This window comes from Aotus nancymaae, unplaced genomic scaffold, assembly GCF_030222135.1.
Source record: "Aotus nancymaae isolate 86718 unplaced genomic scaffold, 86718_ANA_hifiasm-v0.15.2.pri h1tg000020l, whole genome shotgun sequence".
NCBI classification, from domain to species: Eukaryota; Metazoa; Chordata; class Mammalia; order Primates; family Aotidae; genus Aotus; species Aotus nancymaae.
In genome coordinates this window covers 58,594,371-58,823,009 of record NW_026988432.1, presented here as the reverse complement: position 1 = coordinate 58,823,009, position 228,639 = coordinate 58,594,371, and the positions used below count along the sequence as shown (strand labels likewise).

Below are 228,639 nucleotides of genomic sequence, written 5' to 3'. Positions count from 1 at the left end.
GGGCTTGGGCTGGAAGAGCTAAAGGGTTTGGGAGAAGGGTCTATGTTACAGAATTTCCAATTACTCATTCCTTTGGTCTCTTCCCAGATGCCGAGCAACTCCGCCTCCCACCTTCCAACAGGCGCGCACCCTGCCCCTCGGGACGCGGCCGCCGTCGGCGAGTCTGGCTGTCCTCGTGTCGTGCCTGGGTGCCAGCCTCCCGGGTGAACGAGGGTCTTGTCTATCAGTCCCTCGGGGAGAGGAGTGGGGGCTCGAATCGGATTTCCTCCTTGGGCAAGACGCGGCCATTCCTCCACCACCTCCATGGACTTAGAGTCCAGGGGAAAATGAACGCTGCTTCTCTTTACCCAACTCTGCCTTAGGCATCCATCTCACAGTTTCCGCGTCCACGCGGGGGGGCGGAAGGACAGGACAAGCCACAGCCCCACCAATTCCCAGTGTCTGCTGCAGCTCAGCGTCCAGCTCTATCACGTACATCAATTCTTGAAAGGTGATCTCACAGCCTCTGCTTCTGAGGTCCTACTGTGAACTTACTTTTCCTGTGAAAACTAAAGGCATTTATTTACTGACCTTTGCTTCTCAACAGTTCAGACACTGCTGGACATCTGTCTTAAACTTTCTTGTATGTTTTCTGCCTATTCTTGAGTTACACTAATCTCCACCAATTTCTTTTTGGGAGGAAGTACCGGAATGTTAAGTAAAATCCACCCAAGTGTTGTATTCTAACGGGTGATGGAGAGAGCTCTGTATTGAGATGACCTGCTTAATGTACAGAGTCGTGAGGTGATTTCCAGACTGCGCAGATAAACTGTGGCCTCTGTGAACTAACCAGATGCTGTTGGCCGTCACTTGTTAAGTGAATAAAGCTTTGCTATGGGCGAGGCAGGGTGGCTCACACCTGTAATCCCAGCACTTTGGGAGGCCGAGGCGGGTGGATCACCTGAGGTCAGGAGTTCAAGACCAGCCTGACCAATATAATGAAACTCCGTCTCTACTAAAAATTCAAAAATAAATAAATAAAATTAGCCAGGCATGGTGGCGCATGCCTGTAATCCCAGCTACTTGGGAGGCTGAGGCAGGAGAATCGCTTGAACCAGGGAGGTGGAGGTTGCAGTGAGCCAAGATCTTGTTGCCTGGGCAACAAGAGTGAAAATTAGTCTCAAAAATATATATAAAAATAAAAAAGCTTTGCTATGTTCTTACTCTATTAAATGAAGCCATTGGCCTATTTTGTTTCTAATGTTCTTTGATGGTGTTGTTGGACCTTTTGATTTGCAGATGAAAGAAAGAGAATCCCTAAGTAGAAAGTACAAGAGCCAAGCAGAACATTATACTATGTGAGGACATCATCTGTCCCTGAACTCTAAATGGAAGATCATGCAAATAGTGGACTGAAGTCATCCCAGCCTTCAAAAGAGCCACCCTGGGGGGGGAAATAACAGAAAGGGATAAAAAGCTGTCTTTCGTAACCCAATCTGTGTCTTTCTGTGTGACTTCCCTATCCTGCCTGTCCTAACACTAACTTGCCTGTAAAAACTCATAGAGTAGAAACAGCATAGAAACGAAGAAGCGGAAAAGAGGGGGAAAAATGGAGGAAATGCACAAGCCTGTGTGTGTCTACAACTAGCGGAGAACAACTCCAATGTCTCTCTGACACCGGTAATTCTCAAACTTGAAAGTGAGTTGAACTGATCAAGTTAATCTGTTTTTTCCATCAAATCAAAGTTATACTACGAAGTTGTCCAAGAATATAAGGACCAACTTTTCATTGAGATGACCACAATACTATATTTAATCACCTATCGATAGCATTTATCGGTAAATAAATTTCATTCTAAGCATCTGTTACAAGCTGGGCATTGTGCAAAAATACTGAAGATTGATGAGTGAGCCCAAACTGACACGGGCCCTGTGTGTTTGGAGAGCTTCCAGGCATTGCCGTACAGTGACGGGTGTTAGAGTTCCTGATGGACAGTCAATTAAGTGAGCTAATGTTTATTGCACGTCTTTCTCTAGACAGAAGGCCATGTATGTTGTTGTGGGGCTGCTCTGGGAAGTTAGAAGATTCTTGACTTTCATGAGGTTACTGCTGTCTTTTATCTATCTATCTATTTATGGGACAGGGTCTCTGTCACCCATGCTGGAGTCCCAGTGGCGTGATCATGACTTACTGCAGCCTGGACCTCCCAGGCTCAAGCAATCCTCCCACTTTAGCCTCCTGAGTAGCTGAGACCACAGGTGTGTGCCATCACTCCCAGCTAATTTTTCTAATTTTTGGTAGAAATGGGATCTCACCATGTTGCCCAGGCTGGTCTTGGACTCTAAATCTCAAGCAATCCTCCTGCCTTGGCTTCTTCAAATGTTGGGATTGCAAGACATGAGCCACTGTGCCTGGCCTATTATTCCATTCTTTTCCTTTTTTTTTTTTTCTCTTGAGATGGTGTCTTGCTCTCTCAAATGGGCTGGAGTGCAGTGGTGTAATCATGGCTCACTGTAGCCTTGATGTCCCTGAGCTCAAACAATCCTCTTGCCTCAGTCTTCCGAATAGCTGGAACTCCAGGCACACACCACCAGGCCAGGCTGATGTTTGTGTGCCATCATAGCTCACTACAGTCTCCAACTTCTGGGCTCAAGCGATCCTCCTACTTCAGTCTTCTAAGCAGCTAAGGAGTACAGACACACACTACCATGCCCAGCTAATATTTTATTTTTTGTAGAGACGGGTAGGTCTCACTTTGTTGCCCAGGTTGATCTCGAACTCCTGACTTCAAGCAATCCTCCTGCCTTGGCCTCCTAAAGTCTTGGGATTACAGGCATGAACCACTGTGCCTAGCCACAAGGTTATTTCTTGATTTGAGGCCAAGATCCCAAGAGAGCTCTTTCTTTTCTCTTTTCCAGCTGGAGGAAGGGATGCAACAAACTCAGAAACCAGAGAGCCCTGCACAAGAAACAAGTCAGAGGGAAGCTTCCCGAGGATAGAGAGCTTCGGCACATTAAGAAACAGACTAATTGGGCAGGACTTCTGATCCCTGCCATGAACAATAATGTGGATATGACTGGCAGAAAGCTGCAAGTATGAATTTTTTATATGCTGCCAAATACCTTAAATGAGCACCCGAAAACTATGTTTTCTATAACAATATGAAGGAATTTCTTCTGCTTTTAAAGCAAGTGTCCCATAGTAATTTACACCCTTGATTATGTGACCAGTTTGCCCAAAGCAAAAATTCAAGGAAGAATAACTTTATACAATCCATTCTCTCATTCACTCGTGGGTCATGACGTCAGTTGTTCATCAGGCTCTGTGGGTGCTTAGGGACAGTTCTCTTGGAAGCAGTGAGCCTCCTGGGCCTCCAGCACACCCAGGTACGCCCTCCATTTCCTGCTGGAAAAGGAGGGTGACCACCGCTGAGGCAGCAGGCAAATACATTTCCCCTAGCCCCACCCCAGTCATCTGCACAGGGGACATTTGATCAAGATGAACCGATTTGCAGCTAGGATGTGGTCAAGAATCATGAGATTAGCCTGGGCTTTCTGCCCTTCTAATCACTCATCTCTACTTTTTTTTTTTTTGAGACAGGGTCTTGCTCTGTAGCCCAGGATAAAGTGCTACCATAGTCACTGCAGCCTCCACCTCTCAGGCTCAAGCCATCCTCCTACCTCAGCCTCCTGAATAGTTGGGACTACAGGCGTGTGCCACCTCATCTGGCTAATTTTTATCAATTTTTTTGTAGAGATGGGTGTATCTCTATGTCGTCTGTCTGGTTTTGAACTGGCAGCCTCCAGAGACCCTCCTGCCTCGGCTATTTACTTTCCGGAGTTCAGAAAAACTGGCCTCTGGATTTCTAGGTGTACTTTTAGGTGTCTTTATTGCTTCCTCATTCTGCTTATTTAATAATGGAAGAAGAAAGTTCCTGAAGACTAGATATCTTGAATAAAAGACACCCTTCATTCTTTTTTTTTTAAAAAAATGCAATTTGATAGGGAAAGAGAAATATCTCTGAGAAAAATGAATTGGCTGCATCATCTAGCCTGTTCTGTGTTCTGGAATGCTGGGTGTAGATGATACAATTTTGATTAGCTACATTTGAAATAGGCATTGTGTTGGAGAAGGAACTTCAGAACAATTTTTTTTTTTTTTTTAGATAGTGTCTGGCCCTGTCACCCAGGCTGGAGTGCTGTGGTACAATCACGGCTCACTGCAGCCTTGACCTCCTGGGCTCAGGTGATCCTCCCACCTCAGCCTCCTGAGTAGCTGGGACTACTCTCTTTTCACATGTGCACACCACCACACCCAGCGAGTTTTTGTATTTTCAGTAGAGATGGAGTTTCTCCACGTTGCCCAGGATGGTCTGGACTTCTGAGCTCAAGCAATCCACCTGCTTTGGCCTCCCAAGTGCTGGGATTACAGGCATGAGTCACTGCACCAGGGAGGTGGAGGTGGCAGTGAGCTGAGATGGTGCCACTGCACTCCAGCCTCGGTGACAGAACAAGACCCCGTTTAGAAAAACAAGAATATTACTTCTAGCCCAGTTTTCTTTCTGCTGCTTCCCAGAGAAAGCATATAGCTCAGCTTGTTGTTTAGAAGATTTATCCTCTATACAGCAAAGGAATTTATTTTAGAACAAGTCAATGAGCTCTTTGAGAGATTAATAACACTACGTAAATGAATTCAGACCATCGGGCAATTCAACAGTGAAGATCTTCTTCCTCAAAAACATCAAATTAGTTACTCCTTCCATATCCCTTAATTTTTTTCAGATGTTTCTTAAATCTAAAGAATATTTTCTGCAGTTAACAGTATGCCATACATTACATTTGAGATGTCATCGCTGACACACTTATGGTATGGTTTTGAACACATTTTTTGAACACGTTTTTTTCATCATAAGAAATAACTGACAAAAATAGGCTCTTAGAACTTTTTTGCGTGTTTGTTTCCAAGACAGCTATGATAGCTTAGGCAATAATGTCTTCTTATAGATGAGCCACATCAAACTGTGTTGTAGTTCATAATTTATTTATGGAATGTGAGTCTATTGTTTTGAAATCAATAGAATGTTCTAAATAGGCAAAGTGTATTTGGTGATTCTGAAATAAATTATTAAATTTTAGAACAATCTTGGTGTATACTCAGAATAGTATGGACTAGTCGTGAACAAGTTAACTCTTTCCAGTATTTCAGGCTGGGCAATTCTAAACAATGTTTATTTAAGTACAGTCAGTTCTCTTTATTTGCAGTATTTGTGTTTTATAAAGTTGCCGTAAACACTGAATTAGCAAATATCAAACAATTGCTTCTAGGGGAAATGCAGCATTAGGTTCTTACAAGCTTCTGGACAAAAAGTGTTTTTGTCAGTCAAGCAATACATAACTTTGTTTTGTGTGTGTTTTTATTTAAAGATACCTAATTTAATATATCTTGTTGATTCACTAACACTGAACTCATGGCCAACCTAACTATAACTTATGTGGGAATGATCTTCACACACACACATATTTTCTCCATAAGGCACATCACAGCCTCCTTGTGCTAGGAGCATTAGACAGCCCTTCAGCACTGTGCCTGGGAGCCATTTTAAACAGTGAAATTGTTACCGGCAGTGAATCCATGTCCAAGGGGGTCTGCAGCAACCTCAATTTTTGCCTCCTTAGAAGAAAGAATTCAACTAAGGGGCATAAGGCAGAAGGAGAGGCTGAGACAAGTTTTAGAGCAGGCCAGCATCGTGGTGCATGTCTATAGTCTCAACACTTTACGAGGCTGAAGCAGGCAGATCACATGAGGTCAGGAGTTCGAGACCAGCCTGGCCAATGTGGCGAAACCCTGTCTCTACTAAAAATACAGATAGGCACCTGTAGTCCTAGCTAAGCAGGAGGCTGAAGCACGAGAATTGCTTGAACCCAGAAGGCAGAGGTTGCAGCAAGCTGAGATCACACCACTGCACTCTAGCCTGGGTGACAGAGACTCCATCTCAAAAAAAAAAAAAAAAAAAAAAAAGATTTAGAGCAGAAATGAAAGGAAATAAAGTACACTTGGAAGAGGGCCAAGCAGGAGACTTCAGAGATCAAGTGTGCGGTCTGACCTTTTGACATGGGATTTTATATGCTGGCATACTTCTGGGGGTCTTGCATTCCTTCCCTCCTGATTCTGCCCGTGGGCTGGGCTGTCCGCATGTGCAGTGGGCTGCCAGAACTTGGGAGGGGCCACACTCGCAGTGTGTTTACTGGACTTGTAAACATGCTCATTTGAGACATTCTTCCCTTACCAGTCTAACACTTCTAGAGGAAGGTGTGATGGTTAATACTGAGGGTCAACTAGATTGAATTGAAGGATACAAAGTATTGTCCTGGGTGTGTCTGTGAGGGTGTTGCCAAAAGAGATTAACATCTGAGTCAGCCCGCTGGACGAGGCAGAGCCACCCTCAATCTGGTGGGCACGATCTAATCAGCCTCCAGCCAATATAAAGCAGGCAGAAAAACATGAAAAAGAGAGATGGGCCTACCCTCCCAGCCTCCATCTTTCTCCTGTGCTGGATGCTCCCTGCCCTTGAACATTGGACTCCAAGTTCTTCAGTTTTGACACTTGGACTGGTTCTCTTTGCTCCTCAAGCTTGCGGACAGCCTACTGTGGGACTTTGTCATCATGTAAGCTAATACTTAATCAACTCCCCATATATATATATACACACACCTATACCTACACACCAATATATACACACTATATATATATGTATATACACACTATATATTTTATATATACACACACACACGCACGCGCGCACACACACACATACACACTATTAGTTCTGCCCCTCTAGGGAACCCTGACTAATACAGAAGGTCATATACCAGTTAAACTCTGCCCTCTTGCCCTGTGGGCAATCTTGAGCCCACTCACCCAGCTGGTAGATTAGCTAGACCGAGATACACAGCCTTACAGTAGCCAGGAGGGAGGGAGGGCAAGGAACCAGGTAAGATAGAGTAGTAATGGACTTGAGGAAAGGGTACAGGACATGCCACTGTTAAAAGACGCATGGGCCAGGTGTGGTGGCTCACACCCGCAATCCCAGCACTTTGGGAGGCCGAGGCAGGCAGATCACAAGGTCAGGAGTTCAAGGCCAGCCTGACCAACATGGGGAAACTCCATTACTACTAAAAATACAAAAATTAGCCAGGCATGGTGGCGTGCACCTCTAATCCCAGCTACTCAGGAGGCTGAGGCATGAGAATTGCTTAAACCCAGGAGGTGGCTGTCCAAAAAAAAAAAAGACATAGTAAAGGTTAGTGGGGGAAAAAAACCCCAAACTTTTGTTCGTTTTCTCCCAAAGAGAAGTAGGGTGAGCAGACGTCCTGATTTGCCTGCTTAGTCTCCGTGTGCTCCTGTTGTAGGTCAGTAACCCTGTTGATTATCTTTAGTGTCTCTTTTCATCTTCCAAAGTGCCTAGTTTTGGAAAATAAATTATTCGGTGATTCTAAGGGACCTGAAATGAACTGAAAGCCACACCATGTTTGTTTAACAAATCTTGATAAAGGCTACATCAGTAAGTGTCAGTGCAACTAGTAAAGTCAGAAAAGGAGACAGCGCGGGCCTGCCAGTCATCACTCTACCTGGGACAGGTCCTTCTCTTATTGCCTTATGCATTTTGGTAACTTTTGAAGTTTATGTATGTTTTTTAAGTTGAATGAACACTTGACACTTGTGGTTTAGTTGATTGTGGATGAGCTGGATATCTGCATGTGCTTTCCTTGGCTCTGTCTTTGCAGACTTCATTACTTAAAAGTTAATCATGGAAGGCATTTCACTATACATACTTCTCAACTCATCCTCAGGACCTAAGTAAGAATACAGAAGCACGGTGCTATATTCTACTTAAATGCCCTGAACTGGTCATAGGAAAGTTAAATATCACAGAGCAGGTTCTGTTCATGTGCAGTCGACAACCTAAGCCATGTTGACAGCTTAAAACAATTTTTATTTAAAAAGACTAAAACGACATAGCCAGGCATGGTGGCACGCGCCTGTACTCCCAGCACTTTGGGAGGCCGAGGCATGCAGATCACTTAAGGTCAGAAGTTTGAGACCGGCCTGGTCAACATGGTGAAACCCCATCTCCAGTAAAAAAACAAAAATTAATGGGTGTGGTGGCACATGCCTATAGTTTCAGCTACTCAGGAGGCTGAGGCATGAGAATTGCTTGAACTCGTGAGGCAGAGGCTGCAGTGAGCTGAAATTGTACCACTGCACTCCAGCCTGGGCAACAGAGCAAAACTCCATCTCAAAAAAAAAAAGAAAAGAAAGACTAAAACAACACAGCCAGGCATGGTGGCATGTGCCTGGCCTGTAGTCCTAGCTACTCAAGAGGCTGAGGTGAGAGGATCACGTGATCACAGGAGTTTGACGCCGAAGTGAGCTATGATTTTGCCAGTGCACTCCAGCCTGGTTGACTAAGTGAGACCCCCCTCTCTTAAAAATAAAAAAATCATCACATGGTTTGAACTTGGACCTTTATGACCTCAAAACTGTTTAAAAACCCTAAAAGAAAAATCCTTAACAGGGATGAAAAAAACTAAAATGACATAAACATGCTATGGACAGATGAAAGCTGTTACTATCTTTTGACTAATGGAAAATGCAAGGTGAAATGAGCATTTCCTATTTAGAGAGCGTCTCGGAGTCAAAGAGGACCCTGCCTTCATTTTCTGTTGCACTCTTACATGTTTTCCCCTAACTTTAAAAAACACAAAAACAAAGTATTTGATTTCTTGAATATTCTGAGGTTTTGCTTTCTAAAGGGCTTTTTGGGGGCAAAGTGGTGCCAGGATTTCTGGGAAAAATAAAACACTAGAAAAAAAGATGCTTTAACTTAGTTCCAATGTGTTTCAACCTTAAAAGAAATTTTCACTGCACTACTGAGGATTCCAATTGAATAAAGTTGTTTTTAATATAAATGTCTGTGGGCCAGGAGTAGTGGCATGCCCCTATAGTCCTAGTTACTTCGGAAGCTGAGGCGGGGGAATCATTTGAGCCTAAGAATTTGAGGCTGCAGGGAACTATGATCAGGCCACTGCAGTCCAGCCTGTGTGACACAACAAGAAATATTTGTGGATCATAGTTTCCTAATGTAAATTTTATCAAAGCATAACATTCTTACTAAAAACATACACAAATCATAGGTGATCAGCTCAATGAATTTTCACAAAGTGAACATAGCCTTGGAACCAGCATCAGGATCATGAAGCAAAACACGATCAGCCCCGGAGAACCCCTCATGGCTCCTTCCACTTATCAACACTACCCCAAAGTCGCACCTGTTCTGACTGTCAACACTGGTGTTTCATTTTTTTTTCCTAATAGAGATGGTGTCTTGCTGTATTGTCCAGGTTCCCAAAGGGCCGGTATTATAGGTCTGAACCACTGTGCCCTGCTATTACTTTTTTTTTTTTTTTTTTGAAGCAGAGTCTTGCTCTGTCATGTAGGCTGGAGTTCAGTGGTGCCATCTTGGTTGACTGCAATCTCCACCTCCCAGGTTCAAACAGTTCTCCTGCCTCAGCATCCCAAGTAGCTGGGGCTACAGGCATGCGCCACCACACACAGCTAATTTGGAATTTTTAGTGGAGACAGGTTTTCACCATTTTGACAAGTCTGGTCTTGAACTCCTGACCTCAGGTGATCTGCCTGCCTTGGCCTCTCAAAGTGCTGAGATTACAGGCCTGAGCTACAGCGCCCAGCCCCGCCTATTATCTTTGAACAAAGATTCATCAGAGGAAAAACTTCTTTCTTGTCTTATTCATACTTTATCCCTACACCTGGCACAGTGCCTGGTGCATAATACTTGTTTAATCACATAGGTCAAATGAGTGAGAACAAGCAGGCAGGCATCTGACTTTTACAAGATAATTGACCAAATTAACACATATAATAATATATAGGGGGAAAGTGACGCTTGATTTGGGTGAGAACCAGGATCCAGAATGCTAACACGGAGATGAGTTGAAAACTCAAACTTTCATCAGAAGACTACATTTCAGTTTTCTCTTGTAACAATGGTAAGAACTGGAATAATCTAGAGCTCTGGAAAGCTTTCCTTCGGAGTTCCTCAACTGTCCTCCAAACACACGCACTGACCAGCTGAGGCTCACCCCCGGGGACCTCACTTCTCTTTCTCACTTGTCAGTGGCCCTGTGTTACAGAGACCCTCCCGCCTAACAGACGCAGCGAAGAAATGACTATTTTCAGCCTTCCCAGTCAGTCTGAGGGCAGAACAGTCACCTTCTCCCTAGGCCAGCCATGTGACCCCAGCCTCAGTGCTTCCCGCCACAAAGAATGAGATAATGAGAGGCCAAATAAGGTTTCAAAGCACGCATTGCCTCAGCATTACAGTTTTCCTTAACTGTACTTTCTTTTAAAGAGCTGGGATTAAGAACCAAACACTGCCAAATCACAGCTTAGCAAGAGAGATCTGTCAACGGTGAGAGATAACAAATGAGGAAAACTCATTTCAAGCTTTGTTCCTAAATGATTCCAGAGAAAGGCAAATACATTATATCTTTTGAAGGGCAGATTCATGATGATTAATCTTGCTAGACTGGGGTTCCAAATACTTCTTCAAGATACTTCAAAATTTTAAAGGCGCACTTTGGGAGGCCGAGGCGGGCAGATCAATTGAGGTCAGGAGTTCAAGACCAACCTGGCCAATGTGGTGAAAACTCATCTCTACTAAAAATACAAAAATTACTGGGCATGGTGGCGGGCACCTTCTCAGGAGGCTGAGGCAGGAGAATCACTTGAACTCGGGAAGGGGAGGGTGCAGTGAGCTGAGACTGTGACACTGCATTCCAGCCTGGGCAACAGAGACTCTATCTCAAAAAAAAAACATAAAAGGAGTAAGTCTTGACCATGAGAACGATTTCATTTAGGGGACGCGGCCCTCCAGTCTGCCCCACTCTCCTCCCCAGAGATCTGTTGTAACTTCTCAGAGATAAGCTTCAAAGACTCCGGGTGGAGCTAAAGCTCCAACTGGAGATACATAAATCCATTTTGTCCACTTTGTAAGCAGTCTTCAAAAATAGGAATGTTCAAGCCAGAAACACATCTAATTTGCCTGAGAAAGCTGGGTAGAGAAAGCAGTTCTTCTCATCTCTCCTCTTTCCAGTTATATGTGATTGGAGGCAATGTAATCAGCAAATGTAATCTTTGCACAAGTTGCTCACCTGTGTGGGATGGTTGGGATGCTCCCCGCCCCGCCCCGAGAACGTCAGCTCCACCTACAACACCTCGGCTGTCCTCAGCCTTTCTTTGAAGCTTCTCCGGTGCCTCCAGGCCCTCTCAGATGTTGCAACAAATAACTGAGAAAGAATTTATAGTGGAATTTAGCAAATCAGCAACAACGACAAATCAACAAGAAAAAGACAAGCAATCCAATAGAAAAATAGACCAAAAAACTGGAATCTGCACTTTAAAGAAAGAGGAAACTCAAACGGCCAATAAATGCAAATACGCTCAACCTCATGAATAATCATGAAAGTACAAATTAATATCTACTTAATGATTTAATATCTAATATAGTCGGATCACACTACATGCCTGACAGACGGAAAAAAATTTACAAGTCTGACAATGCCCAATGTTCGTGAGAATATGGAGAAAAACTGTCATGTACTGCTGGTAGGGGTGTCCTATCCTTTGGGCGTCTGTCCCTCCAGGAAATGAGATCCCAAATGGAGGAGGGGTCTAATGGGAGGTGTTTGGGTGATGGGGCAGGTCCCTCATAAATAGATTATTGCTCTCTCTGGGGAAGGTGGTATGTTCTTGCTCTATTAGTTCCCATGATTGCTGGTTGTTAAAAAGGAGACTGGCACTCCCTGGCTCTCCTGCTTCCTCTCTTGCCTTGTGACCTCTGCACATGTTGGCATCCCTTTGTCTTCTGCCATGAGTAGAAGCAGCCTGAGGCTTCATCAGAAGTGCTGGGGTCGCGCCTCTTGTACAACCTGTAGAACCATTAGCCCAATAAATCTCTTTTCTTTCTTTTTTTTTTTTTTTGAGACGGAGTCTCGCACTATCGCACGGACTGGAGTGCAATGGCACCACCGAGGCTCACTGCAACCTCTACCTCCTGGGTTCACATGATTCTCCTGCCTAAGCCTCCCAAGTAGCTGGGATAACAGGCACACACCACCACACTCGGCTAATTTTTTGTATTTTTAGTAGAGACAGGGTTTCACAATGTTGGCCAGACTGGTCTTGAACTCCTGACCTAGTGATCTGCCTGCCTCGGTGGGTTCACAGGGGTGAGCCACTGTGCCTGGCCGTCTTTTCTTTATAAATTATCCAGCCCCAGGTATTCCTTTAAAGCAACACAAAACAGACTAAGATAGGGTCTAAACTGGTTCAACTACTTTGAAAAACAGTCTACATTACTGTTTACATATGAACAAATGCACACTCGAAAACCTAGCAACCTAGATATATATCCTTAAGGAAATTTTGGACAAGTGCACCAGGAGACTTAAATTAAAATGATACCCAGCCTGGGCAACACAGTGAGACACCATCTGAACAAAACATTTAAAAAATTAGCTGGGCATAGTGGCATGCACCTATGGTCCCAGCCACTTGAGAGGCTGAGGTGGGAGGATCGTTTGAGCCCAGGAGGTCGAGGCTACAGTGGGCCATGATCACACCACTGCACTCCAGCCTGGATGACAGAGTGAGACCCTGTCAAAAAAAAAAAGTTCCAGCGATGTTTATAATAGCGAGAAACAACTGAAATCTTTCTTTATTAAAAGTAAAATGGGTAAGGCCAGGTACAGTGTCTCAGGCCTGTAACCCCCCTTTGGGAGGCCAAGGTAGGCAGATAACTTGAGGTCAGGAGTCCGAGACCAGCCTGGCCAACATGGTGAAACCCCATCTCTATTAAAAATACAAAAATTAGGCTGGGCGCGGTGGCTCACGCCTGTAATCCCAGCACTTTGGGAGGCCGAGGCGGGTGGATCACGAGGTCAAGAGATCGAGACCATCCTGGTCAACATGGTGAAACCCCCGTCTCTAATAAAAATACAAAAAATTAGCTGGGCATGGTGGCATGTGCCTGTAATCCCAGCTACTCAGGAGGCTGAGGCAGGAGAATTGCCTGAATCCAGGAGGTGGAGGTTGCGGTGAGCCGAGATCGCACCATTGAACTCCAGCCTGGGTAACAAGAGCGAAACTGTGTCTCAAAAAAAAAAAAAAAAAAATACAAAAATTAGCCAGGCATGGTGGCATGCACCTGTAATCCCAGCTACTCAGGAGGCCAAGGCATTAGAATTGCTTAAATCTGGGAGGCAAAGGTTGCAGTGAGTTGAATTCACACCACTGAACTCTAGCCTGGGAGAGAGTGAGACTCTCTCTCAAAAACAAAATAACGAAACAAAACAAAACAAAGTAATATAAATTGTGGTACATCCACACAATGGAATACTATACAGCAATGAACATGGATGATTACTGATGTGCACATCAATATGAATGAAGCTCACAAGTATGTTAAGTGAAAGAAACAAGTTAGAGAAGACTCTGCCATTGAAGTATACATATTTTTTATTTCTGTAAAGTTCAAAAATATCAAAACTAACTAGTGGGGGCTTTTGGCAGGTAATTAGGTCCTGAGGAGCCTCCATGAGGGGATCAGTGCTCTTATAAGAAGGGAAAGAGAGCTATTTCTCTCTCTCTCTTTCTGCCACGTAAGGATAGAGGGAGAGGTCAGCTGTCTGAAACTCAAAAAAGGGCCCTCAGCAAGAACACAACCCTGCTGGCATCCTGATCTCAGACTTTCAATCTGTAGAACTTAATTTCTTTCAGCAACATTTGTAGATTTCAGTCAACAAGTCTTTCAGCTCATTGTTTAAATTTATTTCTCGGTATTGTTTTCTTTAAGACACTCTTATAATTAATCACTTTCATAATTTCTTTCTGATTTATTGCCAGTGTTTAGAAATTCAACTGATGTTTGCATGTTTATCTTGTACTCTACAACTCTGCTGAATTCCTTTATTAGGTCTAATAGCTTTCTTTCATATATAGGATCATATCTGAGAATAGTTTTACTTCTTCCTTTTTAATTTGGGTGCCTTTTATTTCTTTTACTTGTCTAATTGCTCTGGCTAGAGCTTCCAATACTGTGTTGCGTAACAGTTGTGAAGGCAGCATTCTTGTCTTGTTCCTGATCTGAGGGGAAGAATTTCGGTCTTTCACCATTGAATATAATGTTGGCTGTGGGTTTTTCATACACGTCCTTTAATTATGTTGAGAACATTTCCTTCCATATCTAGTGTTCTGAGTGTTTTTATCATGAAAGAATGTTGGATTTTGTTAAATGCCTTCACTACATTAAATAAGATGATCATGTGATTTTTTAAATTCATTCTGTTAATGTGACATGTTGGTTTTCTTTTCTTTTCTTTTTTCTTTTTTGAGACAGAGTCTCACTTTGTTGCCCAGGCTGGAGTGCAGTTGTGTGATCAAGGCTAACTGCAGCCTCAACCTCTCGGGCTCAAGCAGTCTTCCCAGCTCAGCCTCCCGAGTAGCTGGAATTACAGGCATGCACTACCACCACATCTGGCTAATTTTTGTATTTTTTGTAGAGACTGGTTCTTACTATATTGCCCAGGCTGATCTCAAACTCCTGGCCTCAAGCAATTCACCCACCTTGGCCTCCCAAAGTACTATGATTAGTTTTATTTTTTAATTTTTTTTTTTATTTTTTGAGAAGGAGTCTCACTCTTGTTGCCCAGGCTGTAGTGCAATGGCACAATCGTGGCTCAATGCAGCCTCCATCTCCCGGGTTCAAGCGATTCTCCTGCCTCAGTCTTCCAAGTAGCTGGGATTACAGGCGCCTGCCACCATGCCTGGCTAATTTTTTATATTTTTAGTAGAGACGGGGTTTCACCATGTTGGCCAGGCTCCAGGCTGGTCTTGAACTCTGACCTCAGGTGATCCACCTGACTCAGACTCCCAAAGTGCTGGGATTACAGGTGTGAGCTACAGCAACAGGCCTTTTTATTATTATTATTATTGTTATTAAGATAGGCTCTCTCTCTCTCTGTTGCCAGGCTTGAGTACAGTGGCACAATCATGGCTCACTGCAGCCTCCACCTTCTGGGATCAAGTAATCCTCACAAATAGCTCGGACCACAGGTGCACCACCACACCCAGCTAATTATTTTTTACTTTTTGTAGAAACAAGGTCATGCCATGTTGCCCAGGCTGGTCTTAAACTCCTGGGCTCAAGCAATCCTCGTGCCTTGGCTTCCCAAAGTGCTGGGATTACAGGCTTGAGCCACTGCTTCTATTTAATTAAGGAGTTTAATCCATTTACATTTACAGTTAAGGTAATTTCTGATGATTACTTTTGCCATTTTGCTATGTTCTATAGTCTTATACATTTGTCCCTCATTTCCTCCAATACTTCCTTCTTTGTGTTTAGTTGAGTTTTTTTTGTTTTTTGTTTTGTTTTAATTTGTGGGGAACGATTTTGATTCCCCTCTCATTTATCTATGTAGGTTTTTTTTTTAAGATATTTCTTTGTTGTTGACATGAAGTTTGCATTTAACATTCTAAATATATGACAATATAATTTGAATAGCATTTGAGATAGAAAAAAATAAAATAGCATTCCCACCGTCACACACTCATCACAGAATACTTCACCTCTGGTCACCAAAATATGTGGAAGTTTTTCCCCACACACCAAGCAACTCTCCAGCTGACACCAGCTGGGTGTCCTACAAGTCAATCCAACTGTGATGCCATCTACTTGGGAGTTAAGAGTCAGAGCCTGCAAGTTAAGGGCTCAATCACACGGGATTGCCTCCCCTTTCAGATGCCAAGTACAAGGAGTAGGTTGTCACCTATCTTTCTGACCAAGTGGCTATAAATTGGAGTTCCAATGACCACATCCTAATTTCAGTTAATTTTCTAAGAAGGCTCACGTGACTCAGAAAATGTGTATTTACTGGGTTTCTTATAAATATAGTACAAAGGCTAGATGAAGAAATATATGGGGCAAGGTATGTGGGAAGAGGCCTGGAGCTCCCATGCCCTCTCCAGACCCAATACCTTCCAGACACGTCCAGGTGTTCAGCAATCCAGAAACTCTTTCAACTCTGTCCTTTTTTTTTTTCTTTTTTTTAAATGGAGGCTTCATTAGATAGGCACAATTGATGATATTGGCCACTGGCAACTGTCTCAAACTTCAGTTGCTCTGTCTTCTCCAGATGTTGAGGGAGTGAGTGGAGCTGAAAGTTCCAACCCTGTAAACAAGGGTTGGTTCTTTTGGCAATCAGCCCCTCATCCTGAGGCTTTTCAGGTGCACCCAGCCACCAGTCATCTCATTGGCATACAAAGACATTTATCACTTAAGAGATTCAAAGGATTTTAGGAACTGTGTACCAGAAAATGAGGAGGATGACCAACTATATATTTCTTATTCTAAATCACAGTATCTATCACAATAGTTACCAACGTAACCTCAATAGTATACAAAAACATTGCTCCTATAAACTTTGCCTCCCTAACTTTTACATTGTCACATTACATCTTCATACATGTGTGCCTAATAACAGATTTACAGTAATCATCACTATTATTTTGAGACAGAGTCTTGCTCTGTTGCCCAGGCTGGAGTGCAGTGGTGTAATCTCGGCTCACTGCAACTCCACCTCCTGGGCTCAAGTAATTCTTCTGCCTCAGCCTCTCAAGTAGCTGGGATTACAAGCATGCTCCACCATGCCTGGCTAATTTTTGTATTTTTAGTAGAGACGAGGTTTTTTTTTGTTTTTTTTTTGTTTTGTTTTGAGACGGAGTCTTGCTCTGTCGCCCAGGCTGGAGCGCAATGGCGCAATCTCAGCTCACTGCAACCTCTGCCTCCTAGGTTCAAGTGATTCTTTTGCCTCAGCCTCCTGAGTAGCTGGGACTACAGGTGCATGCCACCATGCCTGGCTAATTTTTTTATTTTTAGTAGAGATGGGATTTCACCATATTGGCCAGGCTGGTCTTGAACTCCTGACTTCGTGATCCGCCTGGCTTGGCCTCCCAAAATGCTGGGATTACAGGTGTGAGCCACTGCGCCTAGCCAAGACCAGGTTTTGCCATGTTGTCTAGGCTGGTCTCAACTATTGGCTTCGAGTGATCTGCTTACGAAAAGTGCTGGGATTATAGGTGTGAGTCACCATGCCCAGCCAATTTATAATTATTTTTCATGCATTTGTACTTTAAGTGCTATAGGAAATAAAAATTAGTTACAAACAAAAAATAGAACACTGGCTTTTATATTTGTACATGCATTTACCTCTACTTGAGATCTTTTTTTCTCTATATGGTTTTAACTGTCTAGTGTTCTTTTATTTCAACCTGAAGGACTCCCTTTATCATTTGTTGTAGGGCAAGATTAGTAGTAAAGAACTCTCTCAGCATTTGTTTATCTGGAATGTCTTAATTTCTTCTTTTAAAACAAAAGTTTTGCAGTATATAGAATTCCTGGTTGATCATTTTCCCCCCTTTTTATCACTTTAAATATGCCATTTCAATCCATGGCATCAGTAGTTCCTGATGAAAAATTAATTTTATTGAGCATAACTCGTATGTAATGAGTCACTTGTCTCGTGTCTTTCAAAATTCTTTTCCTTTGTTTTTCAACAGTGTAATTATAATGTGTCATGGTGTGGGTCTGTTAAAGTTTATCCTACTTAGAGTTCATTGAGCTCTTGGATTTGTGGATTCATGTATTTTGTCAAATTTGGGAACTTTGGGTGCATTGTTAAATGATTTTTCATTCTTTGTTTTTCTATCTGCTCCTCAGATGCAGTAATTTCAAGTGTCCTGTCTTCACGATCACTGAGTTTTTTTTCATCTTTATGCGGTAATTTCAAGTGTCCTGTCTTCACGATCACTGATTTTTTTTCATCTTTATGCGGTAATTTCAAGTGTCCTGTCTTCACGATCACTGATTTTTTTTCACCTTTATGTGGTAATTTCAAGTGTCCTGTCTTCACGATCACTGATTTTTTTTCATCTTTATGTGCTAATTTCAAGTGTCCTGTCTTCACGATCACTGATTTTTTTTCATCTTTATGCGGTAATTTCAAGTGTCCTGTCTTCACGATCACTGATTTTTTTTCATCTTTATGCGGTAATTTCAAGTGTCCTGTCTTCACGATCACTGATTTTTTTTCATCTTTATGCGGTAATTTCAAGTGTCCTGTCTTCACGATCACTGATTTTTTTTCATCTTTATGCGGTAATTTCAAGTGTCCTGTCTTCACGATCACTGATTTTTTTCATCTTTATGCGGTAATTTCAAGTGTCCTGTCTTCACGATCACTGATTTTTTTTCATCTTTATGCGGTAATTTCAAGTGTCCTGTCTTCACGATCACTGATTTTTTTTTATCTTTATGCGGTAATTTCAAGTGTCCTGTCTTCACGATCACTGATTTTTTTCATCTTTATGTGCTAATTTCAAGTGTCCTGTCTTCACGATCACTGATTTTTTTTTTTTAATCTCAGTTATTGTACTTTTTCTCAAGAACTTCTCTTTGGTTCTTCTTTACAGTTTCTCTTCACTCATATTCTCATTTTGTTCATAAATTGTTTTCTGATTTCCTTTAGTTCTTTGTCCATGTTTTCCTTTAGCTCTTTGAGCATATTTAAGATAATTGAAGTCTTTGTGTAAGTTTGTTCTAGACTTTCCCAGGGACAGTTTTTGTCCATTTATTATTCCATTAAATGACAGTTTCCTGTTTCTTTGTATGCTTTGTGATCGTTGTTGTTAACTGAACATTTGAATAGTATAATCGTGTAATGTGACAACTCTGAGAATCTCCTCCCTAAAGTTTGCTGTGTGTGTTAATGCTGTAGTAGTCTACTCAGTTAGTGATTCCCCAAACTATTTTTGCAAAGACTATTCCTTGTTGCAAATGGTCACTGAAGTCTCTTTTCCGTAAATAGTGTTCAGCTGATGTTTTGACATATTTCCTTGAGTACCAGGAACTAAAAAGCAACAGCCCTCTCCCAGTCTTTGCAGATCGACTCTGTGTTAGGGCCCTTCTTCAACACTTAACTAGGCTTGTCCTAAACCTAGGGATTAGCCTGAGGTGAAAGCTAATACTCTTCTCAAGCCTTTCCTGAGCATTCATCTTGCCTAGGCAAACATGTAGCTTTTTAAATACCCACATATACATGTATAGACGATACCTGTTTTTTGTGTTTTGTTTTTTGTTTTTTTTGAGACAGGATCTGTCTCTAGCTCCCTGAAGCATTGATCTCTTGGGCTCAAGTGATCCTCCCATCATAGCCTCCCAAGTAGCTGGGACTATAGGTGTGCACCAACATGTCTGGCTAATTTAAAGAAATTTTTTAGTACAGATGAGGTCTCGGTATGTTGCTCAGGCCAGTCTCAAACCTCTGAACTCAAGTGATCCTCCTGCCTTGGCCTCCCAAAGTGCTGGGATTAGAGGTGTGAGTCACTGAGCCTCGCCTCCATGATACTTTTAAATGATTTTAATTTTCCAAAGAAACTCTCCCCAGCTTTTCCTCCTAGGCCTTAGGCAGTCTATTGTATATTTTTATCACAATCTTTTCCACAGACAACTATGGCTTATTAACGTAGCTTGTTTTCTTCATGTTTCTGAGCAATGCCTGTTACCTTCTCATTCTGAATTCTGGATTTATTTTGCTGGGATTTTATTGAGGATTTTTGCATCCATATTCGTAAATATTGGCCTGTAGTTTTGTTGTGATGTCTTCATCTGGTTTTGGTTTTCAGGTCATTACTGAACTCAGAGAAAGCAATGGAAAGTTTTCCTTTCTATTTTTGGGGAGAGTTTGTGAAGAACTGGTATTAGTTCCACAAGTGTTTGGTAGAATTGAGTGAAGCCATTTAGGTCTGAGCTTTTTTAGTGGGTAGTTTTTTGATTACTGATTCAATCTCTCGAATATTTTTCCTACCTTCTGTCTCCCCTCTCTCTCTAGTACTAACATTATGCATACATTAATGCACTTAATGGTGTTCCATGTTTCTCTGAGGTTTTGTCTATTTTCTTCATTGCCTTTTCTCTGTTCAGTTTTTACATAATTTCTAACAATCTGTCTTCAGATCCACCAATTCTCTCTTCTGCCAGTTCAAACCTACTGTTGAGCCCCCTGTACTTTCCAACTCCAGAATTACCACATGGTTCTTTAAAAAAATTTCTATTTATATACAGTAATTATATATACACACACGTTTAATTTCAACTTTCATTTTAGATATGGGGGTACACACGTGTGGGTTTGTTACATGGGTATGCTGCAACCAAGGTAGTGAGCATAGTACCCAATGGGTAGTTTTTCAACCCACTCCCCACTTCCCACCCCAGTAGTCCACAGTGTCTATCGTTCCCATGTTTATGTCCATTTGTGCTCAATGTTTAACATCCCCTTGTAAGTGAGAACATGTGGTATTTGGTTGTCTGTTTCTGTTAGTTTGCTTAGGAGATAGTCTTTATTTGATGTGACATTGTTATAATGTTTAGTTCTTTAATCAAGCTTTTGTTTAGTTCTGTGAATATATTTATAATGGGTACTATATATGAATATATTTATAATTTTTTTGTTAAATCTGACATCTGATCACTCTACAGGCAGTTTTTGCTACCTACTTTATTTCCAGTGTATGAGTCATACTTTGTTTCTTTGCATGCCTCATACATTTTTGTTGGAAACTGGACATTTTAAATAACATGCTATAGTTACTCTACTAGTTCACCTCCCTCTGGTTTGCTTATTACTATTTGCTTAAGTTTAGTGACTGGCTGGATTATTTTAGTGTAATCTATCCTTCCCTATAGCCAACAGCGTTGTTCCTCAAGTTCTTCCTCAGGAAGGCAAAGCTTTTGGTATGCCCCAGAAATCCTGGGGATAATAATGGTACTCGTAGGGCTCTCTTCCACTTTTTCCTCTGACCATCTGCCCTGTTGTTCAACTCAACTAATTGCTGGCTTATTGCTCTATTGTTTACACCAATGCCCTAGTTTCAGTCTTTGCTGTCTCACCCTTAAAAGCAGCCTTCCCTGAATCCTCTCTCTCAGGGTGTACTGTCCATTCTGCACTTAACTTTCAAAATATTCTTTCTCCTTTAGGATAAATTACTCTATGTTGCACTTCTTTTGCTGTTTCTTTTTAAAATTCTTTTAAACTAAGAAGAACCCAGGTATCACCACAGCCATCAACAGCATTTCTAGTTTTTGAAAGAATTCTTCTTAAACTTCTCATTTTCTTTCGTAAAAGACAGTTCCTTTGGAAAGAGATTAGGAGATACTTGTTTTGTTTTCTTCCTACCTCCTTTGCAGGCAAAAATCTCTGAGCCAGGGACCTGGAGCTAGAGGTGGGAACAATGGCAAGCTTGAGTTGACACTAGCTTTAGAATTTGAGTGCAATGGAATGGGGCAGTAGCCTGATATCCTCTTGATTTGCTTTTCCTAGGGTAGAACCCTACTTCATAAGCCAGAGGGCTGTCAATGCCCCAGTAATCTCAGCACATATGTTCAAGGTTTTGTAGCCTGGTGGGAAGAAGACAGCTCTTATCTCTTGGCCACACTGACCCAGGACTTAGTGCTAGCAAAAGGCAGTTGAAGACAGGACAAGAATCACTAAAGTCTTGCTCCTTTTGGGGAAAAAAAAAATTCTGGCTGGGAGATGGTGGGATAAGGAACCCAGTGTTTTTGGCTGTATTAGTCTGCTTGCTGAGCTTTGAAGTGAGTAATCAGTCTTGGTTCAAACTACCACAGATTTTCATCTTCCTTACTGAATTTTTGTAGATGTTCTTGAATAGATGTTTCTTCATTGCTATTTGTCCTCAGGACCATTTCCAGAGGTTTTAAATAGTTGCTTTTAATATTTTTCACCAGTTTCACAGTATGAAAATTAAACATTCAAATTTTTTACTAAAAGGGATGTGAAGGACCTTTTCAAGGAGAACTATAAACCACTGCTCAAGGAAAATAGGATAAAAACAGATGGAAAAACATTCCATGCTCATGGTTAGGAAGAATCAGTATCGTGAAAATGACCATACTGCCCAAAGTAATTTATAGATTCAATGCTATCCCCATCAAGCTACCATTGACTTTCTTCAGAGAAATGGAAAAAACCACCTTAAATTTCATACGGAACCAAAAAAGAGCCCACAAAGCCAAGACAATCCTAAGCAAAAAGAACAAAGCTGGAGGCATCACTTCAAACTATACTACAAGGCTACAGTAATCAAAACAGCATGATACTGGTACCAAAACAAAGATATAGACCAATGGAACACAACAGAAGCCTCAGAAGTAACGCCACACATCTACAACCATCTGATCTTTGACAAACACAGGCAACGGGGAAAGGATTCCGTATTTAATAAATGGTGCTGGGAAAATTGGCTAGACATATGTAGAAAGCTCAAACTGGATCCCTTCCTTACAACTTAAACAAAAATTAACTCAAGATGGATTAAAGATTTAAACATAAGACCTAACACCATAAAAACCCTAGAAGAAAACCTAGGCAATACCATTCAGGACATAGGCATGGGCAAGGACTTCATGACTAAACACCAAAAGCAATGGCAACAAAAGCCAAAATAGACAAATGGAATCTAATTAAATTAAAGAGCTTCTGCACAGCAAAAGAAACTATGATTAGAGTGAACCAGCAACCAACAGAATGGGAAAAAATTTTTGCAATCTATCCATCTGACAAAGGGTTAATATCCAGAATCTACAAAGAACTTAAACAAATGTACAAGAAGAAAAACAACCCCATCAAAAAGTGGGTGAAGGATAGAAAACATTTATGCAGCCAACAAACATATGAAAAAAAGCTCATCATCAGTGGTCACTAGAGAAATGCAAATCAAAACCACAATGAGATACCATCTCATGACAGTTAGAATGGCGATCATTAAAAAATTTAGGAGACAACAGATACTGGAGAGAATGTGGTGAAACAGGAATGCTTTCACACTGTTGGTGGGAGTGTAAATTAGTTCAACCATTGTGGAAGACAGTGTGGCGATTCCTCAAGGATCTAGAACTAGAAATACCATTTGACCCAGCCAATGCCATTATGGGATATATACACAAAGGATTATAAATCATTCTATTATAAAGTCACATGCACACGTATGTTTATTGTGGCACTGTTCACAATAGCAAAGACTTGGAACCAACCAAAATGCCCATCAATGATAGACTGGATAAAGAAAATGTTGCACATATACAGCACGGAATACTATGCAGCCATAAAAAAGGATGAGTTCATGTCCTTTGCAGGGACATGGATGAAGCTGGAAACCATCATTCTCAGCAAACTTACACAAGAATAAAAAAACCAAACACCGCATGTTCTCACTCCTAAGTGGGTGTTGAACAATGAAAACACATGAATACAGGGAAGAGAACATCACACACTGGGACCTGTCGGGGTGGGGGACTGGAGGAGGGATAGCAGGGGGTGAGGGATATGGGAGGGATAGCATTGGGAGAAATACCTAATGTAGATGACGAGGTGATGGATGCAGCAAACCACCATGGCATGTGTATACCTATCTAACAAACCTGCACGTTCTGCACACATACCCCAGAAGCCAAAGAATTAAAAAACTAAAAACACAATGAATTAACCCCATCATTTTCATGACTATAAAATAATAAAGTCATAGAGTCAAAGTACAGACCATTTAGAAGATGGAAATTTTATCTTTTTAGCACTAATATTTAACAATAGGAATCAATTTCACTTAAAATAATCTGAATATTATATATGCAACATATTATATATGCAACATAAATTTTAGTTTCTATAAAGAATCTTATACCAAAAACTCTATAAAATGTTAAGTAAATTGAGCCTATTTTTACCACGGGCCTGGCCAAATGTACACATTAAAACTGATGAACATAATGTGCAAAAAGGCTTGGAAAGAGTTTTATTTCAGTCACTTCAAAATACAAGTAGACTATTATTTTCCTTTGGAAGAAGAAACCAGAAAAAAAATTTCCTGATTGTAACATAGTGACAAATTTCAGATTATATAACACATAACACAGGATAAATGTCTGTAGCATTTTTTTCTCCAGTTACATTCTTTTATAGTAAAAGTCTAGTATTAAATCTTAGAAGAAAATTTTAATTGTTCTTAATTTACATATTAAACACAAGTGATTTATTATTAATATTTGGTACAGTATAAATCTCAGTATTTGCTCAAATATAGAAAAGGTTACCTTAATATGCTGATAAATATCCTTAGATAAATCCAGCTGTGAAAATGTAGAAAAACTTTTACTGTAATTACTGGGAACCACAAAGTTAATTTTTACAGGGTGGAAAAACTCCACAAAAATGGATATTCATACTTAAAACCTTATTTTACTATAACACTATTTTTTTCCAATATTATAAAATGAACAAAAATTTACAGATATGGGCTTGGTGCTAGATAATATCCATAGAATCTACCATATTAAGCAATAAAAATTGACATGTTGGTGCATGCCTATAATCCCAGTTATATAGGAGGCCAAGGCAGGAAGATTGCTTGAAGCCAGGAGTTCAAGACTGGCATGGGCAATGCAGTGAGACCACTGTCGCTTAGGGGGAAAAAAAAATAGACATGTTTTTAAACACACTTCTAATAAAAATTAAGACATTTTAAAACCATTTTTTTTGCTTCTAGATAGTCTCAATGTCTTGGATTTGAAACATGACTCCTTTTTGATACAATGAATTATAAAAGCAAACTAGTTCCACATATTAATTATACTTTCAAGTCTAGTTTCTAAGAAGTCATTTCTCTTTAACCTTTCTTATCTATCAATCATTTTCATATAATCTAATGTCCAAATATTATTTGTACAGGTGACTATCCCTAATTTAAAAATCAGAAACCGGAAATCTTCCGAAATTCGAAACGTTTGTGTGCAGACATGACACGTAAAGGAAATGCTCACTGAAGCATTTCCAATTTCTAATGAAAGATATTTGGATTAGGGATGCTCGACTGGTAAATACAATGCAAATATTAAAAAAACAAAAAAAAAACCAAAAAAACAACAACCAAAAAACAAAACAAAACCAAAATCCAAAACACTTCAAGTCCCAAGCATTTAGAATAAGGGATACTCAATATGTAGTACTATGGGAGCCAATCTTCTCCATAGCTAATTCTGTAATTGCCATTTTCTTTCTTTCTGTAACAACAGTTTAAATGATTTCCAATTATTAAGATAGGTTAACACCATAATAGTTTTTTAAAAAGATAACTTATATGAAGCTTTCAATATTAAAAAAGAAAAACACTTATCTATTCAGTAGGGAAGAAACAATCTTGTTTATTAACGTCCTGCATATTTAGAAAGGGTTTAAAAACACATACATTTCCTGGGACACAAACTTACCAAATGTATGTCCTTACAAAATAACTTCACAGATCAATAGTCTTGAACTTACACAAAGACATATTTATGATATACATTATCTTGAGTTAACATACAATTCAAATGTTTTTGCAGCAACTTTCTACCAGAAAGTACATTAATGTGAGAATGTATGTTCTTTAACCCCTTAAAAATAGTAATAAAAAATTACAAAATAATGTAAATGTAGAATTAAGGCTGAGACTACATATTCTAGTATTAATAAAGTCAAACAATAGTTATAAAACTTGCTGCTGCTGAATATTATATATATATACAGGATAAGTCTTTTGAAATTTGAAATGCCCCCACTGTCACATGTTCACTCATCAATTTAATGGTTTTCTGGGTATCTTAACATTTCAATTCCCAAATACCTGTGCTTTTAAAATTTTTATCCTGAATTCTGCCTTGAGTTTCCTCACATATTTACAATTAGATATCTAGCCTCTAGAACCTTCCTTACACAAAAGACAAAACATCTTTGTTAAATAAATTCACGCAAAAGTAATAAAACGGTTTTCAAGAAATAGTTCTAACATGTTCATTATAATTATACTGAAAAATAGTACATACACTTTTCTTCAGGATTAATAAATGCCATGTGCCAGTTTTAGAGTCACTGCCACATTAGCACATTTTCCTCTTATATATATGCAAGATAATGACAACGAAAGGGCATAATGTCTGGAATAATTCCAGTAAATCCGTATCGTTCAGTAAGATTCATAAAATTGAATAGTTGTTTCCAGTCCCATCTGAATAGAAATGGAAATTCATGCCCAGTTATTTGTATTGTCCCCAGAAATATTCAGTCTGGTAAGTCACTCTCTTGGTCTTCTGAAACAGAGATGAAGAAAGCAAGGCATTCTTAGTAAGACCAATGGCCTCTTCTGTCACCTCTCATACATCTGTTTTGGTTATAATCCTGGTCAAGGAGGAAAGAAAAAAAAAGTTTTATGTACCAAAGGTTTCCTTTCCCTGATCTCCCTCATCATATCTGGATGCTTAAATAGACAATAAAACCATGTTCTCTTAATTATAATTCTTGGTATAAACAGATTTAATTAAATCCTTATATACAATCATTTCCCTCACACGTATGCAAAACAAGCCCCAAAGTAGTTAACACACAAACACACACAGTATATGACATATGTAAGTAATTTGTATCACAGTGCTTTGAAATGGTATTATCTCAGACCCGAATTCTGCAGATTTTTGCTTTTTACTCCCTTTCCTTAAATAAACTTATTATTTTAAGAACAGGAATTATAATGCTTATTACAGAAAAGTCACAAAATAGACAAGCAAAAAACATTTAATATTCATAATTCCATTCATGTAGAGATGAACAAAGTGAACACCTTGACATATATACCTACAGATTTAAACAATTCAGATATATTTAAATATTTTCTAATAGTTCCCTGAACTGCCATCTCCAAATAGAAGATACATATTTTTAAAAGAACTAATTTTTAATCTTTATAAGTAGAAAATGATTTAGAAAACTGAAGTTTCCATTCAGAAAACAATGGAGCGTACTGCATAGTATCATATATTGCTAAGCATACTTAACGGATTCTAAGATTTTTTCTGGCATTTAACATCTCTGAAATCCAGATGTACTTTATCATGTATGAATTAATTTGCAACATTTTTCTTTAATGTTTCATAAAATAATGTCATTTCTTATAGTTAAATCTTAAAGCTGATGAAACATAGTATGTGATCTGTAAGCACAAACAACAAATATATATTCAGTACACATATGTAAATAAAAACAAAAACATAAATATACAGACACACATATAATGTACCTATTTCCTTTCCTACTATTAAATTTGTTCCTGATTGTATGGGTGAAATATACCAATATTCAATACTGTTAAGATATTTTATTTCAAATGCTCTGATCTTTTGAGAGTATGAGATTTATTAAAGAGTTATGGTGAATAGGAAAAGATTGAGGATGAGAAAATCCCTAACAGTGATTTTAACAAATTTCCTGCAGATAATCAGGATGCAAAGGGGAGAAAGTCATAGTCCAGAATACACCAAATTTTCAACCTAAACTTCAAATACTGCCATCACAAAGCTAAACAAATGATAGCTGTGTGTGTGTATGTCTCCCCATGTGCCAAAAGCTGTATGAAAATATGGTTCCTTGGCTCTCTAAAAACACTGACATTCTTTCTCCCTTTCCTCGATATGATACAGTATCACTATGAAGTATCTTAGTGAGTATGTCAGTCACTGTTGCTGGGTGTTCAATGGATCTGTGCCTTTCATTCATCCCTGGGAAATTCTCTTCCACATGATAGCTTTTCCTTCTCCATTTTCTTCTTTCTGGATTCCTAATAGTCTGAATTGGTTCTCTATGTCTTCTATCTTTGTTTATATTTGGGAATTTTTCTTTTTTGACTTTAGTCTGCGTATTGAACTTTTTATTTCAGCAATAATAGTTATAATCTGTTTATTAATTCTTGTCCTGGCTCCTTTCTGCTATATAGTAATTTTAATTTTATAAAAGAGGTCTAGTATCTTTAATAAATTGTCCTCCAGGTTGATATTGGCATTTATCTTGCATTTTGTTTCTCACGTTGCTGGCTACCCTCAGATGTGTGATGATCCCTGGTTTACGATTACATTTAAGAAAGAGGATTATGTCGCTAGCTGGAATTTCTTCTACTTTTATAAAAATGTAACTGTTTTACCATCAAGTCTCTTTTGAGTGGAAACTATAACTGGGATAGGGCAAAGCAAGGTCATGGGTCCAGAGGTTTTGCTTTAAATATGTGGCTGTTGGGCCAAGTGTGGTGACTCAAGCCTGTAATCCCTGTACCTTGGGAGGCCAAGGCAGGAGAGTAGCTTAAGCCCAGGAGTTTGAGACCAGCCTGGACAACAAAGCAAGACCCCATCTCTATAAAATAAATAAATACGTAAAACTTGTTGAATTAAAAAAATAGATAAATGTGCAGTTGCAGAGCCAATTATCAGTCTTTTGGTTTCCAGAGGCCAGCATTAGGCCCTAGGGTACCAGCAACTACCAAAAGCCAATATACCAACATTTAATTCATTTCCATTGTTATCTAACTTTGTAGTGGCATCTTTTTATGCCTGATAGCAAAGAAACAAAGCTTTCAAAGTTTGGTTTGAAAATTAATACATTCTAGGCTGTGGCTGCCTTTCTTTTTCCATTCTGTTCTGTCCTTTTTATTTACCATTCTCCCTGTTTGGAGCTGGACTTCTCACTCTTGTTCTTATTGACTCTGAGTCCAAAGCGTTTCTGGGGCTAAATCAGGCATAATCTATCTCCTATTATTTATAAACTATTTCCCAAACCCTTCTCCTCTAGTATGTTCTAGCCTTGTTTCTATCCTGTTATCCCCAGAAAACCTCAATTAAATGTGAATGCAAAATAAAGACATTTTTGGACATGGAAGGGCTCCAAGTTTTCTTCCTATACATTTTTTCTAAGGAATTTATAAGACAGAGAAAGACACAGAATCCAATAAAGAGTGGATACAATCCAAGAGAGTAGCTAAGGAAGACCCAGGATGGCAGATTTACAGGAGGCCTGCACAATTACCAGTCACTGGTACAGGAGGAAGAAGGTGTGATTAAGATACATAGGAAAAGGAAAAAAAAAAAAGATGGCAATTAAAAACTCCAGAAAAATTAAAAGCATACAAGAAAGAGTCTTAGTAACAACTGCAATAACACTTAACATGATTTTAAGAATAACAGAGTAAGGAAGATTTATTTGAGCCTGAAGTTTGGAACACTAACTGGTGGCCTAAGTAAGAGTCATGACATTAGACCCATATGGAGAAGGAAATGTAAGTCTAGCACACAAGTTTGCCTAGTACTGAACAATATTTACATAGTCATAACCATGTAACTTCAAAAGTGGAGGCAACAACAGAGTAAAAATGAACAGTTAAAACAAGGGTTGCCTCTGAAGGATGGAACAGGGGTAAGGATGCATAGGACACATGATTTTATGATCGTCAGCTCTTTCTATACCTGTGCTGTCCAAAATGGTAGCCACCAGCCATGTGTGGCTCCAGAGTAGTTGCAATGTAGCTAGTCCTAACTGAGATTTGCTGTCTTCTGAATTGTGACGACTTTGTATTTAAAAAAAAAAAGTAAAATAGCTCATTAATCATTTTTAACATTGTTTACATGTAGAAATAATATTTTGGATATTGGCTTCAAGAAAATCTATTACTAAAATTATTGTCACTGTTTCTCTTTTGCTTTTAATATGGCTTCTAGAGAATTTAAAATTATATATGTGGCTCACATATACTACAACACTGTAAATCTATACTATATATGTATGTGTATATATATATGTATATATGAGAGACTGATGATCATTATACTACCAACATTATAAAAAAAAAAATAAAGTTTAACCCATATTCTCTCTGAATTGCTATAAAATCTTAAATAACAAGATCCAAATCAATGTCTATAAGTAGTGTTGTAGTAACCGGAAGGTCTATGGCAAATTTAGTGCTGAGACTGTGGCACAAGAACATGTCCCTTACATCTCAGCCTAGAACTGCGCCTGAGGAATTTCCTTAGTGGGAAGTGGGTTCTGGTCTCTTAAACACTGGAAAAATAATCCTGCTGATCATAAAATACTTCTTTAAAAAATTAAGGCAAACCTACATAAAAGCAGAGGGAATAATACAGTGAATTTCTTATCTGAAGCTTCGGTAATTAGAACATTCTGCCAAGTCTCATTTTGATATCCTCTGTCACTTTATTTTCCTGGAGTATTTTAGAGTATATCCCAGACACCACATTATTTAACCAACAGAATAACTTTCTCCAAAGAAGAACTTCTACAAAGAAGAACTTTCTGTAACTATTTGGTAATCTGAAAGACAGTTCATACAAGGAAGACAGAACACATATCTTTTCTATATGAATATATAAATTTTCAGTTACAAGTTGGTACCCTAGTAACCAGCAACAATGACCAATGACGGCTTTTTACATCATTCTGAACTCGTGATCTCTAAAAATTATATGTTTAAATCCACTGCAAAGAGTCTTTCTGATGTTAAATTGCCCCAACACACTCTGAATGATCAGCTTAACAGTCTGTATAAACCTCATGCCCATGAACACATCATTCACATGCCTACATGTGTGATACTCAAAAGGTATCAATGAACTTAAAATAGAATTTTTTTGCAACATGATGAGGGAGGAGTTTCATAATCTGGACTCTGCCTCTATGTCCAACCACAGCTTGGTCCTCTCCCTTTTGCACACCATGCCTTATCTACTAGCATCTTTTCAGTTCTTCAAACATGCCACACCTGTTATTTTCTTAGAGCATCATGCTTCCTTCCCAGCCTCTGACTGAAACCAATCCCTATATGGCTGGTTCCTTACCATCCTTCAGTTCTGTTTCAATGCACCTCTCCTGACAACTGATACTGTTTCTCTATTATTTTCTATTACTTCATCATTTTTTCATTCGTTATTTTGTCTCCCCAACCTTTTTTTTTTTTGAGATGGAGTTTTGCTCTTGTTGCCCAGACTGGAGTGCAATGGCGTGATCTCTGCTCACTGCAACCTCCACCTCCTGGGTTCAAGAGATTCTCCTGCCTCAGCCTCCCAAGTAGCTGGGATTACAGGTGTGCACCACCATGCCTGGCTAATTTTTGTATTTTTATTAGAGATGGGGTTTCACCTCATGTTAGCCAGGCTGGTCTTGAACTCCTGACCTCAGGTAATCCACCTGTCTCAGCCTCCCAAAGTGCTGAGATTATAGGCGTGAGCCACTGCACCTGGCTTTTTCATTCCTTATAAATATCAAAAAGTTTGTTTACTTTTTAAATTGTCCCTCTACTGCCCAGAATTACAGAATTCCAATGGAGGTAAGAACCATGTCAGTTTTATTTACCCAGCAACATACAGCACAGAGTGAATTTCAAATCTTAGCTGAATAAATGTAGAATATGCAGATGGCAAGGAAATTCCTCTAAGGTTGATTTGATATGAAAAATGTATTCAGGTACAATCTATAATTAAACCTTTTGAAATAGTATAAAGGAAACATCAGTACCATGATATCCTTCTGTGGGATGACTTTACTAATATTTAATCTAAAAGGGACAGTTTTCTTACTACGGAGTTAGGGTGCAAATGGCTGTGTTGGTTTTTTGGTCATCTAAATGGCATCTGATTCTCCAAACCAAAAGTTAGAAGCAATTTAAAAATAAGTAATTTGTGAAACCCTGTCTCTACTAAAAATACAAAAAATTAGCTGGGCATGGTGGCGCGTGCCTGTAATCCCAGCTACTCAGGAGGCTGAGGCAGGAGAATTGCCTGAACCCAGGAGGCGGAGGTTGCGGTGAGCCGAGATCACGCCATTGCACTCCAGCCTGGGTAACAAAAGCGAAACTCCGTCTCAAAAAAAAAAAAAAAAAAGTAATTTACAAATGTTTTTGCATATTCTATAATTATCAAGTTACTGATCCTATGAAAGAGAATGCAGTGAGCCAAACAGAAAAGCAATTTGACTCTTAATGACATTTAACATAACATAAAAATACACTATTAACATTTCTAAAGAATTAGCAAAAGTTATTTAGAAGACTGGGTATCCTAAGAGAATATAATGCTTAAGTTTTATCTTCATTATCATCACTTAATTTTTTAAAAATTTAATATACTAATTCTGGCTCAAGGAAAGAATTAGACATGAACTCATTCTGTTTTTAAAGTATGATGACCTGGTCAGGAGCAGTGGCTCATGTCTGTCATCACAGCACTTTGGGAGGCCAAGGCAGGCAGACTGCTTGAGGTCAGAAGTTTGAGACTAGCCTGACCAACACAGCGAAACACTATCTCTACAAAAAAATACAAAAATTTAGCTAAGCATGGTGGTGCACGCCTGTAATGCCAACTACTTGGGGGAGGATGAGACACGAGAATCCCTTGAGCCTGGGAGGTGGAGGTTGCAGTGAGCCATGATTGCACCACTGCACTCCAGCCTGGGCAACAGGGCAAGACGTCATCTCAAAAAAAACAAAAAAAGGTATGATGAGATCCAAGAACTTTGGTAAACTACCCAAGCATAGTTTTCAAGTCATAACAGACTCACCTATTTTGTCTTGTAACTTCTCGTCTCATTCTTTTAGGAGGAATTGGAGAATCTGTCATCTCAACCTTTGGTGATTGACGCAATGAGTCATTACACTTACGTATGGGAGTCATACCTGCGAAGATGGAAAATGTAGAAAGTTGCTTTACAATAAAAACAATGGAATTATTTGATGAGAGAAATGCAAACATGAATATGTCATAATTTATAGAAAAAGAATTAAGAAAGAATATTGAGAATGCCTCTTATTACTTCTGGTAAAAGAACAGTTTTAACCATTTATCAGATAGGACTTAGAGGTTAACAGTTTCTGTTGATTTAAGTTCTGAATCATTTGCATTCTTTTTTCTTGTAGTTGGATTCTCTCTCATCATAAATATTTATCTTCATATAAAGAAAGTAAAAGTTAACAAAGAGTAAAGACTTACCTAGTTTTTCCTCTATTAGTTTGAGATTTTTCTCATGTTCATCAAGTTCTTGCTTTTTCTTCTTCATATCTGGAGTGCGAAGGTACTCTAACTGACTGTTAAGATCCTTATTCACACTGTCTAGTTTGCACACAGTGGAACGATACTGCTGAAGAAGATCTGTAAAGAAACCAAAGACATTTGATTAAATTACTGCTATCACACCAAACCCATGTTTCAGGGGAAAAAATTAGTAAACTGGGATTTGTGTTATGGTATCATATGGGAACTACTTTTAAAGCCATAAAACATTCAATATAAACAAATGAAATTTAAAAAGCATAGTTAAGACCCCAGCACAAAATTGTTAAATTTAATTTTCTTTGTTTATTTCTGTGTCAGGGAAGAATTCTCTATATAAAAGTGCTCTGTTTTATTGGCTTACTCTCTCAAGCCAATGTTTATATCTTGTCCGATATTCAATATTCAGTCTAATTCCATGTGGACAAATTTGGCAGGGGGAAGGCAAATACATTAAATATTGTATTGTTAGAAAATCACTGCTTCCCAAATGAAAACTGATGGGTAACAAGGGATTTCTAATAAAAACATTTGTAAGTGTAACTGACAGTGAGCATGCTGTGGTTCAAACTTGGCTGCAATGCAACTCATTAATTGTTCTTATTCTTTGTACGGTAGAAAGAGAAAATCATTGCTTTCAAAAGGCATGGCTATTATGTTTAAACACAGGATTTTTCAAAAACACACTCAGAAATATACTTCACTTTCAAAAAACTTACCTTTCCTTAAATTACTTTGTTTAAAAATGTATTACATTGTTTAAATTAATGACCTGGGAAAAGTATAGAATAGTATACAGAAAAGGACTATAAAACAACATTGTTAGAATAATCCAACTTATTTTAAACTATATATACTCCTATATGTATAGACAAAAGGTTAAAAGATGATACAGTAAATTATTAACAATGTTTAATCTCGGTTTGGGAATAATGAGTTTTTTTAAAAATTCATGGTGCTTGCCTGTGTGTTCCAATTTTTTCCCACAATAAACCTGTGTTCTTTTTGCCATAAAAATAAATTTTTAAATTCCAAAAATAGTATTACATTTTTCAGGTTTGAGATTATTGCCTGCCTGCATGATTTATTAGACACTAAGTATTAAATAGTGACTATACTCTAGGCTAGGGGTTACCACTCATGGGCCAAGGATGGTTATTCAGTTTTTTGTTTTTGTTTTTTGAGACAGAGTCTCACTCTGTCGCCCAGGATGGAGTGCAAGTGACACAATCACTGCTCACTGCAGCCTCAACTTCCCAGGCTCAGGTGATTCTGCCACCTTAGCTTCACGAGTAGCCTGGACTACAGGCATGAGCCACCATGCCTATCTGATTTTTGTAGAGATGGGGTTTCACTACACTGTTCAATCTTTGGGAGGCCAAAGTAGGTGGATTGCTTGAGCCCAGACTGGTCTAGAATTCCTGGGCTCAAGCCATCTGACCACCTCAGGCTCCCAAAGTGCTGGGATTATAGGAGTGAGCCAGTGTGCCTGGCCTATCCATAAACAGCTATATAAATATCTTCATAATATCCTTGATTTTGCCAGTTGGCTTGCAAAACCTAAAACATTTAGCATCTGGATAAGGCTCTAGTCACACACCAAGATGATCAATATCTAGGGGAATGGACATATAAACACTCAAACACTTAACAAACATACATAAGTAGTTTATATATAAAACTGTGGAAGAAATTAATTCTATACTTTAAGGGTCAAGAGTAGTGTTTTTTTTTTTTTTTAAATCTACCCAGTTTTCTAGAAATCTACACTTAGAATGAGTGACCAAATTACACATACACATCTGTGTATGCTTGTGAATATATTCATATCTAAACACAAATTCTATATGTGAAACCGAGTGACAATAAGACCCTTATGTTCCTTATGCTATGTAATTTATTGGGAACTTTATTCTGGTCTGATAGCACTTCTAATTCCACATTAAAGCAATGTAATTATTATTACATACAAAATGATGTTTATTTTGTATGTAACTCATTACATACAAAATAACGCTTGTTTTGTATGTAAATGAGTTACAATATTACATACAAAATAATGCTTATTTTGTATGTACATGAGTTACAATATTAAGAAAGACAGCTTATTTCAACATGTTCAGGAGAATGACTATGCGAAGCTACTAGAAACACAAAAGGATTGAAAGTATATCTGAAAGGCTGTTATTATGTAAGTGTGTAAGGACTGCCCAAACCTGGGTTAACAGAAGGCTGAAGCAACTTTCTCACCACTGAAGGATTTATGCAGTTTAGATGCGTAAATAGACTTTCCTAAATAATATTTAGTGCTCTTCAAACTTTGTGCTCCACATAATTCTAAGAAACCTACTGGCAAACAAAACAAAACAAAGCAAAACAAAAAACTGATAAACACTTATGACTGGGAAAAACTATGAGAAAAAATACACTAGAACCTCTGCTTTGACTTGCTTCAAACAACCCACCCAGGAAGAGGAAGATAGAGGCAAGCTGTGACAGGGTAGGTATAAATGAAACAAGACTGGCAATGTTTTAATAATCAAAGCTCCTTCCTGGGTTCTCCCTTTCTATTTTACATAGTCTGGAAAATCTCTCCATGCAGTAAGCTGAGGCAACCATAGGGCTACTTCAGTTGATTCCTATTTCTCAGGAATCGCCATTCTTCATTGGTTAATATCCAAAGTCTTGAAAACTATTCTTTCATATATTTTGCTCAGTGCTTTGTTTTTGTTTGTGTTTTTGAGACAGAGCCTCACTCTGTCACCCAGACTGGAATGCAATGGCACAATCGCCACTCACAGCAACCTCAGCCTCCCGAAGAAGTGGGACTACAGGAGCAAGCTACCAGGCCCAACTATTTTTTTGTAGAGATGAGGTGTCACTATATTGCCTAGGCTGGTTTCAAGTGATCCGCCCACCATGGCCTCCCAAAGTGCTGGGATCACAGGCGTGAGCCACTGTGCTCTGGGCCTCAGTGCCTTTTTTTCTTTGGTTTGTTTTCATGTAAGTTATTCCACCTTAGTGAGAAGCAGAAGTCTCTGTTCTTAGGTATTCACGCATGTTTATTTTTGTTTGTATTTAGGATCAACATGTTTAGCTGCAGAAACATCTTTTAAAACTTATTTTTGTTGTTCTTGTATATGACCTTTTTCTTTCCCATTATATCTTCTAACTACTTACTGTAAGATTATATGAAGGCTATTTTTGTATGCTAATTATATAACTTTCTACCTTAATAAGTTATCTTAATTTTTATCCTTGATTACCTTGGGTTTTATAGGTATACTGTTATATAATCTACAAATAGTTACAATTTTATTTCCTTTCCAATTCTCATTACTTTTTCATTTTAAAATTGATATATGACAGATGTACACATTTTCAGGGCACATGTGATATTCTGATACATTTATATAATGTGTCAAGATAAATAAGGATAATTGGGATATCCCTCATCTTAATATTTCTTCTGCATGCTAGGGACATTTGAATTATTTTCTTCTACCCATACTGTGGTATTTTGTTTTTTGAGACGGAATCTCACTCTGTCACCCAGGCTGGAGTATAGTGGCATGATCTTGGCTTACTGCAACCTCTGCCTCCTAGGTTCAAGTGATTCTCCTGTCTCAGCCTCCCAAGTAACTGGGAACTCCTGACCTCAGGTGATCCACCCACCTTGGCCTCCCAGAGTGCTGGGATTATAGGCATGAACCACAATACCTGGCCTGTACTGTGTTTTGTCCTAAACATATCAGCCTATGATAAAGTTTAATTTATAAATTAGGTACAATAGAGATTAACAACAGTAATAAAAATATACTGTAATAAAGCTATATGAATGTGGTCTTTCCCTCTCAAAGTATCTTGTACTGCACTCACCTATTCTTGGACTGTTGTTGACTTCCAAATTTGGGTAATTAAATTTGTAGAAAGCAAAACTGCAGGGAAGGGGGGGACTACTGTAAGTACTTATTGATTATGATAAGATGCTCCTCTTCTTTTGAGTTTATTATCAACAACTCCTTCTCTCTTCTGTCTACATCCTGGCTTCTACAGTGTCCTCACTTATTTTCTTTGCATTTTAAAAATATTTCTATTTCCAAGATCTCTAGAGAAAACTTGAAATAATACAGATGCTCCTCAACTTATGATGAAGTTATATCTCAATAAACCCATCACAACTTGAAAATATTGTAAAAGTTGAGTGTGTGGCTCCAACTTATGATATTCTCAACTTATTAAGAGCTGATCCAGATACAGCCCAATTGTAAGTTAGGAAGTGTACTGCATATGTATTGGTTTAACACCATTGTAAAGTTGAACCTAAGTTGAAACATCCTAAGTCTGTATAGGAAACAGAGGGTGGGGAAAAAAACCAGTGGGTCTACCATCTCACTTTTTTCTTTTCAGTCCACGGTTTACAGGTTTAATTTTTAACATGTGTAATATTTGTATTTTTATTCACCTTCCACAACTTTGACGTAGACATTCTCCAGATTATAAATTCAATTAAAGGATTTAAGATTTCTGTGTTTTACTTGAAATACAAGGCTGTGGCCAGACACAGTGGCTCATGCCTGTAATCCCCAGCACTTTGGGAGGCCAAGGCAGGCAGATTGCTTGAGCCCAGGAGTTTGAGACCAGTCTGGGCAACATGGTGAAACCCCATGTCTACAAAAAAAAAAAAAAAATACAAAAAAATTAGCCAGCGTGGTGGCGCAAGCCTGTAGTTCCAGCTACTCAAAAGGCTAAGGTGGGAGGATCACCTGAGCCTAGGAAGTTGTAAGGCTATGGTGAGCCATCATCGTGCCACTGCATTCCAACCTGGGCAACAAAGTGAGACCCTGTCTCAAAACAAAAACAAAAAACAAACAAACAAAAAAAAGCTGTGATATTCATCTGAGTAAAACAATGCCTTATCTATATTTAGAATTGTTTGTTTAGGCACGTTTCCTAGAAGATCAATTATGCATTAAAAGAACATGAATTTGGCTGGGTGTGGGGGCTAACATTGTAATCCCAGGGGAGGCCAAGGTGGGCAGATAGCTGAGGTCAGAAATTTGAAACCAGCCCGGCCAACACGGTGAAACCCCATCTTTACAAAAATATAAAAATTAGCTGGGCATGGAGGCACACACCTGTAATCCCAGCTACTTGGGAGGCTGAAGCACAAGAATCACTTGAACCTGGCAGGTGGAGGTTGCAATTAGCTGAGAGCGTGCCACTGTACTCCAGTTGGGGCAACAGAGCGAGGCTCCATCTCAAAAAATAAAAAAAATATAAAATGAAAATAAAATAAAGAACATGAATACTAAAAGCAATTAGTAAATTTTTCTGATTATGAAAATGACACAATGTTCACTGAGGCAGGTCTGGAAAAATATATAGAAAAGGATAATGGAGAAAAAAAATTATCTCAATTATATAATCCAGAATTAAAGAAAAGTATTTTTCTTTCTACTCTTTCTTCAATGTGGTAACGAATACACACACTGTTCTAAACATGGGAAAGTTAACTAACCTTTTTGAGCCTCAACTTCTTCATCTATAAAATGAAGGTAACAGCAGTAAACAAGATCATTCATGTGACAACCTTAACAGGGTGTCTGCTACATAATAATATTTTATAATATGTAAATATCCAGTAATTTTTTCTTCTTATGCTCTGATCTGCTCTTATCTCATACCAAATACTATCATGCAAGATGATGTATAGCAAATTACTTAGAAGACAAATACTTTGCTTATAACTATGCTAGTAGTAGACAAATTTTATTGTGATGGCCTTTCTCAAAATTGCTTTTGCTCTCAGAATGATTCCATGATATCCAGGGGAAAGTCGCCAATGCTGTTTTCTTTATTTGGTCTGTACTAAATCCAGCTGACCTGGAAGGCGTTGAGCATTTCTCTCTCCTAGTAGTGGTGGGAGTTCGGTTATATTAAAACTGCAGGGTGAAGGTATATGGAATACAAGGCTGCTGACTGTCCCAGAGTCATCTCTGACTTTGTCTTGGCTGTTTACATCTCCTTTAAATCTGTGATATCTTCCAGTTTCCTTCCAATAGATTCCTGTTTGGCTTAAAGTAGTCACAGATGGTTGCTTACAACGAAAAGTACTTTATATAATTAGTAACCTTAAATGGTCTCCTTTGAGTTCTTATCAATGCATCATTAGTCTATATGTAGGAGTGTATCTTTGAAGATATGACATTTGTATATTTTTAAGTTCCATAGGCAATTCTTTCTGGTACTGGGAACTACTGCCATAAAATGCTTATGTATAGAGTTGAGGCCTTTTCCATTGGCTCACTGACCTTGATTAAAATGTTTTCTCTGATTTCTTATCAGTTTCTTTAGATACTTAGTCATTGCAGAGACTGTATGTGTTCACTGACAACATAAACAGAAGTATGACTCTTCTTCCCATCACCTTTCTCAACTACTCTTTTAAAAACTTCTGAGGCTAAACTGATAGCCCCAAATGGAAATTACCTGCTATGGTTTGTCTGTCTCCACCAAAGCTCATGTTAAAATTTAATCCATGGTGGTGCTGGGAGGTGAGGCCTAATGTTGAGGTCATGAAGGCAGATCCCTCATGAATCGATTAGTGCCATCCCTTGGGAGTGAATGAATTCTTGCTCTGTTCCTAAAAGTTGGTTGTTAAAAGAGCATGGCACCTGCCCTCCCTTTTTGCTTCCTTTCTTGAGATGTGATGTTTGCACATGTTAGCTCCTCTTCATCTACTGTGACTGGAAGCAGCCTGAGGCCCTTACCAGATGCATATGCCCAATCTTGAACTTTTCAGCCAGAAAAATTGTATAAACAATTATCTTTTTTTCTTTATAAATTACCCAACTTCAGGTATTCCTTTATAGCAACACAAAACAGACTAAGACACTACTCTAATTCCTCAACAGTAAAATAAATAAATTGTACATTTCATTCACACAATGAAATACTATCCTCCAAGGAAAACGAACTATATGCATAGCGTTGAATGAACAAAAGCAGACACATAAAAAGGTATGCACTGCAGAATTCCATGTATATAAAGTATAAAAATGGGCAAAATTAATCTATGTTACTGTAAGTCAAGAAAGTTGTTATCCTTTGAGTATGGAGTGTTGGATGGGGACTGGAGGAACAAAAAAGAAATTTTCTAAAGTACTGGTGTTAAAAAAAAATTTTTTTATACAGAGTTTTGCTCTTGTCACCCAGGCTGGAGTGCAATGGCACAATGTTGGTTCATTGCAACCTCCAACTCCCAGGCTCAGGCGATGCTCCTGCCACAGCTTTGCGAGTAGTTGGCACAAGAGCCACCTGTCACCACACCCAGCTAATTTTTGTATTTTTAGTGGAGATGGGGTTTTACCATGTTGGCAAGGCTAGTCTTGAATTCCTGACCTCAGGTAATCCGCCTGCCTCGGCCTCCCAAAGTGCTGGGATTACAAGCTTGAGCTACCACGCCCAGCCAGGTGTTCTATTTTTAATACAAGTGCAGTGTTCATGTTGTGAAGATCCATCAAGCTGAATGTTCATGAAATGTGCACATTTTTCTATGTGTATTTTACTTTAATAAAAGTAAACAAAGTGGCTGGCTGTGGTGGCTCATGCTTGTAATCCCAGCACTTTGGGAGGCCAAGGAAGGGGGATCACTTGAACCCAGGAGTTCAAACCCCATCTCTACTAAAGATACAAAAATTAGGCAGGTGTGGTAGGACACACCTGTAATCTTAGCAACTCAGGTGGCTGAGGCAGGAGAATTGCCTGTTACCTGGGAGGTGGAGGTTGCAGTGAGCCGAGATCATGCCATTGCACACCAGCCTGGGCAACAAGAGTGAAACTCTGTCTCAAAAAAGAAAAGAAAAGAAAAAGGCCAGCAGGCACGGTGGCTCATGCCTGTAATCCCAGCACTTTGGGAGGCTGAGGCAGGCAGATCATGAGGTCAGGAGATTGAGACCATCCTAGCCAACATGGTGAAACCCTGTGTCTACTAAAAATAAAAAAATTAGCTGGGCATGGTGGTGAGTGCCCGTAATCCCAGCTACTCGGGAGGCTGAGGCAGGAGAATTGCTTGAGCCAGGGAGTCGGAGGTTGCAGTGAGCCAAGATCATGCCACTGTACTCCAACGTGGTGACAGAACAAAACTCTCTCAAAAAAAAAAAAGAAAAAAAAAGAAAAGAGAGAGAAAGAAAAAATAAAAGTAAACAAAACGTTACAAATACATGCAATGGAATATATATTATTCAGCCTTACAAGGGAAGGACATTCTAACACTTATTACAACATGGCTAGACCTTGAGGACTTTATGCCAAGTGAAATTAGCCAGTCACAAAAGAACAAATACTGTACGACTGCACTTATATGAAGTATCTAGAATAGTCATATTCAGAGAGACAAAAGGTAGTATAATGGCTGCCAGGGAATGGACAATGGAGAGTTTATACAAAGTTTCAACTGTGCATACTGAAAACAGTTCTAGACATAGAATGAACAACAATGTGAATGCACTTAACATCAATGACCTGTACTTTTAAAAATAGTTAAGATGGTAAATTTTATGTTATATGTATTTTGCAATTAAAAGAAAGTTAACAATGACAAACTGCTCTGTGTTGGGAAAGTAGAGAATTGAGTGTATTAGAATTAATTATATAAATTAAGAGCAAATGGCTCTAAGGTAATAGATGGCAAGGAGACTTCCTATTAAGTATATGTGCTTCTGAGAATAGATGTGCAGAGACAATTATATTGGCTAATTAGATGCAAAGGGACACAGCCTGTGGAAGGGTCAAAGGGGCAGGAGATCACATGTCACACACTTTCTAATAAGCCTTAATTGTTCTAGATAGTTACAAATTTCAAGATAAAATTATTATGATTAAGTAATAAAATACTGACTTATTCAATCAGGACAAAAATATCTTTTTTTTTTTTTAAGAGTTGGAGTCTCGCTATGTTGCCCAGGCTGACCTCAACTCCTGGGTTCAAGTGACACTCTTATCTTAGCCTCCCAAGTAGCTGGGAACACAGGTATGTGACACATATAAGAACAAAAATATAAAGGATAAAGCTACTATAGCTACATAATTCTAAACTTCCTGATATAAAAAAGCTGAAAGTAGTAGACAAAAACATCTTATTTAAATTTGTTACTGGTTAATTTTTCATGTTAGATTCTTAAAATATAAGCTCTTAAAAAAATAAAAGAGTAAAATCAAATTAGAAATTGCTATTTAAGTACTTATTTAACATACCTATTTGTTCCCCTAAGATCAGGCACTGTTTTGGTACTGGAGCTCCAAATACCATTCCCCGAAGTTTATCCATTGGAGGAGCTTTATTCTGAAGGCCCCCAAACTTTCCATTACTTCGAATTCGATCTCCATCTCTGGTCAACAGTGTAGGACAGTGTGTAATTTTAACAACCTATTGTAAATAAGTGAATATTAAGTAGTGAGCAACTTATTTCAACTGCTCCAAAAAAGGAGAAATCATTTTAGGTTTCTGAGATTAGAAATGACAGGATCATGGCAGTATTTTCACAAAATTAGTAACTAGTGACGTTTAAGATAAACTGGAGGGAAAAATCCAGAGGCAGAGAGATGAATTAGACAACTTCTCAAATGTCAGCCTAAACTATTAGAGTGACAACACAAGTGAAAAAAGTGAACAATGGCTGGATTGCTAAGTACAAGGAAGAGGACAGGCCAGAGAGTTCTGCACTTTGGAACCCGTGGCAGTTAAGTATCAAGGTAGCATCACCAACCTAGTTTCCTCTGTTAGATGTTAAGTTTTTTAGATGACCAAAGGATAGCAAAAGGAGAATATTACATTGCAGAAATTCAGACTGGAAAGCATTAGACTGACTCTTCTGAAGATAATACTATGGTTTTAGTTACGGGATGATAAAGAGGTGATAATTTGAGAGTTAGGAGAACTAAAATCATGTAGAAAAGCTAAAGTCATGGAAGGGAAAAGATGAAAAGTTAATTAGGAATGAAATTCTTCAGAGAAGTCAGAATAAGAGAAAAACACTGGATTTAGCATGTCGTGGTCTAGAAGAATGTTCTTGCAAAAAAGGTGCAGGAAATATTTAAAAATAAAAGTTAAACTTCATTGGTAACCAGAGACGTGGAATTCAGATAAGATATTTTTACTATTCAGTATGTTAAAACACACACACACACACACACCCCTTTGGGTGTGACCTGAGACAGCCCTTCTCAAAGGAAATGTGACAAGTATTAAAAAGTTTAACATTCTGTATGATTCAGCAATTCTACTTCTAAGACTCTCATCAGGAAAAAATAATCACAGATGTGAACGATGTACAGTGAAATATTGTTTTAATAATCAAGAGTAAACTTACATGTCTCAACAAGTTACACAAGTAAATTATGGCACGCCCATACAATGAAATAAAATACACATACATATATTAATGACTAAAGAAAAACACTGTAATTTTTAACAAGCACAAAAATGTAGTCTAATCTAATATTGGGGCTAAATAGTCTCTGAATTATATAAATACAAGATAAAGTAAATGTAATAAGATGATTATTTGAAGAAATCCTGTGGTGAATTCTTCGGTAAAGTCAGTATTTACAAATTCAAAAATTATTTGTTTTTACAAGAAATAAGCACAAGTTAATTTCTTAGTTTTGGTTTGGGTGTTCTATGTTTCTAGTGGCGAACAACAACAACCAAAAATACAAACTGGCTTCATGTGCTATCCATTTATCAAGATTCAGGCAATGTTTCAAAGGATTTTATATATATGTGTGTGTGTGTGTGTGTGTGTGTGTGTATATATATATATTTTTTGAGTTGTGGTCTTGCTATGTTGCCCAGGCTGGAATGCAGTGGCATGATCATGGCTCGCTGCAGCCTCTGACTTCTGGGCTCAAACAATGATCCCAACTCAGCCTCTTGAGTAGCTGGGGCTACAAGTGTAGCCCACCATGCCTGGTTACTTTTTTTTTAAACTTTGTAGAGTTGGGGGTCTCACTATGTTGCCTAGGCTGGTCTTGAACTCTTGGCTTCAAGTGATACTCCTGCCTTGGCCTCTCAAAGTGCTGGAATTACAGGCATGAGCCATCATGCTCAGCCTAATATGATCTTAAATAAATACACTAAAATGTATAGATTTTTTATTCTCTTGTTAACAGACAATATAAGGGAAGAGAGCTATGGTAGAAGGACAGACAATTTGACTCCCCTTTTATAATAATTCTGGAAATACTACTTTCACAGTTTCTCAATTCTCCCTCAACCTCATGATTCTCCCTAAGGACAAAGAAAGTTATGATAGCGTTTGGAAATTCTGGAATGAACAACAATATTACAACTCTGACACCCAACAATGTGACCAAGGAATGTCACTAAGAGCCTTTTTTCAGAAGAGCTTTAAAACAGTATTTAATTGGCAAACTTACATAAGACTTCATTTAGAAATCTGGAAGCAAGGAAATCAGTATGTGCTATTATCGATTATGAAGAACAAATACTATTCTACTCTCCCTGTCTCTTCAACTTCTTTGTCTTACATTCCATTTTCTCTTTCTCTCTGGGTTGCAGTCTGAATATATTTTTCTGACCCTTCTTATAATTCACAAATTCTTTCTTAAGATGTTAAACCTGATCAGTATTTAATTTCTATTATAGCTTTTGATTTTTAGAAGCGCTATTTAATTTTTTTCAAGTTGACTTGTTCTTTTTTCATTTTCAACACTTTCATTTTTTGAACTATATTTATCAAATATTAATCAACACTTTTAAAATATTTCCTCTCATTTTCAATGTGGAAATTATTTCCATTCTAAAATAATGGTGAAATTCCTCCAGAAAATATTTGTGTTTGCTTCAATCAGATATCTAAGGACACTACTAGTCCTGCACATGAAATCCTCAAGTTCTGCACTTGAGGGTTTTCAGAACATCCAAGTAGTATGGATGCCTGTTGGAAACAGATATTAGAGTCAATCTGTTCACATTGATGAATTCTCTAGAAAAATGTTTAACTTTTTAACTTTTCTACTTAGTGCCAAGGTTCAAGAAAGAGAATTTTCTCGTAGTTCCCTGAAGCAGCTGGAGTTGAGATGAAGGTGACAGGTTTACATGTTTGTTTACCCTTATGCTAAGGTTCCCCCCATGGAGGGGGTGTCCCCAGTTATCAGATTCCCCATGTTGTTTAGAGCCCTGGGTTTTGTCTCCTACCCTCAAGCCCCTCGAGGGACTGAAAAATCAATACTTAAGTTCAATTAGTTTGGCAAATGTTCTCACTGCAAAAACCTGGCATTAGTGTTCCCATATCCACTTAGAATTCTCACTTTCTTGCCAGTTCATTAAGATACATATTTGAAATACCATTTTAGCTAATCTCACCTGGAGTTTCCAATGGCTATCTGGTTTGCCTAGTTCATCACTGTATAACCCTTAGTGCACTGTGCCTAGTGATGTGCTGTAGCCAGTTTGTCCTGGGTCACAGAAGTCAAGTCTCCTGAATACCACATTCATATAGGCATGAAGGACTTCATATAGACTGCTGGAAATGATCCATGACACAAGCACTTACACCATAGAAACTGGCAAAAGCTACAAATCAGGGACTTCACATGCCTCCTCAGAGAGCTAGTTCAACACGTAACAGCACACCCCTGTGTCTCATACATAGTAAGTATCCAAATATCTGGTTGAACTAGAGTCTTCCAGTTATCATCCTAATCATTAGTTCTATCCTCACTAGTAAGTTTCTTACCTCCTCCAAACTGATTACATGCTATCGTAACATTTAATGAGTATGTTTCTATTTCATAATTCAGGATATATAAGAATGCTAATCACAACCAGAATATAGTAGTTCTCCCGCCCACAGCCAGTTTCTGGTACAGTATATTATACTTACTTTTAGGTTTAAAAGGAAACATTCATGAAGATGCCAAATACCATCTTCCAATTAGCTATATAATGCTCAATAATCCCAGTAATTTAGTTTTTCTAAACTAAGATGCATTTATTATTGCTTTATTCCCCCTCCACCACGAGATGGAGTCTCGCTCTGTTGCCTAGGCTGGAGTGCAGTGGCATGATCTACGCTCACTGTAACCTCCACCTCCCGAGCTCAGGTGATTCTCCTGCCTCAGCCTCCCAAGTGCCTGGGATTACAGATGCCTGCCACCACGCCTGGCTAATTTTTGTATTTTTAATAGAGATGAGGTTTCACCATGTTGGCCAGGCTGGTCTCAAACTCCTGACCTCAAACTGCTGGGATTACAAGTGTGAGGCACTGTACTCGCCCCATTATTGTTTCTTAACTAGGCCCAAAGAAAAATTACTCAGACCGGTTTAGGACTCAGACCAGTTTAGGTCTAGCTCTGCCATGAATTAGTAGTGTGACTTGGGACAAATACCCTACCTCCCTTTTAAAAATTTTTATTTTTTTAGAGACAAGGTCTCATTATATGCCTAGGCTGGAGTGCAATGGCTACTCACAGGCATGATCAGAGCACACGACAGCCTATAGCCTTGAACTCTTGGGTTCAAGAAAACCTCCTTCAGCTTCCCAAGTAGCTTGAACTACAGGCATGCATCACATGTCCAACTCTCCATTATTTGTTATCAGCTTACGGTTTCTCTCTATTCTCACTGGTTGTAGATCATCCTAGATGAACCCTATGGTCCCTGTAATTCTAGAACACACTATTTACACATATTGGCTTAGATCGAATCCAGGGTACTGTCTGTAAAATGTGGCCTTAGAGTCAAAATCAAGTCAAGGATGTTCCTTTGTTAAGACTTCTGAAAGATTTAAACTACTGCACTCCTGGATCCTCTTAGATAGACAAAAGAGGTTTTAAAACTCTAAATGGCATTAGTCTACTCTACCTCACCCTTATGAGTGAGAATAATAACCCTAGCAGACATCCCCAACAGAACCTCTGGCCAATACCAGCTGATTTGCCAGGTAACAACAGGTACCTGTTGCCAGCTACATAAGGCAGGCATTTTAGTCTTGCCATCATCCCAGTTCAACTAGCCAATATCACTTGGAGAAACATACAGAGTTAAGAGGGCTAATATGTCATTGTTGTTGAAACTTACTATTTAGAGTGTCAAATAGCAGAAGTAAATAACTGAAATATTTATATTGCCAAACTCCCCTCCAAAGGTGCTGTGGGCTAAACTGTGCTCCCCAAAATCTTTCATTTTATTTTTTTATAAGACCAGTAAAATAGACTAGTGAGAAGGGGAGGAAAGTATAAAACAAAGAGTTAGATCTGTAATTGATTGTGAATAATCAATTGAGATAACTCATTACCTTTGGACCAGCCCCCTGACAAATCCATGTTAAAGTCCTAACCCCTAGTCCCTCAGAATGTGACGTTATTTAGAGATAGGGTCTTTACTGAGGTAATCAAGTTATTATAAGGTCATTGTGGTGGGCCCTAATCCAATATGACTGGTATCTTTACAACAAAGGGGAAATTTGAACACAGTTACACACAGATGTAAAGAGACAGGGAAAGACAGCCATCTACAAGGCAGGGAGAGGCCTGGAACAGATCCTTCAATCATAGTCTTTAGAAGAAACCAACCCTACTGAAATTGTGAATTTGGATCTCCAGTGTCCAGAACTGTGGGACAATAAATTTCTATTATTTAAGCCACCCAGTCTGTTGTGGGACAATAATATTTCTATTATTTATACCAGTTAATAGTTGCCCTAGCAAACTAATATAAAGTGATGTAGCAAATTACATTTTACACATTTTACAAATTATCTGACAGTACTTATTTCCAATACTAGTAGACACTGTTTTGAGTCTTAGATAATTTCATAGCCCCCAAACACATCTATTTAAATTTGCATCCTGGCCCATTCATTCCTACATTTTGCCTACTTTTATGCTGCTTATCAAGTTGTAGAATTTAAATTGGTTATGAAAAGGCTACTTAGACATTGGTATATGTATCATCAAATGACATGGTATATGTATCATCAAATGACATGATACACATTAAAATTGAAGCCTACAAATTTAAAAAGAAATCAAATACATACCTCTTTTCTATAATGATTGGCTGCATCCAGATTATCCAAAATAATGGTGTCTCCTAACAGCATACCAAATACTAAAAAAGTCAACAAATGAATTTTGAAAATTATGGTATTTTCTTTAGTCATATTAAATATAATGCACATTGCAAATCTTTCTTTGAAAGAATGCTACTATTGTTATAATTTTATTTGACTGTCCTCTGAAAAATACTGATAAATCTATGACTTATAAGCAAAATAAGAACATAAATTTTCATTATCAGTAATTTATAGATTTTTATCACAAATTTAACATCTGTACAAAAGTAAAGGCACCATAATGTCTTTTACCTGTTTCACAATGTTCTATATTATCTGGAAATGTTAACAAGTCTCGAGCAAAGACTGGATCTCCAATGGGTTTAAAATACAATTTTCCATTTCGGAAATGAGGTAGAGGTCTAAATAAAAAGAAATTTTAAAAAAGTATTAAAACACATGACTTTTTAATTTTAAAAAAGACAATATGGAAAACATGAATATACTGTACATCATTTTGATCATATAATCAACTCCCAAACCACTACATGACACTTCTAAATGATCAGCTATTATGCCCTTAATATTTACCACATAAAAAATTACTTGGTTTTATCTGTACTACTACCCTCTATTAGTTCGTATTAATGATATAATAATAGTTTCATTTGATGAGGAAAGAAAAAAAGGTAGCTTCTAAAGCTGGCTCCAAATGAGAGTACAAATGATATAACTGTTCATGTGAAGAGTGATCACAGAATGAGTAGGGGAAGGGGCAAGGCCCAAGACTGAGACACATATGAGGAAGGCAGCTCTATGTCCCCTGGCTCCCTGTCCTTCCCATACAGTAGGAAGAGCAATAGAAGCCAGCAGATGGTAACAGTGGAATTTCTGAGACCGTAGTTGATTAGGGTGTCAGGGACCTTCCCTTCAACAGAGGCAGGGAGGAGCTCTAGTTAACTCAATCCCAGTAAGAGGGAGAATACCAGAAACAGAGAGGATAACTAGTTTCTAGAACAAACATTAGCCCTAAATGTCAAATCCATAGTTTCCCTAAATCAAGGATTTTTAACTTAGTCTCCAGGGATTATAGAGATAAAGAAGCCCTCTTGGAGAAAAAATTCTTCTCACAAAAAGTATTAGGGTGTGGGGGTATGTGCCTCTAGTCCGTTACTTGGGAGGCTGAGGCAGGAGGATCACTTGAGCCCACGAGTTTGAGGCTAGAGTGAGCTATGACCGTGCCTGTGAGTAGCCGCTGCACTCCAGCATAGGCAAGAGTGAAACCCCTTCTCTTTAAAAAAGAAAAAAAAAGTATACCCTTATTAACACAGTAATTATGACCTGTCAGGATTTCCCACGCTGTTTGAGTACTGACTAGTTGCAGGGTGGTAACTAGAATCTGATAGATTTGAGTTCAACACCCAGCTGTTTCCTCAATCTAGTTTTAGATTTATAAGATGAAATAACATGTTTACTGAAATTGTAGACTCTTAATGAGATTCCGTTCTCCCTCAAGTCCCCATTCCTATGCAATTACAGGCCCTGAAAAGCTTTGTTTAGTAATCTAAGGAAATTACTCACCAATACTCTGTTACACATTTTTATTTATTATTTTGTTAGTATTTTCTTCCTGTCTTTAGGTGAATTTTTAAAAGTGGGCCTAATCAAGAGTACACATAAAATATAAAAAAGGGGCTGGGTCAGTGCTCATGCCTGTAACCCCAGCAGTATGGGAGGCTGAGGTGGGAGGACTGCTTGGTCCCAAATGTTTGAGACCAGCCTGATATAGCAAGACCTCATCTCTTAAAAAAAAAATTAGCTGGGTGTGGTGGCATGCACCTGTAGTCCCAGCTACTCGGGAAGCTGAGGTGGGAGGATCACTTGAGTCCAGGGAGGTTGAGGCTGTACTGAGTCGTGATCATGCCCAGCTTGGCTGACAGAGCAAGATTGCATCTCAAAAAATAAAAGAAAAATTTAAAAATTAAAAAAAAAGGAATTTAGATTAAAAATGTGTAATTGGTTTCCATGGTTATCCCCTGAAAACATATTTTGAAAAGTAAATGAGAAAACAATTAAAGAAACTAAATTTATATTAAAATAAAGATGTAATATCCAACTAAACAGTCTCTTACATTTCAACTCTATTATTGGCAGTTCCAATATCTGCTGAATAGCCATCCCAACAAATCCTCTCTATCTAAATGATAGCTTATTTTCACAGAGCATAAATAGGATAAAAGATAAGCAACTCTAGCCTTATTCCAAATAAAGGCATTGCATATTCAGTTAACAATAATAATATCCTTCCATCTTTCCTGTTGTAAAGGCCAAAGATTTGCTGTGGGTTTTTTTGTGCATGTCTTTGTGTGTATACATTACATATACAAATGACATTTAATTGGCAAATAAAACATAGCCAGCATAAATAATGAAAAATGCCTATTTGTGATGAAGACAAAAATAATGTAAATAATTAAAGTCAATTCTCTGTTTTAGATATCTTTTAGATAAATCATTTTTAAATGAAGGCTTTGATAAAAAAACAGAACATAAATTTCAGAAAAAGTCATTACTTTCACTTTTTTCTAACCTTTTCCAATCTGGAAGAGTCTTCTTATAAATAGAATCAAGGGGCAACACCTGCTGACGACCTTGGGTTTCATCATAGATACGACGTGCAGCATCAGTGGTTAGGGTGACTACACAGTCCATGTCACTTGCCAGATGCCAAGAAATAACCATCGCAGCTCTATCATCTTCAATTTGTGCTAGATGTGCAATCTATAACCCATTTTAATAAAATCAAGTAAAAAAAATATAAAATACATATATAAAAATTTGATATTACTTTAAAAGCCAAAGCCTAGATAACAAAAACTTTTCTGAAACACAGAAATTAAAAATAGTCAAGTTGTTAAAAACTTAACTTGGATATATTAAACATTCTATTCTGCTATTAAATTAAAAATTTTTTTTCTAAAGACTAAACTCCAGTAAAGTTGCAAAAAAAAAGAGCAAATAAAAATATCAGGAATTTTTTCTTTTCTCAGACCTCTCAGGGATGAAATAATTAGGAATATTATTAGCTAGTAATACATACTTTTTTCACATTTTAATACTCTATAAAAATGGAATCTTATTGGTAAAATCATCATAAAGTACATTTAAATAATACACATAAAATATTGCAGTTCAATTAAACATAAATATAGTTAATATACCCTTCTCTTCTAAGTAAACACTTCACTCCACTATTATAGCATTCCTTTCAGAAAACAAATCTAAACATCACAAATAAGAATTGTTTCTTCTGCTACTCAAGAGGCTGAGGCAGGAGGCTAGCTTGAGCCAGGAGGCTACAGGGATCTGAGACTGTGCCAATGCACTACAGTCTGGGTGACAGAGCAAGACCGTCTCAAAAAAAAAAAAACAAGAAAAAAAACTGTTTCTGTTTCTAGGAACAATTCTTTGGAGCTTAGAATAAATAAATAATTATAAATCTTTGCTTCAGTCACAAGTATTCTTTTTCTTTCCCTCAGGTCAGACAGGTAATGTGTCAACATCATAACAAGGTTCAAGGGTGGCATATGTCACATACATGCATGACCACCACCCAATCATCAACAAGGATTCTTGTTCAAAGTTAAGTTCACCAAGGTTGGACTATTGTGGCCATTATCAAAGCCTAATTCATTGTGCTAGTATGGTGGTGTCTACCCTTTAATCTTACTTGATCTGGTAGCACAAACCTGCCCTAGCAATAAGAACACTCTGTGTCACTTTTAGAAACATCAGGCTGGATGTGGTGGCTCACAACTATCATCCTGGCACTTTGGGAGTTGAGGCAGGTGGACTGCTTGAGTCCAGGAGTTTGAGACCAGCTTGGGCAACACCATGAAACCCCATCTCTACTAAAAACACAAAAAGTTAGGGGGGCATGGTGGCATGAAACTGTATTCCCAGCTTCTTGGGAGGCTGAGGTGGGAGGATCACCTGAGTTCAGGAAGTCGAGGCTGCAGTGAGCCAAGACTGCACCACTGCACTCCAGCCTGGATGACAGGAGTGAGATCCTGTCTCAAAAAAACCCTAAAAACAAAACACATCCTAACATCTACCCTTACATTCTAACTTCCTCATTTAGAGATGGGATTTCAAGATATTTGGAATTGAGGAAGAGAAGCATAAAATATCTAAGTTACTTGAGGTATTCACGATGTTACAAATAAATACGTTTTGAGGTTTGGGGGGAAAAATCTCCCCTTGTTCCTATCATTATTTATTCTAGGTTTTTTTTTTCTTTTTTTTAGACAGAGTCTCACTTTGCCGCCTAGGCTTGAGTGCAGTGGTGTGATCTTGGCTCACTGCAACCTCTGCCTCCCGGGTTCAAACAATTCTCCTGCCTCAGCCTCCTGAGTAGCTGGGATTACAGGTGGACATCACCACATCTGGCTAGTTTTTGTATTTTTTATTAGAGATGGGGTTTCACCAGGTTGGCCAGGCTGGTCTCAAATTCCTGACCTCAGGTAATGCACCCGCCTCAGCCTCCCAAAGTGTAGGGATTACAGGCGTGAGTCACCACACTCAAGACTATTCTAGTTTTAGAATAAATGCCAGAAAGAGGATTTTTTAAGGAAGCAAGGGAAAAGACTAAGGATGACATGGGGGGACTGTAAAGTTCTACTACTAGTTAGCATAGGGTTTGTACTTCTGAGGAAACAAAAGAGAAACTATGTAAAATGAGATTTAAAAGATTTCCCCAAGGTTTTCAAGACATGCAATGGGAAATATTTAAAAAGACTTTAAAATACATCTCTCTTGCTAAAATATATATGATGGTAAAAATCTTACATATTGTGCAAGAATTTTATATTGGATGGACTATTAAAATGTGGAAACCAGATATTTATATGCTTAGGATCAAATAATTCATTTCTAAAAATTGGTTCCAAAGAATAACATTTTAAAACATTGTATATTGGCAACTCGTTTCCTAATGCATGTTTATATTTAATTTAACTTAAATTAAAATTCAATTAATTTTTTTAATCTGCAGATTTGAGGTTTGGGCAATAATGTAACACAGCTTTCATCATAAACATTGCTACACATTACCCCCTGTTTTCAGGGGGGCAGTACTACCATAGACTTTAGAGTCAGAGAGACCTTGAGTCATATCTAAGCTATGCCTTTAACTATATTTTAACAAGTTATTTGAGCTCCCTGGATTTAAATTTCCTTATGCAAAAATGAGAAATACTACAAAATAACGGTTTAGACTGTGGTTATAAAAGTAGAATATACATGTATAGGCAATAATCATAGACTTCAGAGTCAGACTACCTGGGGTTTTGGTCCTGACTCTGCCATCTGCTAGCTGTGCAACTCTGAGCAAATTACTTGCCCTCGGTTTCAGCTGGGCACGGTGACACATCCTGCAGTCACAGCTACTTGGGGGGCTGAGGCAGGAGGATGGCTTGAGCCCAGAGATGGAGGGAGCAGTGAGCCACAGTCTTGCCACTGCACTCCAGTCTGGGTGGCAGTGAGACCGTCTCTCCCTCTAAAAAAGTGCTGCATTATACGACGAAAGTATCTCTAAGTAAACAATAAGCCTTGAACTAATAATACATGCTAAAAACTTCTGCCACAGCCCTCAATAGTAATATTACAGATTTTGGTTTAAACTCTGCCAAATCCCTATTGCAATAATGAGAGCAGGTACTTTATAGGAAAGAAGTAAATTACAAAGAACCTGACACTTTGTCACTTTTAGAAGACCCATTTTAAACAAACAAGATAATAAAATGTACTGCCTCTCAAAAGGCTTAACAAACACAAACCTTTCCCAACACATCTCCACTGCCTTTAGTATAGTTTGGAAGAGTACATGATCTTCTAGGTTTTTTCTTTAGTTCTTCCTGTTCTGACAGCTTTCTTTTCAGAAGTGTTTCAATGTGCGGCACCTATAATTTATTTAAAAAAAAAAATTAAAAGGCAGCCCATAGTGACAGTGGAGAAAAATTAACAATTTAGATAACTCAAGAATATAGAGTTGGGAAGCAGACATTATTAAAAAAAAATCAGAAAACACACACACACACACACATACACAGAGAGAGAGAGAGAGACAGAGAAAACAAAATTTTAAAAACCATGGTTATAGTAATATAAAGTTTCCACTTCACTGAATTTAACAAAATCTTGGCCAAGAAATACACTACCTATAATAGGACTTTTCTTTGAAACCTAGTTACACGTATAAAAAAATATAAATTTTAAAAATCTAAATTGTTTTTTGTTATTTTCTCTTATTTACCAACCTGTGTATTGACTATGCAGCCTTTTCAATGCAGTACTTGAACTGATGTATTAATTGCATTTATTGGTGTCATTACATTAAAAATACAAATTGCAATTTCTTTTAATAGAGCACTCTATCATTTTGTTAGTCATTTTTTATGTCTAGTAAGTGACTAAACTATAATGTACACATCTTTGTACCCTAAAACAGTACTCATAGAATTCCTAATAAAACTTTAAAAACTGAGAAAACTGTAGAATAGACTTTAATAAAAAATCTTTCACGTATACTTGGAAACTACACCTGTTGTGTTGTAGGAATGTCAATATTATGTATTTTTAGTTCATTTCGCAATTGGGCCTCTTTTAATCTTGCATCTTCAAATTGACCTAAAATTAAAAACAAAAAATTTGCATCAATTTCTGAAAGCTGCCAAAACCATAGTTTTTGAAAAATATTTTAAAATTCCTTTTGTTTTTCCCTTTTAATGTCTGATGCTAAAATGAAAATTGATAGGTGACTATTTTAGAAATTCAAAATTAGACTATATATCTTAAGGCTCAATTCTGATATATAAAAATGAGAAAACAGAATTAATCCAACTAAAGAAAGATATGATATACTTCAAACTCCTAGTAATCTTGGATAAGTTATTTAATCTTAAACCACATGAGTATACATAATTTATACATAATTGCACAAGGTTGTTCTCACAGTAAACTTTACAAAAACAATTTTTAGTGCTACACAGATGATATATTATCTTATTTTTAGATTTAGCTCCTATTATATTCTAAATATCCTTGATCTTGTATAGGTATATACAAAAGTGAGTACTTTGAGGAAAGCAGTAAATATTTGTTGGTTAACTGATCAAAATAACTAACACAAAGCCAAAACCCTTAGCAAAAAAATCTGACAAATGAAAAGGGAAAAGATGATAGAGCACAACTCAGAAAGTGTCTTGTCTTTCAATTATATACAATATTATTAAGAATCACAGCAAATGTAGGCTGGGTGTGGTGGCTCATGCTTGTAATTCTAGCACTTTGGGAGGCCAAGGTGGGCAGATCACTTGAGAGCAGGAGTTCAAGACCAGCCTGCCCAACATGGTGAAACCCCATCTCTACTAAAAAGACAAAAATTAGCCAGTGTGGTGGTGCGCACCTGTAATCCTAGTTACATGGGAGGCTGAGGCACGAGAATCACTTGATCTCAGGAGGCAGAGATTGCAGTGAGTGAGATCGAGCCACTGAACTCCAGGTTGGGTGACAGAGTGAGACTGTGCCTCCAAAAAAAAAAAATTGCAGCAAATGTTCTGTGAATTGACTCAAGAATAATTTACATATTTCAGTATGAGTGTACGATGCCCCAGATACCTTCATAGTATGACTGTGGATGTGTGAAGTTAAAATACATATAGCTCAGGAGCCAAATAAAAAATTTATGTTACACATCACTTCCTTGGTGATAATATTATCCAGTATCTTTTGCCAGAAGCTGGAGATAAATATAAACATTATTATTATGTTGAAAGCCTTAAATTTTCCACAGGTCCAGATTCCTAACAGAACATGTCAATTTTCTACAAGTAAGTATGATACATATTTATTTAAAATAAGAAATACTTCATCTTAAGAATTATCAACGACAATGTCAACCATCATTGCCACCTTTCTGCAACATTCTGCATTTTACTTGTGGATTAGGAAAGCAGAAGCACGTTTGTGTATCACAATCTCACCTTCTGCCTCATCATTCCCCAAAGCATAATTTTTGTCTTGAATACAAAATGACTTACATTTCATTTCATTAAGAAGCTGTTGGCCCGCTTCAAATAAACTTTTATACATAATAATAGACTGAGATAATTGGTCCTTTTCTTTTGTAAGTGCTGCCATTTGTTGCTGCTTTTTAACATCTAAGAAAAAAATTCAGATAATTTAAAAACGGACTTTTCTAAAATATGTGATAACGTGATTAGATAGCTAATAAACACCATGTTAATGGAAAGCAAAATAAGGTTATCTAAAGTATCACTAACAATGGAGTTTAACCATTTATTTCCTAGAAACTTACCATTGTAAAACATGAATGGTAGGATATATGGTTCTAAGGTTTTTGATAAAAGTGGCAGCTGGGGCTCAAATATAATAAAATATTCAGTACTATCTCTTCCAGGACTACTTTCTGCCAGCACCAGACTCTGTACATAGAAACAAACAATAGGGGAAAACAAGATTTAAAAAGATATTTTTCAACATATAAAGTTTTACATAACTCATTATGTTCTGTTTTCAAGTAAGTGGTTAATTTTAAAGGCAAAAGGCATAGGCTGATCCTTAAGATTCCATTAAACTATCATCACCACTACCACTACCCATGACATAAAACTTTTTAACTTTTGGTATTGGTTTGAAAGCCAAATAATCGTATCAATAAACCGCTTATGTAAAAATTATATATAATAAAAAATTTCAAGATAAAGTTATTTCCTTCACATTAAAAATATCAAAGACTGCTTACAGTTTTGACCTGTAAAATCTTCTTGATTCTAACCTCTAAATTGAAAGCAGCATGAAACAGCTGATAGTGTGAAAGTTATAAAAACAATCACAAAGCCCAATGCTGACCAATGCTGAGTTTAAGTTACAGCTGTTACCTTGGAAATAGACTCATCAGTCCCAGGTGACTGAATAAGAGGTTTTGAAAAGCTCTAAAGATTTTTTAAATTCTATTTTTCTCATTAATGCACAAAAAAACTTTTGCTATATTTTAAGACCATTAACATATAACTAGTAAATGACACAAATATATTTTTATCTAAAATGATTTTTTTTACACAATTCTAAAGGAAACAACAGATAGTAGCTGTTTTTGTTTAGACTATAACAATACAATTTACAGAGAAGTAATACTTTTTAAAAATCTAAATCAGTGTGACACTGTAGGGCAATCCATGAAATATTATAAATTACAGCTCACAGATTTTTTTCCCAAAAAATATAGAGTACAAGCCCACCACTATACCAATTGCCAATCAGTTTCTGAATGTGGTTTTCAATAGACTTACATAAATGCAAACATGTATTTAAAAACCATTTTGCATTTTAAAAAATAAGTAACATAGACTTTATACTTTAGCAACTTGCTTTCAGCACTTGATTTGATTTGTTGATCAATTCATGTGAATGTATAGATGCCAATTTAAAAAATTTATACAAAGTACACTATACTACCCATTTATTGGGTGGTGAATATTGAGTATATTTAAAATCTTTAAACGATTATTTATAATATAGCAAAAATATATCTCCAAATGCTTCTCTGCAAATGTGTTTTCTAGGATTAATAATGAGAAGTATAAGTTTATTTTAATAGGTAGTATCAAATTTCCCTTAAAAGAAGCTGTATCAATTTATCCTCTCACCAGCAGCGTATGGGAGTGCCCAATTCCCCTGATGCTGGCCAACATTTAATATCAATCATGTACTTTTTTCTAAAAAGGGGAATTAAAGAGCAGCCAGTCATTATTATTTTAACCAACATTTCCCTGAGTGGTACTGAAATCATGCTTCTTATGTTTACAGGTTATTTATATTTTCTTTTCCATTGATTGCCTGCTCATATTCTTTGCCCATTTATTTTTCTACTGGTTTGTCTTTTTAAAAAATTGATTTGCAAGTAGTTCCTCAGGAGGTTTTAGAAATCTGTTCAAATATTAGTCCTCTAATTATACGTATCTACACATATAGTCATGCACCACATAACGAAATTTCAGTTAACAAAGGACCGCATGTACAATGGTGGTCCCAAAAGATACTGTAGCTTTACTGTACCTTTTCTATGTTTAGATACAAATATTATTATGTTAAAATTACCTACAGTGTTCAGTAGTCATATACTGTACAGGTTTTTAGCCTAGGAAAAATAAGTTATGCTACTGGGTGTGGGGGATCACACCCATAATTCCAGCACTTTGGGAGGTTGAGGTGGGTGTATCGCCTGAGGTCAGGAGTTCGAGATCAACCTGGCCAAACGGTGAAACCCCATCTCTACTAAAAATACAAAAAAATTAGCTGGGTGTGGTGGTGCATGCCTGTAGTCCCAGCTACTTGGGAGGCTGAGGTGCGAGGATCGTTTGAATCCAGGAGGTGGAGGTTGCAGTGAGCCAAGAGTGTACCACTGCACGCTAGCCTGGGTGACAGAGTGAGACCTGTCTTAAACAAACAAAACAAAACAAAAAGAAAGAAATGGGTTATGCCATATAGCCCAGGTATATAGTAGGCTATACCACCTAGGTTTGTGTAAGTATACTCTACAATGTTTGAACAACAATGAAATCACCTAATGATATAGTTCTCAGAACATATGCCCATCATTAAGTGATGACATGACTGCATATAGCAAAATCGATAGTTCTCCTCAATTTACTACCGTAAAAACTTTTTGTTCTATTAACGAATCACATAATAAATCTGATCATCCACTGTCAACAATTATCAACACGTTGTCACTGTTTGCAGTGGCATAATCATGGCTCATTATAGTCTCAACCTCCCAGGCTTAAGCTATCTTCCCACCTCAGCCTCCTGAGTAGCTAAGGCTACAAATGCATGCCACCATGCTTGGGTAACTGGGTACTTTTTTTTTTTTCTTGTAGAGATGGGGTTTTGTCATGTTGCCCAAGATGGTCTTGAATTCCTGGGCTCCAGCAATCCTTCCACCTTGGCCTCCCAAAGTGTTAAGGATTATAGCCATGAGCTACTGTGCCCAGCAGAAAGTGTAACTCTTAATATACTTAAATATAATCTTTTCCTTTATGTCTTGTTTAAAAAGGTATCGCCTATCTCAGTTTTATAGTTTTTAGTCCCTAATGCATACCTACCAAGAAAAAAGGATAAACAGAATAACAGAAATGAAGAGAACTGAAGAGTCCAAAACCGTATCCAAGCATAAATGGAAATTTCGCATATGAGAAACAAATGCATATCTGCCATCAAAAATTTCCGGATCATGTAGGCAAATAATACACTGAATTTAAATAGCACAATTAACAAACTTGAGCAACTACAAATTTAGATTGTAACTTTAAACAAAGCAATAATGTGGAACATTTACAAATATTGGTTGTGCTCTGGACCAGTGTTTCCTAAACTTCTCTGATGATAAGAATCATCTGCTTGTCAAAAATCAGATTCTACATCCCTGCTTCAGATATACTAAATCAATATCTGAGGCAGGAGCCAAGTAGGGCTTGAGTTTTCTACTTATTCAGTGAGATATCAGGGACCTCTAGTGGTAAGAGGACATTTACATGCATGATATGAAGAGATTTTTATACACAGCTGTTAGGGGATAGCGAAATCTGTCTGAATCTCAGGAATATAAACAGCAGGCTTAGCAATTTCAAATGTCTACAAGGGGGCCAAGAAAACTGGACATAGGTAAATAGGAAAACAGGTAAAGTGGACTAGATGTCTTCTTCCAACAGAAACCCACTCTACATGTTAAGTATGTCTCCCCATTTCCCTTTGTTTTTCAATGTGGCTTTCATTACCTAATTTTTATTAGGACACAAGAAAATTTTACTTTATTCTCTACTGTAATAAAAATAAAAGAACAAGTGTGAATTTAAGTGGAAAATAACATATGTCTTCAATGTCAATAAATGAAAAGAAGTGGCATGGAAGCGGCTGACTGGAAACCAAATGCACTGAGAGAAGCAGTGACTGAGGCTGCACATATAGCTGGCATAGGAGAATCCTCACCCAGTGTTGCCAGATCTTCAGATTTCACCAAATAAATTAGAAATGCAGATTTTTACATGCAACTCCAGAACTTTAAATGTTGAAAACTAATTAAAATGAAAATGCTGCATTGGTCAGCCATTGCCAGACCAACTGACAAGTCTTTAGGCCAGGTACAGCTGGCAGGCTCCTATTGTATAAGTCTAATTTTATTGAAACAATGTGATATTAGCAATGAGTTAGATACAGAAATGAACAACAACAAGAATACAAGAAAAACTAACATTTCACATCTATTAGTATTTTTAGAACTACTGATAAAGATACCAAGAAAACTAATGGATTTGAAAAAGGGTCAATAAAACCCAGAAATATAAAAAATTAAAGGAATAAGGATATCAGAGATAGCATTGTGAATATGATCTGCCCCTCCAATATAAACAAAGGAAAGTTCTAAAAACAAAACAAAACAAAAAACACCTCAGGAAAAAGTACTTATTTACCAAAGAGCGCTAATATTTTTAATTATTAAGAAAAAAATGAAAATTCTAAAATGGTCAGTGGACAATCTTAGAAAGATTAAAACCAAAAAAAGTTCAACCGTAGTAGTAACAAAAAAAATTTTTAATTGGATATTTGGTTACAATATTTATTTTTTTGAGTCAGAGTCTCGCTCTGTTGTCAGGCTGGAGTGCAGTGGTGCTATCTAGGCTCACTGCAACCTCCACTTTCCGGGTTCACACGATTCTCCGGCCTCAGCCTCCCAAGTAGCTGGGACTACAGGTGCAAGCCACCATGTCCACCTAATTTTTGTATTTTTAGTAGAGATGGGGTTTCATTATTTGGCCAGGATGGTCTCAATCTCTGGACCTTGTGATCCAACTATCTCAGCCTCCCAAAGTGTTGGGATTACAGGTGTGAGCCACTGAGCCCAGCCTGGTTAGAATTTTAAAAACTGTTCATATATATAGTGTTCTAATATGAGTAAAATGGACATATACTTCTGGTGGGAATATAAACTAAGAGCAATTGGCAGTAACTACTAAAAGGCTTAAAATATGCATATCCTATCTCTAACAGGTTCTGCCTCTAGTAATTTCTTAACATAATAATACATGCAAAAGGATATATAGTTATCCCTTGGTATCTGTGGGGTACTGATTCCAGGACTCCCACAGATACCCAAATCCATGCATACTCATGTCCCTGATATAAAATGGTGTAGTATTTGCATACAGCCTATGCACATACTCCATATACTTTGAATCATCCCTAGATTACTTAATAACAATACCTAATACAATGTAAACACTATGTAAATAGCTGTTGTATTATTTATATAATACTGACAAGAAAAAAATCTGTACGTCTTCAGTACAGATGAAATTTTCTCCCAGTATTTTTGAATCCACAGATGTGAAACCCATGGATATGGGGGGTTGACTGTACTTAGAAGAAAGCTAATGGAAGCACTGTTGATAACAACAAACTTTAGAAAAGAACTAATTTTCACTAAGGATTGACCAAATAAATTCTGGTCATTAATGGACAATGATGTAGGCTTACTTTTACCTACAAGATATTAGAGACGTTAAACAAGAAAAGATTTTTATAAAGGCATAATTCTATTAATGAAATTTTACACCCTCTGAACACACACATATAATGGCATGCAGGCAACATTAGTGTATATTTCAAAACTCCAGAAGGTAATAATAAATTGTTAATCATCTATTATCTCTGACAGGTGACAATATCTTGATTATTTATGGAGGTTCTTGCACTGGATATTTTAAAAATACAAATAAAACTATTTTCATTTTAGAAAAAAATGAGTAACAAAGCGTTTAATTAAAGTTTACCTGAGCTATATTTTATTTTGTTTCTATCCGCATAATGGCAGCTTTTCAATGAAACATAAAACATCACATATTGTCGCTAAAGTTAAAAATGACTAGAATCGGAGAAAGCTGTTTGTCATCCCATAGGAAAAAGAGGAGTCTTACTTACAAAGATCCTGGGTTCAATATGTAATAGCAAAATCAGAAAATATTTCAGTTTACTTTCCAATTTAGTGCTATGATTAGAACATCTTCATAACTATACAAAAGAAAAGCTATCTTAAAAACGGTTAAAAACATTAAATACAGAAATCCTATCTACCAAAAGATATAAAAAATTTACCATGATTTCAGCTGAACCATTCACAAAGGGGAATTCAAGTGTTCTAACTTTCCCAATAAAGAGTGGGGTATCAGTATCTTCCTCATTAGAACCTTTAATGGTGGCTACTATAGTGCCAACCAAATCAATTCCAGTATGGTTATTGTAGTCATCCTTAAAATAAAAAATGGAAAACAATTAGAGAAACTGGTCAAATGATTAAACCCAGAGAAGAGCATATACAAATCAGAAAGAAGACACAGAGCCCCCAACATTAAATTATCTGGATCTTTCTTAATCTAAGCACAGAATTCAGTTCTAAGTTTGAGTATTCCACAGGCAAGAAATAGTTCTAGAAACCATAAAAGAACAATAGACTTCCACCTAATACAACAGTTCCTACCTTACTGAATTACAAGGACTCCCATTTTAAAATGTCACCTTTTCATGTACTTTTAGCACCTACTGATGTGAAAAAGTGCTTAATAAAAAGTTACTATAAACTTGTAGTGACTTTAATTATTTTATTAACTCCAGCAGCATCTGTATACATTTGAAAACCAATAGGCCTATATGTGTCTCACACAATGTATCGTGCTTATGTGAGATTCAAAGACCCTTTGAGTAATTCTATGGCACTGTTTACCCCAACAAGATGTTTTGGGAAAAGAGATGTTTGAGGAAAAATAACCAATCATCTAAAGCAGGAAAATAAAATGAAAGTAAATATATATCCCACCAAACACATTTTCCATAAAGGTGCAGTCCTACTACTGTGTTCTACATGTTTTTGTTAATATTTTTGGCAGCCATGTTGCTGCTTACTCTTTATGAAATCAGCCTTAGAGGAGTTCTGATTTTCTTCCTTAACTATGAGCAGTCATCAGAGCAGATCTCTTAAAAAAAATACTTATCTCCTTCTGTCCCCTCAGTGAACTGGACATTGAGGAGTCAACATAGTTCACACTCATTTAATATACATGAAACAGGTAAGTAAAGGTATGTATTAGGCAAGGTAGCAGCTGGGTGTGGTGGTTCACAGCTGTAATCCCAGCACTTTGGAAGGCTGAGGAAGGAGGATAACGTCAGGCTAAGATTTCAAGACCAGCCTGGGCAACATAGCAAAATCCAGCAAAATCCCACAGAAAAAATTTAGAACTAGCCAGGTGTGGTGCTGCGTGCCTGTGGTCCCAGCTACTCAGAAGGCTGAGGTGGGAGGACTGCTTGAGGCTGCAGTGAGCTATGATTGTGCCACAGCACTCTAGCCTAAGTGACAGAGCAAGACCTTGTCTCAAAAAAAAAAAAGATAGGCAGATTTGAGATTTCTGCACTTTGAGTCAGTTCTGCTTAGTATGTCTGGATTCACTTCATGTATAATGCTATGTATTCTCCATTTGTATTAAAATACAAAGATATTTATGAATATTTAATTCATCTGTACAAGTTTTCTATAACCTTAAACAGAGCAATTGACAGAATCCATAAAAATAATTTTGTACCCTAAAATCAAAGATAATTTTTCTTGTTACCATTTGTAGCTTTGGAAGAAAATAAACATTACCGTGATACTGAGATGTAAATCTCTGACCAAGGTCCTGCTGGCAACTGAGCGAACATTAGAAACAGCTGGTGTAGGTGGTTTAATTTTAGGCACTAACTTCACAGGTTGATTAGGCAGGACATCAACTATAATCTTACAAAACAAGAGAGACATTCTGATTAACAACATGTCGATGCGTTAGCATTTAAGAAGAAGGGAAGATATAATGATGGCGCATACTAAATAAAATTAAATGTTTGGCCGGTTGCATGGCTTACTCCTGTAATCCCAGCACTTTGGGAGGCCAAGGTGGGCGGATCACAAGGTCAGGAGATTGAGACCATCTTGGCCAACATGCTGAAACCCCATCTCTACTAAAATACAAAAAATTAGCTGAGTGTGGTGGTGGGTGCCTGTAGTCCCAGCTACTCAGGAGGCTGAGGCAGGGGAATCATTTGAACCCGGGTGGTGGGGGTTGCAGTGAGCTGAGATTGCATCACTGCACTCCAGCTTGGCGACAGAGCAAGACTCTTTCTCAAAGAAAAAAAAAAATTAAATGTTACCTTCTAAAATTTATTTCCACGAATCTTTTAAAAGTAACCAATTTTCTTTTAAGATTCAGTATAAAAGTCAGGTCAGGTTAATTTTTGGATGTTTATGGCCATCTAAGAACAAACTTAGAGGTATTAAAAAACATAGGTAATTAAAAAAAATTAGTATACCAACAGTATTGTTTTTTTGAGATGGAGTCTTGTTGTGACACCCAGGCTGGAGTGCAATGGCATGATCTTGGCTCACTGCAACCTCCGCCTCCCAGGTTCAAGCGATTCTCCTGCCTCAGCCTCCCGAGTAGCTGGGACTACAGGCGCACATCCACCATGCCCAGCTGATTTTTGTATTTTTAGTAGAGATGGGGTTTCACCATATTGGCCAGGCTGGTCTTGAGCTCCTGATCTCAAGTGATCCGCCCACCTCAACCTCCCAAAGTGCTGGGATTACAGGCATGAGCCACCACGCCCAGCCTATACTAACAGTATTAAATGTAGATGATGTATACTTAAACTACCTTGAACATCACTATCTAGAATTCTAATAACTGAAATACTATTTAGTTTTAATTTCCAATTTTTATTATTTTAAAAATTTTATCTTAGATTCAGAAAGAATATGTGCAGTTTTGTTACATGAGTATATTGCAGGATGCTGAGGTTTGGGCTTCTAATGATCCCGTGATCCAAGCAGTGAACACAGTATCTAACAGGTAGTTTTTCAATTCTTGCCCACCTCCCTCTATCCCCTCTTTTCCAATCCCCAGTGTTCACTGTTCCCATCTTTGTGTCCATGTGTACGCAATGTTTAGCTCCCATTTGTAAGGGAGAACAGGCAGTATTTGGTTTTTGGTTTCTTAGTTAATTTACTTAAAATAATGGCCTCTAGCCATATCCATGTTGCTGCAAAGGACATAATTTCACTCTTTGTTATGGCTGTGTGAAATAGTACTAATATTTTTTCACGCATGGTTGATATGAGCAACTTTACCACACAACACACTAAAATGCTTACTAAGTCTCTGATATAAAGACAAATGGAAATGTTACTCCTGTAATAGGCCAATTATTGAACAAATTTAAACATATTCTACACTAATTTTCCTGACAATTGAATTATTTATATTTTGCATCCAATAACTACTTCACTTTTAAACAAAACATTTTGTTCATAAACGACATGAGAAAATGTAAAGCTATTTCATTTAATGCAGAACCAAGGGGGAAAAAAGAAAATATAAAGCTAACTGGTATACAAAACAAGTAAGCAAACCTGTTCACTGTTGAGAATATTTGTTTTATCCATCATAAAACCAAACTGGATACAATATGTCCCCACTTTATTAGGAATTACTTTATCCCTAAAATGAAAAGAAAGTTAAGATTACTGACAATGTTTGTATAAAGGAGGAAAGAATTTAAAGTGTCAACATTTCTGTTCTTTCCACAAAAATAAATGACTAGAAAGAACTACTAATACTATTTTGACCTTCATTCATTTAACAAATATTTCTTGCTTACTCCCAGGTTCCTCTTACCTGCTCATTCTTTCACAAAACATCCAGAACAAAAGCACTGGATATGATAAAAATTGAAAGAACAGGACTATGAAGTTGAGAAAGCAGTAAATACATCAAAAATGCTGAATTACATGTAAAGTAAATTTTGCTTCATTTCTACTTTATAAATTTCTGACAGTTTTGTATTTCAAAATTATAGAACATCCTGCTAATCTATGTAACTTTACTTCCATTCAGGTATTATTTGAAATATTTAACTATATATACTAAGTATTTACTGTGATTCAACTATCAATAAGGAACTCAGTGCCTAAGACGAAGTACACTTATCAACCTATTTTGGTCACGCTTTACCACAATGAAAATATGAATGATATTCTACAGTATGTGTAATGTAGCTCATGATCCCTAGAGTAGCTTTTGCATGATACTCATATTCTCAAAATACTGGCTCAATGTATTAAAAAGCACAGGTTTTGAATACATATTTGAATTGAAATCCCAGCACTGTAACATTTAAGTAACCTTGAAGAAAATTATTTAACCTTCCTCTGTATGTTTTCTTTGAGATGGTAATTCTTAAGAAAGTTATATTGAGAATTAAAACAAGGCTGGGCGCAGCGGCTCGTGCTTGTAATCCCAGCAATTTGGGAGGCCAAAGCAGGCAGATCACTTGAGGTCAGGAGTTTGAAATTAGCCTGGCCAACATGGTGAAACCCCGTCTCTACTAATAATACAAAAATGAGTCAGGCGTGGTGGTGTGTGCCTCTAGTCCCAGCTATTTGGGAGGCCAAGGCAGGAAAGTCACTTGAACCCGGAAGGCAGAGGTTGCAGTGAGCCAAGATCATGGCACTGCACTCCAGCTTGGGTGACAAAGTGAGACTCTGTCTCAAAAAAAAAAAAAGAGAAAGAGAATTAAAACAGACTTCTGCTTCCAAATGGCAGGCCAACCCTTCATGATGAAAACAGCTGGACAACAACAACAAAAAAATTGCTTGAAAATGTTCAAGAGTTAATAAGCTAAAGTAAAAAATAACTCAGTAGAATATAAGATAAGAATGGAGATTTCACATTTAAAGATGCTTCACTCCTGGGAGTAAATTCTAGCAGCACAGGTAAACCTAAAGCAGACCAGCTTGCCAAAGAAATGGGACTTGGCTTTGAATCATCTCAAATCTCTGAAACTGGACTGAAGTGGTAATAGATGGGTAGCGGCCCAGACAACTGACAGAAACAAATGTAACATACTCTTATCCTATATATCAATTATTTCTATAAATATTCACAAATAAAATGTCTAGTACAGCCATAATAGAATCACCAGATACATGAAGGACAGAACTAGAATTAAAACTACAGAAACCAGGAGAAAATCACAACAGAACTAAAGGAACTCTAGGCAGACTCTAATACATTGATTAACTGAAAATGCCAAATGGAAATTGGCAACTCAAGAAGTGATTTAACAGAAAATCAGATGTCACTGAATAGAGAATCAGTTAACTGAAGACAGTTCAAAGTAATCACCTAGAAGAAAGAAGGGAAAAAGAATGGGAAAAAATTTACAGAATTTTAAAACTTAAGACCACAAAACCAAAGCCCATGAAAACTCAGCAGGATATAAAAAAGAAATCCACATAGACATATCATAGTAAAACTGCTAGGCATAGTAAAACTGCTTGGCAGGAACTGCTGGGGTAGGCAGAAGAGGAACCAACCACAAAACAGCCAAAGGAGGGAAAATATATTTTTTAAAAAACAATAATGAGACTGACAACAGAATGGTGGGATAGTGAAAGATGGTGGTAAGAAACTGCTGACCTTGAGTACCATACACAGTAAAAATATCCTTCAAGTATGAAGGTGGAATGAAGATATTTTCAGGTAAAACTGAGATAATTCGTCACCAGCAGACATACTGAAGAAGCGTCCCAAGATGGAAAACAATACCAGATGAAAGCCTTGAGTTCAAGATTAACAGAAAGGATAAATGAATAAATCTAAATGAACACTGACTGTAAGCAATAAAAATGATGCCTTGATAGGTTTAACATGCGCAACAAAAAAGGCATGTAAATTAGGAGAAAGGAATGAAAGTAAATGGTCCAAGATCCATGCACTGCTCAAGAAAGCAAAAAAAATACAAATTTACTAGATATTGGTATGTCAAGTATACATGTTACAAATCTCTAAGGAAATCTATTAGAGAACAGTGAAAGACTGTATAACTACCAAGTTACAAAGAAACAGAAAATGACAACTAGAAACAATAAATAAATAAATAAATAAAACAGGAAAGAGGAAAAAAACCGATGGATCACACAGAAAACAAGAGATCCCAAACCAAGTGAATTGGTATATGTAAGATCTAAACTTTCAATTAGAAAACAAAGATTATCAGAAAAAAAAAGATAATGCCATTTACAAATGATACACTTAAAAGTATACATACACACACACACACACGCACGCAAGCACACGCAAACATGCATGCACACACTAATCCTCATGATTCCTAAAGTGACTTTTGCACGTCATTCACAGGAATGTTGGTATACTGCTATCAAAGTAAACTTTAAGGCAAAAAACATTACTAGAGAAAAAGAATAGTTCATAATAACAGGTTTAATTTGCAAGAAAAATATAATAACAATCTAAGTCTGTATATACCTAATAACAAAGCCTCAAAATATGTAAGGCAAACACTACAAAACTAACATAAAAAAATAGACAAATTGGAGATTTACTACACTGTTAGGTGAAAGACAAAAAAACTAAATAAAAGGTAGAACACTGTACCTCAAATACAAAAATCACATTATTATCTAATATATTTGGAACATATACAAAAATTGACTATTATATAACCAGCACAAAAACAAATACCAACTAATTTCAAAGGACTGAAATCATACAGTGTAGACTTTCTGCCCATGGTAGAATTAAGCTAGAAATCGAAAAAGATAATTAGAAAATTTCACAGTTTAGTAAACATCTGAATAAACCATGGGTCAAAGGATGAAATCACAATGAAAACTGGAAAATATTTTAATCCAAGGCTGGACTCAGTGGCTCATGCCTGTATCAGCACTTTGGGAAGCTGCAGTGGAAAAACTACTTGAGACCAAGAGTTTGAGAACAGTCTAGGCAACATAGTGAGGCCCCCATATCTACTAAATTAAAAAAAAAATTAGCTAGGTGTGGTGGTGCACACCTGAGGTCCTAGGAACTAAGGAGGCTAAGGCAGGAGGATTGCTTGAATCCAGGAGTTCAAGGCTGTAGTGAGTTACACATGGCCCTCCAGCCCAGATGAAAGAGTAAGACCCTGGTTTGAAAAAAGTAAAAAGAAAAAACAATTTTTGATCTAAATGCTAATAAAAACAAAACATACAAAACTTGCGAATGCTATTAAAGCTATGCTTAGAAATGTACAGCTCTACATATACACATATACTGGCTATTTGCAATAGCCCAAAACTTAAAATGCAAATAGCCATTAGGAAAACTGTAGTGTGTTCACACAATGGACTTCTATATAGCAATGGAAATGAATGGATTTATACGTATATGCTACAGAATAATCTCATGATGCTGAGTGCAAGAAGTCATATACAAAAAAAAAATTGTATATATCAAGTTCAAAAATGGGCACAATTAAATCAGAGATGATAGGGATGTATGGTAAGATAAATGGAACTCTAAGACCAAGTCAAGAGAGGGTTTGTGGTATGTGCACATGTGTGTCTACAAGAGTGTGTGTGTGGCAAGCACAACAGGAAGGAGGAAGGTAATAACTGGAAGAGGTAAGAGGTGGAGCTTCCATGATTGGTCCTTTACCAGTTAGTGTGAAAAAGCACTGAACAAATATAATGAGCATTTTGACCCTTTTGATGACAAAGGATTTTTAAAGAAACTTAAGACATATCTTTTCAGATTTGAAAATAGAGGTCCAGAATGTAGCAGCAACATTCTCAAAGTCACAAAAATGTCAAAAGTCAGTCCAATCTTTATAGAAACCTCCTATATGATAAAGAATTATAAAGTGCTTTGACAACATAAAAGAATTCTTCTGATGACTTTGATAGTTTCAAAAGCAAATACAATTACAATTTACAAAGCTTAAAACCAATTTAAAGCTTAAAAATGAAAACACACCTTTTCCCAAAAACAGACAAAAATTTAGAGATACTAATATTTCTATTTGATAATAAATTACTTTTCCTCAGGTGAGCCCACAAATATCTCCAGGGTTGAATTATTTTGTAACAAGGTATGTATTCAAAATATGAAATTATTTGAGAAATACCTGAAATAGAAGCAGCCATCTTCCTTGTCATTATCTTTTATTTTATTACAACTAAATGTTTCTGCCTAGAAAGGTGAGTAGGGAGAAGGGGAGAGGGGAAAATGACAAAATTTAACATAGTATACTTAGGAGGAAAACTTATTATATACCTGAACTGAAGGTGAATCCAGATCCCATTTATGATACAGGTAGACATACACATGTATATATCATGTGAAGTACAATGTGAGATTACTCACAGTGGAATGACACCCCATTAAAAAAGACACACAATAGATCTTTATGGTGATACTATTTTAAGGTAATAGCAACTTGACTGAACTGACAGTCTAAATTAAGCAAGCAAAGATTCAGGATTAATTAAGCAAAATAGTTTCCAAAACCAATGATTAAAATGAGCCATAAATGTTGAAGTAGGTATCAGGACACTGACAAACTTTAGTTTCCAATTTTAGATTTCAGATCTTCCTTGTCCAATATGGTAATTAATGGCTAGTTGTGGCTACTGGGCACTTGAAATGTAGCTTGTCTGAATTGATATACAGTGAAAATAAACACCAAATTTCAAAGACTTGGTAAGATAAAAGAATGTAAAATACCAGCAATAATTTTTAAACTACTGAATATATGTTGAAATGGTAAGTTTTGATATATTAAAAGGTTAAAAACATTAGAATTCTACTTATTTCTTTTTAGCTTTTTAATGTAGCTACTAGAAAGCTGAAACACCAGGTGTCATCTTTCTACTGGACAGCATTGCTCTAGACCCTCGAACTCTCTCTTCACTCTTTCAAGCAGTCTACCAATCCTATCTCTTTACTATCTCATTTTCTATATTATCCCCTCATGATATTTAATATCTTCTGCCTTATGCCCTTATGCTGTCCTTCAGATGAAATAATTTTAATGTGTAGGCATCTTAAAATGTTAAGAAAAATCACAACGTAGACTACTCTTTTTCAGTAGCATCAATCCTTAATTTTGAAACATACATGATGTAATTTCTTTAACCCCAAAAAATAGAGTGAATTAACTTCCGTTTCTCAAATTTATGTAACATTATATATTTATATTAAATTAAATTTAGCTTTAAGTTAAATGTAAGAACTATTTTTAACTTCAAAAAATGCTTCCCATGACTCACATTTGCTGGGGGTCGGTTCCCACTGGTAGATAGCTTCCACATTTTCATGGAAATACGTGCTGGATTAATATTTTTAATAATACTGTCATCTTCAGAAATAACACTAATCATAAAATCTGTCATGATTAAAAACATTAAAAAATTATTTTCTTTCCAGTTCAATTAATGGATATGGTTAAATAATTGTATGCCTTAAAGCATATATCTTATTCAAATGTTAATAATATAATTTTGATGATGAAATGTGTAAATTCTAGCATACAAGACCAAAAAGACTAGACTATATATACTCAGCAACTTAAGAGTTAGACCAACTGGTTACAGCACCATATGCTTTATGTATTCCAAGAACAGAATATTTACTTTCTTTTATGGTTTTCAAGAGCATACAATAGCCAAAAGAACATTATATATAATATTCCCATTATATTTACCACCCGAAACATTTGTTTGGCACCTGTTATTAGTTTTTTAATCACAGGATAGATCTCCCTGAAATAGATTTACTTTATACAAAGTATAGTCTACTTGATAAAGTATAAAAAGCTATGTATACATGTAACTTAATTATTAAAAATTATTGTTAAAAAATTTTACATCTAAACTTTGAGGTGCTTCATTCACTACTTAAAACTATGTACAGGAATTCATGCTTTAAGAAAACAGAAGTCTTCCAGAAAATTATTTGTGTGAAGCAAAAACTAATTTCCTATTGACTTAGCATCTGCCATATGGTATTGAAATCATTTGCTTCCCTGTCTCCTACATTAGACTGAGCACACTGAAAACCGTGCTATTCATTATCACAATTCAGAGCACAGCATAGTATCTTAACACAGTACTATTTAATAAATGTTTGTTGTTCTGAAATATCTTTAATCATAAAGGCTGATGTGATATATTTCCATTCAAATTAAGCTAAATAATTCTAGTTATGATGGGTTTAAGATAACAACATCATATTTAGTAGACCTTAACTTTGTAATTCTCACCATTTAGTTCCTGTTTCTTTTACACAATTTCATAATTCAGTCAATGTACAAACACCACCAAAATTAATTACCTCAGACTATCAGTTTATGTATGAACTTTCAGTTCATTCTTGACATTAAAATAATGTAAGACATGGGAATGAGGGTAGGCATTGCTAAGTCAAATATATTTTCTTTGCCACTTAAGAGGCTATTTTCTTTAAGACGCTATCATAAGCATGATTTTTTATTGCAATGAACACCTAGGATAAATAATTTATTCCACTAATGTAAAAGGAAAATTATCATCATAGATTTATTTACGTATGTGAAATACTCACCAGTGAAAAGACCCCCAGCTAAGAAGGAAGCATCTTTGTCATATTTAACATTTAGACGAACGGGTTTTTCTGGGTCTGGAAGAATCATTAATTTAATTACAGGTCCTTCTATGATACTCTTATTATAGATGGCTTTAACCTGCACAGTATGCTCTCCCCTAACAAAACAAAAGAGGAGAGGAGTTCAAATTACATTAGTTAATAACCTAAAAATTCTGAGACAATTACACAAAGTTCAACTCTTAGAAAACCTCTCAACTTCTATTCAGTCTCAACTCTTGCCTAACATTAAATAGAAGAACAGTCATTACTCTTAACTTCAGCAAGCAATAAGAAAAATGATTCTCTATAATGCCAACAACTATCAAACTTTGGTTCTTACCTAGGGGCAAAAACACTGAATACTCCCAAATTAGACCTGCCCTTCTCATCTGTTTTATGCTGTTGGTTTGAAGGCATGAGCTAAAAACAAAATAAAATGGTTAATTAGAAAATTCTAGAGATCAATCAAGTTCTTTTCTTCCATTACAATATTCTTTCCCTTTATTCCTATTTTAAAAGCAGTATTTGCATACTTTTAAAATCTAAATTTTTAAAATTTGAACAAGTTGAAATAATGTAGTATGTAATGACATAATCCAAAAGAGAGTAACAATCACTCATCTTGATCAATTCAACTAGAATTTAATGTTTCAGTTACTAAGTTGCAAATTTCTATGTTCACTGTTTCAATGTCACTGGTACATCAAATGAAGTTTGTTTATGTAAACACTGAAGGTATATTCCAAAGCTGGGGCAGGTGTAGGAGATAGCACTGGAGAAATATATACTCTACACACATACTCAAGACAAAGGATTATAGCACTATCTTCACTCTTACTTCATTTTTCTCTTGAATGTCTACTCAGATATGTTTCTCAAACTTCTGCTGCAATACTACATTCACGGTGATAGCCAAGCTTTCACTTCCAAGTGATTAAGAATCAGTGGGCACATTTCCTAATAACTGGTTTAGAAGGATCTTTCAGCCTTTTACATATGGTTCTCCAAAAACTAGAATCTTATCTTTATTTGGGGTTGAAAATAACCATTGTCTTACTCTACTGGTAGCAAACATTCAGAACAACTGCGAATTTGTAGATCATAGTAACAGAAAAATCAGACTTTCTCCTAAACCCTAAAACCCATTTCAACTTAATAGAACCTAAAGAGTAGGTAATAATAGTACAGGCAGACAGGAAAAGCAATAGTTAAATAGAAAAAAATGAGAAAGAGTACCTGAAATGATAGGATGAAGTCCTATGTTTATTTATACCTGTCCCAATTACCCTCTGGTCCACTGACTCTTAACCCATCTTTCTCAAAATATATCTCCCATCTGGGTATCAAATCCTTATTGCTAAGCCAGAGAGAAGTAAGTCTTTTCAGGTCTGATAGTAGCAATATCAGCCACCTTTAACAGTCTTAAAAACTCCGACTCTAATTACTATGAAAACAGGTCCATGTGTATAACAAGCCATTCCTAGCACTTTAATCTTCCATGTGACTTTTAAGATCACCTTGTCAGGTTCTGGGAAATCCCTGTTGGGATTCTGATTGAACTAATTAGTTGCAAGAGAAACATCATCTTTACATATCAACTGGTTTCTCCCATTACATTTATAAAATACATGTGGAGGGATACTCAAGATTGTCTGAATATGACCCCAACTCCCTCTGGCTTGCCTAGCAACAAGCTGGCTGGGACCAATGAATTCCCTTCAACAAACAGAAGAGATGGTATAAAAATATAACTCTGTGGCCAAGCATGGTGGCTCACCCCTGTAATCCCAGCACTTTTGGAGTCTGAGGCAGGCGGGTGGATCACTCGAGGTCAGGAGTTTTAGACCAGCCTAGCCAACGTGGTGAAACCCCGTCTCTACTGAAAATATAAAAATCAGCCACACATGATGGCTCGTGCCTGTAATCCCAGCTACTCAGGAGGCTGACACAGGAGAATTGCTTGAACCCAGGAGACGGAGGTTGCAGTAAGCCAAGATTGCGCCATTGCACTCAAGCTCGGGCATCGCAGCAAATGAAAAAAAACAACAACAACAACAACAAAACAACTTTGCAAGGACTAGAAGCTTTTCTTCTTTCCCCTAGAAAGAGGGCCTCCAACTTTGCACCAGCCACTAGATCCCAAGCAGCTTCTCAATACTCATGGGAATAACTGATACCTAATCTTGAACTTTCTGGTAGCCAAGACTGTTCCCAAACTTTACAAGATCACGTTCATACCTGCCCCATAAAAAGAACAACAGAGGAGAGGAGCCTCACCCTAGAACATACCAGTATGTTCTAGCAGCTCTGCCCAGGATCTGGTAGCTCTCCGTAAGATAATAGCGGATAAGTACATGCATGACTCTTTTTGTTTAGCCTTACCATGTTTGTTTCCCCAATAATGCCTGTTCCTTAATCCATTCTACAGGTCACTGTGGTATCTGTCTTCGTTCACTTTGTCAGTGTTAATTATTACTCATCCTAATCTGAAATGCAAGTCTTACTAGTACTATCTAAGAAACACTAAAACAGCCATAACTGTACAATGTTGACCCCTTGTTGTACTATTGTAAGATATAAACTCTACTTCCTCAAAATAATTATAAAAAATGTTGAGGTTTATTTAATCTAAGCAGTAATGAAGATTATGTAAAATGTATTTTTTTAAGAAAGCAATATGACAGCTAAAGACACTATCATGAAAATGAAATCCAGAATTTTAAGTGAAAATGTAAAGAAGTTTAAAACTTACCTTTAAATTGCTAGCTTTTGTAAGACTTATTTTAACATGTGGTACCAGTGCTGGATTATCCCACTGATCACAAAGTTGAACAATAATAGGGTTCTGTAAATCTCTTCCATTAATCACTGGAATAGACTGAAAAGAATAGAAATATTTTAAGAAACACTAAAATATATGGGCCAAACAACGCAATTACTTATTTGTGTAACAATCACTTAATTTATCTCTGTTCTACTTGCAAACGGCTTCTTTGGTCAATGAAAATAAACTTTTGAAAGCCAACTAAGTTGTCGCAAGTGACCCTCTTATAGAAATGATAAATGATCTGAGAAAAGGAAAAGCAGCACTTGACATTACAGTCTTCCCTCAGCATCCACAGGAGGTTGGTTCTAGACCGCAAGTGGATACCAAAAGCTGCAGATACTCAACTCTTTTATATAAATTGCATAGTGTTTGCATATAACCTAAGCATACACTTGAAACCATCTTTAGATTACTTATAATACCTAATATAATGTAAATGCTATATAAGTACTAGAATATGTTCAACAGAAATAGAAACCTATCTTTGGTTCTCAGATTTAGCATTGGCAATCTGTAGTTTAGCTTCTCCCTCAGTCAATGTTCAGCTCTCTGCCGTTGTGCATTAAATGCAGTAATACGACTTTCTAGCCCTTGGTTAAATAGGACTACTCACTTATGATCTTCACTGTCTTGTTGACTCAAAGCTCTTCTTGCTTTTCCCCTAGCTAGTATGTAAGGCTGTATAATTCTAGAAATCTGCCTACTGACCTGTTATTAATAGGAAACATCCAAGGAAACAGTGTTAAACAAGATACCTGACAAAGGCCCAATTTTTAAAAGTTAAAAAAAGATCAAAGAGAACAAAGAGAACAACAACAAAAAACTGATTTATCGTCTCTCCTCTACCAAGAATGTTCTTTCTGCTTCCTCTACCCACTACTCTTAACTGAGGTAGTTGGTTACCAGATTACGAGGAAAGGCTGCGAAAATGGAAAGAAAAATTAACAGTCTGCTATGAATACGACATTATGAAAGAAACCAAAGACCCTTGAGTTTAGTTATAATGTCCCTCTACTATAAAGATTACTCTGCTACAGCTGTGTTCCTGCTGCCAAAGTTTATAAAAAGCTTGAATTCTGAAAAGTGCTGAGTTTCCAAATATAAACATATAGTATTGTATTGTATTCCTAATCACATGACTGTTTACCCAAACTACCTTTAAAGGACAGTCTAAGTTTTTAAAGAACTCCTAGCTACTTTAAAAGGTTATCTTTAGTAAATGACTTGTAGCCCAAACTGCTAATAATAAAGTTTTCTAGAAAATAGTAGAAAATGCAAATTTCCAAAATCAAATGTTCATAAACATATTAATATCACTTTTAATGTCACTTTTTAATAGTGGCATGTTAATATTTCAGAATTTCAGTTTCCTCATTTGTCTTTGTTATTTTTTTACAGAGACAAATTCTTACTATGTTGCCCTGCCAGGTCTTGAACTCCTAGCTCAGGCAATCCTTCCACCTTGGTCTCCCCAAAGTGTTGGGATTACAAGGCATGAACCACTGCACCTGGCCAGTTCCCTCATTTATAAAGAATAATATATGTGTTTATTAATACACATATATTCTATTCATCATGTTTGTGTATTATATGTTCCTCCTTTGTACACAGATCCTATTGAGGGTAAGGTGGGTCAGCAACTAGTCTCATCTACATATAACCATATCTCTAACTGAATATTAGTTTGTTTTATTTTAAGCTTCTGGATTATTATGGTATCTACAAATAACTCTTAGAATAAATTTTTAAGCTAACAAGCTGTCATTATTTTTTATATTCATCCCCAAAAACGATACAAGGCTAACATGTCCAGATTTTTTCCACCGTAAAACTGTTCCACACAACTGTTCAAGATCACAGTCAATCAACAAATCCTTCATTGGCATCAATAAGTATAAAAAGTGGGTTAGTTTATGTTTTGTAAGTGCTCCCAGAAAAAAAAAAATGCACTGGTTTTTCGGTAAAACCTTTTAGTCAACACACTATTATTTTAAAAACCGTATTTTATAAAGTACACTGTCATAACCAGTTTATCTGCTTTTTAAACTCATAAATGAAAAAGAACAATCTCAAACTAAGGTATCAGCATATTAACCTTTCTTAGAAAATATCCTTTACTAAGATATTTTCACCTACTACCATGATCGTGTGAGTTCATTTTCTTTTATAGAAAACGTGGGCTAGGAATGGTGGCTCACACCTGCAATCCCAGAACTTTGGAAGACTGAGGCAGAAGAATAGCTTGAGCCCAGGAGTTCAAGATCAGCCTAGCCAACATGGTGAAACCCTGTCTCTATTAAAAATATATTTTTTTTAATTTTTAAAATAAAAATTAAAGTTAGCTATAATATAAACAGTTAAAGTCCCGGCTGGGGGTGGTGATTCACGCCTGTAATCCCAGCACTTTGGGAAGCCAAGGCAGACAGATTGCCTGAGGTTAGGAGTTTAAGACCAACCATGGCCAACATGGTGAAACCCTACCTCTACTAAATTAGCGCGGCATAGTGGCACATGCCTGTAATCCCAGCTATTTGAGAGGCTGAGTCAGGAGAATTACTTGAACCTGGGAGGCGGAGGTTGCAGTGAGCCAAAACCATGCCACTGAACTACAGCCTGGATAACAAGAGTAAAACCCAGTCTTAAAAAAAAAAAAAAAAAAAGTGAAGGCCCTGCTATTCCTATTCCATAACCAAATGCCAGAATATGGACATTTTAAAACTAGAATTGTATCAAAGGATACAAAATTTCAGTTAGATAGGTGTATTAAGTTCAAAAGATCTATTGTATGATGTAATGATTATAGTTAATAGTATACTGCATTCTTCAAACTGCTAATAGATTTCAAATGTTTTCACCAAAAAAATATGTGAAGTAATCGGTATGTTAACTAGCTTGATTTAACCACTCCACAATGTATACATATTTCAAAATATGTTGTACACAATAAATATGTACAATTTTTACCCATCAATCAAATTAGAACTCTAAAACTTCAGTTAAAAAAGAAAATCAAAAGATTTGGCAGATATTTACAAAATTATTATTTAAGATTTAAGGGCCGGGCATGATGGCGCATGCTTGTAATTCCAGCACTTTGGGAGGCTGAGGCAGGTGGATCACGAGGTCAAGAGATCGAGACCATCCTGGCCAACATGGTGAAACCCCATCTCTACTAAAAATACAAAAAAATTAGCCAGGCATGGTGGTGTGTGCCTGTGGTCCCAGCTTCTCGGGAGGCTGAGGCAGGAGAATTGCTTGAAACCTGAAAACAGAAGTTGCAGTGAGCTGGGATCAGGCCACTGCACTCCAGCCTGGCGATAGAGTGAGACACCATCTCAAAAAAAAAAAAAGATTTAAGTACTTGCATAGGAAGGCATACTGAAGTATTTATGGGTATGACTTGACGTCTGGGATATGCTTTTTAAAACTCCAACAAAAAAGTTATTAGATTGGTGTAAGAGAACAAAGAACAAAATTGGCAAAAGTCAGTAACTGCAGAAACTAGGTAACTGGCACATGGGAGTTCACTACACTATTCTTTTTATTTTTATGCATGTTTGAAATCTTCTGTAATGTAGTTAATGTAGTTTTTAGGATCTGAATTACTATATTTACTATTTTTAACAAATGAGGACACAATGATTAATTAAATAAAAAGTATTAAGCCTCACATTACCTTGCTCTTTTGTTATTTTTACTGTTAACAACTGTTACTTCAGCAACAAAATATATCTATTCTGATCCACTGACAGTCTGAAAGTAATAAGCCATATGATATTATTCTTTCAGTGAAGGCATGAAATGACTTACCTCCTTTAGTTCTGGCCAGTCTATAAGGAGAAGTTTAGCAGGAGGTCCAGAAATTAGTTGCACCCGAATAAAGTCAGAAAACTCACGCCAAGTAAAACAAAGATCCTTATTTCCAGGAGGACCTGGAATAAATCTGATGCCTCTTACACTTATACTCTGTGTGTTTTCCTAGTGAGGAAAAGTACATTAAGAAAAGACGGGAGGATATCACTTAGTTTTCAGAAAAACAAAATAAAATGTTTTGTCATTAACCCATGGGCAGACAGATGTTTCCTGGTAACATGACAGCAAATAAATTGCACCCATGCAATAATAGCATGTCATACATTTTATTTTTAAGACAGGAGAAACTGAATTTTTTCTTTCAAGGGATAGGGGATCTAAAAGGTTCTGGCTACGTCTCTTTACCTTATCTTTTCTTAATTTCTCTCTTCCTTATACTTTCTCCTTTCTGCTACCTGAATAGCCTTTCCACTTGTTCTTTCCCTCCGTTTGCAATATTATTTACCAGATATACACATTGTTTTTCTTTAGATTTTTGTACATGATACCTTAATAAGAGGCACTTCTCTGACCACCTTACTTATTGGCATACTATCTATCCCCTTCCCTACTTCATTTTTCTTACCTCTTATTTCTCATCTATTACATGTCCTCTCCATGACAAGATGATTTCCACAAGGGCAGGAGCTTTGATTTGTCACTGCTCAATCTCTTACTCAGAACAATGCCTAACACATCCTATCAATGAGAATCAATGAAACTAGCCTACAATCTTTGCAATATGACTGAATGCCTCCACACTGGCATGACTGTGGCAGTATTCGTATTTTAATGGTGACCCTTGATGATTTAGTCATCTTATTCTACTAGGTGCAAATCTACTTCATCAAAATTTTATTTGTTTTGTTTCTGGGCTGCTGTAACAATATTTCACCAAAATTTTAAAATCAGGCCAGGCACAGTGGTTCATGACTATAATCCCAGCACTTTACGAGACCAAGGTGGAAGGATCCCTTGGTCCAGGAGTTCAGGACCAGCCTGGGCTACACAGTAAGACCCTGTCTCTACAAAAAAATTTAAAAATTAGCCAGGTGTGGTGACATGCGTCTGTAGTCCCAGCTAGTTGGGAGGCTCTGGTGGGAGGATCACTTGAGCCCAAGAGGTTGAAGCTACAAGTGAGCCACATTCGCAATACTGCACTGCACTCTAGCTTGGGCAACAGAGTTAGATTCTGTCTCAAAAAATTAAATAACTAAATCAGAGAGAAAACTTCATGTTTTATGTTCTCAAACAATGATTTGCAGAACAGAACATTTTATGTAAAAAGTCACTGTAAAATAATCAAAATTAATCTCTCCTAAAACCCCAATAAGCACAGAAGAATTTTTCAACATTTAGAAAACAAATTAAATAGATAATCCTTAGCAAAATGTACTGAAGTTCAAAATACGTAAAGTCTATCCTGGGGTTCCAAATTTAATAGCCATTCTGAACCAAAAGCCCTTCTGAAGGGGTGATTTCTTTTTAAAGTCATGTTGGAAATTGTTCTGGTTTTATTTCAAATCTTGAAAATGAAATTACATTTACAAATTGTAGATGGGTACACATAGAATTAAACATAGAATTCTGAAAATGAGAAAAGATAGTATATGTCAATTACAGAATGACAGGAGTAGAAAAAAGTCCACTTGTCTGGAGAGTAAAGAGCTACGGAGAGAGAAAGGGGTGAGATTACAGTAGGGTGGAATACTATAGGCATTTAGGTCATACTAAGGCAATGGATCTCAAATGCAGTAGAATGTAACATGCTGATAGGTCTAATGGGTAGCATGAGAACTGAAAATTGACCCATTAATTTGGTCAGGTAGAACAGAGCAGAAAAACATGATCAGAGTGGCTTGCTACAGAATGACAGAAAAGGAATGAAAATATACAATTCTTCCAAGGAGTTCTACTATAAAATGGAGGACTCGGGCAGTAGATGGATAGGAATACAGGGCCAAATGAAGCTTTGGTGGCTTTTCTGGAGGGATTTTTCCTTTTGTTTAAGATGAGAGACATTCCAGCATGTTTACATGCTGGTGGGACTGATCTGGTAGAAGAGATAACTGAAGATGTAGGAAGACAGGTTATAATTTAGGAGCAATTAGGAGCTTGTGCACAGACTGATAGGAAGCAGGGACTGTTCATTCATAACAACAGAGCACAATTATTTTCTGATTCCATCTACCTGTACAGTGAAGCTAGATAATGGAAGAACCTAAAAGTCAAAGAGCACACTTTATCACTGTTCAGGGAACAAAATACCACTCAAAGTTCCTTAGCAGTGAAAATGATGCTCTCGAAATTAGAAAATAGCAGAACAGATTACTGTAGACAGAAACTCTAGTTAGAAGGGAAACATGGAAGTTATTTTGTGACTGCCCTGTTAAGAAAAAGTATAATAAAAACTCTCAGAGGAGGAAAAGTTTAAAAAAGCATTCAATGATCTAAATGAATTTAACTTCCCTTTGACCTGAGAGATCTCCTCTTTCATCCACTGGGGACTGGCAGGTTCTTTAAAGACCCAACTCCAGCATGGCCTTTTCCCTAAAGTTGTCTCTCTCTCTCCAATCAGAGTATAGCATGCTTGTTTGTTTTAAATAAACAAAGAATTCCACCAGAGTTTTTACTTTTCAAGCTAACCTGAATTAACTGCACCGTTGCAAACCTTTATAATGCCTTTTCTCCTCAGTATTCTGTTATACAGGGTTTAAACACCAAGAAATTTTATTTAAACAGTTACTATGAAAAGCTATCATTAAAAAAAAAAATCTAAATCCAAAATCTTTATGGATAAAATGGAATGACATCTGGAATTTGCTTCAAAATAATATGGTATGGAGAGAATGATGATTGCTGAAGATGAATTATGGAAACACAAGAAATACTCTTATTATTCTATGTTTATTTCTGCATATGTTCAAACTTTTTCATTATGTTTTTTTAAATGCCTTTCGTGATTTTTCAATTTAAAAACTAAAACCAAGCTTTTTTGTTATACTAGTTTTTCTCAAACTTTTTGTTACACATAAAACAATGGAGTGAACTAAACCAAAACGGTATAGAAAGTAGCCATACCTGAAAGGTTGTTTTCAAATTTGAGTTATCAAGTCCAACTCCAGCAACTGACAAAGCAGATAAAGAACTTGGTGAAAATGCTTGAATCTGATTTCCGTACTGATCCGTAATTATTATAACTAAAAAAGGGGGAAGTTTTATTTTAGTATTATCTTTTAATAGAAAATATAAATATCCATGATATATTTTATAAAAACATGCTTAGAAACTTACTCTTTGTTCTCTGAGTAATTTTTGGTATAAAATAATTATGGTCATTTAAAGTAAATCACTACAAAATAAACATCAAGAATTTACACAGGTATATTCAACTACGTTTAATTAAATGTTAATCAAATTTTTTACCATGAAAATCTGAAGATTTGAATGCAATTTTCTAGACATAAGAAAAAATACATAGGAATCCATTCATATATGTATGTTATACTTTTATGTTTAAAGAAGAATTTTTTTTTTAACCCAAATGCCCATCAATGATAGACTGGATAAAGAAAATGTGGCACATATACACCGATGAAATACTATGCAGCCATAAAAAAGGATGAGTTCATGCCCTTTGCAGGGACATAGATGAAGCTAGAAACTATCATTCTCAGAAAACTAACACAGAAACAGAAAACTAAACACCACGTGTTCTCACTCATAAGTGGGAGTTGAACAACGAGAACACATGGACACAAGAGGGGAACATCACACACTGGGGTCTGTCAGTGGGTGGGGGGCTAGGGGAGGGATAAAATTAGAAGAAATACCTAATGTAGATGATGGGCTGATGGGTGCAGCAAACCACCATGGCATGTGTATACCTATGTAACAAACCTGCACGTTCTGCACATGTATCCCAGAACTTAAAGTATAATTTTTTTTTTCTGATAATTTTTTTGGTAGTAGGGTATCACTATTTTGTCCAGGCTGGCCTCAAACCCCTTGGATCAGGCAATCCTCCTACCTCAGCCTCCTGGGTAGCTGGGACTACAGGCATGTGCAACATGCCAAGCTTACTTCATACTTTTGTTATTAACTTCTAATTAGTAATATTATTACTTCTAACAAAAGGCAAGATTTTTTTAACAAAATGTCTGTCAAACTGATTTTAAAGCTATGCCAGCCTGGGCAAAGATAACCAAAATAATCTTATCTGACAACAGATTTTAAAACAATAACATTATGTGAACCCAAAAGCTTTCCTTTCAGATTATATATCTAAAACATCTATGGAAGGAAACATCACAGAAGTTTGTTTTTTTGTTTTTTTAAGGCAAGCCATACTAACCTACTTCTCCTTGAAGTTCTTGGCCCATCTGTACTGTTTTTCCTCCTTTTAACTCACATTTTAAATGTTTAGGTTCATCAGGAAGTGGTCTGAAATTGTTTAACAAGTTAAAAATCTTTAGTTACACCATGAATTGAAGTAGTTCCCAAATGCTACAGAATAACACATACATAATGTCCATATTCCATAACTCAAATACTCCTTCAAATGCCTCCTTAATTTATATAATCTGCTATTAACACAAAAGAAAATAGGGAAAAGATACTTTGCAAAGATAGTAGAGAATATGGACCAAAAACTTAAAAACATGTTAAGTCATAGCATTTATGCTGGATTAAAAGGAAAATACGACAAGAGAACAGATGAGTTACTAACTTACTGAGAGATTTCATTATGGTCAGATGCAGTACATTTGAAAATGCTATCTCAAATGCAGAACTATTCTAAGTGTTGGGAATAGTATAGAAATGGGTAGAGGGTAGTACAAGAGGTTACTGGAAAAGAGGTGTCCAAGAAATTGATAGGCCAGGGTAAAATTTATTTTTACACATTTACGTAAGTCTGTCCCTTTAATATGAGTTCTACATATTAACTCTGGTTGGACTCTCAGCTTTAAAAATTCTAAGCAATGAAGGAATTTTTCCTTCTGAACAACACTGACTGATCACACTGTATCTTTTGTATTTTTTATGTCTTTGTCATTTTGCTGGTGTTTTCACTGTCACTTGCACTAAACTTTCTTTTAATGAAGGTTCTAGCTACTAGAGGGCCAATTCAGTGCAGGGTTATAGTGATAACAAAAATTAATCGCTATCACCAATGATCCTTTATTCCAAAAATAATCTAACATATTTTAAAGAAACTATAATATTTTTACATTAAAAGCAACTTTCATATATGTACACTGGAGAAAAGTATTTTTGTTGCCATAAGCTGAATTTTAAAATACTGCAAAATATAATGAGTCCACAAACCTTACTGTAAATGCACTTTCCAAAGACACATGATCATCTTGGAACGAAACCTGGCAATAGCGCATATCTTTTACAGATGTTGGTACTTGTACATCGGGAAGTAGACCCTGTAGCAAGTGTTCTTTGTTAATCTCAGGAGTCCAATTAACCTAGGAGAAAATGATATATTTAAGAATAAGGCTTAGTCTAATATTCTCCTACTGCCACTTATCTTACTCTTAAAACTATATTATAATCCATCTTCTTCACCCCCATGAAAAAAGTCTCTTTATAATCAGAAATGGTGGTGGTTCATATACTACTACAACACAAAAGCATCCTCTTTGTCTCTGTTGTTAATGTTGTTTTTTAGTAAGATAAAATAAAAATTCTTAAGTCATTTCTTTAGAGTTTTGCCACAGAAGTATCACTGTGGCCATTATAGTTTAAAAATAACATGTAAGTCAGATCATGTGATTAATTCTGAAAAGCAATATTCAATTATTGAAAAGAATCCTATACATGGGAAGGCTTTAAATGAGATCTAGGTGGACCTTATTCTTACTTAGCAAGGTGAGAAAAAAAAAGTTTCATCCATGAATAGAACTTCTACTTTTCTGACCATATTTTGGCCTTAATCTCCTCTGGGGTGCTTTTAGTTTTTGTATTATTTACACCTCTTACATTCCATATTTTAATGTGTCACTTAATCCATACTTCTTCAAGTTGCTTGCCCTACTCTATCCCTACTTTTAAACTTCCAATACTTTCTATTTAAGAATTCTGACCTCAACTTTCTCTCTGCTTTTATTTAGCCTTCTATAGTTGTGATTTTAAAATCACTAATATTCTATTTTTGTTTTTTATAGATAAGGTCTCACTCTGTAGCCTAGGGTGGAGTGCAATGACATGACCATAGCTCACTCGAGCCTCCAATTCGGGGCTCAAGCAATGCTTCTGTCCCAGTCTCCTGAGTAGCTGAGGCTACAGTAATGTATCACCAGGTCTACCTAATTTCTTGTTGAGATGGGGTCTATGTTGCCCAGGCTGGTCTTGCACTCCTGGACTCCAGTGATCCTTCCACTTCAGCCTTCCAAAGTGCTGGGATTACATGTGTGAGCCACCACACCTGGCCAAAAGACTATTAGAATCACTAATAGTCTTTTTTAAAAAAATTTCTAAATTACACTTTTATTTTTCCTCTACTTTTAGGTTTGGGGGTACATATACAGGTTTGTTACATGGGTAAACTGCATGCTGCTGAGTTTGGTCTATGAATTATCCCATCGCCCAGGTAATGAACATAGTACCCAATAGGTAGTTTTTCAACCCTTGCTCCTCTACTACCCTTCCCTCTTTTGGAATCTCCAGTGTCTACTGTTCCCATTTTTTATGTCCATGTGTATTTAATGTTTAGCTCCCACTTATAAGTTAGACCATTCAGTATTTGGGCTCCTTTTCCTGTATTAATTCACTTAGGATAATGGCCTCCAGGTGCATCCATGTTAGTGCAAAGAACATGATTTTGTTCTTTTTTATGGCTGTGTAGTGTTCTGTGGTATATTTTCTTTATCCAGTCCAGTACTGATAGGCACCTAGATTAACTCCGTGTCTTTGCTGTTGTGAATAGTGCTGAGATAAAATAGTGCTGAGATAAACAAGACACAGAACTACATGTGTATTTGGTGAAATGGCATATTTTCCTTTGGGCATACATACAGTAATGGTATTGCTGGTTCAAATGGTAGTTCTATTTAAGGTTCTTTGAGAACTCATCAAACTGCTCTCCACAGCGGCTGAACTAATTTACAATCCCACCAACAGTGGAGAAGTGTTCCTTTTTCTCCACAACCTTGCCAAAGTCTGTTATTTTTTGACTTTTTAAATATAGCCATTCTGACTGGTGTGAGATAGTATCTCATTGCTTTTGATTTGCATTTCTCTAATTATGATGATGTTGAGCAGTTTTTCATATATTTGCTGACTACATGCACGTCTTTTCTTAACAAGTTATCTGTTCATATCCTTTGCCCATTTTTTAAGTGGTGTTTTTTGCTTGTTGTATTGTTTAAAGTTCCTTATAGATTCTGGATATTAGACCTTTGTTGAATACAGTTTGTTAATATTTTTTTCCCATTTTGTAGGCTGTTTGAATATAGAGTTTGTTAATTTTTTTTTCCATTCTGTAGGCTGTTTACTCTGTTGGTAGTTTCCTTTGCTGTGCAGCTCTTTAGTTTGATTAGGTCCCAATTGTCAATTTTTATTTTTGTTGTAACTGCTTTTGGGGACTTGGTCATAAATTCTTTGCCAGGGCTGATGTCCAGAATGGCTATTTCCTAGGTTTTCTTCTAGAATTTTTACAGTCTGTCTTACATTTGAGTCTTTAATCCATCTTGAGTTAATTTTTGTATATGGTAACAGGGATCCAGTTTCATATGGCTAGCCAGTTATCCTGGCACCGTTTATTGAATAGGGAGTCCTTTACCATTGCTTGTTATTGTTGCCTTTGTCAAAGATGAGATGGCTGTACGGGTACAGCTTTATTTCTGGGTTCTCTAACCTCCTCCATTGGTCTATGTGTTTGTTTTTGTACCAGTAGCATGCCGTTTTGGTTACTGTAGCTCTGTAGTACAGTCTGAAGGTGGGTAGTGATACCTCTCATTTTGCTTGGGATTGTTTTGGCTATTCGAGCTCTTTTTTGGTTCCATATGAATTTTAGAATAGTTTCTTTCCAATTCTGTGAAAAATGACAGTAGTCTAACAGGAACAGCACTGAATCTGTAGATTGCTTTGGACAGTATGGTCACTTTAATGATACTCGTTCCTCTGACTCACAAGCATGAAATGTTTTTCCATTTTTTTGGTATCATCTACGATTTCTTTCAGTAGTGTTTTGCAGTTGTCCTTGTAGAGATCTTTACCTCCTTGGTTAGATGTGTTCCTAGGCATTTTTTTCTTTTTTCTTGTGGCTACCGTAAATGGGACTGTTTTACTGATTTGGTTTTCAGCTTAAATGTTATTGATGTACAGAAATGCTACTGGCTTTTGTACATTGATTGTGTATTCAGAAACCCTACTGAAGTTGTTTATTAGCTCCAGGAGGCTTTTGGCAATCTTTAGTGTTTTCTAGGCATAGAACCACCTCCACAACGAAGCGACAGTTTTATTTCTTTTCCTATTTGGATACTTTTATTTTTCTCTTGCCTGATTGCTCTGGCTAGAACTTCCAGTACTATGTTGAATAGAAGTGGTGAGAGCAGATATCCTTGTATTGTTCAGTTCTCAAGGGGAATGCTTCCAGCTTTTGCCTGTTCAGTATGATGTTGGCTGTGGGTTTATCATAGATGGTTCTCATTATCTTGAGGTGTGTTCCTTCAATATCTAGTGATGGCTTTCATCACTAAGGAGGTTGCATTTTATCAAAATTATTTTCTACATCTATTGAGATGATATGGTTTTTGTTTATGTGGTGAATCACACTTACTTATTTGCATATGTGGAACCAACCCTGAATCTCAGAAATAAAGCCTACTTGATCTTGGTGAATTAACTTGTTGATGAAAACCACTAATACTCTGTTTCCTAGTTTACACTCGTCTAATGTTTTTAGTTACCTCTTTATCTTTTTAAACCATCTTTAGTCTCTGTTCTTTATTGTACTAAAAAAAAAAAAAAAAAAAAAAAGGAAAATAAGAAGCAAGCAGGAGCTCCACAAAAATGATAAAGTCTTTCCTCACTCACCCTGGCTGTGTACCCACCTCAACAGAGTCCCAGCTCAGTTCAGGCTAACTTCCCTCCTTCTTGGCTTAATTCTCTAAACACTACAAAACCACTATAAAGGCTGTACATTTAATTTAAGGAAAAAAAGGAGTATTTGGTATCTTTTACTGTGAATGAAGAAGTGCATAGACATACATAACAACCAAATTAAAGGCAAAACGTGTCAAATGCAGGCAACAAGCTTAGAGAAGGTATGACAGGGAGAGGCTCTCCAGTCAATGTTTTTCTTAAACTTCTATAGAAACGAGGAAGTGAAAGCATGATTGTGAGAAAGCAGGGAAATAGTAGCTCAGAAGCGACATCCCTGGCACTAATATTAAACCACCACTTACCTTCAAATCTGCTTAGAGATAAAAATGGTTTACCTCCTTTCCAAGCAGAATCAGAATTATTTCTATTTCAATTCTCTCTTCCCTCATTTAAGAGGGGAAAAAAGCTGGCTACAACAAGCATTGTTCCAAGTAAGATTTTAAAATTAAGGTCAGCTGAACCTGTACTAAATAATCCTTTTGAATGACCAGATCTTATGTTTGGAAATACATGATGGGTAGGGTGTATACCAGTGTGAAAGAGGAACTCCTGCATAGTGTCACACAGTGTTAACTCTCCAAAAATTTGGTTAATTACAACTCCTTACTAAGAGTCTATGAATGTCAGCTCTCCAGACATGGAGGAATGCTTATTTCTAACTACCTCAAAAAGCCTGGAATTTTGGTAAATGACATTTCCCCACTTGGGAATTTTATCTCCATAGACATCAAGGGGAAAAAGTACAATAAGTTCTGTTACAATGCTTACTTTGAAAATTCAAATTTGTTCCAATACAATTATCAGTAAACAATTTAAGCATAAGGCAAATTTTACTTTTGCTTAAGTACGATTTCATCCATGTAAAAACTAGGTCAACACAGAAAACTATACCCAGCTGAACCAACCAAGTGGGAACACAAAAAATGTTGCACCTCCAACAACTACCAGTTACCTTAGTTGACTATGTGTTATGAGCCACACTCATCCACAGACTGTTATAACAACTTTTCCTTCACTTTCAGAAAACCTTCTTTCCACCACTTTACAGTAACTCACAAGCTGCAATCATTCCTAAGACTTTGTCAAGCCAGGTAAACTGCCATATTATTATAGTATTTATGTACTTCTTAACATTTAACATTTATTACCATTATTGTTTTTGCCACTGTTTTAGTAGGTTCTCTTAATGGGTTACTGGAAAAGTTTGAGTATTGTGCCTCTAGTTTCCATTTTCGCTCAAAATCCCTGTGATTTTTTTTATTGCACAATTTTGCACAGCAGAATGATTTTGAGGAATGCATATGTCTCATTATAGAAAAATGGACTGAATTTTGAAAGAAGTAAGCATAGACTGTCCACTATTCTGTCAATCAACCATAAAGGAAATGCTAAAGAGCTGTCTACTTTATGTAAAAAGACACTTAACATTTTGATTTGGCTCCCTGTTCAGTGAGATGTTAAGTTTCAACATGCAGATTCAACCCTATCAAGGTACAAATGTCATATTAAGATGATAGCAGGTTCATGAGGACCAACAAAACTCTTTTCTTTTTATTTTTTTGAGACGGAGTTTCGCTCTTTTTACCCAGGCTGGAGTGCAAGGGCGCGATCTCGGCTCACCGTGACCTCCACCTCCTGGGTTCAGGCAATTCTCCTGCCTCAGCCTCCCCAGTAGCTGGGACTACAGGCGAGCGCCACCATGCCCAGCTAATTTTTTGTATTTTTAGTAGAGACGGGTTTCACCACGTTGACCAGGATGGTCTCGATCTCTTGACCTCGTGATCCACCCGCCTCGGCCTCCCAAAGTGCTGGGATTACAGGCGTGAGCCGCCACGCCCAGCCCAAAACTCTTTTTTAATAATCACATTTTTAGAGTGGTATACCAATTTCAGATGCCCAAATCGGGGCTCTGTAGTTAACAACACTGTTTCATTGCTTGCCTTTAACAGATCTTTTGTTTTGTGCTTTCAGAACCACTACCAATTTATTGCTAGCTTTATTAAGGTGATGTTGACTATGATTGCAGAAAAACAGCTGGTCGGGAAGAGCACAACTAAACAAAATGTCAAAACCTAGACTTTTAAGTGTCAAAAACATTTTTCTAAGTATAATTTTGTCACACATGGATCACCCACATTTCAACCTAGTCCATGAAAAAAAGCTTACTCTGCTTAGAATTCGAAATAATAGTATAATTTTTCTGTGACAAGCTTCTTTTTTAGAGGCTACCCATAAAAGTGCTTGTTCAGAGTCTTCCAAACATAAAATTTTAAAAAGTTCTTACAAATAACCAATCTGTTAGAGATACTCACTTTAATTTTTTCTGCTAAAGCTGATGTTATATTGATTTCTCTTTCACCTTCATCATACATTTGAAAAATAAGATTATGCATAACATCGCCTGCTATCCAATTAACCTCATCCTGATGTTTGATCTGGATTGCTTTTTGTCCTTCTACACTGAATATTTGTAGTCTTGCAACATGGCTACTGGGAAGCAACTTAATAGTCTTCTCCACAGGTGCCACATCTTTACAACTCTAGAAAGAGAAGAAAACACAAACACTGAGTGGTATCTGTACTGAAATGTTACACTCCTGAAGAATTTACTTTCAATATTATGGAAGACCATTTCATATATTGTTATACTCACAGATTTTGTCATTAAGATGGTACTGTACTATTAATAATTCTGTATTTGATACCATCAGGTTATAAATGACAGTGGCCACATTCTTAAAACCAAAAACGGCCGAGCATGGTGGCTCACATGCCTGTAATCCCAGCACTTTGAGAGGTCAGGGCAGGGGGATCATGAGGTCAAGAGATTGAGACCATCCTGGTCAACGTGGTGAAACTCCGTCTCTACTAAAAATACAAAAATTAGCTGGGTGTGGTGGCATGTGCCTATAGTCCCAGCTACTCAGGAGGGTGAGGCAGGAGAATTGCTTGAACCCAGGAGGCGGAGACTGCAGTGAGCTGAGATTGTGCCACTGCACTCCAGTCTGGGGACAGAGTGAGACTCTATCTCAAGAAACAAACAAACAAACAAACAAACAAAAACAATTATATTTAAACTAAAAGGATTCCCTTCCTCAATTTTTTTTTTTTTTTTTTTAGACAGAGTCTTGCTTTGTCTCCCAGGCTGGAGGGCAGTGGCACGATCTCAGCTCATTGCAACCTCTGCCTTCTGGGTTCAAGCCATTCTCCTGCCTCAGCCTCCAGAGTAGCTGGGATTATAGGTACCTACGACCACTCATGGCTAATTTTTGTATTTTCAGTAGAGATGGGTTTCACCATGTTGGCCAGGCTGGTCTCAAACTCCTGACTTCAGGATCCACCCACCTCGGTCTTCCCAAAGTGCTGGGATTATAGGCATGAGCCACTGCACCTCTTATTTCCAAGTTTATTTAAAAGTATTGCCAACTTGTGAAATTTTAATTATGTTACACACTCTGTATTCATGAATAAGAATAAAGAAGTAAGAAATTAAGAACTTTCCATAAAATTAGAGACAAACGGCTACCATAAAATACATTATTTAATGGTACTAGATTACATTAAGGCTTTCAGTATTTTTTCAATTCAAAACACATTGGGGTAAGTGATCAAGGTTGTTTATAGCCAGAAAAGGGCTCCAGATACCCTAGAGACAACTGATCAATATACTGGCATATTTACAATTTATTGTTGGAAACCAGTGTTCTACAGATCAAAGAAAGACCTAGATTACACTATATAAATTGATTTTAAGCATTCAAAATTAAAATATTACATTATTTCATAATCTAGTTATGAAATAACTAGATTCAACAACACACACTAACTTTAAAATAAGTTTAAACATAAAATACCTTTATAATTTTACTTAACTCATGTCTCCTTCCTCATTCAGTTGCAGCCATTTAACTTATGGAAGCCTATTCATGTGAGGGATATTAAAAATTCCTACCTCACAGAATGTCAGGCACATAACCATCCTCTGTTGTATCTTATTTTCCTTACTCCTAAACTCTGTTATTGCCATTGGATAACATTTTGTAACTGCATATTAGAGGATTTATGTTGGTGTTTGTTTTAACTGATCTGGATTCTTGGTCTTCTGCTGATTGGTCTATAGTAGTTACTTAAGTCCTAATGCTTGCTGCTCTTGCCTCCAAGTCCAGATTCCTCCCTAACCCATAGTCCCACCCTTTTGCAATGAAGTATCCTCAAAAATGTTTATGCCTATTGCATAAACAAAATGCTTTAAAGTTATCAAATGTAACTGTCTTTAAAAGAACTGGAATGAAGAGTCATCTCATTCTAACTTAAAAAGTAAAAGACATCTTATATCCATTTGGGGTTCAAGCTATGTTAATAATTGATGTATAATTAGTAGGAAAGTATGAATTAATCAAACAATTAGGTTATCTATCACCATATCAATTACTAAGAAATCACATTGAATTATTTTACTTAGTTATTTGTTATCCCACTCAGCAACCTTAAAAGTTTTACTTAAGTATTTGCTATCCCACTCAGCAACCTTAGAAGACTATTTATAGCTCCTGACTCCATGTTGTCTTTGCTATCAGCCATGATGCACCGCCAGGCACATTATATAGAAATCCCTTTGTGTAAAAACACACATAAAAAGCTGTATATAAAAAAATTATATACAAAAATTAAAGGTTTATATGTCCTTCCGTGGTGATTTCAGTGGAGATATTCACCAAATTTTCTAAAACAAATGAGAACAATAAAAAGCAAAAGGGCTGGGCACAGTGGCACATGCTTGTAATTTCAGCACTCTGGGAGGCCAAGATGGGAGGAATGCTTGTGGACAAGAATTTGAGATCAGAGTGGGCAACACAGCAAGACCCTCTTTCTCAAAAAATAAATAATAAATAAATAACCAGGTGCACTGGTCCTTGTGTGTAGTCCCAGTTACTTGGGAGGCTGACGTGAGAGGATCACTAGAGCCTAGGAGTTGGAGGCTGCAGTGAGAGTCATGATTGTGCCACTGCATTCCAGCCTAGACAAGAGTGAGACCCTATCTCAAAAAAAAAAAAAAAAAAAAAAAGCAAAAGAAGAAATAAAACAATGCATTTTAGAAGAAAAATATTTCAGGGAAATGTAAATCAATAATAGTTACAGACACTATAAAAGATACTTAAAAATCAAGACAATGACTAATATTTGACACAAAAATGTTAAAATAGTCATTATAGCATTTCGTATTGCCTTTGCTTTGCTTTGGTTGAAAGAACCACAAATGCCTCATTTTTAGAAGTTAACAACTTTGCAAAAAATGTTATTAAGCAGTTGAAGACTATTTGTAGGAAGACTCACTTTAATATCAATGAATAACAATAATAACTTACAGGTATTTCAATTCTTGCTTTAAGCGTCTGGTCTTTTTTAATATTCTGAACTTGAATTGCAGATCCTGTTAAAATACTGGTTCCGGAACTACTGCAATCTACAACATAGACTGGAAGGTTTGGAGCACCTGAAAACTATTTGAAAGATGCAAAATAATGTAAGACCCCCATCAAATGTATTTGATCATTCCGTAATTGTCCAAAGTTTCAAACAATTCACTATAGCTACTATTTTTGGCAATGAATAAGAAAATTCTAAGTAAAAGTCACTAAAACTCTAGAATACTTCTGAACAAAAAAATTAACTTTCTACTATACTATGTAAAATTTATCTGTTTTGGAAGGAAAACCAACTTCCTCAATCACTATTCTTTTCTTTTTTACTTAATTGGGTTTTCCTTTTCTTTCTGCGGTCTTTTACCTACTTTCTATTTAACAATCCATTCCCAATCTTTTTTTTTTTCTTTTTTAAGTAAAGGAATAAAGAATAGCTACTCCATAGGCAGAGCAGCCCATCCCCAATCCTGAAACACATTTCTGTCTTTCTATTCATAGATAAAATAATTCATTTGAAATGAGAGGGATGAAGTCAAGGGAGGAGAGGTGAGTAAACTTTTATTCACAAATTTATAAAACTGGGCATAGTTGGCATCTTTATTGGTTTAGGAATTATTAAAAACAAAACAAAACGAAACAAACTATTGGCAATAAGATCCCACAAATCCCTACATGGAATAATCATTTCAGACTTAAATCCTATATAGGCTTAGTATTGAGTAGCTAAAATATATAGTCATTGCCATTTACTACAATGGGACTCAAAATCTAAATATCTTCCAACAAGCTTACCTTACAATGAACAATTAATTTTGGTTGTGCTGTTATGTTGTCTGATTCATCTAAAACTTCCACCTGAAATGGGAAAGCTGTTCCATTTTCTATAACTAAAATTTCGGAATCAGGCTTCACTTTCAATCGACGAGGGTGACCTAATAGTAAATTAAACAATGAAATACCTATTCAGGTTTCAAAGACTAAAGTACTAAAATAGCAAAATAAACAACTTTAGCATTAAAGATTTAATATTTTATAAACAATGCCAACAAAGAAAAATATAAGCAATGTCCATGTTTAATCAGTTTCATCCCAAAATGTATAGATTCAACACATGACAAGACTTATCTAAATTGTATGAAGTGATTGGTGTCTAGGCTAAGTTTTATTCCACAAGGTATGACATAGTGATAATTCACATTAGAAATTATCTAAAATCTTTAAAAGATATTGGGAAAATGGTATTCAAAAAGAAAAATTAAGGCTTATTAAAACTATTTGGTAATTTTACATGATCACTGATTTTTCTGGCCCAAGTAACTATGTATTTTAGACATTCAAAGGATCAGTTCATGTAATGACATAACCAGGTCATTTAATTGTTAGATTGCCCACTACCTTCGATGTCATCAGCAATTAACATCACAAATTTCTTCTAAGATTAAGAAGAGTGGGCTTATACTTCTGCAGTAAGCCGGTCTGATTTGTTCCATAAACACTGATATTTTAAAATTCAATTAATGCTAAATACTGATAACATAAGTATACAGAGAGAATTACCGAAAATAATTATTTTACTTTGTAATATTAGTTAATATTTATTTACTATAGATGAAACACTGTGCTAGGTTTTATTAAGCACTATTCTTACATAAACTTCACCATAATCTTAATGAAGATGTTTCTATTATCAACCCCATTTTACAGGTAAGGAAACTGGGATCCAGAGAAATTAAGTATTTTGCCCAGGTCACAAGGCTAGTAAGTAGCAAATAAATCTCGTATTTAATTTGAAACTCCTTGACTTTTATCACTACACCATGATACTTCCTATCTACTCCTGCAAAAGAACTAGCTTCTAAGAATTGTACTACTCAAATCCATACTTTTAATAAGCTAACCTCAATAAATGAATGTTTGTTGATATGTACAATTTTTTTCTTATACTTCTACCAATGTGCCTACCTAAATTCTTTATCAATTGATGTTGGAGGGAAATCCCAAACAACTTGAATTTGTGAAAGCAAATAGCTAATACGTTTCTTTTGCCTAAAACCAGTAAAAAGGTCACACATATGTGATTGCGGCATTGTTCGTATCAGAGCTAAAACTTACATTCTAAACACTGCTATGTTTTACAGGTGCAGGTAGTTCTCACTTGTACAGTACTGTGTTAATGAAAACTCATGCATATTGGAACTGTGTCCTCCACTGAGTACTAGAGAACTGTGCAAGGCAAGGACTACCTGTAGTAACTCATTTAATCCTCCCAACAACTCCAAAGGAGTAGATATTATCTCATTTTACATATGAAGAAATTGACACATAGATGAGTTTACCTAGATATAAACCCAGAAGGGCTGACTCTAGAATGTACTTAGCACCTCTACTATAGAGTGCCTCTCAAATTAGCCAGCATACTCTAGCCTATGTAGCTTTACTGCAATTTCATTAAGTCATTATCAAATTAATAAAAATGATATTAGAAGTGTTTCTTCTTAAAATATGAAAGTTATATCAACAAAATGTTAAGAACAGATCCATCTCTAATAAAGCCTAATAAACACATTCCGAGAAATAGTCCCCCCCAAATATATTCAATACCCAAATTTTTCTCCCAAGATTATTTTTAGAATGTCAATAACATCTTCCTAAATGTTTTCCTTTTTAAAAATTGGTAATTTCTGTCAGTGCTATGCTGTGACATTTAAATGTATTTTGAAGACTTATACCACTACCAAAAGCCCAAAAACCTCTAACTTTGTATCATTCTACTTTCTCATAAGAATATTATTTTTAAATAATTATGAATATTTCTTAAAATAATATTACCAGGTAGTAATCTAATTTTCAAAATCTGTGAGTCTTCTTTTAAGCCCGGCAGAATAACCTTCAGGTTATAATTCTGTTGAAGAAAATACTAAAAATTAAGCCTGGTCCTAAATACATACTTAAGTAGTTTATCACATCGATTCTGATTTATATTTTGCTTTTTATTTTCACACTATTGTGAAATTACTTAACAATTTTATACTTACTAAAATTATCATTTATGTATGACAGAAATCTTACAGGAAAAAAATTGATCAATACTGCTTCCTTATAGACAGTGAAATGAAGAGAATTATGCTAGAACCTACTTTTCCAAAATAAAAATATCATTTTAGGATCAGTTTTCCTCTTAAATTTTTGTTCTCAAAAGGCATAACCTCTGAATAATTATCATAATCAAGATAGATATTATAAAACATATGAAACAGTAAAGTAGAAAGAAACAAAAACCACAAAGTTTCTAAATGCAATGTGGTACTCTATATGGGCTCCTGGAACAGAAAAATAAATTAACTGGAAACAAGTAAAAAAAAAAAAGTCCACGGTTTTATTAGTAGTATTTTGTCAACGTTTGGATAAATATATAAAGTTCTATAAGACATTAATAGAGGAACTTTTCTATGCAACCTCTCTATACTATCTTTGAACGCCTTTGTAAGTTATTTCCTTTAAAGTTATTTCAAAATAAAAAGGTTTTTAAAATCTAGAAACTTTTAGTAAGTTTATCTTACTGAAGTCAAATTTTCTGTGAATTTCAAGTTGTTTTTCCAGAAAAATCTGAATTCAGAAAGAATCAAGAACTCAATTTTTAACTTGATTATATAAAGCAGTCTATAGTACTTGAAAAAATATACATGCTCTGTTTTAAACATCACATGGATAGGGAAAAATTTTTAAATATTTAAAGTAATGATACACTGAAAACAAAAATTAGGTAGAGTGTTCCTTTTAGTCCGTTAAGTCTACTAGCTGCTTTACAGACCTAATTGAAAAATTACCTTATTAGAGTTTGTGTCTTTAGCTACCCTGTTTTTTTGTTGTTGTTTACACCAAAAAACTATACATAGGATTCCTTCCCTAACTGTATCTCTCACCAAACACTTCCTTTTATCTAAACACCAAAGTGATATGTTTAAAGACGTGAGCTGAAGTTTCTTGTATTTCTGTCATTTTTGTTCTAAGAAAAATAATCAAAAGTGGACAGAAACAGTAGGAAAGAGAAAAAAACTCCAACATAGTTCTGGATAACTGTGTTAAAAAAAAAATGGCTTTGAATGTGAAAAAACTGAAATTGTGATAATAGGGACAGGTGAAAAATATTTAATTCATGTTTAACCAACAACAGTAGTAATTGTGCCAATTTTTCTTACAAATGAAACTGATAATTCAGGTGGCATAATGCTGATTAATTCCTAAGGACCCAATTACTGTCATCTGGTTTTTAAAAATAGGTCATTCCACTTTTCATTTACAATTTCATTCTTATCATATGAGAAATAAATACTTAACAAGTATTATAGAATCTAAATATAATGCTTACCTTGCCTTGACAAGAGTTTACAGGGCCCTTAGCTGTAACACCTCGAATTACACAATTTGGTCCTTTGGTTATTTCTTCATAATGCAAAGATAAACCACTGGGGGAAAAAAATTATTTTTTAACTCCCCTCAATTGCCTACAAGTAAGCTGCAAATGTGTTTTTGCTTTCTTATGTGACATTGGCATGTCTATTTTTCTAATAAAATATTTTTTAAATATAAAGAACTAAACAAAAAAATTCCAATAGATTTCTTTTACAAAGAAAATTGATCCAACAAGTATTAATAAGTGATACTAATGGGTTAAACATGAAGATGATACAATATATATAATGTAAAATTAAAATAGCACATATTGAATTAGGAAAGATATAAGATAGTACCTAAAGATATAAGATAGTCCAATGTTAGACCATGTATACAAGTCTAAGAAAAGGAAATACCCAAAAAAGCCAGGTTTAAGGATGCACTCAGCATTTACCATAAATTATTTCAAATCTTTTACCAGTGGGATTTTAGAGAATTCTGGGCATCTATTATTAAACTGAATGGCAATTTAGATAAAGTTCAAATTAATAACAGGCTTATGATGACATAAACTGGTTAGAGTATATACTGAGCTCCCCTAAGCTACTTCCATGAGTAATACGGTTCCTAAAGCTGATTCCAAAGCTAATTTTATCAGATTTGACCAGATGTAGATCTTTACAGTGGCAAAATTTTACTCTGTCAAAGATAAAGAAAGGGAAAAAAGGTTAAAAATATACCATGATGGAGAAAAAGCCTAATTTTTCTGAGTAATGAAATCTAAGTTTTTACAGATATTTTCAGAATAAATTGTAAAGCTCATTTGAAAAAAGATGTAATGTGGCATACAAGATAAATCCCCTGGGGAAAATGGCACATTAAACACATATACACACCTACTTTCACTGTCTCGTAAAACCCCACTAATATGACATAAAGGAATTTATTTTACTGATTATTAAAGGACAACATAAAGAAAAAACAGAAAGGAAACAGAGACAGGGCAACAAAACTTATCTGCTAGAAAATAAGACAGACAAGTGGCAAATGATAGCACTCTCCAGAAAGCTGAATTGTAAAATAGAAATAGAAAAAGCTAGAAACCAATCTCTACCATAGAGTACTCAAGTACTGTTCAGAACTGGCAAAAGGAAAAGGCTTAAACAAAAAGACTGATGAAAAGTTTAGATCTCAGATCTCCAGATATCTCCTCTCGGCCTCTGGCAGATGAGTGAAACATGAATCTCTGAAAAGGTTAAAACAGAAGCTCTTTGAACCAGGGACAGCAGATAAGTTGAGGATAAGAATAAAATACTAAAAAAGAATAGAAGGGGTAATCTGGAATGAATGCATATGGATACTAAGACCTCTCTGCCACAATTCCCACCCAGCCCTGCTCCTTGACTGACTAGGAACCAAACTATTCCCTGCTCCAGGCAAAAGACCGAAGATTCTTTGAGGAAATTGCCCAGCCCAAGACCTAAAAATACTGACAACAGGATTTGCTCCCAACAATGTACTCCAGACAGATCATCCTACAGTGGCGCTCACCAGCAACAGCCTCTCTCTTTCACCTGCATTCGAGTCTCCTACTCATTTATAAGCAGATGACCAACAACCAGGTATCTCTGGACACCAAGAACAAGCAATTGACTAAGCAGGAGACGATAGAGAGTATCTGTATAGGTAAAAGAAAGCTTAAAAAAAAAAAACCTACTATTTGCTTTATCAGTGAAAACAATATTATATTTATAGAACAAGAAGATCTTTAAAAAGTTTCAGAGAACCAGAAAGAACTCATGGCAATTAAAAATATGTTAGCAAAAGGAAAATCTCAAAGGAAAGGTAGTAATCATAAGGTTGAGGAAATCTATCAGAAAGTAAAATGGAAACACAAAAAGATTGAGGGAAAAAAAAAAGTTTAATTGGGGATCCAGTCCAGAAGGTCCAACATCCAATAACTAAGAACCCTAAAAGAGAAAACAGTGATGACAGAAGATACAGAATGAAGTATTTCAAATAATGAATTGTTAGGAGACATTATATCATACTTGCAAAAAAACAGGGAGTAAGACATAAACACCTCAATGACTTCAGCAATAAATTCAGTCAAAATATAAGCTTCAGTGAAGCAATTTATATATGACATTAGTCACAGAGGATAGCTTGGAGTTAATTACCCAGATATAATAAAATTGACTAATATTTTAAATACTGAAATTGAACACCTTACACACAAAAAAATTAAGCTAAGAAAAACAGTGAATGCTTAGCAAATATGAAAGGACAAATACACATCGATCCTTCAAATTACCTTGCTTCGAGAACTGGCTGAATATCAGTTACTAGTTGACTTGTATGACCAAATTCATCCTGAAATTCCAGAGGGATATTGAATGGAACGCCAACACGAAAAGGAGGATCCAGAAGACCAAATGAAAATTTCTCTGGCTTACCCTCTTTAACAAAAATAAAAATGAAATAAAAACCAAGTACATTGGTCAGAAAATTCACTAAGGGTCAAAAACAGGTCCATTTCCATATAAGAAATCAGACTATGTGAAAGATGGCATTTTAAAATCAATGCAAAAATTATATGTTATGCAGACAATCCACTTGGGAAAAACCTCCCAAGTAGTTGGGACTGAGGTGTGTACCACTACACCTGGCTAATTTTTGTATTTTTTGTAGGGGCAGGGTCTTGTCATGTTGCACACGCTGGTCTTGAACTCCTGAGCTCAAGCTATCCACCTGCCTCAGCCTCCCCAGGCATGAGCCACTATGTCCAGCAATTGTACCTTTTCATAGGAAAGAACTTTTAAGGCAAAACATGATATTCAATAGTCATAAAATGATATATATGATGAAGTTAAATAGAAGCTCCACATGAGAAAATATTTGCAACGTAAGTAACAAGAAAAATTCAGACTACATGAAACCCTCCTATAAATCAGCTTGGTTCTCAAAGTGTGGTCTCTAGTCTTGAAGTTTCAGCATCCCCTGAGAACTTATTAGAAATGTAAATTCTAGGGTCCATCTCAAAACTGCTGAATCAGAAACTCAGGGTGAAATTCAGCAAGCTGTGTTTTTAATAAGCCCTTCAGGTGATTCTGATACAAACTCAAAGTTGAGAACTACGGCTTTAAACTATTAAAATGGGTATAGTAAATGAACAAGAATTCAAAGATGGCACACAATGTCCAATAAAGGCTAGAAGAGGTGCAATCTAAATATTAGAGAAGCAGTTTCATCACCAACTATGCTAAATATATAGTTCAGCCAGGAATGAGCATGCAGGCAATTGGAGAAGTGAAGGTACTATGGAACAGCCTTTTGGGACTTTCATTTCTTGGTATCACCCTAAAGAGATTCTAGCACATGTACACAAAGTGGCATAATTTTTCTTTTTTTCCCAATTAACACTATGGTTTGTAATAGCCAAAAAATTGGAAACAACACGATTCATCAACAGGAAACTGCTTAAACTATAGCACACCCATTTTATGAAAATATGTTCCACGGTGTTAAAAGAACATAGATTTATGTGTAAAAAAAACTCCTAACAAATTAAAAAAAAAAAAAAGAAAGAAAACCGCTCCAAGGTGGTCCTTCTAGATAATCACAGCTACTCAGATCAGTTATCTCCAAAAACCCTGTATCAGTGACTCTGCAAAAGCAGTAAACAAGAAAAAAGACAAGAGTAACATAATTGGAAAGCCAAAGAACATACGAATAAGTGTAACTGACTTAGCAGAAAGACCCAACAACAACAAATACTCAAACAACAAAGTAAGCAGGGACTGAATCTGATTCAGTTATCAGACACCCAAAAGTCTCAGAAATGGCTGTATAAAGTTATAGTGAACCTGAAATAAAACAATAAGATTGGCTGAAGTCAGTTTAAGAAACAGTTTCACAGATCTCCCTCCTTCAATGCATGGGTTGGTCAACAACCCTCCGCATCCCCAGCAAAAGATGGAAGATTATTCTTCAGGGAAAGAAGAAAAGGTCCAGAAGTGAGAGACACAGCACTACTAAAAGCATCACTGACCAAACGTAGTGGCTCAAACCTGTAATCTCAGCACTTTGGGAGGCCAAGAAAGCAGGATCATTTGAGCCCAGGAGTTCAACACCAGCATGAGTAACATAGTGAGACCCTGTCTGCATTTTAAAATATAATTGATTAAATTTAAGTGTCATTTAGAAGAGGAAAGTGTTTGCTTATGTAAATCTAATGGTATCTACAAAAAAAAAAGAGGAAAGAGTTTATTGAAAATAGGAAAATCAAGTGGAAAATTATATACTAAATGTGAAAACCCCCACGAACACACATAAATGGTCTTTCCCAGCATGGTTCCCAATATGCTGGCAGCTAGGTCTTTAGCCTTTTAGCAGGTAACTGGAAAGCTCCACTCTGGAGAATCTGAACAGCCAGAGAGACAAGACCTTAAAATTCTCCTATCATAATTTCACCCAAGGAAATTTAAGTTTTTAAGTGTCTTATTCTTAAATGTAAGCAAATCACTAGTTATATAAGAGAATATCTAATAAAGACAGGGAGAAAAAAAGCAACATAGAAGAAACAAATTATGAATAAGAAAAAATGCTGTTAGAAAACCCCCCACTATTATTAATATCCTCAGAGAATAAAGATACTGAATTCATGAAGTAGGAAGAGAATACTTAAGGAAGTGTTTAGCAAGAGGATTTTAAGAGATTTTAGAAACTAAAAATGGTAGCAAAAAGGAAAAAATAGAAAGCATAGAACATCAAGCTGTTAAGGAAATCTCCAATAAGGTAGCAAAACAAAACCAAGAATGGAAAGTAGAAAAAACAAAAATACTATACCAGTCCTGAAATCCAACATCTTAACATTAGATGTTTTAGAAAGAAAGAACAGTCTGGGCACAGTGGCTCACATCTGTAATCACAGCACTTTGGGAGGCCGAGGAAGGCAGACTGCTCGAGACCAAGTGTTTCAGACCAGAATGGGCAACATAACACAGCGAGATACCATCTCTACAAAAAATGTTTTTTAAAAATTAGACAAGACTAGGTGCGGTGGCTCATGCCTATAATCCCAGCATTTTGGGGAGGCTGAGGCGGGCAGATCACCTGAAGTTGGGAGTTTGAGACCAGCCTGACCCACATGGAGAGACCCTGTCTCTACTAAAAATTCAAAATTAGCAGGGCGTGGTGCCACACGCCTGTAATCCCAGTTACTTGGGAGGCTGAGGCAGGAGAATGGTTTGAACCTGGGAGGCAGTGGTTGTGGTGAGCCGAGATCATGCCATTGCACTCCAGCCTGGGCAAGAGAGCAAAACTCAATCTCAAAAAATAAAAATAAAAAAAATTAGGTGCAGTGAGCTGCAATCACACAACTGCACTCCAGCCTGGGCAACAAGAGCAAAAACTCTGTCTCAAAAAAAATAGAAGAGGCCAGGCGTGGTGGCTCATGCCTGTAATCCCAGCACTTTGGGAGGCTGAGATGGGCAAATCACCAGGTCAGGAGTTCAAGACCAACCTGGCAAACATAGTGAAACCCCATCTCTACCAAAACACAAAGACATTAGCTGGGCATGGTGGCAGGCATCTGTAATCTCAGCTACTTGGTAGGCTGAGGCAAGGAGAAACACTTGAACCTGGGAGCAGAGGTTGCAGTGAGCCGAGACCACACCACTGCACTTCAGCCCAGGCAACAGTGCAAGACTCTGTTGAAAAGAGAGGAGAGGAGAGTGTAAGACTCCTTTGAGGGGAGGGGAGGGGAGGGGAGGGGAGGGGGGAGGAGAGGGGAGGGGAGGGGAGGGGAGGGGAGAAGGAGGGAAAAGAGAAAAAAGAAGAAACGAGAGAAGAAAAGAGAAAAAAGAAAAGAAGGATGGAAAAAGAAAAGAATAAAAAATCAAAGTGATTCAAGAAAAATTCCTAGAAAATAAAATAGGAATTTCTAGACTGAAAGGGTGTATGAGGTATATAACTAGAAGTCATACAATTGAAAATTTCAGAAACTGAGATTCCCCTAAACACCTAGGGATTGGGGAACAAAGAATATTTTTGGGGAGGAGGGGTCATATGCAAAGGGTCAGGAATCAAGACAGCTTTAAACTTTACCAGCAACAATGGAAAGTAAAAAACAACGTCTTTAAAATTCAGAAGGAATATGATTATTGAGTAGACTTATAAAGCCATTTAAAAATCAAGATGGGCTGGGCACAGTGGCTCACACCTGTAATCCCAGCACTTTGGGAGGCTGAGGTGGGTGGATCATCAGAAGTCATGATTTCAAGACCAGCCTGGCCAACATGGTGAAACCCTGTCTCTACTAAAACTACAAAAAGAAGCCAGGCATGGTGGCAGGTACCTGTAATCCCAGCTACTCAGGAGGCTGAGGCAGGAGAATCACTTGAACCCAGGTGGTGGAGGTTGCAGTGAGATGAGATCGTGCCACTGCACTCCAGCTTGGGTGACAGAATGAGACCCTATCTCAAAGTAAATAAATAAATAAAATAAAAAATAAAAATTGATATGGTAACCCAATTGTTCAAACATATTTTACTGGCTTACCTCTCTTTTCTCTTTTGATTTAAAATGCCACCTTTAGCGCGCGCGCGCGCTCGCACACACACACAATTTTGTTTTGCTTACCTTTAACAGAAAACTTAATTGCTTTGGATGGTAGTGGTCTTCCTGCGTAAGTGTCTGCATTACTTTCATTCAATACAACTTGTAATTTCAATGTATAATTCCCCAACTTATGAATATTTTCTGGATAAATTAAAAAGAAATTAAAAATCAAGTCAACACAATACCAACGTATTCTTTAACATTCAGAATGAGAACTCACCCATTTTTTTAAACCAGTAAGGCCATTTTCCTCCATGTTGACTAATATGTGAAATAATCTCTTTATTTCCACTTGAAGCTTAATAAAAGAAAAAAGAAACAATAGTGTCTTGAGAAATTGAACATAAAACATGAAATATGCAATGTCACATTGGCACCAAATATCTGTTTGCTGTATTTTAAAATCTGCTTTGAAGCTTCAAAAGATCTAACACTATCCTATGAAACTGAACAGCAATAATGAAAGTTTACTCTTCATTAAAATCTCTTTATTTCAAGTCTTTATTTGTAAGCTCTTTCACTTTATTTAAAATTACTATTTAAAGAGAAAAGAAGACAACAGAATAGAAGAATAACATGACCTCTCCAAAAAATTCCTTATTTATTGCCCACTCTGGAATTATATTACTTAAATATTCAAAAAACTAAAATTTTTAAAAAGGCAAGTCATGAACAAAACCAAAATGTTTATCAAGTAGGTGATGACCACACAGACCAAACACAGAAAGAGAAAAGTAGTCAACCTTACCCACTGGGAAATAGCACAATAGTATATTCACACTGTGAAATTTTATCTAAGAAGGACCACAGGAGGTCAACATAAAAGCATTAACAGGCCAGGCATGGTGGCTCATGCCTGTAATTGCAGCACTTTGGAAGGATGAAGCAGGAGGGTTACTTGAGGCCAAGAATTTGAGACCAGCTTGGGCAAGATAGTGACGGCCTATCTCTGCAAATATTTAAAAATTAGCCAGGCGTGGTGGGACATGCCTATAGTCCCAGCTACTTGAGAGGCTGAGGTGGGAGGATTGCTTGAGCCCAGGAGGTCAAGGTCACAGTGAGCTATGAATACACCAGTGTACTCCAGTCTTGGCAACAGAGTAAGAGATTGTCTGCCCGCTCCCCCCAATAAAGCAAACTTTGGATACTTTAACTACAGCAGGCAACAGCACTGCCTGTCCCATGAAAAACTGGGAGTGAATCCTGAATGTATGAGAAAGGGAGAGAGCAACTGAAGCTAGTTGGGAGCTCCTTGACCTTACCAAACACTGGATCTGACTTGGAGAGCACTGGGGAAAGTGGGAAAAGAAGAGGGAAGTGCTCCACCCATGCTCCCAGACCCAGTGGGTACAAACAGAAGGAAACCATCCCTGATCCTAAGTCACAGGGGGCTGCACAGAAACCTGCCAGCCAGCAAAGGTGGCAGTCACTGGTATGGAGAGTCTCCAGACTAAGATTTGTAATCTAATAATGAGTAGGAGAGCAGCCTCCACAACTAGAATTGAAAGGCAAGTGTAACATGGGCCCCCGCCATGGGTGTGAGAATTGGGTACCCCTGCTTTACAGAGCCAGACTGGGAGGGCTGTGGCCTGGAACCTGGTTTTTGCTGGGAGGGAATTTTGCTGCCTGAGACAGATTCACAATCTGAGGACAGACTGCCTGTGACTTGGCTGGCTGTTTCAGCTTGCTGCCAGTAGCAGGCAGTAGAAGGGAACCCAACCAGGTCAAAACCGTCACCTGCCAGGTTGTGGAGCCCTAGCAACCTCTTTCCCCATGCGGGATCTTTGGCATGGCAGTGGTTGCTCTGCTCCTCCCTGAAGCATTGCTTAAGGGGCTTGAGAACTGCCTTGCAAAGCCTGCCAGGGCTGGTGCTTGTGCCCACTGTTGGGGTGGCCAGAATGCAGGATTCTCTGACCCAGCCCTGCCTAACTTTGCTCTCTCTACCTGCTTCGGGGCAGAGCACAAGACTGGGACCCCTGGGAGTTACACAGTCCAGCCCAATGTCTATGACATCAGAGTACTTCTGGTTAACAAAGGTAAACCATAAACACTACTGCAACAGCTGCATCCAGTTCTTACCTTCTAGCACCACATAGTGGACAGGAGGCCAACCTGCACAGTCCATACAACATCTGCTAAAACAACTGTGCAGTGCTCAGGAAGGAGACAAGCTCTGCACCATCTCTACTACCACAACTGCCCACACCACTGCAGCTACACAGGAGGTCCTAAGACTGCTCACCCACCTGATACATTACAACAGCCAGCACTGGAGAAAACCACCACACTAATGCTATTTATAAACAAGGAAATCATACATAATCTATGTTACTGAATACACCCAAGAAACAAAGTCAAAAGAATCTATTAAACATACATCGTCAAGGAAAAAATAAGTCCTGCCCACAAAAAAGTAAATTCAAAAATAAAAATAAATAAGTATTACTCCAGATGCAAAGGAAATCAGCACTATACAGAAAATGCAAAAAAATAAGGTGCTATGACAGTTCCAAAGCAACACAGTAATGCTCTAATAATGGATCCTAACCAAAAAGAAATCTTTGAAATATCAAATAAAAAATTCAAAACACTGATTATTTTATCTTCTTGAGATGTGGTCTTGCTCTGTTGCCCAGGGTGAATTGCAGTGGTGCAATCATAGCTCACTGTAGTCTCATGGGCTCAAGTGATCCTTCCACCTCAGCCTCCTGAGGGGCTGGAACTATAGGTGTGCATTATCATGCCCAGCTAATTAAAACAATTTTTTTTTAGAGAGAGTGTCTCACTATGTTGCCCAGGATGGTCTTGAACTCCTGGCATCAAGCTATCTTCTCACTTCAGCCTCCTAAATTCCTGGAATTACAGGCATCAGCCACCATGCCTAGCCAAAATACTAATTTTTAAAGAAGCTCCATGAGATACAGGAGATATCTGAAAACTAATACACAGTAATAAGAAAATGAAATTCAGGATATTAATGAGAAATTTACCAAAGGCATAGTTTTTGCTTTTGTTTTTTTAAAAGAACTTCTGGAATAAAAAAATTCATGGAAGGAATTACAAAATACAGTTGAAAGCAAACAATGGACTAGACCAAGCAGAAGAATCTCAAAATTTGAAGATAAATCTGTTGAATTAATCAATCAGACAAAATAAATTTTAAAAAATTGTAAAAAAGTGATCAAAGCCTTCTGGAACTATGGGTCAATGTAAAACAAGCAAACCAATAAATCCCAGGTATTCCCAGGGGAAAAGAAAAAGCAAAAACCTTGGAAAACCTATTTGAGGAAATAATGAGGAAAACTTCCCTAATCTAGAAAGAGATCTACACATCCAAAGAATAAAAGCCTCAAAGAATGCCATGAAAAAACACTGCAAGAAAGGCCTCATTACAATATTTAGAAATTAGACTGTCTAAGGTCAATGTGAAGGAATATATCCTAAAATCAGCAAGAGAAAAAGCATCTGGTCACTAGTAAAGGAAAATCCATTAGACTAACAGTGGATTTCCCAGCAGGTACCTATTTATAAGCTAGAAGAGACTGGGATTTTCTTTTTTCTTTTTTTGCAATCCTACTCCACCTGTTTTCAAAGTGGATTCTGTTCCCAAAGTGCTGGGGCATGGAGGGAATGACTGTCAACCACAAATTTTACGTCCTGCTAGAAAAAGCTTCATAAATGGAGGTGAAATAAAGTTTTTTCCCGGACAAGCAAGCACTGAGGAAATTCACCACCACTAAACCAGATCTACAAGAAACAGTCAAAGGAGTTCTGAACATGGAAACAAATGGTCAATACTAGCCATCATAAAACACATGAGAGTATAAAACTCACAGGTCTTATAAAACCATTATACAACAGAGGAAGAGAAAAAAAATTAAAAAGCAACATAGCAGAATCCCAATAAAACCATACAGAAGGGAGGGGAAAAAAGAGTATCTACAAAGCAACTAGATAACAACATTATGACAGAAGCAAAACCTCACACATAAATATTAAACTTGAATGTAAGTAAATGCTCTACCTAAAAGATACAGATTGGCAGAATGGATTTTTTAAATGAACCAACTATATGCTGCTTACAATAAACTCATATTACCCATAAAGACAATTATAGGTGTGGAAACAGTTATTCCATGCAAACAGAAACCAAAAGTGAGAAAGAGTCGCTGATATCAAATAAAATAAATCAACAATAGTTAAAAAAAAATTATATAATGTTAAAGGGAACAATTCAACAAGAAGATATAACAATTCTAATATATATGTACCAAACACCAGTGCCCAGATTCATAAAACAAATTATAGACTTAAGAAGACATAGGAAAGCAATACAATTAATAATAACAAATTCAACACCCTACTGATAGCACTAGATGGTTCATGGAGATAAAAAACTAACAAAGAAACACTGGATTTAAACTGGCCTTTAGACCAAATGGACCTAGCAGACAATTAAAGAACATTTTACCCAGCAGTAAGCAGAATATACATTATTCTGCGAAATATATATTATTCTTATCAGCAAATGGAACATTCTCCAAGATGGGCCATATATTAGGCCACAAAACAAATCTCAATAAATTTTGAAAAATCAAAATCATATCAAGTAACTTCTTGGACCATAGTAGAATAAAACTAGAAATCAATTCCAAGAGAAACTCTCAAAACTATAAAATACTTCCATCAAACAGCTTGCTCTTGAATAACCTTTATGTGAGTGATAAAATTAATATGAAAAATTTAAAAATATATCTATTTTTTGAGATGGAGTCCCACTCTGTTGCTCAGGCTGGAGTGCAGTGGTACAATCTCAGCTTACTGCAGCCTCTGCCTCCTGGGTTCAAGTGATTATCCTGCCTCAGCCTCCCAAGTAGCTGAAATTACAGACGCACACCACCACACCTGGCTGCCTATATTTGCCTTTTACTCCTGGATTTCTCAACTTGTACCAACAGAGAAAGAAACATGTTCTAGAAACATCTTCTCAGTATTTGCTTTAAAAAAGGGTACAATTATAAATCAGACAGTAAATCACCATGAGAAATTTTCTAAAAAGACCCAAGCAATTTTCTGATTTTTGATGTATTTATTCAACAAATATTTATTGTCTCCTAAATAAAAAGTACAAGAAAAAAATTAAAAAAAAAAAAACCACATCATTGCTTTCCTGGAGTTATTCATCTTGCAGAGCAAAGGGACTGGCAAACTACTGGACTGCCAATGGCTGCATTCATCTATGACAGCAAACTTACATTACTGAAACAAACAACTTACAGCCCTCAAAGCCTAAGTATTTACTATCTGATCCTATATAGTTTGCCATCCCTGTCCTAGAGGGGAGAGACACATTTAAGAAACAACAAAATTTGGTCTAGAAGTGGGAAAACTGGGGTTCTATGAGAACAACAACAAAAAAAATTGTGGTTAGAGGAATGATGAGTGAGGATGAGATCAAGTTGGAGAGAGAGGAAGGGCCAGATCATGAGTAAAGTAGTATTGCAGAGCTATGACTAGCTTCCTAGGCCACTAAAAGTGAAATAATATAAAACAGGTGAGTGATGTAAACAGATCAGCAATTCAAAAAAACCACTTTGGAGTAAAATGAGGAAAATGAGCTGGAGCAGTACAAGAGTGAAAGAGGATTTTTCAGTGAGGCAGCTACTACATGGTTAAAATGAGAGACCATGATGACTTGGACTTGAATGGGCAGAACAAAGATATACAGTTGTCCCTTGGTATATGCAGGAGATTGGTTCCGGGATCCCCATGTATACCAAAATCTGCACATACAAAATCTCTGAGGTCGGCCCTGCAGAGCCTGCATATGAAAAGTTGGCCTCTGTTTATGTGGGTTTCAAATCCTGCAAAAACATTATTTTCAATCTGCATTTTATTCACAAATGTCCACACGTAACTGGACCTGCACAGTTCAAACCTATATTGTTCAATGGTCAACTGTACTTTAGTGTGATATTTAGTGATAAATTGGTTACAGGGGATTAAGAAATAAGTGGAAACACTAATCCTTCTCAAACTGTTCCAAAAAATTAAAGAGAACACCTCCTAACTCATTCACTCTTTGAGGTCAACATCATCTGATACCAAAACCAGGTAAAGACATCAAAAAAAAAAAAAGAAAAGAAAAGAAAAGAAAGAAAGAAAACTACAGACCAAAATCCCTTATGAATATTGATGCAAAAATTCTTAACAATATGCCAGCAAACCAAATTCCGCACAATTTTAAAAGAACTCACCTTAATTTATTTAGTGTTGCCGTAAAGGAATACCTAAGGCTAGGTAATTTATAAGAAAATGATGTTTATTTGGTTCACAAGTCTGCTGGCTATAAGACTGGGCATCTGGTGAAGGCCTCAGGCTGCTTCCACTCATGGTAAAAGGTGAAGGGGAGCCAGTGTGTGCAGAGATCACATGGCAAAAGAGGGGTGAGGGAGATGTCAGGCTCTTTTTAACAACCAGCTCTCATGGGATTAATAGAGTAAGAACTAACTCATTAAGCCCTTCATGAGAGATCTGCACCTATGACTCCAACACCTCCCACTAGGTCCCACTTCCAACACCGAGGATCAAATTTCAACATGAGGTTGAGACAAACATGCAAACTATAGCCAGACTATACATAATAACCAAGTGAGATTTATTCCTGGAATGCAAGAATAGCTCAACAAATAAAAAACAATCAAGGCCATGTGCAGTGGCTTGTGCCTGTAATCCTAGCACTTCAGGGGACTGAGGAGGGAGATAACTTGAGGCCAGAAGTTTGAGACTAGCCTGGGCAACCTAGCAGACCCTGTCTCCACCAAAAAAATAAAAATAAAAAAAAAATTAGCTGGGTACAATGAGCATGCCTAGCTACTCAGAGGTGGATCACATGAGCCCAGGAATTCGAGGCTGCAGTAAGCCATGATTGTGCCACTTCATTCCAGCCTGGGTGACAGAGTGAGACCCAGTCTCAAAAAAAACCAAAAAACCACCAATCAATGCAATACATAACTCTGAGAGAATAAAGGAAAAAAACCCACATAATTATCTGGACTGATGCTGAGAAAGCATTTGGCAAAACAATACTCTTTCATGATAAAAAACACTATACAAAGAATAGAAAAAAACTTCTTCAACATGATAAAGGCCTTATATAAGACCAACAGTTAACATCACATACACTCAACTGTGAAAGACTTGAAGTTTTCCTCAAGATCAAGACAGGACAAGGATTCTCATTTTAGTCACTTCTATTCAACATAGTATTAGAAGTCCTAGCCAGAGCAATTAGAAAAGAAAAAGAAATAAAAGACATCCACTTTGGAAAACAATAGGTAAAATTATTTCCGTTCATAAATGCCATGTTCATATATGCAAAAAACTGAAATAATCCAAAAAAAAAAAAAAAAAAAACCTGGCATAGCTAATAAACTCAGCACAGTTGCAGATACAAAATCATGTTCATGGATTGAAAGACCTATGATTGTTAAGTAAAAATAATACTCAAAGTAATGTGCATATTCAGTGTAATCCCTACCAGGATCTCAATGGTGTTTTCTGCAGAAATAGAAAAACCCATCCTACATTCATAGGGACTCTCTATGGACTGAAATAGCCAAAGGAATCTTGAAAAAGAAGAATAAAGTTGGAGGACTCACACCTCCTGATTTTAAAACTTATAAAGCTACAATAATCAAAACAGTGCAGTACTGGTCTATGGACAGACATATAGACCTAGGGAACAGGGAGCCCAGAAATAAACTCTCACATATGTGGACAACTGACTTTCAACAAGTGTGCCAAAACAATTCAACAGAGAAAGGATAGCCTTTTTGACAAACGGTGCTGGAAAAACTAGGTATCTACAGGCAAAGTTTTCCATATAAAAAGAAGTTAACCATACACAAAAGTTAACATCAAATGGATCAAAGTAGTAACCATAGAGCTAAAACTATAAAATCTGTAAGGCAAAAACATTCAGGAAAAGCTTCATAACACTGGATTTAGCAACAATCTCTTGGATAAGACACCAAAAGCACAGGCAATGAAAAAAAAAGAGACTAATTGTTTTTCAAAATTGAAAACTTTTAGATTGCTGGCAAGATGGCTGACTAGGAATAGCCCCAGTGAGCAGCTCCCAGCGAGATCAACGCAGAAGGCAGGTGATCTCTGCATTTCCAACTGAGGTACCTAGTTCAACTCACTAGGACTGGTTGGACAGTGGGTGCAGCTCAAGGAGGGCAAGATGAAGCAGGGTGGGGCACTGCCTCACCCGGGAAGCACAAGGGGCCAGGGAACTCCCTTTCCTAGCCAAGGGAAGCCATTAGGGGCTGTCCCTTGCACTCCAGCCCAGATACCATGCTTTTCCCAAGGTCTTCACAACCCACAGTCCAGGAGATTCCCTCTGGTGCCTACAACACCGGGACCCTGGGTTTCCAGCACAAAACTGGGAGGCTGTTTGGGAAGACACTGAGCTGGCAGCAGCAGTTTTATTTTCATACCCCAGTGGCACCTGGAACACCAGCGAGACAGAACTGTTTGCTCCCTTGGAAAGAGGGCTGAAGCCAGGGAGCCAAGTGATCTGGCTCAGCAGGTCCCACCCCCACAAAGACCAGCAAGCTAAGATCCACTGGCTTGAAATTCTCGCAGCCAGCACAGCAGTCTGAGCTTGACCTGGGATGTTCCAGCTGGACAGAGCTGGGGGTGGGGAGGCGCAGTTACCATTGCTGAGGTTTGAGTAGGCAGTTTTAACATCACAGTGTGAACAAAGTCACCAGGAAGTATGACCTGGGCGGAGCCCAAGGGAGCTCAGCAAGGCCTCTGCAGGGAGACTGTGTCACTAGACTCCCTCCTCACTGGGGGCAGGGCATCTCTGAAAAAAGGCATCAGCCTGTCAGGGACTTAAAAATAAAGCCCCAACCTTCCCAGGACAGAGCACCTGGGAAAAGGGGTGGTTGTGGGTACAGCTTCAGCAGACTTAAACATCCCTGCCTGGTAGCTCTGAAGAGAGCAGCAGATCTACCAGCACAGTGTTCGAGCTCTGATAAGGAACAGACTGCCTCCTCAAGTGGCTCCTTGATCCCGTGTATCCTGACTGGTAGACAACTCCCAGTAGAGGCTGACAGACCCCTCGTACAGGAGAGCTCTGGCTGACATCTGGCAGGTACCCTTCTGGGATGAAGCTACCAGAGGAAGGAACAGGCAGCAATCTTTGCTGTTCTGTAGCCCCTGCTGGTGATTCCCAGGCAAGCAGGGTCTGGAGTGGACCTCCAGCAAACTCCAGCAGACCTGCAGCAGAGGGGCCTGACTATCAGAAGGAAAACTAACAAACAGGAAGGAATAGTTGCAACATCAACAGAAAAATACCCACTCAGAGACCCCATCCAAAGTTCACAGACTTCAAAGACCAAAGGAAGATATATCCACAAAGCTGGGAAGAAACCAGCACAAAAAGGCTGAAAATTCCAAAAACCAGAACGTCTCTTTTCCTCCAAGGGATCACAACTCCTTGCCAGCAAGGGAACAAAACTGGATGGAGAATGAGTTTGACGAACTGACAGAAGCAGGCTTCAGAAGGTGAGTAACAAGAAACTTCTCTGAGTTAAAAGAGCATGTTCTAATCCAATGCAAGGACGCTAAGAACTTTGTAAAAAGGTTAGATAAAATGCTAACTACAATAACCAGTTTAGAGAAGAATATAAATAACCTGATGGAGCTGAAAAATGAAGTTCAGCACGTGAACTTCATGAAGCATACACAAGTTTCAATAGCCAAATTGATCCAGCGGAAGAAAGGGTATCATAGATTGAAGATCAACTCAATGAAATAAAGCAAGACAAGATTAGTGAAAAGAAATGAACAAAGCTTCCAAGAAATACGGAATTATGTGAAAAGATCAAATCTATGTTTGATCGGTGTACCTGAAAGTGACAGGGAGAATGAAACCAAGTTGGAAAACACTTTTCAGGATAACATCCTAGAGAACTTCCCCAACCTAGCAAGGCAGGCCAACATTCAAATTCAGGAAATACAGAGAACACCACAAAGATACTCCTCAAGAAGAGCAACCCCAAGACACATAATCATAAGATTCACCAGGGTTGAAATGAAGGAAAAAATGCTAAAGGCAGCCAGAGAGAAAGGTCGTGTTACCCACAAAGGGAAGCCCATCAAATTCATAGCAGATCTCTTGGCAGAAGAGAATGGGGGCGAATATTCAACATTCTTAAAGAATTTTCAACCCAGAATTTCATATCCAGCCAAATTAAGCTTCATAAGCAAAGGGGAAATAAAATCCTTTATGAACAAGCAACCGCTGAGAGATTTTGTCACCACTAGGCCTGCCTTACAAGAGCTCCTGAAGGAAGCCCTAAATATGGAAAGGAACAACCAGTACCAGCCACTGCAAAAACATATCAAATTGTAAAGACCATCGACACTATGAAGAAACTGCATCAACTAACAGGCAAAATAACCAGCAAGCATCATAATGGCCGGATCAGATTCACACATAATAATATTGACCTTAAATGTAAATGAGCTAAATGCCCCAATTAAAAGACACAAACTGGCAAATTGAATAAAGAGTCAAGACTGATTGGTGTGCTGTATTCAGGAGAATCATCTCACGTGCAAAGACACACATAGGCTCAAAATAAAGGGACAAAGGACTATTTACCAAGCAAATGGAAAGCAAAAGAAAGCAGGGAATACAATCCTAGTCTCTGATAAAACTGACTTTAAACCAACAAAGATCAAAAGAGATAAAGAAGGGCATTACATAATGGTAAAGGGATAAATGCAACAAAAAGAGCTAACTATCTTAAATACATATGCACCCAATACAGGAGCACCCAGATACATAAGGCAAGTTATTAGAGACCTACAAAGAAACTTAGATGCCAACACAATAATAGTGGGAGACTTTAACGCTCCACTGTCAATATTCGACAGATCAACGAGACAGAAAATTAATAAGGATATCCAGGACTTGAACTCAGATCTGGACCAAGCAAACCTAATAGACTTTCCAGCAAAATCAACAAAATATACACTCTTCTCAGCACTACATCCCACTTATTCTAAAACTGACCACATAATTAAAAGTGAAACCTTTGGGAGGCCGAGGTGGGTGGATCACGAGGTCAAGAGATCGAGACCATCCTGGTCAACATGGTGAAACCCCGGCTCTACTAAAAATACAAAAAATTAGCTGGGCATGGTGGCGCGTGCCTGTAATCCCAGCTACTCAGGAGGCTGAGGCAGGAGAATTGCCTGAACCCAGGAGGCGGAGATTGCAGTGAGCCGAGATCGCACCATTGCACTCCAGCCTGGGTAACAAGAGCGAAACTCCGTCTCAAAAAAAAAGGTAAAACACTCCTCAGCAAGTGCAAAAGAATCGAAATTGTAACAGTCTCTCAGACCACAGTACAATCAAATTAGAATTCAGGATTAAGAAACTCACTCAAAACCGCATAACTACATGGAAACTGAACAACCTGCTCCTGAATGACTACTGGATAAATGAATGAAGTCAGAAATAAAGATGTTCTTTGAAACCAATGAGAACAAAGAACATACCAGAATCTCTGGGACACATTTAAAGCAGTGTCTAGAGGGAAATTTATAGCACTAAATGCCCACAAGAGAAAGGAGGAAAGATCTAAAATTGACACCCTAACATCATGATTAAAAGAACTAGAGAAGCAAGAATAAACAAATTCAAAAGCTAGCAGAAGACAAGAAATAACTAAGATCAGAGCAGAACTGAAGGAGATAGACACACAAAAAACCCTTCAAAAAAATCAATGAATCCAGGAGCTGGTTTTTTGAAAAGATCAACAGAATAGATAGACCGTTAGCCAGACTAATAAAGAAGAAAAAAAGAGAAGAATCAAATAGATGCAATAAAAAATAATAAAGGGGATATCACCACCGATCCCACAGAAATATAAACTATCATCAGAGAATACTGTAAATACCTCTATGCAAATAAACCAGTAAATCTAGAAGAAATGGATAAATTCCTGGACACACATACACCCTCCCAAGACTAAACCAGGAAGAAGTCAAATCCCTAAATAGACCAATAACAAGGTCTGAAATTGAGGCAGCAATTAAAAGCCTACCAACCAAAAAAAGTCCAGGACGAGACGGGTTCACAGCAGAATTCTACCAGAGGTACAAAGAGGAGCTGGTAGCATTCCTTCTGAAACTATTCCAAACAGTACAAAAAGAGGGAATCCTCCCTAACTCATTTTATGAGGTCAGCATCATTCTGATACCAAAACCTGGCAGAGACACAACTACAAAAGAAAATATCATATCCCTGATGAATACTGATGTGAAAATCCTCAATAAAATACTGGCAAACCGAATCCCACAGCACATCAAAAAGCTTATCCATCACGTTAAAGTTGGCTTCATCCCTTGGATGCAAGGCTGGTTGAGCATACGCAAATCAATAAACGTAATCCATCACATAAACAGAACCAAAGACAAAAGCTACATGATTATTTCAACAGATGCAGAGACGGCCTTCTACAAAATTCAACAGCCCTTTATGCTAAAAACTCTCAATAAACTAGGTTTAAAAAAACACAGTAAGATACCACTTCCTATCTGTTAGGATGGCTATTATCCACCCCCCACAATAAAACCCACAGGAAATAACAAGTGTGGGTGATAAGGAGAAACTGCAACCTTCGTGCATTGCTGGCGGCAATGTATGATGGGGCAACCACTGTGGAAAACAGTACAGTAGTTTCTCAATAAATCAAATAATTTTTATGTAATCCAGCAAGTCCACTTTTGGGAATATATCTAAAAGGAAGAAGAGCAGGGACTCAAAGAACTATTATACACCAATGTTCACAGGAGCATTCTTCACAATAGACAACAGGTTAAAGCAATCTGTGTATCCATCAAACAAAGGATAAACAAAATATGGTAAATATATATATACACACAAGAGAATATTATTCAACCTTTTTCTGACACACTATGCTAAGTGAAATAAGCCAGACACAAAGAACAAATATAATTCCACTTATATGAGGTACCTAAAATAGGTAAATTCAGAGACAGAAAGTAAAAAAGTAGTTACCAGGGCAGGGAGAAAGGAGTGATGAAGAGTTGTTATTATCATAGAATTTCAGTTTGAAATTATGAAAACATTTAGATGGATAGTGGTAATGCCACTTGATACATTTTGTTACATATATTTTATTAAAAAATATGTATGTGTGTTAAAAATAGGAGGAAGGTTATGGAAGGTGCTATACTGCTGGCTTTGAAGACGAAGGAATGAGAGTGGCTTCTATGCAACTTATTTATTTAATTTTTTAGAGACAGGGTCTCACTTTATCACCCAGGCATGATAATAGCTCACTGCAGCCTCAAACTCCTGGGCTCAAGCAATTCTCCTGCCTCAGCCTTCCAAGAAGCTGGGACTATAGGCTTGTGCCACCAAGCCCAGCGACAGTAACTTCTAAAAGGCACAAAAGGCAAGGTTCATCTAGAGCCTCCAGGAAAAAAATGCAGTCCTGAAGACACTTTAATTTTAGCCCAGTGAAACCTGTTTTGGACGATTGACCCCCAGAACTGTAATAATACATATATGCTTATCTAAATTACTACTGCAAATTCCTCTACATATACGTATCATATCTTTAGCCCACAGTTACCTACACACTATGCTAAGTGAAATAAGTCAGATACAAAGAAAAAATATAATTCCATTTTTATGAGGTATCTAAAATAGTTAAATTAAGAAAGTAAAAAAGTAGTTACCAGGGCAGGGAGAAAGGAGTGATGAAGAGTTATTATTACAGCATTTCAGTTTTAAATGATGAAAAAATTCTTTAGATGGATAGTGGTAATGCCTCTTGATAAATTTTGAAAAAATTCAAGATAAAGTATTTAAAAAAAACCTTAGAAAAAATCCAACAAGAAAATGAGCTATTCATAACATTTCTTAAATTCCCAACTTTAATAAAATTTGTTGTGCCTATCAGATTGCTAGGTCATCAATAATTATATGAAGATCCTTAAGTTGATATATTTTTTAAACAATATTAAAGATCTAAATTACTTTGTATACTTACAATGTAAAATAACTTTGAGCTCAACCAGGAGCTTCTTTGACCCTCCGTGACTTGTTCCTGGAAGCTTTTGCATTGCTTCCCCTTTTTTATTCAGTATTTCAATTCTTAATGCACCTATGAGTCAAAAATTAAAAGTATCTTAATTATACCCAAAGAATTTGCTGAATCTGCCAAATCTTCCCATTGCATTTTAATATTTCCTAAGCTTTTACATATTGGAAATGTAGGACAAAAGAAAAGCACTTTTTTTGGAAAAAACAAACAAACATACCAATAGGGGTTCCAGCAGGCCTAATCTCATTAGGCAATAATTCATCCCCTTCAGGCCAAGTTACTGATAATCTGTCAGGAAGCCTGTTATGAAACCAGTATATTAATGTTTCACAAGCTTTGTTAATTACGATCTCAAGTAAAAAGATACAAGTTACTAGAAACTTAAATACTTATTGCTGATCTATTTTAAAAGGTTAAATCTGGAATTCTTTATGATTAATCATCTAAAATTTTTTTCTGCCCTAACCATTCCTGTGGTTACTGGAAAAAAAAAAATGCAAACCTTTTGGAATTAAGAGCCAGGAACTGTCAAGTTTTGTGATTTTTCTATTTGTTTATAGTACAAGTTACCTTCAGAAGATAGAATAACCTATAAGAATTAAAATTCAGTAAGAATCAAAATGATTGCGTCATTGGCTATACAAGAAGAAAAGCCATTTTCTGGTTGGGCGCAGCGGCTCACACCTGTAATCCTAGCACTTTGGGAGGTTGAGGCAGGCAGATCACCTGAGGTCAGGAGTTTGAGACCAACCTGACCAACGTGGAGAAACCCTGTCTCTACTCAAAATACAAAATTAGACAGGCATGGTGGTGCATGCCTATAATCCCAGCGACTCGGGAAGCTGAGGCAGGAGAACCACTTGAACCCAGGAGGTGGAGGTTGCAGTAAGCTGATATTCCGCCATTGCACTCCAGCATGGGCAACAAGAGAGAAACTCTGTCTCAAAAAAAAAAAAGAAATAAGAAATGCCATTTATTTTCTATTTCCTTTTCTTCTTTTTAACTCGTTGATAAGGTTTGGTTCTGTGTCCCCATCCAAATCTCATCTCGAATTCTAATCCCCAGGTGTCAAGGGAGGGACCTAGTGGTAGGTGACTGGATCATGGGAATGGTTTACTCCATGCTGTTCTCTTGATAGTGAGTGAGTTCTCAGGAGAGTTGATGATTTTTAAAGTGTTTGGCATTTCCTTCCTCCCTCTCTCTCTTCTGCTGCCCATGTAAGGCATGCCTTGCTTTTCCTTCCCCTTATGTCACGATTATAAGATTCCTGAGGCCTCCCAAGCTATGCGCAACTGAGTCAATTAAACCTCCTTTCTTTATAAATTATCAAGTTTCAGGTAGTATCTTTATAGCAGTGTGAAAACGAACTGATACACTCATCTTTACCTCTTAGCAGGTACTGTAATATTCTAGTTGTAGGCCAAACTGAGTATTTTTTTTAAAACATCTTAATCATAGTGCCTATAAAAGTGACACTTAAGATACATTAAGATTTCCTTGTCTACAAAAAAAATGCAGAATTCTGTTTGTATAACTAGACCTCTTAATTTTTTTTTTTTTTTTTTTTTTTTTTTTTTGAGACGGAGTTTCACTCTTGATACCCAGGCTGGAGTGCAATGGCGCAATCTCGGCTCACCGCAACCTCCGCCTCCTGGGTTCAGGCAATTCTCCTACCTCAGCCTCCTGAGTAGCTGGGATTACAGGCACGCGCCACCGTGCCCAGCTAATTTTTTGTATTAGTAGAGACGGGGTTTCACCATGTCGACCAGGATGATCTCGATCTCTTGACCTCGTGATCCACCCGCCTCGGCCTCCCAAAGTGCTGGGATTACAGGCTTGAGCCACCGCGCCCGGCCGACCTCTTAATTTTTTTAAGAAGTTCAGCTCAATAGGTACAATATCTAAGACTACAAATGCCCTAACAGCAGAGTAAATGACATAAGAATATTTAACAGCACAATTCTTTTCAACTTTTCTTATTTTTGTTATGCATCTTGAAATGTAGCTTACCTTGCCATTTCATCTTCTACATATTTTTTAACAGCTTTCTCAGCAACTGTCCTATCCAGCTTTGCAATTGGTACTGTTTTTACTTCATCATATAGTGCCTGAGGTTCCTGAATAAATAAATTTACCAACATTTCAAAGAAAACGATTTAAATCTAGCTGTAATAAAAACAAATGCCCAACTGTTTCTTCCAAAGAAATATATTTTATCCTAATTAAGTAGATAAATCACAGTAGCTATTCTTACATTACACCACAGTGTTTGTTTTTTACATAACCTCTATAGTTGTAATATATCAAATATTAATAAGAAAGCATGATATAGGGAAAAAACCCACCCCGGTTTTGTTGTTACTCATTCCTGAGATACAATTCTGGTTCCAATGTTTACTAGTTTGTGGGCCATAGAAGAAATATGACTTTATAAAATTAATGTGGTAACTAGTTGAAATGTATGTTTACAAAAACCAAGCATATGATGTTAAATTGCATATATTATTAAAAACATCAGGCCGGGCGCGGTGGCTCACGCCTGTAATCCCAGCACTTTGGGAGGCCGAGGCGGGTGGATCACGAGGTCAAGAGATCGAGACCATCCTGGTCAACATGGTGAAACCCCGTCTCTACTAAAAATGCAAAAAATTAGCTGGGCATGGTGGCGCGTGCCTGTAATCCCAGCTACTCAGGAAGCTGAGGCAGGAGAATTGCCTGAACCCAGGAGGCGGAGGTTGCGGTGAGCCGAGATTGCGCCATTGCACTCCAGCTTGGGTAACAAGAGCGAAACTCCGTCTCAAAAAAAAAAAAAAAACATCAACTATGACACATAAAAATCCACACAAAAACTACAACCACTTTACATAAAAATCCACACAAAAACTACAACCACTTTACACAATGGAAAACCAGTCACTAACAAAATATAAAATACTGTATCTTAACAATTATGCAAAAGTAAATGACACCAAGAAACTTTCAGTATTTTTTATTATTTGCTGTCTTACCATTGCAATTTGAACCTCTCCTCCTGTAGCATATACTTCTCCATCATGATCACCATAAAGAAAAAATCTTACTATGCTTCCATAAAAGAGGGGAAGTGTCTTGATTGTCTTGACCTAATATTTAGTTTAAAAAAAAAAAAAAGCTTCAGTATTAAGATTTACTAGGAGAAATAGGCTTAATAATAATATTTTCAAAGAACTCTTTTATCACAAAGGAAAAAACCTTGGTAACTATCATTAGAAAAACGAATGAAAGCAGCACTCTAATCTTCAAATAAAATTGTATTTTTGAAGTTCTGTACTTAACAAATCATCATAAAAAATAGCCACTTCTTTACACAAGTATGTTAGAATTAAGCATGTGTCTTAAAAGTCCATAATTCCTTCAAACTCAGTTCTTATGAATGCCAATGTACCTGAAACCCGTTTTTCCCCATAAAATTCTGTTCTCAGACTATGAACAGCAATGTATAAACTTTGACAAATTAAAATCATTTTTCAAATAAATCAGTTCAAAACTTGCCTATCATATTTCTTCTCCTTACTTGGCTTAAAAAATCTAAGGGAAAATTCCACTACTCCGATTCAGAAATTCCCAACAAGGACTACTAGAGGTTATCCCCAACCTACCTTTCTAGCCTCATTTCTAAACTATTTCTCTTCACACATAAAATAGGCAGCAGGACAAGCCAACTTTTACTACTTGCTGTTTTTCTGCACTTACCTATGCACATCTCTGTGCTCAGATTATATTCTAGAAAGCATTTTACTCCATCACCACAAAGCATTTGATAAAAATGATCACTCCTTTCTTCTTGAAACTCTTCACTTGGTTCCAGGAATGCCATATTTTCCTAGTTTCCTTCTATCTCACCAGCTTATCCCTGTCAGTCTCCTCTGTCAGCTCCTCACTTTCATGCTAACCCCTAAATGCTGGGAAAGCTCCAGGCTCAATCCTTTCCCTCTTTAGCTATTCTCACCAAGTATAGGTGATCTCATCCAATTCTACAGCTTTAAATATATGATGTTATCTTTCATTTATGGAGAGAACAGACGGTCTTCTACCTTGTGATTATTTGTGTAAACCTGAGCCTCTACCCCTTTCAAGGTCCACACAAATGCTACTTCTTTTCCAAAGTATTTAATGATCTGCTCTCTTCTCCCAACCCACAACATCAACCAAAGTTAAAAAAAAAAAAAAAAAATCCTCTCCTATCCTTCTAACCTGCCAAAACACTATTAATCCTCTCTTTTCATTGCACTTATCCCCTTCTTACCTATTATTTATGCTTACAGTATCTCCACTGTTAGGATATAATATCTCCAAGAACAAAGCACATCTCCTAGATCTCTGAATTCTCCACCATACAGTCAAAAGGTGTAGTAACTTACTGTTAGCAGATGCTCGACAAAAAAGTATTTAAAAATCAGTACTTCACATATTACAATAAGAAACAAACAAACAAACATAAAACACTGAGATCTCCATGTGAGTAAAGTTTAGTTTAGGAAACAATAAAACGTTGTTAATTGAGCCTCTGGCAATAGTTTTTTTTTAATACTATAATAAATTGTGTAATTTAAAATCAGTTTGTCCTTTTCATTCTTACCTGGCTCCTGAAGTGCCAATACTTGTATTATTTATTGTTACTGTTATTAAATTCTAATACATCTAATTTAGTCTCAAATTCTACTAAAAATTGAATCTAAAAATAAATTAAATTTCCTTAGAGATGATGGAAGACACTGAATTCAAACAGGCCTGTGAAGAGTTTGGATAAATGTTTTTCATGAAATGTGAGAATGGGAAGAAAAAGCAATTCTAAAAAATAGCTTATTTTCTATACGCGTGATTTTGCTTATGTGTTTTAAATTAAATTAAATATTATAAGAAAAAAATCAAAATAAGTTAAACCTACCAGCTGTCCTGCTTTGTATATCTTTCCATCCCATTCTATTGCTGCATATGTTGCCCAGGGACCTTGCTTTTTAGAAGGAAGATCAGGACGTGTAATTGTTCCCTTAAAAAGTGTAAATTTTATTTGTTTATCATACTTTTCATGACAGTCCTTCAGCCATAAAGCAAATTCTCTGTCAATTTTCATTCGTTGTTCCTGTAGAATTTTAAAATGTTTTATGAAATATATCTACTAGTAAATAAATATAACCATAAACATTTGTCACTCATTTTACTTTTCCTTTCATATACCCCAACTCAGAAAACCTAATATAAAATTAAATATTCTGCTGGATCCTTCCCCTGTACACATTTAGAATATTTCAAACAAAAGCATTATCAAAGAAGAAAAATTTGATATCATTCTTAGAACAAAGGTCTCAGTGGTCAACGCCAACAATAAAACTTTTCTTTCCTCCTTTAAGTCCTAGGATGTACTAAAAACTGATGAACCCTTGCTGCCTAGGAGGAGAACTAGCTAGCTCCAGAAAAGGGGTAAGTGGAAGCCTTCTCACTGTAAACCACATTCTCAATGGGACGATAAAAATCTCATTGTGTATCAAGCACTTTATAACCATGAATACAATATACAAACAACAGATAGTAAATCTGCAGTAATAAAATTTCACTGGGAGAAGCAATTGAGAAAAAGATGCCAGAAAAGACTCCTTATGAGGGTGATAATGAAAAAAAGGTTAAGAAACACTGCTACGCACAATGTACTTTTTAATTTTCTATTTTATATATATAGCCTATCCAAAAAATAAACTCAAACTATAAAAATCAAGTGTTTTCTAATAATACTTAAGAAGATGTGTTTTTGCCAACAGTTCTTCACCCTGTTGAAAGAGAATATAGAAATTTGTGTTCAAGCATAAGGTGCTGTACACTTGTTTGATGCCTGCCTCTAGGACAATGAGGAGGTAAGACAGTCTCCCCATTACATCTTTTAGAGGATAGTCTGTAAAGTTACTGAACTCCATTCCTTCTTATATACTTTACACCATAATATACCATTTCCAAAGGAAAGGCAAAATTAAAAATAATTTCAGCCAAAGTTTTTGAAGCTTGCTGTCAAGAAAGATACTATCTTAGCTTATTAATAAATTTGATATTTTAAAGTTATATGAATAAGAAATATATATACATCGTAAAGACTCATATATCCAAAATGGTATACAGTTTCCAGGAAATTGCTGCTGCCCTTATTCCTATACCTAGGTACCAACTTTTTCCTAAATCAGCAAATCATTGTTGTCAGTTTGCCATCTTGACATGGATATTAAATTATTAACTAGGAACCACAAAGTCTGACTACCAAATTGTTAAACTGCATTTCTAACACTCTCAGGATGGATTCACTATCAACCAAACAAATTACCAGATGCACTAATTCCAGACACTCAGTAACAGTCAAAGTACAATTCAGTAGGCATTATCAAGGTGGCAGTTAATCTAGGGAAGAATATGCTGACATTCATTTTATAATATTCTTTCAACTTTTCTATGTACTTGAACATTTCTTTTCTTTCTTCTTCATTTTTTTTTTTAAATAGAGAGGGAGTCTCACTATATTGCCCAGGCTGGTCTTGAACTCCTGGCCTCAAGCCATCCTCCTGCCTCAGCCTCTCAATTAGCCAGGATTACAGGTGTGAACCATCATACCCAGCTTGAATTTTTCAAAATTAGAAAATATGTATTTTAAAAGTACAGTGTAACAAAGGAATAGAATTAACTTATTCTGGATAGCTTTTGAAAAGACCCACAGTGCAATAAAAGTTGGATAATGAACACCACATTATAAATGAATTCTAAGTGTATTATAACTGAATAGTAGCTTATTTTGATAAGACCTTTCTCAGTGAATAAAAGTATCCTAATCTATGATTCAGAATCTTTATAATAGCAAAATTAATTTCAACATCTTATAGGAATGACTGACTATAAATACTATTCGCTACACATTGTATTCATTGCCCAGCAATAAGTTGATAATAAAATCATCTATTTCTTGGCAATTCAACATTAAACTACTGAAAGAATAGTATCAAGTAAAAATTTCTGAGGTCTGTGCGTATACTAGTATGCTAGTTACACTCAACTTTTTAACAAATTTCAAAGTGGAATCATTCTTGTTATATTAATCAATGCATGTATTTTAATACAGATCAATCTCAAACCATCTTTTAGCTCAAAGTACTTCACAGTTTTACCCCATTTTTACCCTCAAGACTAGCTAAAAATTGCACAATTAGGTTATTAATCTACAAATATACACCTTAAAAGAAGTACAACTGTTCATACATGTTCTCATTAAGATGCTTCTGTGGCTTCTATTATGTCAAGGGCTTAATATTAAGATCTTGGCCGGGCACGGTGGTTCACACCTGTAATCCCAGCAGTTTAGGAGGCTGAGGTGGGTGATCACCTGAGGTCAGGCGTTCGAGACCAGCCTTCCCAACATGGTAAAACCCCATTTCTACTCAAAGTACAAAAATTAGCCAGGCATGGTGGCATATGCCTATAGTCCCAGCTACTCAGGAGGCTGAGGAGAGAGAATAGCTTGAACCCAGGAGACAGAGGTTGCAGTAAGCCAAGACTGTACCACTGCACTCTAGCTTGGGCGACAGAGCGAAATTCTGTCTTTAAAAAAAAAAAACTAATAAAGATATGTAAATTCTAAATTCCATCCCAACCTAGTCTAATTTGTTTAAAATTTTTTAGTAATGTGAACACTTGCTGCTCATAAAATATTTATACATCATGGTCTTTTGATGCAAAATATCAATAAAACCTACAGAATTAGTATCTTTTACTTAAAAATAAAACACTTGCAAATATCCAGAACTTTATATTTAAAAATCATACCTGTCCATTTAAAATCCTTGTAAAAAGAGTGTTCTTATCTTTCAATTTTAGCTCAAGATCCATAAACGTCAGTTTATTTGTGCTGACCTGGAATTTGTCATTAGTGAATAATGCACCAGATATTCTATTGTAGCATTCAATTGGTGCAAGCCCTCTCTTCTTAGGAGGAGTACACCAGTCAAAGCTTAAACAGAACAAAATGTTAGTTAGTAAAAAAATTAGGTTGTAAAAATATAATTTCAGCAAAAATCAAACTTACTCTTCAACTGATGTATATGGTATTAATCGTCCATTCCAAAAACATTCAAAAATAGGCCTTTTCCCTCTAGCTGCTTTCTCAAGTATGAAACAATCATCATCATCATCTTCATCTTTTAATTCTAGATCAAAAGGGCAAATGGAACAAAACGTTTATTGCTAAAATGTGAGAAATAATGAAACAAACACACATAATCTTTCAAGTTTCATTCTATAAAACCTAAAGGTAGTTTTATACTCTGCCCACAAAAAGGCAGTTTTCCAAAGCGGTTCCACATTACCAATGGTGTCTGTCATTTAAAAGTCAGTAATTACTTATATACAAACCAATCTGTTAAAAGTAGTATACTAGCTGCTAGGCCTGTCATCTTTAAAACCTATTCATAGGGCTAAAAGAGTTTTACATCCAAAAAGATTATTATCCCCTGTAGTAAAATCTCTCTTTCCTATAAATACAGGAGCTTAAATCCTTTATCTAAAACATAAAACAGTTTCACAATTTTATCAGAACTAGTATGTTAACAACAAAATCACCTGAGAAATCTATGACATCTAATAGCAGCAAGTTTACCTAGTTTGGACAAATTAGTGAATGATGTTAAAATTAAGTTTACTTTTTAGAAATTATTTCCTTTTCAGATTCATGCAATCATGAAAAAATGTACACAGAATTGTAAGATATGTTACTATGCATCAAGGGGATTAATTAGCACAGTTGTCTATAACATTATGTTTATTAGTAACACACTCTCATATATCCAGATAAATTAGGATTAAACAACATGATCCTGACATATTAACACCTCAGCTAACCTGGTATTAGAGTTCATCCACCTAAAATAAAACCTTCTCCCCAAAAGCCTTTACAAGAAGTCTCTTATATAATCCTTTGAATCAAACAAAATCACTTTTCTCTTAGAGGAGAATCCCTCTGATTGATCACTCAACTTAATGGCTCTTAAGATAGCATTTGAAAAATTTTATATCTTTTTGTCTATTAGCACACAAAAATTGGAAATAGCAAATTTAAGAGGTCAGAGATGGCCAGACGCAGTGGCTCATGCCTGTAATCCTAGCACTTTGGGAGGCTGAGGTGGGAGGACTGACTGAGCTCAGGCACCATCCTGGGCAATACGACAAAACCATGTCTCTAATGAAATACAAAAGATTAGCCTGGCATGGTGATGGGCACCTGTAGTCCCAGTTACCTGTGAGGCTGAGCCCCAAGAATTTCTTGAACCCAGGAGGCAAAGATTACAGTGAGCCTATATTACACCACTGCTCTCCAGTCTGGGTGGCAATGCAAGACTTTGTCTCCAAAACAAAAACAAAAAGCCCAGTGGAGGCACTGAGTAACAACATGCACTGAACAGGAGCACTACTGAATAGTGGTGAGCACTATTCTAAGAAGGTGCCCCAGTTTTATAATTTGTTCTTCACAACAACCCTGTGAGGTGTGAACTACCCATCTCCCAGATAAGGAAACTAAGATAGGGAGTAGTTTGTTCAATAGGAAGCGGCAAAGATAGGATTCAAATCAGGAAATCTGGTTGCAGACCCTACGAAACTAAGAATATACTAAGTACTCTGAATGAAAAAGTTTAACATTGTTAATCTATAAATTCAATGCAACCCCAATAATCCTACTAGGATTATTTTAAGTGAATGTACAATGCTGATTCCAAAATTATCTAGAGAGCAAAGGTTTGTAATACTATTCTCGAAAAGGAATAACAGTGAAAATGTTTTGACCCAAAGATATCAAATTACAAGATAAAGCTACAAGACAGTATCATTACTCATATATAAAATATAAAACAGTACCTTATAGTAAAGAATCTAGACCTATGTACTTATGGAAACTTTATATTATAAAAGTAATATGTCTAACTATTGGGTAAATTATAACATTCAATAACTAGTACTAAGAAACCGAATACCACATAGAAAATATTGTTAAATCCCTATCTCTCTATCCAAAAAAAAAAAAAAGGCCAGGATGGTGGCTCACACCTGTAATCCTAGTACTCTGGGAGGCCAAGGCAGGAGGACTGTTTCAGGACAGGAGTTCAAGACCAGCCTGAGCAACATGCCAAGACCCCATCACTCAAAAATTTAAATAAATAAATAAAACCCCACCTTACTCTACATATAAAAAAGGAAAACACAGATGCATGACTATAAAATAACAATGAAAACAAAAAAGCTATAGATTTATATAATCTTGAGGTGTAAAAAGCCTTTCTAAAATACAACAAAATCAGAAAGCATAAAGAAAAAGCTGAAGATATGACTGCATAAAGTGTAAAACTACAAGAAGGACAAAGAGAAGACAATAAAGGGAACATATAAATGATTAACACGCATACATATCTAAAAGTTTAATTTTGTAATAGAACTAATAGTTCATTAAAGATTTATTCATCTAGAAATGAATGTACACAAAAATCAAGAATTACAAAAATTACAAATACCTAACAACCTAAGACTTGCATAAGAAAAAAAATTTAATATTTATTTAGCTAACTTTAATAGCCTAATTGATAATCACTTAAATAAATCACTGTCCTAAATCACAACTTCATATTTTATAACTAAGAAAACAGATTAACCTACTTGATGGAAAGCATGGATCGTCAGGGTAAGTTTCTCTATCATATAAGAATGGATGAAAACGGATAATTCCTTCCACTACACCGTCTCCTTCAACATGAGCCTTGAACTCAAAACTATCAGCTGCTGTGTTTATATACAACGTCTGCATGTCATCTTGTATTTCCCTTAGGTTGACAATCTTAGGTGCCTTCCCTTTTTCAAACATAGAAATCTAAAATAAAAATGAAACAAAAATAATTGAATTCTATGGTAACTTTTTGTTCTCAGCTATGATTCAACAACAGAATAAATAAAAATTATGTTTATTTGTACAAGTAATAATCTGGCTTAATGAAATATATATATTTATATATGAGTTAAATAGCTTTAAGCAGCATCTTGATAAGGAAGATACTACTAAAAAATATAATGTAAGCAAAGAAACAGCAAATCAGAGCCAAAGGAAAGATAAGTCATGAGTACATTTAATTCAAGATTTCCTGGAAGTGGAACAATATTGTATGTGAAATTCTAACATGTGGATTAGGATATTGACAATCCAACACTCAGATACTCTGTGCTGCTAAATCTTGTCACCACCATATAACTTCTACAAACAAAAGGAAAGCTACATTATCTCCTCCATGCTTCAAGAGATGATTGATATTTCGTAACAATGCATATATCTCTACAGAAGAGAGACAAAAAAAGATAAATCAAGCAATACAGTAAATAAGATTCAAGAAAAATACATCTAGGAATAATCTCTTTAGTTGGATACCAAACAATGAAAATAGTTTGGTAAAAAACAAGGAGAGAGAAGTTGTCTAATTATCAAGTGTTTTTTATTATCCCAAGTCATTTGAGACTGGAACACATATCTCATAATTTTTAATATTTTAAGATGGATTTTTCTCTTACTTCAATATCAATGTTGTTGAAAGGTCCAACTTCTTTTGATGTTCGTATTTCATTTCCTTTTGGGCCATGAATATAGTAATGATAAATATGCCTAAAATAGAGAAGAATATACTTTTAATTCACATAACAATATAGTTAATGTAATCTTCCATCAAAAAAATTTTAACACTATTTACTAGGTATCAAGCATTTTATTAAGCATTTTAAAATAGGTATTCCATTTTTTTTAAATGGTAAAAACAATTGAGATGCAGGTATTATTACATCTCATTTTACAGATACAGAACCTGGGGTGCAAGAAGTATATATAATTTATCTGACATCACAGAATAGAGTTAGGGAGCCATGGGCTTCAACCCAGGCCTTTCCAACTTCAAACACCATACACTTTATATTTCTAAGAGGAATAATTCATTAAATAAATATAAACAAGATAGCAAGAGTCTATAATTCTACTTGCCAGGTATGTTCCAGAAAGGATTCAATTATCAGGGGTAAACTCGATTAGATATCTAATCTCAATATGAGACTATCATTCTAGAACAGCAGTCCCCAGTCTTTTTGGAACCAAAACCAGTTTCGTGGAAGACAATTTTTCCAGGGATGAGAGTTGAGGAGGGTGGTTTGGGATGAATCCACCTTAGATCATCAGGCATTAGCCTCATAAGGAGCATGCAACCCAGATGCCTCACATGCACAGTTCACATTAGGGTTTATGTTCCTAAGAGAAATCAAGTGCTGCCTCTGATCTGACAGAAGGCAGAGGCAGGCAGTAATGCTTCACTCGTTTGCCCACCACTCACTGTGGGGCCTGGTTCCTAACAGGCCGCAGATGGGTACCAGTTCACAATCAGGGGATTGGGGACCCCTGTTCTAGAATATTCATCTCTCCTCTCCTATAGCACGGAGACAATCTTACCCCAACATTTCAAAAACAAAACTAATAAATTTGACATCATTTCACTGAAAATCAACACTTTGGAAATCAACACCTCTTTATTTTTTAAGTAAAGGTTAAAAAAGATTACATTTTGATAGTATTACTCAAGATTATAAAATAATTATGCCTTTATCTGTGAAACAGAAATATGCAATATTTCCTCATAATCCTTCTTTATTAGAGCCAAAGTATATTTTAATTATGTGTTAATGTCCAGAGTTCCTTCAGTAAAAAGAAACTATAACTATAAAATAGCTAATAAAATATGTACTTAAAGAAGAAAACTGCAACATCCTATTTAAATACCGTGGGTAACAGCAATAATAAACAGAAATATTCAAGAAGAAGTATACCTAAAATCAAATTTATTTTCCAAAAAAAAAATTAAAATTCTGTTAGTGTACATCTATGTATAAAATTGAGACTCTCAAGAGTAATAGCCTTTTGGGTAAATGTAAAAAGATACATTTTTAAAATATGAATTTTGTGCAGACGTACCCATTTTGCAAGTCTCAGTAATTCAGACTAATGCAAATAAGGGAAACAATCCAGTAAACCATATGCATCACACAGCTATAAAAAATAATTTTAGAGCCATTACATAAATATTCCTCTGATTTGGTCTAATGGGATACACAGTCCCTACAAGTTTTACTGGAATAAAAACACAATAATTATTTTTAGTACTAATGTCATATAGACACAATGTATATATATTTTTTATTTTAATAGGCTTAATGCATTCATTCACTTGATAAACAATTTGAGCATCTACCATGTGGCAAGTATTCTTCTAGAAAACACTGGAGATACAGCAGTGAATTTAACAAAAAAATTATATATATACGTGGTATGGAAGATTATGACAGGTGCTATGGAAAAGCAGCACAAAATGGGGTTGTGGAAGTGATATAGTCCTCAATTTGACAAGTTGTGAAGTTCATTTTTAATTTTATAATATTGTAAAAATCCTGTTCCTCAAATAATGCTCAGTATACTAGAGATGATCTATAAATATTTACAGAATAAATAGAGAGCTGTTTCAATAACAACAACAGAGTACTGAATAATACTGATGGGAAGAAAATGAGACAGAAGGAAAAAGGATACCAAAGAGGCTTCAACGTATCTGTAGTATTTTCTGTCTTAAAAAAGCTAAGTAGCAACATTTCCTAAGCCAAATATAATTACTTACGCTAACTGTCGTGTCCAAAGATGGAAATAATTTTTCAAGTACTGTATATGTTCTGGTTGTACCCCTGTGATAACCACAGCAGTAAAGCTATCTTTTTCCTTCTCCTCTATGATAAGATGATGTAGAAATCTTTCATCATCATTTGTAATGTGAACAGAATCAGAGGGCTACAAGAGTGAACAGAAATACAACAGATTAATCTTCTAAATTTTAATTATACAAATAGCTATTGTATCAAATTTTAATGTGATTTACTTGGAGTTTCACAAATAGGCTTCAGAAAAACTTTTGGAGGAAACTGGTACAATACAACAAACTGGCTGAGTATGTGACAACACTGTGAAGACAAGAGAACTTTCACACAGACTGCTAACCTGGCATGCATAAAAAGCACCCTCTTATAATGCTAAACCAATTTTAGAATCATAGAGGAAAAGGTAAAGACAAACACTGAGTTTTAAAACGCCTTAAAAAATTGAGGACACTTACCGTGGGGTGGAATGAATCCTTGCTTGGGAGATCTACCACTTAACTTGGTCAAAACCAATGCTCAGCCCTCCATGTTCAAGAAAACTACAGGGCAGGCTGGACCCAGCTAGCTAAGCCCAAACACACTGTGCTTAAAAGTAAAATTATCCTGGACACCAACCCACTTTCAGAGAATATCTAAAGCTTATGGAAGGAAAGTGGTAGGGGAATTTGAGGATAAAATTACAAACTTCTCAATCTGTAGCATGAACCTATGTTTTAAAAATTGCAGGCCAGGTGTGGTAGCTCACAGCTGTAATCTCAGCACTTTGGGAGTCCAAAGTGGGTAGATCACCTGAGGTCAGGAGTTAAAGACCAGCCTGGCCAACATGGTGAAACCCCATCTCTACTAAAAATATAAAATTAGCCAAGCATGGTGGTAAGTGTCTATAATCCCAGCTACTAGGGAGGCTGAGGCAGGAGAATCACTTGAACCTGGGAGGCAGAGGTTGCAGTGAGCCAAGATCACACCACTGCACTCCAGTCTGGGCAACAAGCATGAAAGTCTGTCTCAAAAAAATAAACTGTGTGTGTGTGTGTGTGTGTGTGTGTTCATGTACAGTCATATGCCACATAATAACATTTCTGTTAACAACTGACTGCAGTGGTCCCAGATGATGATACAATATTATACAATTACTGTACCTTTTTATGTTTAGATATATTTAGCTACACAAATATTTGCCATTCTGTTACAAATGCCTACAGTAATAAGCTGTACAAATTTGTAGACTAGAAGCAGTATGCTATACCATATAGCCTAGGTGTGCAGTAAGCTATGCCATCTACGTTTGTGTAAGTACACTCTATGATGTTCACATAGCGACAAAATAATCTAATGACACATTTCTCAGAATGCATCTCTGTCCTTAAGTGACAAGAGACTATTTCTACTGTGTATGTTGCTACATACATTTTAAAACTGTGGAAATAAAAATACAGACTATTCTATCTAAAAGATTAGTTGACTTTCAAAAATAAGTACGTATGATTACTTGCTTAATTAAAATTTAGTGCTTTAGTTCTTTTAGAATTTGTCTACCAAATTCTAAATCTGATTTAAAAAAAAAAACCCTTAAGACTATAACCCTACAAAACCATTCTAATGCATCTCCACAGACTAAATTACTAATATCACAGCTACAATATATATAAGTAACATTTCATACACTTTGAGTCAGTAGATTAGTTGGAATTTACTAATGATGCAAATTCATTATCCAAATATTTATCAAGCATCTTCTGTAAGCCCTATGCCTGAACTTGGGCCTGAGAAAGATAGGTTCAAGATAAATAGGACACTGTGTACCAATGGATAAATGAAAAAAAAAAAAAAAGATAAATAGGACAGTGTCTTTGTGCTCTACAAATTCCATCTGGTAGGAGACAAAAAAAAAAATGATGACAAAACAATATGCTATTATGTATGAAGATATGAGCCAAGAGCTACAAATGTAAAAAGAGGATGACAGTCACCCAGCAGATGACTGAATAATAACATTTCAGACAAATTAAAACATGAATTTCAGAGCGATAAAGAAAACAAGGTAGTTTAGGATACATGATAAACATGATAAAAGATGTGGCTGAGATGGCTGAATTAGAGCAGTGGAAAGTGGGTGGCAGAACAGGTAGATGAAAGAAATGAATACAAAAGACAAAATTAAATGTGCTGAATGATTAAGAAAAAGGACCGATTTTAACTGCATGGCCAGTGGATGCCATTAACTGAAAAAGGTACCTGAGAGGAAGAACAGAGAAGGAAAGAATAAGAAAGGCTTAACGATAATATTTGCTTTCTTTTTTCCTTTCCTTTTCTTTCTTTTTTTTTATTTTTTTATTTTATTTTATTTTATTTTTTTTTTATTTTTGAGATGGAGTTTCGCTCTTGTTACCCAGGCTGGAGTGCAATGGCGCGATCTCAGCTCACTGCAACCTCGGCCTCCCGGGTTCAGGCAATTCTCCTGCCTCAGCCTCCTGAGTAGCTGGGATTACAGGCACGCGCCACCATGCCCAGCTAATTTTTTGTATTTTTAGTAGAGATGGGGTTTCACCATGTTGACCAGGATGGTCTCGATCTCTTGACCTCGTGATCCACCCGCCTCGGCCTCCCAAAGTGCTGGGATTACAGGCGTGAGCCACCGCGCCTGGCCCTTTTTTAATTTTTTTAAAGAGACAGGGTCTATGTTGCCCAGCTGGTCTTGATCTCCTGGGCGCAAGAGATCCTCCGTCCTCAGCCTCCCAATGTGCTAGAATTACAGGCGTGAGCCACTGTGCCCATATTTGACTTCAAATGTACCTAAACTGAGTTATTCCTCAAACACCTAAGAAAGAACATCTAATTGAACCTGGAAATGGTTGTGCTAGATATGATCAGTTGGTATTCAGCACCCATTCCTATGACCTTTTACTTTACTCTCTTGGGCTATGAGGTTGGAAGGCAAAAAAAAAATACTGTTTGGATTGTGGATGCAAATTAAGTTTCCCCAATTAGATGTACCAGCCAAAATGTGGATGCCAAAAATGAAGCAGAAGCTATTTCCTGAAGTTTCTTAAAGGTTTTCTGTTACGCAAGGCACTGAAAGACCAGTAACCAAGACCCATAGGTGTGCTGTATTCAGGAGAATCATCTCATGTGCAAAGGCACACATAGGCTCAAAATAAAGGGATGGAGGAAGATTTATCAAGCAAATGGAGAGCAAAAGAAAGCAGGGAATACAATCCTAGTCTCTGATAAAACAGACTTTAAACCAACAAAGATCAAAAGAGATAAAGAAGGGCATTACATAATGGTAAAGGGATCAATGCAACAAGAAGAGCTAACTATCTTAAATAAACATGCACCCAATACAGGAGCACCCAGATACATAAATCAAGTTCTTAATGACCTACAAAGAGACTTCAGAGTCCCACAGAATAATAGTGGGAGACTTTAATATCCCACTGTCAATATTAGAAAGATCAAAAAGACAATTAACAAGGACATCCAGGACTTGAACTCAGATCTGGACCAAGCGGACTTAACAGACATCTACAGAACTCTCCACTCCAAATCAACAGAATATACATTTTTCTCAGCATCACGTTGCACTTACTCTAAAATTGACCACATAATTGGAAGTAAATTACTTCTCAGCAAATGCAGAAGAATGGAAATCATAACAAATCAAATTAGAATTCAGGATTAAGAAACTCACTCAAAACCGCACAACTACATGGAAACTGAACAACCTGCTCCTGAAGGACTACTGGATAAACAATGAAATGAAGGCAGAAATAAAGATGTTCTTTGAAACCAATGAGAACAAAGACATAACGTATCAGAATCTGGGACAAGAACAAACAAATTCAAAAGCTAGCAGAAGACAAGAAATAACTAAGATCAGAGCAGAACTGAAGAAGACAGAGACACAAAAAAATCCTTCCAAAAAATCAACGAATCCAGGAGCTTGTTTTTTGAAAAGATCAACAAAATAGACCGCTAGCCAGATTAATAAAAAAGAAAAGAAAAGAATTAAATAGAAGCAACAAAAAATGATAAGGGGGATATCTATCACCACCAATTCCACAGAAATACAAACTACCATTAGAGACCTCTATGCAAATAAACCAGTAAATCTAGAAGAAATGGATAAATTCCTGGACACTTACACCCTCCTAAGACTAAAACAGGAAGAAGTTGAATCCCTGAAAAGACCAATAACGAGGTATGAAGTTCAGGTAGCAATTAATAGCCCAATAACCAAAAAACCTCCAGGACCAGATAGCTTCACAGCTGAATTGTACAAACATACAAAGAAAGGTACCATTCCTTCTGAAACCATTCCAAACAATACAAAAAGAGAGAATCCTCCCTAACTCATTTTATGAAACCAACATCATCCTGATACCAATACTTGGCAGAGACACAACTAAAAAAGAAAATTTCAGGCCAATATCCATGATGAATATTGATGTGAAAATCTTCAATAAAATACTGGCAAACCGAATCCAACAGCACATCAAAAAGCTTATCCATCACGATCAAGTCGGTTTCATCCTGGGGATGCAAGGCTGGTTCAACATACACAAATCTATAAATGTAATCCACCACATAAACAGAATCAAAGACAAAACCCACATGATTATCTCAATAGATGCAGAGAAGGCCTTCAACAAAATTCAACAGTCCTTTATGCTAAAAACTCTCAACAAACTAGGTATCAATGGAACATATCTCAAAATAATAAAAGCTATTTATGACAAACCCACGGCCAATATCATACTGAATGGGCAAAAACTGGAAGCATTCCCTTTGAAAACTGGCACGAGACAAGGGTGCCCTCTCTCACCACTCCTATTCAACATAGTATTGGAAGTTCTGGCCAGAGCAATCAGGCAAGAAAAAGAAATAAAAGGTATTCAAATAGAAAAGAGGAAGTCAAATTGTCTCTATTTGCAGGCGACATGATTGTATCTTTAGAAGACACCATCATCTCAGCCCAAAATCTCCTTAAGATGATAAGCAACTTCAGCAAAGTCTCAGGATACAAAATCAATGTGCAAAAATCACAAGCATTCCTATACAGCAATAACAGACAGAGAGCCAAATTATGAGCAAACTCCCATTCACGACTGCTACAAAGAGAATAAAATACCTAGGAATACAACTAACAAGGGACGTGAAGGACCTCTTCAAACCACTGCTCAAGGAAATAAGAGAGGACACAAACAGATAGAAAAACATTCCATGTTCACGGTTAGGAAGAATCAATGGTGTGAAAACGGCTATACTGCCCAAAGTAATTTATAGATTCAATGCTATCCCCCATCAAGCTACCATTGACCTTCTTCACAGAATTGGAAAAAACAACCTTAAACTTAATATGGAACCAAAAAAGAGCCCGCATAGCCAAGACAATCCTAAGCAAAAAGAACAAAGCTGCAGGCATCACGCTACCTGACTTCAAACTATACTACAGGGCTACAGTAATCAAAATAGCATGGTACTGGTACCAAGACAGAGATATAGACCAATGGAACAGAACAGAGGCCTCAGAATTAATGCCACACATCTACAACCATCTGATCTTTTACAAACCTGACAAAAACAAGCAATGGGGAAAGGATTCTCTGTTTAATAATGGTGTTGGGAAAACTGTCTAGCCATGTGCAGAAAGCTGAAATTGGACCCCTTCCTTACACCTTATACAAAAATTACTCCAGATGGATTAAAGATTAAAACATACGACCTAACTAACACCATAAAAATCCTAGAAGAAAACCTAGGCGATACCATTCAGGACATAGGCATAGGGAAGGACTTCATGAGTAAAACACCAAAAGCAATGGCAGCAAAAGCCAAAATAGACAAATGGAATCTAATTAAACTTAAGAGCTTCTGCACAGCAAAAGAAACTATTATTAGAGTGAACTGGCAACCAACAGAATGGGAAAAACTTTTGCAATCTACCCATCTGACAAAGGGCTAATAACCAGAATCTATAAAAAACTTAAACAAATTTATAAGAAAAAAACAACCCTATCAAAAAGTGGGCTAAGGATATGAACAGACACTTTTCAAAAGAGGACATCCATCTGGAGTTAATTTTTGTATAAGGTGTAAGGAAGGGGTCCAGTTTCAGCTTTCTGCATATTGCTAGCCAGTTTTCCCAACACCATTTATTAAACAGGGAATCCTTGAAACACTGCTTGTTTTTGTCCAGTTTGTCAAAGATCAGATGGTTGTAGATGTGTGGCATTACTTCCGAGGCCTCTGTTCTGTTCCATTGGTCTGTATCTCTGTTTTGGTACCAGAGATATAGCCAACAAACATATGAAAAACTGCTCATCAACACTGGTCATTAGAGAAATGCAAATCAAAACTACATTGAGATACCATCTCACGCCAGTTAGAACGGCGATCATTAAAAAATCTGCAGACAACAGATGCTGGAGAGGATGTGGAGAAATAGGAATGCTTTTACACTGCTGGTGGGAATATAAATTAGTTCAACCATTGTGGAAGACAGTGTGGCAATTCCTCAAGGATCTAGAAATAGAAATACCATTTGACCCAGCAATACCATTACTAGGTATATACCCAAAGGATTATAAATTGTTCTATTATAAAGACACATGTGCACGTATGTTTACTGTGGCACTGCTTACAATAGAAAAGACTTGGAGCCAACCCAAATGCCCATTAATGATAGACTGGATAAAGAAAATGTGGCACATATACACCATGGAATCCTGTGCAGCCATAAAAAAGGATGAGTTCATGTCCTTTTCAGGGACACGGATGAAGCTGGAAATCATCATTCTCAGCAAACTGACACAAGACCAGAAAACCAAACACTGCATGTCCTCACTCATAAGTGGGTGTTGAACAATGAGAACGCACAGACACAGGGAGGGGAACATCACACACTGGGGCCTGTTAGGGGGTGGGAGAGCTAGGGGAGAGATAGCAGGAAGTGGGAGTACTGGGGAGGGATAATATCAGGAGCAATACCTAATGTAGATGACAGGGGGGATGGATGCAGTAAACCACCATGGCATGGGTATACCTATGTAACAATCCTGCACGATCTGCACATGTACCCCAGAACTTAAAACAAAAAAAAAAGTAATGGCAAAAACCACAATTGCTTTTGCACCAACCAAATAATAAATTCATTTATTGTTCAATTCTGAAAAAGAAAACAAGCCACTGCAGCCCTAGTTATGGCCAGAAATTCTGTGTTCCAGTACTGGAACAAATGTGGCAGTGAGATCATTCCAACTCTTGGATCACAGATACAGCAGTGAGTTTCTGAATTCCAGACCCAGTGGTGGTCTTCCAACTGAATGATTATAGCAAATGTTGCAGCATCCCTCCAGGATAACTTCAGACAGTCTTGGCATCATTCTAGAAGGCTTAGCCATAACTCATTTCTTTGGCCCTTCCAATAATCAGTAAGCATCTAATTCCCTCTATTAAATATTTTCTGTGTAAACGGCCTAGGATGGTTTGTTTCCTTTACTGAACCTAACATGATTTAGTGTCTCAATTTTAAAAGTTTTCACATGAAACACAGATTTGAGAGCTTTTGGTTTAAGTAGCAAATACACATCTATAGAAAAGGCAAGACTGTTGACTATAGAACAAGAACCACCAACTCCACCCACATTCTGAAAACTGCTCACAGGTCAGAGATAGAAGAGTTGTTCAACCAAAATAGACTGGAAAAGACTGGTCAGAAAAGGAAAAAGACAAGTACCTGTTGGTACCCATGAAATGTTTGCTGGGAAGAACTAAGCACAAAACGCAGAAAAGGGTGGCAGAAAAATGGTGCTCCAAGAGGCCCAGTTCTATACAAGCTTTGTAATATGCAAACAATTTTGAAAGCCACTTAAATTCTCAATTCCTATTTTTCACCAGTTTTATCATGGCAAGTAATAGTTCCACCATTATATTTTATAGGGCTTTGTGGTCGCTAAGATAAGATGGAAAAAATAAGATGAAATATGTAATTTGTTAAGTAAATGCAACAAAGAAAAGAAAGTAATATCCTGCACAAAGCGAATATTATTGAGAAAATAAAAGTGGATAATAAAATGAAAAAAAAATCCAACCCACCAACCAATGAAAGAAAAGGTGTTTTTTTAACTTACCAAATGGTCAAGATTTTGCTGTCCTTTTTCCCTTTCTCATTCTTTTGAAAAATAAATGTCAGACGAGTACTTCCATACAGTTGCTGGAAGTGTACGTGACTTTGGGTTTAAGCTTTCTGACAAGCAATTTTGAAATACAAGCCATGAACATATAAAAAGTGCAAATTCAGGCTGGTCACGGTAGTTCACGCCTATAATCCCAGCACTTTGGGAGGCTAAGGTGGACAGATTGCCTGAGGTCAGGAGTTTGAGACCTATCTGGGCAACATGGTAAAACCCCGTCTCTACTAAAAATACAAAAAAAATTAGTCAGGCATGGTGGCATGCACCTGTAATCGCAGCTACTCGGGAGGCTGAGGCAGGGGAACTACTTGAACCAGGGAGGTGGAGGTTGCAGTGAGCTGAGAGGGCGCCATTGCACTCTAGCCGAGGCAACAGAGTAAAACTCCATCTCAAAAAAAAAAAAAAAAGAAAAAAAAAGTTCAAATTCATTATCACAGCTATTAAAATTATAACAATCTAAGAAAAAAAAATCTGTAATTCAGGGAAGATGTTATGCAAAGATATTCATGGCAAAGTCTTTACAATTATTCTAAAATCCTTTATATAAGCCAAATGCTCAACAGAATAGTGAAACTGTGTTACATTCATTGAAGGAAATGTTACAAGGCTGCTAAAAACTGTTGTATATCAAAATATTTTATAAGATGGGGAAATACTCAACATATTAATTTTTAAAATATAGGATCAAAACTATAAGTACATATTTTAAAAAGGTTGAATTTGAAGGAAATTCACCAAAATGTTTCAGTAGGTTTCTCTAGGACTTGGGAGTATTTTTATTTTCCTTATGCTTTCCTATATAGTTTCCTACAAGTTGTTTTAGAATCAGAAAACCAATTTTTTAAAAGTTCAAAATTACTTTTTTAAAATGTTGTATTGTTTTTGAGACAGTCTTGCTCTATCACCCAACTCGGAATGCAGTGGCATAATCATAGCTCACTTGCAGCTGGGCTCAAGTGATCCTCCCACCTCAGCCTCCCGAGTAGCTAGGACTACAGGTACACACCAACACACTTGGCTTTTTTTTTTTAAAGAAGTTTCCTATGTTACCCAGGCTGGTCTTGAACTCCAGAGCTCAAGCGATCCTACCATATCTTAGCTTCCCAAAATGTTGGTAGCACAGGAGTGAGCCACTGTACCCAGCCGTAAGTCACTTTAAAATATTTATCTGTAATCCCAACACTTTGGGAGGCCAAGGTTGGAGGATTGCCTAAGTCCAGGAGTTCGAGGCTGTGGTGAACTGTGATAGCACACTACACTCTAGTCTAGAGTGATAGCACACTACACTCTAGTCTAGAGTGATAGCACACTACACTCTAGTCTAGGGACAGAGTGAGAACCCATCTCTTAAAATAATAATAAATAAACTAACTTACATATTTAATACTTTAGATTAAAAATCATGTTTCAAATAGAGAAGAGTTAAAGAAATATACAATAAATATTTACTCACCACCAAGATTTAAATTTGTTAACATATTGTCTTATTAACACAAGAATTTGAATGCAAACTTATAACAGCAATCTCTCATTTATTTCTCTGGAGGTCCAATTTTCTGAAAGTCCATTATCCTATTATTGTTTTTCTACTCTATGATTTTATTATATAACAAAAATTTTAAAATCCAAATTCAGACCAGGGAAAAAAGTTTACAATCCTACAAGCAATCTATAGAAAGCTTAGTAAGCTTTATGAGACAACTTATCTGAAGATTTCTGGCTTGAGAAAGTCCATTTTTGTTACTAACATAACTAAAGGAAAGAGTAACTCATTTTGAAAAATTCATACCTTCATGTTAAGTTCTGTCCTACCATCTATCCAAAGGAGTAAATTTACAATTATGAGTTAAAATGTATTGTACCTTTCTGTTTCTAATATATCCACTATATATTGCCTCTTTATTTTTCTCCTTCTTCTCAAAATCTTCTTTAGAAAGCACAAGCTCATGAACATCTTGGGAATCTGCAGGTTTGCTTATCATCTGTTAAATATTAAAAAGAGTACTTTTTAAATTCCTAATAAACTGGTTAACACATTTAGACAGAGTCAACTTGAAAATATTTTGACCAACTTTCATTTATAAGAAATTTTTTTACTTACTCTGGCTGATTGTCCAACAAAGAAGACAGCTTGCTTGCCCCCAACACCAAAATAGGAAATATCACTATTTAAACTGCGTGGCACTGGTACTGGACGAACATATCCTGAATGATCACTAAAATAAAACATTACATTAATGCAGTCATTTTAAACAAGCTACTTAAGTGCCAAATGAAACTTTCACTGTACTTGTATTCGGTGTTAATAAAATGATGACCAAGCCTGCAAACACCCCTAACTGAAAGGTGAAACAATCAGTATCGAGACATCTACTCCAGTGCATCTCAAAGTGTAGTCCCTAGGCCAGATGCATCAACTTTACCTGAAAACTTTTAAAAAATGCAAATTCTTGGGCTCAATCCTATTAAATCAGAAAATCTCTCAGCAAATAGGACTAAATAAGTATTTTTATTATCCTTATGCCTCTAAAACTTTCCCTTCAAAATTGTTTACTACTTTAAAACTTGCTAAAATATTGTCTGAAGAATAATGGTAATTAGAGCAAAGGAGATTTTCACTTCCATGTATCATGATAAATGAAGAGCTCTGAGGGAACACTGAGCCATAACAACATTCTAAAGAAGAGGCACCACTAGTCTTTCAAAATATAGGCAAAGTATCTAGGGACATCATCCCCCAACATCAGAAATAAACAGAATGAAGGTGAGACTGGAACCACTATTAAACTCAATGGAAAGATTAAAGAGCGAGCAGATGTGATATAGCTGGAGAGAATTAGAGAACAGAAAGATACATTCAAAGAATGTAACCACAGGAAATAAAGAAAAGAAAACTGAAAATATCAAAAAAGACATAAATGACCAAAGGAAAAGATCTCACACAAGATTAAACGTAGTTCTAGAAAGAGAGGGAACAGAATGGAAAATAGCCATAAATACTCTTGAACCAATAAAAAACATGGCTTCACAGATCCAGGAAAACTGAAAGAGCCCAAACAGGACACATAAAAAGAAATCAACATCATTGTAAACACCAAAAACCAAACAGAAGAACTAGAAAATAGGTTGAGAGATAAAACAGAATAAAAGAGATTAGCAGGCTTTGACAGCTACAGTAAAAGACAGAGAGGAATATTATCTCTATAGTGCCTGAAAAAAATCTGTTAACCTAAATTGTTAACTAGAGAAAAATAAAGAATTTATAGATAAAAACCAAAGTAATTTATCACCAGAAGACTTGATTCCTACAAGCACAATCTAACATACAAGTGGTCACCATAATATGGTACATACAAAGGTAACTTTTTAAAGTACTACATATGAGACATTTACTGTGTGGTGAAAAAGTGGTAGTATATATATTGTTGAATTTCTAAAAAGTCAGACTTTAACTTCAATAACAAAAGTGGTAAAAAAAAAAAAAAAAAGTGGGGCCGGGCGCGGTGGCTCACGCCTGTAATCCCAGCACTTTGGGAGGCCGAGGCGGGTGGATCACAAGGTTAAGAGATGGAGACCATCCTGGTCAACATGGTGAAACCCCGTCTCTACTAAAAATACAAAAAATTAGCTGGGCATGGTGGCGTGTGCCTGTAATCCCAGTGAGGCAGGAGAATTGCCTGAACCCAGGAGGTGGAGGTTGCGGTGAGCCGAGATCGCGCCATTGCACTCCAGCCTGGGTAACAAGAGCGAAACTCCGTCTCAAAAAAAAACAAAAAAGTGGTAGTGTATATACTGTTGAATTTCTAAGAAGTCAGACTTTAAATGCTTTCAAAACTTAGACTTTCAATACTTTCAATAACAAAAATGTCATTTCAGGAAGAGAGTGACCAAAGCTAACAAAGTCCTTAAGTTGGGAGAAGGAAAACACTTTTAATCCTGAAATTTAAAGTTAAATATGCATGTTAAAACTTCAAAGAAAATCAGAAAAAGATATAAATTCTAAAATATTAAGGAGAAAAAAGGCGGAGCAAGAAAACAAAACAGCAGAAGACAATAAATTTAAGAGAAAACAGAGAAAACAGAAAGAATTGGATAAACAAAAACTTTTAATTGGTATAAAAAGTCCTATCCCCATATATAAATAATCACAATAAGCATAAAGACAACATTGACCAGGTAGGACACTGTAATACCAGAGATACAAAACAACAAAAGAGTATCCCCTCACAACACCCCCTGTAACATCTACACACAAACACATCCCCACACAACACACACAAACTGTCTACGCAAAATAATACACACAAAATTCCTCCCAACACAAGCTTGCATTTATACAAAACATCTCATACAATATACAAACACACTACTACTTTTTTTAAAAATATATATTTTATTGTGTTTTAGGTTTTGGGTTACATGTGAAGAACATGCAAGATTGTTGCATAGGTACATACATGGCAATGTGCTTTGCTGCCTTCCTCCCCATCACCTATATCTGACATTTCTCCGCATGTTATCCCTCCCCAACTCCCCACCCCCTGCTGTCCCTCCCCTAGTTCCCCCCACAGACCCCAGTGTGTGATGCTCCCCTCCCTGTATCCATGTGTCCTCATTGTTCAACACCCGCCTATGAGTGAGAACATTAGGAACACACCACTACTTTCAACAGAAACACTGCAATGCTACAAAGCATATAGACTGATAAAAAAAAAAAATCTTAAAACAAGTCAGAGAAAAACAGACAATATGTACTGAGATACAAAGATAAGACTGATAACAGTTTTCGCATCATAAACGATGCAAGCTGGCAGAAAACGGAGTGACATATTTAACATACAGGTTTGAGTATCCTTTATCTAAAATGCTTAGAAGCAAAAGCATTTTATGTTTCTGATTTTTTTTTTCAATTTTGGAATAGATGCATTATACTTACCACCTAAGCATCCCAAATCTGAAAATGCAACATCTGAAATGTTCCAATAAGCATTTCCCTATGTGTCACATTGGCGCTCAAAAAGTTTTGGATTCTGGAGAATTTCAGATTTTGGATTTTTGAATTTGGAATGTTCAACTTGTACTTAAATTTTGTAAAAATCAAGCTCAAACTAGACGCTCAGCAAAACTATCTTTGGGGTTTAGGGGAGGGAAGAAAGATCCTATCGGACATACAAAATCTGAAAAAAATTCATCAAGAACAGACTCAAGTTATAAAAGAATGTTTAGAAAGATCTTCAGGTAGGAAAGCAATACCAGACAGATTTACACAAAGGAATAAATACAAGCTCTAGTAAATATGGTAAATATGTGGGTAAACATAAACTGGCTCAGGGACTCAGATTTTGTATGCAAATGTTCATAGCAGCATTATCAAAAGACAAAAGGTATATACAACCTGTGTCTATTAACCTATGAACTGATAGACAAAATACAGTATGGCAGTACAATGGAGAATTATTCGACCATAAAAAGGAATGAAATTCTGATACATGCTACAACATGGATGATCCTTGCAAATTATGCTAAGTAAAGAAAGTCACACACAAAATGACAAATACTGTATAATTCCACTTAAATGAGGTACCTTGATTAGGCAAATTCATTGAAACAGAAAGTAAAATAGTGGTTACCAGAGGCTAGGAGTGGAGGCAACGGGGAGTGAAGCTTCAACTTAGGGGTACAAGGTAAAATAACTTGGGGAATACGTAATGATAATAGTTGTAAAAGACTGTGACTGTAATTAATGCCATGGAATTATACACTTTAAAATGGTTATTACTGCAAATTTTATGTTATTTATATTTTATCACAATTTTTAGAAAGAAAACTGCCTTAAAAAGGAACAGAACAGTGTGCTGTTGGAACACAAAGCAGATGTGTATAGCTTAGCAAAAAAGGTCAGGAAGTTGAGAAGAACCTTTTTACATTAAGGAGAGAGGCAACTGATTATTCAAAGTAAAATAACAATACTGTACTTTGATATTTATGCCAAAGTAAAATGTATAAAAACAAAAGTACAAAGACCAAGATAGCATAAATGGAAGTATACTGTTGTGATATACTTATATGTAAAGTGGTTTAGTATTACTTAATACAGACTGTGATAAATTAAAGATTTATACTTTGAATCCTAGAGTCACCAGTAAGGTAACAGTTACAGTTAATAAGCCAAAAAAGATAAAATGGAATCTCTCTCTCTCTCTCTCTCACACACACACACACACACACACAGAGAGAATCTGCAATAAGGCAGAAAAAAAAGAAAATGGGAACAAAAAACAGGCAGAAAAATAACCAATTAACAAAGATGGTAAACTTAAATCTAAACATCAGTAATACAATTAAATGCAACTGATCTAAACACTCAATTAAAAGGCAGAGATTGTTAAATATTAAGACACAAATATCTATTGCCTAAAAAAGCCCTATTTAAATACAAAAAGACAATAGGTTGAGAGGTTGGAAAAAGATTTACCATTTTAACATTAATGAAAAGAAAGCTAGAGTGAATATATTAACACCAAAGTCAATAAAAGACACTGGAAATGAAAAAAAGAAAAATTAAACAAAACAAATAAATAGGTAAATAAAATAGATTATCACTCTCCTATTGAGTTTTTCAAATTGTTAGACTGTTGAAATCAAAATAACACTGTTCTCAATGTATGCAGAGATAATATTTAAGACAACAAATTACAAATGGAGTTTTATGAAAACTAAATTGTAAGATTCTTATCACAAGATTTTTTAAGTGTAATATGTCCATACTAGTAAACTGTACATAAGTGTGTACGTACACAGTAATTCCTAGAGCAACGACTAAAAAAAAAAAGTAAGATATACTCAGAAATACTATAAAGAAAATAGAATACTAAAATACGTTTAATCCACAAGACATAAAAAACAAAGGAAACAAATAAAAAAAAAATTAACATGACAGACTTAAGTCTTAGGATATTAATAATTATATTAAATGTAATGGTACAAAGACACTAAATGAAATTGTAAGTGTGGTTATAAAACATGACCCAACTATATGTATTTTATAAGAAACCCATTTCACATATAACAATAAAGGTAGGTTAAAAGAAAATGGATGAAAAAAGATAACAGCATACAAACACAAATGAAAAGCTGGGATGGCTATACTAATAGATAAAGTACACTTCAAAGCTAAGAAAATAACCAGTAACAGCAAAACTACATCATAAATAAAAGGGTCAAGAAAGCACAGAAGGCGTAACAATCCTTGGAGACTTTGACACCCCTTAGTTACTACCACACAGAAAATTCAGCAAGGATATAAAGAAATGAATAATATCATCAACCAATAGAATCTAACTGACATTTTCAAAACACTTCTCCCAAAAAGAGCAAAATATACCTTCTTTTCAAAAACATATAGAAAATTCACCTAGATAGATAACATCCTGGATTATAAAACCCAACAAATGTACACAGCTGAAATCATTTACGAGTACATTCCCTAGCTATCATGAAGTTAAACTTGAAATCAATAGAAACACAATAGGAAAAATCAGTTAGAACACGTAGAAATTCACGCACCTTTGAAACAATCCATGAGTCAAATACCAAGTTGCAAAGGAAAAAAGTAGACTGAACTGAATGAAAAGCAAAATACAGCATAACAAAACTTGCAAGATGCTGCAACTTATTTCCTAGAATATGATTAAGCAAAGTCTATGACCTAATGTTTATTAAGAAAAAAAAAAGTAAATTAGTTCTAAGAATTCAGTTACTATGGCAATACTGCTAGGAAATAAGTTGAAAATGCCCTCCAATATTTTCCTTTAAAATATTTCTGGGAAAACATACAAAAGTTTAGAGAAGGGGGAAGCTCAGTGATAAAACAACATATATACATCAGCTCAGGCAAAACTAAAGAGATCTCTCCACTAGTTAGAAATGCACACACTCATAATCCCTTTTTCAACCCACATGACCCATGCAAACCAATCTAGGCAACAGCTCTATCACAGCAAGTAAGGCTAAGAATATGTATTTCAAGACAGTCTCAGACTTGTGTTAACGAGTCTAGAAAATTTCCTATATTCACTTAAGGACTATATAAATATCCCTTTATGAAGATAAATAAAAGTAGAAAAGTTTGATTTTAAGAAACAGTTTTATACCACAGCAGTCCTCTGGAAAATTAGGAAATTCATCTCCTTAAGGAATAAATTTACATTAAAGTCCAAAAAATTTTCAGAAAACATTTTAATACAATGAAAGAAGACACTTAATCTTTGGGAAATTTTGATGGAAACGAAACGTAAGAGGTGTTTCAAGTAAGAAAAAGTATCAGGGGGCAGTGGTTCACTCCTGTAATACCAGCACTTTGGGAGGCCAAGATGGGTGGATCACCTGAGGTCAGGAGTTTGAGACCAGCCTCGCCAACATAGTGAAACTCCGTCTCTACTAAAAATACAAAATTAGCCAGGAGTGGTGGTATGCACCTATAATCCCAGCTACTTGGGTGGCTGAGGCAGGATCGCTTGTACCTGGGAGGCGGAGGTTGCAGTGAGCTGAGATCACGCCACTGCACTCCAGCCTGGGTGACAGGTAAGACTCCATCTCAACAAAAAAAAAAAGAAAAAGTTATCAAGAAAGATGATCAAATTAGTAAAAGAGGTCCAATATGGCGGCGCCCAGTGGCGGTGTGAACTGTGAGGAGTTCGCCGAGTTCCAGGAATTACTCAAGGTGATGAGGACAATTGATGACAGAATAGTACATGAATTAAACACTACGGTTCCAACAGCTTCCTTTGCAGGGAAAACTGATGCCAGCCAAACCTGTAAACAACTTTATGAGTCTTTGATGGCAGCTCATGCCAGTAGAGACAGTCATAAAAAATTGTATAGCCCAGACATCAGAAGTAGTAAAAAACCTCCGAGAAGAGAGAGAAAAGAATTTGGACGATTTAACGTTATTAAAGCAACTTAGAAAAGAGCAGACAAAGTTGAAATGGATGCAGTCAGAACTGAATGTTGAAGAAGTGGTAAATGACAGGAGCTGGAAGGTGTTTAATGAACGCTGCCAAATTCACTTCAAGCCTCCAAAGAATGAATAAAGAGAGATACTTTTTTTTTTTTAAAGGACCGGGTCAGCTCATAAGAGCTAAGCATGACAGGTTATCAACAGGGCGGGCTTCCTAGGATGATTTCTGAGCCAACAGTCCAAGACCTTTTGTTGATTTCAGCCCCACTTAGCCAAGACCTCAAATATAAATAATTCTGATAATTATGGAGAAATCAACTGCTATTTTATACTCATTCTGTAAAAAAAAAAGTTTTGTAACTATTAAAATAATTTTTTGACTCAGGAAAAAAAAATTAGTAAAAGAAACTATATCTAAATGACTGCCAGGAAACCAGGGTAGAATAACTATGTATGTATGTATCTCATGATATTGAATCTAACAGAGGAGGAGATAAAAACACCAAAATTAAGAAAGCTCCACTTCTAACAAAACTGGCCACCAATCTCTATCAGAGCCTCTGAAATAAATCTGCCAGACATACGAAAATGACCAAATTAAAGTAAGGTGCTTAAATGTTACAAATGTATTAAAGCAAATACAAACATTAGAAAGTAAACAAAAGCTAATCTTAATTTGCTGAAAATCAAAGAAGACAAAGCAGCTTTTTCTTTAGGAATATTAGGAAAAATCCTGTTGGGGGTCCGTTTCTACAACTTAAAATAAATATGGCATGGGTCACATAGCATTTTTACTTATTTATATTTCAAAAAATGGCTCTGACTTGAGAGTCTGTTAATTGATGAGCAATTGAAAATGCAGAAAAAGTAGCACCGATCCAACACATATCTGAATCCAGCTGACCTAACTAATGTCACATCTCCTTCTACAAAATAATTATACATACACTATTATAATAATGTTCCAGATATTCACGTTAACTTCTAAAGCAATAATTCTGATAGTGCCCAAATTATGAGAGAATTTTCTAGCTTTATGTAAGCTTTATGTAATGTTATACGTCTTTTTTTTTTTTTTTTTGAAAGACAAGGTCTCACTCAGTTGCCCTGGCTGGAATGCAGTGGTATGATCATGGCTTACTGCAGCCTTGACTTCCTGGCCTCAAGTGATCCACCCACCTCAGCCTCCTGAGAAATTGGGGCTACAGGTGCACACCATAACACCTGGCTAATTTTTTTCTTTTTGAGACAGTCTTGCTCTGTCTCCCAGGTTGGAGTATAATGGCGCAATCTCGCCTCACTGCAATCTCCACCTCCCTGAAATCTCCACCTCCAGGGTTCAAACAATTTTCCTGTCTCAGTCTCCTAAATAGCTGAGATTACAGGCACATGACACCACACTCAGTTAAGGTTTGTATTTTTAGTAGAAACAGGGTTTTGCCATGTTGGCCAAGCTGGTCTTGAACTCCTGATCTCAGGTGATCTGCCTGCCTCGGCCTCCCAAAGTGCTGGGATTATAGGCATGAGCCACTAAGCCTGGCCTACACCTGGCTAATTTCTTAAAAAATGTTTTGTAGAGATGGGATCTCATTATGTTGTGTAAACTGGTCTCAAATTCCTGGGCTCAAGCAACCTTCCTGCCTCAGCCTCCCAAAGTGTTGGCATTACAGGTATGAGCTACTGAGTCCAGCCTATCGTCCTGTATCTTGATAAGGGTTTGGGATACACAAGTGTATATATACATCTGTCAAAAATCAGTAAACGAGTGATCACTTCCAGAATGGTGGCGTAAGAACTTCCAAGAATCCACTCACTGATGAAAGCAATGAGAACACCTGAAAAAGCTGTCAAAATCAACCAGCAGCAACTGCTTTAACAGCTGTCTGAGGCAATGAAAATAGTCAGAGAAAACAAGAATCTGACCAAAAATGTACAAGGAAAAGCTGAGCAACATGAGATCTGCAGGGGTTTTTAAAAGCTTCAACATATTCACTAGAATCAATAAGGTCACTCCCACATGCAGGGCTATACACATGTTCAAGAAAGAATTGAGAAGGTCCTAATAACGACTCACCTCCAGCTTACCTTGAGGTTCACTACAAGCAAGAAGTGAAAGTAAGGCAGAGTTGTAAACTCTGCAACAGATCACTAAAAACATGCCCCACTCTGCACTAGAGCCCCTCAGCAAAAGTTGGGAGACTTACTGGTTCAAGACATTTAAGATAATATTTGATCATTAGCTGACCACAAAGCTAACTAATCAGAAACTTCAAGGGTAACACAAAGATACAGACTTAACAGAATTAGTTCAGAGAAGCCACTACATAAACAAACAACAGATGAAACAACAAGTCTTGGGGAGGGAGGTGGTATCAGATTTCCAGGGTTCCTACATTATATTATAATATGGCCAGTTCTCAATAAAAAATTACAAGCCACACAAAGAGATATGAAATACCTGGTTCACACACAGGAAAAAGAATGGTGGAAACCATGGCAGAAGCAGCTCGACTATTTTAAATATAATCAAAGAACAGAAACCATGTCTAATGAACTAAAACAAAGTATAAGAATGATATTTCAAGAAACAGAGAGTATCAGTTGGGACAGAAATCATAAAAAAAGAACTGAATAGGAATTCTGGATTTGGAAAAAATAACCAAAACGAAAAAATCACTTAAGACACTCATGAGCAGATTTGAGTTGGCAGAAGAATCCATAAATTTGAAGGTAGGCTGATTGAAATTATTCAGTCTGAGGAACAAAAAGAAAAATGAAGAAAAAAACCCAAAGCCTCAGAGACTGTACTATAGAACACCATCAAGTATATGGATAAGAGGAGTCACAAAAGGAAAAGAGAAAAATACCTGGAGGAAAAAATGGCCAAAAACTTCCCAAATCTGATGAAAAACTTTATTCTGTATATCCAAGAAACTCAATGAACTCTAAGTAGGATGAACCCAAATCCACACCTAAACACATCAGCATTAAACTGTCAAAAGACAGAGACCTCATTACTGAAATGCAAAAAAAAAGCCAGAGACAAAAAGAGAATCTCAAAATCTCAAAAGCAGTGAGAGAAGCAATTCGTTACACAGAAGGGATCCGCAAAAAGATTAACAGCTAATTCTCATCAGAAACCATAAAGCCAGAAGGCAGTGAGCTAACTAACATATTCAAAGTGTTAAAAGACAAAGACTGTCAACCAAGAGTTCTTTACCCAGCACAAGTAGCCTTCAAAAATGATGGAAAGATTAAGACATTTTCAAATAAAAACTGAGGGAATTTGTCATTAGCAGATCTGCCCTAATGGAGCCACAGAGAGTCCTTTGGGCTAAAATACCAGGATACTAGAAAGTATTATAACTCAAATACACATGAAGAAATAAACAGAAAATAAGGTGGTGGTAATTACATACTTAGAAAAGACAGTATAAATGTACTATTTGTAACTCTTTTCCTATCTGATTTAAAAGATCAAGGCATAAAATAGTAAGTAGAAAACTGTAGTGACAGGGCTATACTGTACAACAATCGCATTTATATGAAAATAATAGTACACGGAAATGGAAGGAGAATAAAGCTAAGTAGGAGTGGTTTTTGTATACTATAGTCATTGGCATTAATCCAAACTGTATTGTTATAAATTAAGATGCTGGTTGTAATCCCTAGAAAAACAATTAAAAATGTAGATTAACAACCACTGGCCAGACATGGTGGCTCACTCCTATAATCCCAGCACTTTGGGAGGCTGAGGCAGGTGGACTGCTTGAGCTCAGGAGTCGGAGACCAGCCTGGGCAACATAGTGAGACCCCACCTCTACAAAAAATTAGCTAGGTATGGTGACACGTACCTCCAAGACAGTGCCACTATACTCCACTCTGGACAACAGAGCAAGATTTGCCTCAAAAAACCAAAAACAACTATTAAAAGAATATTAGCAATTGCCAGGAGACAGAAAGTGACTACCACTTAGTACAGGGTTTCTTTCGGAGTTGTGAAAATATTCTGGAATTAGTGGTGATGGCTGCACAATTCTGTTAACTCAAAACTACTTAACAGTATACTTTAATACTGTAAATTTTATGATATGTAAAGTTTATCTCCATAAAAGATAAATTCAATGAAGATACTTTTAAGACATATATAAACATTTAATAATACATAAATCTTACCTCAAAATTAAAAATATTGAACCCTAGAAAATAATATGGATACTTTCAACACTAGGAAAAAGTATACTGATACTTATAACTGTTTTAAACTGTATTAAAAAACCAGATGAACTAATGGTGGGACAGACAGATATGGAGTTCAACAGTAAAACCTAGATGTAGGTATGGGTATTCTCTGTAGAATTTCAACTTTTCTGTATGTTTTAAAATGTTCATAATAAAATACTAAAGGAAGAAAACAGTGCTGAGAAAATACTCAGATCCCAGTTGTGGACCATTCTACAAGAAAACTAGCCTAAGCACTACAGAAAAATGAGAATATTATGAAAAACACAAAAGGGAAACTATCATAACGAAGACCAGACATGACAAGAGAAAAAAAAAAATCTAATGAAAATCTTACGTTAGATATTATTGCATTAATGATAAACTTCTTAGATGTGATAATGATTTTTAGTTATTTATGAGAATCTACTTGTCCTCAGAATACACCTGCTACAGTATTTAGGAGTGAAATGTCACAAACTGACAGCAGTGTACTTTCAAATGATTCAAAAAAACAGTGTGTGTGTCTGCAAGTGTGTAGACAGATAATAAATGTGACAAAATGTTAACAACCAATAAATCTAGGTGAAGGATATATGGGTGCTAGTTCTTTCATCTTGTCTATTGGCTTGAAAGTTTTCAAAATAAAAAGGGTGAGGTTAGGGAGTAGTACCCAGGTAAATGAGAGTTATGAATAATATTACCAAACTGAAATTCTCACATCTCCATCTACTCTCCCCTTTATTTACAATGCTACAATCACAATAGTATCCTTTCTGTCCTTTAAACACAATAAGACTGTCACAATTTCAGAGTCTTTGCTTTGCTGGTGCTTCTACTTGAAACACACTGCTTTCTTTTGATCATTCAAGCCTCAACTCAAATATAATCTCAAAGAGGCTCTCATCTCCAACCACCTTATCTAGAGGAGATGTGCATCAGCTCTATTACTCTACTTTTTTTTTCCTAGCAATCCATTCCTTCAACATTACTCTACATTTTATTCATAGTAATAATAACTGAAATGCTTCTACATGTACTTTTTTGTATTTCTGTTTCTCTCTCCAATACATTGTGAGCTACAGGTCAAGACTGTTAGTTGTTTAGTACTTTTAGCCTGTTCTTCCCTTTCTTCTACAGTCTGTCTTCTATGGCATCCATCCTTGTATCCAGAAAAAACAAATGGAAGGAATAAAGCATCTGAGCACAAGCTAGAGGCTGAAGGAGTGCATCTGATCTTGATAGAAATTAGAGTGGGTCAAGGAACTGACACTGGACTCAAAGACAGTATGAGTACCTAACAGCTAGAATTAACAACTGACACCAAACCTATAAAGCTAAGACTAAAAGATTTTTGCCAGAATTACAATTTCCCTAATATTTGGTTAAGTTTAAAAGTTTGTGTTGTTCTAAGAACCAGAGAAAAATCAGTCAATGTCCCATGAATCCAGTTAAGATTTTCATTTCTTTCTACTTTTCTAGTTGATATAACTGATGTGTTTCTGACCATTTTGCCTAATCTACCATCTGTTCTACCTTTCCTTCTACCTAATACTTCTGTTATATGCTAAATCCTATCCTCACATTATTAAAGACAGTGGGGTCTTTGCCTTCTCTCCGGCTTTTCATAAATCCTTTAAGTGCCACACATTCATGAAAATACTGAAATACAATGGCTGTAGAGAAGTCTAGGCCAGGTGCAGTGGCTCGTGCCTGTAATCCTAGCACTTTGGAAGGCTGAGGCAGTCGGACCACTTGAGGTCAGGAGTTCAAGACTAGACTGGTCAACATGGTGAAACCTGGTCTCTACTAAAAATACAAAAAATAGCTGGGTGTGGTGGTGGGCGCCTGTAGTCCCAGCTACTTGGGAGGCTGAGGCAAGAAAATCGTTTGAACCCAGGAGGCAGTGGTTGCAGTAAGCCGAGAGTGTGTCACTGCACTGCACTCCAGCCTGGGCAACAGAGTGAGACTCTGTCTCAAAAAAAAAAAAAAAAAAAAGTCTGAGGTTAGGAATGAGAAGTAATAACTAAAATGACAGCTTCTATAGCTTATATTTATCGACTGTTTACCATATGCCAGACTCTGTCCTAAGGATTTTACATATACTAACTTAGTAGTTACAAAACCTTATGGGACACTATCCTCATTTTATGGATATGTAAGCTGGGGTACAGAGAAGTAAAGTAAGTTGACCAATGTCACACAATTAGTAAGTGGCAAGGCTAGAATCCAAATCAGGCCAAATGATACAAGAGTCTTTGTTCTTCATACTACATTATCTCTTACAATGGCACTCTTAAGTCTTTAATAATATGATGAAAATTCTGAGGGTGCTGAAATTTTAGAAGCAAGACAACCAATGTGCTAACTATATTAACACATTGAGATTGATCCTTAAATGTGGGTGACTTTTCTTGACACAGTAAAGAACAAAACAGGTTATGAACACACACCAACTATTTAATAAGAATGCCAAGTGACTCTTCCCAAGTATGCTGTTAGAAGTACAGCAACATAGCTTAAAATATCAAAAGACTTGTGGGTCAAAGCTCTACTTTACTAGAATTCCACTAAGATCCCAAAAATCTAAATCTTTTTATGGCTGATGGCTTTTAGCATACTTTGTTTTCCCAGTGACATCCTCATTCAAGATATTTTCTACAAGCACATTCTGATACATAACTCCACTAGATTCTGCTCCTGAATGTTTTGCAAAAAGAGCTCTGAAAGTAGAGCAATAGTGAGCTTCACAGAATCACGTGCAGTTTTAGACATTTTGCAAATGGTATGAAGTGATTTCTAAAGTCTATTTTAAAACCATTCTACTGCTATAGAGGCTACACAGAGAGGAAAGGGGAAAAGCTCTAAGGTACTCAACATATCAACTCCTATATACCTCAGGAAATGCAAAATGAGCTGTTTAATGGAAAGACACAATAGTATGTAGTTCTGACCATTTCTGAGTATCAATCATAAAAATTCTATAATATAAAAACCTAAATAAATGTGCAGATAACAGTAAAACCTCCAATGTATCATATGCATCTAAAGGTATATTTAGTTTTTTTATCCCTATTAAAATACATGGCTACCCACACAAAAAAAAGTAAGGTTTTCTAACCTTTCAAAGTCACCTTGCCTTGTAAATTTTGATAATCTATACACGGCCCAGTTGTTAAGCTGTTTAGAGGTCATTCCTCTTCCATTATCTATCACTGCAACAGCAGGTTTTCCTTGTGTTTCATCAAAAAGCTATGAAACAAAATAAGTTCAGAAAGAGAGAAAAGTCAAATCAATATTTGAAACATAAAAAGGTAAATATGAAAAAAAGATCCAATGGGTTCACTTATACATCACTGATAGAAGTGTAAATTAATACAATTTTCTGAAGCAGTGTGTATCAAAAGCCTCAGAATTCTTCACGTCCGTTAGCCTAGAAATTCCATTTCTCAGAATTTAACTTAAGGAAATATTCAGAGACATGTACAAAGATGTATAAGAATGTTCATCATTGCAGCATTCCTTCCAGTGGCAAAAATACAGAAAAAAATCTAAATATTTGACAACAGAACACAAACTACCCAATTTATATTATAGTCAATAAGCCACTGCAACAATGGAATATTACATTGCAGAACATTCACGATATGGCACATGTTAACAATGTGCTGTTAAGGGAAAGTAGAAGATTACAAAAAACCAAATGTGCACATACAGGTATGCATATATGCATAGAAAAAAAAAACATAAAAAATTTTAACAATGGATGAAGAGACATCTGATAATTATTTCTACTTTTAGTTTTATCTTTATTTTCTAATTTTCTCCAATAAACTTTTACTATTCTTACAAAAGGAAAAGTTAAATTGCTTTACAGTATTATTTCCTTACCAATTTGATCTGTATTCTTCTAATACCAGTGTTACGAGAAGTAGCAGACAATGAATTGTCAATTAATTCCGCAAGAGCAAATGCTGCAAGAGATTAAGAAAACATTGCTTAACTTTTCGCTCCCACATATTTTATATAAAAGTTCAAAGAAGAAGAAACTCTCAAGTACCTTAAAGCCAAAGAGCTAGAATTAAAGTATTATCCTGATCCTAATGATATAATACATAATAAAGGCATCATCACCAATCACCACCAGCATCAAAAAAAGCAGTCACCAATCAGTACTTGTTTGGCACTATACAGCATGAGTCAGCCAGCCATGATTCCTGGCTTCAAGGAGTTTATAATCTAAAGGCAGACATACAGACATTAAAAGACAAACAGAAGACCATAACCATAAAATCAAATAGTCTGCAGTATGTAATTACATCATGCACAAGTCCAAGTAAGCACATTTAGAAATATGAGGGCAAATATAAACAATAAGTATCTCTCTCTTTTTCTTTAATTTCCTATACTGCTCATCTGCAAGATAAGTATCTCCTGAAAGCTAATTTGGATATAGAATTCTTACGACTAACAAATTTTTCAAGCGAGATAATATATCTGCTCAACTAACACAGAACTGCTATTGATTCACTACCACACCACCAACTTGACATTCAATCTATTACTGGCTCAACATTAACTAAATATTCTCCTTTCTTCAAGATCACTATTCACACTATATCCTGCTTTTATTCCCTTAGTTAAAAAGAAAGGGAACATATCAAATTTACATATCTTAATTCTGCAGAAGCTTAAGCCAACGAAAGCTTTTATTAATCCAAAGTAGCACTCCAGGCTGGACGTAGTGGCTCGTGCCTGTAATCCCAATACTTTGCGAAGCCGAGGAGGGCTGATCACCTGAGGTCAGAAGTTTGAGACCAGCCTCACCAACATGGCAAAACCCCATCTCTACTAAAAATACAAAACGTAGCTGGGTGAGGTGGTGAGTGCCTATAATCTCAGCTACTAGGAAGGCTGAGGCAGGAGAATCGCTTGAACCTGGAAGGTGGAGGTTGCAGTGAGCCAAGATCATGCCACTATACTCCAGCATAGACGACAGAATGAGACGTCATCTCAAAAAACAAAACAAACAAACAAACAAAAAAGTAGCCCTCCAGCAAGCACTTCTACTCATCCTAAATACTCCAAGGATAGCTATGTTATAAACTAATTGCAAAGAAGTTTACACAAATCAGATTATGTACAAGGGTCTGGCTAAAGATGATAACTCCAGAATATGAAGAAGGGACACTGTAGGAAATGGCAGGAAAAGAAACTTAAAGAGAAATTTGGAAGAAAGAACGAGTAGAATTTAGAACTGATTAGATGAAAAAGAAGAGGGGAAAAAGAAATTCAAGATGCATTTGAGTCTCTGCCTCTAGAAGACTGGATAAATGGTAATATTTCCCATAAAGAGAAAATTTAAAAGGGAGGAAAGAAAAATTCAGTTTAGAACTGATGCCATACCACCAAATTAAGTTCAATGAGCAGAGGTGTTCCAAAGAAAGCTGAAGCAGATACTGTGCTTAATTGAGACTAAAGACAGTCAGAGATAAAGACTTTTGCTTCATTAGATAGGTACAATAGATAAGGCTTGGATCAGTTTACAAAAAGTATAAAAAGATCAATATGACTTTAAGAAATGTCCACCAGAGTCAAAAAGAACCAGAAGTAGGGAAACAGAGGTAGGGAAACACCCAGGAATGTACTGTAAAGTCACAGAAATCAAACCAAGAATGTGAACACTGAGGTTCTCTGCTTATCTATATAATGATGGTACGAATGAAAACTGATATGGTTTTTATATCTTTTCATAATGATGATAGAATGAAAACTGATCAATCTGAAATAGTTAAACTACATTAAAAGACTTTAAAATGAATACTTCTGTTGATTCTACAATTACACATTTACCAATTTATCCTCAGGAAAAGAATTAAAGATTCACTTAATTTTTTTTTTTTTTTTTGAGATGCAGTCTTGCTCTGTCGCCCAGGCTGGAGTAGCAGTGGCATGATCTTGGCTCACTGCAACCTCCGCCTCCCAGGTTCAAGCAATTCTCCTGCCTCAGCCTTGTGAGTAGCTGTGATTACAGGCGCCTGCCTCCACGCCCGGCCAATTTTGTATTTTTAGTAGAGACAGTGTTTCACCATGTTGGCCTGGATGGTCTCGAACTTCTCACCTCAAGTGATCTGCCTGCCTCGGCCTTCCAAAGTGCTGGAATTACAGGCGTCAGCCACTGCACCCAGCCAGATTCACTCAATTTTAAAATATTTAAGCACCTACTATGTGCCAAGCATTGTTCTAGGAACGGAACAAAGCAGATGAAGGTTCTGTTCTTATGGATTTAACATTCTAATGGAGGAATGTGGGAAAGAAAATATAATAATAAATAAATAAATTCTACAGCATGTTAGAAGATGGTATGTACAATGGAGAAAAAAGAGAAATGAAATGAACTGACAGTAAAAACACAGAGGGAATACAGTTGCAATTAAATAGAGTAAGATTTGTTAAGAAGACAACAGATAACCAAGACTTGGATGAACTGAGGGAGTAAGTCCAGGGCTAACTGGAGGAACAGCATTCCAAGCAGAGGGCCCTAAGCTGAGAATATGGATGGCACTGGAGGCTCAGAGTGAAAAAGCCAGAAAGGTAGTAGAAAGAAAGTCAGAGAGATGCAAAACAGAGCTACTAAGGCCCTGCAGGTAACTGTAAGGACTTTGGCTTTTACTCTTAGTAAAATGGGGAGCCATGAGTGCCTTCAGCAGAAGAGTGACACAATCTGACTTGTCAAACCTTTTATGGACAGGGGTGAAAAGACACATACCAGTTAACTACCAGTTAGTGTAATCCAGGTGATATGATGGTACCTCAGACCAGGTGGTAGCGATAGCAGGGGTGAGAAATGGTCATTTTAAGATAAACATTGAGAACAGGACCCAAAGGATTTTCTGTTGGATTAAATATGAGGTATGAGACACGCAAGCATCAATTTGATTTTTGGCCTGTGCAGTTGGAAGGACACAGTGATAATCAATTCAGATGGGACACTATGTGTGGTATAAAATTCAGTGAGCAGATGATGGTTCCCATTTTAGATATCCTGGAGATGCCACATAGGAAGCTGGATGGATAAAACTGGAATTCAAGAGATAAACCTTGAACCATTTCCAATATTAAACTAAAAACCATTTCTTACCTCCTCCTTGTAAGAGTCACTTCCATAATGATGTTATTTAGAACCATGAGATAGGACCTGATCACCAAGTGAGAAAGTAAGATAGAAGATAAAGGGCAAGGACTAAGCCCTGAGGCACTTCAACATTAAGAAGATGGGGAGAGAAGAAACAGCAGGCAGTGAGGTAAGAAGAAAATTAAGGTGCTTATAATACTGGAGCTTTGGGAGGCCAAGGCAGAGGATAATTTGAGACCAGCAATTTGAGACCAGCCTGGGCAACATAGCGAGATTCCATCTCTACAAAGAAAATGTTATTTTATTTTATTTATTTATTTTTTGAGACAGAGTTTCGCTCGTTACCCAGGCTGGAGTGCAAGGGCACGATCTCGGCTCACTGCAACCTCCGCCTCCTGGGTTCAGGTAATTCTCCTGCCTCAGCCTCCTGAGTAGCTGGGATTACAGGCACGTGCCACCGTGCCCAGCTAATTTTTTGTATTTTTAGTAGAGACGGGGTTTCACCATGTTGACCAGGATGGTCTCGATCTCTTGACCTCGCGATCCACCTGCCTCAGCCTCCCAAAGTGCTGGGATTACAGGCGTGAGCCACCGCGCCCAGCCCCAAGAAAATTTTATTTTTATTTTTAATTTTTTTTTAATTGCATTTTAGGTTTTTGGGTACAAGTGAAGAACATGTAAGATTGTTGCACAGGTACACACATGTATTTTTAATTTTTAGAAACAGAGTCTCACTCTGTTGCCCAGGCTGAAGTTCAGTGGCACAGTCATAGCTCACTGTAGCCTCGAATTCCTTGGCTCAAGCAATCCCCTGCCTCTGCCTCCCAAGTAGCTAAGCAAGGAAGGCACCACAACGTCCAAATAATTTACATATTTTTTTGTAAAGATGAGGTCTCATTATATCACCTAGGCTGGTCCTGAAGTCCTGGTCTCAAGTGATCTTCCAACCTCAGCCTCTCAAAGTGCTGGGATTACAGGCATGAGGCACTGCATTCCGCTACAGATTTTTTTTTTTTAATTAGCTGGGCATGTTGGTATGCACCTGTAGTCCTAGTCATTTAGGAGACTGAGGCAGGAGGATTGCTTAAGCTCATGAGTTTGAAGCTACAGTGTGCTGTGGTTACACTACTGCAAAAAGGAAGAAAATCAAGAATATGGACTCTCAAAAGCCAAATGAAAAAAGTATGTCAAAAAGGAAGAAGTGACAAAACAATCTCAAATAACACTTCAAGAAAAATGAGAACTGAAAATTGAAAACTGATCACTGGATTTGGTTGTCGGTGACCATAAGAGTGGGTACAGTAGAGTGGTAGGCAAAAATGCCTGGTCAGAGTGAGTAGGAAAGAATGGGAGGAAAAGAATTACTGCTGATAGTGAATGCAGTCAACTTTTTGGAGGAGTTTTGCTATCAACAGGAGCAAAAAATTAGGCAGTAGCTAGTGAAGGAAGGAAGACTGTAGTGTTTTTAAGACTGGAGACCTTTTTTGTACAAAAAGAACAATGTAGGAGGTAATAAATGTACTAGTTATATATTAAAGCTCTGAAGTCGCTCTGCTAAAGTTTAAATGCTGGCTCAACTATTCACTAGTAGGGTGGCCTTGGGCAAGTTACCTAAAATCTCTTAGCCCCAGTTAATTCTGCAAAACAGGATCTTTACCTACCACACAGGATTAAGAAATAAATGACACAATGCTCATAAGTACTTGGCACAATGCCTGGCACCCTAGCCAACAGTAATAGTAGTAGTGGAAGTGTTATGTTAAGAAAGCACACAAAGATTTAGTCACAAGAACATTCAGGGTCATTTGTAACCATAACAAAATTAAAACAACCTAAATGTCTAATGGAAGAACATTGTTCAGGCCAAGCACAGTGGCTTGTGCCTGTAATCCCAGTACTTTGAGAGGCAAGGCAGGCAGATCACTTGAGGTCAGGAGTTTGAGACCAGCATGGTCAACATGGTTTTTAGTAGAAACCCTATCTCTACTAAAAGTACAAAAATCAGCCAGGCGTGCTGGTGCATGCCTGTAATCCCAGCTACTTGGGAGGCTGAAGCAGGAGAATCGCTGGAACTCAGGAGGCAGAGGTTGCAGTGAGCCAAGATTGCACCATTGCACTCCAGCCTGAGCAAGAGAGAGAGAGACTCTGTCTCAAAAAAACAAACAAACAAAAAGAATACTGTTGAAATAAATTGTTACCTAAATATTATCAAAATATATACAGCAAGACACATATATTAAAAGATGTTCACTTTATTTTTAAACAAAATGTAGGTTAAAGAAGTATGCAGCATATAAAACCATTAAAAACAAATAATAAGAAAAGGTCTGAAATGATAAACACCAAAGTGTTAGTGGTGGTGATGTCTGGGTAGTAGAAATATTCTTTATGTTCTTTTTGCTTATCTATGTTTTCTAATTTCCTGCAAACAAGAATACACATATGAGAAAAAAATAATTTTAATACAAAAGTTTCCAATGAATATTTAAGTAGTATTAGACACCTTGGCAGGTCCAGAAAGAGAGGATTCAGTAAACCAATCAATTTGTAAAGATCACTAGCAAACAGTCCAGAGACAGGAGAGAAACTAGCAAGTAGTAAAGGTAGAAGGAAATGATAAAGACATGGAAATAAGAACAGAAACTACTTACCTATGCAATCTAGCTCTATATATTTGCATAGTAAAAAAAGCATTTTCTTAATTGGGAAAGGTCTATAGGAGACCAGGAAGAATAAATCAGGAGAAGAGAGTATAAAGGAGATGGAAAGCTGTATAGGTACAAGACCCCTTATGAGTTGAAAAGGAATGAGTTCTACTAGTAGGTTAGCTTTAAAAGAGTTTCTTTTCATTGAAGATGACATAGGTAGAAGAAGACATAATAATACTGTGATGAATTTGAGTAAGAAAGAAAATGAGTGGCCAGTCTTCTAATAAAGTATAAGATGATTTATAAAAAGTGAAGGAATGGGACACGTGATCAGGGGATAAAGGCAGGTAACAGTTTATCAAAATTAGTATGAATGAGATACTTACGCAAAGGATTTTGCCCTTCACTTGCATAATATTCATACATGCCACTTTTAACCAGTGTGTCATAGTGAGGTAAGAAGTCAATTCGTTCTTTTGTAGCTGTCAGTAGTAACTGATTGGCTGACTGCAGCAGGTATAAGGTGACTCCATCTTTAACAGTTTCTTCTGTAATCAAGAGTGAAAATCTTAAGTGCTAGGTCAGCATCAGAAACTCAATGAACTTATAATTGTGAATATACAAATTCTATCTATGAAATTATCTTTACCGATGGTAAGAAAAACCCCCAATCATCCACCTGTAAATTAAGTCATGTTAAGGATATTAATGAAACAAGTACAAATACTTCCATTCATTTCAAATACTCAATTCTTAATAAACTATCACAGGAAATCAGACAGGGATCTAAAATAGAGTGGTGTCAACATGAACGGAGAATGGCTAAATTCAAATGGAATCAGGCATGAAAAACCAGCTGGTATTAGAAACTAATTAGGTTAAAAAAAAAGATAATGGAATAATCCAAGCTGTTTAGGAAAATTACCTTCAGAAGATTTGTGCTAGGCACAATCATCTTCTGTAGCCATAACTGATATCAACTATCTTTCTGTAATCAAGCTTGAAAAATATAATCTCTGTGCAAACTATGTACACATAGCCAGTTTCCTTCCCCATCCCAACAAGTTAGCAAAAATCAACAGATTTAGATGGATATCTAATAAAAGTTATTGCTATATCATGTACCAGATTTTATTAAATATAAAAGCATGAACTTAGTAATATTGTTTACCTACCAAAATTATCACAGGTAATTTCTTTCCTACTTGTTGTTGTAATAACAAATTTTTCTTCAGATGAAATGCCAAGTGTCTATCCAAAATAAGAAATAAAATCACTTATTACACAAAGGAAATAAATGTATTATTCAAATATATAAAAATATGAAAATATTGATAGTACATTATAATTCTGTAACAATTAACTACACTTATCTAGGAATATAAAACTCAGTATATTTAAATTTTGCCTTTGCATAATTAATACAGCATAAATCTATATAAATTATTTATTTAACAAGGTCATTTTTTCCTGCTACTATAAGCCACCTGGGAACATTAGTGATTAGAGGGAACATTTTGAAAGTGTTTTAACATCAGTAGAACCCATCCAGACAAAAGACATAGTATTTCATACCAATGTACAAGTTATCAACTTATTTGGAACAAAGCTTTAACATAACACTTGTGTTCGTATACACTAGATATTTAAGTATGCAAAAACAAAATAGAAAAACAGAAGTTAGCATTTTATAGCACGAAGGGAAGAACAGCCATGCTATACAAGACATACAGGTCCATTCAAAATAATAACTTTAAAAATTAAAGCAAATTATAAATTAGAGGGAAAAAGGCTGGGCGCAGTGGCACACTCCTGTATTCCCAGCATTTTGGGAGGCTGAGGAGGGGGAATCACGAGATCAGGAGTTTAAGACCAGCCTAACCAACATGATGAAACCCCGTCTCTACTAGAAATACAAAAATAAGCATGGTGGTGCACACCTGTAATCCCAGCTACTCAGGAGGCTGAGACAGAAGAATCGCTTGAACCCAGGAGGTGGTGGTTGCAGTGAGCCAAGGTTGCAGTGAGCCAAGATCGTGCCGCTGCACCCCAGAGCCTGGGCAACAGAAGGAGACTCTGTCTCAGAAAAAAAAAATAGGGGAAAATTGCAACAAGAAACAAAAGGTTGGCATCCTTAAAAGACAAAAAGCCTTCATTAATCAAGAAAAGGATCAACAAAGAGAAAAAGTAAAAACACAAAAAAATGAAAAGGAGAAAATACAAATGATCAATGAACACATGAATTGTAAAATATCAATCAAAAAATGAGAATTAGAAAAGTGGTTAACATTTTCGTTTACATTAAAATTAAAAGATACATGCTCTGTCTAAAATGAAACAATACAGCAATGTACAAACAGAGAAAAGACTTCTGTTTCAGGTAGTAATGGACTAGTCTAGATTAACGTTCTTATTGAAAACAACTAAAAAATCTAGACTAGTCATACTTAAATCTTCAATAATGATATTAATAAAAACCTTTATTGCTCACCACTGGAATGAGCTAGGGAACAAACTTCTCACTCTGAACCCTGACAAAGTAAAGGCAAAGAACAAATTATTTACACTGTTTTTCTTCTAACAAGGGTATTTCAGGGTAACCAAACAGCTCTAGCTGATGAGGCAAAGTTGTTCTTTAAAGAATTTCAGCTAATAAATACAGGAGAAATAGCAAATCAGATCAAAACTTTCTTGTGGAGGGATCCTGCTGAAATCAGGTGAATCCTAAGATTTCAATGTTAGCATTGCTATGAGTGGGTGATCACACCTCATGTGCCTCCCAATATAATGCCACATGAAGTACCAGTACTACCTACAAAGTATTCTTTCCCTCCTGACCCCAAAGAAGTTGAACCTAAATCAAATCAAGCCTTTAAAGCTAGCTTCTAGTTTACAGAATATATATGGAGATAAATTAATACCATAAAAGAGCACAAACAAATCCAGAATGTAGAATATTAAAAACCTAGTTGAGCTCAGCACGGTGGCTCACGCCTGTAATCCCAACACTTTGGGAGGCCGAGACGGGTGGATCACGAGGTCAGGTGTTCAACATCAGCCTGGCCAAGATGGTGAAACCCCATCTCTACTAAAAATACAAAAATTAGCCGGGCATGGTGGCACAAGCCTGTAATCCTAGCTACCTGGGAGGCTGAGGCAGAGAACTGCTTAAAACCGAGAGGCGGAAGTTGCAGTGAGCCAGGATCATGCCACTGCACTACAACCTGGGTAACAGAGCGAGGCTCCGTCTAAAAAAAAAAAAAAAAAAAACCTGGTTGATTTTTTCAAGAGGTCAACTGCAAGAAAACTAAAGAGACTGGGGAAGGAGGAATTTGCTCAAATGCTTTAAACTGAAAAGAATTAGGAAACATAAAAAACAAGTTTAATGTGAGGACTATGTCAGCTCCTGATTTAAACAAACCAACTATAAAAAAATACTTTTAAACATTCAGAGAACTCAATATGAACAGGGACATAAGATAATATTAAAAATGCAAAAAAAAAGAAAAATGTTTAATTTTAATGGTTTGATAATACATATTCGTGCTGAAGTATATAGAGTGAAATAACCTTAAGACCTAAAATATGCTTTAAATACATTACAAAAGACAAAAATGATGCTAGTGTGGTAAATTCCTGGTAACTTGAATCTGGATGAGTACACTGGGGTTCAATACACGACTCTCTCTGTTATGTCTGAAGCTTTTCATAAGAAAATTTCTAGTTTAAAATATCCTGGAATAGACCAGTGGAAGACAACAGAGGGCCCTAAGACAGGTCTGCATATATATGCATGGAGAGCTAGCAAACAGAAGAGGTGACATTACAAATTGGTGGGGAAAGAATAAACTATCCAACGAATGATATTAAGACAACTAGTTGTCTCAACATGAAAACAGATCAAATCCGCACCTTAACTTACACAAAAATAAATTCCAGGAGGATTAAAGCAGCTGTACATTAGCCCAAAATTGTAAAAGAAAACATAGGGAAATAATTTTGAGTGAGCATAAAGGGATTTCTGAAAAGATACAATAGTGGGCCAGGCACGGTGGTTCACAGCTGTAATCCGAAGCACTTTAGGAGGTCAAGGTGGGCGGACTGCTTGAGCTCAGGAGTTGGAGACCAGCCTGGACAACATGGTAAAACCCCATCTCTACAAAAAAATAGGAAAAAAAAAAAAATAGGTGGGCGTGGTGATGCACACATGTAGTCACAGCCACGCAAGAGGCTGAGGTGGGAGGATCCCCTGAGCCTGGGAGGCCAAGGCTGCAGTGAGCCATGATCAGACACTACTGCACTTCAGCTTGGGTGACTGAGTGAGACCCTGTCTCAAAAGATGCAAATAGGACAAGTCATAAAGAAAAAGACCAGATAACATAAAAAGATCAACATCACTAGTTATCAGAGAAATAATATAACTTATCATTCTCATCAGGTAGGCAAAAATGTTAAATTCTGAACCCATAAAGTATAGGCCTCTGTACAGGGAAATGGGTACCTTATACACTGCTGGTATGACTGAAAAAAAGTACAAACATAAAGTAATAATTTGGCATACTTTAGTAACTTAAAAGCTACTCATGGCCAGGCACGGTGGCTCATGCCTGTAATCTCAGCACTTTGGGAGGCTGAGGCGGGTGGATCAAGTTCAGGAAATCGAGATCATCCTGGCTGACACGGTAAAACCCTGTCTCTACTAAAAATACAAAAAATTAGCTGGCTTGGTGACATGCACCTGTAATACCAGCTATTCAGGAGGCTGAGGCAGGAGAATCACTTGAATCTGGGAGGCAGAGGTTGCAGCGAGCCGAGATTGCACCACTGTACTCCAGCCTGACAACAGAACAAAACTCAGTCTCAAAAAAAAAAAAAAAAGATACACATATTCCATGCAATTCCACCCTAGAGAAATAAAGGCATGAACAAAAACTACCTGGGAAGCTTCTATCTGTTTAACAGAGACAAAATTTGACCTGACAGATTTTTTATTAGGTTTTATATAATCATGACAGTTATGCATTTTTAAATTCATTACTACTTTTTTATTTCTATGATGTCCCAATTTTTTTTTAATTTTTTACACGGAGTCTCACTCTGTTGTCCACGCTGGAATGCAGTGGCTCACTGTAACCTCCGCCACTCGGGTTGAAGCAATTCTGCTGCCTCAGCCTCCCAAGTAGCTGGGACTACAGGAGTGTGCCACCACACCCAGCTAATTTTTGTATTTTTAGTAGAGACCGGGTTTAACCATGTTGGTCAGGCTGGTCTCGAACTCCTGACCTCAGATGATCTGCCCACCTCGGCTTCCCAAAGTGTTGGGATTAGAGGCGTGAGCCACCAGGCTCAGCCAATGTCCCAATTGTTAAATCATGTAATTATGCATCCTGCAGAACAAAATGTGCTGTTACAGTTACTGAAAAACTATGTACAAATGATTTTTTTAAGATCTATGTTCACCTAAAAAGTATTTATATCTAATTATTCCATATAATCTCCACATGTCTATTATTTTTTCTTCATTTTTTGAAGTTTTGAGTACTTTTCTAGGATAATTGCATAGAGTAGTTTATTTAGCCTTCACCAACCACATAGAAGACTCCCGCTATCCCCAGCTGTCAAATTACCTATGGATAGGTATGCTAGCACCTTATTCTCTTCTTCAAACACTGGCAACTGTGTTATCATTCCTGACTAATTGTATCCAGTTTTGCCTATATTTTCCTCCACTGGAGCAAACAGTTCATTTTCTTTTCATTTTTAATCTTTATTAAAAACCCATGGATTTTTCATTTTATTTTATTATTTTATTTTTCTTTTTATAGAGATGGGGTTTCACCATGTTGGCCAGGCTGGTCTCGAACTCCTGACCTCAGGTGATCTGCCCGCCTCGGCCTTCCAAAGTGCTAGGATTACAAGCATGAGCCACCGCGCCCAGCCTAAACCCATCGATTTTTAATCCATATTAAAAGCCCATAGATTTTTAATCTATAAATCTATTATTATTCAAGTAAGACACATAAACTATCCTTTTTTTTAAGTTTCTGGATACATGTACAGAATATGCAGGTTTCATAGGTATACATGTGCCATGGTGGTCTGCTCCACCTATCAATCCATCACCTAGGTTTTAAGCCCCACGTGTATTAGGTATTTGTCGTAATACTCTCCAATACTCTCCCTCCCCTTGCCTCCTATCTCCCGACAGGTCCCAGTGTGTGATGTTTCCCTCCTTGTGTCCATGTGTTCTCATTGTCCAATTCTCACTTATGACTGAGAACATATGGTGTTTAGTTTTCTGTTCCTGTGTTAGTTTGCTGAGAATGATGGCTTCCAATGTCATCCATGTCCCTGCACATGATCTCATTTTTCCTCATGGCTGCATAGTATTTCATGGTGTATATGTGCCACGTTATCTTTATCCAATCTATCATCAATAGGCATTTGGATTGGTTCCAAGTCTTTACTATTGTATGTAGTGTTGCAATAAACTTTTAAAATTAATCCATATTTTAAAAATCCATGGTTTTTTAATCCACATTAAAAATTCATAATTTTTTAATCAATATTAAAAATCCATATTAAATATCCATGGATTTTTCGCCAGGCGCAGTGGCTCACACCTGTAATCCCAGCACTTTGGGAGGCTGAGGGGGGCAGATCACCTGAGGTCAGGAGTTTGAGACCAGCATGGCCAAGATTGTGAAACGTCATCTCTACTAAAAATAAAAAAATTAGCTGGGCCTGATGGCTGCCGCCTGTAATCCCAGCTACTCAGGAGGCTGAGGCAGGAGAATCACTTGAATCTGGGAGGCAGAGGTTGCAGCGAGCCGAGATTGTACCACCGTACTCCAGCCTTGCAACAGAACAAAACTCAGTCTCAAAAAAAAAAAAAAAAAAAAAAAATCCATGGATTTTTAATCTATAAATCTATTATGATTCAAGTAAGGCACAAACTATCTAGCTGGGCATGGTGGCTCACACCTATAATCCCAGCTACACAAGGGGCTAAGGCAGGAGAATTCCTTGAACCCGGGAGGTGAAGGTTGCAATGAGCCGGGATCATGCCACTGCACTCCAGCCTGTGTAATAAAGCGAGACTCCATCGCAAAAAAAAAAAAGACATGAACTATCTTTTCGTTTTCCCTGCTTCATCTATAAAAATTATTTCTTGAATTCACAATTTTTCTAGTATTTTATTATTGTTTACTTGTTTTTTGTGACAGAGTCTGGCTCTATCACAGGCTGGAGTGCAGTGATGCGTTCTCAGCTCACTGAACTTCCAACCCCTGGTTTCAAGCAATTCTCCTTGCCTCAGCCTCTCCAGTAGCTGAGATTACAGGCGCCCGCCACCAGGCCCAGCTAATTTTTGTATTTTTAGTAGAGACGGGGTTTTACCCTGAAGGCCAGGCTGATCTCGAACTCCTAATCCCAGGTGATCCACCTGCCTCGTCCTCCCAAAACATTGGAATTACAGGTGTAAGCCACTGTGCCCAGCCTCAACTTCTCTTAAATATTTAAGGACTAATTAACTTGCAGTGCATAAAATGATTACCTATCAAAATGATCAGTTAATTTTATTTTTTTTAATTATTTTCTTTCACTATCTCTGAACAACAGGTAATTTTCATCCATGGATTAAATCAGTCAGAAACTACATACTATAATTACCACTGCTCCGAAACTCTGCAAACCAGCCAGCTTTTAATGTGGCTTCATTATATTTGGTTACCCTACTACGGCACTTGCTACACCATTGTTTTTTTTTTTTTTTTAATCTCATGTTTATGGTAGAAATGGATGAACAAATGTTATATTAAAATACGAAGCATCTAAAATAGCCACATAACAAAGAACATTGGACAATTACTTCAAATTGATGGCAGAGGGATATTCACACATGGGACTTAATATCTGGGTGTATTTAAGAACTAACGAAATGAGTCATTTTCTAATAGTTGATTCTGCAAGGCCACAAGGGCTCAGGTGAGTCAACAGCTGCTTATCAGAGGTCTAAAGGCTTCTTTCAGATTTGTCCTTTCCATTTCTTCCCTCTCCTTTTTCCTGAGGTGAACTTTCTTCAAATAACACTGTAGAGCAGGGAGTGGTGGCTCAGCCTGTAATCTCAGCACTTTGGGAGGCCAAGGTGGGTGGATCAACTGAGGTCAGGAGTTCAAGATCAGCCGGCAAAACCCTGTCTCTACTAAAAGTATAAAAATTAGCCAGGCATGGTGGCAGGTGGCTGTAATCCCGGTACTTGGGAGGCTGAAGCAGGAGAACCACTTGAACCTGGGAGGTGGAGGTTGCAGTGAGTCGAGATTGCGCCACTGCACTCCAGCCTGGGTGACAGCGCAAGACTCCATCTCAAAAAAAAAAATAAATAAATAACAGTTTAGGATCCCTAACACTGCCTGACACTACAAACATTTATTGGTTTAATTTACATTTTAACAAAAACTTTAATTTAGTATATTATTTTGTCTTTTCCTCTAAGGACAAAAGTGATGGTTCTAATAAACAGTGTGGAGTAGTTATGTTTTTTATTAAATACACACACACACACACACACACACACACGCTTTGGAATCAAATTGACCTAGATTCCAATCCCAGTTTCAATGCTTGTTAACCATATAATCTCAGTTTAATTCAGTAACTTAATTCAGTTCTTCAAGTACATAACGGAGACAAAGTTATAGGATCTGCAGCATAATCTAATAATGCTTAAACAAGTTTAACAACAACAAAGTTAGCCTTCTTTTTTTCTCACTAGTTGTTCCCTCTCATTTCTAACTAAATTTAAAATTTGTTTTAGCAAGATAAAGTGGGAGGAAGGAGGAAAAGAATTAGTTAAAAGAAATCTTTTCCTTGGTGTTCCAGTTGAAATACTGAAGGAGGGAATAAATACATCTGTTTCCTACAGCAAAGAACATCATTTGAGTAGCATAACAGAACGAACAGAGGTTCTGGGTTTGAATACTAACTTGAGTTTCACTATTTGACTTAGATGAATCACCATCTTCACACTGTGTTTACACTTCTGTAATAAAAGGCCAATGATACTTCCTTTATTTATCTAAGAGTTACTGAGACATCTCACAAGAGAAAAGAGAGAAATAGTGCATTTCTAGAGGAAGGGTAAATTAGCAAAACGTTTTCAAAAAGTAATTTCAAAATATGTAACAAGAGCTTTAAAGATGTGTCTCATCTTTGATTAAGGAATTTCACTTCTAAGATTTCAAACTAAGTAAACAATAATAAAGACATAAAAGGCTATGTATTACTCAAAGATGTCTGTCCGCTAAGTGCAGTGGCTCAGGCCAGTAATCCCAGCACTTTGGGAGGCAGGCGGATCTCTTGAGCCCAGGAGTTCGAGACCAGCCTGGGTAACATAGTGAAACCCCATATGTACTAAAAATACACACACACACACACACACACACACACAATTATTTGAGCATGGTGCCCCATATGTACTAAAAATACACACACACACACACACACACACACACACAAATTAGCTGGGCATGGTGGCGCTCACCTGTAGTCCCAGCTACCTGGAGGGCTAAGGTGGGAGAATCACCTGAGCCCAGGAATATATGAGCCTGGGAAAAAATATGTTTACCATAGCATTAATTAAAATCAGAAAAATTAAAAGTAATGTAAATGTCAACAGAAAGAGATTCGGTTATGTAACCTGTGGTAGCAAATGAACTATTTCAAATTTTGATTTGAAGACCTACGTTAAAATAGACACTTCTGACACTATTAAGTGAAAAAATTCATAGAATATAAAACACATATTTTAATAATTTTAAAAAATGGAGTGGGAAAGTGAAGGAAAGCTGAAAAGACATAACTTCAGATGCTCAGTAGTTATACAGTAGTTTTACAGCAAGTAAAAGATTTACTTTATTACCCCCTCATTTTATTTAATGTACTGATAGTTTTACAACTAACATAATAAATGTAAAAAGTTTCCCTTTTGTGGAATGGTCCTGAATACCAAGTATTAAACAAAAAAGATGAGCATTGATTCACTTTTCAAACACAACGGGTATCTACTACATTCAGGCACAGAATTAACTTCAGAGTCGATAGGTTTTTGTCTTCATTTATCCATTCTAATCTGAGCATTTACAATGTGGCAGGCACAGTTCTAGACGCTGGGACTAAAAGCAGCTAGACTAGCTGTGAACAAAAGAAATTCCTTACTTCCCAAATCGTTTTTATTCTACGGATCATAATATCAGTTATTTCAGTAACCATACAAGTTACATCTCTAGAACATTTCTAAACCAATCAGCCTTCTCAAGACAAAACACGGCTTCAAAGCTCTTTTCCTTGGAAGCACAGCTTAAAAAGGGACCTCGTGTGGTTAATTCAGGGCATGACAATATTCCTTCTTCAAAGCTCAGGCAATGCTACCACCTCATATCTATAAAGTATTTCTGTTTAAAGCAGGTTTCCCTGCAGGTTCATTTCTAAAGCAAACCAATACACGGGGTAGGTACGTTCTCTGGTGTTCCACAGCCACCCATACCAACCTTTGACTTGGTTTAGGAATTCCCAAGGGTTAGGGCTCGAAAATCAGAAGGGCAGCTCTACCTGCAAAGCTGACTTGGACAAGTGTCTCCGTGCGGAAGGAACCCCCCACCCCCCGACGGACCTGCAACCTTGACAGGGACGCTGGGGACACCCCGCATCATCTAATGAACCTGGGAGAGATCGACTCCTGGAATTTCACAACTTCTCACCGTCGCAACACTCACATCAGAGCCCCAGGGTGTTATCTCCGTTCTCTTGTTTAAAAAAAGTTACAAAGTAAAGAGAGACCAGCGGCTTTCCCTAAACTGCAGGGCCGCAATCGGGCTCAGCTCGCCCAGGGCCAACAAACGCTTGAGGTCTCAACCCGGGACGGCAAGACCTCTCGTAAAAGGAGCGGAGGCAGAGGGAGGACCGCGGAGGCAGAGGGAGGACCGCGGAGGCAGAGGGAGGACCGCGGAGGCAGAGGGAGGACCGCGGAGGCAGAGGGAGGACCGCGGAGGAGCCGGCTTTGCACTCCGAGGCCCGGGCCAGGGCCCGCCCGAGGCGTCCAGCCACCAGGTCACGAGCATGGCGGGCACGGGGGAGGGAGAAGCCAAGGCTGAGGGACTAGGACCGGGTGACAGGTTTATTGCCCTTGGTGAGCAAGTTGGGTTTCTCGTCACCCTCCCATCCCCAAGTCTACCCGCGCATCCCTCCCTCGCCTCCTCGCGTACCTGACACACAGTGGCGCGGAATCCCGCGTAGTCCAAGCGCTCCCCGACCTGCAGAGGCCGGTCCCCGAGCTCAGACTCCTTTTCGCGCCGGTCAAACAAGTACACCGTTCTGTGGCCGACGCCTCCGCCATCCTCCACTGTCCCCACAGAGGCCCCGCCGGGCCCGCCGCCGTCCGCCGCTGCCATATTGGGGAGAAGGAGAAAAGACAGAGGCGCCGGCCGCCGCGGGGCTCAGGGCTGAGGTGCACGCTCCGCGCAGCGCCTTCAGCTCCAGCCCCCGGGGCGGCTCGAGGGCTCGGCCCGGCGCTGTGCAGTTGCTCCTCGGCGGTGGCGGCCGAGCCGCGGCAGGCGCAAGGATCACCCGGGAACCGATTCAAACGCGCTCCTGCCCGTGCACCACGTCACTTCCGCGGCCCGCCACTCCAGAGGAGAAGGGGACGCGCGGCGCGCTCCTCACCGGGCCGGGGCCCGGGCCCAGCGCCTATCGCCGCCCACGCGAGCCTCACAACGCGACCCGCGACCAGCGCCGCGGCCGGTACTGTGGCGCAGGACGAAGACGGGTGGCCGGTGGCGGCGAGGGGGCGGGGCGAATCCAGCAGGCCGCGCGGGCAGGGGCGGGGCTTCGCCGCGCGCGCGCCCGGGGCCCGCCCCTTCTGCCTTGGCGGAGTTGGAGGGAGGCTAAGTCTTTTCTGGCGCCTGCGCCCTGCGGGGCGTCTTCAGAGGCCGTGGCGGGAGAGGAAGGCTCGGGGGCTGCGGGGGAATGTCCTGAAGAGCTGTGTTCTCTTGGCAGAAAGGGCCCCGCTGCCTTCCCGCCTCGCCATGATCCCGACCGACCCTCTAGGTGTCGAACTCGCAGCGCCGCACCGGCTCGCTGAGCGCTCCGCGGCTGGGTCGCTTGGGCGCGACGGCGGAAAGCTTCAGGCCTGCGGTACTCGCCGGGTAGAGTCCACCGAAGCGAGCACGTGGATCCTGTGTCGAGAAAATAGGCGCTACAAGAGCCGGCGCCCCTTTTTCCTCTTCAATTCCTAGTAGTTCTGGGTAGGCTCCAGCGTGGGCCCCCGAGACAAAGCTGGGCCATGAGAACGTTAGAAGGGCACTCTGACTTTCAGGGACCCTAGAGCGCCGGCGGCATTCGGGGTGCGGGGGTGACTCCAGCGCCCTAGTTTTCCCACTGCCTGCGCTTCGCGATCTTTCACGTGCCTGTAAATTATGAAAGAATTAGCCCACACCAGAGTTACTAGGGGTACATTAGATGTTCACAAAATTCTTATGACCTAATACGTTTTCAGCAAACGCCTTTAATCATGATTACCGGGCGACGTTTCATTAACTATCCTGAGCGTGGGTAGGTAGTGCCCTAACTCAACAAATAAAATGCCATTGTTAGAGGACTGGGTTTACTCTACAGTTCTTAGAAATCGTGAATATTGTATACTTGAGAGTGATACGTAAATTCAGAAAGCCAAAGGTAGCAGGTAGAAAAGTTTTTCAAATCTCAAAATATAAGTTTGGATAATAGTGCGTTTTCTATTTTACTATGTTTGCTAAAACCTTATATGGACAGACTTACAAAGTTAGGGTTATGTTAGAAACCTACATTTGCTTGTTGATATAAAGATGTTTCAAGATCGTGGGGACTGTGTGTATAATTGGCTACACCTATGCTAGAAGTAGACACCAACTGGAACGAAATTGTGAAGGTGTATTTGGGGAACATCAATTGTTTGACTGGAAGTGGGGAGAACGGAGCGGTAGATGGTGGAAGAGAAAATTGGACATATATCGTGGCCAAATGCCGTTCATGTTCCTTAAGGTGGAGGTAGAAGAGGAAGAAGAGAAAACAGAGAAGTAACCCCCGATTCTAATGGGATTTCTTTCAAGTGTGATGTTTTATTTACCTTTCAAATTCATGTGACCGTTTCATTATATTCCTTTAAATAGAGGTGTTTGAGTTAAATGACTCAAGAAAAGCACAAATTGTTTTTCTAATTCTTAGTTAATGGGTAAGATGACTTGCCTCTCTACTTCAGCAAATTGAGATTAGAGCTGGAGGTTCGTCATCAGAGAGATTTCTCATTTATCTGTAATACCAAATTATACACATTTTTTTTTTTTTGAGAGGGAGTGTTACCCAGGCTGGATCAACGCAACCTCCGCCTCCCGGATTCAAGCGATTCTCCTGCCTCAGCCTCCCGAGCAGCTGGGACTACAGGCGCCCGCCACCATGTCGGGCTAATTTTTGTATTTTTGGTAGAGACAGGGTTTCTACCTGTTAGCCAGGCTGTTGTTGAACTCCTGACCTCGGGATCTGCCCACCTCGGTCTCCCAAAGTGCTGGGATTACAGGCGTTGGCCACCAAGCTCGGCACAGACTCTTTCTTGTTTTTAGAAGAGATTTCAGGATAATCTCTACAATTTTTTTTTTTTTTTTAATGATGCCGGCGAAGTGTACTGCAGTATTATGGGCAGCTCTTGTTGGGAACGCTGATGTCTATCTTGTTGAGAGGTCGAATCTGAATCAGTTTCTTGATGGCAGTATGGCATGACTTTTGTTCTCAGAATATAAAAAAAATTTTTTTCATCAAAGAAAGATGATATTTGTTTTTTAAATTTTCATCACAAGTAAATAAAAGCTTTTGAAATGGCCCAGTTCCTTAATTAGCTTTCTTCAGTTTACTCTTAATTTGTATTTTCATAGCTATCTTACTATAGAGTAAAATATTTAAGTGGCCTTCTATCAGTTATTAATTGCTACATAACAAATTTCTCCCAAACATAGTGGCCCCTGAAGAAGCTCCTCATTCCCTTCCTCCTTGGATGTAGCTCAAGCTTGAGTCAGGCAGCAATTGAAATGCCACAGACCCAAACCAGGTGCAGCTCAGAGCTGGTGAACAAATAGCTCTTCAAGTCTGCAATTAAAAATGGCTTCCAGTAAAACTATAGTCGTCCTTTGGTATCCTTGGGAAATTGGTTTCTGGGCCAGGACCCCCATGGATACCAAAACCCAAGGCTGCTCAAGTCCCTCATATAAAAGGGTGAAGTCTTTGCATACAACCTACACACATCCTCCTGCATACTTTAAAATCGTGTCTATATTACTTATAATACCTAATACAATGTAAATGCTCTGTAAATAGTTGTTATACTGTATTGTTCTTTCATTTGTATTATTTTTGTTGTTTTATTGGGATTTTAAAATATGTTCTATCCTCAGGTTGATAGAATTCAGGGATGGGGAACCAGAGGATACAAAGGGGAACTATACACACACACACACACACACACACACACACACACACATAACGGGGTGGGGTGGGGCAAAAAACATAATAGAAAGGGTAAAAAAGTTGATGAAGCAGAGCCTGAGGATTTCATGGTGAAAAAAGTACTACGTCAAGGTGTAGTGAATGAGAAGGTGGAATATTCCCTAATGTGGAAAGGATTTACACTTGCTGACAGTAATTGAGAACCTGAATAAAACTTAGATTTTCCTGAGTTAATTGAACTATTTCTTAGTCCTCAAAAAACTGGTTAGGGAAAAGATAGTACAAAAAGAAAATCTTTATCTAATAATGAATCTGATGACAGCAAATGAAAGGAAAGGGATGCTACTGAGAAACCAGAAGACTTTGCCAGAAGTCTTGCTCCTAAGCATAGAATTGGTGCCACAGACTACAGTGAAGAATTAATGTTTCTAATGGAATGGAAAGATTCAGATGAGGCCATCTTCATGCTGGCAAAGAGGCAATCATGAAGTGTCCTCAAATTGCAAATTCTTTTTATGAAGAGAGAATAACTTGGCATTCCTGTCCAGAAGATGAAACTCAAAAATTGTTGCACCATAGTATACTGCCATATAATGATATAATGTGTGTGTGTGTGTAAAACCTAGGTCTTGATTTTCTTATTAATGTGAAATATTCCATTTTTTAAAAAATAGAGACAGAGTCTCACTATGTCACCCAAACTTCTGGGCTCAAGTGATCCTCCTGCCTCACCTTCCCAAAGTGCTGGGACTGCAGACATAAGCCACCCTGTTTGACCAGATGTTTTCTAACGAAATCTATTTTCTACTTAAAATCAAGAGAGTTTTGGGGGTTTGTTTGTTTTGGGGATTTGTAGGGTTTTTTCATCAATAGCACTAATTACTTTTGAACAAGTAGAAAAAAAGCTTTCTATAGCTGCTTCCTTTACCAGAAAAGAATGTTTGATTCCATGGTATATTATTTTCCTCTGCATTGGAGAACAGCTTTCTAAATGTCGGGAATATTTTCCATAATCATTACTCAATCATAACTATGTTTAACCTATAATGCCTAAGGCTATTCTGTTTTTGTGTGTGTGTATATGTAAATACATACTTACATAGTTGTTGTGTTTTTGTTTTTTACATGAACTAAGACAAAGATAGCATTTCACAATCATGGATAAATTCAAGTTTTTTCTGGAATGCCATCATTTTAAGCAGCCCAAGAAATAGATTACCTCGTTACAATTTTTCTTAAAACCACAATGTTTCAAATTAAATAATTTGTAATTAGTTGGCCAAGTTAAAAACAATGTAAACAATTTAAATTGAACAATTTAAAGAAGCCAAATCAGGACCTTGCACAGTGGTTCACGCCTGTAATCCCAGCACTTTGGGAGGCCAAGTGGGCGGATCACCTGAGGTCGGGATTTCAAGACCAGCCTGACCAACATGGAGAAACCCCGTCTCTACTAAAAATACAAATTAGCTGGGTGTGGTGGCTACTTGGGAGGCTGAGCAGGAGAATTGCTTTAACTGGGAGACGGAGGTTGCAGTGAGCCAAGATCGCACCATTGCACTCCAGCCTGGGTAACAAAAGCAAAATTCTGTCTCAAAGAAAGAAAGGGCTGGGTGCGGTGGCTCACACCTCTAATCCCAGCACTTTGGGAGGCTGAGGCAGCAGATCACAAGGTCAGGAGTTTGAGACCTGCCTGGCCAACATGGTGAAACCCTGTCTCTACTAAAAATGCAAAGATTAGCCGGGTGTGGTGGCATGTGCCTGTAATCCCAGCTACTCAGGAGGCTGAGGCAGGTGAATTGCTTGAACCCAGGAGGTGGAGGTTGCAGTGAGCCGAGATCATGCCACTGCACTCCAGGCCAGGTGACAGAGCGAGACTCTGTCTCAAAAACAAAAAAAGCCAAATCAGAATCCATAATGTCTATAGCTATAGTCATATAAATGCAACAGTTTATTTGCAAAACCTTCTAAAAGAAGAAATTTTATCACCAACAATCCCCCTACTCAAATGAGGAAACCAGACAGATACTGATATGGCTTTTTTTTTTTTTTTTGACAGGGTGTTGCTCTGTTGCCAAGGCTGTTGTGCAGTGGTATAATTATAGCTCACTTCAGCCTTGAACTCCTGGGTTCAAGCAATCCTTCTGCCTCAGCCTCCCAAGTAGCCAAGACTACAGACATATGTCACCACACCCATCTAATTTTAAATTTTATTTGTAGAGACAGAATCCTGCTTTCTTTTCCAAGCTGATCTTGAACTCTTGGCCTTCAGCAATCCTCCCACCTTAGCCCAAAGTGCTGGGATTGCAGACATGAACCACCACTCCCTGCCCAATACTGGTGTGTTTTAATTAGCCAAGCAAGGCTTAGATAAGTGGGCATTTAAAGATTCCTTCTAAAGAGCCACTTCTTTACAACAAGTTGAAATTCTTATGCTATATTGGCTAAAAAGTCATAATTCATAGAATGTCTTTGCTCATGAAAATAAATCGATGGTTAGAGATGTTGCTGTTTAAGATCTGCTGGCATACATGGGTGAACAATTGCAGTGTAAACTCTTGATTTGCGTGCTTTTCCTTTACCTCAACCCATTCATTATATGTAGGCTCAATCATTTCCGTATTTAGCTTACTGGTTCAGAAGAAGCCAGGAAAAACAATAACACTGTAGTAATGTTACCTGAGTGTATATTGCTTACTTTCTTGTAGATACTGCTAAATAGCAATCAACAAGTAACTTTACATTTTTAAAAATAAATGACTTAGTGGCTTAAATAGGAATCATTTATTTGCTCATGATTGACAGTTTGGGCTAAGATCAGCTGAACAGATCTTCTGCTAGTCTTACTTGAAATCACTTAAACAGCTCCAGTCACCTGGTAGCTTCGCCAAGGCTGGATGGCTCACAATGGCCTCACTCACATGGCTGGCAGGTAGCTGAGGCTGTTGGTTGGAGCGCCTCAATTTTCCTCTAGTAGACATCTCTAATAGCAGTGCTTGGTTTCTTACTTGATTGTCACAGTCTTCCAAAAGAAAAGGCTCCAGTGTGCAAGTGCTTATGGAAAATTCTGCTTGCATCACATTTTTATTTTTATTTTTGAGATAGAGTCTCGCTCTTTTACCCAGGCTGGAGTGCTGAGCCTGATCTCGACTCACTGGAGTCCCTGTTCCCCGATTCAAATGATTCTTCTACCTCAGTCTCCTGAGCAGCTGCGATTATAGGTGTGCACCACCACAACGGGCTAATTTTTGTTTTCAGTAGAGATGAGGTTTCACCATGTTGGCCAAGCTGGTCTCCAACTCCTGACCTCAAGTGATCCACCCACCTAAGCCTCCCAAAATGCTGGGATTGCAGGTATAAGCCACCACACTCGGCCTGCATCACATTTTCTAATGTCCCACTGGCCAAAGCTAGTGATGTGGCCAAGCCCCTGAGTGGTTCACTCCCACAATAGAGGTAGGCTTACAAAAATCTCGATACGGAGAATAGCACTGTATCTGTATATTGAGATGAGACCAGTTTGAAAAAATATTGCAGATCTGTGGTAGTTGGCAAAAAGAAGGAAAACAAAAAAGCAGTCTTGTTGGGATTTGCTGATGAGATTAAATTTCCCCAAAATAAAAATACCTAGAAAATTGTGCTTACTTTGGCAGCACATAAACTAAAATGGAAATGATACAAAGAAGATTAGCATGGCCGCTGTGCTAGGATGATATGCAAATTTGTGAAGCATTCCATATTATTAAAAAATAAAAATACCTAGAAAATAAAGGGCAGGGAAAATGATTTTGGGGGGTTATTTTTTATTTTGCCCATTTGTGGGAAATTCGACAGGATGAAAGTGATTTTTTTAATACCTCTATTCTCTGAAATTTATTTTTATTATTTCTGAAGAGATAAGGACAATTTTAGTGACATGAATTCAGGTTTTGCCAGTTAAAATACTTTCTGTAATATAATTTGTGACTTTGAGCCCCAAATCTACCAAACTGGTAGAGAACATTTTGGAGTTCCTTCATTCACAGTTTTTGTTTGTTTGTTTATTTTTGTTTTTGAGACAGGGTCTCACTCTGTCTCTCAGGCTAGAGTGCAGTGTCACAGTCTCAGCTTACTGCAGCCCCTACCTCCTGGACTCAAACCATCCTCCCATTTCAGCCTCCTAAGTAGCTGGGACTACAGTCACGCACCACCATGCCCGGCTAATTTTTGTATTTTTTTAAAGACAGCTTTTTCCCATGTTGCCCAGGCTGGTCTTGAACTCCTGAGCTCAAGCAAGCTGCCTGCCTCAGCCTCCCCAAATGCTGGGATTACAGGCATGAGCTGCTGTGCCCAGCCTCATTCCTAGTTTTAACAAGTTCAATGCTCTGGGTGGTAGGGGTAGAGGCTCATCCATGTCTACGCAGCCTCTTTAGATCTAGTGTCTTCCTGCTGCCTTTGTGCTGCTTGGGACATGGGTGCCATTTGCAAGGGTTTTTTTAAATCCCATTTGCCTATATGTACATATAGCTATTTGGGGGAGGGGGAATCATGTCATTTTACCAGCCTACAGGGAATCTCTTTTTTAATCTGAATAAAATCCTTTGCCTTTCCTCTTCCTTAAAGGCACTCTGTCAATGCCTATGTTTCTTGGTGGGGCATGGTGGTTCACGCCTGTAATCCCAGCACTTTGGGAGGCTAAGGCATGTAGATCACTTGAGATCAGGAGTTGAAGACCAGCTTGGTCACCATGGAGAAACTCCATCTCTACTAAAAATATAAAAATTAGCCGGGCTTGGTGTCACTTACCTGTAGTCCCAGCTACTCACCTGTAGTCCCTGCTACTCAGGAGGCTCAGGCAGGAGGCGGAGGTTGCAGTGAGCTGAGATCACACCACTGCGCTCCAGCCTGGGCGACAGAGCGGGACTCCGTTTCAAAAAATAATAATAAAGCAAAATTCTTTTTCTTGTTTTTATCCTCTCTTCAGAATCCTCTGCATTCTCCTTAGAGTTTAGGCTTTTTGAAAAAAAAAGTCCCTGCTGGAAGTATCATTTGTACTTTCCACCCTGTTTTCATTATGAATTTCTATGTAATAATGGACCTCAAAATCTAGTGGCTTAAATAAACCACAATTATGCAACTCGGGCAGGGTTTCAGGGAACCTGCCTTGCTTCCCATGCTATCAGTCTGGGCAGTTCAAGGTTAGAGGAGTCACTTCCGAGACGGCCTTACAGCCTGGCAAGTTGGTGCTAGCTGTTGGCTGGGAACTCTGCTGGGGCTGTTGGCCAGGGGCCTTGGGTCTCTTTCTCATGCCTCCCCTCTTGGTTAGGCTGAGATTGTCACAGAGAAGTGGTTCCAGGATAGTCAGACCTCTTACATGGTGGCTGGCTTCCTCCAGAGGACAAAGTGGAAGCGTGTAGGCCTTCTTAAGGTTTAGGACTCAAACTAAAACAGCATGATTTCTGCCATACTCTTATTTATAGCAGGTCATGAGGCCATCTCAAATTGAAGCAGAAAGGACTGCACAGGGCAGGAATATGGGAGGCATGGTTCTTTTGGGGCCACTAAAATAACACTGACAAAGTTCTGGAGCAAGACAGCAAATACCCTGCTATTTGCTTTTTTCTTTCTTTTCTTTTCTTTTCTTTCCTTTTCTTCTCTTTCTCTCTCTCTTTCTTTTTCTTTTTGTCTTTCTCCCTCTCCCTTTCTTTTCTTCTTTCTTTCTCTCTCTCTTTCTATCTTTCTTTCTTTCTTTAAGATGGAGTTTCACTCTTGTTGCTCAGGCTGGAGTGCAGTGGTGTGTTCTTGGCTCACTGCAACCTCCACTTTCCGGGTTCAGGTGATTCTCCTGCCTCAGCCTCCCAAGTAGCTGAGATAACAGGCATGTGCCACCACACCTGGCTAATTTTGTATTTTTAGTGGAGATGGTTTTTCACCATGTTGATCAGGCTGGTCTCAAACTCCTGATCTCAGGTAATCCACCCGCCTCAGCCTCCCAAAGTGCTGGGATTACAGGCAGGAGCCACGGTGCCTGCTGAGCCTGCTATTTTCTTGAATTAGGGTGGGGAGTTGGTGGACGGTGGGTTAAGGGAAAAATTAAAGAAGAAAAACAATGTTAAAATCTCAAAAATATATCTCTAGCCATATAGACCTTTACCATCTTTCTCCTAATGCATTAGCTTTAACTTCCATGTCATTTAAGGAACTGACTTTGAATGAAACATCTTAAAATGTTTTTCTTTACCTGTTTGATTATGCTTTTATTTTGATTGTAAAGCACTGATTATTTTTCCTTCAAAAATCCATGTAGTTGATTTTTTCCTTATATATGAAAAATAGTACTTAGAATTTATTGAGTTGTTAAACTGCTAGTACCTCTACAAACACTTTACATTTTCTTGTTCAGTTTGTTTCTACACTTTCAAATTTATATCATGAAATATTTCATACATACAGAAGAGTATATGTAATCTAAATGTCTGTGAAAAGATAAACACATCTGTAGCTACCACTAACTTTAAAAAGAGCATTACTGATACTTTAAAGACCCCAGTAAGCCTCTTCCAAAATGACATCTCCCTACTACTGAAGTAGTCTCTACTCGGAAATTTGTAGGTATTTGTTTTCCTTCTGTTTGTAATAAATTATTTAGTTTTTGAGTTTTTGAACTGTATGTACATATATACATTCTTCTGCTCATTTTTTTGTTCATCATATCTGTAAGATTCAATAATGTTGATGCAAGTTACCGTAGCTAATTTTTTTTATTCTTGTTTTACTGCTGTATAGTATTTCTTGATATGAGTACACCACAGTTTTTCCATTCTCCTATCAATGAACATTTAAATTATTTCCAGGTCTTTGGTTTCTTTGTCTGTCTTTTGCCTGTTAGAAATCAAGCTTCTATGAGTATGTGTCTGTTGTATTCTGATGTTTTTATCCAGTGGATATAATATTGCATAGGTTATATATCAAGTGTCATAGAATATGCCTAGTTTACACACTTACCTGATAATGCCAAATTATTTTCTGGCAGTATAGTAGAGCTGCTGCCCCACTACCTTGTCAACACTTAGGAGTGTTTTACTTTTGAAAATTTTTGTCAGTCCGGTAGATGTGAAATAGTATCTCATTGTGGTTGTAATTTGCACCTACCTCATTATAAATAAGATTGAGGCTGGGCATGGTGGGTCACGCCTTTAATCTCAGCACTTTATGAGGCTGGGGCAGGCAGTCAACTGAGGTAAGGAATTCAAGACCAGCCTAGCCAGCCTGGCGAAACCCTGTCTCTTTTAAAAATTCAAAAAATTAGCCAGTATGCTGGCCTCTGCCTATAATCTCAGCTACTTGAGAGGCTGAGGCATGAAAATTGCTTTAGTCTAGGAGGTGGAGGTTGCAGTGACCCAAGGTTACACTATTGCATTCCAGCCTGGATGACAGAACAAGACTCTGTCTCAAAAACAAAAACAAAAACAAAGAAACAAAAAAAGAAATTGCGCTCATTTTCATATGTTTATTTCCTAATTGTGTTTCCTCTTCTGTGAAATGATTATTCATGGCTTGTGCCTTTTTTCTTTTTCTTTTCTTTTTTTTCCCCCACAGGGTCTTGCTGTTGCCTGGGCTGGTGTGCAGTGGCACAATCAGGCTCACTGTAGCCTCAGCTCCTGACTCAAGGTATTCTCTCACCTCAGCCTCCCAAGTAGCTGGGGCTACAGGTGTGGACCACCACATCTGGCTAAATGTGCCAGTTTTTTGATGAAATTACTTGATTTTTTCCTATTGATTTTTTTAATGTTCTTTATATATTGTGGATACTCAAATTTTGCTGGTTATGTCTATTTAACATCTTTTCCCAGTTAGTAATTTGTAATTTCCCTTTCTTTGTGACATCTTATAATAAATGGTAGTTCTTGATTTTAATACGTTTGAACTTATCAAATTGTTTCCATTATGATTTGTACTTTTTGGTCTCTTTTCAAGAATTCTGCTACTACCAAGGCATTTTCAAATTTTATTTTATTTTATTTATTTATTTATTTATTTATTTATTTATTTATTTATTTTGAGACGGAGTTTTTGCTCTTGTTGCCCAGGCTGGAGTGCAGTGGTGTGATCTCAGCTCACTGCAACCTCCACCTCCCGGGTTCAAGTGATTCTCTTGCCTCAGCCTGCCAAGTAGCTGGAATTATAGGCACCCACCACTACGCCTGGCTAATTTTTGTATTTTTACTAGAGACGGGGTTTTGCCATGTTGGCCAGTCTAGTGTTGAACTCCTCAGGTGATCCACCCACCTCGGCCTCCCAAACTGCTAGGATTACAGGCATGAGCCACCGTGCCTGGCTTCAAATTTTATTTTTGAAGATTTAAATTCCAGGCACGGTGGCTCATGCCTGTAATCCCAGCAGTTTGGAAGGCTGAGGCAGGCAGATCACCTGAGGTCAGGAGTTCGAGACCAGCCTGGCCAACATGGCAAAACCCCATCTGTACGAAAAATACAAAAATTAGCCGGGCATGGTGGCACACACCTGTAGTCCCAGCTAGTCTAGAGGCTGAGGCAGGAGAATCATTTGAACCTGGGAGGCAGAGGTTGTGGTGAGCTGAGATTGTTCCACTGTACTCTAGCCTGGGCAACAGAGACATACTCTGTCTCAAAAAAACAAAAACAAAAACTTAAATTGTGCAAAGTTGATTTTTATGTATTATACTAATAGGGGCTCCAACTTCATTTTTTTTTTCAAATTGTCTAAACATTATTTATTGAATAGCCTATCTTTTCCCTGCCATATTATGTGCAACCTATTGTTACATACCAAGTTTCCATAAATGCATGCTTCTGTTCCTGGATTGTCTAGCCTGTTTGGTTGGTCAATTTTTTATCCTCTCTACTAATACTACACTTCCTTAATTACTTTAGCTTCATTATATTTTGATATCCACTGGAGCAAAACATCTCATCTTATTCCTTTTCAGGAGTGTCATGTAGTTGGTTTCGCTTTGTTTTTTATGCCATTGCTGCCTTAAAGTTATGTGGTTGTTTTTAGGTATCACTTTTGATAATTTCCTCCTGTTTTTGCTCAGTGTTTTCTCACACAAGAGACACTTAGAATTGTGGTCAACTGTGTTTCCATAATAGTAATACCTGAGGTTCAATAAAAACCTGAGTACATAAGCTTTGTAAATTGACTAGTATTGCATGTTAAATTGCTGAGCAAATGCTTAGTTGTGGTTGGAAGCTACTGTTTGTTTCCACATCAAGCTTATTATCAGATCCCACAACCTTGATATTTCATACTGTTCATAATTATCTTGTGCATTCTGATTCAGTTACAGCACTAATAGACCAGGTTCCCTAACAACACAGAAGGGCCAACTTTTTAAATCAATGACTACTTACATAAAATTTTCTCCTTGGCTTTTCATGGCTTTCACCCAACTGAACTAAATAGGAAAACATGATTCTGCTAATTTTGCTTGCATATATATATACACATATGTGTGACAAAACTTTTCAAGATGAATAAAATTGGGAAATTATCCCCTGGCCCCAAATTATAAAAGCAAAATTGACCCTCTGTACTAGAATAATGTATGGCTTTATCCTGTGACTTCCTCAATCCCCTTGTACCCCAAACTGAGAAGCATGGCTCTTGGAAGTCAGAAGCAATAAAAAAATTTTGTAAGTGGGTATGGCATAATAAGATGCATTAATGGATCAAATGCAAGGTATGTGAAAAAGGAGAGTAGTTAAGCCCATCTCCAAAATCTGCGGCTCCGGGGAAATATTGTGCATACTTGCATATTTTGGGCTCTCCAGCATCTCAGTCCCTTCCTATGTTTTGGTGGATTCCCCATCATGTAAATCTAAGGGGAAGACAGAGCCCACCTCCCACTGAAGGTGTGGCTGAAATGCCAGATGCTCCTTTTCCCAGTCTCCCCTGCAGTGGATATGCATACACAAGAACAGGGCTCAGTCTATCAGAGATGAAAGGGGAAGCAGCAGCAGTATCCAGTTTGTAGAGGCAACAGAGGCACACATACCTTAGGGTGGAATAGTGTTAGCTGTGCAAGGGACAGGTAGCAATGGTATCCCCATGGAACCAGGTCGTGATTTTAGCTATACTTCTGACTATGTAACTTTCAAGTCAGATTGGCTAATCTCCCAGCAAAGCCACAAGCTATCCAATTTCCTAGCCACAAATACTATTTCTGCTTTTAAAGGAGCCAGAAGTGGTTTCTTTTCCTTGTAACTAAAAACCCTGATTTATCCACTAAGGACTGATATTCTACTGTGAATGTGGTGGTAATAATAAGTGTTATTCATTGAGTGAGCGAGGCACTTATTTCAATGAATTGTTAGATGAATATTTCTGTTTTGGAAGTGAGGACATTGAGATATAAAGGACAAATTATCACACTGGGTGTGGTGGCTCACGCCTGCAATCCCAGCACTTTGGGAGGCTGAGGTGGCAGATCATTTGATCTCAGGAGTTCGAGACCAGCCTGGCCAATATGGTGAAACCTCATCTCTACTAAAAATACAAAAATTAGCCAGGCGTGGTGACACACACCTGTAATCCCAGCTACTTGGGGGGCTGAGGCAGGAGCATCCCTGGAGTCTGGGAGGTGGAGGTTGCAGCGAGCTGACATCACACCATTACACTCCAGCCTGGGCAACAGAGCAAGACTCCATCTCAAAACAAACAAACAAACAAACAAACAAACAGACAAGTAAATAAATAAAATAATAATAAAATCTAAGTTTATTTGGCTCCAAAGCCAGAACATTATGAATAACCTCATTTGGGGTACATAAAATAGGAACTGAGCCATTTTTACATTAATTCAGCTTTCTCTATAACTTATATATATATTCACAACAAATCCTCAACTTTTCTTGAAATCCTCTGAAACTATGTATAGGACTTAATGCTGAAATATTAAGATGTATAATTGTTTTGAAAAAATTATCATAGTGTGGTAAGGACCATAAATCAAGTTCAAAATAAATGCTAATGTTTGTTAGTATTGTTTGAAATTTGGGCAAAATTAGTTAAGTTTTTTTCTGAGTTTCAGTTTTAATAGACCTTGTTTTGGTCAATTAGAGTTGGAGGCAAAGTGCTTTATCAGTAAATACACTGAGCTTTTTCTCAGATGATATCTATTACCAGAAACATTAAGTACTGTGGTTGGTTAAAACATAAATATTTTTCATGCTATTTTAAATAATTAAAGTTCCCTAAAATACAAGCATGAGGGATTTTAATATTTGGACCACGCTGCTAGAAAATAATAATGTAATGCTTGCCAATAGGAGGGTGGCTATGAAGAAATGAAACTGATTATCAGAAAAGAAACTGAAACTGTGGTTTGTAAGCCTAGAGAAGAAGCACTCAGAGGAGGGGTGTGTTATAATATCTTTATTTGCACAGCATTAAAGAGGAAACATGCTGTTAGGGACAAGTAAATTGAGCTGGGAGTGAGGACCTGTACTCCCAAGTGCCACACCTAATCCCTTTGTAGCTAGCTGTGCAACAAAGGGCAATTCAGGGAGCACTGCACACAAGATTAAAGAGACAGATTAAAAAAAATAAAAGGCACAAAACCAGAAATAACTGTGACACTTTATTAGAAGTATTCATTCATATATCCATTAATTCATTTAGCACTTGTCCATCAAAAACCTACTGTGGGCCAGGCACTAGGGCTTCAGAGATGTACAAGAAAAAGGGCCCCAACCAAAGAGCAAATGGCACAGGGAATAATGACTGGAGACTCTACTCTGGTCTCCAGCCTCCCTAAAGTACGGACATCGGTACCTCCCTTCAACAGGATTCTCTCTCCTCTTTCTTTGGTCCTACCCAGCTCTTTTCTTCTCCACCAACCACCTCCTCAGACCCTTAGTTTAACTAACTGGCTCAATTTAAACATTATTTCCCCAAATAAGAGCTTCCTTTCCTGCATTGCCTTCTCCACCCCATCTTCACCCACACCCCTGAGCCAGAATGATCTTCGGAAACCTCAAACCCTAAAAATAGGATTGCATTTCCCATTCCATAAATAAAGTGAACATAGAAACAATACAAACGTATAAAATAGGCTGGGTGTGGTCGATCAAGCCTGTGTAATCCCAGCACTTTGGGAGGCTGAGGCGGGTGAATCACTTGAGGTCAGGAGTTCAAGACCAGCCTGGCCAACATGGTGAAACCCCATCTCTATTAAAAATACTAAATTAGCCAGGCGTGATGGCGTGCGCCTGAATCCCAGCTACTCGGGAGGCTGAGGCAGGAGAATTGCTTGAGCCTGGGAGGTGGAGGTTGCAGTGAGCCAAGATTGTGCCACTACACTCCAGCCTGGGTGATAGAGCAAGACTCTGTCTCAAAAAAAAAAAAAAAGTATAAAATAAGTAAAACTATGTACAACCTGTTCTCCAGATATTCTAACCCCTGGGTAATCTAATGTAATTTATCATCTTTATGGTGGACATAGCTGTGTACCTATCAACTTTTGCATGCACATTCATAGTTTTCATTGTTTGTACTTTCTGAAGTCCCTGAAGTCCCATGGTCCCCAGATCAAGAGCCCTGATTCTAAAATTCTATTTATCCCTGAATTAAGGAGACAGATCCTTGAAGGCCCTGGGGTCATCTTCAAGATTTCGTACTTTGTTGGAACTCAAGAGGCTCAGGCAGAAGGATTGCTTGAGTCCAGGAGTTTGAGGCTATAGTGAGCTGTGATCACGCCACTGCACTGCAGACTGGGCGACAGTGACACCCTGTTTCTAAAAAAAAGAGAACTCTATCGTACAACATGGTGACTATAGTTAACAATGTATTGTATTCTTGAAAATTGCTAAGAGAATAGATTTTAAGTTTTCTCACCATGAAAAATGAGAATATGTGAGGTAATACATGTGATAATTAATTAGCTTGACTTAGCCATTCCACAATGTATGCATACTTCAAAACGTGTTATACATTGAATGTTTACAATCATATATATTTAAGTTGTATGCAATAAATATATACAATTTTTATTTGTAAATTAAAATAAAAAAATACAAATATATTTTAAGTAAAAATAATAGAAAATAAAAATAATAGTATAAGAAATAGAAGAGGTTATGATTGTATTATGAACAGATGTGAAAGACTTTTAGGAGATGAAATTGACAGATCCTGGATAAAACAGTGATGAGAGGGCCAGACACAGTGGTTCATGCCTGTAATCCCAGCACTTTGGGAGGCCGAGGCGGGTGGATCACAAGGTCAGGAGTTCAAGACCAGCCTGGTCAAGATGATGAAACCCCGTTTTTACTAAAAACACAAAAATTAGCTAGGCCTGGTGGTGGGTGCCTATAATCCAGGCTACTCAGGAGGCTGAGGCAGAGAATTGCTTGAACCTGGGAGGTGAAGGTTGCAGTGACCCAAGATTCCACCACTACACTCCAGCCTGGTCAACAGAGTGAGACTCCGTCTCAAAAAAAAAAAAAAAAAAAAAAAATGGTAAGGAGAAGTAGGAATCACAGATGATTCCCAAGTTTAGGGTTTAGGCAACTGGGTAGATGACGATGCATTCATTGAGCTGGGGAGAGAAGTGCTGTTACTGCAATAGAAGGGATTCCCAAGAGCACAGTACAAAGGGTGGGAAGGGAGTGCCACAGGGATCCTCAGGAGACTTCTGCATTTAGAAGAGGAAAGAGATTCTCATCATGAAAATAATAAGTATATAAGGTAACACAGTATATTAATTAGCTTGATTTACCCAGTCCAGTATGGTATGTATATGCATTTTGAAACATCCTATTGTATACAATAAATATATATAATTTTTACTTGTCAATTTAAAAATATATATTATTTTCAAAAGCCTAATTCCACTCTGATAATCAAAAACAGAAGAAAAAGAGACAAGGAAAGAGAAACTTTATTTGCCATTAATGTAAGGGTGTCAGACTTCTTTCTGAGGAAGCCAGACAGAATGGCTCAGCAAATTCAAAACACAATTATTTAAAGGGAAAGAGAGGCAAAATTATCAGGGCACTAAGTTTACATCAGCCTGTTGAAGGTAGGGAAAAAAGTCCCTTACTCATACAGGTATCATATATGCAAATATCATTCATGTTAGCCAGGCACAGTGACTCACAACTGTAATCCCAGCACTTTGGGAGGCTAAAGTGACTGGATCATTTGAGCCTAGGAGTTCGAGACCAGCCTGGGCAACATGGCGAAACCCCATATCCGTAACAAAATACAAACATTAACCAGGTGTGGTGGCACGTATCTGTATTTCCAGCTACTGAAGTGGGTGAATCACTTGAACCCAGGAGGTCGAGGCTGCAGAGAGCCATGATTGTGCCACTGCACTCTAGCCTGAGCAACAGAATAAGACCCTGTCTCCAAAAAATTAAAAAAAAAAAAAAAAGATTGTTCTTGTCTTTAGACATCAGCATAGCAAAAGTCAGGGATAGTATTATTTAGTGAATCCAGGTTCACTGCAAATTTTTAAGGGTTTATTATCATTATTATTATTTTGAAATGGAGTCTTGCTCTGTCACCCAACCTGCAGTGCAGTGGCGGGATCTCAGCTCACTGTAACCTCCATCTCCTGGGTTCAAGTAATTCTCCTGCCTCAGCCTCCCAAGTAGCTGGAATTACAGGCGCCCACCACCACGCCTGACTAATTTTTGTATTTTTAGTAGAGACAGGGCTTCACCATGTTGGCCAGGCTGGTCTCAAAGTCCTGACTTCAGGTGATCCACCCGCCTTGGCCTCCCAAAATACTGGGATTACAGGTGTGAGCCACTGCGCCTGGCTAGGGTTTATTATTTGGAAGACCAGAACCAGTCAGAATGACCCTATTCTTTTAAGTCTTTCTTAGGAGTGTGAAGTGGTTTTATTTTGTTTCTAACTATAGTATGTGATGTGCTCAATCATATTAGAAGCAGAACTAAGCTGAGTTTTGCTTCTATAGGAGATTAGCAATGGCCTGGGCATGTGGAGAGAAGGCAAGGAGAGAAGGAAGGAGGGACTGACCATACAGAGGCATAGAGTTGGGTGTGCATGGCACACGTGTGACAAAGAGCAAGTGTAAACTGTTATTGGGGCTCCTATGAGTCTGTGTCACCACTCAGGTTTTGAGGCCTCATTAGGTCACACAACAGACTAGTCCTTAATTTCTAACCTTTCATTTGGGTTCCAAATGAAATATTGATGAGGAGTCTTTGCAGTACTTAGAGAAGGTAGAGATGAAACTCAAGGGAAATCCTACTCAAATGGTTACAGAAAGTTACTGTTTGTGGAGTGAGGGGAAGGAGTGGGAGAGGATCTCACTCTGTCGCCCAGGCTGGAGTGCAATGGTGCAATCATAGCTCACTGCAGCCTCGACCTCCATGGGCTCAGGTGATCCTCTCACCTCAGCCTCCCTAGTAGCTGGAACTACAGGTGTGCGCCACCTGTAGTTAATTTTTGTATTTTTTGTAGAGATGGGTTTTTGCCATGTTGTCCAGGCTAGTCTCAAACTCCTGACCTCAGGCGATCCACTCACCTGGGCCTCCCAAAGTGCTGGGATTACAGGCGTAAGCCACCAAGCCCATCCACTATCATCTTTTATGAACACAAGTCCCCACCTTAATATCTGGCAGCATAGTTGAGACCTTGCTGGGTGTTCAGACTATAGTATGCATAAGAATAACCTGCACAGTGTGTGTAAAATGCAAATTCCTGGCTGGGCATGGTGGCTCACGCCTGTAATCCCAGCACTTTGGGAGGCTGAGGCAGTTGAATCACTGGAGGTCAGGAGTTCAAGACCAGCCTCACCAACATGGTGAAACCCCATCTCTACTAAAGATACAAAAAATTAGCCAGACGTGGTGGCGTGTGCCTGTAATCCCAGCTACTCATGTGGCTGAGGCAGGAGAATCGCTTGAACCTGGGAGGTGGAGACTGCAGTGAGCCGAGATCCGCCATTGCACTCCAGCCTGGTGACAGGGCGAGATTTCATCTCAAAAAAAAAAAAAAAAATGTAAATTCCTTGGTTCCACACCCAGATATTAATGTTTTGAATCAGTCAAGCATAAGACTGAGAATGGATATGTTTAACTATTTCCATGTGATTCTAGCGGAGACAGTTCGAACACCACATTTTGAGAAACACTGACCTAAATGAGACAGAATATAGAAAAGAATATATTGAAGCCAATCTGAAAAGGCCACATACTGAATGATGTCAAGTATATGACAGTTCTGGAAAAGGCAAAACTACGGAGATAGGAAAATGATCAGTGGTTGCCAAGGGCTGTGCAGAGGGAGGGATGAACGAGCTAAAGCACAGAGGATTTTTAGGGCAGTGAAATTATTCTGTCTGATACCATAGTGGTGAATACATGTCACTACACATTTGTCCAAACCCACAGAATGTGCAACATGAAGAGTGAACCCTTATGTAAACTACAGACTTTCAGTGGTTGTTATGTGTCTGCATAGATTCCCTAATTGTGACACATGCACTGCTCTGGTGGGCAATGTTGAAAACCGGGGAGCTGGCATGTGTGGGGGCAGAGGGTAATGAGAACTCTCTGTACCTTCCTTTCCATTTTGCTATGAACCTAAAACTGCTCTAAAAACAGTCTCTCTCTCGCTTTTTTTTTTCCTCTGTCGCTCAGGCTGGAGTGTGCAGCGGTGCAATCTTGGCTCATGCAACTTCCGCCTCCCAAGTCTCCTGCCAGTCTCCTGCCTCAGCCTCCTGAGTAGCTGGGATTACAGGCGCATGCCACCATGCTCAGCTAGTTTTTGTATTTTTAGTAGAGATGGGGTTTTACCCTGTTGCCAGGCTAGTTTCAAACTCCTGAACTCAAGTGATCTGCCCACCTCGGTCTCCCAAAGTGTTAGGCATGAGCCACGGCAACCGGCCCATAATCTATTTTTGAAAAGAAAATATATAGATGGTCTTATTTACAACACAGATCTGACTCGTTTGCACGTTGTAGTCCTTGTTGCTGGATGGGCAGAGATCACCTTCCTTAACAGTGAGTAGCGCCCTCAAATGTCTCCACTTTCTTTCAAATATAGTTCCAAGACAGAGCCCAGAAAGAAACAGAAGTTATCCCTATGGACTAAATTTCCATTTCTTATCTAAGTTTCACTTTCTTAAAAGAGAAATAATCTGTTCTGTAGAACTGTATATACCTCATCCTCCCCTCGCAAGGCAATTGGCCCGTTCTAGAGTTAGAATGCAGCATCCCCACACAAGATACACAGCTCATATAGCACATAGGTCATTTAGCCATCCACAACCACTATGAATTATGAAAATTAAGGACACTTTATAATTGTCGCATTCCCCAAAATCTGTATTTTTCAGTTCTAAATGTCCCTATTAATAGTCAATCTAAGGCCGGGCACAGTGGCTCATGTCTGTTATCTCAGAACTTTGGGAGGCTGAGGTGGGCAGATCACTTGAGGTGAGGAGTTCGAAACCATCCTGGCCAACACTGCGAAACCCCATCTCTACTAAAAATACAAAAATTAGCTGGATGTGGTGGCATGCACCTGTAATCCCAGCTACTCGGGAGGCTGAGGCAGGAGAATCACTTGAACCCAGGAAGTGAAGTTTGCAGTGAGCCAAGGTTGCACCACTACACTCCAGCCTGGGTGACAGAGCGAAACTCTTGCCTAAAAAAAAAAAAAAAACAAAGACAAAAAACAGAACAAAACGAAACCCACAAAGTTAATTCAAGCTGACCTTTGCCAAGCCTAGGTCAGTTCCTCCTCACATACAATAGTCTAGCTTGATGTGAATCTGACTTCTATAATTGCCCCCTGCTGTCCTGTGGGACAGAACTCTTGATACTTCTGAGATGTGATCTAGACAATGAATACTTCTCCAAAGGAAACAATAAATTTACAGAGAGATAAAACTGCCTAAATCATGCTGAATAAGTGGCACAAAGAGAACCAAGCCCTCCCCATTCCCGGTCATATATATAGGAAGTGCAGACTTTTTCAAGACAGTTAGCAGGAACAAAATATGCACAAAACATAAAAACACTCTGTTTTCGTGGTTTTGTACTTCAGTTTTGTATTCGATGTTTCCTGCTTCTGCAGCTGTTGGGTGTATCCCTCCTCTTGTTCCGGTGATGTAAATTAAAAAAAAAAAAACCTTCTCAAAAAAGAATAAAGAAGTACACACACAAATTTACAATGTCCCACTGAACATTTCAGATTCTTAGATCCCCGTTATGTCAACCCTTTTCGCTTTAGAGAATGCTTTTGCCTTATATGTGCAGAACCAAATCTGTCCAACCTTGTTGCTTTTGTGGAACAAAAGAAGTACACGCCAGTGTATTGTCTCCAGCTTTGCTAGTCTAAGAGAAAAGCTGCTTGTAACTCAAAGCCAAATCCTCAAGGTGTTCTAGCTCAGAGCCAACCACAACAGGAAGGGGAAGTACACAATATCTTAAACTTCATATAAATTTTGCTGTAGGAAACAGCTTCTGGATATCCGAGGTAGGGGTCCCCTTAGATTTTTCCGCAGCGGCCGAGCAGCCTCCTATCTCCATACAAGTCAAAGTCCCCATTTTCCTCTGCTCTGGTTGAAATTTTCACGAAGTGCTCCTCTGGAGCTACAGACCTACCGAGCCTTTTCTATGGCCTTCTACGCAGCCAAGTTACTTTCCCCAAACAGGAGCCTTAAACTCTAATCAGGGCTTGAGAAACTCTGCCAGCAGTCAGGCTGTGATAAACAATGTTTTCAACAGGACACAGAAAGGCCAACAGAACGTTTCTAACCAAACATAATTAAAGCTATAATGTGGAAAAAGAAAAAAAAAAGACTAACCATTCCTTCTTAGAAACACTGAACAAAGGCCAAACCCTGTTTAAAAAAAGCCCCTCCCTGGCTGGGTACGGTGGCTCAGGCCTGTAATCACAGTACTTTGGGAGGCCGAGCGGGGTGGATCGTGAGGTCAGAAGATTGAGACCAGTCTGGCCAACGTGGTGAAACCCGTCACTACTAAAAATACAAAAATTAGCTGGGCATGGTGGCAGGCACCTGTAATCCCAGCTATTTAGGAGGCTGAGGCAGGAGAATTGCTTGAACCTGGGAGGCCTCTGCCTCCCAGGCAGTGAGTTGAGATGGCGCCACTGCACTCCAGCCTGGGCGACAGAGGGACTCTGTCTTGAGGCGGGCAGGGAAGCCCCCCTGCTCCATGTTTCCGAGATATCCCATGACCAGTTCCTCCTCACTACAGCAAGTCAAATAATGAGACTATTTTCTGTAGGTGAGGCCTGTGGTCTTTTCTTTGGTTGGTGAGCTTTAACTGGCTTTTATTAGCTCTGGGTGACATTTTCAATTCTCAGAGTGGCTGGCCCATAGAACTGAAGTCTCCTAACCCTCCCTTCCCCTAAAAGCCACATTTGCCCACCTACTTGATGGAACTCCCCAAGTTATTTTTCTTTGCCCCAGGATAGAGGTTGCCTTAAGGAAAATACCCAGATAATGCTGTTCTCGGCTCCCAGTTACCCAGTTACTCCTTTCTCTCTCACAGATTGAGAGCATCCACCACAGGGTGACTTTTTTGTCTGTCCTGCTCATCACCCTCCAACAGGGGTTTTTGCTGGAAGTGCCAGCCTTTCCCAGCCTTTCCCAGCCCTTCCCAGCCCTTCCCAGCCCTTCCCAGCCCTTCCCAGCCCTTCCCAGCCCTTCCCAGCCCTCCACAGCCCTCCACAGCCCTCCACAGCTAGTTTTGTTTCTAGCCTGCCTCAATTCCACATATTTCCTCTCTCTCCTTTAAATGGACAATTTCAAGTAACCAACTGTTTCACTTCTCCGTATCCCTCTTCCAGGATGTGAGGCATGAAGATGCGGATGTGAGAGCAGATCTGGAATTCCTGTTCAAGGATCCAAATAATTTGGACCTTGACCCTCCTGGTGCCTAGAAAACCAACTCCCTCCTAGAGACCTACTCTCATCTTCCCTACTCCAAAGCTGTCAGATACCTAGGAAATCCGTTTACAACCATTCCGTTTCTCTCCCAGCATGTTGGTAGAATTTTGCATTCTTTATCTTCGCGAACAAGATACTTCCCTTAAGAGCCTGGGCGACTAACTTAGTCTCTAATTTGTAGCGAATAGATTCACTTTCTACTTCTAAGGCTGAAAGAAAAGAAGGGAGTAACTTTCCCCACCATTCCATCCCTCTACTGGGACACTGGTCTAGTCTGTATCCTCTTTTCAAGTTCCCTAGGGCGGACCCGTGTCTTCCAGCAAACAGACTGGCTTCTTCAGCACTGACATCTTCCTCTTTTCTCAGGAGTGGAAAGAGCTGTTGATGGAGGGCTGCTCATTACTCTACCCACCTCCACAAAGGAGCTGTCACCTCCCCTTAATAGCAAACAACTCAGGGCCGTCCCCATTTCTTAAACCTGCAAGTTTCTGGTGGGTGGAGTCTCCTGCTTTAGAACGGATGATACATTTCTCCCAAGTCAGATTTTGCAAGGTCTACAGAGGAGAAATGATTCCACTATCACAACCCTCTAACAGAATGTTGATGGCACTTGTCCCCTGCTCACGCACTTGCTTGATATGAGGGATTTTACCATCCCACCTTTATCCACACATCCCCTGCCTCCTCCACCACACCACACTCTTGCTTACTATACCAACCCTTGGCAACTTCACTGACTCAAATTCCATGTAGTTTGCAGTTTCTTTTGCTCTAGTCACGTTACCATTTGGTACCATTTCTCAGCTTCTCAGAGAATTGCTTGACTGCATTAGTACGTTTTCATGCTGCTGATAAAGACATACCTGAGACTGGGAAGAAAAAGAGGATTAATTGGACTTATAGTTCCATATGGCTGGGGAGGCCTCAGAATCATGGCAGGAGGTGAAAGGCACTTCTTACATGACAGTGGCAAAAGAAAATGAGGAAGAAGCAAAAGCAGAGGCCCCTGATAAACCCATCAGATCTCATGAGACTTATTATCAGAATAGCATGAGAAAGACCCATCCCTATGATTCAATTACCTCCCACGGGTCCCTCCCACAACACGTGGGAATTCCGGGAGATACAATTCAAGTTGAGATTTGGGTGGGGACACAGCCAAACCATATCACTGCCTTCTTGGATATCTTGCTAACTCCTATGTCCTCACAATTCTTTTCACTGATTTCAAAGTTGTTTCCCTGGGAAATCTCTCTTTCTCCTCCTGAAAGTTTTGACCCCAAGTGACACCATATAAAGAAAAATCTAACTAATATCCATGAAAGCCAGCATGGTACAATAGTTAAGAACTAAAGTCAGATTGCCTGAATTCAGATTTTGCCATTTAGTAGAGAAGTTTTCCATTTGCTAGGAGAACTGAGTAGACGTATTTAACCTTTCTGTTTCTCAGACTATCAGTGATCAGATAGATAAAAAGCAAATAAATCACAGAAGAACCTTAGTAATTGATAAGATAGAGCTGGTTGATAATATGCCAGTCAGTGTATACATCTTTAAAATTGAATATGCTTTCCTTTCAATTGCCCATGAACACTCACTAAAACTATTAGACCATAAAGAAAAACCTCAGCAAGGTCCAAATGAAGGAAATAGTGAAGGCAGCATTCTGTAATTACAATGCAATAAAACTAGGAATTCATCAAGTTTGGGGGTTGGGGGGATGGGAATTCCTTCTATGTGAAAATTCAAAACTATTTTAAACAGTTCTTATAGCAAAGAGAAACCACTAACTGAAACTGTAGAAAATGAATACACAACACATAAAAATGTGATATACTACTAAGGTAGAAACCAGAGGAAAATGTATAGCTTTAAATACTTATTTTTTTAAAAAAAAATTAAGAATCTAATCAAAATTTAGGGGAAAAACAACAAAATAATGGAAGCAAAGCAGAAGGAGTAGGTTAGTAAAGAAAAAAGCAAATGTTTAGCAAGTTAGAGGACAGAAAGACAGAAGTGTTAAGTTAAATCAACTTTTTTTTCGAGACAGGGTCCTGCTCTGTCACCCAGGCTGGAGTGCAGTGGTGTGGTCATGGCTCACTGCAGCCTCAAAGCCTCAATCTCCTGGGCTCAAACGATCCTCCCATCTCAGCCTCTGAAGTAGCCGAGACTGCAGGCATGTATCATCATGCCACCAAAATTTTTATTTTTTTATTTTTTGTATAAACATGATCTCACTATGTTGCTCAGGTTGGTCTTGAACTCCTGGGCTCAAATGATCCTCCCACCTTGATCTCCCAAAGTGCTGGGATTACAGGTGTGAGCCACTATGCCCGGCCAAAAAAAAGGCAATGTTTGGGGATGGAAAGCACAGAATCCCCAGGGGGTCATTGAGCGTGATGCTAATGGAGCCACTTTGGTTCTACTTCTCAATTCCCATTCCCACATGTCCCTCCTACTGGGGACACAGCTCCATAAAGAGTCTCTGATTTAATAAATGTGTTTCAGCCTATGGAATGATTCCTTCAGAGAGTTTCCTGGAAGTTGGCATTTCAGTTGCACCTTGGGATGTCTGTTCCAACATTCTAGAAGGCCGTGATTTGGCCAGTGGATCTCATGGTCATAGGTTCACTCCTGTCTTTCCTTCACTGATCAGATGCTATGTGTATGGAATTCCATGTTTGTGGACCAGGCATTCCATGAACCCCAGATAATGGTGAGAGTTGGGTCTCTACAGGCAGAAAAGGCAAACCCTTACTCAGAGTAGAATCTCTCCTTGTGAGGATGAAGTGCTGGTCCTTCAAGAGTGGAAGAGGCCTCATGAGTCAAATTGCCACCAAGTAGCCAGTTGGTTTCTTCAAAGGATAGTGCTGTATCCAGGGCTCAGGTTGATCCCTACTGCTGAGGAATATGGACATTTACAAGTAGTAGTAATTAGATCAGTTTTGGTGAGTGGAAGTCCTTGCTATGGGGCCCACACATGGCTTCCATCTCTGACAGCATGGCCATTCCACTCAGGTGCCTGTCACACCAGTTCCATCCATGTCAACTGCTGAGGGCTTTTGTCAGTGCCTCTTCCATTGTAGATGTTTTCTGGTGGGTATTAACATATGACAAAAAATTCTTCACACTTTGTGCCCACTCCCATGTGTTCATTGACACATGTGTTCTTTTCTTTTTTGAGGAGGAGTTTTGCTCTTGTTACCCAGGCTGGAGTGCAGTGGTGCAATTTCGGCTCACTGCAACTTCTGCCTCCCGGGTTCAAGTGATTCTCCTATCTCGGCCTCCTGAGTAGCTGGGATTACAGGCATGTGCCACCATGCCCGCTAATTTTGTGTTTTTGGTAGAGACAGAGTTTCACCATGTTGGTCAGGCTGGTCTCGAACTCCTGACCTCAGGTGATCTGCCTGCCTCGGTCTTCCAAAATGCTGGGAATGCAGGTGTGAACCACCACACCTGACCTTACCCCAGATAATTTCATCTCCTATCTTTCAGTTAGTCCTTTGCTTTCTAGGCCCTAGCCTGATGGCCAAGTCATAGCAGCTGCTCAGAAATCTATGTCTTCCTGTCTCAGGCCACTTCTCTTTCTACTTAAAGTGGATGGTCATTTTGTGCTCTGCTCGCAGTTCTGCCTGGTAGGTGGTACAGGCTTCCAGGTCACCCTTCGACATGACCTTGCTGAGCAGGGTTATTTTTCTCTACCATGATGGTATCGCTTTTACCCTCCTTCTGCAATGCAGCTGCTGAGTGTTTTCCCTTTGGGCCCTACATACTAGCCAACTCATCCATAAACCAAGCTCGAAATTTTTCCACCTTTTTCAGCTGATTGTATGAGAACCTCTGTGTCCACAGATGGGAAGCAGAACCAGTGCAACATGACGGGTGACACGAGGACCTAAACTGCCTGCTGGGTGGCTTATTCGTGCCCTCTGGTCCTGCTAAGATTGATCCTGGATGTACCATTTTCATCTTGTGACAAACTGACTGCTCTTGGGCCTGTCCTACTTTATAACTCAGAGGGGCACCATGGGAAGTGTGGACAGTCACTTATTGTCCCACGGTCAAGTGTTCTGTCTCTACCAAGGCCCTGGAACATGGCAAAAGCTGGTTTTCAAAGTGTGTTTACATCTCTGTTTGGATGGCATAATATTACCCTAGAACCCTAGAGATTCATCCCTGGAATTCCACAGTATATCTTTGCCTACCATAGACACTGCCAACACACTAAAGTCTCTGGTATTTTATAAAACAGGAAGCAGAGCTAATTGCACCATGGCTTAGACTTGCTTCAGGCCTTTTTCCTGTCCCTAGGTCTACTCAAGGTAAACAGCCTTGGACTATTGGGCAATATATGGGCCAATATATACTCCTGGGTATAGAATATGTTTCTTTAGAAATCAAAGAGGCCTACCAGGCACTGTATTTTCTTTTTATGGTAGGGAATGCAAAACAGCAATTTGTCTTTTACTTTGGAGTGATGCCCTGGTATGCCCCTAACCACTGAACCCCTGAAAACAATAAAACAATAGGTCCCTAAATCTTCCAAAGGGTTTATCTCCAACCCTTTGGAGCATATGTATATGACTACCTAGCTCTTGATTGTTCTGTCAATCAGCATAATGCCATCGACATAATGGATTGGCATATTGTCCAGGTGGTCTAGATATGTTTGATATCTAGATATCTTGATGTATTATGGCAGAAGGCAGAAGAGTTAACATAGCCTGAGATAAACACTGTGAATAACTATTAATGAATATCGTTATCTATCTCACAGTAATGCAGACTGTTCTATCTTTTTAAATCAGCCAGCGTGGTAAGGAATATGTTCACCAAATCAATGGTTGTATACCATGTGCTGAAGCCTTATTAATATACTCTGATAGGCTGGGCATGATGGCTCATGCTTGTAATCCTAGCAGTTTGGGAGGCCAAAGCGGGAAGATCGCTTGAGCCCAGGAGTTTGAGACCAGCCTGAGCAACATGGTAAAGCCCCATCTCTACAAAAAAATACAAAAAATTAGATGGGTGTTGTGATGCATGCCTGTAGTCCCCGCTATTTGGGAGACTGAGGTGAGAGGATCACCTGAACTTGGGGAGGTTGAGGCTGCAGTGAGCCATGATCACTTCACTGTACTCCAGACTGGGTGACAGACTGAGACCCTGTCTCAAAAAAAAATTTTTTTTGACACCATATTTGGAGAAAATAAAAAGGTGCTCTACCACTGATAGCACATCTGGTATAGTAGCTGGGATGAGGCTACTACTGGGTTAGTCTGGGGTAGTCTCCATTCTCCAGGGCCCATCCACTTTCAGAAATAGCCAGATCGGTGAATCAGATGGAGATCAAATAGGGCTCATCACTCCTGAATCCTTTAAGACTTTAATGATGGCGCTGATCGCTGCCTTCCTGGTATCTCATGTTATTTTGATGTTATTTTAATTTACTATCTTGGCCTAGCAGGCAGCTTCAGCAGTTTCCATAAGACATTCCTCATTACAATAGCTCTTATCCTACAGACTAATGACCCAGTGTGGGTGTACTTCAAATCCCAAGTACCGATTTTCAATTTTGCAGTTCGGGTCAAGAAACTGGCCTTTGGGTGGGTCTGCACACCCAGTGGGTATACTATGAGCCAGGCCTCTTAGCCAGGACTCCCTGAACTACTTAGTCCTCACAAACCCTACTCTAATAGAGGGGTTGTGGATGGTACTCTTGGTCAATGATAACTCAGATCCTGTGTCAAGTCATCCTAAAACTGTCTGTTAATACCCTTTGCAGTGTACAATCACCCAAGTACAGCCATGAGTCACTTAATGACAGGGATCTGTTCTGAGAAATGTGTCATTAGGTGATTTCATCATAGTATGAATGTCATAGAATGCACTTACACAAACCTAGGTGGTGTTACCTACTATACACCTAGGCTATATAGTACAGCCTGTGGATCCTGGGCTACAAACCTGTACAGCTCATGACTGTACTGAGATCTGTAGGCAGTTGTAACACAATGATAAGTATCTGTGTAGCGAAATCTATCTAAGCATAGTAAAGGTACAGTAAAAATATGGCATAAAAGATTTAAAAAATGGCACACCTGTATTGGGCACTTACCATGAATGGAGCTTGCAGGACTGGAAGTTGCTCTGTGTGAGTTAGTGAGTGAGTGGAGAGTGGGAAGAGCCAGGACACTACTGCACACTAGTCTTTATGAACACTGTATACCTAGGCTACACTTGATTTATTAAAAATAATGTTCTCTTGGCTGGGTGCAGTGGCTCACACCTGTAATCCCAGCACTTTGGGAGGCCGAGGTGGGTAGATCACGAGGTCAGGCGATTGAGACCATCCTGGCTAACATGGTGAAACTCCGTCTCTACTAAAATACAAAAAAATTTAGCTGGGCGTGGTGACGCGTGCCTGTAATCCCAGCTACTCGGGAGGGCAAGGCAGGTGAATTGTTTAAACCTGGGAGGTGGAGGTTGCAGTGAGCCGAGATTGCGCCACTGCACTCCAGCCTAGGCAACAGAGCTAGACTCTGTCTCAAAATTAATAATAATAATAACAACAATAATTTGATAGTAAATTAATCTTAGCTTACTATTACATTATTACTTTATAAACTTAAAAAAGCTTTTTGGCTCTTCTAATAACACAGCTTAAAATACAAGCATTGTAGAGCTGTACAAAAGTATTTTCTTTCTTTATATCCTTATTCTCTAAGTTTTTATATATTTTATTAAAAAAAATTTTAAGCTTTTTGTTAAAAACTAAGACACAAACACGCACATTAACTTAGGCTAGTCGTCAATATCACTGTCTTCCGCCTCCGTATCTTGTCTCACTGGAAGGTCTTCCGGGGCAATAACACACATGGAGCTGTCATCGCCTGGGGTAACAATGCCTTCTTCTGGATACCTCCTAAAGGAACTGCTAAGGCTGTTTTTCTTTTTCTCTTCTTTTTAAAATTTCAACCTTTATTTTAGATACAGAGGGTACACATGCAGGTTTATTACATGGGAATATTGTGTGATGCTGATGTTTGGGGGATGGAGCTCATCACCCATCACCCAGGTAATGAGCATAGTACCTGGTAGGTATTTGCTCAACTCATGCCCCGCTCCCTGCCTCCCCTCTTTGTAGTCCACAGTGTCTGTTGTTTCCGTGTTTATGTCTATGTGTACTCAATGTTTAGCTCCCCTTATAAGTGAGAATGTGGGGTATTTGGTTTTCTGTTCCTGCCTTCATTCACCTAGGATTACGACCTCTAACTGCATCCATGTTGCTGCAAAGAACATGATTTCATTCTTTTTTATGGCTGCATAGTATACCATGGTGTATATGTACCATATATTTTTTTTCTTTTTTGAGATGGAGTCTCGCTCTGTCACCCAGGCTGGAGTGCAGTGGTACGATCTCAGCTCACTGCCACGTCTGCCTGCCGGGTTCAAGCAATTCTCCTGCCTCAGCCTCCTAAGTAGCTGGGACTACAGGCACAAGCCACCATGCCCGGCTAGTTTGTTGTATTTTTAGTAGAGATGGGTTTCATGTTGGCCAGGCTGGTCTCGAACTCCTGACCTCGTGATCCACCTGCCTAGGCCTCCCAAAGTGCTGGGATTACAGGTGTGAGCCACTGTGCCCAGCCTGTACTATATTTTCTTTATCCAGTCTACCACTGATGGGCACCTGGGTTGATTCCACGTCTTTGCTATTGTTAATAGTGCAGTGATTAACATAGAAGTACATGTACCTTTTGGTAGAATGGCATATTTTCCTTTGGGTGTAACCCAGTAATGGAATTGTTGGGTTAAATGGTAGCTCTGTTTTATGTTCTATGAGAAATCTTCAGACTGCTTTCCACAGTGGCTGGACTAATTTGCATTCCTACCAACAGTACGTAAGTATGACCTTTTCCCTTTGCCTTGCCAGCATGTATTGTTTTTTTTGATTTTTTGATAATGGCCATCCTGACTGGTGTGAGATGGTATCTCATTGTGGTTCTGATTTGGCTTTCTCTGATGATTAGTGATGCTAAGTATTTTTTCATATGCTTATTAACCACTAGTATGTCTTATTTTGAAAAGTGTCTGTTCATGCCCTTTGCCCAGTTTTTAACAGGTCTATTTGTTTTTTGCTTGTTGATTAGTTTAAGTGAAGAAGTACAATCTAAAACAATGATAAAAAGTATAGTATAGTAAATACATAAACCAGTAACAGTCATTTATTATTATTATGAAGTAGTATATATTTAATTATATGTGCTACACTTTTAGGTTTTTGGGTTTTTTTACTTGTTTTTTGAGATGGAATCTCTCTCTGTTTTGCCCAGGCTGGAGTGCAGTGGCACAATCTCAGTTCACTACAGCCTCGGCCTCCTGGGTTCAAGCAATTCTCCTGTCTTACCCTCCTGAGTAGCTGGGACTATAGGCATGTGCCACCACACCCAGCTAATTTTGTATCTTTAGTAGAGATGAAGTTTCACCATGTTGGCCAAGCTGGTCTCGAACTCCTGAACTCAGGTGATCCATCTGCCTCGGCCTCCCAAAGTGCTGGGATTATAGGCGTGAGCCACCATGCCTGGCCTATATGCACTATGCTTTTATATGGCTGGCAACGTAGCAGATTTTTATACCAGCATGACTACAAATATGTGATCATGATGTTCTACGCATTGTTTTACAATGATTCAATGGCTACAATGTCACTAGGCTATACGAATTTGTCAGCTACATTATAATCTTACAGGATCACTGTTATCCCAGTTACTCAGGAGGCTGAGGCAGGAGAAATGCTTGAACCCAGGAGATGCAGGTGGCAGTGAGCTGAGATCCCACTACTGCAGTCCAGCCTGGGTGACAAGAGCAAGACTCTGTTTCCAGAAAAAAGAAAAGAAAAAAAAATATTTGGGCTGGGTGCAGTGGCTCATGCTGTAATCTCTGCATTTTCAGTGGCCAAGATGAGAAAATCACTTGAGCCCAGGAGTTTGAGACCAGCCTGAGCAACATAGTGAGACCCCATCTCTATTAATTTAATTAATTAATTAATTAATTTATTTTTGAGACAGAGTGTCTCTCTGTCATCCAGGCTGGAGTGCAGTGGCATGATCTCAGCTCACTACAACCTCTGCCTCCCCAGTTCAAGCGATTCTCCTGTCTCAGCCTCCTGAGTAGCTGGGATTACAAGTGCATGCCACCATACACAGCTAATTTTTGTATTTTTAATAGAGACACGGTTGCATGATGTTGGTCAGGCTGGTCTTGAACTCCTGACCTAGTGATCCACCCACCTCAGCCTCCCAAAATGTTGAGATTATAGATGTGAGCCACTTCACCCAGCCCTCTATGAATCTAAACATAAATAAAAGAAAACATTTGTGAGGTATGTAGTAGCTAACACAAAGGTATCTGAACATAAAATTAAGAAACAGCATATTAAATCCAGAAGTATAGTAAAAAACACAAAATAAAACAGCAAAGTGGCCGGGCCCCCCTGGGTGGGGGACTGGGTCTGGGATGGGTTTCCTCCTCATCAACAAGATCCGGGAGGAGTACCCAGACAGGATAATGAACATGTTCAGTGTGGTGCCCTCACCCAAGGTGTCAGACACGGTGGTGGAGCCCTACAATGCCACCCTCTCCATCCACCAGCTCATAGGAAACATAGATGGGACCTACTGCATCAATAACGAGGCTCTCTATGACATCTGCTTCAGAGCCTTAAAGCTGCTATGCCCACCTGTGGTGACCTGAACCACCTGGTATCTGCCACCATGAGTGGGGTCACCACCTGCCTGCACTTCCCATGCAGAAGCTGGCGGTGAACATGGTCCCATTCCCCCGCCTGCAAGTCTTCATGCCCACTTTTGCCCCACTGACCAGGAGGGCAGCCAGCAATACTGGGGCCCTGACAGTGCCCAAGCTGACCCAGCAGACGTTGGATTCCAAGAACATGATGGCAGCCTGCAGCCCTGCCATGGCCGCTACCTGACAGTGGCTGCCGTGTTCAGGGGCTGCATGTCCATGAAGGAGGTGGACAAGGTTAATGTCCAAAACAAGAACAGCAGCTACTTTGCTGAGTGGATCCCCAACAATGAGAAAATGGCTGTCTGTGACATCCTACCCCAAGAGCTAAAAATGTCCAAACCTTTATTGGCAACAGCAGGGCCATCCAGAAGCTGTTCTAGTGCATCTCGGAGCAGTTCACAGCCATGTTTCCACACAAGACCTTCCTGCACTGCTACACGAGCAAGGGCCTGGATGAGATGGAGTTTACCCAGGCCAAGAGCAACATGAATTACCTGGTGTTCAAATACCAACAGTACCAGGACACCATGGCCAAGGAAGAGGGCGAGTTCGAGGAGGAGGTGGCCTAGAGCCTGCAGTCACCGGGGAAAGCAGGGAGCGGTGTGAACTCATTATTCACTCCCAGTCTGTCCTCTGGCCTGTGCCTCTGTGTGTGCACTTGGTTTTCCCTGTCCACGTCCCCTGCTGTACACACACCATTACTGAAGCATTTTCATAGTGACAAAATTTTTTTTTGTTTGTTTATTTTCATGTGAACTTTTTTGCCCGATATACATTTTGTCTTCTATAAAATACCTGTGCCCCTACTGAATACTTCCGTGTGTGGCTGCAGATGTGTATGTATGTCATGAAGAATAATTATCTACAGATCACACATATAGATCTCAGATTTCACTGTGTGTGTGTTCCTGTAACCTCTTCATCTTGTAAGAATCTGAATTTTAGTCTTGGAGACAGAGGCTATCCCTTATCTTTTGAAACAGAGATAGGAAATCCCGGGGCCTGAGCTGTTACACCCTAAGGTTAGTAAACTTCAATGAACATCTTATGCTGATCTTCTGAGTGGGAATGTTCCCATGTAACCAGCGGGAGGGAGGAGGTTCTCCCTTTTAGCAGCTATTTGGCAAGATGCTTTCCTCATGGGCTTGGTCTCCTTGTCCTCACCATGACCTCATAACCACATCAGTCCCAGCTCACTTCTGAGAAAGCTGGGGCTCTGAGCCCCACTGAGAATTGGTGTCTGGGATCAGGCAGCAGGGACACAGTGAAGGGGGAGGATTTTACATGCCAAGGTTGGGAGAGGCAAAGCTGGGAGTCGCAGGGGGAGAGCGAGGTTGCTGGGGATAAGATGATGCCAGAACAGCTCAGGATTGGCTTTGAGTTTCCCACCAGAGTCAACCTGATTCTGAAGACCAAGGCGCAGCTCCAATAAACCAGACCCATCCTCACTGTTAGTCTCCTGGCACCATAAAAAGTAGGGGAGACAGGGCCCCCTGATAGAACCAAGTTAAATTTCCCAGAGCTCTAGGCATTCATTCACCCTGATCCAGAGCCTTCACACACCCAGGGAAAGAATCATTCCTACAGGTAATGGACTAAGGGCAGTAGGGCAATGAGAAAGTGCTGGAGGCATAATTCCCTGTGCACACCCGGCTATCTGAGCTCTCCCGTGGTGGCTCTATGGGGCCCTCAAGAAGCCTCCATGCTCCTGCTCACACTGCTTGCCCAGCCAGGAGCCTTCCAGCTCCACCTGAGTTACACAAACTCCCAAGTGAAAACAACCCACTCCAGCCTTTTCCACAGCCTCCTGCTTGTTCCCAGGAGATCCGGTCTCTTTCTTTTGCACCCTGGGTCCCTTCACTTGTGCTTCCACTGTGGGTGGGTGGTCACAAGCTCTCTGCCCTTTAGCGTGGATCTCTCTGCTGGAGGACACAGGATGCCCTGCAAGTCAGGGACAGGTCTCATCCCACACAGAGATGGCCATGTGGCCCAGGTTCGATGCACACCTGCAAAACTGCTATTTCTGGCTTCTATACACAATCTCTGGCTGGGCTGGTGGCTCAAGCCTGTAATCTCAGCACTTTGGAAGGCCTAAGTTGGCAGATGGCATGAGTCCAGGAGTTTGAGACCAGCCTGGGCAACATGGTGAAACACAATCTCTACAAAAAAAAAAAAGAGAGAGAGAGAGAGAGAGAGAGAGAGAAGTCATGGTGGCTCACACCTGTAATCCCAGCAGTTTGGGAGGCTGAGGTGGTTGGATCACCTGAGGTCAGGACTTCAAGACCAGCCTGGCCAATATGGTGAAACCCTGTCTCTACTAAAAATAGAAAAATTACCAGGTGTGATGGTATGCACCTGTAGTTTCAGCTACTCAGGAGGCTGAGGCAGAAGAATCACTTGAACCTGGGAGGTGGAGATTGCAGTGAGCTGAGATCTAAGATCCCACCACTGCACTCCAGCCTGGGTGACAGAGCAAGAATCCATCTCAAAAAAAAAAAAAAAAAAAAAGACTGGGCACTGTGGCTCATGCGTGTAATCCGAGCACTTTCAGAGGCCAAGGTGGGCAGATCATGAGATCAATAGATCAAGACTCTCCTGGCCAACATGGTGAAACGCTGTCACTACTAAAAATACAAAAAATTAGGTGGGCATGGTGACATGCACCTGTGGTCCCAGCTACTTGGGACGGAGAGGCAGGAGAATTGCTTGAACCTAAGAGGCAGAGGTTGCAGTCAACCAAGATGGTGCCACTGCACTACAGCCTGGCAACAGAGTGAGACTCCATCTCAAAAAAATTTTTTTAAATACAAAGGAGCCAAACGTGGTGGTGCATGACTGTAGTCCCTGCTGATCCTCTGGAGGCTAAGGTGGGAAGATCACCTGAACCCTGGAGATGGAGGTTGCACTGAGCCAGGATTGCACCACTGCACTCCAGCCTGAGTGACACAGTGAGACTCTGTCCCCACAAAATATAAAAAATCTGTCTTTATCTACAAGAGATACCTGCTGCCAAACTCATGACAAGGAAATAATGCAACCGACTGTGTACTCTCGGAAACTTGAGAGAAGTGAGCAGGATCTCAGCCGGTGTTACCCTTGTACTGCAAAGCCCTGCAGTACCATCTGTGACATTTCTTTCTATTCACTCAAAAAAGAAGAGATGAATATTTTTAAAAATTACTTTATACCGTTCGAATGAACACATCAAGTGGTACCTTTAGAGGTGATGGTAAAGGTCTCACAGGCCACATGACTAGAGGAGAGGGTGAAGTCTGAGAGGACACTCAGGTGAAGGTTGAGTGTCGGTTGAGAGAGCAGGTCAGCTGGCAGAGGTGTCAGAAGACACTCGGGTGGAGTTGTGTACGGACTCAGAAAATCATTGGCTAAAGGTGGTAGAGGTAATACAAGACACTCATGTGCAGGCGTCTGTGGTCTTGAAAACTCATCATCTGTAGAAGCTGGAAGAGGTGTCAGAAGACACTCGGGTGGAGTTGAATATGGATTCAGAAAATCATTCGCTAAAGGTGGTAGAGATAATAGACACTCATGTGCAGGCATCTGTGGTCTTGAAAACTCATCATCTGTAGAGGCTGGCAGGGGTGTCAGAAGACACTCGGGCGGAGTTACGTATGGACTCAGAAAATCATTTGCTAAAGGTGGTAGAGGTAATAGACACTCATGTGCAGGCGTCTGTGGTCTTGAAAACTCATCATCTGTAGAAGCTGGCAGTGGTGTCAGAAGACACTCAGGTGGAGTTGCATATAGACTCAGAAAATCATTCGCTAAAGGTGGTAGAGGTAGTAGAAGACACTCATGTGCAGGTGTCTGTGGTCTTGAAAACTCATCATCTGTAGAAGCTGGCAGGGGTGCCAGAAGACATTCGGGTGGAGTTGTGTACAGACTCAGAAAATCATTGGCTAATGGTGGTAGAGGTGCCAGAAGTCTTTTGTGTTTAGGTGTCTGTAGTCCCAGGTGACACCCAGATGGAGGATGTGGCCAGCAAGCCATCAGTGGTCTTGAAGGGTCAGCCATGAGGTAGGGTGAGTAGAGCAATCCTGAGCAATGATATTGCTGTGCTGCAGCCAAATTAACCTGTAGGCAGAAGGAAGAATTATTTTGAAATGTATGAATCTGACAGACAGAACCACCACTGCCAACACAGGCTGCACCTTATGTTGCTGCTGATAGTTTTTTGCACCTTTCCGTCCTCCAGGTTTCAAAACAGCAGCATCAGTGTCATGAAGTCACCCTCCCACTAAGTACCACTGACAGCTGGGGAGTGAAGAAGAGTCATTGGGACAAACTGTTTACTCCACATGCCACTGCGTCTGTCTGCAAATGTAGGCAGGCTGGGGCCTGCCCCAGGGAAGACACAGTCATAGCACAGTAAGGAAGAAGCATCTGTCAGACACAGGAATGTCTCTGTCCATCCTCATTCCTCCCTCATCGCCATCACCAGAGCATGTTCTTTGCATCAGATAAACAGCGAGTAAGAGAGGTATGAAAAGCCCATTGTCCACACATGTGTTACAGCTTCTTTTTGCAGAATGTTCTCCAGGCCTTTTATGTTCCGTCTCTGATTCTCAAAACTCTGCAAGTCAGTGTGACCACCCTGCTCCAAATCTATGAAAACAGAGGCTCCCCAAGGAAGAAGAACATGTGCCCAGGGTCACAGAGCTTGCAGGAGGCAGAGTGGAAGTCTATTCCTGCTCTGCCTGCAGGACCCTCTCATTTTCCCTCTGATTCCCTTCTTGACAAAGGCTCTTCTTCACTCTGGGGGTGCCCTCCATGAGCACAGATGGCTCTGGGAAATGTGGATTCTTGAAGATAAGCAGGGAAACTGGGAGAGGGTTTTCTGACAGAAGAATCTGACATACAGAAGTCAGTTAGGCATGGCTAGAGTATTTCTTTTAACTCCCAGGTAATACAAATTTTAAGTGCATTATGACATAAATAATACTTTTGTCCAGGGAATAATGAGGTGGGACTTCTGAAAAAAGCAAGTTTAAGCAATGTGTTTAATTTCAAGTGTACAGTTCCCATCATGTGTAATCATAGGACTCAGCAGCTGTTGAAGGTACAGAGGCCAGACGAGAACCAGCATAGCTGAGCATCATTTAAGGCCTTGGTTGGGAATTGTCACTGTGGGTAATAGGTTACATTCACTTTCACTAACTCACAATCGAGGCTTTTTTTTATTACAAATACGGAGACTCTGACACTTAGAATGTTAGATCAGGGCACCGCCACATGGGGGTGAAGGCATTTTTGCACAACACAGTTACCAACAGGAATGGGAGTGTGATGAACTATGAAATTGACCTTGACGAAGAGCATTCAAAATTGCACAAAGCACATATTAATGTTGGATTAATGAGTTTTCACTTTCATCACTTCTGGGAATACAGCAGATATTTCAAATGTTGATCACCTACCTTGTAGAAAAAAACAAACAAAACCACAGCAAAATAAAAGAAAACCCCACATAATTCAGAAATAGACCCCACAACACCTTGAGTAACAGATCAGTCAGAGTTCACTGGGCCATGAGACCCATGAAAGTGGAGGTCAGTGGAATTCCTGTTATTTCCAGAAACAGAACAGTAAAAGCCCTTCAGCCCTCAGTCCCTAAGCATTTATGGCTTCTGGAGGTGCCACTGAAGATCACTAGCTGGGAATGAAGAAGCCAGAAAGCTTATGGGAAAAATTTTGCTTCTGAAAAAGTCCAGACAGAAAAGGTATCACAGAACCTACAGAGCAGAGGCCAGGCCAGGAGAGGATGATGGAGGAAAAGACTACAGTGTCCTGATACAGGCACAGTGAAAATGACCCCAGCATTTACCTTTGTCTTCTCTGTGTTTTCACTTGGGACGCAGCTGCTGTTCCTCACGGGAACCGAATGAGGTCCTGAATCTGCTAAGGGCAAGAGAAGGGAATGGGGCTAAATCTGGCTCGCATGTTCTGTGAAGAATAAGAAACCCTCCACGCCTTCTGCTGCCATCTCACCCTCTTTGCCACACTCAGGTCCCTTACCAGAGGCACAGGGTTAATTGACCAGATGCATCAGAGGACCCTGGAGCCCTCTGGGCCTGAGCCTTGAGGAAGATACTGCAGAGTCCTGGTCCAGGGGTTTTCTTAACTCTCAACAGGCTGTGGACAAGTCGGGCTCTAACCAGTTGGAAATGAGCTTTAAATCAGGGTTCCCAGTACACATCAAAGGAAATCACCCATCATGTGAGCACAGACTCCAAATTAAAATAGAAACAGCCATGGATGGGAAGAACATCTATAGGGCCAGGACAGGAGCAGCACTGCTCCTTTTCTTCAAGCTGTAGGGGCATTTAAAATCCTGCAGATTCATAGTGAATCTAACCTCCATATCTCACCAGGCATTGTCAATGTTTATGAACAGAAATGAACATAAAGAGACTAACAGCCATGAGAAAAGGTAAGTGCTACAGAAATTAAATGAGGGCTGGATGTGGTGGCTCACACTTGTAATCCGAGAACTTTGGAAGGCTGAGGTGGGCAGATCACTTGAGGTCAAGAGTTAGAGACAAGCCTGACCAACATGGTGAAACTCTGCCTCTACTAAAAATACAAAAAGAAAAAATTTGCCAGGCATGGTGGCAGGCACATGTAATCCCAGCCACTTGGGAGGCTGAGGCAGAAGAACTGCTTGAACTCAGGAGGTGGAGGTTGCAGTGAGCAAAAATTGTGCCACTGCACTTCAACCTCAGTGACTGAGCAAGGTTTTCAAAATGAAAAGGAAAGAAAAGAAAAAAAGAAAGAAAGAAGAAATCAACTGGAAAGTTTTAGGGTCACACTTCAAATGTTAGAGTAAGATTACATAGAAATTTAGCTTACTAAAGGAGTTATATAGTTCACAATAAACAATTTAAATAAGCAAAAGGAATGAAGGAAGTTCCAAAAAGTACAAATAAATGCTTCTTTTCTTAAAGCAGATCTCATGTACTGTTTTATTGATCCATGAAGACATCACCTGAAAATCTCTGCTCTCATCAGCACTTACAGCTCCCATTCTAAAATGTTATCGTTGTTACTTTTCTCAAATGAAAGAAAAACAAAGCCTTCACACTGACTCAAGATGGGAAGGGGAGCTGGCCCATTTGCCTTGTAGGCTCATCTTCACAGTTAAAACTAACCAAGGCATCAGTGGGGGGCAAAGTCCACAGTCAGTGGAGAGGTCTGAGCTCTATCATTCACACAGGACTAGCCAAGAGCCATTCAGCCAGGGCACTTGAGAAAAATGGGGTCCTGCCCCCCAGCAGGACAACTGTTCTCTTCATAAGTGCTAGGAACTGTTTCCAGGAGACATGACAATTACCCCACCTGAGCCCTCACCCCCAAAAGGAGAAGCAGGGTATGTGGACTGTGCAGCAGAAACTAAGCGGCTGCCTTCACGGGAGCTCCTACCTCGCCAGAAAGCGTTCTTCAGGCACAGGTGTTTCTGGGCTGGCCCCTCACTCATGTGTCTCCTTGGCACTCTCCTCTTTCTCCTCATTTCCCATCTAGAAGACAGAGAAAGAACTGACTTGAAAAAGAATTAAAACACCACGTTCTTCACTAGACACTTGAAGCTTCCTCTTAAAACAAAAACATCCTTAAAAATGACCATAACAACTGAGCGTGGTGGCGCAAGCCTGCAATCCCAGCACTTTGGGAGGCTGAGGTGGCCAGATCACCTGAGGTTGGGAGTTTGAGACCAGCCTGACCAACAAGGAGAAATTGTCTCTACTAAAAATACAAAAAAGTCAGGTAGTGGCACATGCTTTTAATTCCATCTACTTGGGAGCCTGACACAGAGAACTGCTTGAACCCGGGAGGTGGAGGTTGCAGTGTGCTGAGATTTCACCACTGCACTCCAGCCTGAGTGACGGAGACTCCGGCTCAAAAAGAAAAAAAATCCATCACAATGACCTACCTGTGCTGCTTGTAGGCAGCCTTGCTCTCTGCCGTCTCCCCCTCCAAGGCTTGAGCACAGAACTGTGGGGAGAAAAATACATCCATGTCCTCATCTGGCAGACTATACCCAAAAGCAAGGAAAACAAAGAATCAAAACTTACCCAGTTGTCAAGAGCCTTTCTTGGAGAAGAGGTGACCTGAAAAAGCCACCACACCCAGCCTGAAAGAACATCTTTCAAGTTCTTTATGGAATTTGATTTTTCTGATTTTAACTCACAGGTAATTTAGTTAAAATCAGAAGTGGTACATGAAAAAACATCCCCTCCCCAGGCGTGGTGGCTCACGCTTGTAATCCCAGCACTTTGAGAGGCTTAGGTGGGTGGATCACTTGAGATCGGGAGTTTGAGACCAGCCTGGCAAACATGGTGAAACCCCAACTCTACTAATAAAAAAATTAGCTGGGTGTGGTGGTGACCGCCTGTCATTCCAGCTGCTCATTGGGAGCTGAGGCAGGAGAATCACTTAAACCCATGAGGTAGAGGTTGCAGTGAGCCAAGATCACACCATTATACTCCAGGCTGGGTGACAGAGCCAGACTGTCAAAAAAAAAAAAAAAGAGAGAAAACTTCCCCCAACTTGTATTGACAATTCTCTGTTCAGGACTAAGTAGGGTAGAGACTGTTAAATGCGGCAGGGTGTGGTGGCTCACACCTGTAATCCCAGCACTTTGGGAGGCCGAGGTGGGTGGATCACCTGAGTTCAGAGTTCAAGACCAGCCTGGTAAAAATGGTGAAATCCCGTCTCTACCAAAAATACAAAAATTAGCCGGGCATGGTGGTACAGGCCTGTAGTTCCAGCTACTTGGGAGGCTGGGGCAGGAGTCTCACTGGGACCTAGGAGGCAGAGGTTGCAGTGAGCTGAGATTGTGTCACCGCACTCCAACCTGGGCCAGAGAGTCAGACTCCATTTCAAAAAAAAAAAAAAAAAAAAAGGAGAAAGGCAGTCCTGAATGGCAGGTAATTATCTAGGTTGTAAAAATAAAACATACTTCCTCTTCCCTTGAATATAAAAAGCATTGTGGGATTAGTGCTTTTTTCTTGGATCCTTGTTCAGAAGGAGGTTCAGCCCCCAGACAACCACGTTTTTACTGTCATGAAAGGTAAGAGAAAGTAGAGAGCTCACTTTACCCAATGGACAAAAAGGCTCAAATGATGACACAACTTAGCAGTCAAATTCTTATCAAGTACAGACTTTGGACATACTGATCCCTCTCCACCTGCAACCGGGAACATGCACTTTGATGATGTCATTTGAAATTACCCTGCTCAGACACACTGTTCGTTGATTCTCTAAAGGGCAGTTCCTACAGATTCTCTGGGGCTTTCTCTGCATGATGAGATGATGCAGTGCAGCTCTGCCCTTCACCGTCCTGCAGTTTGTCGCCTCTTCCCCATGATCTCAGAGGAACTTTGTCTCAGGCCAACTTTGTTCCTTGGGATCTTTCATTTCCCCTAAAAAATCACTGACTCCCCCTCTAAATTGCCTCCATCTCCATCTATCTCCCTCTCCCCTGAGAACAGGGTACCCTTTAAGCATCAACCATCTGACCCTTCTTGCAGTCTCATTTTTCAGCTGGCTCCCATGTTTATGCCTGCTCTATGTTTTTCTTCTCCTGTTAAGCTCTCTGTTGTCAGTTTCTGCAGTGAATCTTTAGAGAGTGAAAGCTTTCCTTCCAGCCATACGATAGAATTATAAAGCAGAAAAGTTTAGACAGAATTTCCTATTTAAGTGCCAAAATTTCATACTCCATTTCTGATAAAGATCACAAAGGGGCCGGGCGCGGGGGCTCACGCCTGTAATCCCAGGACTTTGGGAGGCCGAGGCAGGTGGATCACGAGGTCAAGAGATCGAGACCATCCTGGTCAACATGGTGAAACCCCGTCTCTACTAAAAATACAAAAAATTAGCTGGGCATGGTGGTGCATGCCTGTAATCCCAGCTACTCAGGAGGCTGAGGCAGGAGAATTGCCTGAACCCAGGAGGCGGAGGTTGCGGTGAGCCGAGATCGCGCCATCGCACTCCAGCCTGGGTAACAAGAGCGAAACTCCATCTCCAAAAAAAAAAAAAAAAAAGGCGGGGAGAGATCCAAGATGGCCGCTTAGGAGGAACTCGGGAATGCAGCTCCAAGAGAAAGCACAGAGGGTGAGTGGACGCCGTATTTCCAGACTGATTTTTACTGCCCACAGACCAGGAGATTCACACGCAGAGAAGCCACACAGGTCGCCAGCGTGTGGGTGAAGGGGAGGAAGGCAGCAAATCACACTGCCACGTATGCACCTATGCAACAACCTTGCATGTTTTTCACATGTACCCCAAAACCTAAAATGCAATTAAAAAAAAAAAAATCACAAAAGTTAAAAAAACAAACTTAGTTTTGACTCAAAGCTCTGTTGACATTCTATTAAACAAACACCAACCTATTTAATTTTCATAATGTAAATGGCAGATACTTTTATAATTCTTATGCTAATCAATAATTTCCCTGATGTTTTTGGTAAAACCCAATATTCATAATAAAGTCCAGAACCATGAATTGTTTTAAATAATTTCTTCTTATGTGTGATTACAAGTATACCTCTACAGGAAGTTAGTATACTCACAAAAAAGCGAATTTTTCGGAGGAAAAGTCGAACTATAGAAACTCCCAGATATACACCAGTGAAGAGCATCCACAGAATGCCAGGAAAGTCATGCCCAGTGTACTCATCATTAGGTGGAAAACTGATGACCTGGAACAATAATAGTTGAAATAATGAAAAGGTCAGTGACATTCACAATATTTCAGTAAAAAATAATAATCTTTAGAAACCATCAACCTCCTCCAAGAGGTAACCACACCCCTCAGATATCACCAGGGGATTCCACTGCTTCAAAAAAGATTGGAAGTTACCAGTCTCATGTTTTTTGCATGGCTGGTAGTGTGTTTAGGCATTCTAAATGTACACTGCCTTTTTTTTCTTGACGTAAAGCAGGGATATCCAATTTGTTGGCTTCCCTGGGCAATATTAAAAGAAGGAAACTTGTCTTAGGCCACACATAAAATACACTAACCCTAACAATAGCTGATGATCTAAAAAATATCACAAAAGGCCAGATGTGGTGGCTCATGCCTGTAATCCCAGCACTCTTGGAGAGTGAGGCTAGGGGATCATCTGAGGTCAGGAGTTCCAGACCAGCATGGCCAAAATGGTGAAACCTCATCTCTATCCAAAATACAAAAATTAGTCAGGTATGGTGGCAGATGCCTGCAATACCAGCTACTCAGGAGGCTGAGGTAGAAGAATCGCTTGAACCAGGGAGGGAGAGGTTGAAGTGAGTCAATATCACGCTATTGCACTCCAGCCTGGGAGACAAGTGGGAGACTTTGTCTCAAAAAAACAAAAACAAAAACAAAAATCACAAAAAAATTTTTTTTTTTTTTTTGAGACATGTCCCACTCAGTCACCCAGGCTAGAGTGCAGTGGTGCAATCTCAGCTCACTGCAACCTCCGCCACCTGGATTCAAGCCATTCTCCTGCCTCAGCCTCCTGAGTAGCTGGTACTACAGGCACCTGCCACCACGCCTGACTAACTTTTATATTTTTAGTAGAGACAGCATTTCACCATGTTGGTCAGGCTGGTCTGGAGCTCCTGACCTCAACTGATCCACCAGCCTCAGCCTCCCAGTTACAGGCCTGAGCCACCACACCAGGCCTGTCATTTCTTTATATTTAAATAACATAAGGACTTTAAGACCCTTTCTCCTTTGGGTCAATCAATGATCTGCACCATACACATTTTACAAAACCAAGGACAATACAGTCCTCACTCACATCCTGGTCACGTCACTCCTAGTGACTCCCGCATTGCAAACCTCCCAGCAGGTGCAGCCCTTTCCTCTCCATCTGATGGGCTTCTAATCTCCCATCACACTGACTGGACACAGACTCCCTAGAGGCAGCCCCCAAGAGCAGAAGACAGGGATGACACAGAAGTTCCTAAACAGTCATCAAATGACAAAACTCAAATGACATTTCATCTTGTTTTGGTTTTGTTTTAGACAAGAGTGCAGTAGGCATCCAACTAATCATTTTTGGAATCTTTTGTAGAGATGGGTTTGGCTATGATGCCCAGGCTAGTCTTGAACTCCTGGACTCAGGTGATCTGCCCACCTTAACCCCCCAAAGTGCTGAAATTACAGGCCTGCACTGTGTAATATGCCAAGTGACACAGCCCAATAACAAGGAAGAAACCCCAAGGGCCCAGCGTCTACTCACATGGGTGGATTGATGGCTGGGAAACCCCAGCAGGAGGAGCCAAAAGAGCGGCCACGACACCCACATGTCCTGGTCCTCTCAGGGTGCCCTGAGAGGGCCAGGACAGAGGTGGGGGTGGCTTAGGGCTGGGGGAGGGAAGGGGATGGGGATGGGGCAGGATCTGAGTTGGGGAGGGGGATGGGAGGGAAGGGGAGGGAGGGGTACAGGGGATGTTGGGCACCTGGAGGAGGGGGAGGAGAAAGGAGTCTAGGAAAGGATCGGGTTGAAACAGTCTTCAAGTGCGAGTGGGAGGTTCAGCTACAAGTCAGGGAGAAAGTCTATCGGGGAAGCCACAGGACACGCGGGGCAAGAAAGCGGGAGGCTCAGGAGCAATTAGACGGAGACCAGGGCTCTGGTTTCCACCAAACCTTCTCCTGTCTGGGCGCTGCCTAGGCAACCCTCATGCTTTATACTCCCTCTCCACCAATCCCTGGCCCCGGAATGTGATACGTCTCCTCCAGTGCCCCTCCCCCACCTCAGCCCCCAACTGACTCCCAAGGACAGGTCCTCTCTGGAACCTTCACAGACCTGATTTCTGGTCTTCCCCACCAGCTCCCTGTCCCTGCTTCTGGGCGGCTCATTCCTTCCTGAACTTCCAGGGTTCTCATGATCAGTCTTGGCTGCAAAACATAAGAAACAAATGATGGCAGGATGGCAGGAAGAACCTCACACACAAACAGAGTGGGAGGCTCTACAGCCCCCTCTCAGCCATTCATATTCTAAGCAACAAAACATCAGAAGGATGCAGAAGGTCCCAATGGTAAAGCATCTCCATCACATCCATGCAGTCATCATCCATCATCCTGTATCTCGGGAACAAATGTTGGAGCTACACTGGTTTTAAGCGCCATTGGAGATCGCGCCATTTGACACTATCTCAAAAATAAAAATAAAAGTCAATAAACTACAAAACTATTTCTAGAACTCTAATAAGGAAACTTAAGTGTTCAAAAAACTGCTAAGTGACATGAAACAAAACAAAAAATCCATAAAATTAAGATAATGTCTTTATAACTTGTAGTTAAAACATTGTTGATTTATTACTTTTTTTGAGTTTCTGAGATGGAGTCTCACTCTGTCGCCCAGGCTGCAGTGCAGTGGCGATCTCGGCTCACTGCAACCTCCCCTTCCTGAGTTAAAGTGATTCTCCTGCTTCAGCCTTCCAAGTAGCTGGGACTGCAGGCGCTTGCCACCACGCCCAGCTAATTTTTGCATTTTTAGTAAAGATGCGGTTTCACCTTGTTGGCCAGGCTGGTCGAAAGCTCCTGATTTCAGGTGATTCCCACCCCTCCCTCCCCACGCCTGGAACTCCCATAGTGCTGGGATCACAGGCGTGAGCCACTGCACCCGCCCTTTACTTGTTTTGTTTTCTAGATTTAAGAAGCGTTTTTTTCGTAAGTTATCCATAATTTACACCGATTTGGTAAAGCACACTCTTGTGTACAGAGGTGGGTGGAAGCATTTGTTTTTCCTCCCTACTTGATCCCTCCAAAGTTTGGAACCTATTCATACATATTCTTATTTGTTCATATGTTCTCATTATCAGCAGGCGATAATCAGAAAGAGTGGTTCTATCATCAGCCTTTGACTGAAGCATCCCGTTTAAGAATATGCAGAAAATGCCTGGCCCCGAGTTTGCAGACTCACAGTGAGGAAGAAAGTGTCCCTCCCTGCAGGCCCGAGAGCCTTAGAGCTTTCCGGGGAGCAACACGGCAGGGACAGGCCAGGCAGCTGCTTGCGGGCAGGAACCAGGGGGCGCAGCCCCGGGCCGACCCTCCTGCAGGCGGGGACATTCTGCTTCCTGGCGTCTTTCTCCTCCGCACCCCCGGCTGCTGGGGGAGCGGAAGCTGCCCAGTGCCTGGAGGTCGCTCCGTCGCCTCCTCCCGCCGCGGGAAGGGAGAGGCGGTGGCGGCGGCCGGAGCGGAAGCTGCCCAGTGCCTGGAGGTCGCTCCGTCGCCTCCTCCCGCCGCGGGAAGGGAGAGGCGGTGGCGGCGGCCGGAGCGGAAGCTGCCCAGTGCCTGGAGGTCGCTCCGTCGCCTCCTCCCGCCGCGGGAAGGGAGAGGCGGTGGCGGCGGCCGGAGCGGGCTGGGCGGCCTGAGGCGAAAGCCCTGCTGAGCCCTGCTGACCCCGGGAGGAAGCGGCTGCACCACTATCTTCCCAGAGGAGCAAAGGCGCCTCGCGAGAACATGCAGCCCAGTGGAACCCCGCCCTGCCGCCCCGGGAGCGGGCAGGAGCGAAGCAGACGGGAAGCCCCGAGCAGGGCGCTGGGCACCAACAAGCGCCACAGCAACCTCCAGCCTCTAGGGGGCGCCACACCAACCTCCAGGCGGCGCCCACACCAGCCTCTAGGGGGCGCGGCACCAACCTCGAGGCGACACCCACACCAGCCTCCAGGGGGCGCCACACCAGCCTCCAGGCGGCACCCACACCAACCTCCAGGCGGCACCCACACTAGCCTCCAGGGGGCGCCGCACGAACCTCCAGGCGGCACTCACACTAGGAGTGACTGCCCTTAGGACCCTGTTCCACCATTTTTGCTTTTCTTTCACGACTCCAAAACACACCCTTGTTCAATTTTTCTGTAATCCTAAAACTGCTCTAAAAATAGTCTATTAATTTTTTAAAAATTTTAAAAGCACCCTGCCCTTGTGGGATCAGTGTGATGTCCAGGCAGTCTAGGTCTCTTCAGACTAAATTGTGAAAGAGGGCAAAAGAGTTAACACAGCTCTGCCCTTGTATTTTGCCCCTATGGGCAGTATCTCTAATAACTACCTGCACAATTTCCTTCAGGTCAAGCCTCCCTTGAGAGCTTGTCTGGCCTTGCCCATCATTGTGGCAGCCTCCCGGCCTTTGCTACTTTGGGGCTCCATCGTACACATGGATGTTAATGAGCTGCACTCGGCACCTGCCTCTCCCACCTCCCACAGCCTGCAGAGGAGGCACCACTGAACTTCCTGGTGATGCTGGAGACCCCCCCACCAGGCCTGATGGCCTTAATGGATGGGATGGCCTTGAGGCCCTCCTTTGGAACATGGTCCTCTGGAGGTCTTCTGGCTTTACATGTTAGATGCATTCCAGCATACCCACTTCCCTCAGCCTTTCCATTTCTTCCTCTCGTCTCTGCCAGGGCAACTCAGCCATTTCCACATCACTGAGGGCCATCATTTTACATGTGCTCTTATGAGTCACCACCTCAGTAGTGAGTTTGCCCCCATCCCCTGGGGTCCATGCCATGGTGTTAAATCCTGTGTTCTGAAAAAGTGCCCTCAAGCCAGTGAATTCTTGCTTATTGAGACTTATGCTCTGGTCCTCATGATGAAGCACTCGTATGGTGTTGGATTAAAGCTGGAGATATTCATATGAACTCCTGGTTTTTAATATATTGATACAGATGGAGACATAAATATAGATGTGTTTATGTACTTGCATACTTCTATTTTCTTTTCTTGTTTCTTTTCAGACAGAGTCTTGCTTTGTTGCCCAGGCTGGAGTGCAATGGCACGATCTCGGCTTACTGCAACCTCCACCTCCTGGGTTTAGGCAATTCTCTCACCTCAGCCCCCCAAGTAGCTGGGACTACAGGCAAGCACCACTACGCTCAGCCTCCCAAAGTGCTGGGATGACAGGCGTGAGCCACTGCGTGGCCATTTTTTTCTTTTTTAAAGTACAGATGGGGTCTCTGTGTTGCTCAGGCTGGTCTTGACTTCCCGGGCTCAGGCAATCTTTAGCCTCCCAAAATGCTGGGATTACAGGCATGAGCTGCTCTGCTTGACCCAGATTTTGGTTTCTAAACATCATTGTTCATTAAAAGGAACCAGGGATTGTTGGAGAATTGGCTGATTGCAGGGGTGGGGCATGGGACAGTATAGGATGGGACTGGAACATCATAGTGTGTCAGAAAGTAAGAAAATGCTCAAAGAATGATGGAGAAATGTCAAAAAAAGGACACAGGGGCTAGCCTGACAAGTTCCTGCTGGCCAAGTCTGGGACAATTTAAACATGAAAATAAATAGTGATAGTTACGGGATTACAACCCATTGATTGAAATAAGAATCCGTGGGTCCATACTGATATAAATGAACAAATGGTGGAGAAGGGAAACTTCTTCCTTAAAAAGAATGCCAAGTAACAAGAAGGAATGATAGAAAGAATATAGAAGTTTAAAAATCATATTTTGGCAACCAACACAGTAATAATTCATTCAAGAGACACGATGTTAAGTAAAAGCTTGATGAGAAATATATTTATGTGGTTTCAAAGTATCCTCCCTGTGAGATACTTATTAATTACAAAGGTGAAGATATTAACTTTGCAAACACCACCACAATCAGCTGATTAAAGTTAACAACACCATGTACCTTCTGCTAGGATGCACTGAAAATAATGTAACATGACTTCTATGGATATCCTATCTAATCATGAGATCCGTTAGGCAAAAATTGAGAAACAGTCTATAAATCACTCTTCAAAAATACCAGGGTCATAAAAGTCAAAGTCAGAATGAGGAACTCATTCAGTGTAAAGGAGATTAAATAGATTTGGGCCAGGTGTGGTGTCTCATGCCTGTAATCCCAGCACTTTGGGAGGCCTAGGTGGGCGGATCACTTGAGGCCAGGAGTTCGAGACCATCCTGGCCAACATGGTGAAGCCCCATCTCTACTAAAAATACAAAAATCAGTTGGGCATCGTGGCATGTGTCTGTAATCCCAGCTACTTGAGAGGCGGAGGCAGGAGAATCGCTTGAACCCAGGAGGCGGAGGTTGCAGTGAGCTGAAAAGATTTGACAACTAAATGAAATGATGCAATGTGTGTATTGGGTTGGATCCTGCACCAGGAAAAAAAATCCTAATAAAGAACATTTTGGGGTCAACTCAACTGGCAACATTTGAGTACTTTCTGTAGATTAGGTACTAATTTACCAATATTAATTTCCTGATTTTGATAATCGTATTATGATCATATAAGACTGATATTGTTTTAAGGAAATATACACTGAATTGTTTAGAGTTAAAAAGTGCTTATATCTGCAACTTACAGGTCAGTCAAGATAAGAAAAAAAGCTACGCACAGTGATCCTATCTCTTTGAGAGGTCGAGACGGAAGGATCACTTGAGTCAAGGAATTTGAGACCAGCTCAGGCAACATAGCTAGACTCTGTCTCTGCAAAAATAATAAAAAAAAATAGCTGTATGTTGTGGTGCACACCTGTGGTTCCAGCTACCCAGGAGGCTGAGGTGGGAGGATACATGAGCCCTGGAGTTTGAGGCTACAGTGAGCCATGATCACACCACTGCATTCCAGCCAGGGCAATGGAGTAAGACCCTATCTCTAAAAAAGATATTAAGAAATAAATAGAAAGGAAAGGAGCAGAGAATGATAAATAAATGTTTGTAGTGAAATATTAGCTTGGGAATTTGTGTGAGGGGGAGTATTTGAATTACTCCTGCAACATATTAAAAAGTCAAATTCTTCCAAAATTTAAAATTAAATAAAATTAAAAAAAATACTTCCATAGAAGAAAGACTTAAATAACAACACTGAAAGTGAAGAAGACAACAAAGAGATTAAAACAATTGGGAAAAACTGATTTAATCAAATATGGACTCAAACATAAGATGGATAATAAGAAATAAAGATAATTGATGTTCCTCAATGGAATTAGAAACTGTGATAACCCAACTACGCAGTGAGGAAAACATGGAACTAGAGAAAGTTACAAAGAGACAAATTTTGGTCCAATAGAAGACAGAACTTTCTGATAAGCAACATGCTCAAACATCAAATGTTTTGAAGTAATGAGCAATTTGGAAGAAGTCCTATCATACCAAGTGTCGGTAAGTATTTGGAGCAACTGGAACTCTCACTGCAGGTAGAAATATAATATAGTACAACCATTTAGAAAACAGTTTGTGCGTTTTCTTCTCCTTTTCCTTTCTTCTTTTTTCTTTTAAAGACTAGTCAAGTACAGTAGTGAGAAGGGGGAAAGAGTTGAACAAGGAATTTGATCTATAACTGACTATGAACAAACAATTGAGATAATGTACTACCTTTGGACAAGCCAGTGAGTTTCTTTTCTTTTTCTTTTCTTTCTTTCTTTTTTGAGATGGAGTCTCCCTTTCCCACCTAGGCTGGAGTGCAATGGCGTGATCTTGGCTTACTGCAAACTCTGCCTCCTGGGTTCAAGCGATTCTCCTGCCTCAGCCTCCCAAGTAGCTGGGATTACAGGCACCTGCCATCATGCCTGGCTAATTTTTGTATTTTTGTAAAGACAGGATTTCGGCATGTTGGCCAGGCTGGTCTTGAACTCCTGACCTCAGATGATCTGCCTGCCTCGACCTCCCAGAGTGCGGGGATTATAGGCATGAACCACTGCACTCCGCCACTGGTGAGATTCTTAAAAGTTAAATTTGCATCTATGCTATACGAACTAGCTATTCCACTCCAAGGTTTTTAACTAAGAGTAATGAAAGCATATGTCCGTATGAACATTTATATAGGAATGTTCGTAATGGCTTTATTTGTAATAGTCAAAAACTAAACAACCCAATGGCCATCAACAGGTGAATGGATGAACAAACTCGGTATGTTCATATAAGGGAGTATTACTTGACAATAAAAAGGAGTAAACTATTGATACACAGAACATGTGTGAGTCTCAAAAGAATTATTCTGAGTGAAAGAAGCCATGCAAAAGTATACATACTCCATTATATATTTATATAAAATTCTAGAATATTATAAATTTCTTTGTTACCAATTTACTGTTTCTGTTACCAATTTACTAATTGGTCTATAGTAACAGAAAGGTGATTGATTAGTTCTTGCCTGGAGATTGGTATGGGGTGGGGGGTGAGAGAATGGATGGCAAAGGGCTATAAGGAAACTCTTGATGGTGATGGATATATTTATTAGCTTGATTGTGATGATGATGGTTTTATAGATATAGATGTCAACACTTATGAAAACTTTAAACGTAGTTTATTTTATGTTAATACACTATAAAAAATACAGATTTTGATTCAGTAGGTTTGGGGTGGGATCAAAGAGTATGCATTTCCGGCTCATGCCTGCAATCACAGTGGCTCATGCCTGCAATCCTAGAGCATTGGGAGGCCAAGTTGGGAGGATTGCTTGACTCCAGGAGTTTGTGATCAGTCTGGAAAACAGAGTAAGGCCCTGTCTCTACGAAAAAAAAAAAAAAAAAAAAAAATTAGGCCGGGTATGGTGGCTCATGCCTATAATCCCAGCACTTTGGGAGGCTGAGGAGGGCAGATCACTTGAGGCCAGAAGTTCAACACCAGCCTGGCCAACATGGCAAAACACCATTGCTACTAAAAATACAAAGATTAGCTGGGCATGGTGGCACATATCTGTAATCCCAGCTAATAGGGAGGCTGAGGCACAAGAATTGCTTGAACCTGGGAGGCAGAGGTTGCAGTGAGCCAATATGGTGCCACTGCACCCTAACCTGGGTGACAGAGACTCTGTCTCCAAAAAAATTTGCATCTCCTAGCTACTTGGGAGGCTGAGGTAGTGGAATTGCTTGAGGCCAGGAGTTTGAAACTCTGGTGAGCTATGATCACACCACTGCACTCCAGACTGGGTGACAGAGCGAGACTCTGTCTCTTAAAACAGAGTCTGCATTTCTAACAAGCTCACAGGTGATGGTGATGCTGCTCTTTCCATACCAGGTTTTGAGTGGCAAAGATCTTGAGTCTTTTTTTTTTTTAAGTTTTTATTTTAGATTCAGGGGTTACTTGTGTATACATGGGTATATTGCATATTGCTGGGGCTTCTAGGTAAAATAGGTAATTTTTCAACCCTGGGCTCCTTTCCACCTTCCCCCGCTTTTGGAATCCCCAGTGTCTATTATTATGTCCATGTGTACATGTTTAACTCCCAATTACAAATGAGAAAATATGGTATGTGGTTTCCTATTATTGAGTCAGTTCACTTAGGATAATGGCTTCCAGCT

The 228,639-nt window shown here is 38.5% G+C and overlaps 2 protein-coding genes, 1 non-coding gene and 4 pseudogenes across 4 annotated transcripts; 4 read left to right on the top strand and 3 right to left on the bottom strand.

Annotated features, from left to right (window-relative positions):
- Nucleotides 1-23,958: 23,958 nt before the first annotated feature.
- Nucleotides 23,959-175,582, bottom strand: SMCHD1 (structural maintenance of chromosomes flexible hinge domain containing 1). 2 transcript variants are annotated; one of them, XM_021672411.2, is made up of 48 exons: nucleotides 175,397-175,582; nucleotides 165,311-165,386; nucleotides 164,522-164,683; nucleotides 158,244-158,326; nucleotides 157,474-157,604; nucleotides 143,274-143,388; nucleotides 143,035-143,154; nucleotides 132,944-133,110; nucleotides 130,809-130,899; nucleotides 129,909-130,119; nucleotides 127,294-127,414; nucleotides 127,035-127,218; nucleotides 124,129-124,323; nucleotides 122,210-122,323; nucleotides 121,212-121,318; nucleotides 119,419-119,501; nucleotides 119,148-119,261; nucleotides 105,260-105,337; nucleotides 105,061-105,180; nucleotides 100,733-100,877; nucleotides 98,393-98,489; nucleotides 96,853-96,925; nucleotides 94,816-94,955; nucleotides 93,967-94,101; nucleotides 90,913-91,140; nucleotides 84,812-84,960; nucleotides 83,838-83,926; nucleotides 82,565-82,683; nucleotides 79,442-79,609; nucleotides 75,557-75,682; nucleotides 73,145-73,224; nucleotides 72,763-72,920; nucleotides 71,451-71,566; nucleotides 70,307-70,371; nucleotides 65,754-65,841; nucleotides 63,954-64,085; nucleotides 62,414-62,566; nucleotides 56,559-56,685; nucleotides 56,281-56,400; nucleotides 54,783-54,868; nucleotides 54,019-54,141; nucleotides 50,772-50,962; nucleotides 48,494-48,603; nucleotides 48,167-48,237; nucleotides 42,357-42,528; nucleotides 33,039-33,197; nucleotides 32,611-32,725; nucleotides 23,959-26,400 (listed from the first exon to the last, which is right to left on the bottom strand). In XM_021672411.2, exons 1-48 carry the CDS (start codon nucleotides 175,580-175,582, stop codon nucleotides 26,376-26,378), a joined length of 6,018 nt encoding a protein of 2,005 aa, XP_021528086.1. In that variant the 3' UTR covers nucleotides 23,959-26,375. The 2 variants fall into 2 exon arrangements, with proteins under 2 accessions (XP_021528086.1, XP_021528087.2); XM_021672412.2 differs by lacking the exons at nucleotides 165,311-165,386; nucleotides 175,397-175,582 and having other exon boundaries at nucleotides 23,959-26,309; nucleotides 164,522-164,657.
- LOC135276160 (small nucleolar RNA U13) lies at nucleotides 51,720-51,812 on the bottom strand (annotated as a pseudogene).
- On the top strand, nucleotides 149,831-150,510 carry LOC105713217 (protein MIX23-like; annotated as a pseudogene).
- A 1,475-nt stretch (nucleotides 175,583-177,057) lies between the features above and the next one.
- LOC105713172 (chromobox protein homolog 3-like) lies at nucleotides 177,058-180,155 on the top strand (annotated as a pseudogene).
- A 2,143-nt stretch (nucleotides 180,156-182,298) lies between these two features.
- Nucleotides 182,299-182,405, top strand: LOC135276103 (U6 spliceosomal RNA). Its single transcript, XR_010343673.1, has one exon. It is a non-coding gene; the product is annotated as a U6 spliceosomal RNA (small nuclear RNA).
- Nucleotides 182,406-208,071: 25,666 nt separating this feature from the next.
- On the top strand, nucleotides 208,072-208,952 carry LOC135276073 (tubulin beta-4B chain-like; annotated as a pseudogene).
- Nucleotides 208,953-211,546: 2,594 nt separating this feature from the next.
- LOC105713191 (nuclear pore complex-interacting protein family member B3-like) lies at nucleotides 211,547-222,385 on the bottom strand. Its single transcript, XM_064379366.1, has 7 exons — nucleotides 222,312-222,385; nucleotides 221,193-221,284; nucleotides 218,970-219,098; nucleotides 216,329-216,390; nucleotides 215,821-215,915; nucleotides 214,226-214,299; nucleotides 211,547-212,475 (listed from the first exon to the last, which is right to left on the bottom strand). Exons 3-7 carry the CDS (start codon nucleotides 219,036-219,038, stop codon nucleotides 211,588-211,590), a joined length of 1,188 nt encoding a protein of 395 aa, XP_064235436.1. The 5' UTR covers nucleotides 219,039-219,098; nucleotides 221,193-221,284; nucleotides 222,312-222,385; the 3' UTR covers nucleotides 211,547-211,587.
- Nucleotides 222,386-228,639: the final 6,254 nt, after the last annotated feature.

Coding starts and splice junctions, on each gene's coding strand:
- SMCHD1 (XM_021672411.2), bottom strand. CDS start 175,582: ATGGCAGCGGCGGACGGCGGCGGGCCCGGCGGGGCCTCTGTGGGGACA. Junction 158,327..164,521: donor TGAAGGGCAAAATCCTTTGC/GTAAGTATCTCA, acceptor AATCTCTTGCAG/CATTTGCTCTTGCGGAATTA. Junction 130,120..130,808: donor TCAACAACATTGATATTGAA/GTAAGAGAAAAA, acceptor TTTTTATTTTAG/ATTTCTATGTTTGAAAAAGG.
- LOC105713191 (XM_064379366.1), bottom strand. CDS start 219,038: ATGCTCTTCACTGGTGTATATCTGGGAGTTTCTATAGTTCGACTTTTC. Junction 214,300..215,820: donor GAAGAACGCTTTCTGGCGAG/GTAGGAGCTCCC, acceptor TCTTGCCCTTAG/CAGATTCAGGACCTCATTCG. Junction 212,476..214,225: donor AAAACACAGAGAAGACAAAG/GTAAATGCTGGG, acceptor TTCTGCCTACAG/GTTAATTTGGCTGCAGCACA.